Here is a 288,358-nt window from a genome sequence, read left to right on the forward strand (position 1 = left end):
TAAAACGAACCGGTTCCCGGGCTGCGGGCAGTAGAATAGCTCCCCCATGTTTCCCATCTAGACCCTCTCTCCTGGTGATAACCCTTCTCTTTGGGCTTCACGTTCTCCCTCCAGGCACAGAGGCACCGTTTCTGCTCCCTGGCTCGCTCCCTTGCTGACGCGGACCTTCCCGTCACCCCCACGCCCCACACCCCACGCCAGCAGGCCCACGGTCCCCCTGCTTGCACCCCAGCATCAGGCGCTGCCTGGCTCGTGTGCTGGGGTGTCTCACGTCTCCACGCCTCAGCGGGCCCCTCTGTGCAGGGGAGCCAGTAATGGTATTTAGCTCCTAGGGCTAGTCTTAGTGTTACGTGGCATCGTGTTAGCATTACTGGTGCAGCTATTACTCCACCAGGAGATACGCCAGCAGGGAATAGACTGAGGACAAGAATTGGACCCAGAGCTCTCTGCTCCTGTTTAGACATGGCCTGCCCAGCGAATCACTTTGGCCAAGAAGAAAAGGGATACACTGTCACTTCACGAGCTTGAACTCAGCTTTAATTTCAACCAATGGCAACTGTATCTATTGTTGTAATCACCTTGTAGCAGGATAATCTGTTGAACCCTTCCATTTTTCTCTGTATGACTTCCGTGTCAAAGGAGTGTTTAATTGGAGAGGAACTTAACTTACCTTTCGGTAGTCTTGGCCAGATCGCTATCAATTGAATATATTTTTAAAAATTAACCTATACATTTGGTTTTTATTCTGAGAAATCAAAATCTGCGTAGACTTAGGGGAACAGCAGACGGGAATAATTTTTGGTAGTGTGTCAACACCGACTTTGAGTTTTTGACAGTGTGCCCTTTCTTAACTAGAACTAATTATGTAAATATTGGTCCTTTTGGGTTTTCTTGGAACTTGATTGGAAAGCTGAATTTTGATGCTTATGAGATGTGTGACTCGCTCTGAAGAGTTATACGGCTGCTGCTTCTCAGTCGAAATACGTCGCATGCGTTGAATAACCATCATTTCCAAAAGCGTGTTTCGAAGTCATGTTGTGATATCATAAAATGTGATGTTACGATGCGTAGAAACCAGAAATCACCCGAAGTCCAGTCCCTTCCTTGTACAGGGAGGTAGCTGAGATCAGAGAAGTTGAGTCACCCGTCTACGGTTAAGCTCCTAGGAAGTTATTGATCGTTGTAGCTATTAAGTTATTGAAATATTGTATTACAAGTTATTTGCCTTGAAGTCCAGTATTTTCCACTACGCCAGTACACACCAATGTTGTCATTGCTCATTTCTTAAAGTAGGAATAAACCTACTTTGTAGTTGGAAACGGCCACTGTTTAGAAATTTTCACTGTTTATCTGATGGGAAGTTTAAATATTTCATCGACAATTGGGCCAAGATGATGTCTTCAGTTTCCCAAGCGATCGGTGCCCGCATTCAGAAGGTGAAAACTCTTCCCCGAGCCGTCAATCCCGTGATGGCTCAGTGGCCTCTGGCTTTAGCCGCCCACCTTCTGTGTCAGAAAGAAAGGAAGAGAGACTCCCCCTGGGAATCGGGGTCTTGCTTCATGGCTTTTATCTTAAGAGGAAAGAAATCTTGTGAATTCCATTCATGTCCTCAAGACCTGAGAAGACTTGGAGTGTTTAAGCCCTCGGGCATCGCTCGCGTGCCGGATGCTGCGGTTATACGTTTTTGGGTGCAGACCATCCCGACCTGGATCCGCACCTCCGCGCCATGAGCCAAGCCTCTGGGACTGCCCCCCGCAGAGCCGGGCTGAAGGGTATGTTGGAAACCGGACTGCACAAGGGGGTCTGAAGCCACCCAAGGAAGGGCTGGCTAAGCTTAGGCCAAACACAGACTCGCAGGACTCCTGAACGGGACACATGTTACGGTTAAGCAAGGAAAAAAAAAGACCGAGCCCCTCAAAGTACCATAGCAAAGCTAAAACTAGAAAGTGGAAGAGGCATTTGTTTAGGATCTGAAGGGACATCACCTCCAAACATGAGCCCAAAGGCTCCTTCTACTGGTGTAGGGTGAATTCGGTCCTCGGTTTCCTTCCCGCCTTCCTTTCTCTCCTGTCCCCTCATCTCCAGGGAGGCTCAGACTGGAACCCACAATGGTTTCCACTGTGATTCTCCAAACTTTATGGGAGAAAGGTTTTTTTTATTCCAAAACAGGTAACACCATTTCTATAAAGTGAATTGAGTTCAAGCTAACTCCAAATAAACAGACATTTCTGGCAAAACAAATGTTGGCAATTTAATCTAGGTCTCGAATTGAAAATTTCTTAAAAGATCAAATGTACTTATGTCTCTCCTTTCTCCCTTTCTTAATTATTATTAAAAAGGGGGTGGAGGAAGCAGCCATTTCTAAACCCATAAATATTATGAGTTATCTTTTTAATGACACCTTGTTAAATGAGTCACCTTTTTAATACATCTCATTTGGAAAATGTTAGTTTATGAGCAAACAGGGAATTACAGTTTGGGTCACCTCGAACCCGTCACTGCTGACCCACTAAACCCAAAGGGAGAATTTGTTCAGTCGTCCAGCAGGAAGCTGTGAGGGTTTCATGTCATCAGGAAACATAATAATAATATTTGTGGTAGGTCCCACCTGCACGTACCTGTCAGGACCTGAACCCAGGCCCCAAGGGCTCACTTTCTGTCTCCAGAGCGATGACGTGACTGACACCCATGGGCAGGGACACAGCTTTAGCTGTGGCTGATGCCATCGAAGGTTACAGGTCCTGACAGGTAAGCCTCCCTCAGCTGGGCTCTCGAGTTCTTGGAATTTTTTAACTTAGCATTTGAGGAAACCAAAAATGCCTTTTCTGATCCAGAAGGAAATGATTCCGTTTCTTCTGTTAGCATTTTCTAAACTTCCCACTCGGCGCGGCTTCACGGAGACTGTCCGGCCCTGATGGACACGCACCGTGGAACCAGAGTTCCCAGGGCCCGCGAAGCCGGTCGCCGGCCACTCGTCACCAGGGACGCGGTGCTCCCTGCGAGCTGCTCTGTGTCGTGTGCCCGGGGCCGCAAGGGGGCCGCCTCCGCCGAGGCTCTGTGAGCTCAGGGTGCCCGCGCCTGTCCTGTCTCCTGGCGGGTGTAGATGACCCCTGGGTCCTACGGGGAGGGTGGCCAGTTAGGCAAGGGCTTTGTTCCTCTCGCATCATTGCCCCGTGGTGCCTCCTCGAGAGCTCAGCCTACAGAGGGGACATCGCATCGCAGGACTGTCCTGGGTGCCCCCACCCAAGGTGCTCCTCAGTGTGAGAAGCAGCCCCGCCCTTGGGCGGGAAGTCCTTGCTTTGGCCACCCAAATTGTCCCTCTTTCATTTTTCCCTTTTTCCTATAATCATAATAACTTTTTAAAAGGGAAAGAATAAAATCTCCCACGAAGTCTAGAAACTGCAAAACTACTCTAAGTGCATTTCATCACAATATGCGATATGAGCCTGGGGCCGGCCCATGTGCGCCGCTTAGCAGACGCCCGTGTGACGTGTGACGTGTGCATGTGTCCCCTGTCACCTCCCTCTGCAGCGGCCCTTGGTGACGCGGTGTCCCGGCAGCCACTGCCCCACGAGCTGAGCTCAGGCCCCGGGAGGATGCCGCTGCTGGACTCGAGAGGGGCCGGGAACTCGTCCCAACACGCCCCACTTCGGGCCAAAATGGCATCTAGAAAGAGACAGCCTCCGGGTTGGGGCGGTCCAGAGAGGGTTCGGTAGAAAACGCGGACCCGTATGTCCCACGTATCGCCTGCATAACCAAAACCACGCCGGCACCCAGGAGAGCAGGTGCGCCTGGAAGAGCCCCCGACCAGAAGCAGCGTGCAGGCCGTAGCCCCCGCCTCCCGCAGGCAGGACCCCAGGATCGAACCCCGTCTGCCCCGCGCTGCTCCCGTTGGAAACGCGGCCCGCGCAGGCCTTTCTCACGGGCCTGCCTGTTTGGTTATAGGTGAAACGTAGCTTTCGCATCATCAACCTATCTTTTGAGCCGCTGGACATGAAGTAGACGCCTAGCCTCCTAAACTGAGGCGGCGCCTTCCTAATCGGGGCCGACACTGTGAGTGACCGGTGGTGGGTTCTGTTTGCTGTGGTTGTTTCTCACCCGAAGGCGCGCTTTTCCATTTTCAGATAGAGTGGAACGGGGGGAGGGGGGAGAGAGAAACATCGATCGGTTGCCTCCTGCATGCACCCCGACTGGGGCCGGGGATGGAACCTGCAACCCAGATATGTGCCCTTGATCGGGAATCGAACCCAAGACCCTTTGGAGTGGGGGCCAGCGCTCTAACCACTGCGCACACGGGTTTTTCAAGCACCCTGTTCCCACAGCACCAGGCGTATTTAAAACGGGGAGCTCACTCCCTCCCCTCAAGTTCAGGCTCTCGGAGACCCCGACCCCACCTCGCTGCCCCTGCTCCGTTTCTCCCCGTGGCCTGGCCCTGAGCGGTCCCCGTCGTCCTTACAGCAGGGACAAGAAGGATGTGTCCCTTCTCTGGTCTTTTTTTTTTTTTCCCCTGCCCCATTGATACATATTCTGCAACCACAAAATATTTCAACTCCAACTCACTTTCTGCATCAGCAGCTTCTATTCTGTTCTGTTCTCTCTATCACCAGGTTTATCCACTGTCGAGAAACAAAAGAGCTACATAGTTGGCTCACTCCCACGGTTAAGTGTATTTTAAGGAGCAAGAATAGGTTACTGTTGGAACCGCGTGTTGCCAGCCTTCCGGAGGGCGGTGGAAAACGGGGCGGGCCGAGCCTGCCTGCGCTCCCCACCCCCGCCTCCCGCGGGAAACTGTGTCCCGGGGCCCATCCAGCTCTTGACCTTCACACTCACGTGCCAACAAAAGGCGCCACTGACTAGTGGTTGGTTTGAGGATCTCTGTCCGTAAGGAACCGGTGGCAGCCCGTCACCACTCAGCACCGTCAGCCAGGATATCCTATTCCCCGTGCCCGCCGGCAGGCGTGTGCCCCGGGCCTGGCTGTCCCGTGCGCACGCAGGTCATGCCACCCGCCCCGAAGGTGTATCAGGGCGGCCGCGGTGGTCCCTTCACGGCTCTGTGAGGCTGGGCCTTTGCTAGGTCCTCCAGGGCCTGACCACCCGTCTGGATGTAGAGAGGCCCCGAGACCAGCAGGAACTGCCCGAGAAACCATCACTAAAACTGTCACCCGACGTCCAGGGGTCAGTCAGAGGCCCTCACAGCATCTACGGCAGGTCCTCCCAGCCCCCTGCACCCAGAGGGATGGGACCAACTCCAGAGAACGAGCCTTGGGGTGCGGATGCTTGGGGGGAGGGGACAGAGCTAAAAGCACGTACAAAAGCCACAGAGCCCCGGGGATGGGCCCAGCCTCTCGTTCCAAAGGGTCTCCGTCTAAGTCCCAGGGGGCCCACGGCGTGACCTGATGCGAGACGGCTCCTTCTAAACGGGCCGTGCCGGGGTTTGGAAGAACTCGAGGCCCAAGAGGACAGTCTCGATGTCACGGTCAGATCTGAGGCCGAGGTCCCCTCGGCCGTGAACTGCGCAGTGCCAGGGCGACCTCGGCCCCGTTTAGCCTGTTGTCTCTTTAGTGCGGAGGAATTCTCATCAGCTCCAGTCCGGGGCTCTGTGCTTTTGTATGTTTGTCCCCACTCCCAAAACTCCTAAAACGTTAACCGCTTGCGTCCCCTAACCGGCACGCACAGGAGGTGCCTGGACTGGCATCCGGGACTTTTTGGGAAACTGCGGAGAAATAACGAGCCCCTGGCCCTGGCCGGTGTGGCTCAGTGGGCAGAGCGTTGGCCCGCACGCCGAGGGGGTTCACGGGTTCGATTCCCGCTCAAGGACACATTCCCGGGTTGCGAGGTTTGCTCCCCGGCCCCGGTTGGGGCACATGCGGAGGCAACTGGTCGATGTGTCCCTCTCGCATCGATGTTTCTCTCGCTCTCGCTCTCTCTCCCCCCCTTTCCGCTCTCTTTGAAAAGCAATGGAAAAAAAATATCCTTTGGTGAGGATTAGCCTAAAAGGGAAGAAAAGAAAAGCAATAACGGGCCTCTCTGTGTGTTTGCCCGACTCAGTGAACTCCGGAGACGGCATCGACTACAGCCAGCAGAAGCGCGAGAACGTGGGGGACCTGATCCAGGAGACGCTGGGGGCCTTCGAGCGCTACGGGGGCGAGGAAGCCTTCATCAACATCAAGTACATGGTCCCCACCTACGAGTCCTGCCTGCTGAACTAGCGCGGGGACGGCGGGTCGCAGGGAGCCCCGGGGTCCGGGGCCCGCGCGTCCCGCCCTCGGTGGCCCCCTCCAGCTGCTGCAGCGGCGGGTCCGGGCGGGCCGCGCGCCCTGTTGGGGCGAGCCTTTCCGATACATAAATAGTGCCTGTTTCTTAGATTACAACAGTGTACTGTGCTCATTTGTCCCGGGAGGAGAATCGGCTCCTTGTGCGGCTCGCACGGAACAGGAGTCCGAGCCCAGCCTCCCGTTGTGTAGACAATAAACTGTAACTTTCATACGCGATTCAGCAACTGCTGTGCTGTGTCCGCCTGCCCCGGGGCGACGTCAGAGGCTGGAGGGGAGCCGCCGTGCCGGGCGCGACACGGGCGCTGGCGGTGGGAGACGGTCGCCCGGCGGCAGCCCCTCCCGGCAGCCGCGCTCTGCCATCCGATGACACCCGCGAACCCGGGCTCCAGTCGCAGGAGGACAGTCGCAGCCCCTCCCGAACTCCGGCTGTAGCCGCGGTTGATGCTTCCAGCCCGGAGCGCGGTGGGCGACCAGGAGGAGCGCCCGGGCCACGTGGGGAGAAAGGCGGGGATGCAGGGTTGCGGGGAAAGGAACACGGAAACATGGTTTTTAAAAAGGCTAGATTGAGCCCTGGCCGGTGTGGCCCAGTGGTTGGAGCGTCGGCCTGCACCAGGGAGAGTCATGGGTTCGATTCCAGGTCAAGGGCATGTACCTGGGTTGCGGGTACGATTCCCGCCCCGAGTCGGGGTGCGTGTGGGAGGCAACCAATCGATGTGTCCCTCACATTGGCGCTTCTCGCTCTCTCTCTCCCCCTCTCCCTTCCTCCCTCTGAAATCAATAAAGGTATATTAAGAAAAAAAAAAAAGCAGGTAGACTGAATGCTTGTCCTCCACACCAGGACCTGGCGGGCTGCTGACAGGTGTTATCCAGCAGTTGTTTAGGGTTTTCCATCGTTTCTGAAAATGACTTGTAGGCATTTTAATCATCTGATCGTAATGAACACCCCTTGCAACAAATCAAACTCTTTTCCTTCGCAACTGCCCTCAGCCCTCGCCTCCCCCCACTGCCCGGATGGGCTCTCACAGCAGGTCCCCGTAGGCCTGAGGGCAGGGTTTGGGGAAAGAAGAGCCGCTGTAGGGCCCTCCGCCCCGACGACGCCCTGCGGGCTGCCCGGCAGTGAGCTCCGGGCGCCTGGAACTTGGCCCAGAAAGCCTCCTGCAGACAGAACACTAAGTGTAGGCCTGGGACACACCGTCCCTGCCTGGAAATGCACGGCCCAGAGCATCTTGTTCTGCGGCAAAGCCCCGCTTCTGCACCGAGGGGAAGAAATGAAATGCGAACCCCACACACCGAGCACCGCAGCCTAGAGATTATCGTCACTAATTACTTAAGACAAGTTTCCAGAGGCAAACACCACCTTTGAAACTGGCTCATTACTCACCTTCCGGGACGCCTGGCTCATAGGAAATCCAGCACCCAGGTAGCTAACACGCAGTTTCCGTGGCATTTCTAGGGCAAGCGGAGATGCGTGACTGGGTAAACAAATTGGCCCCGGTGTGTAAGATTTTGAAGAGACTTAGCGAGAGGCCAACATCGACGGGTTAAGGCGGGTTTCCTCTAAGCTGTGACGTTCAGTTGCGCCCCTAAGCCCTTGCCCCGGCGTCGGCAATGTGTTCGAAGGGAACCAACGCCCACGATACTATCGGGAAGGTGGCAGCTGTTGGTGCGGGTGAAAGCTCCTGCTGGAACTTCCCACGCGGCTTTGCTGGGACTCACAGAAGCAGCCCGGCCTCTGCTCTGGGTCATGCTCACAGGACCTGCCTGGTGTAGGAGTGAGAAGACACCCCCAGCCCCCAACCCTGCCCATTTAGCCAAGAGCCCTGACCTTGGTTTGGGATTAAAACATGCGGGTTCTTGTCCCAGCTCTGTTACCTGTTGCTATGCCGCCTTGGGCAAGCTATTTAACCTCTCTGGGCCTCCGGCTTGTCAGCCGTGAACTTGAGCTGACGCCGACCTGCAGGAATGCTGGGCAGACAGAGGCGATGTGTGTACAGTCCCCGGTGTGGTTCCTATACCCTGGGCCTTTTATTTCAGAGAGAAACAGCATATAAATGATGACTGGCTTCCTCCCCTGTGAAGCCATACGCATGTGGAAAGTCTTCAGACCGTGTGGGGCGTCCTACAAGGCGATGTCGAGGTCTTTGCCATCAAGAGGTCATTTTGCAGGAAACCCGAATAACTACGCACGCAGGTGGCGCAATGTTTTCCTGAGACTTTTTAAGTAAACACATTGTTTTCTGAGCACAGAAGCAGGGGCCGCCTGCTTTGTCTCCCAGATAAAGTCTGATCAGCTCAGGGAGGGAAGTGTGGCCAGGTGGCCGACTGACCCCGGGGCGAGAGGGGCTCCTCCTGGCTGCATTTTTACAGTGAAACTTCCTCTCAAAGGGACGGAAAGGAATGAATTCAGCGAGGAAAAGGGGGAAACACCAAGCGCCCGTGTAGGAGGCAGGGGTTTTTGTCTGTTTATGACGGGCTTCTATTTACTGGAAGCCGCCATCCAGGTGTCAGCTGTCTGGGTGGGACTCTGAGCCTGGGACTCAGGAATTCCAGAGCCCAGAGCAAGTCATTGAAACTCGGTGTCCTCACCTGTGACAGCCTCTGCTCCCCAGGGTCACTGCAAAGCCCCAGGGATGGGTGTAGGGACACAGGCCTGGAGCCAGGAGTGGGGACCAGGGCTGGAGCCAGGAGTGGGCACCTGGCAGAACTGGCATTGGGGTCTCTTTCCACTGAGCAGCTGCCCTGTGATCTTAGGCAAGTTATGGGAACTGTAAAATGCAAATCCCTCACCCCAATGAGCTCAGTAATGTCTGTCTTGCAGGTTTGTTACAAGCACCGAGGACAAATGCACATGAGGAGAGGGCTCATCAGGGAGCCCAGCTGGATAAATGGAAGGAAACATGGGGGGCTGGGGGGAGTCCCTCGTGAAAGCAGCTAGCCTGGCGCCTGGAGCAGAGAAGTGCCCAGTCATTGTGTGATGCATGGCGGGGGGCTAGTTCCCACCACATCTGATGAGGTCCACATGGGCCATGGAAATGCTGAGAAAGACATCAGGCCTCTGAGAAGCCCCCCTGCCCTCCTGGGAGTCACCCCCGCGAGCACCCCGTCATCTGCGTGCTTCCCCGCCCAACACGCTGGAAGGACCGCACGCAGTTTTCATGGGCCAGCTCCGCCCGCGAAACTTCCCGCAGAAATAGGACATTCGGAAACTCTGAGAAATGGTGGCGTGCTTGAAGAACTTTTAAAACTGAAGTTTCCTTAAACAAACAAGTCCCCCTGGGGTTTGCTTAACCGAGCCCTCCGGAGAAGCTCCGGTGTGGGCTGCGGACATCTCAGGGCCCCATAATTTAGAGAAGCCGAAACCAAGTAATTTCGGGTCTATTTTCATATCCTCTACGTCTCTCACTGCCTTTAGCTATTTTGAGATGCTTATCACTGGTCCTCAGCGAGCAGAGGCTGGGGAGCTCAAAGACTGGTTTTGTTGTGAAGTTATAGACCTGGGAAAACCTGACCAGGTCTAACAAGGAGGCAGGAAGCCTCAATGCTTTTTAAACAGCTCCCTCCACGAAAGCGTCCCTTTTTTTAGAAATGTACCAGTCAACCAAAGCGCATCCAGAAGGAGACACTCCCAGATCTAAACTAAAAACGACCAAGTTTGCATCCACACCGAGACAGTTCGTGCCCACTGGTTAAATATCCAGGGCACTCACACAAGCTGCAGGTGGTCGGCAGAGCTCCACGCCAGGCAGAGGTCGCTCCGCCGGGGGCACAGTCCGGGGCTCCGCCTTCCCCACTCCTGTCCCACGGGGGTGCCCCGAGACTCACAGAACACCGTATTCCTGGAGGACCCAGAAAGAAGGGCGCTCCTAAGCTCAGCTTTTAACCCTTTGCAGTCGTTTGTCTACTCTCAGCCACCAAAGCTTTTTTACCGTTCCGGTCACATGTCTGCTCTCAGCCACCACAGCAAGGAACCGTACGAATCTTAACTCTGTTCATTCATGTATCAGTTCATAATTTCTCTTGTTTATGCTTCATAATCTTGCATGTTATGTATCACTGCTCTTTCAATGGAAATTAATTCCGACCAGTACGACACCCATGTCCAAATTTAATACGACCGCAAAGGGTTAAAATGCAATATTGGAAGTGAACTGAACTCTCTGGTTAGCCTTAGTGGTTTCTTTGTCGCCATGATGAGGTGCTCCCCACCCGTGTTCTGCGAGGGAAAGGCTCTTTGAAAGTGGCAGAGCTACCCCAGGTCCACTCTGATTATCTGTCATCACGATGTTTTAATACAAAAGAAAGTCTTGCCCAGCTGGGCTGGCTCAGTGGTTGAGCATTGATGTTTCTGTCTCCGTATCTCCCTCCCTTCTTCTGTCTCTAAAATCAATAAAAAATATTAAAAAAAAAAAAATAGAATGCACCTGCATCAGAACAGGAGGCTTGCTCAGCTCCCCACCGCTGGCCCCTGTGTGGGAGGGGAGCCCAGTACAGTCAGCACTCGCTCGACGTTTGTTGAATGAATGAATGACTGGGCCTTAGGTCACACGGCCCAGGCGGCCCTCTCCTCGCCCCAGCCTGACCGGGACGGCGCTGAACTCCTTCAGGTGGCCTGGGTCAGCGACGCTGCTGTCCTGAGGGGAGAGGAACCCTTCATCCGATGGGAGGTTCACTGAAGATGCTCAGACTTTGGTTCATCATTCTGTGTAAACAGAGCCAAAGGGGCGAATTCCAACCATCCACAGCTCTGGAAACACGGGCCCGTCCGGTTGTTCGGACAGATGGCCTCCGTGTGAGCTGTGAAGTAGAGTTGCTGGTCCTCCGGGGGGACATCCAGGACCTCAGTGAATCCAGCGAGGCCTAGGCCGGTGTGCAGGTCGCTTCCAAACACCCCATTCCCGTGGACATTCCCACTGGGGACTCGGTGCAAACGGGCTCTGATGTCCATTTAAATCCATGTTCTCAAAGAGATTAAACAGAAGCAGCCCAAGTGTCCCAAGACCACTGACCACAATTACCCTGGCGCGTCCAGCTCAGGGCTCTCAAAGTGGCCTCTGCCCAGCGGCATCACAGCACCTGGGAGCCCGGGAGGCCCCTGCTCAGACCCACGAAACACATGTTCCAGGGGCCGCACCTGTGTCCCAACAAGTTGTCCAGGGGAGTCTGATGCACTGAAAAGTTCAGGTTTCTACCTGTGTGGATCCCAGCTGCTGGGAGGGCCCAGGCAAGGCTGAAAGTCCATGGTCCCAGAGCTTGGGGTGCGGGCGGAGGGGAGGCAGTCTCCTTGGGTCCCGCTGTGAGCCCGGCCACTCGTGCTGTTTTCCATTAAATGACAAGCTCCTTTGGGGAAATTAACTTTGGTTAGCTGTTAGGATAATAGGGAACCTCTCCTTTCCTTGTCGGGAAGGTAAATACATTGTCCTGGGTCCAGAGAAGGAAGAGTTGGTACCTTAGGAAATACGGTTTCCATGCCAGTCAATGCCAACAGTAAGACCTACCATCTCTGCTTCAAGTGTTGTCAGGAAACCAAAAGGCCCAACAGTCTCACTGTTCAAAAAACATTTCCTAATAGTCCATGCAGTTGTCACCTTTATACCTGAAACTTAAAACAAAAACCCAGTCGTTGATAGTAATACATTAAGGAACTTTCTCGTCAACTGCTCAGAATTCCAACAATTAAGGTCAGTTGTCCTAAAACCGGCCCCCGGTCATCGGCCCACAGACGCTCTCTCGCTGCAGCAGGATGCCTGTGTTAGCGTCGGTCCCCGCCCCAGGTCTGAGGCTCGGGGGGTCAGCGAGAGAACCTACAGCGGGAACTGTGTCCCCATTCAGCGAGGCCTGTGTCACCCGATTCAATCCGACGCATAATGGGAGCATTCTAGAACCAGAGCGTTCAATGGCCTTTTTGTCTCCTCCCTGGTGCATCTGGGGCAGTAAACATTACATTAAAATGCAGCAAGAAAAGTGTCCCATAAAGAACTTTATTGATAAAAAGGTAAATTTTTAATAACCCTTCAGCGGGCCCCACTGAAGGGGGGGGGGCGCTGGTGTCTGAGCGGGGCTTGTGCAGTTCTCCTAGGAATTCTCCGTATTAAGGGGCATTTTCAGTGTAGAGGGAACCCAACTGCCCAGCATTCCTGAACTGTGGCAGTCTCGGCCCCAGATCTCATATATTGGGCAGGTCTTTGTTTGCTGGGGGGGGGGCATAAACGACACCCCACGAGAGAGTGATTTTTTCCGTTGTTCAGAGCCCGACAAAAATGACCCAGACAGCCCTGGCCAGCTTGCTCAGTGGTTAGAGCACCTGCCAACAGAATCCAGGGTTCCAGACTCAGTTCTAGCCAAGGGCACGTACCTCAGTTGCAGGCTCAATCCCCGCCCTGGTCGGGGCTCGTGTGGGAGGCAGCCAATCGATGTCTCTCTCTCACATCGATGTTTCTCTCTCTCTCTCTCTCCCTCTCTCCCTCTTTCCCTTCTACTCTCTGAAAAGCAATGGAAAAAACATCCTCAGGTGAAGATTTAAACAAAACAAAACAAACAAGCAAAGAAACAAAATATGTGTGTGTGTGTGTGTCTGTGTTAAAATATAAATGTTTCATTAAAAAAGAAAAAAAAATGACCCAGACCATGAAATTGATTAAAATGCTTTATTGGGAGGAAGTAGACAGAGTTTTGGACGCACTTAAATTTCTAGTAACGTCACTAGCGCAGCAGAGGCCACACAGCTGGCAAATACCACGGCATCTCGCAACAGGCCCAGCGCCCCGACCGAATGAAGCCCTTCTCCAGAGAATGACCGTCAGAATCTGCAAAGCCACTAAAACGTGGGGCGTGCCTGTGTTTCCCCAGCAGCCAGAGGGCCCCCCCAGACCCCCACCCCCGGGGGGGTGGCCTTAGCGGGCTCACGCGGGTGAAACTCGCGGCTCTGTGCGAGGGTGGGGAGCGCTCCCCACTGCTCTCGCCGAGGATCAGATGCTGCAAACAAGCCGGCCGAGACCTCGGGGTCCCTGGGACACCTCGGCTGGCATCCTCAGAACAGGGAGGGGCATGTGTGGACTGAAAAGAGAGCCATCTAATTCCAACCTAAAGAATAAAATCAAGCCCAGAGAGCAGGGGAGGCCTGGACATGGGTGAGAGATGGTGAGTCAGGATTTGGCTGGGACCCCGGTCAAGGCCGAGGTTTGAATGGCGGCTCCACCACCACTTGATGATGTTAACCTTCCAATGCAGCCTCTGAGCCTCAGTTTCCCCACTTGAAAAACGGGAGGAAAGAACACTCTGGGAGGCATCAGGAGGAGTGAATAAGGTATTTTGAGAAAATCACGTAAAACTGTTCCTGAGACATAGTGTTTTGATCGAAGGCATCCGGAACAGCTAACTATAAACATTTTATAAATACAAAACAAATACCACGGTACGAATCCATACACGGAGTCCCAGCACGCTCACCCCGGAGAGTGTGGCCATTCAGATCACAGGGGCCCAGTGTCATCTCAGTGTTGTGGGGGGTCTCATCATTGCCCCCGCACGGACGGGCCCTTGTGCTCCTGACTGGAAAAGACCAAGCCATGAAATTAAATTTTCTTTTGCACGCTTCGCACCCGGGAAGAGGCTTTCGGTGTTACTGCGGAACACCATCCAGCATTTATTTTTAGCCACAGCGAACACAGGCTCTGTTGCAGGAAACGTTTCCCCAGCAGTTCATTAGTGAGAGTGTCAGCTCGGCTCAGCTCACCCCGAAGACGGTGGCCGCCCTCCACTCGCACACGCTCCCCGGCTCCTCGCCGCCACCCCGTCTGTCTCCCGTGTTCTTGTGTCGCATTTCCCGGGAGCTCAGTCCCTCCTGGTCTTTAAGACCTGCTCCCAGGCAGTGGTTGGACAAACACTTTTTAATTGCTGGAGAGCTGCAGACATAAAGCAGGGCGAGAGGGAGCCGGCTGTAAGCACAGGGGAGGTTTGATTTGTGTATTTTCAGCTGCTTGTGAGAGTTGTAATTTTTCCCTTCAGAGCTGCTCCCTCCCGTGTCCTTGGCGTGGAGCGGGGGACTCAGCACGGGAGGCTCCCTGCAGCCAGCCTGCTCCTCCTGCAGAAATGCCCGGAGGTTCCCGGTGAGGGCGCCCCACTGACCTGCACCTGCAGGTGGGGAAGGAGGCAGGGGGCTCACGGGGCCTATGCTCATGTGGACCCTGGTGCCTTCGCCTTGTGGACGGGCCACAGCCACTCAGCTCTGCCACTGTCACCCAAGGCTGCTTCGTGGCTGGGGTCCAAGCCTTAGGTGATCTCTGATTATCTCTTTGACTCAGGCTGTGCCCCCACCCCAGAGCAGGTCCAGAAGAGCCATAAGTTACATCAAGGACAGGAAGGAACAGGACGCGTGGCCTGGAGAGTCACTGGGCACCTCGCACCTCGCAGAGGTCACTGCTAACACTCAGTGACAGGAACACTGGGAAATCGTCATTCAGAGAAGACACACCCTTGGTCTAGGGTCACCCAGGCGGTAGACAGTGATGCCCGGGGGGGTCCCATGAGTGACTAACATCACACGGGCTTCCGTGTGCCTAAGGAAGCCATGGGGACAGTGGTCAGGCTTGCTGACTGCAGAGAACAAAATCCCCCCAGAGCTGGAGGTTTGGGGGGACACCAAGGTCCCCGCCATATTTAACCTGACGCAAAGCTATCGGCTGCCCCGGGAGCTGCCGACCTGCCTTCTCACTGGAAGCTTTGGGACGGGGCAGTGACCACCAGCAGGGCCCCGTAGGGCAGGTCGCTGGGCCACAGGCAACTCAGGAGCCCCACCCACCCTAACTCTCCGTGAGTCCTTGCGGTAAAACTAAACCCGTCAGGAGCCGGCGACGAAGTAAAGAGCCATTTATCCGAAGGACAAAGCACGAAGGTGGGAAGGTGTCTGCAGGGCCACCGGCTCTCCGCGGCCCACTCCCCCCATTCGCATCCTTTCCTGGTGCCTTCACACTGTCCCTGGACACTGGTCTAACCAGGGCCTTTCTCCTGGGGTTCAGGCCAGGGGGGCACTCCCAGCTGGTTCAGGGACTTCCCATCTCCATGCCTTCCTCCCTCCGGTGGCACCGGGTCTGCTCTGGGCTGGAGCTCAGGAGGCTGACTTCAGACCTGGCTCAGCCACCAAAGAGCCGGGAGCTCTCGGCCCAGGAACTGCAGCACCCTGGGCCTCGGTTTCCCCCTCTGTTCAGTGAGGTGTGAGGACCAGCTCTTGATCTCAGAGTTCCTTCCTTGCAGGCGGCACAGCACATCCCTCCATGGGCCTCAGAAGGGGGTAAATAAAGCCCCTGCAAACTGGGCCACTCTGTGGGGGAGGCAGCTGGTCCCCCGAGATGCTGCGGCCCCTGCCTCCCTCGCTGGGCCCAAGCGTTTCCCTGGGAGGAAGCGGGACTTGGCCCAGGGTCGTGTGCCAGGGCCTGAGAACCCGCCACCCCCGAGAGGGCAACGGGAGCTTCCTGCCCAGCCACAGCCCTCCCAGGCCCCGGCCCCCGTGCCAGCGGCTGCTTTCTCCGGGGCGAGAGGGGCCGGGCTCCGCGCGTTCTCACAGCCCTCGCTGCCGGGAGGGCACTTGCCATGGCCGTCACGCAGGGGCTGCTTTGTGCTCCCTGGAGCTGCCCTTTGTCCCGCCAGCCTCCCTCCCCCCTCGAATCCGCTTTGGCAGGGTGTGCGCATACCCCAGAGGCTGCGGCCCATCCTCGGTGACCTCTTGAGGCCGGGCCCCATGCCGGGCCTGTGACACCCGGGGGCCCTCCTTTCTCCTCTTTGTCCCTGGGTTTTCCAACTTCTTTTCTCCTGTAAATCCTAAAAGGCTGGGCGCAGTTTCAGGTCCAGGTGACGTGAGACGAGGGCACCTGATTCCACAGGTACAAGGACGATAGTGCGATCCCGGCACAGGTGAGAGCCCCCTGGAAGAGGGGGCATATTTTTATATCAGGGTCCCCACCATGTGAGACAAGGGCCTGCTGCAACAGATCTCTTTGGGTTGCAAATTCATAGCCTCATAATATCCATTCGTTCATCGGCCAGCAGGCGTTGAAAATGCTGCAGAAAGTCACGCCACGAGACAGACCAATTACCGCGCGCAACGCATTGTGATCGCTCGATAATCATTCTTGGAACACTGTTTACGAGGGTGATTCTTGGATTTAAATATGTAGACAATAGCTGTTACTATGTCATATTTATTTATGTCGCCAAAATTACTACAATGTTTCTCCCAGCATATGACCTATTCTCTGCAATTTTTAAAAATAACAGTGAGTTAATAACAAAAATATAACCTGTTAATTTAATTATAAGCAAATCTTGGTTGAAAGTATTTTTAAATTAACAGGGTGTTAATTTTCACATACAACATAAGGACCGGAAATTTTGCCTGTTAAATCCAAAGTCCGTTAAATCGAGGTTCGCAAGATCAAGGGTTTACTGTATAGAAATATGGAAGTTACTTCTTTCTTTTTGGCTGGTCTCTACTTTCTAAATTTCTGCAATGTGTATGGACCACATCTGTTGGGGTTGCATTGTGCCCGCCCAAATTCATAGTCAAAGTCCTACCCCTCAGCAGCTGAGAATGTGACCTTGTTGGAAAATAGGGTCATTGCAGATGTAAATAAGCCAGGATGAGGTCATCCTGGAGCAGGGTGGGCCCTATTGCAATGTCATGGGCTCCTTATGAAAAGAGGAAATTTGGACACAGACACACACAGGGAGAGCTCCGTGTGAAAATGAAGGCGGAGATTGGAGCCATGGAACACGGAGGGATTGCCAGCAGAGCGCCCGGAAGCCAGGGAGAGGCGGGGACAGATCCGCCCCCACCGCCCCCGGACAGGAACCAGCCCTGTCAACACCCTGATCTTGGACTTCTAGCCTCCAGAACTGCGAGTCCAGACGTCACTGTGTTCTAAGGCCCTGGTTTGTAGCACTTTTTGCTGCAGGCTTACCGTGTAATAGAACATCTATAATAAATAAGTCACTTAAATTTAAAAATTAAAGTAGGACCCGGGTAGGGGGTGCCGGATACAGGGGTGTGGGCTCTCAGTCTGTCAGGAGCTGTCTCGCAGGCCGTAGGTCCCATTTTATAAACAGCTTTGATTGCGAGAACAGTCTTCCTTCCACTAAGACAGCCCAGAGCTGCCTCCCTGGCGGTGCCGCCTATTGAGCTCATGAGTCACCCCCTGTGAGTCACCCTGCTCCCCGGAGCTGTGCAGGGAAGGTCCCTCTCCTGGGGAGCCACCACCAGCAGTTCGGCCCACCTTCCTCCAGCCTCCCCTTCTCCCACCCTGTCCCAGCACGGGCGCCTTCTGGGGGCACCAAGGACACCTGGAATGGACAATGGGTCCCAGCCAATGGGGTCCCAGCGCCCGCCCCGTGAGCTCTGAGTCTATTATTATAATGAAAGGCCTCATCCTCCCGGACCGTGGCCAGAGGCTGGGCACAGAAACCTGAGCCCGTGGGGCCCAGCGGATCAGAATAACTTCCCAGAATAACCGGGCCTGCCCCTCGTGAGGGCCCTGGAAGCCGGGCCGGCCGCCGCTTCCTGTCCACACTGCCCAGGGTGAGGCCAGCCTGTCTCCCACACTGAGATGCAGCGAGCGGGACAATCGGAGGAAGTGTGGGCTTTCTCCACGCAGCGGGCGGAGCGGAACCTGCTTATCAAAGTGACAAGATTTACTCAGTTGCTACAAATGTCCAAAGACTTCCTTTCCCAAAAGAAAAGCCTGGAGGAAGGTCGTGTCCTTCAGCCACCGCCAGGGAGCCCAGGGCTCCATCTGCTTCGCTGCAGGCAAATCCATCAGGACAACCCCCAGCCGCAGCTCTTAGAACCAGGCCGTGGAGGGAGCACCCATCATTCACGGGGCCGGGAGGAGGGAGACAAAACCCCCCTCCGGCCACGTGCAGTCCACGTGCAGGGGGAAGCCAGAGGGCCCGGGGCACGTCCTGTCCCACCTGGGAGGAAGGGAAGAGGGTGGGAAAGGTAATCAAGAGGGGGGCGGGTAGAAAGGGGAGATTCATGGGTGTCTGCGGAGGGAGAGGGAGGAAGGGCCAGGGCCTCTCAGCACCAGCCCTTGAGCCCAAGCCCCACACGCCCCAGATGGTCCTCCCTGCCCTTGGGCTCCCTCCAGCCCTACAGTCCCACCCCGAGGCCTCCTCTGTATCCCGCCCCTCAGGGTAGAAGACATATTCTGGCCGGTTGAAGGAGGCTGCCCATCCCCCTGGGTCTGAGCAGCCCCACATGGTCCCAGGCCCTTGCCCAGGCCACTCGCCCGACCTGCCTTGTCTTCTCCTCTCCCAGTGGCCAGGCAGAGCCTCCCGCCAGCCCTGCTCAGCGCAGGCCTCTGCCCCCAGCTCCCCGGGCCCTTCCTTTCGGGTGTGGTTGACTTGCATGCCACACTCCTGACCAGCGTCCAGGTGAGCAGAGGGCACCGCAGAGCTGGGCACAACTGAGGCAGCCGCATCCCAGCCAGACCATCGACTGTGACAAGAGTAGAGGGGGCGCCCCTTCAACCTGCATTGGGCGACTGGACCCTGAGACACTTAACCCACAGCCCCACTGGGGGGAAAGCCGGTCCCCCACGCACGAGGCTCATGGAAGTGATGTCTAAACACGCAGCTGGGCAGAGGGCCCCGCTCTCCTCCTGGCTTTGAAGATAGGGGCATGGCATAGTTTCCCCTCCACCAGCTGGGGAAGAGGCTGCCGGGGGGTGGGGGGAGGCGGGAATAGATTTACGGAGATGACTGGGGAGCCTGAGGCCAGCCTCTCCGTTTCCATGGCGGTGCCATCAGAATAGCACTGTCCCTCCTGCAGGACCCACGGCCTCAGAAACAGGGCCTTTTCCCACAGAGAAGTACATGGGAGGAGGCCGGCCTTTTTCAAGAGACCTGTGCGGCCGCTCTTGACAGTCTGCACTCCGGAGGGGCTCCCTGGGTTTCCTGATCCAAAAAGCCCAGAACCAGGCCTGACACATGAAGGACACATAACGGGCATGAATGCATTGACTCCGTTCGCGTCCACGGGAGGCAAAGGAAAGTCAAGCTAAACTTCCACACAGGTTCAGGATCCTGCTCAACAGGACAGAGTGACTGGCCTCGGCCTGCGAGGCTGAAGTCTGTTTGCCCCACGTGCTCTTGAGGAGGGGCCCTCGACCTGTGTCTGCCTACCGGTGAGGTGGTGCCCGAGCCCACTGGGTCCTCTCTCGGGCACGGCTCTCGGTGCAACACCCAAAGACCCCCATTTGCTCTAACACTTAGGCCCCCTGCTTCCCTCTCCCGCGGCCTGGCACGTCTGAGCAGTGGGCTCGGGCATGGGAATGACAACATCCAGTCAGCAACGTCCTCTAAACACCAGCGGCAGGTTCCCAGGGCACCTGGGTAACTCAGACACACGTCCAGGGTTTCTGTGTGCTTCCATCTATTGATCAGTTAATTGATCAGTCAGTATCTACTGAGTGCCTTCCGCAGGGATCCTTCACCTGGGGGGGAGCTCAGCTCCACTTGGTCATCTAATGAAAACTGTGAATGGCTGCACTTACGTGCATCAGTGACGAGAACAGAGAAGATGCAATTAAAAGTTCCTGGAGAGCCCTGGTCGGTGTGGCTCAGTGGTTAGAGCGTTGGCCTGTGCACCAAAGGGTCAAGCCTTCGATTCCCGGTCAAGGGCATGCACCTGGTTTCAGGTTCCCTCCCCGCCCCTGGTCAGGCACCTGTGGGAGGCAGCCGGTCAGTGTGTCTCTCTCACATCGATGTTTCTCTCTCTCTCCCCCTCCCCCTCCCTTCCTTCTGATACTTTCCCAATTAATTTTTCCTTCTATGACGGAAAAATCCAGCTGTCTTGAGATACAATAGAGAATACTTTGGCAGATTAAAAGGTAGGCATTCCTATAGTGATGTGAACCTGAGTGTCAGGAAAGCAAGTGCAGATCTTGAGGACTACGTTTTCCTTAGAGAGACACAGACACGTGCTCGCGGTGTTTCCAAATCAAGTCAGGAAGCTCCCCAGAGAGAACAGAGCTCACCTATGTCTTCACTGACGCCCTCGACTGGCTTTTTATATTCTAATATAGGTCAACAGAAAAGAAATCTTGAGGAGATGTAGATTCATAACAGGTAATATGGAGAAATTAAGATAATTAGTAATATGTATTTTAATATTTTATTAATAAAACAATATACAGATGATCATATCCCAACCCTTTACCCATATAAAATGAATTACGTTTCCTTAGAGCTTCCCTTCATCTGCATCCATATGTATTTATATATATTATTTTTTAAATACTGTTGACAGTTGATTAATACATTGTATCCTGCTTGATCTTATTCCATACATGCCCTATTTTGCGTATACTCTGCCGTCTTCAGTGCCGTGTAATGTGCTGTAGAGTTCACATTCTTGGACAAAGTAACCATCACCACATTAATGTTATTAAAATACCCTACTGACGTGCCTCATCGTAAGCACAGCTTTCTCTTCATTTGAATTATTCCAGCCCCAGGAACAGAATTATGGGGTCAAAGTGTAGCCCTCACGGTTCTTTCAGGCTTCCCCCGAAACGGTCAGGCCGGGCGGTGCCGCCGGGGCCGCCCCTCGCGGCGCTGGGCGCTCGCCGTCCTTCCGCTTCGTTGCCGTGCATTTGGCGGCAGAGCAGACGCGGGGTTTCTCTAATACCCTTTGACCCCGTCCCCCGACTCTACCTCCACTTCCGGAAACTGTGAGCCCTTGACCACGTCTCGGGGATTCGTCCGGGCCCGGAGGTTCGCGCGGGCCCCTTACGTGTTTGCACGTTGACCCCGCCATTTATTACGTGTCCTCAGTGCCACCACCACACCTTTGCTCACCGTTGTTGCCACACGCCAAGCTCGTTATAACCACCCTCTGAGGCGGCACTTTCCTTGGGGTGTAGTGGAGAAAATACTCTTTTTTTAGTTGAAAGTAGGGTTGAGGCTCCACCACGCACGTATTTTGGTCCACATCGTGAGGCCGGAGAGTGTCAGCCCGACTCCGGATGGTCCCCACGGCCCAGCAGCCACTCCGAAGGGTCTGCACAGCTTCTTCCATCGCGGCGTCCCCGTAACCTGGCTCCCGTGGCACAGAGGTTGCTGATTCCACGTCCTCATTTACGTCCGTGCTGCTTTACATTTCTGTTCATCTGTAATCATGGTGACCCTAAGTACACATTTGTAGATTTTACTAGACACGGGTATTTGAATAAGCGCAGGACCAGTCCCAGTCTCACTTTACGGAGGGATGTTGACACCCTGGGCATCGCTGGAGGGAGGCTGTCGCCGGACGTGGGGGTCTTTTTGTTACAGTTTCGAATTAGAGGGACTTTTCTTCCATAACTCAAGCCTACCCATCCTCATTTTATTTATTTACTTTATTTTTATTTTTTGAATTTTCACCAGAGGATATTTTTTCCATTGCTTTTCCGAAAGGGAGGGAGGGAGGGACGGAGGGAGGGAGGGAGGGAGGGAGGGAGGGAGGGAGGGAGGGAGGGAGGGAGGGAGGGAGGGAAAAAACATCGATATGAGAGCAACACACATTGACTGGTTGCCTCCTGCATGTGCCCAGACCAGGGCAGGGGATCGAGCCTGCAACCCAGGTACATGCCCTTGACTGGAATCGAACCCAAGACCCTTCCGTTTGCAGGCCGACGAGCAACACTGGCCAGGGCTGCCGAGCTTCATTTTAAAACTAGTGTAAGTAACACCATTGTCCAGGCGGAAGGAGGAAATAGGGGCCTTAAAGCAGCTGTGCTTTGGAGAGAGTGGAAGCTCATTCACCGAGTGTGGAGACCGCATGGCTCTCCCGGTGGGTGTGCCCGGCCCCCACTGCCAGAGCCAGACGTGAGCAGCCAGGCCGTGAGATCGACGGTGACACGGCCCTGCGGGCAGCCCTGCGATCACCAGTGTTGAGAGGATGCGTTCGCAAGCCCCTCCGTGGCCCCGTGCCTTGTCTGCTGTTTCCCTCAGGTCCATTTCAGACATAAACCCGAGCCTTCGGAGCCGTCGCATCTAATTCCAGACAGGCCCGGCCCCCGTGGCCCAGGACCCGTCCTGGTGTCTGCCCGCACTTCACCGCCAGCCGGGCTCTCACTGGAGCTCTGTTCTGCCGCCTGGAGCTGGCAGCTCACCCCGGCCCCCGGCTATGAGAACCTCAGCTCCTGCCACATCTCCGAGGTGACAGGAATTCCTGAGCCGCTCGGGCTGTCGCTTTGGGATACAGACCCTTTGCTGTCCAAACGCTGCTGCTGCTTTGTCATCCTGAGCAGCTCTGGGGACGGGGGCTCGTCAAAGAACCAGTTCCTGCAATTGTCCCGAACCCAGGCGGCGGGTTCCTGACGAGAGGCTCCCGCTCTCCCGCTGCTGGAGGAGGCGGCAGGGACACAGACGCTGCCTCGGTCCTGCTGGTCCCCCCACGGCCCCTGCAGCCTCTGGAGCCCGGCTCGCACAGCGGCCCGGTTTGTTTCCTGCTGGAACTCGAGCCAGAGCCTGCCTTTCCGCCCCAACCCCCGCTTCCCCAGAGCACGGGCCCTGCTGGCCTCCGGCCTCACGGGCTCCCCTCGGCTCTGTCACCGCTGCGTGCGTCTCCCTGGCCGTCCACAGCGGCCATCCCCACTGCCGGTCTGGGTGACTCCCTGTGGGGCACTTGTGGGTCGAGCTCCAGGCGGTTTGCTGTCTGCCTCCCTGGTCCTGCAGGTTTGGTCTCACCTGCTGTGGGCCTCAGGAGAAGATTCTCCTTTTCGGCCCATAGTTTATCCTGTGGCTGTTGAGATCCTCAGCACATCCAATACATGGAAAGAGTAACCTCTGGGTTTATCAGTGGTGAATCAGTTTTTAGGAATGAGTGAAACAGGCTGTATCGGTTTCCCAGGGCCACCAGGGCCACCAAAGCAAAGACCCACAGACTGGGGCTTGGACAACAAGAGAAACCTACTCTCTGCCAGGTCTGGAGGCCCCACGTCTGGAATCAGGGCGTGACCGGGCTGCAGTCGCCCCGAGGCCTGTCCAGGAGGGTCTGCCCTTGGCTCCTCTAGCTTCCGGAGGCCCCCAATGTTCCTTGGCTTGTGGCCCCGTCACTCCAGTCTCTGCCTCCAAGGTCAGAGGCCTTCCGTGTGTCTCCGTGTTCTTCTCTTCTCACAAGGACCTCAGTCTCATTGGTTAGGGCCCCTCTAATGAGCTCATTCCACTTGGTGACATCTGCAGAAACCCTTTTCCCAAATAAGGTCACACTCACAGGTGCTGGTGGTTAGGACTTCAACGTATCTTTATGGGGGGCACGACTGCACCCCTCACACAGGCAAAGTCTGTCTTTGGCCTCCTTCCCCAGCCTCACTGGACCCCCTTCTTTTCCCCCATCGCCATTCCCTGCTCCCCACTCCATTCAAACCCCACACGGGCAGGAGGCGGGGGGAGAGCGGCTCGTGCTGAGGCGGGATTCCGAGTCCTGCTCTCACAGTGACCGAGCTGCAGGCATCCGTGAGGCAGGACTGAGGAGGGCGGACTTGGGGGCCACTGAGGCACTCGCTTGGTTTGTAGTCAGGGAAGCCTATGCTCGTGCTGCTCCCCAGATCCACCACCCCCCCCGGGTCTGGCTGAGTTTGCCTCTCCCAACGCTCCTCAGCACCCACGGGCCGCTGCTCACCACTTGAGGGCGAAATGAATGTTCGGGGCGAGCACACCTGCGAATGGGAAGCGCGCGGGCTCCTGAAGACCACAGGGGCGGCTGTGAGGAAGCAGACCCCCACTAAAAGCCCAGGGGCCATGTTCGTTTAGAGAGTGGGGACCACTTCCCTGCGCCTACCTATAGACGGGGACCCTGCAGGCCAGGACCGGCCTGAAAATCGAATTGCTCTCTGACCTCTGTCCCCTGCTCAGGATTAAAATTGAAGCCTGCTGGTTCCCACTCTAGGCTCAAAATGCTGGTGGTTAGAGGGGAAGCTGGGACCGCTCACAAGCACGCTGTTTGGAAAGTATTTATAGTTGGAAGATGTAGTATCTGAGATATTTTGGAATCAGCCATCTCTTCTAAAATTACACGTATATCCTGTTTTTAAAATATGCTGCATCAAAATTCAAATTCAAACTAGATAGAGCAGTTATCCAGTGAACAAGTAAGTTTGGGTGCCTCCTTCAGAGGTTTACTTCTAAAAAGAGCCGCCCGGTATCCTCACAGGACCAACTCTTCTGGCCTCTCTTCAAAGACACGTCACTCAAACAACTTGTTAGGACACAGGCTCCATGCGGTGACATACACAGTGACACCTGCATAGGAGGCTATCAGGTTTATAAACTGAAACACACCGATGTGTGGAATAAAAGAAATTCTTTACTTTTCCTCATTAATCACCCACCATCCATCAGACATAGAAAGAAACATCCGATAACTAAAGATAAACTGTACCTTGGCATTCAACCCTCTGGGCAGTCCCCTGGCCCCTGGCCCCCAGCGGACCTGGCTCCCCTGGCACAATCCTCCCCCTCTGGGCCCACCCGCCAGGAGTCCTGGTGGCTCCAGCCCAGGCCTCTGATGGTCCCAGCCCCCAGGACAGGGCGAGGCACAGTGAATCAGCTCGAGTGCCCTTGGCTGCCCCAGCCGCATGCTTGGGTCTCAGCAACGTGTTAAACATATCACATCAAAACATCCCTAAAAATAAGGACTGATCTCAGGAGGCTGGCGACTGAGAGCTCGAGGGGAGGGCAGAAACAGAGCAAACCCCGGGGAGTTTTCCCCCGAAAAATGCAGTGATAAACAAATGGTGCCCTCCAACTTCCGAAATACCCTGAAATGCTTACTTTCCAGTTAAAATTATACAACAGAAAACTTTTTCAAAATTTCTTTCCTCTGATTTGAACTCAGCACAAGGGTGTCCCTTCTCCCAGGCCACACACTGTCCTCCTCTGCCCGGTCCCTCCCCTCCCGGCCTGCCTCCCACACCCTCAGCTGACGGCCCCTGCGGGTTTGGACGGTCACCAGAGCTGCTCCCGGCTCCCGGCGAGCCAGCTCGGCGGTTATCTTCCAAACCGTTCTCACAGACGCCCTCCAATGAGCGCAAAGAGCAGCCAGAAGCCCAGCGGAGAGCGAAGGCCCCGTGGCAGTGACAGGCCTGGGCCCAGAGGCCTGTGCGCTGATCCCTGATCCGGGCCAGCGCGGGGAGAGGCTGCCAGGGGGCAAAGGCCCGGGCATCCTGGCGCGCCAGGCTCAGGATGATTTTATTTCGTGAATGTTAACACACTGGAAGGAAACTCGTAACACAACCAAGTGGCTATGAGCTCAGAAGCTTTGCGGGAGATCTTCTCGGAGGGCTCGCTAACGTGGTCCTTTAATGGAACCCTCCCAAATCCCAATCCCTCCCTGGAGCTATAAATAGGCCGATAAGCCCTCGACGGGGAAGCAGTCCTCACCTCCGGCCGCAGGCCCAGGGGCTCCGCCTGCAAAGACCGTGGAGGGCGGGCAGGAGGGCAGGAGGGCAGGAGGACCGTGGGCCGGTTCTGGGGACTGCGTTTCTGGCATTAACGCCCAGGAGCAGGGCAGGGCTGGCCCTGCACCCAGGAGAGGTTTCTTGGAGAGCTTTGAGGCACATCCCATCACCAAACACCGTGGAGCTGCCTCCCTGCTCTGCCATTAACCTGGGAAAATTCCATAAACTAACCCGACCGTGAGCATAAGCGCTGCCCACCCCGCCCTGTTCCCCAAGCCCGAGGCCTAAAATATCCAGGCAACACTTGCCCAGTGACTCAGGGTGAACTTCCCCAGCTCCGCCCTCCTGCCTATAGCCCTGCTTGTGTGACCCTCCTGAAATACATGAACTGGGGGGAGATTCCTCGGGATATTTCTGGGAGACAGCTGCCTGTGGTTCTAGCCGAGGAATGCGTAGCACTGGCCCAGGGCTGGGCGGGGAGCTGGGGCTGGGGCAGGTGGGGGGGAGGTGGGGGGGGCCCCAGCAGGTGCTGCCTCGCAGAGGCCCCTTGAGCAGGGGAGGGAGGAGTGAAGGAGAAAGGACCCGATTCTCATCTGCTCTGAGGGAGGGGCTCGGGCGCACCCCATCCGGTCGGACACCTCCGAGACATGATTTCAGGTCCTCAAGGAGGAACTCCGCTTCCCCAGGGGTCAGCCATTCACACGACAACGTGGGGGGCTGCGGACAACCGGAGAGCCCCGGAATCCGCGCCGAATCTTGCGCCGAATCCGTGGAAGCAGCACCCGAACCGCAGTCAGACGTGGACCTCCCCTCGGGGCCCGTCTTCCCGAGACTGTTCCCACTTCACCCAGAAATATTCTACATGGGAAAAGGGGGGGGACCTCTGGTCAGACAAGATTGGGAAAGACTACATACTGAGTAAAGTTCTTTCTTGGATTCTATAGAACACATTAGCGTATTAAAACCGCCAAAAACTCCTGCAATTTAAAAAAAAGCCTGTTTAAGTTTATGTGACCCACCATTTCCAAAGTGTATTTGTTAAAAGAGAACACTTTTTGGCCTGTGCAGTAGACAGAACAATGCCCTACACCCCCCAACCAAAGATGTCACATCCTAACCCCCCGAACCCATCACTGTTTGCCTCACTCGGCAAAGGGGCTTTGCTGATCCGATTAGGAGCCTTGGATGAGATTATTCTGGATTCTCCAGGTGGGCCGAATCCAATCACCAGGATCTTTATAAGGGGGGGGGTCAAAGTCAGAGGGAGGTGGGACCGCAGAGCAGAAGTTGGAGTGACCCCGTTTGAAGACAGAGAAGGAATCTAGGTCCCTGGTGACCTTTGAGCCACCGCACCATCTCTGGACTGTTCCTTGTCACAGGAGAAAAACAAACGTCTCCTTACTTGAATTAGTGTAGCTCTCAGCCAGAAACAAGTTCCCTCCCTGCCTCCATCCCCTGGGAGACACTGATGATGTAGGAACACATTTTTGGATGTCACAACTGGGGAGGGTCCTACTGGTACTAGTAGGTCCTACTGGTCCAGGCCAGGGGTGCAGCCCCTCCTGCCCCCCAAGGGGTTATTCCGCCCCCAAACATCCACAGGTCCGAGGGCCGAGAAACCCTGGTTAAAGTCACAGATTTTTGCTACATGAAATCCAACTGATAGAAGGAAGTACAGCAGAGCCCAAGAGAGCCCAGGGCCAGGAGCCTGAAGCCGTTGGGAACTCGGTTGATTTCCTCGGGGGCCCCCGCCTCCCGCTTCCCTCTGTGGCCTGTCTGTGCCTCTCCCAGTTGACCGAGGCTCCTTGCTTCTCTGCAAGGACACAGCCGAGTGTGACACTGCACCCTCTCCCCAATCCACGTGCCCTAACTTCCAGCTGCTGGTAGGAGCGGACTTGTGTCTGGGAATCCAAATTTCTGGTTTCTTGGAATAAAAAAATTCCATCCGCCCCAAATAAAGAATTTCGGTCAGGTTCCAAATCAGCTCTGCTCAGAGGAAGCAAGTTGTGTCTATAAAACAAGGGAGCTGGGTCCCCCACTCCGGGAGCAGAGGGAGTGAACAGAGAAGGGAGTGTCCTGAAAATGGGGTCACTGATCGGGAAGATGCAATGGGTGTTCCCTTCATGGGGGGGACACATTTTCTCAACTGTGTCTCCTTCCCAGCCGCCAGCACAGAGCTTTGCACACAGAAAGCGCTCAGTGAACAGGTGAGTGGCTCAGATGACAGGAGTAGCAGCTGCTCGGTGACTGAGGACCCAGTCACTATGCTGTTTACTGAGGGGGCCCAGGACACCTCTGGGTGGTCAGGAAAGAACCTTCTCCCCACAGATACATGAAAGATTAAAAGTAAGGGCCCTCCACCCACACCTACTCCAAGTGTATTTACTAAACTTTTCTCGGAGTCCCCAGAATTCTTTATGCCTGCAGTGTATTTATGGTCTTTTCATATTAACTTCAGGACCCATTGCTTTCCATTTAAACGTTCTTCACCTGGAAATGTATCCTTGTTTGAATAAAAAAATATCGAGCATATTATTTGAAAACAGCTAATACACTGTTTAAAAATAAACGTGTCCTCAGACTCAGTATCTTTTGGACACTGGGGAAATCCCTCTTCAAGCAGCCCCCCGCCCCCACCCCAGCTCCCCTCTTCCGACCGACCGGTCCTTCCCCGCAGCCCCCTGGGGCCAGGGCGCTTCCCTTTGCCCCCTGAGGTCACCCTCACACCACCCTCCTAACCGTCTGCATTCTGTCCAGTTGTCAGGGTCCTGCTGCTGAACTGGACGCTCGGCCTGATAAACTCCCCCAAACACAGGGTTTCTAGCTGGGTAAAGGTCCCTCCCCCGTCCCCCGACCCCAGCCTGGAGGAGGGTTTCTGTCTCGGCGGGAGCCTTCCAAGGGCACAGTGTAATGACTGAGCGGTGGCGGGAGTGTCATTCACGGAACAGGTCAGTGGGGGAGATCATCTTGGTGGAGGGCCTTTCCCAGGACCCGCCACACCTCAGGACATCCCTGTGCGGTGAGCACCTGCGGTGCTGACCCGCTGACCCGGCCCTGCGCACACGCGGCACCACACGCTCACGAAGGCGGACGCGGTGTCTGCCGCTGGCTGGTTGGGACAGGGGGTCACAGGGATTAACCAAGTTTCTTTCCCAAGGCCACACACAATCGGGACTGGGCCTGAGGTCCAGCCCAGGTCTGTCTGTCGTGTCTTTGACACCAGGCAGCCAAATGCGCCCTTCCTTGTACCCGGCTGGATACTCAATGAACTGGACAACAGCCCCTTCAGACACAGACCCGCGTGTCCCCGTCCAGGCCAGGAGGAGATCAGAGTATTTCTTCCAGGTCTCAGGGGAAGGCCGCTGTTAGCCCTGGGCCTTCTGCAGTGTTTCCCTGCTTGTCCCCCGCTGACCACCCCTGGAGGACCTGACCGCCTCCTCAGTCACCTCCGCGTCTGCATTTGCTAAGTAAGACTGACCGCTAAGATATTCAGGGGAGAAGGGACATCACCCAGAGCACTGGGATGGACTCCCCAGCGCCACCACCTTCCTCCTACCTGTCCTCCCACGTCCAAATATCAACGTGCTCCTGAGCCCTGCAGCCCAGGAGAAGACTTGAAGCCGGGGCCACTGTGCCTGCATCAAACCCGGGGCCAGGCTGGAATCTATACCTCACTTCCCCTAGAGAGATCAACAGTGAAAGAACAGTCACAAAATCATAAGCGCATCACAGTTCATTGTATGCTATTAAATTCACTGCTCACAGCCTTGGAAAATGACGACTCTTTTTCTAATTAAAATAAACAAATTTCAGGTGACCTCCTTGCTTTACTTTTCTGTTAACACCCTCGGAGTAAAAAGGGCGCACACTCACATTCCAAAGCCTTGTTTTCAAAACCAGGTAAAAAAATCACTGAAGAAACATTTGGTGAACTGGGATTCCTGGCCCTCTCTAAACATCATCAGCAGATTCCGGCCTGTACCTCTTCTGTTTTCCAGAAGAGCCCCAAGGTTTGGGGTTAGGGTGGGTGGTGGGGAGGAGGGGTGAAGGAAAGAGCTCAGGAGTCAATCTTCGTCCTGTAGGGAAACCTGGCAACTGTATCGGGAAACGTGGCAACTGTAGCGGGAAACCTGGCAACTGTATCGGGAAACGTGGCAACTGCAGTGGAAACGTGGCAAAAGCCAGAAAACCCGAAGCAAGAAATGAACCACCGTCCTCACCGAGTCCAGGAGCAACGAGCCCAGGAACGAAGCGGGCGGATTTTCTCCCACAGCTGCACGGGCCCGTGTGGCTGCGAGAAGGTGCCAGCCCATCTTATGCGATTTGCATAAAAATTTCTGGAATGCGAGGGTGTGAACTATTAACAACTCTCTATAATTATTAAGGGATTTTTTTTTTTTTCTCAGAGTGAAACATTGTTATGGAGCTTAAATGAAGGCTGAGAAGACCAATTCATTTGTGTTTCTGTTTTATTTTTTATTTATCTTTATTGTCTAAAGTATTACAGATGTCCCCTTCCCCCCCCACTGACCCCCTCCTCTAACCCCCGCCCCTCCCCCAGACCTTCTATGGTCTATGTCCCGGGGTTATGCAGATATGCATGTAAGTCCTTAGGTTTATCTCTCCCCCCCATTCCCCACCCCCTCCCCTCTGAGATTCGTCAGTCTGCTCCATGCTCCTATGTCTCTGGATCCATTTGTTTTTAAGTTTCTTTCCGACCAGTGGGAATCAGCACTGATAATAATGGAGGTCTCTCTGGTGAAAAGCCTTAAGGCTAAGTTTCTGATTATGGCTACACGTGCTTTAAACAGCACCCATAATTCATTAGTACAAGAAGTCGCCTTCTTTCACACGAAGAAGCCGAAAACTGTGAGGAAGGGAAGAAATACAGGACGGCAGTGCACGATCAAGGCACGAGGAGCTTTGCATGGCATTCACGTGGGTCAGCGTTTCGGGAGTGGTGATGTCACTTTTGGGGAAGTGGCTCCAGGAGATGTTTGCCCTCGAGAAGTCAGGGTAGAGAAAATACTGGGCCTTGTCTCCGCGGTGCCGTCTGCGCTGGGGGCCAGGGAGGAAAGCCAGACACTCGCTCCGTGGTTCCTCCCCGCGGCCCGCAGATGAAGGTCTGACTTGCAGAAAACATGTGCAGACGCAGGAGAATCTGTTCTGCAGCAACACGCCAGGGTGCAGACGGTGCCCGGGGCAGCACACGCACCAGCCCACGGAGGGGGCGCAGCTCGTTAGATTCATTTCCTTTTTCTGACTCTCAGGAGGCCAACTTTCATTTCCCCAAAGTGCACGCAGCGCTGGCATGGAGCGGCCAGCCCGGCCCGGCCCGGCCCCTGCAGGAGCCGGGACACAGGCCTGAGATTGGGACCCAGGCCTTCAGATGCACAGGACGCCACAGACTCCTTCAGACCTGGGGCCATTTCGTGTGGCGGCCACACACTTCTGGAGACGTGGCGGGTGGAGGGCTGAGTTAGCAAAGCCGGTTCCAGGCTCGTGGGGTATGGGCGTGTGCCCCAGTGCATGTGTGTGTGTGGTGTGCGTGTGTGCGCATGTTGTCCGAACGCTGTGAGCAAGAAGCCTCACCGTAAAGGCATTCGGAGGCCCTTCAGCTCCATGTGCAACTTTTTTTTTTTTTTTTTTTTAATTTCCTGCCTGGCTACAAATGTCCCGAGGAAGTGAATCTCCAGAGCTGGTGACCTCATTTCCATGTTTCTCAACAGTGTGGCCGCCTGTCAGCATGAGGCCGCCCGGCAGGAGGAGGCTCACTCAGCCAGTCCTTCGGGGCTGAGGCCGCTGGACGTGCTGGAGGCACAGAGCGCGTTCCAGCTGCACCCTGCAGGCCCCCAGCCCGCGCGCCTCGCCTCTGCGACAAGCAATTGGCAAAGTCATTCCTAAGACAATGCCAAGTTCAGGTGATCTTCATGCGCCAACTCATGAGGATCCCAGGCGGATGGGCAGGACGGTTAGTTACACGCAGGGACAGGGACTGTGGCAGTAACAGAGGTTCCCAGTGATCACGCCGTGGAAATTAGTCACCCTCTCCCGACAGGATCAGCAACACATCTATTATTGATGGCGTTTGCCAAACTGCAGATAAATCGATGCTTTACCCTGACCCAGTGGCAGTGACGAATGGCTGTTATTAAATCGATAGATCAATCCAAAGCCAATACATCCAGGCACCCAGGGGTGGATCAACACTATATGAGGTCAGCTGGCCTCCCAGAGGGAGCTGGGAGGCCCCGAGACGCCCTGCAGCGAGCAGAAAGCTAACCCTCAGGCTTCCCCTCTGCTCACTGCTTCGGTCTCACAGACAGAAGCAGGGCCCTTTCACAGCTCTGTGCGTTGTACACACAACATAAGAGGGTGCAGACGCCGGGGGACGCCGCGGAGAGACGGCTCCTCCGCTCCTCAGTGAGCGTCCTTCCCCTGCCCTTTCCCGCCCACCCAGTCCTCACGTAGGTTGTCCTCTCTTGTGGTTGCTGTTGTCACATTTGCAAGTGAGAGGCTGGAGGTCCCGGGGGAGGTAGGGGACCATGCTGGAGACAGGAGGGAGGAGGGCGAGGCAAGTGGGTGTGGGGCCCAGATTCCCAGCCCCTGGAAGGCCTCCGCCGTGGCCGTGGCCGCAGTTCCCCTGCTGGGGCCCCAGTGGAGGGAAGTCTGCAGAGTGGAGCTTCACCCGCCTCTGCCCCTCACTGCACCCCACCGCCCTCCGCTGACCCTGGGCAGCTTCAGCAGGCCTCCCGGGGCTGCCGGCCGATTCTCTAGACAGGCAGGACATCACACACACCCTCATACACACACACACACACACCCTCATACACACACACACACCCCCCTCATACACACACACACACACACACACCCTCATACACACACACACACCCCTCATACACACACACACCCCCCCTCATACACACACACACACCCCTCATACACACAAACACACACACCCTCATACACACACACACACACACCCCTCATACACACACACACACCCCCTCATACACACACACACATACACCCTCATACACACACACCCCTCATACACACACACACACCCCCCTCATACACACACACACCCCCCTCATACACACAAACACACACACACCCTCATACACACACACACACACCCCTCATACACACACACACACACACCCCCCTCATACACACAAACACACACACACCCTCATACACACACACACACACCCCTCATACACACAAACACACACACACCCTCATACACACACACACACACCCCTCATACACACACACACACACCCTCATACACACACACACACCCCTCATACACACACACACACACCCTCATACACACACACACACCCCTCATACACACACACACACACCCCTCATACACACAAACACACACACACCCTCATACACATACACGCTCACACACACACTCTCACAAATGTACACTCACAAACCTGCCCTCTCTCACACAGGCACACACCACGTGAACACACACAGCACACACACAGACAACCATACCACTCACAACATAAACACACACACTCACACAACCATACCACTCACATACACACACACACTGTCACAAATGCACACAGAAACCTACTCTCTCTCTCACACACAGAACACCAGGCCGTCCCGGTGGCTGCTCCGTGCAGGCCCCGGTGGCCCTGCGCCTTCCCTGCTCCCCTCCTGACCTTGTGCCCAGTAGGCTGGCCCAGGGGCAGGCGGCCGGGAAAGACCATCGCTCTTCCATGTGATCGCTGAGGGGGACAGGCCGGGGAGCCAGGGCAGGCCGCGGCAAAGCTGGCCGAGGACTGACTCCGCGCAGCAGACAGACGCTGAAGCTGCCCTCCTTCTGGGAACAGTGGGTTTGAAGTGGGGTGCGGGTGTACCAAGTACAGACTGTGCTGGGAAACTTAAAAGCCTTTTTGATGGGGTCACAGAACTCACAGGTCAGTGTCAACACTGTGTCTCCACTTCAGGGAGCCCTGCGTGCGGGCCCCCGCATCTCTTTGCAGTTACTCAGGCTGACTCGGGAAGTCTCAGGCTGGTGGGCAAGACCCCGAGAGGCTGTGCCACCGGAGCCACGCAGCAGACAAGCCCCCTGGCAATGGGAGCCACGGGCCCCTGCCCCGGAGGGCGGGGCAGAGAACCACAGACTGCGCAAAGGAACACAGTGTTTCATTGGACACTCATACGTTCACCCAACACTTTGCCAATCTGCACACACAGGGAAATAACCTTTTCAAATAACACTTTACCAAACACCATGGGTTTACCCAAAATACGTTCTTAAAGGACACAGAGCCTGGACCCAACATGCTTAGATTCAAGTCAAGACCAGAAAACAGGAATCACAGAAGCAGAAGAATGTCTGTGCTCTTCATAGCTGTTCGGAAATGTGAGGAGTCGCTGCCTCGCTGGAGCGGCCTGGCGTCCCGCAGGGAGTGACTCAGAGCCGCTTACAGGCGTGTGATGAGGTGTGGGAGGAATGCGGGTCGGCGTCCAGGAGGGAGGCGCCCGCTCCAGAGAACACGCTGCAGGGAACAGCAGGGCATGAGTGGCAGGGTCCCAGCCTCGGGTGGCACTGATCTGTATCTTGGGTGGGAGGAACACTTGGGGGGGGGGCTGTGAAGATCATAATTAAGAGTTGTAAGTGTAGCCCTGGCCAGTGTGGCTCAGTAGTCAGAGTGTCGGCTGGTGCACCCAAGGGTCTCGGGTTCGATTTGCAGTCAAGGGCCCGTACCTGGGTTGCAGGTTCGATTCCCAGCCCCGGTCGGGGTGTGTGTGGGAGGCAGCCCATCAATGTGTCTCTGTCACATCAATGTCCCCCCCCCTCCCCATCCCTCCCTCCCTTCCAGTCTCAGAGAATCAATGGAAAAAATATCCTCTGGTAAGAATTAACCGAAAAGAGAGAGAGAGTTGTAAGTTTTGTTTGGAGGGAAATAAGAGATATTGAGTCTTCCAAGGAAAATGGTCCGTGGGCCGTGCAGCTCTGCGGATGCAGGATGGGGAGGTGGGGGGCCCGGTCTGGAAGTTGTGGGGGTTGGAACCACCGGCTGTGTGAATGGAGATGGAAAGAAGAGGGATACGTCACAGAAAACCCGAAATGACTACCAGGATGAGAGGAGAGGGATGGCTGAGGAGCAGGAAAAAGCTGTAGCATGAGGGAAATGATGGGGATCTTGGCCCCAGTTACGTTTAGCTCTAAATACTAGTGGAATTCTGAGCGGGTGCTTCCTGCCAGCGAGGAACAGCAGCGGGGGGCACGGCCCGTGGACCACAGCCGCCCGGGAAGCGCGCGGCCCTGGAAGCCGACACGCACTGCGGAGGGCAAGACACGGCTGACAGAGACACGGCTGACACAGACACGGCTGACAGAGACACGGCTGACACAGACACGGCTGACAGAGACCCGGCCGATGATAAAGACCCGCCCACAGAGCCGCCCGGCAGCTGGGAGGAGGCCCGTCGGCGCCCTCAGGCCCCACGGAGGGAGCGTGGTCCCTCCGATTCCGGAGAGAAATGCTGATTACCGGACAGATGCCAACGGCAGAGACGGCTGGTGGAAAGCCACAAGTGTCTCGTGCTTGTCTACGGAACATGGTTTTAAATGTTACCTATATCTCTCTCGGTTTTATTTTTTAATAATTTGGGGGAGGAGTCATTTTATACAGGAGAGTTGGGAAGACGGTGCCATTGCACTGTCAAGGGCCTTCCCGAGCCACCTCGGCTCTGCGGGCTCTGTCGCAGGTTCTCGGGTTGGCCTTGTGTTGACGGCTCGACGGTCCCCAGGACTACCCCAGAGTGACTTTGTAGACGGCCCATAATTTTGTTTTGTTTTGTCTTTCTGATGTTTTTCTCTTGATTGCAGTTAATGGCTTTGGGGGGAGGGAGGAATACCACGGAGATATCAAGACCACACATGATCTACATGACATATCAACGATGACATTAACCGCGATCACCTGACCAAGGTAGTGTTTAGCCGGTTTGTCCAGTGTAAAGTGACGCACGCACGCACGCAGACACACACACGCCATTCCTTGGGAGCAAGTTACTGCGTCCAGACACATTCAAGGGCAGGTGGTTGGGCTGGGGGTGGGGCTTCTACATAAATTATTTGGGATTCTGCTGTAAGAATTATTTATTTGTCCCTTATATCAACAAGGACTCGTGAAGATTTATTTACACATTGGGTTATAATACAGTTATTTACTTTTTTGCCCCAATCATTGCCGCTTTGGCCATTGAGAGCCTTCGGGGGGGCGCTTGTGTCCCTCTGACAATCCCCCATCCCTAGGTAACTTGAGCACCTCCTCACTTTCTGCTACGACAACGGGCTCCAGGCTCATCGTATATTTTCCCTGAGCCAGTCCTAGAATGAGCCATTTCTCCAAGGAGCCCCGGGCCCTTTGATAGGAGAATTGCGTTCAGAAGCCGAGGCCTCGGCCCTGGATGTGCTTGACGCGTCCAGGCCCACTCAGCAGGCAGGTAGGAAATACGTGTGCCTGCAGTTATATTCGTGTCCCTCCCTCTTCATCTGCACTAAGCTGAACATGAGGTCCGCAGACGGCCCTCCCTCTGACCTCGCGGCCCTCCCCTGTGTGTATCTGACGCCGTCCCCCGACACCGAAACCTGGCTCCCACCGTCCCCTCACTTAATTGCGCGTGTACAGCTCCCTCAGAACGGGGAGCCCGCAGCCCTGCTGAACGCTGTCGACACACGGGACTCAGGTGTCGAACTCGCACAGTGAAAGTGTGGAGGAAATGGAAAGACACGTGAAGGAATCGGGGTTCAAAGAGAGTAAGGAACCAGGTAAAAATGTGAATTAACAGGATACACAAGGGTTTGAAAATCAGTAAGTGACGTAAGTAGAGACTAAGAGGCCGGGCTCGGCAGCAATCTGTAGGAAGGGGGCCGGATGGGCGCGTTCGGCCGACACCAGCTCGGGGAGCGGCCGCGCTGACAAACAGAACCGACGCGGAGAGCGGGCGTGAGGCAGAGAGAACAGCCCGACCACGGCGGGGAAATGCGCCTCGGTCAGTGTACGGGCCAGGCACCAGCCCTCCCGGTGCCAGCGTTTATATCCACCCCGCAAAGGAGCGCACGGGAGAGGGGGCAGAGCCGGCAAGAGGGATGGGATCACTCTCCTAAAATACCAGCAGGGATTAGATGTACCCTGTGCCTCTCCAGAGGACAGGACTGAGGCCTGGAGTCCCAGGATCATTCCCAGACGGATGGGGCTCAGCGAGGGTGGGGCGGGCGCCGACCCCACGCTCTCCTGACTTAGCGAGCGGGAGGCTGGAGGGCAAGGCTGGAGGTCATAGCCTGGAGACAGCTCCCAGGAGAAGCTAAGAGGACATGCAGCTGGGTTCCTAATGACAAAGCTTCCGTGAAACGTGCATGGAGAGCGAGCGGGTCAGGGCAGTGGAGACCAAGGAGCAGGGGGAGGAGGGGCTGGGGCACTCCCCAGACAAAATCCCCTCGGTCCAGTCCCGGCAGACTGCCCGCCTGCAGCCAGTCCCCTTGGAGAGCCCAGAGCAGGAGGGGCCGTGGGGACAGCGAGGGGAAGGCAGAGCGCGCTTGATTGGAAGGAAGGCTCTCTAACGGTTAGTGTTGTCCAGAATCAAGGCGCACACTCCCCACGAGAGCTTGGGCAAGTCACACGCCTGCTCTGAGCCTTGACCTCAGTCTGCTAAGAAAGGAGTTGGGCCAGGAGGTTTCCCAGGTCTCATCCAGCTCTGATTTTTTTTAGGAAAACATCGTGTTACTTAAAGTGAGACTACGTAAATCTTGACTTTCCAAGAATGTGACCAAGCCCCTTTCCCAACCTGGGTGTGGTGTCTGTAAAATCTTTGTCAGCAGAAGGAAAATGGATTGAAAACCACAAGTGTCTCACTTCCCACCCGGGACGCGGTTCCAACGGGTGAGGAGGGAAATGTGATTGGATCCAACACTTACAAATAGGGGAGCCCAAAATGTCAGCTTAGATCTTAGCGGCAGCTCACAATGTGTGCTATAAAGTGACCAAAATGTGTGACAGGTGAGACCAGACGTTATGTCAGCACCAGTCGAGAAGGGATACAGCCGCACAAAGGCCAGAGCTATTTTGGTTTGCACATGGAAAGACATCCTGTCATGGGGTATTATATTCTGCGTGGGCACCTCGGGGCGCAGTGACAAGGACTTCTAAGGGGTGGAAGGGAAGACAGAAAGCCGGGAATTAGCTCAGGAGCTAAGAGGTGAGTGGGCGTAGCCCAGAGTCCTCTCAGGAGCTCAGCAAAGGCCGGCTGCATGAATTAACTCAACACTAACGGGAGAATGGAGGGGGCGGGCAGATGGGGAATGTTTAATTTGTAAAGTGTGAATAAATAAATATCTGTCCAGGGTGAGAGTAACCCCATTGATATTGGTATTCATATATGTGCACGTCTGCAAGTCGTGTGTGAACAGGTGTGACACCTGAACCAAGATCCTGAGCACAAAAATTTTAGAGAAAAGTCAATGTGTGCAGGCTCACGACCAGAAAGTACACAAGGCTCCCAGAGAACTGAAATTATTACCCAAAAGGATCAGGAGCAGCCCAGAGTACAATCGAAAGCATCCAGGGAAAATCCCCAGGCCCACCTGGCAGACATCTACCTCTCGGAGACGCACGCCCAGGAGTCTGGCCAGAGCCACCTCAGGGGTCCCCCGCGTGTCCCCGTGGTCTACATTGTTCGGTCCACACGGCATCGATATCCCGCGGCACACCCCGACTGGGAGGGGGGGTGTTGGCGACCTCGGAGGTCCTACCAGACCCTGCAGTTCTGGGCTTTGGGGGAGACAGTGTGAGTGTAGAATGAAAGGAAAAGCTTGGGTTTGGGACCTTTTCCTCATTTTACTAGTCTGTCAGCAAACTTCCTGAGCTTCTTGGGTGGGTAAAATACTGAATTGATAATGGAGTTTAAAAGCACATCCTTTTAAAACTCAAATCACAATATACGGGGAAGAAAGAAAGCAGATTTATTCTTAAAAATGGCTCATTAAAATAACAAAATTATAAAATATTTTTTAAAACAATCAAGGAAACAATAAAGCAATGAAGGGATGTGTAGAAATGACTTGCAAATGAGACGAATGGCTGTTGGCCATCTGGGGATGACCAAGGTGAGTGCAGGCCGACTGGAGAGTGTTCCTTGGGAAGACTTGGGGAGGCTGAGGGGGGAGGTGGGCCTGGGCTGGGCGCCGTCCTGAGGGGCCTGCTGTGCGTCACCCCTCCCGCCCTGAGCGTCCTGAGAGCCGAGGGGAGGACACTGAGGCTCAGAGAAGTCAGCTCGCTTGCCCAGGTTCCCACAGCCAGGAAGTGGACGAGCAGAGATTCGAACCCACCTTGGCCCCCAGGTGCACCCCCTTCCCCCTAATCTCCACGGCCACGTGACGGGGGAAATCGGTTTTAAAATGCGTCAGCTTTGGGGATCAGCACGAGGACTCAGGAGCTCCGACCCGGGAGAGCTTTCCCGGGAGAGGAAGAGGGCAAAGCGTGGGGGACGGGGCACACGCTGCCAGCTTGCCCCGAATTTCAGAGTTTGCGTCTATCCCCCCACAGCTCTCCTTCCCGGCGGTGTCCCCGAGCAAGACCAACCTTCGGACTCAGAGCCTAGTGTGGAGAGTCGCGGGTGCCCCACTGCGTGTGGCCCTGGAGGACGCTGGCATGCCTCGCCACCCGGGGACCCGCCTGCCCTCCTTGCCAAAGATTTGGCCTGGAAATTGGAGATCAGGAGCCCAGGAGCAAAAAATCTGAAAAAAGTTTGCTTTACGTTTGTAAGTTGCCTTTTTAGCCTGGAACTGAAAACATCATCAAACTCCATGCATGGACTACTTGAGTGGGATTCCCACCCACGGAGAGAGAAACACCGAGGCTGCTGGTGGGAGCTGCTTTCCTCTCTCCGGTTCCGTTTTGTTTTCCATCTCCTTTCCCCTGTCCCCTTTCCCCTGGAGAGCCGGGCTCCATGGATAATTGATCCTAGAGAGGAACATCTCTTCTCCAGGTGGGAATTCCCTGCAAGGGTAAGTTTGAACTGAGGTCGATTCTGAATGTGAATGTCATGCTCAAAGGCCTTAAGGTCCTGATCACCCTCTATACGGTTTCCCCACTGAAATACCAAGTTCTGGGAGTAAAACATGGGCCACAGTGCAGCTCTTCATTATCACGGTTCCCAGGACGATGCTATTACCTTGGGCCCCCAAGCTTTCCAGGTGCCCTTAACTCATTGCAGAGGCCTGGCCTGCGTCAGATCTGATTTCCTGTGTTTTTTAATTGATTGATCGAGAGAGAGAAACATTGATTTGTCGTTCCACATATTTATGCATTCGGTGGTTGCTTCTTGTATGTGCCTGACTGGGGATCGAACCCCAAGCCCTGACCTATTAGGACAACATGCTGCTCCAACAACTGAGCTACCTGCCCAGGGCCTTGACTATATGTCGAAACCTGATGTGGGACAAGCCACTTAGCTTCCATGTGCCTTACTCCACCCAGCTCTAAAGTCTAGAAACCCCATGACTCAACCCTCAGAGACTTGGCTACAATCATATATGACATTCTGCATACAGTGTGAACACAGGTAATTAAATGTCTCATTAAGTATGTGTCAAGTGAATGAATAAATGAATGAATGCCAGTCAGGGCCCTGAAACATTTTCTTGCAAACTTTGTAAAAACAATCAAAGGCGAAGTTGAACAACAAAAAACCGGAGACTTCGATTGACTGTCTCGCAACAAGTTGAAAACTGTTAGTCAGAGACGTTTGACCCTTTTAAGGATCCCCATGTGGCGATAATGACCTCGCCTGCATATTTCTGCACTTAGCTTTATGATAAAACCACTTGAAAGGCTATTCCCCCCACCCCCTGCCCCGGGAATGCAGCTATGGCAAGAGGGGCAAAATATGCCAAGTTCAAAGGTCCAGATACGTAGAACACAACAGTGTTGGAATTCCTCCCACAGGTAGAAAGCCCCTCGGTGGCTGTTGACTCAGGGAGCGCTGGGACACTCAACGCATCCTTGAAAGTCGTCAAATGCCTGCCCCTCCTTCAGCTCAGAATTCCTCCTGAAGAGCACTGGCTGGCTCACCAAGTGCGTGCCCTTTAGTCTGGGGCAAGACAGGTAATGTCTGGAGGTGCAGAGAGCTGGGTGGCCACAGATATTTAGCAAAGAATCCAAAACGGGCCCCGCAGCCGGGGTTACCCTGCACAATCTTTTTGTTAGTTACTGTTACTCAGGGTCATTCATCGGCCTCTCAAAGTAAAGTCATGTGGCCCCGCTCCCTGAGTAAGTCAATTATTTTATTTCATTGTATGAGACAAAACACTGCTTTTATTGCTAATTAATACGCTACCGTTAGGTTATGCGGTCCTGAACACGTGAAATCGGATTTAGTATTTTCAAATGTGTTTCTTAAAAGCTGGTTAGAAATGAATGCCTGCAGTGTCCTCTCCCCCAGCTGAGCATAAATTTCCTTCGGGTGGAATTTCATTTGTTCTCGCTGTAATAAACGACATGCCACTTATTTTCCAAGGGGGTGGGGTAAGAATAATGAGACGTTCAGTGAGCATTTTGAAAATCCAGATATTTAATCATTGAGGGGAAAAAAAGGAAAAATATGTAACAAGAGAGAAAGAATCATTCATGGATTTCAGAACCAAATCTGAAAAGGTGAGGAGAATTCTTTATTTTTGTACTAATTTCAGGCACGTAAGACGTTTATTTTTTCTTCCCCCATTGATGGAAGTGAAGGTGTAATAGGAAATTTAGGAGAGGAGAGCCTGAGAGTTTCATCGGACGAGCGGTGGGACACCCAGTGACACCTCCATGCTGCCAGGCTCTTGAAATTCCAGCCGATGCATCGCCCGGTGCAGTTAATTACTTCTCTATTTATGTAGCAGGCCTGCGAGTGAAAGCAATCTACGGCCCAGGGATTGCTTGACTCCTGTGCTAAGTGGACGGCATTCCGATCCGGTGAGGTTTATCTCATTGCCTTGACAAATTAGCACTCGGCCGGCCCCAGATACAACCAGGGTTGGGTTTTTTGTTTGTTTGTTTTTAAAGCTCTGCAAAAGGTTGATAGTTCTTATAAGTCAATAAACCTGTCCTGGGCATTCTCTGTTGTCCGCCCGCTTCCTTTTCCCTGAAAAATGAGAGGAAGGGCTCAGTGTAGAGTTTACACGAAGGGAGGGTGTCTTTACACCGCGACGTGAAGCGCACTTGGAGAAGTCGGCGGCGGCCCCTAGGGAAGGACAGTGAGCTCAGGTGTGAGTGACGCTGGGGCCCAGGAGCCCGCCATGTGCCCTGTTCCTCCGAGCCAGGTCCTCGCCAAGCAAAAGTGTGACCTGTGGCCACCTCAGTGTGGGCCTGACCCTCCTCCATCACACCGGGTCATTCAGTGGTCAGTTAAGAGGACAGCAGAGGCCGAGATGAGACTGACTTTGCAGCCGCTTTGGGTTTTCCAGGAGCCGGGGAGGAAGCGGGCTCCGTGGGCGTCCAGCTAGAAGGCAGACACTGAGGGCGGAGAGAGGAGCACAAAGCGGGGATGAAAGCGCCGTCCGGGCTTCGCCTGCGCAGAGCGAGGTCCTGGGCCCGAGGGGCTGAATGGGGGGCAAGCCTGGGACTTGGAGCGGTGACCTGACACGGTGACCACGCGTCCCAGCTACTTCCGCCCTGGCCGGCCTGGGCCCTGGGCCAGAAGCATCTCCTTCCAGCCCTGATGGGTCAGCTCTCCGGCCTCCGAACCTGGCCACTGCCCTTCCCCTTGGGTCGCGGCCGCTTCCCCTGATCCTCCCACCCACGGCCTGCGCTTCCTTTGACCTTCACCTCCTTCAAGATGCGTTTCCTGACTCCACGGGGCCCCCCTGGTGACACCCTGGCTCCCCTCTCCTAGGCACTGCGGAAGACCTGCCCTGTCATCCTCACCGGCTCATATTTGCTTTGAAACCCGGAGCCCGTGTCCTGAAGGACAGGGCCCTGGTGCCACAGCCTGTGACCCCAGAAAGGGAACAAGGACCCCAGAGCATCCTTCTCAGCCTGGCTCCACTGACACCAGCCAGGAAGCCCCAGGGCGGGTCCTCTGTGCGTCCACTTTCCCCTGGGGCCCTGTCCTCCTGGCTGCCACTTCCCAGCCCAGGCTTCGCTCCCTGCTGCAGAGCTGGCCCCTGTCCCTCGGGCTCTGCAACCAACTCTGCTTTCACAGTGTCCAGCCAGGCCTCCGTGAGAGGACAGTGCCCAGGACCCTCCAGGGCCACCTTCTCCCGGCCGACTCCTTGCCCACCTCGGTTCTCTCCACCCCCACGACGGTCCCTGGGCACATCCCGCCCGCGCGGACGCTGCTCTGCCAGGCCTAGGACCGGACGCTGTCTTTCTCCTCCCGGTGGGAGAGTCAATTATGCGTCCGAGTCTATTCATCTTATGAACAGTTATGGAGCTGGAGAGGCCGCATCGAACGGCTGGGGTTTTAGAGGCGCCCGAGTACCGCGGCCACTATTCTAATGAAGTCCCCTGATGTATGAGCGTGTCTCGGGGTGACCGGCGCCATTCTTTAATCTGAGAAATTGTAAGTGACGTGTAGGGTGTTTCTTACGTCCACAAGGAGGCCTTCCCCAAGTGTGTGCTTGTGACCAAGGGTCCCCAGGTCCCCTGTCGGGGGGTGGTACCAATGCTTAGCCTGAAGGGTGGGCCTTCAGCCATCACCCCTAAGCTGGCACAGCCTCGGGCTGGCAGGCAACCCCTCCGCCCTCCCCCGGGGCCAGGGAGACAGGTCAGCGGCGTGAGGGGGAGGGACGGGCTGCCATCCCCTTCTCTTCAGACCTGTTTGTTTGTCTGTCTCTTAAGTTTGATTTTAGTAGCATAGAAAAGGGAATTTATCTTCCTCCCCAGATGCAACAAACAGATGCTGGGGACCAGAGACCTTGCTTAGTCAATAAAAGATACGTTATAAAAATCCATAAAACTGCTGAAAGAAATCAGAATTTCAGCAAATTCTAGGGTTTTCTTCAGGCTGCTCCTTTGATCAGCTGTGGGGGAGGGGAAGCCAGTGGTGCGGAGACTCCATCTGCTATTAGAGCATCCTGCGGGTGGGCCTGGAGCAGCGACGGGGGGAGGGGGGCGGGCAGGCTGGGACCCGGCGGAGGAGAGGTGGGGAACGTTGCCCTCGTAGAGACAAAGCGTCATTATCAATTACCATTCCGCTTTTTGTAAAGATCTGGGAGGCGATGGGTTCTTTAGATTTTAATGTGCATCTTCAAAGTAATTTTGTAAGCTATTTAAATGATGCTCCCTTTTCACAACTAGACATAATTTGATTATACAAACCATCCTCCAATACTTGGATATGCAAATGCCGCATCGAAATGATTTTTCCCATATTTTGATGAAATTCAACGTCGGCTGCAGTGATAAGACATGACACGAACTGCAGCAGGGCGTCAGTCACCCACTCATCTGTCGCCCAGAGGCCGTTCTGAGAATCATCCTTGAGAGTAAAAATGTGAAAATCTGAGACAGCGCAGTGACTGGAGTTTGAGGTCAAACTGCCTTGGGTCTAATCCCAGGACCACCAGGATGCTGAGTCTGTGAGTTAAGCTCTCAGAGCCTCAGTTTCCCCACCTGTAAAATGGGAGTAATAAGACATAGCTTACAGAAGTGCAATAAGGGTCAGCAATTAGAGTGAAGACCCACTCTCCCCATCCCCCACCCCCGGCAGCAGCTGCTATCATCACCCTAATACTGTACCACTATCACTACTAATAAAATCTGGGCTATTCTTTTGACAAAGTCATTTTTCGAGCAAATATCCGGTGAGGTAGTGATGCTGAGATTATGCAAATGGCTGAGAATGGTTGTGATGCTTCTTCTCTGAGGGGCCATCACTGGAAGGTACTAGCCTAGAATGCAGGCCATCCATTCAGTGGACATCGCTCCAATTTATTTTCTGGATCAGATATTGTGCTGGGAGCTCAGGATTTAAGACTGTGGATTTGGAGGCATAAAGCCTTGACCTCTAGGAGTTCACAGTCTCACTGGGGGCGGGGGAGACAAACAAACAATTGCATTGCCGTAGAAAAGCACCAAGTAGGTGCCAACCCATAGGGCTCAGGAACCAATCGAGAGAGGACACCTCCTCCTGCCAGGGTAGCTACAGAAGCTTCGCAATGGAGATAACACTGGAGTTGAGACCTGGAAGAGCAGCCATTTGCCGGAGAGGCCAGTGTCAAGAAGCCCATTCCCCTTAAAGAAGCGCTTATGGCCCAGGGGGCATTTGGCAAAGTCTGGAGGCATTTTTTTTCTTAAATCCTCACCGAAGGGTATTTTTTCCATTGCTTTTCAAAGAGAGTAGAAGGAAGAGAGAGAGAGAGAAACATCAATTGGTTGCCTCCCACAAGCCCGACCAGGACCGGGAATTGGGCCTGCAACCCAGGTACGTGCCCTTGGCTGGAATCGAACCTGGGACCCTTCAGTGTGTGGGCCGATCCTCTAACCACTGAGCCAAACCGGCTAGATCTGTCTGGAGACATTTTTGATGGCCAGAACTTGGGGGTTCTGCGGGCCTCTAGTGAAAATGCTGCTACAGTGTATGGACAGCCCCCCACAACAAGGAAGCATCCAGCCCCAATGCCCACAGCGCCCAGGCTGACACCCTGAGCTGAGGTGACCGTGCAGCCAGCACGTGGGGCAGGAGAGCACACAGTGTGTCTGGGAGATGCCAGGAGCCTCAAGCCCTGAGCTTAGGGGCAGGGAGTCTGGATGCGCAGGGCGGGCTCAGATCATGAGGGACCTCGCAGGGCATTGGAACCAAGACTGGTCCTTTTTCTACGCTCCTTACACTTCCCCTGAAATAGCCCCAAGGTCAGAGAAAACTAAACTTAGTACCCACCTCAGGTAGCAACAGCCTGAGAGGCCCAAAGTGTCTGTATCGTCCTGAAAAGTCAAGTAGGTTTTGCTTCTTTCCCTAATTAAAATTTAAAAATAGCACTGTAGTCGTTTCCCCTTAGAGGTTTAAAGTCAGTGCTTGCAGGCCCACCCTAAGTGTAATCCAGGATGGGAAGCTGGCCTGAGCACACAGGTGGGTGTGAGTCCTCCTGTCACGTGGGGCTGCACCAGAGGGGGCAGCTTGGCAGTGCTGGCAACACCTGCGTCCCCTAAGGACTGAGTCGCGACACGGTGCCGTGGAGGTCCCAAGGCACAGCTAAGTTTGCAGTGTCCTCCAGCAGCAGGGAAGCAGGTCCCCTAGGAGCAAGCAGGCTGGGCTGAGACCCAGGAGCTCCTGCAGTCTCTGGCTCTGGCATTCATTAGCTGTGTGACCCAAAGAACGTGACTTCACCTCTCCGGCCCAGGTGACAAGACCCACCTGGGTGAGGAACACTCCTAGGTGCCCAGCTCCCACATCCCCGCATCTCGGCAGGAGGGTAAGCCCTTCTGCCCGGTGGTCACAGGACGGTGGGACCTGGGATGTCACCTGAGCCCTGGCTGGCCCGGCTCACCGACCAGCACAGCCATGGGCTGGGGGAGGGGCGGTGGAATTTAGCAGCGGAGGTTTAACTTCCCACTTTCATAACTTCATTCCTGGGAGTGTTGAGAACTCTCTGCCCTTCGAGAATCCCTTGTTATTACACAAATCTCCCGAATCCCTTATCAGCTGACGTCTCGGACTTCAGCGAACCCTTTCGCCCGTGTCACCAGGAGCGGGGCTTAGGGAACGGGACAGAGGCCAGCGTGGGTGAAAGGAGAAATACCTCCAGTGTCTTCTCAACATCTACCTACCTGTTTACTTAGGTATCACAACGCAGTTTACACAGCTACAAGCAGGTCCCGTGGATCTGCCCGGAGGTCCCAAGCTGAACACGAGGCACAAAGAGAAGAGGGCCACGCGGGAAAGCCCCTGCTGCCCCCCAGGTGCGTGGTCACGGGCTCCGCGATGCCCTCCTCCTCATCGATGCCTCGTCCCGAGGAACCCCAACTCCTGCAGGCTGCCCTCGGCTGCAAACTAAGGAGTGGGAGTAGATGGGCTCCCCGCTCCTTCCCTTCCTGTGACGGGGAGGGCTGAGCTGGCTCCTGGCTGGCGCTGCGAGGAAACACGAGGAGGCAACTGGTTAGCCGCCCAGAGGCCTCGGGCAGCGGAGGGAGACTGGGGCTGCTCTGTGGGCAGCCTGGATGGATGCTCCTGGATGATTGACAGCTCCTGGATGGATGCTCCTGGATGATTGACAGCTCCTGGATGAATGCTCCTGGATGATTGACAGCTCCTGGATGGATGCTCCTGGATGGTTGACAGCTCCTGGATGATTGACAGCTCCTGGATGATTGATTGACAGCTCCTGGATGATTGACTGACAGCTCCTGGATGATTGACTGACAGCTCCTGGATGATTGACAGCTCCCAGATGATTGACAGCTCCCGGATGATTGACAGCTCCCGAATGATTGACTGACAGCTCCCGGATGATTGACTGACAGCTCCCGGATGACTGACTGACAGCTCCCGGATGATTGATTGACAGCTCCTGGATGATTGACAGCTCCTGGATGATTGACAAGCATGAAGAGTGGCCCCAGACTGAGAGCCGTCCCTTTGGAGGGGGGCGTCGGGGAGCAGGGTGGGCGTGGGCATGGGCGGGTGGGGCCCAGGAGGGCAGGAGAGAGGCGGCAGCCCAGGGACCCGCAGCCCCCGGGTGTGGCTGGGACCTCAGCCTCAGGCACCCGTCCCCATGTGGTTTGGGAAGATGGGCTGATCCTGAGGGGAGGGCCCTTTCTTCCCACCTCACCCAGCCGTTCCTCAAGGGTCACACAGTCCAAGGCGGCACGTGACCTGAGTGTGGCTCTCGTGTCGCCCGAGCTCCTGAGCTCCTGCACGTCACTGCCCCAGCCCCACCCACCCTCGGCTCCGTGGTTGGTCTGTCCTGCAGCCCCAACCTCAGGGTCCCCCGGGTGACCGGGGCCCCATCCTGGACAGAGGGGCCAAGGCGAGGTGGACAGGATGGTGCAGACCTGTCTCCAGGGCTGGGCCCCGCTGGCCCTGCACCCCGGGGTGGATTCAGGAGGTTGAGGCTTATCCACAGACCTTTAAATCATTTTTGAGCATTAAAAACTGAGATTTGTCATATATGAAATATTCATAAATTGGCCCAATTCACATTTGTATCGATTGATGCAGAGAAATAATGTGTCTCAGCAATACAAGTCGTGGAGACCGTAGAGAAAGATTTCTTTTTTTGAGAACTGTCTTTGCTGAGGAATCAGGCCGCATCTCATCTCCACGGCCCATTACGTCTCCCGCTCCTGAGAAGAAGGCCATCAACACCCCAACACCCCATGGCGACCTCCACTCGCTCAGGCTCCTGGGCCAGGACTGAGCCTCCTCCCAGTGTGGGGAACTCAGCCAGAGGCCCCGACACCAAGTCTGGGTCCCGTGGCCCGTCCTCGGGTCCCTGTCCCGCCCATCAGGCCGGGACCTGGTGGCCTGGGGGTGGCCCCTGTGTTCGGCATTCCCTCAGGCACCAGGGACTGTGTATGGTGCTGGGCACCCTTCTAACCTGCCCACAGCCTGCAGGGAGGCACCCTGTCACCCATGTTCAGATGACAGCAGGGGATACCGAGTGGGTGAGAACTTGCTGGGTCAGCCGGGGCAGAGCCTGGCTCACACTCGGCCCTGTGGCTCTGGGCCAAGGGTGTGGACCACTAAGCAGAGGTTCCCCAAGCTCGGGCCCACCCAGCAGGACTCCAAGGCCCTGTTAGAGGGTCACAAGTTCAGAACTAGTCTTATAACAACACTGCGGCATCTCTGACCTCCTCTCTCCCTCTCAGGTGTACACAGTGGAGCCTTCCAGAGACCCCTGAGGCTTGGCGGCATCGTCACTCTGACAACGAATGGCACGTGTGTTTATGTTCCTGTCTTTTTGTTTTTCATCTTTATTGTTGAAAGTATTACAGATGTCCCCCTTTTCTCCCCATTAGCCCCCCATCTTAAACACATCTTAGGTTTAATTTCTAATAAGGTCAGTGTTGATAGAGTCCCCCAGGTCTCTCCGGGGCTCTCAGTAATTTTTAGGAGTGGAGGGAGGTCCTTTGTCTAACCTCTGTGCTGTACACCTGAAACTAATACAAAATAACATTGAATGTCCACGGTAACTGAAAAATACCATTTAAAGAGAAAAGAGTGTGAAGAGGTCCTTAGACCTGCTCTGTGCCAGGCCACACCCCTCACCCCCCACTGCTCTTTGCTCTGCGCCCTTTGGCCACCTGCCTGCCCCTCACATACCCAGCTGGGGCGACGTCTCCAGCCCCAGCGGCCAGGCCCACGCGTGGCTGATTATTCTTACACTGGATTGGGGCTAGATTCCCCCTCAGACTCTGGAACTTGAAAGTGGACACTGTCAGAGCAGCAGGACATCAGTGACAGTTCCCCAAGCCAGCAGCAGTCGACGACAGCCTCTGCTTCCTTCCGTGTTGGCCCCTGAAGCGGACAAGCGGACGGTTTGTAAATTCCCTGAGCTCTCCCAGGAACTGTCCCCTTTATTGCTAAGGGGGCTTGGGAAACAGAAACTTAACAAACAGAAAAAAATTAATACCCCCTTCCTGGATTCCCCGTCCTCTGCCTATTCTAGTCCCCCATGGGCCACCTCACCTGGCTCATCGCTGGTCTCCCGCCCGAAACTGCGGAGGGCCTTGCTCCCTGCGGGTGGCCGGCAGCCTCAGCACCCTCCGGCCTGTCAGGCTCCAGCGGATGGTCTCATCCCCTCCCCTGCCTGCCCTTCCCACGTCTCCTCAAAGGAGACTTCACGCCTCAAGCTCCGGGGCTGAGCTGGGACGAACAAAACCCGCACCCTGGCCGCTGAGCACCCTTATCTTTGGACTCAAATCCCCACTGAGAAACCTGGGCATCTCTCCCCTGAAAAGCCCGACCAATGGGAGCAAAATGCTCTCCTAGAAATAAGCATTCCTTAGGAAGACAGCGTTTCAGTAAAAGAAAACTAAAGATCATCAAACACGATGCAACAGGAAAGAGGCAGGAATCCCACGTTCTACAGCGAGTATCATTCCCAGCCCGTCACTTACCATGGGGAGTGTGTTGAAGGAGCCCCCCCCCCCCAAAGATATGTCCCTGTGCTAACCCCGGGACCCTGTACATGGGACCTTATTTGGAAAAAGCATCTTTGCAGATGTAATTAAAGATTTTGAGATGTGATCACCTGGATTACTCGGGTGGGCCCTACGTCCAATGGCAGGTGTCCTTATAAGAGACGCACAGAGGAGGGGAGGGGAGGGGAGGGGAGGGGAGGGGAGGGGAGGGGAGGGGAGGGGAGGGGAGGGGAGGGGAGGGGAGGGGAGGGGAGAGGGCTGTGTGGACACCAAGGCAGGTAACAGAGAGATGTAGCCACAGCCAGGGGCCACCTGCAGCCCCCTGAGGTGGAAGAGGTGAGGACGGAAGAGGTGAGGAGTGGAATCTCCCCTAGATCTTTGCAGATGTATTAAATCGAGGAAACCCCCAGAATGGTGAGAGGCTGGGTGTCTGTTGTTTGAAACCACCAAGTTGGGGCATTTGTAACGGCTGCCCCAGGAAACGAAGCCACCACCTTGGGTGGAGGGCCTATGATACCAGGGCGGGCTCCCTGATTCTGGAAGATGCCCCGCAAGTGTAACACCAGGCTCCAGGCAGGCCGTTCCACTGCCCACTCACTCTCACCCGGGGCACGGGTGGTCCTATGCCCTTCCCTCCCCACAGCTTCTGAGTGGAGCCCTCCCCTGTGTGGTGTAGGGTGTGGTGTGTCCGTGGACCTCACTCTTCTTTGGTCACTGCCCTTCCAACACTCTGAGTTGCCAATGGTGTCCATAGCTGTCCTTGGTCACTATCATGACCCACATGAGTTTCAGCCAGAAACAAAGAGGAATTTGTTCTTTAGATAAGTAATACCCAAGGGCCAGGAGCACAGCCAGGCCTCACCAAGGACCCAGGGCGGATGCCCATAAGCCCTGGAACCCAGGCGGTCACCTGACCGCTTATCAGAGTCGGTTTCCTCCTCTGCATTTCTCTCTGCGGCCCAGCTTTCCTCGCCTCCGCCGAACAGCCAGCGACAGCCACCCACCCGCAAAGCATCAGCTCCAGCTTCCCGGCCTGCCTCACCCCAGTCCAAGGAGGCAGCAGAGAGAGCACCTCCAAATTCCAGTTCCAAACTCGGGGGGAGAGAAACTGATTAGGGGAGGCCCCTGAGAGCAAACGGGCAGGATTGCGTAGGACAAGCATGGCTGGTGGGGCCCACTGGTGGGGACTAGAGAGGGTCTCAGGGAAGGGGTCCATGGGTTGGTTCCACTGAGTAGTACAAGAGGGGCCCACCAATGATGGCCACTCCCCCAGCCAGCTCTTTCGATAGGGGTTGTCTCGAGGAGACCCTCGTCTTGAACTTCTGCGCACACAGAGGCTAACCCTGTACCTTCTCATCTGACCTCGCACGGGGGGCTCTCCACCCTCTACCCCCTACTTTTCAGTTGTCCCCTGCTGGGTCTATACATAGAACTAATACTAAAGAAGCACCCGGCTGGCTGCACTCTCCAGCCCCGGGTGCCCTCAGCCCCGCCCAGGCTGGGCTGAGCACCGTTAGGAAGAGCTTCCACTCCGTGTTTGCTAACATGCCCACTCTCCTTTCCTACCCCCATTCCCTCCCCGCCTGTGTCCCTTCAGACACGGGACACCCGGGGGACATGCCACGGTGGCCTGAGCCCACCACGCTCCTCCCGCACGCCAGGCCGGGTTCCTTCTAGGATGACTTCCAAGCGCACCTCCTGGGGACTCGCTCTCACACCCTCCACCTGCGCAGGAAGGAGGTCGGACCTCGGGGTTCTGTCCTGGCTGACCACAGGTCACGGACACGGACACGGACATGCCTCGATTCCTGGGGGCCCTGAGGAAGAAAGTGTTCTGGTTTGGTGAGTGGGTGAATGCCCGCAGCTCAACATGCAGCACAAAAATTAAAATCCAGGATTCCCAGGAAGCGAGAAAAGCAAAACCGGTAAACAGGGGAAACGGAAACCTTGTGCCTGTGGCGACTCGGGTGGGACTCGAGTTTGCACCTGTGCCCGGCTGGCTTCACGGCCGCAGCCCTGCCCAGTGGAGCCGGAAGAGCCTCCCAGGCCAAGGGCGCAGCACTGCTAGGTCTGAAGTGAGCAGTGATGAGCCCCAAGCCTGGTCCTGGCTGCGTACGGGTAAATAACATCAAAACTGGGAAATTTGTTTTAAATAGGCTGTTAATTGCTGTTGATTGTTAAATATTTGAGTTTATTAATGTCTCCCTCACCCCCTGAATTATATCTCAGCAACATTCCCATCATTAAATCAGATGTATCAGGAAAGAAGCATTTATTTATATCTTCAGAGGCGTCTAATGAAGACAGTGTCACTGCGCATATTTTATATCAGGCAGATGCTGCCTGTGATTCTGGTCTCATCCGCTCCGAGGGGCTGGATAAGCACCGGGAAGATCTGACTTGAGAGGCATGAGCAAGACACCCTGCATCTTTTTGAGCAGGGATTTTTTTAAGAACCTTTGTCCTGAGAGAAGGAGTTGTTTCTAGACATGGTAAAGCCCCCTCTTGAAGAATCCCGAATGGCAACGGCCAGAAAACACGAGACTTGAAACCTGGCTGCACTGCAGAACGTTTCTGTGTTAAAGATAATGCAACTGGCCGACGCTTTGTTTCCTCATCTGTACAGTGGGTATAAACTTCGTAGTGTGCTAGGCAGTTAGTCAGGCATGAGCAGAGCAGGAACAGCGGGCCAGGTGCAGAGGGTCCCCGGGGGGAGAGCCCCGGGTGCCTAGCCATCGGTAAAACTACAAGCCCTTGCAGGACCGCTCCCTTAAGCATTAACCCCGGAGATGACATCTAGGCCTCAGCTGTGCTTCAGCCCCAGGCCCAGAGAGGCAGCAAAATCAGACCGAGTGACGCCAGGCTGCCAGCAGGACCAGCTGCGCTGACTGATGACCCCAGGCGCGGCCAGTCAGTGGAGACCGCGAGGGGCACACCTGGAAACAGGATGAGTGTTCTATTGGGCTCCGCCCCCGAGACCTCAGATAAAAGCCCTCAGGACAGGGGGACCCAGTTCAGGTCTCTCTATGGAGCAAGCTCCTATCTCCCCCAACTCCATTCTTTTCTTAGGGTGAGCTCTGTCTCCCTCTCCCCCCACCCCTCTCTCCTAAGCTCCAAGGGCCCTTCTGTGGCTGTAACTTGTTTCCAGAGCCCCTTTCTTCTACCGCTCACTTCTTCTACCTCTGTGACTTTCTAAATAAACTCTCTCTGATAGTTTGAGTCTTGCTCTGAATTCTCTCTCGGCCGGGACTCAAGTCCCGAGGTTGCCGGCTTTGGATTATTCAAGGGCCACCCGGACGCCTCCACCTCCTGCAGACAAGGTGGGTCTCCATCGAATTGCCCCGCTCAGGTGCCCAGGGAGGTGGGCTCCTTCCCTCTCTTCCTCCCTCCCCTGCGCAGGGAAGGGGTGGGGGGAGGAACAGAGAGGCCCTTTCCCTTGAGCAGTAGGCCAGGGGTGCCTCAGCCTTTCAAACCCGAATTACATAGAAAAAACCCATCACCAAACGGCTGGAATTACTAATGTGTGCGAACTTCGGATAGCTATATGTGTTTGATTTTTTTCTGTCTGAAATGTTTTTTAAAGAGTTAAAAAATTTAGGTCATGGCCAGGAAGTTCAGTTGGTTAGAGCACGGTCCCAATACACCAAGGTTGCGGGTTCCATCCCTGGTCAGGGCACACACAGGAATCAATCAATGAATGCTCATAAGAAGAACAACACATTGATGTTTCCCTCCCTCCCTCTCTCGCTCTAAATCAATGCATTAAAAAAAAAAAAAAATTTAAGGAATTAATTCAGTGTTTGAGTAACAGGACCTGTCTCACTTTGCCTTCATATGATACAGGTCAACGGCATTGGAGAAGCGATCAGATTATACCTGGGTTCTGAAAATAACTTCTTTTAGGGAGTGCGGTTCGTTTTTACGGTGTGATTGAATTGGCCACAGAAAGCCTGGCCTTGCAGCTGGCCGCTGAGTTCGGTCAGCCTAAAGTGCTCACGCTTCCTCTGGGATCTCACGGCTCTGGGCAGGCACGAGCATGTCCCCACAGGAAGAGGAGGGGAGCGGAGGAAGCGCATGGATCGTTAGATAAAGCATGGAAACCGGCACAAAGCAGCATCCGCAGGGGCACGGCGCGAGCGAGCGGTGACACGCGTTTGTGGGACGGGGCTCGGTGCACGGCGGCCCGAGCACCTTCACCTGCCGGCCTTTCTCTGAAGGCACCCAGGTGCCCTGCAGGGCGACACAGCTACGGGGTTGGGTTCTACCTGGATAGAGGTAACGTGATTAAACCTGAAATTGGCTCAGTGTGTAGCCTGGCTTGGTTGGGGTTAGAATAACGACAGAGCAGAGTTTCCTGCCCATCTGTGAAGAGCTTTGAATGAGAGTTCACTTCGGGGATCCCCGGAGCAGATGGGCTGACCCAGCAGGACGGCGAGCAGGCTTCTGCCTGGCGCATCTGCAGACCTGGCAGCCTCCTGCCCCGCCGGCCTGCCCGCGGCGAGGCCGCGCTGGCCCGCCTGACCTTTGACACCGGGCGGGGCCTGTCGCGCCCCCTCCCTCCCTGGCTCGTGGCTTGCTCCGTGGTTCAGCACCCTTCGTTTTGGCTCCGTCACTCGGCTCCTACTTTTCCAATAGTCACTTTAATTTATGACATGGTTTGGACACACTCTCTGGCCATGACCTTGGCCCTCACCCCAGAATATTACTTTCAGCACTTATCCCCGAGCTCTCCCGTTGCAACCGCGGGCAGGAGGCACTCACCCGATCGTGGCCCCGCATCCCAGGCCAGCGGGACAAAGGCCAGGGCAATGCTACTCCAGCTCCCACAGAATCCTGCTCGCAGTCGGGTGCGAGGCCCGCCGGAGAGCAGGCCGAGAGGTGACGCTGGCCGAGTCTGTTGTGCCTTCTGCTTTGCCAGGGAGATGCCAAACACTCCTTCTGCAGGGTAGCGGGGGGCACACATCAATAAAAAAGTAAACCTATTTAAAAAAAAAAAAGCCCGGCCAGTGTGGCTGAATGTCGACCCATGTACCAAGAGGTCACCAGTTCAATTCCTGGTCAGGGCACATGCCCGGGCTATGGGCTTGATCCCCAACAATGGGGCATGTGGGAGGCAGCCGATTAATGACTCTCATCATTGATATTTCTCTCTCTCTCTCCCTCTCCTTTCCTCTCTCTGAAATCAATAAAGATATATTTAAAAACAGAACAAAAACAAAGCGTATTTTAAAAAGAAATTAGAAGCACTCAGGTTTTACCTTTGGAGACAAAACATACAGGTAGTAACCTGAGAAGATGCACAAAGCTACGCCCAGAAGTGCCCACAGATGTGCTCGGTTCCCACAGTCACCCAAGTGAGAAACACCCCCAAAGGGAGAGGCCGACAGATTGGGAGTCCAGAGCAGCACGTTCAACCTGCAGGACAGGAGGGACACATCTCAGGGATGGGCAGTGAGACATATACGCCGGGTGGACAGGACCCTCGTGAGCCATGCAAAGAAGGTGGGCCAGGTGAGGCTGAAGTAACTGAAGCACTGGATGTATGTCAGTGCCCCATCCCAAGACCACAGGTGACTCCGCGGGATGGGCACCGCTATGGCCAAACATGACAGGTTCCATCGCAGACAAGAGCCATCCCAGAGACAGCTGTTCAAGACTGGAAGAGCCCTACAAGCACACCTAAAAGGAGCCGGTAGGCCACCTCGACCGGTGTCACATCGAAGCACCTGTACTGGCGTTACTCTACTGTCGCTTTTTCAGGTGATCTTCTAAAACATGCTTAACTATATGTACATTATAAGTGATGCATTTTGTAATTTACATTTTTCTAATTGAAAAAAGCCTGCAATAGCCCCAAGTAAATCACATGCATGATTTAACAGGACATGAATAAAATTTTAACTATGGGGGAAAACCCTCTGAAATAGTGCTGTTTCCTAACTAAACAGATTTAGAGAGCGGGGTTAGTCCCTGGTTCTGTACTTTTCTAAGATTATAAACTGGAACCATTTAGGCGGCGACCTGAAAGCAGAGAACTGGAGTGACTTGGTTCGCCTCTCATTGGCCTGGCTCTGTGAACTTGTAAGGCCACTTCATATGTACGCTGCGATTTGTCCTGCACATCACCAAGGAAGGCGGTAGGGGGTTTGTTTGCCCCATGGCAGTGACAGAAAGGCCACTGCTTGGCCAGCCCTCTGTGCTCCTATGTGAGCACTTATTGCTTTGACTGCCTCAGACCCTTCCTCATTTCTGGGGACACCACCTCTCTTCTTGGGAAAAACTCTCTCACTCCAGCCATCTGGTTCGAGTGGGGGCTCCAGTGACACTCCACCCAGGGCCCCTGGCCCACCCTGAGCCAGCGAGAGCCTCTTCCGGGGACTTTTTAGCCGGGCTCAGGCTCAGGGCAAGGAGAGGGCAACTTCGGTCAAGTTTTGCCTTCTTACAGCAAAATTGTGAGATATGTTGCTGGTGGCTGTGTGTCCAGCCACGCGTAGGAAATTTGAGAAAATAAAAACAAGATGCAGTGAGAAGAGAGAAAGTCTCGTTAGCATTCAAAGTCCTGGTTCCAGTGGTATTTGAGGCTCAGTGGCTTCTTTGCCATGGTTACTGGAGACTTTCAATAAACACTATTTTGGTAGTGTTGTTTTTTACTTAAACTATTTCCAGTTGAGGTTATGTTCCTTAAAAAAAAACAAAACCAAAGGAGTCATAGCTAATTCCCTTCCTCAATGTTACACATCTATCCCCGTGAATCCATTTCCAGCCACTCTCATATGTGAATGAGGCTCAGGAAGGTTAAATAAGTTGGCCCAAATCTTATACTGAGTTACTGATACAATGTTGCCACTCACCAGCACATGTTACTAGGACAGTATACATCTAATTAATGAAGTTTCATGTACCCCATCTCCTTTGATTGCTGCGACAAGCCTTCGAAATGGACTGGACAAGTGTTGTCAGCCCTAGTTTTAGATGACAAAACTAAGGCCCGGATACGTTAGGTGACTTCCCTACTGTCAGCCAGCCAGCCAGCAAGTGATGGGATGGGTGTTCGTGCCCATGGAGATCATCTCCATGAAAAATGAAAACTGAATTCAGCACAGTAACTTTTCTTAGGATTATTTTTAAAAGGGTTTTAAGATATTGCCGCCCATAGCGATTTGTGCTTTTATTTTCTGCCAGAACATTAGTTTTCTGTAGATCCAACTGGGATAAAATATTTTTCATTATCTCGGGACTTGATAAAATATCAATTAGCTTGTACTTTCTCTCGGTTTTGATACCTAATGACATGTAAAAAAGCAAGATGACACATAAAAGAAAAGCAGAAGATCACCAGTTCAGAGGTGAACTTCGGAGCAGCTCCAAGAGGAGGTTGTGTAATTAGTCCGCAGTTTAGAAGCCTTTGGTGGAATTGGATTTATGCAAACAAATTCCATTCACATAGCTTAGGAAGACCGAAAGATTTTAGAGATGAATGACGCTTAAAACCGAGGATTACACACGTCTCGTTCCTCGTTTTCTCTTTCCCATCACTGGGTGGTGGTGGTTGTTTTTTAACAATCCAGAAACTCGGAAACGGCACTAAATTGTTCACGGGAACAATCGATGGTGGACAGTAAAACGGTGACAAGACAGCTGCCACCAAGCTACATTACAGCAACTCTTTAAAAAGGTCACAAACATTCCTCCAGGCAAGTAGCCAAGGCTGGCAGGTTCCAAATTTGACCTGCCCTGGTTTTCACGTCTTTGTGAAACTCTGTGCAGGGGTGAACTCAGTCAAAGGCTGGGCTGGATCGCTGGCTTTTACGTTACATTTTTATTGTTGTTGTTTCTGGAAATTCAACATACAAAACAGTCAAAGGTGAAACTGCTGTCCTTGTGGAGGTCAGGGAGAGACACACAGGAGCCAGGGCGCCTGGGTGGCCACCGGCCAAGGCAGGCTCCGTGCGTCTCTCCACGGCGCTTCGGACTAACCCGCAGCTGCTGAATATTGATCACAGCTGTAGCATCGTAACTTCACGCATCCCTCCGTGGGAGCTTTCCTTAGATTAGGGGAATCCAGACTTAAGATTCAGTTACGCAGATAACTCAAGGACTAACCAATATAAAAGAAAAACCTACGCAAAAGAAAATGTTTGCTTCCCCCTCCGCCCCCCACCAGATCGACTGGTTGCTTGTCTCTATAGACGAAATAAGACGGTTATTTCACTGTGTGGCTACTTCTTGGACAAATTCCCCTCTGTTTACAAACTGGCTCTTTTCAGACGAGTCAGTACATGTCCGCGCTGTCAGAGCATGGGAAAGACAGCTCAGGGAAGTTCTGATTTTGGTATTTAGCCAGAAAACAGTTCAGTTCAGTTTGGGTTCAGGCTCAGCTGTGACAGGCGTGTCTCCGGGGGGAGAGGCCCGCGTCGGGCCGCAATCCCGGCCGAGCGGCGCCCGCAGCGCAGGGCTGCCACCAGCGGGGCTGCGGGCCGGCCGGCCAGTCCTGTCGTGTTTGAGATCTCAGTGCAAACATTCTGGAATGGGCAGCATTTTTCAACTTTGCTATGAGTTGGGCGAAGGTTTCAGGATCAAATATTTGAAGATGTTTGAGAAACGAAAATCATACCATGAGCTCAACCCTAGTGAAAAGTGAGACTGAGCGCCAAACTGTGGTTTTTAATATTTCGATTCCGAGTTAACACTACAGATATTTCTGAGCTAACACTTCATACAGATATTTTTATTTATTCCTTGCTGTTTCAGTGCAAATTCAGATCAGTCGTGGTTCGGAAGAAGATGCAGTTCTGCCATGCTTGTCTGTTTGCACAAAACCCCACGGTAATGAAGTCGCCCTAGAAAAAGCAGAGGCTGAGCAAAAGGGACATTTCCAAGGTTTTGAGAGTGGAGATGCTGTTTCCTATATTTCATGGGTATTTAGTTGTATTTTACAAAGCAAATGAGAAATTATAAACCATTTTCAGAAATACATATATTGAGTTAATTCAAACTTTCCAAGTTTGTCTGCGTTTCTCAAAACATGACCATTTCGCTGACGTGCTGCATGTCCTTGCTGTGCGGAGAGGCGCGTGGTGCAGTGTTTGCACGCAGGTCCTTAGGTGCTGGGAGCTGAGCGCTCCTCGGCGCTGGAGCAGCTCGGGTTCCTGGGAGGACCTCTCAGTCCGTAGGCACCAGCAGGGTTCACCGACCACAACCAAACTCCCTTAACAAATTGTATTGCTGATTTCATATTACATAATTAATTAATGTTTATTATAGAAAATGTAGCTCAGCAAAAATAAGATAAACATTTTTTTCTAAGTCTTCCATACTAGAAATAATAATATTGTTCTATCTTTGCCCATCTATGATTACTTATACAAAATAAATGTTCAGAATTGAAATGATAGCCCAAAGACACACCCATTTCTAAATCTTGGGATATGTGTTATCAAACTACCTTGTAGAAATCTCTCAGTTTATAGCATTATCATCAGTGTAAGAGGAGGTGTTTCCTCACTTTAACAGTGGGTTATATCACTGAGACATATTTTTCAATTTTGTAGATAGAAAATAGTTTTTATATTCAGGGACAAACTTCTGCATGGTTCAAAGTTAGTCCTCAGCTTTCTCAACCCTGCGAGATGCCTCCTTTACGTCTAGTCTCCATGCAACTGCAAAAATGTGCCTCAGTTTCCCAGGGAACCCTGTTCTAGTGCATTCTAGTATGTTCCTCTACTAGAGCAAGGGCCTGAACTTTTCCTCCTTTCGTGTATTCTGAGCTTTAAATTACAGATTTTTTCCCCCTCTGCTAAAGTGAATCCACTACAATAATTTTAGTCAGAACTTAACAATGAAGGCACCTCCCCAAATACATACATGGTTTTTAAAGACTTAGAACTAAGAGGAAGTTTAAAAAATGAAGTGTGCTGGTGAGGTAGCTCAAGGGAAATCTCTCCTGAAGACCCTCAACTTGCTCCATGCAGGTCACGGCCTTCTCCTGCGGCGTTATAAACAGCCAGCCCCCCGTTCCCTGTGGCGTGTCCGAGTGGAGGGTGGGCGAGTGTGGCTCCTGGACACGAGGCCAACTTAGTGATACCACGATGCTCACAGGCCTCCAGCAGCTTGCAGTATGGGGCATACGTTGGGCTTGAGGAATATACCATCAATAGAGGTGATAGTTCTGTTTATGTATATCCATTTATGCATAAAGTGATGACAAAGTTTATTGTATTTAATTTTTTGATCAAAGCCATGCAACATTCATTTGAAAACATTTACTGACAGCTCACACTGATTTTCCAAGTTTCATACAAAATGCCTTTCTGAAATATCTTCCAAGCAAAATATATATATATATGTATGTGTTGGGGTTTTTTTCTGTGAGAATTTGGGACAACTCTGTGAACCCTTCACTGAATTTTTCTTTAACGCCTAGATACAGCTTCTTTCAAATTAGATCTGGACAAGAGCCCATTCACTCAAAGCAAGTAAGTGAAAAAAATAATGCTGAGCTAATACAACTCTTTGTCAGAGTAGCAGATGAAAGACTTAAGAATGTCTGTGTGAACATTTTGCCTTGTTTTTTATGGATGACACTGACTTAAAGACACTCCGTTTGTAAGCTAAGAATATGCTTTGCTTAGATTTTAACAGCGGTTCCATAAATAGAGTAGTCTAGTAGTATCTGAACTTCAAATAACTAAGAAGCAAGAACACAGATTCCTTTTTTTTTTTTTTTTTGGCGGGGGGTGAGAATAAGAGAGTATGTTCTGTATTTTATTCTAATGTGATAAATAATATTGACAACCAACAACTAATTTTCAGTTTGTCACAGAAAACTGAGCCCTGGGTATGTTTAAGGAGAAGCTCGAGGCCTCTTTTCTGCTGTGGAGGAAAAGGGGCCACATACCAACCAGGACGAGCTCAGCAGGCCCGCGTGGTGGTTCTTACAGACTCAGAGACTGAAAGTAACCGCACAGGATGGTCTGAACAAAGGATTCCTAACTAAAAGCTGGCCCTGGCAGGTAGTCTAGTCCTAAGCCCGTAGCTTCCTTGACAAAGGTGCGTCTTTGCCTTAAGTGAACCTGTCTGTTATCTGCTGTCTTTGTGTATCTAAGATAACATATCCCTCAGGGCACAACCTCCCACCAGAACACAGACCACAGGACCCCTAACTGTTAACTTGTTCCCCAAATACCATCCGTTTGTGTTGTAAATGTTCGTGTCAACTATCTGTACCCACCAGTGTAGGAGAAGTGTGTCTCTCCTGTTTACTCTGTACCCTGCCTGCTTCCTCCCGCCTCCCTAAGCTTCCGCCAAGGATCTCCTGTAACCCTCCTTATGTCTCCTCCTTCGATTCTAATGTATAAAATAAGCTGAAAAGCTGCCATTCTCAAGTGCATTTTTCTCAAACCCTTGAGATTTTTGCTGCTTGGCAAACTGTCGCGAGTTTGGCTCAAATAAACTCATAAAAATTCTTCGCAGGTCTGGACACTGCTTTCCTTCCCTTCAGCTAGAGCTGCAGGTTGGGCTGTGTGGGGTCGGAGGTGGGATTCCGAAATCTTTTCGGTACCCTCTAAAGACAGGTGAGGAGAGCTAGCCTCAGTAGTCCTTGAACCCAGCAAGAATCTGCGAAAATTATAAACACAGCCTTAATCTCTTTGTATAGCATGATGTACGAGTGAAAATAAACACCAGTTGAGGGGTAATATTTTTTTTATATATATATTTTTATTGATTTCAGAGAGATGAAAGGAGAGGGGGAGAGAGAGAGAGAAACATCAATGATGAGAGAGTCATTGACTGGCTGCCTCCTGCAGGCCCCTGACTGGGGATCGAGCCCACAACCCGGGCATGTGCCCTGACCGGGAATCGAACCCCAATCTCCTGGATCCTAGGTCGACACTCAACTGCTGAGCCACGCCCAGCTGGGCGAGGGGTAATATTTTCTTAAGTACACTTTTCAAACTACTATCCTCCTGAACAAATATTAAAGATAATTATCCCTGGCCCATGTGGCTTGGTGGTTAGGGCCCAGGCCCATGCACTGAAGGGTCTTAGGTTCGTTTTTCGGTCAAGGGCTCCTACCTAGGTTGCAGGTTCCATCCCCGGCCCTGGTCAGGGCACATGCAGGAGGCAACCAATCCATGTGTCTCTTTCACTTTAATGTCTCTCTCTCTCTCTCTCTCCCCCCTCCTTCGAAATTCCCTCTAAAAAAAAAGAATCAATGGAAAAAATATCCTCCATAAGGATTAACAAACAAAGAAACAAACAAAAACATAATTACAGAGCCTTGGATCTTTCTGAGCCCCGCCGCCCCGCGTTCTGTGTTCGCTGGAAACAAGGGCCGGGAGGCGAGGGAGATGGTTAGGGGTGAGAAAGATGACTGTTTGGGCAGAGTGATCTTAAGGCCATTAATATGTCTGTGTTTCTCATCTGGTGTGCAAATATCTTATTCTCTCTATTAAAATATCCTGAAGATGACCTCTGATTAGAGATGACTCAGAGTCTAAGCCATAACTAGATATAATTGCGCAACACCTTAGGGGCGAATTCGCTTTTTAGCTCGCCTGATGCGAACAGTATCTAAAAGGCACCGGAAAAGACAGAGGTGAAAAAGCCGGGAGCCCAGGAAACCCCCCCCACCCCCACCACCCCCACCACCCCCACCACCCCCACCACCCCCACCACCGTTGCGCGGATTCTTCCCTAAATCATCTTCCCGAAGGAGCAACGGGGGAAGAGGAAATGGGGTTCTGCCCCTTGGGTTCCGATGCGTGACTGGTCACCAACAGGGAAACTCCGTCCTGGACCCTTGGCCCGTCCGGGCCGCCCCTTCCAGCGCCTTTGCACCGGCTGCAGCAACGGTGACAGCGGCAGCTCCCGGCAGCAGAGCTGAAACTTTGTTGTCGCCTTTGTGCAGAGCCGCACAGTTTCTCCTCTCCTGGCAACACATCTGCAACCTCCCCTCCTCCCCTCTCCCTTTCTTCCTTTCCATGGGAGCTGTTCGGTGCGTGCCGGCGGGCTGTGTGTGTGCCTGCGCGCGTGTGCATGTGTGTGTGCATGTGTGCACGCGTGTGTGTGCATGTGTGTGTGCATGTGTGTGTGCGCGCGCGCGTGTCCTCTCCGCAGGGCTGCTGTGTCGCGGGGCGCAGGCACGCATTCATTAGCGCGACCCCCCACCTCCGACAGGGGTGCATCCCAAGCCCCCCGAGAAAGAGTCTCATACATATTTAGACGCTCCCTCCACCTTCCGAGCCTCAGTGAGAGAGGCGCGTTTGGGGAGGAGCCGGTCCCCGCTGATCCGCGTGTGAGTCAGGTCGGGGACAAAGGGATGAAAGGTGCTGGGCTCTCGCGTTTGAACCCCGCGTCTGGGGGGGGACATTAGTCCGGTTGGGTCAGCGGCCAGGCGGCTCGGCTTCCTCCTGCGCATGAGCAAACGGGGCGGGTCTCCACCGGCGGCTGCGTGCGCTTTGTTCCGTCCTGTGAGTTCTACGGAACGGAATTGCTCTGCGCTGAGCCTTGGCCCCACTTCGCTCTTCGCAGCTGCTGCGAACCCGAGGGGTGCGTCCGCGGTTGGCGTGCGTGCAGTAAATACACGAGACCCGGCGTCTGAACCAGGCTTTTATTTTTGTTTTGGCAAAACGTGCATGAAACGTACCGTTTTAACCGTCTGTAAGGGCGCAAGTCGGCAGCGTTAACGTCACTCGCCAGGTCGTGGGACCCCCACCACTCTCTATCCCTAGAACTTTCTCATGATCCCGAACAGAAGTTCTGCACCCAGGAGACCGGCACTCCCCCTCCCCCTCCCCCTTCCCCAGCAGGAGCTGGGGTTTTGCAAACGCCATTCCTGAGGGCTCTCCATGGAGTCGGAACTTGCTGCCGTTGGTTTTGCAGGGGGTGGGGGGGTGCAGAGCAAGTCACAGTAACCAAGGGCAAAGATTTTTTTTTTTTTTTAATGAGATAAAGCTCGGCTCGTCTGGTCTCCTACGTGTGGTTTCACGGAGCTAATGAACTCGAATCCTGGAAATGAATCTGGGAAAAAGGAACCTTGCATGTCAAATGGCCAGCCTGGTTTTCACCAGAACAAAAGACAATGATAGTGAAAAGTTTAGCAGCGTTTAAAAATTGTCCATTTTCATGAGAATTTTAAAATAAAATTCAAAGATAAAAGCCTCATAGTACTGATATAATTTGAGAGAACAAGTGGATTGCATATTTTATGGAAACATTTTCACTGAATATGGGGGGACGTGAAGCCTGGGAGGGTGACCTGTGCAACTGTAACTGTTCACTTACATTGTCATCTCCTGGTCTGCAAATCTCTGGGGTTGCAATTATGTTGCTTTAAACAAAGGACGTCTCAGAGAATCATTATCGATCAAGCCCCACTACAAAGCAACATAGAGGGAACTTGCAACCCCAATCCCCATCCCCACATTCATCATTACCTTAAGGAATCTTTAATAAAAGTTCAGTGCCTTGGGACTGGGAAAACATTTCTTACTCCTTTAGTTCTTCTGGCTGGTCAAAGAACTTAAGCAACATACAGCATATTAACAGGAGAAAATCAAATTGTAATACAGGCGAATGGGGAATTCACAGAAGCATGAAAATTCCAAAGAGAGTGAGGCAACTTGGGGATACATGCATATGACGTTTTAGACAAAGGAGAAAAAACCTGGGGAGTGAGAGGGAGCAATTTGCAGGCAGTTGAGGAAGAGCTGAGCACACAGGGCAGCCCAGAAACCATGGGGCCCGGGGGGCCTGGTGCCCATGCTGGAGTCTCCTGACTAACGCTGGGTGAAGATGCTTCATTCAGGTGACTATGCCCAGGCTCCCTTCCTGAGCAGGTCTTTCTACTGAATCTCTTTAAGGAAAAGGGGAAAATAAAAACCCCTCCTGAGTTAGTTGGGCTTTAATTGATTTCAGTCTGAAATAATCTGCATGTCAGGGTGGCATGTTCCCGGGACACTCACTGCCAACCTCCGCAAGAACAATAAAAAAAAATAAAAAATGTGGGCAGTCCTATTGAGTTTGTTTCAATGGGATCTTTCTCCCAGCAGATGCAGCCGGGCTCCCTCCCTAAAAGTGAGCATTATCAGTTGTGACCACATGTGGGTGACTAATACTCTCCTTCCCTCCGTGGAAGTCACGCCTTCGACTGTCACTGTTTATTTAAGGAATTTCAATATTTTATATAATGTGAAGATAGGGTTATGGGGAAGGAGAGAGTGTGAGGAGCCAGAGGCCCAAGGGGACTGGGGGAAGGGGCAAAGCTGGGAACTTGGCAACTTGCAGTTCCAAATCAAGGGAAAACCAGCTCTAATTAGCTTGCCTGAAAAGGAGGTTAGCTGACCAAGGTGACTGGGAACTATGAATCCAGCACTAACAAATGCAGGAGCTCAGATGATGTCAGAAAGGCCCTTCCCCATGGAAGCTGCTCTCCTGTCGGCCTCTCTCTTGGGCAAGCTTTCTGCACAAGGTAGTTACCGCCATGGCCACTGTGTCCTTAAAGTATCTCCATCCTTTAAGACCAGAGGTCCCATAAAAAAGAAAGAGAGGTCACTGTTCTGCTGGAGGGTCTGTGGGGATGGTGGCAATGATGGATTAGCCCACCTTGGGCAGGTGGCATCCCGGAGGGGAGACCCGGCGGCCTGTGCTCACCGCCTGTAGGTGGGGGTGGAGGTGCTAGGCAGCACCAGTGTCACACTGGGCGTCACAGAGAACAAGGGAGGCTTTATGGAAAGGAAGAGAAATGTACTGGGTAGGCAACTATAACTACAGAATTGACCCTTCATTGAGCTCCTGTGTACAAGTTGTGTGGGTCAGGGTTGGCTAGTCAGCTGGCCGAATGCACCCTAGTTCAACTGCAATAAAGGGGCATTTCTTAGCTGGGTAGAGGAGGTGCAGAGATCTGCTAAACGACCTTTCCCCAGGCCGTCCTTCTGGGACCAACATCCTCAACAAGTCTCCATTCCCGCTGGCCCCAGTGAGACCGACGATGGTGGGGAACATCAGGGGGCTCCTGTGGGCCAGGCCTAGAAGGGGGACCCATCACTTCAGCACATACTCTATTGACTATGGCCACACCTAGCTTCAGTAGAGGTCGGACATTAAGGTGAGCTGTATCCCCAGAATAAGAGGAGGTACATTCTGGTGAACCACTATCAAGCTTTGCCTCATCTGTCACCAGCATTCTGCAAATGGGTGGACAACTAGAGGCACCCACTGAATTCTGTGTGCCCAGGGCCTGTTCCGAGCAAGGGCTCTACCAGTATCAGCTCATGTGGTCCCCTCATCAACCTGCGGGCGGGACGAACATCTTCACTGGCAGATGGAGAAACAGAGGCACAGAGAGGCTACTTAACTTGCCCAAAGCTGCAAACCTAGAAATCGTTGGAGCCAGGATTTGATATAAGTTGAGCACACAGGGTTGTTGGGGAGACTGAACAAGGTGGTGTTTGCAAAGGCCCAGGTTGCGCCGGGTACTTGGGAAGCAGTCAGTGGAAATTATATCATTGATCTGTTCTTTGGGTGAAGCCCTGGGTCTCGGGAGCCTCACCTGGAGGCCACGCTTGAGGCTGAGGGTGGGTGGGTGGATGTCCACAGAGGCAGCCTCTGGAATGCTCTTTCCTGCTGAGTCCATAGGGCCACTGGGGAGCCTGGATCTGCTCACTAAATTAGAGCCGTTGTTGAGCCGGCCAAGTTCATGCACGGGCGGGACCAGCCATCACCACCTTCCGTACAGGTTGCCCTCACGAGTAGGAACGTGTTTCCAGCAAGACTCCCTTCCTTCCTGCCCTTGTCCTCAGGCAGGATCCGTTGCTCCTTGCCCAGGGTCCTAAAGGGTTTAGAGCACAGTTCTGCTCAAAGGCCTTCCTTGCCTTGTCATTGCTGGTTAACTTGCCCTCCTTGCCGGAGAGTGTTACTTTGTATTCCCAGCCCCACAGGGCAGAGGAGGCGTCTGTGCTTACTGAGCAGTCCCTACATTCCAGGCTTATTAAGGGCTTTCTAATCGTGGCCTCATTTCACCCGCACAGCGACACTCTAAAGTGGATATTAGTAGCCCCATTGTGCAGCTGAGAAAACTGAGGGTTGCTGAGATCAAGTTGCCCAACGTTGCAGCAGAGCCAGAGCTTTTCATCATTGAGCCGCCTGGCTGGGCGGCTTTAATTCAGTGACAGAGACCCACACCCCGTTCTGTTCCAGGGGCATGGAGAGCCCAGGAGGCCGGGTTGGGGGGTGGTGTCTAGTATGGGAGGAGGGTGGGAAGGACAGATCTCCAAGCCCTTAAGCGGGGTGCTCTGCTGGGGGCTGTGGCAGCAAACTGGAGGTCAGAAGGAGTAGCCTGAAGCCCAAGGGAGAAGCCTTGGAGGGGAAGGGTTCCTTTGTCAAGGGTCAGAGATTGGGCCTGGACCGCCCCCTTGGAGAGCTAGGGAAGCAACCCCCCCCGCCCCCATTGGGACAGAGGAGGTGCCCAGGGACCTCTAACTACAGAAAAGATTAGTAAGAATAGTTGGGAAATCTCTGCAGTGGTTCACCAGTCTCCACTGAAATGTAAGGAGGACATCCTGCTGGATTTCTCCGAGATTCTTCAGCAACCCTGTAATTTTCCCAACATTGGCCGTTTTTAAAACTCTGACCTTTCTATAACTAAAAATCCGTTGTCCCTTTTCTGATTGGTGTTTGTTTTGAAGGCAGAGAGGATGAGGCGAGGCTGAGGAAGCCGTGTCCAGCCTGCAGAGGGCCTGGGAGCTGGGCTGGAGGAACCCAGGGAAGAGCTGGAAAGGAGAAGTGAGTGGCCGAGGGCTGGGGCCTGCGCTGGCCTGGGGTTCAGGGGACGGAGGGGTAGACACAGATCTTTGGATACTTCTAGAACTTGACTGGCAGACCCAAGATGGATCTTTCGTGCAGAATTTCATGTCAGCATTCGGGGGAAGCCAGTGCACACACTTACCTCTTTATTACAAGTGCAGTTTAAATTAAATTAGGAAGGAAAGACTACAAGCTTTGCAAATCTCCTTTGCAAGGATCTGGGGATCAGAGACGCTTGACAGCTGAAATCACTGGAGGCTTAGCTCTGCAGACGGTGCGCACTGGCTCTGAACTGCTCGCCGGGAACTGCTGGGCCGTGGAAGCTTCTGGTAGCTGTGCAGATGAGGCCCAGGTTGAGGTTTAATTAGCATGAAGATTTTCTCCCAGATCTGAGGCCTCCTTTTGACTCTTAAGGAGGGAAAAAACATAATGAATGACAGGGTTTTCTAGTTTTGTGACGCTGACCACTAATTTTAATTTAATTCTAATAAGAAAAAATAAACGACAGGTCCTAGGACTCTTTTATTTTTTTCTTCTCTGAAGTGCTTTCTAGTATTTTCCCATGGTTAACATTTTACAGAAACCAGGATCTTTGCTTCAACAATGCAGATCTTATCTTGCAAACAATCTCAAGCGGAGCACAGACTCTTCAAGCCTTCTCGAGCCACCCTGAACTTCAGGGCTAGAGGACTAGCCACACAAACACAATGGGCTTGGGCGACAGACAGCTAAGAATGGAGCCAGCAGGCAAGGAGTGGGATTTCTGTGTTTAGGACCTGAAAAACAAAACCTCTCTCAAGCGCCCTTCCTAGCAAATCTGCCCTCTGGGAACGTGTCCCTTGTGTTCTTTCCTTCCTCCTGCAATTCCCTGGACTTCCTCTCTAGAGTGACGTCGCTAACGAAGGCTGCACAAAGTTGAGATGACTGAGGACAGTGTCGGTGAGGGTTAGTCCACGATGAATCTTAAGCCGAGGACTTTTTATAAAGCTGCAGTAAAACGCCAGCCAAGCTTGCAGCCAGGACGGGTGCAGGTCGACAGTGAGAGCAAGGTTACGGCTGCGCCCATCACCCTGTGGACGTGAATTCATTACGTTATGAATAAAAAATGCTGTCGCGTTTTTGGAAACACGGCGAGTTTCAAGATTGAAGCAACTCAGGGCGCCTCTGAGACTCTGTGCAGAAAGGCTGCTGGGCTGGTGGAAAATGACCCTTGACCAAGATGACAGGAAAATGGGAAAAGGCAGAGGCAGGGAGGGGAGCCATTGAACTTGAGACTGGGGGGGGAGGGGAGGCACGAGAGGGGGGCCGAGCCCTGAGCTCAGATTTGGGTCATTCACAGGAGCAAGACGTTGCCTTGGGGAAAATCTGGTGTAAAAATAGGTGATTTAAGTTTCTGCTGTGGTCCATGACACTACTCTCAGTTAGTGCATAACCGTTGTATACGTGTTACAATATGCCATTTTTATAAAAACAGATATTGAGGAGAAAATTTTTATCGAGCTCTTATAATGTCAGGGACTCAGATGAAATCATCCCCTAGGTATCTAGTGATGATATGAGGCCCTGCTCGTAATGAGAAAACACGTGATGCAGATAGAACTTCTGTTTGACATTAGTACTGTACCGGGGAGTGATTCACTGTAAGGCCAGACTCATAATTATAAAGGGGTTTATTACAAAGATTCTTTTCCTTCCAGCTCCGTTGATCTCATTGTGCCCCATCCCCCACTTTGAAACAATGCTGGGAATTCACTTTGGAGCCCTGAAGCCACCTAGGGAAAGTCTGGGCTCCTGGGGTAAGTGTTTAGAGGCTGCATGTGTGGCCTGGTGGCTGGGTGCTTGGTGACAGGTGCCCGTAGCAGACATCCGGGGCTCAGAGAGCTAGTCTTGCTGAAGATCTAGGCCTTTGGAGGTTCACTTGGAGCCATCAAGTCTGCTTCAGGGACGACCCAGGGAACCCAGAGCTGTCACTGTCTTCTTGTTTGATGCGTGACCCAGTGGAACTGAACTGCAGAAGCCGCCGTGAGTGCGCATTTGTCCCCTCCCAGACCACTTTCCAATTTAAATTCTTCAAAGCAACACCTATTTTTTCCCATTGTATCTGATTTAAAAAAGGGTATGTGGGGGTCAGTGCTTTGCCTGCCTCTGGCCACATGAAGCAAGCCTGGTTCTGCTGAGGGCCGGCTCACTCACCTGGGCCGCTGGCCGTAGCTGCCGTGCCAGGCACTGCAGGAAGCCCTCACCTGGCATAACGCAGCCAACAGGTGCTGGGGCATCACACTGAAACCCTGGGTCAGCCACGCCTGGCAGTGTTAGGACACAATGGTGGGCTCCATGCAGGTGCCCTGGGAGCCCCTGCAAGTCCAGGAGGGCGGGTGCCTGTCCACCCCAGTCCTGGACCTTCACTAACTGCCAGCCTGCTGTTTACGGGGCAGGATGGGGGAGGGGCAGTCTCTGCTTTTCCACACTCACCCCACAGCTCCAGAGCTGTTGCCACCCTGCAGCAGCTGAGCACGAGGCCTAGAGGAGCGAGGGGCACCCAGGCCAGCTGTAGACAAATGGTGGCTGCTGCCCACAGCCTGGGCCCCAGGCTCCTCGCCAGGCTGTTTGTCCCTTACTTCCCAGTGTCAGCAGTCCTGGGAACAGGAAATGGCTTGTGCAATAGGAAGTGGAGGAAACTGATGACTGACTGCTTTTGAACCTTGTGGATACACTTTCAGGGTAAGTAGAGATACTGACACACATTCCAGGACAAATGTGCACCGGTACATGAGCTGTATCCAGGCGCTACTCCTGGAATCTTGAAAACAGTAGCGTGTACTGAAAGTGTACTGAGTGCCAGGGGTGTGGCTGGGCATGTCATGTCCACTCACTCCCATCATCCTGACGACGTTCTCAGGTGGCATTAGAGAGAGGCACAGGTGGTTAAATGGCAGGACCGAGATAGGAACCCGGGACTCCCGAGGCCACTCCTCTGGACCCCTGTGCTCAGCTGCCTCCTCCCAGGACCAGCAAACTTTTCAGATGAACATATTTGGACTTTGTTTCACTTCTTGGGGTTAGAAGACAGTCCATCCACATCACCTGTGGTAACGGCATTTCCATGGCCCGGCAGGTGGTCATGCGGCGGGGCTGAGGCATCATCGCTCCATGTTCTCACAGTGCAGAAGGAAGCACTAGACCCCAGGGGCCTGACCTCCTCCCCACCAGGCTTGGCGCTCGGGGGCTCTGACACCACGAGAGCTCGCTGCTGCTGTCCCCGCTTAGCATCCGCTCCCTGGCAGTGACAGGGCCTGCTTGGAGCCGTCCCGAAATCAGGCACCGAACCAGCTGAAATGTCGAAATCTGGTCAGCTGAGGGAGACGAGAGAGTCCAGACTGGCTGTTGGTCCCTAGAGGCCAGGGAAGCTGGGGCAGAGAAGGGCCTGCAGCCCGAGAGGAAGGGGCAGTGGAGGGGGAGCTGGGTGATCGCTGGCCTGTCTGCTGATGGGACAGTGCATAGGCTTGTCTTTGAACCCTGTGACCCCAAATCTTCTTCCTCTCCCTCCATCTCACAACTTAACATGAGTGTTTCCAATCCCCTCCGCACCGCCGTTCTTCTTTCAAGCTTTACCTGGACAGAGAAAGGATCCCAGCACCTGGAGGGCCCCATCCCACCGTCTTGTTACAGCTTCTGCTAGCCAGCGATTGCCCACTCTTACCTAACTCCAGGCTCGCACTATAAATAGAACTGTTAAACAAAAGTGTCACACCCATTTCAGAAGTGTGAAAAGTGTTACTCATTTCACTGCTACATTTCCATGTGAAAAAAAAATGATGCTTACCACCAGTGAATATTGAGGGGAATAGAGTGTAATTAATGCCAGTTTATCAAGTTGGTGGCCCCTGAAGATCTATACAATGTTACTGTTACACATTCTTGCAGATGGGCTTGGACAGAAGAATTAGGAAACAGTAAGTGCTGGCGTCATCAGTATTACTTGTGGAGTTCAGCAAAGTAGCGGAATGGCTATAGACGGAGGGCTGGGGAGAGAGCAGAACAAAGGGCTTGTGTGGTGCGAAATACAGAGTTTACATAAGGAGGATGGTTAACCACGTTTGAGCTCTGGCAGCAACCTGTCTGTGAAAACTTTATTAAAATATAAAACAGAAAGTAAAACTGGAGAGCTAGGTATTTCACTGTAGCTGGGTGAACATGATGTGCAGAAATCTTTCTGAATTTGGTTATATGCCCAAAGAACCTATGCATATTTTACACAAGTATCCATTTTAGTTGCAATGAGAAAAAAACTAGTAAACTCAGGTTTAATAGATGTGAAGGTATGAAACAAACAACTTCCTAAATATGTACATACGCTGACAGCAATAGAGGCAATATTAGAAATGTTTTTACAGTTGGCGTGGTGGGAACACATGTGACCGGAGGGGCTGCCGGCCCCGTGGGAGCAGGCCCCGGGCATTCTGCCTTCCGTTGCTGGGTCAGAGGATTTGGAGGGCTGGAGGGAAGGGCTGGGCATGTGGCTGAGAGTGGTCACTGTGCCCTGAGTTTAAAACTGATGAAGCTGTGCTGGTGTGTGCTGGCTGCATATCAGTGCTGAGAGTAATGGTTTTTCATTTTAAATTCAAATAAGTGATAAAGTTACCGTGATTGTGATAAAATACCATTGCTATGGAAGCCCCTTTAATATTGAAACAAGAGATGCTCATTTTCAGACCTGTTACAGACTGGGGGACTATGGATGCTCTCCCCTGTGGCCCAGATGGTGTGTTTCCTGTGGAGTGAGGCATATCTGGCCTTCCAAAATCCTTCTCAGGAATCACTGAGTCACATGGCAAGGCTGCTCCCCCAGGGACAGCCCCAGGCCCTCCTCCCTCCCGGTGTCAGGAAGGCACAGATGTCCAGGGCTCCTATTAACTCAGACCAGGGTTCTGGGCCGAGCAACTTGCACAGCTGCTGGCCCTTCCCACAGCTCAAGTATGTGTGTTTTTTTTCTTTCTTTAGTTCAAACAAGTAATAATTGAAAGTAGACTACTTGCAAAGCATTTTTAAAGTAAGAGCAGAAACGAAGGCAGAGGCCTGGATTCTACCCTCCAGGAGTTTTTATGCTCTCCTGGTAGAAAGTGTCTCCACTAGGAGCTCTAGATGCGATTTTTCAGTGCTCTACTTTTTATTAAGTTGTAATATGTTATTTTAAAAAAAGGATTTGATTTAATCCTTTGGAAATTATAAAAATGCAACATTTTTCAGTTAAGTTTATTGTCCAAGGGAAACAAAAATGCATTAATAAATGTTTTATTTCAATAAGGAGTACAAAGTCGAACACCGACAATTTTTAAATACATTTCTTATTGCCATTACATCACCATATGTACACAGGGTTCTCCTAGACACAGAAATTAAATTACAACAAAGTTCACTTGCTGATATGGATGAAAACATTTTATTTAGAATTGTAGACCTCCAAAAGACTTCCAAGATCATTTAGTGGGAATCTCAGAGAGACTGAGTTATTTACTCAGTGATGCAGAGCTCATTAATAAGGCCTTTTATACCCAGCACAGTAATCTTTTCCCTATATGACACCAGCAGTATTTCACTGAGCTAACAGAGCTTCATGTTTGAAAAGATTCAACATCACCATTGGTTAGAATACTGAAAAAAGACTCAAAGATAACAGTATTTCAGTCATTAAAAGACACAGCTCTTGGGGTTCACAAAATTAACTTACGGCAGGGTCGGCATCCTGCTGTAAATCAGTCAGGACTTGGAAGGTCTGGGTTGAATCTCGTCCCCGCATTTACTAGCTGTATCAGGAGAGTCACATCACTCAGTTGCCTCTCTGAGCCTCAGCCTCTTAACTATAAATGGGGGTAATGATTAACTCGGAGCTGCTGGGCACTCAGTGAGATAATTAATAACTGAAGCGCCCGAGTTTATAGGGACTCTACAATGTCAGTCCTCTTTTTGTCTCCCTGGTCCCACTCAGAACTCTGCTTAGAAAGCAAGAATATACAGAAATTACTGGAAAAATGCAATGTTAAGGTGTAAGTTAAATTTTAGTAAAGAGTAATGGAATTTGATTAAGTGTCTAGGACAGGAGTAGACACTTCCTTTGCTCCCTAGTTGTTTAAAACGAACACATAGATTAGGAATCAAACAGTATCTCTTTAATATGTTAAAAAAAAAATCGAATTGCAGACTCATGCTGAAGGAACCAGATCCTGAAGGAAAGCAACAAGGAATTAACCCAATCCAGGGGGACACTATGGACATTGTTTTGCAACCATAAAACTGTGAATCGGCCTGAAAGTAGATCAAAACAAAATGCATTCTCGATTCTCTCATAATCTTATAAAAAGACAATTATTTCTTAAAGTTTCCGTTTAAATATGGAATGAAGATTGGATTACATGGCACAAGAGCCTGCCTCTTGGCTGAGAAGCTTTTTACCTCTAAAGTTTCCTTTGGGGTCAAGTGAGTAGAAACCTGACCCGGTCGGTTAACATGTAACTGCTGTGCAGTGGTTGAAGCTAAAATGTTACTATCGCATCTCCAACCTTGTTGTGGTTTAAAGAGGCAGCACACTTAGCATTAGAAGGCTACGGGGAGCAGAGCCTTTCATTCTATCCGTGTCGTGTTTGCACTATTAGATATGAATGTGCCTCACTGGACGGAACCCATGGCACTGTTTCATTGATTAATTTCCTTGCCTTAAAAAAAAAATTCCGATGTCTCCTCTCTATGAACACTGTAGCTTGACATTCAAGGCTGAACGAATCCGGCATCCACTACTCTCCGAGGAAACTCCTGCCCTAAAGCCTGGTACTTTCCCATTTCCATGTTTTGTCAGTGCCCAGCCTGGGTACTTTCACTGTTTCTTCAAGCCTGGGATAAACCCGCCTCCCAGAGCAGCCCTGCTTTGGCTTCCAGGTTGGAAGGCAGTGCTCATTTCCATTCGTTCAGCATTCTGTCTTCAGCATTTATTTTTGCTAGTTAACTTTTCATATGTGTCTGACATTAACTCTCAGCTAAGCCCCAAAGTGCCTTAGGGTTAATGACAGGTACTTAACTATTTGTTGACGAAGATACTCACTCTTAAAATGTTCCATTTCAACCTCTTAAATAGACCTGTAAGACATCTCATAATTTAAAGGAAGCCTTAAGAAATCTAATAGACAATAAACAAAGATTTACTTTTCAAAGAAACTGGGAATGCCCCATTCCCTTTTAGGAAAATTTAAGGATTAAATTTTTTAGAAATAACATTTCAGACAAAAGTCATCAAACATTGATTCTGAAGTCCAAGGAACAAGAACTCCATGGTGATGAAAACATGTTTGGAATACTGTAAATTTCTATTTTAAATGTCAAGAATGGCAATAAACAAACAGAATCAGATTTAAGAGAATTTGTGGTTAACTACTGATGTTAGATATGGAACCATTTTTAGGGTCAACGTATTAGATGACAATTTTTCCTACAAAAAGTTATAAGGATCTTCAACTGGAAGCTCACCCATACTCACATTCTGTGTACACTGTAACTTGTCAATGTCGTAATATGATATTTTTTGTAATAATGTAATTAAAGTTTTTCAACATTAATTTTTAGATTTTTAAGCTTCTTGAAGGCAAGTGAGTATCCCAAAAGTTTTTGACTTCTCACTGCACTTATCCTTTGGGTAATGAGTGGTGTCCTATGGACCTCAAGTGCCTGAAGCAGGAGTGAGACAGAAGAGGTGGGGAACTCTGGATGGTGCACTTGTCTCCGAGGAGAGGCGTCTGGCTCTCGTGCCCACCTCAAATATCTGCTGTGCGGATTGAAAGAAATAATGTAGGTAAGGGTTGTGCATAGTTTCTGGTGCACAACAATATAATACCCTTTGGAACATATTTTTAATGAGTACCTACACATACCACACGCTGTTCCAGGTGTTGGGAATTCCAAATAGAGCAAAATTAAGCTCTCATGAAGCTTACAGGGGGGTGGGGGTGGGTGGGGAGTGGTTTGAGGGGGTGATAAACCATCTTACCTGTAGATTGAATGTGTCAGAAGGAAATAAATGTTATGAAAAGAATTAAAAGGAGGGTAAGTAGGCAATAACGAGGATGTGTGTTCACTTCTGTGCTGTTTCATTTCAGATGGTAAAACACCTTGAGGAAGGGTTATAGGCCTGTGGGGAAAACTGCAAGGAGAGGAAACTCCAAGTGCAAAGCCCAACTCACTCAGGAAGAGGTTTTTTGTTTTTTAACTTCCCCTTTTCCTTAAAGAGATTCAGATAGACCTGCACCAGGAAGGGAACCTTGGCATAATCACCTTAAGCAAGTCAGGAAGACTCCAAGCATGCGCACTAGATACTTGGTGTCCCACTGCTTGGCCTATTTAAGGGTGTGTGTGTGTGGGGGGGGGGGATTCCAGGGGCTACAGCCCACTGTGATGGGGAAGAGAGGTGGACATCAGGTCAGCAAGGCAGCAGGGGGTCAGAGAGCTGTGGTGCTCCTGGCCTTGGTAAGGTCTTTGGGTTTTTCATTGAAGAGAGGCAACAAGGAACTGTGAGCAGAGAGGTGAAGTGACCCATCTGTATTTGAGAAGGTAATACATAGTAACCCATTGAATGTTGTAACCGTAAGGGACTTAATACCCGGGAAATGAATACTGCCTAACACAGTTCTTTACCTCCGATCCGGTTCACGTAGTAAAGAGCAGGGTGAGCTACATGACATTCCAGTTTCTATGGGTCAAAAATGGTCAAACACCGTCAGAAGGTTCAGTGTAACTTACTGGATAGGGCGAGTAGAAGGGCAAAGAACGAGGGCTTTGAATAAAAGATAAGCGGCTTTGAATCCCAGATCCAGGACTCGTGAGCTGTAGTCTTGGGCCGGTTGCTTAACCTTTCTCCTTGGGCTTCCTGTTATACAAAATGGGGATACAGCAGAACCCAAGGCACAAGGCTGACCTGAAGATTAAATGAGTTATACATGTAAAGCATTTAGTACAGGGCCTAGGAGTGTAATACAGAAGTGAGCCCATTAAGAAGGGAGATTGATGGAATCCCTTACACTAGCAGATCAAAGAAATAACTTACTACCTAAACCTGTTAAAACTACTTACCACTTTGTGTTACTGAAGAAGCATACCTTACCTTAGTGTTCAGTGACAGCAGCTTTTTGATTAAATAATTATTCCTTCTATTTATACAATTCATCCTTTAAGTAGGTAATTAGTACGTGAATATTCTGGCTCTTAGCGATGGGTGCTGGATAACTTAAAATATCTGAATTAAATGTTTTTAACTTTGCCAAGGCAATTCCATTTCCTCCGTCAAACTAGCTTAATTTAAAAAACAAACTCACTCAGTGTTTTTCAAATTAACAGGCCAGAAGTTTGCCACTCAAAGAGTATCTGTTTGAAATTCACTTAGCTTCCACGAAACTCAGTCTTAAAAGTGTTCCTAAGAATTTGTTTGAAGTAAATTCACAGTTAAAACACAGTAACCACGATGAACAGAAAAGCTCAGGGAAGTGTAACTCTCACAATGGTCAGTGTGATGATAAATAATTTTGTCTACATTGTTAATTGCGCACGTCATAAATGCAATCAAATGCAGATTTATTGACTGATAACATTCCAAAGAGGACTACATTGTTGCAGCTGAGAAAATTCTTTCTCAGATTAACCTAAATATTGGAAATCCATCCTACTGCTTGGAAAACCCTCCTGCCCACCATAGGGTTATTTCTGCAAGTCTGCAAATAGGAATGTGGACTTTCGCTTTTCAAACTGGGCACATGCTCTTTTTATTTCATCTCTTGACTGCGGCTGCATTTTATTACTGGGCACTGATGCCATCACGAAGCAGAACCCGGCAAGCGCCATTGACGATCCTCGGCATCCCGGGCCCCGCGGGGCTCGTCGCTGACCGTGGCCGGCTCTGGAGTAACGGGCTGCGGCAACGAGCCGTGCCCCGTGCCCAGGGCCGTGCCCCGTGCCCAGGGCCGCGCCCGCTGCCCGGCCAGGTCCCTGCGCGGGCAGCGGCCACGCCGTCGGGCCGGCGCTCCTCGGGCTCCTTCCCGCCGCGCGGCGCTGGGCACCGCGGGGAACCACGGGGACGCGGCGGGGGTGGGGGTCGTCGCGCGGTCCCCCCGACACAGCGGCGGCCGGAGCCCACCGCGAACAAGCCCGGCGAACGCGAACCAGGGCGGCAGAAATGCCGCAGCGGGGGCCTCGGCCGGAGGACGCCTCCGCTCCCCGCGCCGCCCCTCGGGGTCCGTCGGGCTCCGCACCCCGCGCCGCGGGCCCTCCCCTCCCCCAGGAGCGCCCCCTCCCCAGCCCGGGCCCCACGCAGGCGCGCGCCAGGCCCCTCCCCTCCCCCCCTCCGCACGCGAGGCCCGGGCGGGGGCGGGGCGACCCTCGGAAGGGGCGTGGCCGCCGGCCTCGCCGCGCGCACGCGCTCTCGCACCTTACGGCTACGTGTCGGGCCACGTGACGACCACCCCTAAAGTCCTCCGTGAAGCAACAGGACGTTAAAAAAAAAAAAATTAAAAAAATTTTTTTTTCCTGGCGGGGAGGGCGAGGAGCGGATTTAAAAAGCGCTAGTAGCGGGCGGAGAGCATGGGGCCGGGCGGCGGCGCGTCCCGTGGGGAGCCCCGGCACCCCAGCGCCGCGCCCCGCAGCGCCCCCCGCCGCCCGCGCGCCGCCCCGCCCTCCGCGCGCCCGCCGGGGGCGGCGACCCCGGCCCAGGCCCTGCGCCCCCCCGCGGGAGGGCGGCGGCGCGGCGGGGGGCGGGGGCGGCGGGGGGCGGAGCGAGCGGCCCGCTAACGGCCGCCCTGCGCGGCCCCGCCCGCCGCCCGCCCCCGGCCCTGCCCGCCGCCCCTCCCCCGCCGCCGCCGCCGGCAGCGCCGCCTGAACTGAGGCGAACTCGGCCGCCAAGTGAGTGAGGAGGAGGCGGCGGCAGCGGGAGGAAGAGGAGGAGCGGACTCCGAGCGCGGCGGCGGCGCAGGCACAGGCTCGGCGGCCGCGCGGGGACCGGCCCGAGGGACCGAGCGCGGCGCAGGCGGCGGCCGAGCGGGAGCGACCGGCAGCGAGCGGCGGCCCGGCTCCCTCGCCGGCGCCCGGCCCGCGGAGACCCGCCTCCCCCGCCGCCCGAGAGGGACGCGCCGAGCCGGCGGCCGCGGCGCCGCGGCGGAAAGTGCCCGCGGGGGCGGGGAGGGCGCGCGGCGGGCGCGGAGCGGAGCGGGACGCCGAGTCCCGAGCGGCCGGCGGCCGGGGCTCCCCGCCCCTCCCTCGTCTCGGGCGGCGGCGGCGGCGGGCGGAGCGGGCTGCGGAGCCTGGAATATGGTCGGGGAAATGGAAGCGAAGGAGAAGCCGAAGCCCACCCCGGATTACCTGATGCAGCTCATGAACGACAAGAAGCTCATGAGCAGCCTGCCCAACTTCTGCGGGATCTTCAACCACCTCGAGCGGCTGCTGGACGAAGGTGAGCGCCGGGCCCGCGGCCCGCGCGGGGACCCGACGCCGCCGGCCGGCCGGGAGGGCGGGAGGTCGCGGCCGCGGGGCCCGGAGGCCCGGGCGGGGCGCGGGGAGGCGGCGCCGGGCCGGGCGGGCGGGCGGGAGGAACCCGCGGCGGGACGCCCCGGGCCCGCACCCAGACCCGGCCGCGGCTCGGACCCGCGCCGCCCGGGCGGGCGCGCTGGCGGGGCTGCGGGGCGGGCTCCGCGGGCCTCCGGGGAGGAGCCCGGCCCGCGCCCCCGGGCGCCTGAAGGACACGGCGCGGGGCGGCTCCCGGGGCGCTCCCGGGGGACGCCGGGGGCTGGGCGCGGGGACCCGAGGGCCGCGCGTCGTGGGAGTTTGGGCGGCGCGGACGCGCTCGCGGGCCGCGTGGGCTGGCGCGGGGAGGGCCCGCGGGGAAGGCGGCGGCGCGGGAGCCGCGGCGGGCGCGCTGACAGCGAGCGCACTTTGCGCCCTTTTGTTCGGGGGCCCGGGAAGGGAGGACTGTTGGGAGCCAACTTCCCCGGGGGCGGGGGCGGCCGCGAAGTACCGCGAGGCCGGCGCCGCCGAGTTTCGGGAACTTGGCGCGGCCGCTCCCGGGACGCGGCGGGGCCTCGGGACGGGGCCGGGGCCGGGGCCGGGGGAGGGGCCCCCGGGGCTTCTCCCGAGGGCAGCGCCCGCCGGGCCGCCGTGGGAAGCGGGCCGCGGGGAGTCGCTCGCCGCGCCTCCCGGGGCTGCTGCCGGCGGGCGGGGCTTTCGCAGGGACTTGGGGGGTTCGGGGCGGGGCGGGGGCGGCAGCCCGACGGCCGGAGCAGCCGGCCCGGAGCGCCTCTGCCGGCAGTGCCCGGGGAGCGCCCGGCGCCCCGCGGTCGGGACGGTGGCCGGAGCCGCTGGCGGACGCGCCGCCGGCCTCTCCGCGCCCCCCGCCCGGCGCAGCGGCTCGCAGCCCGCCCGAGGGCCCGTGCCCGCCGCGGCCGCGCGAGCCCGCGGCGTCGGCTGCCCCGAGGGCGCGCTGCCCCTTTAAGGGTGCTGCTTCCCCTGTTTGCGTTGGCATCTGAGGGATCGGGAAGGCAGAAAACTTTCTGGAATGTCAAAAAAAAAAAAAAAAAAAAAAAAAAAAAAAGCTGGAACTCTTCAGTCGAGTGTTTCCGAATGTGAGCGCTAAGGGGCGCCAGTTATTGTTTTTTTAAAACCGGAGACATGCTTGGAGCCAAATGTGTTCCCTGCTCCCTCTGACCTATATTAAATTTAGTGGAAGCTCGAAGTGCAGGTCATTTCATGTGTCACTTTGCGTTTATATATGTATTTGCAAACATTGAAAGCACTATCTTTAAAATTGGGACAATTGTGTCACATTTGAAAAATAATATGCTGTTATTTTCTACTTGGCACATTTTGGTGAAATTAGAGTTTTAGTAGTATTAGTAAAAATGTGTTACTCTTTTTCTTTTTAAGAGCAGTTGTTTAGAAGGCCTCTTTTATAGACATTACAATGAAAATAGGCTATGACAATATTTAGGATTAAACTTAAATTGCATTCTTTGAATTAAAATCTTGAATTCAGTCAAACGGTATAAGAGATCATTTTAAAAAGGTTTGGAAATATTTTCATCTTGTGCATATTTAAAAAAGTAAATAATGAGAGTCTCCCAGAGTAGTTCTGAAATGCTCTCTTATGCTATTATGTTGATCTAAAACCTCTAAATGATAATTTGGGGCTGGTTCTCCGTTAGAAAGTTTCTAACCTTTGGTTTGATAACTTTAATCTTCTAAATCTAGAATTCCAATTATGTCATCTCTGACAAATGTTTGTTCATTTCACTGTGGTTGGAAAGAGTAACTATTTGAATTTTAAATGAGGGACAACTAGTTGAGGGTGATACATTCTAAATAGCATTTTTTTGTTTGTTTTGTTTGTTTTTAATGTGGTTTTTTTCCCTTAGTCTTAGTCTGTCCCGTTTTGGCCTTTTCAGCTCCCAGCATGGAGATGGCCTGTGTAGGAGCTAGGATCTTTAAAATGGAGAGCATGACATCGCTGGGAAGTTCGATTGTTCTCCATCTGTACAAACGTGCAGGAAAGGGGGCTGTTCCTCAGTGCGGGATAAGCTGCTTCCGGCAATTGTTAGCCTTATTATAAACTTAATCTGACTGAAGAAGAATATTGGTTTCTGAAGTGCATCACCTTTTTTTCCCGTGCCGGATTATTTAATTCTGAAATTTGGCAAGTTGTGCTCCCTTTGTGGCCAGTCATTGTCCAAAACAAATTAATCATGACTTCTATTAGTGGTTAGGATTACATTTTCCTTTGTCCATAGGATTGGATGAAAAATTTTAAATTTAGATAAAACTATTAATTTGACTTTGGTGATTATTTTAATCAAGTTAAGATACTGTGCTTAGTTGCAGTAGATATATTTTCAGATAACTAGAAATTTTGACTTTTGTATTTTTGAAATTCTATTTTAAAGTACTTTACAAAACTAAGCTTTTAAAATTTTTGCTTGTCTGTTTGAAAATTTTTATTTGGCTAGTTACAAATTTGAGATGTAGGTGTTCTAGATTTTCTTAGGTAAGTATTTTAATTCCATGTCAAGTTAACCTTTAGCCTACATTTTGACTATGGGCTATCTTTTGGGGAAGGTGTGGAGGGGGCTTCTCAGACTTTCCACCCAAGAATCTTCAACATGGTTGCTTTTTAAAGTTGTATGTTCTGAGCTGCAGCAGCCGTATGAAGGCGGTAACTTCAGTTGATAATTCCAGCACTTAAGAATCTTTCATTGAAGATGGAGATAATTACAGATAAAACCAAGGTCTTAAAGTCTTAAACTGCTCTCTCTTCAGGGAGTTTTCAACTGAACTTTGGGACCATCTGTGGGAAAGAGTAGTTATTATGGAGGGGTGTGCTTTTGTTTTTTGTTTTTTTAAAAACCTTTGTCATGAAAATAAAACTTAAGCAACAACAGTGCTTGAATGCAGTTTTTTTTTTTTTTTTTTAATAAACAACTGCAATTTAGAATTGAGAAGAATTTTATTGAAAAATAAAATCAATTTCACTTAAAAATTCCAAATAGGGGAAAATGGAGAACTGGGGGATCTTAAGATCAGATTTTGAGTTTTTATTTTTTAGACAGAGGGTAGGTTAAAGCTGCTGATAGTGAAAAATCAACAGATGTATAGTATGGTTTATGAGAGAGGCCAGCCTAAGTCTTTTTATTGTGAACATCTGAAAAATTAGTTTGTGGCTTAGAAAAAGTGAGCAGATATGTTAGATTAGATCCGGCCATTCCTAGTTTGAAAATGCATTTTCATTTTCTTAGTCTTTTTGTAGGGGGGGGCATAATACATTTTCTTTTTGACCTCAGCTTACTCTGCTCTCCCTTAAAAATGGGGACAAAAATGTTTTAAATTAAAACCTGCTTTGCTAATTCACATTTTTCCACGTCGCTATTTATTTCCACTTACTGTGCGTTCATTACTGAGTATCAAACCCTAGTTTTTCTAACCTCATTTTATTTATTTTTAATCCTCGCCCTAGGATGTTCTTTCCGTTGCTTTTCAGAGAGAGTGAAAGGCGGAGAGAAAGAGTGAGAAACATCGAAGTGTTAAGTCGATTGGTTGCCTCCTGTGTGCTCCCCGATCAGGGCTGGGGATCGAACCTGTAGCCGAAGTACGTGCTCTTGACTGGAATCGAACCTGAGGCCCTTCATTTCCCGGGATGACACTCTAACCACTGAGCCAGACTGGCGAGGGCCTTTTTTTTTTTTTTTTGAAGAAATCTTGCTTGTTTACAAAAGCTTTATTTAGTTTTAAAAAATTTTAGTATTGAGAAGCTTCTTGCTATATACATTTATTACAGTTTTAGGGTTTTCTTTCCAGAAAGATTGTTGACAGTATCAGTATCTGTGACAAACAGATTTTACTTAACTTAAAGCAGTCTTTTTTTCATCAGCTTGTTCTTCAGGAGCAAAGATTCCGCTCCTGGTCGCAGCCCTTTGAGTTAGGAAGGGAGCCCTATTCATAAGCAGCTCTTTCCATCGCCCTTTTCCTCCCGCCCCAGCGGCGCCACCAGCTGCCCAAGGTAGTGATGGAATAATTTGTATTATAGGTCATTTACTCAACATTCATTCTATACTTGTGAAGCTTAACTCCCCTGCAGCAGAGTATGTGTTCAAATACTGTGAGGTAGAAGTGACTCCTTTTTCTAAACATCCAGTTTACATGTTTTGTAGTAAGAGCTGCACTCCCAGGGATATAATGTGTAATTGAGTTAATAGAAATGGGCCTCCTGGCTAATAGCATTTGCTAGTATGTTTGGTATGAGCACCTTTCCTAAAATGGCTTTGGGAATTTTAGTGAGAACAAGTTAAGTTGACTTTCTAAATGTTTTGTACACGTATTTCTGTTATTAGTCCCTCACCGAGCCACTGTCCTGAAGCTGATTGAAGTGTATCATTTTTCCCTGAGAACATGGGTTGGGTTTGCTGCTTAAGGGAGAACAGATTGTGCAGCAACGATGCAGGGTAAGGGCCGGCCCTCTGCTTTCCCCTTGCCTTCCTGAGGACCATATTCCTCTTTCGGGCTCATATACTTAGCTATATAAGGTTTTTATTTTGCTTTTTTTATTTTCCTTTTTTTTTTTGGTTTTACAGAATTATATCAGCTTTTAATAATCTGACTGAAATAGAGGTACATTTTAATTTACTTGAGAAATTCCATGTAGTTAATACAATTTGTTTGATTTATGGTGTACTTAAAGTAACACTTGCCTTTCTCTTTTGGAGATGAAAAATGCTATGCCATTGTAGGTTATATTTGTTGATAACTTAGAAAACAGCCCACTGAGCAACTTTCTGTTCTTGGTATGCCAACAATTGTGAAGATATCCAAGGAGCTGTTTTAGGGCCAATGGATGGGAGTGGTTCCTGGGCCCATGTCAGGAAGTCATAATTGGAATTATGTACCATTTATTTACATGATTGATAGGACTTAATTATTTTCTTAGATCCTTCTTTGGACATTAAGGTGGTTCATTATGAATTTCAAGTGCAATAAATTATTTTCCCTCAATGAGAACTTCTAGGGAATGCTTCTACCCCTTTTAAAAATTGACATTTCAATCCGGCTGGCGTGACTCAGCAGTTGAGCATCGACCTAGGATCCAGGAGATTGCAGTTCGATTCCTGGTTAGGGCACATGCCTGCGTTGTGGGCTCATCCCTGGTAGGGGGTGTGCAGGAGGCAGCCGATCAATGACTCTCATCATTGATGTTTCTCTCTACCTTTCCTTTCCTCTCTTGAAATCAGTAAAGACATATTTAAAAATAAAAATTGACTTTTCAGTTTTGGGGCTCAAAATAGCTGCATTGTTTGATATCCAAGTAAGATTTACACAGCTTTATTTTCATTTATCAGACAGCAAAAATAGCATCAAACTTTTCAGTGTGAGAACAGTTTGTTAGTTTTATGAAATTTGACTGGAAGGGGCTAAAAAAAAAAAAATTACTACTTTACCTCCCACCTTCTAGGTTCTTCTAGCTGGGCTAAGAATCTAAGAGACATTACCAGGAGACAACCAGATTTTTAATACATGCGCATGGGGAATTCACACAAGCACGAGAATTGCAAAGACAGGGAGGCAACACTGGGGTACATATCTGGACACTGGGAGACATTTGGACACAGGAGAAAAGGGGGGACAGGGTCTTAGGTTTCAGAAGTGAGGGGGGCGACTTCCAGGTAGCTGAGGAAGAGCTGAGCACACAGGGCAGGGAAACCCTGGGCCGCTCAGAAACCATGGGACACGGGGGACCCAGCCAGCAGGTCCCTGTCTGCAGCCCACTGTCTCCCGCGCTGACTCGGGAGGCGGAGGCTGCTCCTGAGGTTCCCTTCCCCAGGCAGGTTTCTCCGTCTGACTCTCGGGCAGGAGAGACGGGAGGGCAGAGGTTCTCCCTGAGTCTTGTTTCTGAATAACCAGCTTAAAATCAATGTCCCCAAAAGCAACTGCAGGGTGGAAACTTCAGTCCCCTTCAGCTGTAAATATAACCCAAGTCTGTGTTGGGTATTGCTCTCTATGTAGTTATCATGCTTAGCATTGTCATAGTATCTCTTTTTGTCTGTCTGCCCTGTCAAAATTAGTCTTTTGAGGGTGCCCACCTCAGCCTGACATATGTACACTCAGATGTTTGTTGAATTAATAAATAGGTTGATACTTCATATTCTTCTTTCATTTCTAGTTTCTCTGAAATATGGGATGAAGCAAATTGTATACAATTGGTGATGGTTTGGGGCAGTTAGAAAAAAGTACTTTTTTCCCCCTTAGAAATGATATTTTTTAGAAATTTTACGATATTATTTGCAGTACCTGCCCTCAAGGAGCTTAATCTTAATTTTACTTTACCACCATTGGTGTGAATGAGAATTAGAAAGATAAAATCACTCAAGCAGTAGTTTCTAGCCAGTCCTTATACAAAGTATGTCATTCCATAAGCAGAGAAAAGCTCTCACTGCTCATCTCAGCTCTTGAAAGTTTTGGCATTTATGGAATTATATAGGTAGGCCTTTTCCCTTGACAATTGCCTACATGAATGTCAGCGTTCAACCAATATGTAAGTCTTATACTCTGCAGAGCACAATAAATAGAAAAGATGCTTGTCCCTAAATGCTGCTTTGATGTGTTAGAATAAAAAGGACTATCTGAATGGTTTTAGTTAGAAGAAAGCTGAGTATAAACTTGTGTGGCAGTTACAGTAATTTAACACACGTAGCAATTTTTTTTAAGCACTGGTGTTTCAGGCTCGTTTGAAACAGTTCCATTGCTTAGAAAATAAATTGAAATTTTCAGTTAACTGAAACTTAACCCTTTTAAAAGGAGTCCATTTTTCTGCTTTAGTTTTAAGAGTGTTTTAAAATAAATGTCATGAGTTTTTAACAGGATAGCTTGTACTAGATAAGTGATTTGTGCAGAATTCTTGGAATTAACAACTTAATGTTTTCATCATTTCTTCAGTTTCTGGAAGCAAAAATTCTAGTTTGAAAATCCAGCCATCCTATCAAGTCTAACAAAAGTAAACAAAATTTTGTTTGTGTTTGTAATGTTGCTGCATGCATTGACTTCAACCTATATATTTTATTAAACTAAATTTTGAGGCTGGTGAGTTGAGTCAGTTTGCTGTAACATTTCTTTTACATTATTTATGATAAAGCAGAATTTGTCATTTTGGATGCTTTTCAAGAGTATTGAAGTGTCAGAAAAACAACAAAATGCAAAAGTGGGTTCATGTTATATGGCCGTGGTAATAAGGAAGGGGCATGTGTGGGCATGTACGTGTGGGCAGGCGTACATGTTGCAGTGGGAAACAGTGGGTGTGCATTCAAGCTGGCCTTGGAATCCTCGGGAGTGGGTGCTGGTGATGGTGAAGTTCCAAAGCAAGGTACATTTTGGAAGTTATGAATTATCTGCATGGCCTCAGGTTGAGATGATTATATGTCAACAGTGCAAAGGGGAATGCGTCTAAAGTAAAGACCTTGCTTTTGGCTTTCATGCAGGACAGGTTTTGTAAGTGCACGTTCCCTCGCCAGTTACAAATTATTGGGGGAACCCTTGGGTTTTGAGCTAACTTAACAGATTAAAATACATAGGAAAGCTAAATATCAAAAATATGTAATATATGTATATATTTCCTGCATCTAAGAGAAGTAGGAAAATGCATGGTAAAGAAGCAAACAGGCATTTTTTTATTTGAAACTACTTTTTCATTACCTCTTAATGTCCCAGTATTTTATGGGGTCTCAAAAGTGTTTTATAAAGACTATATGAAGAGGTATATATATGAAAAAACTAAAAGAAATAGGAAAGATAACTTTAAAGTGTAAGGAAAATTAAAGTAATACCAGAAGATCATGGAATTTCAGAGCTGCCAGGGAGCTGAGTGTCTAGGGATGTTATTCTCATTTCATAGGTGCAGAGACTGAGGTCTGGAGAAGTTGTGACTTGTCCAGATGGTTAGGGAAGATAGTGTCGGAGCTGGAGCCCAATCCTCAGTCTTACCTTCTGATGTGTTTTGTGAAGGTGTCTGCCACTCTTGGTGAAACGAGAAGAAAAACCCAGAGGAGTCAGTTCCATGTGCTGAAAACTGCTGTGGCCTCGGGTTGTGAACATGAAGAAACAGCAGATGGGGGTTTTCTTAACTCTGTGATATGTAGGACTTGAGCAGATGTTGGTCAGATTCTTGGATTAGAACGTGGTTGTTTTTTAATGGTAAATATTTATGTTAAGAGGCCAAAAGTGAGAAAGGAAAGGTGTTTTTGGAGGATTTCAGCTCCTTCACTTAAAAGTTCTTAGTAACCAAAGGATAGAGCTTAACTCTAAATAATACGGTACAAATAAATCTAGTATGTATTTAGTATTGTTGCTGTTGTTATTACTAAAGTATTATTTGATAAGCTGCGCAAGGGGAGACAGCATTCCGTCTGGGAGAGTTAGGGTAGCGAGGCTGAGCGCTGGCTGCTGCGTGAGCCCTCGGAGGCGCGGGTCCCTGCGCCGCGGAGGTCAGTGTGGGGTGGTGCTGGCCCAGCGGTCTCTCGGGCAGAGCCCTGAAGAGACGGCTGGGGGGAGCCGCCCTGGGAGCCGCCGCCCCCAGGCTGATGCCCGCCTGTGGAGCAGGCCCGCTGCGTTCAGGCGTGCGCGAAGCAAGGACAAGGCACGGTGCTCTGCGCGCTCTCACAGCCATGGGATTCCTCTCATGGGAGCGATGCTGCGTGATGGCAGGTGTATAACATTTTTAAGAAATAAAAATTTCAAATGAAGGCCAGGAAACGGCATCTGATCCTCTCCTGTTGCCATTGCTGCCGCCATGGCTGCAGGTCTGCTCGCATTGTGGTGATGGGCATTCAGGTGTTCGTTCTGTGTGTGGTACACGTGTACACACGTGAGCCGGCTTAAGGTGACAACGAATTCCTGTTTCTGTGCCCATATTGCAGAGTGGTGAGCGTTTTTTTGACTGATAGACTTGGGATCTAATCATGACTTTGCAGTTAACTAATGAATTAGTTTGGTGATCTTGGACAAGATATCAACTGCCCTGCTAACCTCAGCTCAAAGTACTCTTCTCACTGGAAGGCAGCACCGTCTGATTTCTGCCAACATTTTAAAGTTGTTTTGATAGTATTAGCAATCGGATGAGCAACGGAATTTGTAGAGAATAAGACAGGAGAAAAGGCGAGGTCACCACAGGTGTTCTGATAGTTCAGAAGTCACTGAGCTGAAGTCTCTAGTAAGGTTTTTTGAGAAGTGGAACCTGAGTTGATATTAATCCTCGGCAGAGTTTCATGAGGTGAATGGGGGGGTGTTCTGGGAGAAGGGCAAGTGCAGTAGTGTCGCAGTGGGGCTGGGACATTGAAAGGCTTTCCGGAAGTGTGTGGGGGTTAAGTTATTTGGGGTAGTGAGAAATAAGAGTAGAGCCAGGAGACCAGGTGGGACCCGTATTGTAATGGGCCTTGAGTGCCAAGGTGAACTTTATTCTGAGTTTTGGAAGGAACTGCTGAAGGCTTGGATTATATCAGGGAGTCATAACAGCTCTGAGGGTAAACTAACAAGAGTGTGTAGAATACCCCTGCCCGGTGGCTTGGTTGGAGCATCTTGCCATATCCCGAAAGGTCGAGGGTTTGATACCCGGTCAGGGCACGTGTGGGCAGCAACAACTCCTGGATGTTTCTCACTCTCTCCCCTCCCTCCCTTCCTCCCTCCCTCCCTTCCTCCGCCCCCCCCCCATGTCCTCAGGTGAGGATTTAAAATCATAAAAGGAATATAGAATATATGGGTTGAGGGAATTAGAAATTGGACACAGGTGAAGAGTTAAGATAAAATGTTATTTAATAAAAATGTGTGTGTTTTGAGCTTTCTGTATTTCAGGTTTAAACTCTTAACCGTTTTTTGAAAAAATATTTTAAGTGAAAAATAAACATTCATTATTTCTTATCCACAAGTTAGTGTACTCGCCCTGCAGTGCTGAGAACATGTGGGGCTCGTTTGTTTAGCTGTCAGCTTACTTTTTGATTACTTAGATTTGAGCTTTCATTTCTCTGAATTAAAGAGAATTGAAGAACTCCTGGTTTGAGGGGATTTTAGGAATTCTTAAATTAGGCTGACTTGGAGAAAGCTTTGTCCCAGCCTCCCTTATCTGTCTGTTGTGAGGTCTGTGTTATAAAGTACACTGTAGACTTTCCAAAATCTTCACACTGCACTCCTCATCCATTTTGCTCACTTCAGTTATATTTATCATTTATGTTGTTTTCAGTAAATTAGAAATATCTTGACATTCCATCTCTAAATGTTTGTGTATTTTTAAAGGCTAGCATTTTCCTACATTGTGACGTCACAGGAAGATGGGTTAATCCTACACGTGGTGTAGAAACCAGTCCATGTTCAGATGTATGCAGTTGTCTCTGAAATATAACTGGCTTGTCCAGACCAGAATCTGACTGGACCACTCAGTGAATCTGGTTGTTAGGACTAAGTTTTTACTCTGGAACGTCTCTTTGTCATTGGCTTGTTTCTTGATGCCCTGTGCATCTAGTACTTTGGAAGTTAGGTCTCAAGGAATGAGTAGCTTCAGGTATCATCATAGGTGACCCCTTGTAAAGTTAGGTATTCTTTAAAAGGTAAAACCTTTTTTCACCAGCAGCGAATATATTGCTATTGTAAAATAATTTCCTAATGGAAAAGCCAGATAGATGCTTATTCTTATTAAAAACTATTAACTAATGGTTGGTTCTCAAAGTAAAGTGTTGGTTTGCTCGCTGCCTCAAACGGTGACTAATGGATTTTGTTCTTTCTCTTTCATGATCATCATAGATTTTCATAGACTTACTATTTTTAAGTCAGCTACAGTTATTCTTTTTGATGTTCAAATTGTCAGAACTTTGGCCAGCGGTAATCTGACTGGCTCCTGTGTCTCTTGAAATCTTTACTTTGTGGAACAGCTTGATGTCCCAAGCTCGTTTGTGCCTTCCCTGCCCCACAGCGAGAATGGGCCATTTCTCCAAGGTTTTCATTGGGAGCGGCGTACGACGTGGGAGTGGGGGTGCAGGCACTAAGCGAGTTCCTTGCCGTCAGGGGAGGGTACTTTCGGGCCATTTTCTGTGGACGGAACTAGGCAATATCGACTTTAAAATTCATGAGCTCATGTTTGTATTTTCAGTTCAATTTGAACGTTACATTTTATTTTACATCCTGTATTTTTTCTGCCAACACCGTAATAACACGATTTCTGAGTGACAGTATTACTTGTTTTACTTTATCGTACAGTGTAAAGAAAACACTTTCAAAATGGGATTAATAGTAACAGTGAAATTACCAAATATGGTTAACCCTTTAAAGTGCATTTTAGACGTATGACAAATTATAGGCACAGCCAATGACTTGTTGTAACTCGATGACAGTTCCCTTCTGTTTCTGGCCTTACTCTACCTATAGTAAGTATTTATTTTTTACTAAATTTTGTTTTTGACCTTTTGATGTTGTCACGTGTTGGCTGAGCTCTTTTTTGCGGTACTGATTGCTTTTACCCCTTCTCCAGCAGAAATTATAGGAAAGATGTACATGTATTTTAAAATCAAGACTTGGTGAGTGTGTGTTTTATGGAGCTGGGATCCAGAAAGGTAGCTGACTTAAGGAGCAGTTTGTCTGTTCAGACTAGTGCTTTGGATCTTAAGCACGAGGGCAGAAAGAAGAGACCATCACAGGCAGGTTGTTTTAATTTAGGGAATTCCTCTGAAGAATACTGGTAAAAAAGTAAGTATAGCTGTTGAAGCTTTTAAAGTCCTGTTAGGTAAGAGAAAATCCCTAGGTAGAAATTAAGTATTAACATTTTGTTTCTAAGTAGTTGCAAAGTCTCTACTCCAAAGTTTTTGTCCTTAAGAACTTCTAATAGTGAGGAAGTTATGTTCCAGCAGATGGAGATATTAGTACACAAAAGACAGTGTTTAGTGATTAAAATGTGTTGAGAAACAACCGTTTTGCTAGAGTAGGAATTTTTTTCTCCTTTAAACTGTGAGAAGAGTTGGTTGGGAATATGACTAATAGCTGTTACTGAATTTAGTGTTTGTGGTGGCATGTAAATCAGTTAAGGTATTTCTTTATAGAACTTGTCTTTTTAAGAGACCACATGTTCATATGTTGACTATATGAATATAAGTGGTTTAGGACATCAAATTGATTATAGCCTTTTCTGAAATACTCTTTCTTGTCTTTACAGCTTAGTTCAGAGGGTTTTGTTTGTTTTGGCAGGGGACCGAGTCCAGTTTGCTTAAAGGTATTCTGTTTGTATAGTATCTTTACAATTCTAAGGTCTTGAACCAGATGATTGATTTCTTTTTAATAACACAAGTCAGAAAATAATGTGTGCCGTAGTTTACTATTATGTTATTTGAAGAGTGAGTGAGCTCCTTTGGGGATTGCAGTTTTATTGTGGTAATAAAAAATGATCAGCAGTAAAAAGGTTATCTTATCTCACTTTATTATAGCTTGTAGCATTCCTTGTCGGTTGTTTTAGTTAGGTAAATATTACATTTTGCTTTAAAGTATGCCTTAACAATTGTCGAAGAAATTGCTTACTTAAGTTCCTCCTTAGCTATGATTTGTAAGTATGTGTTTTTGTTAATAACATTAAAATTGTATTTTTCTAGTTGTTGAGTTTTTTAAAAATTGCCAAGTCAGTTGTTAAATGCGCCTTCTTCAGTCACTTGGAGTTGGGCTCGGGCCTGGGGAATATGTATGTCCTCTTTGTTTATACGTGGAGGACTGGGGGACGAGATTCTGTGGGTCCCCTGTAGAACTGCTGCGCCCTCCAATCCCCCAACACACACACACTGTTCTTTTTTTCTTTCTTGTTATTACTAAAATGTAGAGAATTGGAGATTCAAACATTATCAATTCACCTTTGGCAGTAGCGTGATTTGTGGTCTCTGAATTGTGGGAAAGGTGGTGGGGAAGGCAGAGAGGCACCATAGCATATTGTCTTTGAACTTTAATGTGAATTATTTCTTTTTCAGAAAAAGGCCAGTTTTGTGTATACATTTTTAAGATTGTTTCTTAAAGCTGTTTGAGAGTTTATAAGAAATTTAAATTCCTTCTAGTAATCATTAAAAAATGTGTTGTAATAAAGAGCTACACACATTTATTTTATTGTTATCTTAAGTATTCTTCATGGAAAAACCGTAAAATGTGTATTAATTAAAAAATGAAAACCACCCATAATTCAGTGGTGCTCACTCGACCTCTCGATGGTGTTTTTCTAGCTGCTTTCCCCTCTGCTTATGGATACAGCAGCAGTTGGGTTCTATTTTTCTATCTCTGTTTTTTAAGAAATAAATCACATCATGAGTGTTTCCCCCTGCCATTTCCTATTCTTTGACAATATATTTTTATGACAACGGTTCATCTTACAGAGTAGTAACTTACCTAACCGTTCGCTATTGGACATCTCACTTTGCCCCCAGGAAGCTTGTGTGACACGAAATGGTTTCAGAAGTTTATTACTCACTGTTTGCAAAGCCTTAAGTTACTTGTAACCAGGCCCTGTGACGACCAAGCTCTTTTATTTTCGCAGTGTGGTTAGTTGGAAATCGCATTCTATGCTGCGTTCCGGTAGTGGTTACTATTATGTGACGTGTAGTTTTTGAGTAATGTCAGGTGCTTACTTCACGTTAGTTTTTAATGACTTGACACACTTACTTGAAATTTTTTATTCTGTTTTCAAATGTTTGAATGCATGCTCTGTGTAAGGGTTATAAGAAATACAGCAAAGCTTCAGATTCATTTCCTGCCTTCACGTCATCTGAGTAGAAGAGTCAATCGTACAAAACGAAAATTAGTATAAGGTAATATAAACATACCAGGAGAATGCTGGGGACCGGTGCCAGAGGTCACTTTAAGCCAGAGAGGTTATGGAATGTTTCAGAAAAGGTAAAATGTCACTGGCTCTTGAAGCGGGCGGACAGGATTGCAGTGGAGAGGGGGCCAGGAAGTGAGTGTTGAGACACAAGGACAGTGCCCTTGAACGTGAGAGCATTTCACGCAGGGGAAAGTCGTTTTCTGCTGTAGGAAGCTTTAAATGCCTGGCTGTCTTATTGATCATGGGAGATTCATCTTTCTCTTAGTTTTCCCCACTTTTATCTGCCTCCCTGTGTTTAGTTATATATAAATGTGTTAGATTGTTACGCGTGTACTGCACATTGTCAAATTTTCCTTTTCTTGACCTCTTAACTCCCTGTGTTTTGCTACCTAATTTCTCTTTTAACCTTTTTTAAAAAATCAGTGTATATTTACTTTGGCTTTCTATTGTGTTTCACCACTACATTTGGATTTACTTATTTATTACAATGCCGTTTATTTTCATTCTTGTCTGTGTGTGGGTGACGTGTTGGGTTCAGGTGCCTGGAAGAGGAGGGGCATCTGCATTGATGAATGTGCCAGTTGCTGCCTCTCTTGGTCCGCGACTCTGGCAGGGGTCCAGCTCCGCCTGCCTTCCACCCTCCTCCCCCTTTGCTGCTCCTCTGATGGCTTACAGGCTGCACTTGCAGTTGGACGGGAGAGATTAAGGCTGGCTGACTTAACCCTGGGCTGAGGGGGCTTTAGGGACGGTGTGCCAGTGTGCTGCAGGCAGGCCCGGCCGCCTGCGTGGCCTGAGAACGAACGGCTCCCTGTGGTCCCGGGCCGCAGTCACCTTCTGTGACGTTGACGTGCTGACGGGTAACTGTCCAGGATCTGCAGTGAAGAAAGCTAACTTGGTTTAACTGAGCTCTTCCTGAAGTTACTTGGTAAAAAGGAATGCCGCCGCCTTCCCTTTTCGGAGCTCGTGCTTTAAGGATACACATTATGGGAGATGTTAGGAGGGTTGTGAAGCGCTGTGGATCCGAGAGGGAGGGTTTAAGTAATAATTGGGAATCTTGTTTTTTAAAGAGAATGCTGGTTCAAGTCAGATCAAAGTACCCTTTGAAAAAAGTAGTTAAATTTCATTTACTTTGGCATTATTTCAAATTTCATCTGAAAGGAAGAAAAAATGCACTTTTTGGTTTTAATTATATAGTAGTTGAGGCAAATGGTTTCAATAGTAAATTTTGTTTAATTCACTGTATTATTTAAATAAAAATCTGAACTTGTTGTTTTAAAAAATATAATTCTGTAAATGAAAGAAAATTAATGTAGAATCCCAACAACTTAAACATCAAATTGAAACATACTTTAAACTAGATACACACAGAAAAATACGTTCATGTTCTAACATATGCCTGGCTTAAGCCTAAATTTTTTAGACTTGGGAACTGTAAGGTGAAGAGTAATTGTTAAATTTTGAAAAGAAAACAATTGACATTTGTTAGATTGTGGTCGTTTACGGCTATTACTTAGTAACATAAATGACGTTTTGATGACGTTTAGTTTTCAGCAGGCTTTAGAAAGCAGGCAGCCCAAGGGTAGGTGGTAGGATAGCATTTGACTTGGAAGGCCCAAAGGGTTTTATTAAAAAAATCTGTGTCCTTGTTCAAAGAAAAAAAAAACACCTATAATTTTGAGATTTTACACCTGGAATGGGTCTTAAAAATCACAGCTCCATTCTTTCCTTGTACGTACGTGTAAGTGCAGTGTGTTCACAAAGTGTGTGAAGAAGCTTTACGTATCGGGCAGCTGGGTTCAGGGGTAGTGGCTCTTTGGGCTCTTGGGACAGAAATATATCTGTATGTGATATTAGCCAGTCAGAGTGTCTCTGGGCCTGACCCCTCTATCGAGAATTATGTTGTGACCGATAATTTGTGAGATGTGACTACCTTCTGATGTGAGTAGTCTTAATTAATTAAATTTTATTTCATTGCTTGAAATACCTAGCCCAAGGTTATTTTTAACTTTTCTTCTAAATAAGAAAAATTAAATATCGAATGCACAGTGATATTGTCATTAAACTGATAAAAGTCTAAGACACAAGGCTCTCCTAGGTTCATGGTGCCCTCCATTAGTATTTCCCAGCAGCAGGCTGAATCTAGGTCTAGGGAAAATTCAGTGTATATTTGCATGAGAACTTTCACTGTCCACATTTTACAGAACAAATATTTTAAAATCATTTGTTAGCATAAGCTGTTCATTTCCCCGCTTCCTTTTAGACCTGGTCATGTGCCCTAGAATAATGTGCTAGAAGACTGAGAGAAACCTGAGGGACCGTGAGAAGGCCCCTTGTCTCCTGAAGACTCAGCGTAGACCACGGGTGGACTAGGCTGCGTTGTGTTGATGTGCTGCCCAGCTTGTAGTTTTATAGGCTAGCGTAGGTTTATCTAAATTTTGAAAGGTGATTAGTTTAGGAGAGATGCCTCTAAAAAACGCTGGGCTGTTCTTTTAATAATCTTGAATAAAAGGAAATATGAAAAGGAGCAGAGAGTAGAGGGATAAATGGACCCTGAGAGAGAATGGTAGTCATTTGGAAAGATGAAAGTAAGGTCTGAGTTAGAGAATCCTCAGTTTGTTTCTAGGTTATAGGAAAATATATTGTACATGGTGGTAAGGGATTTGAGTGTCTGATTTTCTACGTTTCATTATTATTTGAGGACTAACACCTTTGATTTTCTTACTGAAATACCTTAACACGATAGGATATACCACAACAGCATTGTTATTCTGTTACACAATAACTTCAGATGTGTCGCAAGTTGTCCAAATTTGAATACGAAATTTTTAGTCACTTTATTTATGCATGTTTAAAGGTGGATGGCTTGGAGCCTGAGGGGGAAAGGGTAAAAGCATTGGAGCAAGTAGTGATCCGTAAGAGGGCGCTCGAAGTGGAGGTCTCTTGACAAGCAAGAGTCTCTGATGGTATTATTTAGTGAGTAACAAGCACATATGTCCTGACAGTATAAATGTGAACTAGAAAAATGATATAAATGGGAGCCAGGAAAGGTATGTATGTTAAATTTTTAAACGGTACCTATAAAGAGATTGTATTATGTACATAGAGGTATATTTATATAATGAAACAGCTGAAGTGGAAGTTTCATAAAATGTCTGTGTTACCTATGATGTAAACAGTAGTTTCTCCTATTCCGTTTGAAAACGCTGGTTGTGGATGATACTATAGGTTTAATGGGTTGTGACCGATGTAGTTTTGCGAAAATGATGTTGACGCCTGCTATAACTTAGGTTTCAACAAGCATTTTTAAAAATCCAGTAATTGGCTAGGAGCTGGGCTACAGAGATGAACAGGTTTAGTTCAGTCCTTGAGGAGCCAGGCAGGGGTTTGGAGAGAAATGAAACGGAAAACTGCTGTGTGGTGCTTCTGCTCCCGGCGGGCACGCCCAGGTCAAGGTTGGGAGGGGGCCCCCCGCATTTCCTAGTAGGAAGACGGACATTTCTTCTAAATTCACATGCTATGTAATCTGATAATCCTTCCGATTCCAGGCTTCACGTAATGTGAAATTTAGTTGTTTTCCCCCCTGTAAAATCTGAAACAAATACTGTCAAGTCTACTTAAAAACACGAGATTTTTGAATTTTTGGCATTCAGGCCATAGTTTGTAGAAGTAAATGTTATATAGATAATCCTCAATAAACGAAAATCTCACAAATGAGTAATATTTTCCTAAATGTGTCATGGTGTCTAGCTTTAATGTCATTTATTTGGGAAATACTTATTTTCATCTTACTGAGTCAAAGTATTTGATGACAAATATTTTGTCATCTTACTGAAATGTGGAAATGTTCTGTGTATTGGCCTCTTTGATCTTGTGGTCAGTTCATGCACAATAACACTGAATACAAAAATTAGGAGTTTGGTTGCATTTTCTCCAAAAAACCTTAAAGCATGGCATCTCTATAGAATTTAGTTTCTGTGGGTCACACAGTTGTTAGAGGCTTTTCCTTTGAGTGATGAGCCACTACATCAGGCCGAGGAAGCTAATGTCTGGGTGGATGTGGTGGTTGCCCTAGAATGATTTTGCCGTTAGCAATGAAAAATGTTTTCCTTATAGTTCTTGTGCAGCAGGCCGTGGAGTAAAAGCACATTTTTATAATAAAGGTGATGAATTTAATCGCAAACTGGCAGCCAAATGGAAATTGCAGACCTTGATACTGGGAGAAAATTGCCTATAAAGCAACTCTTGAGAGAACAGGCTTTAAATTTATCCACCCCTTTCGACATTGAGGAGAACATAGGAATCACAGGAGATTTTGCTTGGCCTGTTTAGTTCAGATGAATGACACTGAGTGTTCCATTTAAGAGCTATAGATAGTTGGTTTAAAGTTGCTTAGGCTTTGTATATAAAGCCTTTAGCACATACATTTTTGTATTTTATTAAATATCTAAAATATCGCTGCCTTTTTGTATTTCAGCACATGATATGCCTAAAAGAATTGACATCCATTTAATACATTTATGGTCATATTCTGTGTAATCCTTGTTTCTGCCGTTTATGTCATAGACTACAGTCTTAAAGGGTGCAAAATACTCTGTGTTTATAAGTAACATTCAGTTGATAGGAGATCTGTCATACACTACCCGTTTTTACTGTTTTCCAGTGTATTTAAACAATTTATAAAATTTAGACAGAGTGGTAGAATTTCTACTATGGGAAACTTGGACTTTGTTACTTTTTATTCTGAGTGACTGATGCGTGTCACTCCTAGAATAACCTAACCCTTGATCCAATATTTAGAGTATTTAATTCTGAATCTTGGTATATTGTAGCATGTATTTGGAGGTGCACTTTTCCCTCATGATACACAGTTACTATATCTGTGTTCAAGTTGAGGATTATTTGTGACTATTGGAAAATGAAACCTAACTGAGAATGGTAAGTGTTTAAAATGTAACAGGGCTACTGTAAAATAGAAAAAGAATATTTCTTAGTATACTTAAGGGAACTACTGGGTTCTGAAGGGAAATAAGGGTAACTTCTAGGAGATTATTAGGTTTTGCTTGGACACATGATCCTGAAGTGATGGATTATATTTTCTGGGCTGCACAGTACATTGTATAATAAGAGTTTAGCTGTGCTAATAAGTCTGTGTTCTTAAGTACAGAATTATGGAAGCCTTTAGTTTTAAAGTAAATGTGGGAATTTAATATTTGGTGGCTGAGAAAGCAAGATTAGAAGGAAGAAGAAAGTTTTACAAATTCTCTCTATTTAGGAAACAGTTTATTGAGGTGTGTGTGAGATTGCAGGTATGAAAACCAAGAAGAAATAGGAGCATGTAGTATTTTTTTGTTGTTGTTAAAGTATGTACCAGTAATTGTATCTTTGTCATTAAAAGTAGCTTTATTTAAATTACGTTAAGTGGGTTGTATTATATCCATAGGAGAAGTAAGCTTAGCATATAATGTTGAAGATAAATTAGGATGTTTAGCCACCTCTGAAATTCGCTAAGTTTAAAATAAAGCAACTTCTCTATTCCCGTATCAGTGATTGGTTGCTTGGTCATTTGGTTTATTTGACTTAGGTAAGCTGTGGAAAGTTGAGCTTTCAGAGTGAGCCCAAAGGTAAGCATTCTTTATGCTAATCCTTTTTGAGAGAAATAAAGTTATATTTTAACTCTAATGCTCCTCATTCAGTAAGTCAAAATGTGGAAAGCTTTATTTTCAATTTCAGAAAAAACAAAAATTTCATGTATTTTAACATATAAGATGAAGCTAGAATAAGGTATATGGAATGTATATAAATTATGTATATATGTAGTACCTATGTACATTAATGTTTTAATATACTTAATGTATTTTATATAACATGTATTATGTGCATATCATATACATATATATTAATGATACAAGTGTGTGTATGTATATGTGTATAATATAAAGCTCTGCCCTGGCTGGTGTGGCTAAGTGGTTAGAGCATCGGCCTGCATACCTAAGGGTCTCGGGTTTGATTTCGGTCAAGGGCACGTACCTTACTTGCGGTTCGCTCCCTTCCCATGGTCGGGGTGTGTGTGGGAGGCAGCCAGTGAACGCCTCTCTCACATTGGTGTTGTGTCCTGTCCCCCCAGCTACTCTCTGAAAAAGAGTGGAAACTATCCTCAGGTGAGAACTGAAAAGACAACAACAAACACACAGCTCTGCTACTTTCCTGTAGCGGGTTGAGTACAGTTGTTCATACGCTGACGCTAAATTCAGTTTCCATAGATGCTGCTGGTGCTTTACTTTTTTAAAAGGGCACTTTTGCCCGGCTGGGCGTGGCTCGGGTTGAGCGTCGATCTGCGTTGATTCCGGGTCAGGACACATGCCCGGGTTGTGGGCTTGATCAATGACTCTCCCATCATTGATGTTTCTATCTCTCTCTCCCCCTCTCCTTTCCTCTCTCTGAAATCAATAAAGATATATTACAAAAATATATAAATAAATAAAAATAAAAGAACACTTTTTTGTAGTGATATGCTGAAATTCACATCCAAGGCTATTACTGTGATGAAGGTAGCCACAGTTTAGTTCAAGATTGTGCCAGCAACTGAGACACTGAAACATCTAAGATTTTGAATTGTCCTGGGAGGATTTTAGAATCAATATGTTTGAACAGTCAGGTCGCTGAGTTAGCTCAAGCTTATAGGATTGGCCGAATGGAGGCAGGTAAGGGGACCAGTCACTTACACTGCACTTTGAAGGGCACGGTATAAGATGTGATCCTTTTCTGTTCTTTTTGTGTACACGGCTGTTATAAGGTATTGAGCTGTAGTTATGCAGATATACATCACAAGCCAGAATGTTTCCTCCAACTTTCCTTTCCCCAAGTTGTTCCTTTGAGGTTAAAATAATTTTAAACTCCAGGAAAGTGGTTAAACCAAAACAGATCAGATCCTGGAGCAAAAAGCTGTCACCTTTTTAAGAGTGTGCTGTGGGAGAAGTGCTATAGAGAATATTTGCTCCAAGTATTTAAGGGTCATTTTTAATCTGATACTGTGGGGTTTGTTTTTGAGTAGTTTGTAAGGTTTTCTTAATTGAACGAGGAGGAGCTTAGTAAAAATGAGTTGGACAAATTAAGCTGTATCTTTGCTACATCTACCTCCAATTTGCCATTTATGATGAATTTACATGTGAGAAGTCATTTGCAAACAGTATTTGGTCATTTGGTAGGTATGCTGTCTAAATATCTTTTATGCCTATAGAGTCTAGGAAAAGAGCAATTATAGATTTTAGGTAACTGATATTCATCAGATCAGCAGATCATTATCTTTCAGACCTATTTGTCAGGATACAATGTTTCCAGAATATATCATTTTATATCATAATCACCATTGATAATATGTACATATTTATGTATATGTATCAGACACTTTCTATTCATTATCTTTATTTAATCTTGACAGCAATCCTGTGAGCTGGAAACAATTCCATATTCTAGGTGAAGAAATAGAGGCAGACTGAGACGTTACAAGTAGTCGTCCCCCCTCCCCCCCCAATTGTTCTCCAGCACTTTGTTTCTCTATTCCTCATCACAGATCAACCATGGAGTCAGCTGTTTAGTAAATTTCTTAAAAAAGTGTAAAATTTTACCTCGCATGAACCTAATAGTTCAGGTTACTTCTGGACAAAGGCAAGGGAGTTGTGCTCTTTATTATATGCACATGACATGGAATTATCTTTACAGCTTTAGGGAAGGCGGTGGTCTGTTGACTGTAAATAGCTTGCTTGACTGGAAAGTGTCCACTTTTCGTGAGAGAAAGACGTTCACTATGCAGGAAGTATATTGAGTTTCTTTCAAAGCGTGTTCATGTAATACTGGCCACCTCAGTGAGTTCACGTTTGCGTAAGTCTTTGTTCTGATTTGCCTCCTACCAAAGGCTACTGCTAATGCCCCAGGTGGCTGTGAATTGGCCTGGTTTTGAGAGATTTTATAGCCTTTTCACTTCCCTGCTTTTAAAAAAAAGTGTACTGCGGGGTTCTAATGTACAGCTTATCTTTCTGTTGCCTGTGGAATTACCCGACTGAAGGTGGCAGATCTTGCTGTACTTAGTCTTCCTAGGAATGCTTGGCTGTAACCCACGATTGAGAGATTCAACGCGAATGACTGGATCTCTCTCCTTTTCCAGGTGATGGTGGTGGTGGAGTACTGTTTGAAGTGAGGTTATTTTTTAGAGTTTGGTTTAAATCGGTAATATTCTACTTGTTCCTATCAGGAAGCTTTGCTAAACGTATTGGTCTAGCAGAGATGGGATTAGAAGTCCAAAAACTGAGGTTTTCGAAAAAATCCTTAAGAGGGGCCAGAAACATATATTTTAAGCTCTTTTTCAAGTATCAGATTCGTCAACATAATCACGTGCTATCAGAGTGATAAATACACGTGCGTTTTTCCTGCTTTTATTCTTTCCTTCATAATAATTAAAGTGAGGGTTACATACCTAGAATCCAGTTTTCCCTCCCTTGGTCATCTCTGCTGTAGGACCAAGTGAAGCCATAGAGCTCTGGTGTTTATTGTCTTTACAAACTGCTTTGTCTAGTGTTCAGGTCCAGGTATTTAGGTCCCAGGATACCCAGCCTCATCTGTCAGTCGCTCTCGCCCTCTAGTCTATTTACATAGAAACCAGTTCCTCCTCCTAGAGAGATTGTGGTGACATGGACCGTGTTCCTTACTGGCTCCTCCCAGGCACCCAGCACGGCGCCTCCTGCTGTAGGAAGGTAGGACATACTCAGTAAGAGGAGACTGTCATGTGCCAAACAGCCTGTAAATACTTTAGTTCTCAGTGAAATAATTTTTCCTGTCACATTCAGAAGTTTAGGTCTAGAATTATTCTAGATGTCCTTATGGATGAGAGTCAACACAGACCATGACAACTTAAATGACTTGTCGAAGGACCAGCAACAAGTTCCTGCTAGATGTTAAATGAGAATCTCATCCGACTTTCATCCTAGGTTCAGTTTGGATTATACCATTCTTTCTTTTCTTTTTACTTTTCTCTCTTTTTCTGTTCATCTATATGTTCAATCTCTACTCTCTTCCCCATCTTTTTTCACTTCTCTGTCTCTTACTGTCTGCCATCACTGCTTTTCTCACTATTAAGACCACTTTCTCTAGCAGCAGCCAGATTTAATTTTGAGTGGTGGAGCAATAATGTTGAAGAGGTGGTGTGCTGGGAGTAAAAGAAGTCAGGCCTAGGCTTGGATCCTGACTCACAAGTTATGTGATCTTTGCTTAATTCCAAAATCTCAGTTTCCTAACTGTAAAATGGAGATGAGAATCGTACTTACCTAGAAGGAAATCCATTTAACCAGACTATGATAAGAAAGTGCTGGCCTTCAGGGCAGACTTTGAAAGGGAGACTCATCGTTGGAAAGACGTTCGACCTCATTACTCTAAATTCTGAGTATAAAAGGTCCTCCTCCTAACCAGTGGCCACCCCCAGTCCATCAGCTGTTTCGTTCCCAGTAGAAGGATGCTGGGAAAGGTCTGGATAGCAGGAAAAACAGAGATGGAGTAGCAGGTGGCTGGATAATTTGTGTACAAAGAGAATTCATTTTAAACTGTGTCCTATAGAGATGCCCCCTTGTAGGGTTGTCTGGTTGGCTTGGTCTCCAGGGGGGCTTTGTCGAACATGCCTACTCTTGGAAACCCAACCTCAAGCAGGAATGTGAAGTCTAGAGGAATTAGGAGCTCTTCTTGGTTTCCTGTCTGAGGACTCAGTTTCCCCTGAATAATTACTTCTCAAATGTCTATCTCCTAACCATATAGGCCACATGACCACTGAATCCAATATACTACTTTTAATATTTTCATAATTTCCTTAGATTATGTTATAGGATAATAGTGAGAATAGAAATTCCAAAGAAGTTAAAATTATTACCTCTTTGCTATATGGATATGTCGAGAGGTGCTGCTTCTTTGAGGCCATACACAAATACTCTGCTCCCACTATTGTTTTGCTTACTTAGTTTCTGATAGAGCAGGGACCATGTCTGTTTCCACACACGACCATGTCCTTAGGGCCTCAGTCAGTGCCCAGTTCATAGTAGGCAGACAATACAAATTTGTTGAATGTGTGTATGAAAAACCATTATATCGTACCATGGATTATTGAGAGTTTTTAGAAGAATTCAGATTATACTTTATTCAGGCCAATCTATCTTATAAACAGTTTGTACTTTTAGGAAATAAAAACTTACTCTTAAAGTTTTTACTGAATATGCTTTAAATGAAGAGTTGAACTGTGCAGACTGTAAATATAGAGGTTATAAAAAACCTCGAGGGATGATGAATCATTACAGCCCTTTGGTGCTGTCCTCGTAGGGGCACCATTTCCTTAGATTGGGTTTGTTCTTTCTTTAACCTAAGGCCAGTCATATTGAGATGCCTGTGCATTGTATCTTCTCATTTGATCTAAAATACACTAGAGAGTTTAACATCGAGGCAGCGAACGTGTTACTAACCAAGTGTTTCAGAATCTTGTGAATCCAAGATAAAGGGAGCCAAACCCTGTTGAAGAAGAAGAATTCATTTCTGATGCTTTAGAAGGAAAAAGGGATGACAAATGAAATAACCTGTTGACGCTTAAAAAGTCTCAAGAGCGCTTTGTAGCTTTGCATGTTTTCGTGCTAATAGTCCTAATAAAGTTTGCTTAAACGGGGCTTTTTCCCCAAGGATTTTAGATGTTGGGCATCTAGGAAAAGGCAAAAACAAAGCTGCCTGCCATCTGGAATTTACATTCTGATGTAGGAGACAAGGCAGTAAGCAATAAATACACTCCATACCATGCTAGGCAGTGTGAGTTATGGGGATGCATTGAACAGGATAAGGGGGATTGGAGCCTTTGGATGGATTGGGGCAAATTGCAGTTATTAGGGAGGTTTGAGAGGCCTTGTTGAGAAACTGTGACATTGTAACAGAGAGTTGAAGGAGGTAATGGAGTGGGCCCTGCTGCTGTGTGGGGAATAGCTTTATAAATAGAGGGAATAGTTAGTGCAAAACTGAGGCCAAGGCCAGTCATCCCTTGTGTGCTTGTAGCTGTGAGTGATCAGTGGGGTGGGTGGTAGGTTGGGGTGGGGTGGGGTGGGGTAGATTGGTTAGGAGAGTGGGCCAGACAGAGAGGGAGCCTCTGGATGTTGTGGGTCCTTGCAGAGGTACATGTGTGTTTTAAGCAATGCATGCTAAGAAAATTAGAGATTACTTTGAATTAGAGATTATTTGAATTAGAGATTCTCTGAGTGCGTTTGAGATCCTCAGCTTTAGTAAGCAGGCATTTTCTTTTTCTTCTTTTCACAACCAGGAGAAGACATGTGCCTGGCTTTTGTGCTCCCCCACTCTCTCACCCCAGCTAAACAACTCAAAACACACACTTTACCCCAAGAACATAAAGGGAGACTGCAGCCCATCAGCAGTGACCTTCCCGGGGAAAGCGCATCTGATAGCTGCATGTAGCGAGAGAGGGACCTGCCTTCACACAACCTGGACTTTACTCCTGATTCCCTGGCAGGATTTACCTGTGTGGGTCTTAGTCAATCCTTTATTTTAAAATAAATTTAGGTTTTGATAAAAATAGATAAAGAAAGTTACAAAGGTTAACTGTTAACTCAAATACCAGCAGCACTACAATGAGAGGAACCCTGAAATTAAGGTGGATACAGTACTGTTAACTAACTGGTGATGGCTCTTTACTTCCTTCCAGTCTGTGAGGGGCACTTTCTTTCATGACACTTTCATTGACATATTTGAGGATTACTGGGTGTGTGATTTTTGTAGAATATTCTTCAATTTGGGTTTGTCTGATGCTTTCTCATGCTTCGATTGAGGTGTTACGCGTTTTGGCAAGAAAACGGCAGAAATATTGCCTGGCCTTTCTCAGGGCATCGTACTAGAGGTGTGAATATCTCTGGTAATAATAACTTTGGTCACCTGTCTGCCAGGTTTCTCCACTAAAGTCTCTCTTTTTCTCTTTGTAATTAATAAATGTCTTGTGGGGAAATACTCTGCAACTGTACAGATATTCTGTTTCTCATACTTTTTGTTCACTAATTTTAGCATCCACCCAGTGCCTGCAGTAATTATTACTGTAGTTTTCTATGGGTGATTTTTTTAATAACCATCTTTATTTATTAATTGGAATTTTGTAAGGATGATCTGCCCCTTCTCTTCCATGTTTTTATTTTATTTAGTTTATGTCGTTGTGGTGGGTTATAAATACCATTACTATCATCATTATATTTTAAGTAAGAACATCTGAGAAAAGTATGTTTGAAATGTTAGTACAATGAAATGATTAAAAGTTCAAAGACCTGTAAGTATCTGGTGGAAAAAGTTTTTCTCCTGCCTCTCTATCCTGGGAACTCATCTCCATTGTGACAAGTTGTTACTCTTCTTCCAGACACATTAAAAGGGTTGGGGAAAGGGTCAGTAATAAAAATTGCTAGATTCTAAAGTACTGCTTTTTACCTGGATTCTGATGATACCTACTGATTTACAGATGTATCTTCAGATTTTTTAAACAAATGTTTCCTAACCTTCAGATTTTAATTTAAAATTTCATATAGCACATATTATATAGAAATAAGGACTGGCTTCCCCTGAGTATTCTAAGCTAAATGACTAGAAGGCAAAATCTTTATTAAATTATACTTGATGCTTAATTTATGAAACACAGTTCAAAAGTAACTAACCTCCAAACCAAATTCAATTTAAATGAGAAAGAATACCTATTCTAATTAAATAAGTTTTTACTCACTTTAAACAAATCCTTTCCCCCATTCTGTTCTGTCCTGTCCTGTCTGATAGCCTGTCTTGCCTTCTGTGTGTACCAGCAGTGCCCATGGACTCACTCAGGGAGCTCGGAGTGGAAGAGGGTGACTGCAAAGACCGTTTTTTGGAGTCACCAGCAAATTGGTGAACTTACACTTATTCCAGTATAGCTGGTAATAAAACAAAAGTTGGTTTGTGCCATTGTCTTCTTTTACATTCTCTAATTGTTATCTCTTAAAGTGAATTTTAAGATCGTTTTTTCAGGAAATCCTTTATGAAACTGTAAATAAAAGGTGGTTGGACTTACTGTGACCTTGGCCATTTTTTAAAATCTCTGAGCATTATTACTGTATTTTGGTAAAATTGGTATTCTACTTCAGATTCTGATGAGGATCAGGTGATATAATTCATATAAGTTATTTTAGCATGGTGGAGGTGTTCATATAGTAAAAAGTAATTAGCCAAGTCTTCGTCTTTTTTTTAGTATAGTTGGGAGTCAGTGACTTAATCCTTATTATAATTTTGTATACGGAATCCAATAATACATGCAGCATTTTGACATAACGTACTTTCTACTCTCCAAACGAGAATCTTTATTTTCTAAGTGATAACCATAAAAACATTCATACAGTAATGTGAAAGTTAAAATAGTCCCTGTAAGCCCATCTCCCAGAGGTGACTGTTAATACTTGTTGTATCATTACAGTTGACATATAAATTATTAGCTTAAGGTTTACAGCATAGTGATTAGGCATTTATATAACTTACAGAGTGACCACTCTGGTAAGTCTAGTGCCATCTGACCCCATACATAGTTATTACAGGGTTACTGACCGTCGTCCCTGTGCTGTGCTTTCCATCCCTGGGACTGGCGATTTGTACTTCCGTTAATTCTTTCACACCCCACCCCCTGAACCTGGCAGCCATCTCTGTTCTCTGTGTAAGTGTTTCTGTTTTGTTTTTTGTTCATCTTGTTTTCAGATCCCTCATGTATGTGAAACCACATGGCGTTTGTCTTCCTCTGTCATACTGACTTCACTCAGCATGATACCCTCTGGGTCCATCCATCCTGTTGCAAATGGCAAGGTTTTATTTTTTAATAAAAAGTCGTACTCCCTGGTATATGGGCCACTTCTTCATTATCCGTAATCTCTCGATGGACCCTGAGGTTGTGTTCGTGCCTTGGCGATTGTGAAGAATTCTGCGGTGAACATAGGAGTGCCTGTCTTTTCAAGTTTTGGATTTCTTTGAATATATTACGCAGACATGGAATTGCTGGGTCATACGGCAGTTCTATTTTTAATTTTTTGAGGCGTAACATTTTTTTTTTACTACTTTGTGTCTATCTTAAAAAAATACACATACTTAGTATAATGGGATCATACATTAGACATTCTTTTCTGTATGCTTTGAAAGCGCTTTTTCAGGAAGGTGCAGCTACTATTAAATAAATCCCTTATAAGATACAAAACGGCTGCTGAGAACAATCATGAAAATAGGATGGACATTTTAAAAAATATATTTTTATTGATTTCCGAGAGAGGAAGGGAGAGGGAGAAAGAAACATCAACGAAGGAGAGAGAGTCATCAGTTGACTGCCTCCTGCATGCCCCCTACTGGGGACTGAGCCGGCAACCCAGGCCTGTGCCCTGACCGGGAATCGAACCGTGACCTCCTGGTGCACAGGTTGATGCTCAGCCACTGCACTGTGCTGGCCGGCAGGATGGACATTTCTGTAAGACTTGCTGTTTCCTAGTTTATGTGAAATACATCAACAGTTTTGCACAGTTGTTAATTTTGGCAGTTTAAGGGAGGGCCGTGATGTTGTATTTAATTTGGTGGTTTTTCTCTGTGCTTATAGTTCTGAAACAAATACAGTTTAACCTAAAAAGTAAGGTCCCATCTAGAGAATTATTGATAGCTTGCTTCTTTTCCTGCCACTTTCAAAGCAATTAAATCAGATTTAATTTCTGTTGTTTGAGTAAGCAAAACATATTCCATTAAATAGTGCATATTCTCTAATAACCTGCTTTTTAATGCACCTGCTTTCTATACCTTGTGAATGTGGCTTTTTAAAGCGAGCACAGTGAAGTTACATTATTCTCCGTGGGTTTTGGTATGCTTAAAATATCTTTAAAGCTTTCCCGGTATTTAGTGAGCCCTAAATTAGAGGTTTCTTTTAACAGGAGAGCTGTGCTGACTCAGGGTGCATGACAGCCACCTCTATGCAATGGCATTTGTTCTGACGTGATAAACACACCCTGATGTTGCTGTGTTAATACTTGGTGAGCATCATGTCAGTAGAAACTAATACTTTGTTGTGTAGGACCTACATAAATAACTCAGACCTCACTTTGCTGTTGGTGGTAGCGTGCCAGGGAGAGATGATGGCCACAGCGAGGAAATAATAAGAGAGCTCGTTTAAACTTTGGTGGAAAAGGTGAAAGCTCTCATCTTAACTTTGCTTATAAAATTTATACTATGTACATCAAAGCGTAGATATTTATAAGTAGTTGGCTCTTATTTCAGAAATTAATGGAAAATGTGAAATTTTAAAAATGCAATAATAAATGATACTATAACTTTCACTTTAGCTCTAGCTGTATTACAATAACATAATTTTTTTTTTTTTTACGGATTTAAGTGTAGGGCAGAAAGAAATCAGATAGATGCCCAAATATAATGTGTATCGCATCAGAATAGCTGGTTGAGCAATTAGGTTAGCTTCTGTAACACTGAGTACAGGGCATGTTTCGTATGAAAATTTTTTCAGTCTTTAAATTACAAATCCTGAAAATAGTACTTTCATGCATTTTATTTGTATATCATTGATAGTTTTTTGTTTACTACTGAGCTAGTAAATATTTCTAATATTTCCCAATTTTTATTTTTTTGGTTTAAATTTGTTGAAAAAAATTTAAGCCAGAAAGTGAAATAGTGCTGTATTTTATTCTTTCATCTAGTCTTCCAACATTGCAGTATTAAATTTAGGCACAGTTGTTATCTACCTTGGGAAATGATCACTTAATTTTATAATTTAGATTTCTCACCTTTTATTTTTCTATTCTATATTATTCACCTTATCTTGAATTCCTACATTATACTTTCCATAGAGTGGTTGGTCTGTTAGTTAATCCAGTAGTTGAGATTTTAAAAGAATGTGTGAAATGTTAAGGTGGCCCAAGGCGGGATCACATCAGTAGTTCAGGTGTAATAAGAGTGATGGTGATGGAAAAGCCAAAGGCAGAAGTGAGCTGAGGCTTACAAAATGCAAGAATGATTCTGAAACAGAGCTCTTACTAGATTTGCAGGTAGACGAATTAAGGAAGGGAAAGGCGGGTGGGGCCTATGAACAGAGCGCACAGCAGCTGTGCAGCGGCTGCTCCCTCTCGGGAGCCGGGCCTACTGGCGGGTGCTCGAGCTGTCGTTGGAAAAGGACAGGAAAGGAGGACAGCTGGCAGCGGAGATGCCGTGTGGATACTAAGCAGCAAGAGCAAACGCACTTTTAGTCCCGAACAGAAGCGGTTTTTAGGACATTGAGATTTGAAAAAATATGGTACCTGAATATCAGTTCAAGAAAAAAATGGAAAAATGAGAGGGGCCTGGATGATGGAAAGGTGACTTTTCCCCAAAACTGAGAAGTTTATATTCTAAACAACCTGTTGGTTCTAAAACAGATTATTTCCTGTTTAACCTGATAGGTCCACAGGGAGGCTCAGGGCCTAGTGTAGCTTGAGGCTTCATCAGATCGTCGATCAGCTGTGTGTGTATTTTGGTGTCCAGGCTAGAGAAGTGTGTGTTCTGTGAAACTGCAGTTAGTTGGATCCTGGACTCAGAAGAGTCGTCCCTAAGGAATGTCAGCTGATAGACTCACATAAATCTGAAGGGTATGGCTAGTAGATAAGAACCACAAAAAAAACTGTGATGGTCTCAGTAGACGTGCAGCTGTGGCCGCATCAATGGTGGAGGCCGGGCTCCGCACCGCCGGCATGTCAGAGGGCGCTGTGCTCACCGGAGAGGTAAAGGTATTGCACGCACGGTGGAAGGTGGGGTGCTTGGCACTGGAGGTCGGCAGCCTCAGTCTGCGTACTCAGCGGTTGTCAGGCAGGATGTGTGTGGGATAGAATTTCCCATGTTAGAAGGGACATAGACAAATGGCATGTGTCTAACCGAGTGGGAGGGTTTAAAACTAAGCTACTACTCACATGGGTTAGAGAAGAGGACACTTAGATATTACAGGACTCTATTTGTAGGGCTGTCACCTTTTTTATGAACTTCGGAGTGTTGAGTGGGTGGGCGGAGAAATTTTAGGAAAGATTTTGGTTCAGTAAAATAACTAACATTTAAGAACTTCAACGGTGTCTAAAACATATTGTCTTGGTTTTGGGGATATTTGGGGGTTAGTGTAGCAGGAATATTTATTTATTTATGAACGTTAGAAAACTGATTTATTACTGCTGTTGACGTTTTTTAAATTAAATTTATTGGGGTGACATTGGTTAATAGGATCACATAGGTTTCAAGTGTAGATTTCTGTGATACAAGATCTGTATATTGCACTGTGTGCCCACTACCCGAAGTCAAATCTTCTGTCACCAAATATTAGGCCCCCTTTACCTCCCTCCCCCCGGCAACCACCACCCTGCTGTTTGTGTCCACAAGTTTCAGTTTTGTATCCCACGTACGAGTGAAATCATGTGGTTCTTAGCTTTTTCTGACTGGCTTGTTCACTTAGCACAATATTCTCAAGGCCCATCCATGTTGTCACAAATGGCAGAATTTTTATACTGGTGAGTAACATGTTTCTGAGCATTTAGTTCTCTGAACCACTGCTGTCGTTGGATATAGGTAGTGAGTGTGGAGATGAGGGGACGTTTGAGCATTATCATGTTATGTTTGATATAACTGAAGAATATTTGAAACATTGGTTCTGAAGCATTCCTGTTTCATAAATGAACATCTGTGAGCCCACCACCTATGAAGGAACTCGAGCATCACCCATACCCACAACATGCTTTTTTGGTTGTGATTATATCAACTTGATATCAACCAAAGCTCTGATCACCAGGATTTATAGAATGAAAAGTTTTGGAGACAGAACTTTGTAAAACATGAGAGAAAAGTAAGTAGAGTCCTTGTATACTGAGGTGGAAACCAGTGGATTCAATCGAGTCCTTAGTAAGCAACCTCTATACGAGGTGCAGGCACATAAAGGTTAAGCAAGAAACTTGTCTAAAATCACAAAGTAGTTACTGTTAGAACTCGAATCAAAACTTGTTCTAACGTGAGGGTTGTAAATAACATGCCAGGAAGTGCTAATGATTTCCTGGCTAGAAAGCGGCTGTTACTGAAGGGCAGTACTGTTTCTTGGCCGGTGCATCCACAGTGAATCAGTACAGTCCTTGATCACCTTTTGTTCCTGTGCACACTGTTTTGTGTATAATTTGTGTTCTATTATTATATTGAGTGATATATCTTAGGGACTGAAAGAAACATGATAGAAAGACTTTAAGAAAAAGTAGACTTTGTAATTACTCTGTTTGTGCTTTGCTTTGCATAACCCCTTGTCATTAGAATTTCTCTCCTCTTGACTTTTCTCCTGACCGGCGCCTGCGGCAGTCCTGCTGCCCCTCCTGCTTTGGAGCTGCGGCTGCCTCTGTGCCCTTCCTGTTCATACACCCTCGGTTATCTGTTTGTTTGTATACCTTCCCTGTTAGACTAAGTCCTTTGAGAGCTGGCACCATTACTTGTTTGACTTGAATGCCCTAGGACCTAGCTCACCCCTCCCTTCATTCACCCGCCCGTCTGCCCAGCCCACTGAGTATTAATTGAGGACCCACTGTGTTCCAGGCAGGATTCCAGAAGCTGGGAGATCGAGGGTAACAGATTCTCATGGGACTTTCAGTTATTAAGGAATCACACAAATGTTTACAGAAATATAACAAGTTGTAAATATATCTTCCATTATATCACCTAATTGGATATAAGAAGGTTATTGGGTTCTGTATGTTTATATGTTTTAATCTAGGCATCTGAATTTTTTCTTTATAATTGATTCTCTTGGTTTTTCTAAGTTTGATAAAATTATTTACGTGGAAAATCATCCCTCCCCCCCAACTGTTGTACTGTTATGGTTACTTACAGAGTTTTGAATATTGAACTATTTCTGCATTTATGGTGTAAAGTCCACTTTGTTTTGACACATACTCCTTTACTGTGCTGGCGGGGCCTCTTCACCTAGGGTGTCTGCATCTGTGCTTACAAGCAAAGTTTATCTGGGCTCCCTTTCATGCTGTCGTCGGGTTTCTGCATTGGAGCTTATTAACTTTGCAGCAAGAGTTGGGCAGTTCAGAGGATTTAAATGTAATAAATTAATACTGAAAGTGCTTTTGTATAGAGACTGGGACTGACAGATAGGTGTGTAATTTCAGTTAGGTTAAAACTTTCTAATTCCCTTTGGTTAATTGTTGTAATTACCTAAGCAATCATTTATGTTTCAATTATTACTTGGTTGTTGAGAACTTGATTTGAGAATTACTGTCATGCTAAATTTAAGAAAAACACTAATTTTTGATACTGGACGTCTTTATGAAAGATTGTATTATGAAACTGGAAATATAAAAAATAAAGAATTGAGGTCTTGTCCTTATGTAGTTCAATCCAAGATACCTTCTTTTGATTTTTAAAAAATTTTTATTTGCTTTCAGAAATAAACATTTGTTTAGCTCTGACAGGCAAATTATTTTTTGAGAAAATCTGTTACGAAATGCATTTTGCATCGTTGAGGCAGAAAGTGGATTAGAGTATAGTTTTCATGGATAAGACATTATGACTAAGCAATAACATCGTTGATGCCTTCTTGCTGTGTTGGATTTTATTTAACTTAAAGTGATTTAAATAACTGAAGAAAATTAAAGTGCACAATCATATTTGATAGTTTCTTAATAACAACAGATTGAAATTCCATGTTTGGGAAGCATACAAAATGCATTTTAAAAATAAAAAGAAGATTTCATTTTTAAATCCTAAAGGACACAAAACCTTTCTCCCAAGAGGGATGTAATCTATAGCGCAGAGAGGTGGTTACAGAGGCGTCCAACTAATTTAATGACAGCCCGTATTATCACATTCCAGTGGTCAGGAGCCTATCACATTCCAGTGGTCAGGAGCCTGTCCTCTAGCACAGTGTAGAAGCTTAAAGAATTCTTGAAAGATTTCATCAATTTCTTTGTAGAGGACTTGATTCATTAAAATAGATTTCTCATACTTTGTTTTAAAGAAGTATATTTATACCCAGGATGCATATGCATCTGAAGTAGGAGAGAGCCTTTGGTACTAAGTTTTGTCTGATAGGCATTCTTACGATAGTTAATTGACTGAGGCTATCATTTGGAATTACTGGCCCTATGTATGTGTGGAGAAATCAGATAAATAACACATCTGTATCATAGTGGATAAGAACTTGGGCTCTGAGGTTAGTTTTAATAAAACATATTATTTGGTACATAAATTTGATTTCTGGTAGAAATAAATTGAGGCTACAGTCCTGTTAAACAGACTTCATCCAGAGAATAGTCGAATAGGTCAACAGTTCTTTACTTCTTTGAGTTTTAACACTTTACCAATGAAATCCTCCCCTCCCCTTTCTTTTTTCCTGGACTAGCAAGAATATTTTCATCTAACACATTTAAAATTTTTGCTTTCAACAGAAATTAGCAGAGTACGGAAAGACATGTACAATGACACGTTAAATGGCAGTGCAGAGAAAAGGAGTGCAGAGTTGCCTGATGCGGTGGGACCTATTGTTCAGTTACAAGAGAAACTTTATGTGCCTGTGAAGGAGTACCCCGACGTAAGTATATTTTGTTTTATTCAATATTTCTTCTGCTGCAAATACTTTGGGAAGTGATGTATTTGATGGTAAACACTTAAGCATTGTGAGCTGTTTTAAAAGAATTTCATGAGAGGACTAGAGGTGTGAGTAATTTGGAGTGGATAACTTAAAAAGGTTCTAAATATGTTTTCATTTGAATACTGCTTGTGTCACTTTTGGTAATGCACATGGTGAAGACTTAGTTTTATTTTTGTTTTATTTTTTTAATATCTTTATTGATTTCAGAGAGAGGAAGGGAGAGGGAAAGAGAGAGATGGAAACATCAATGATGAGAGAGATTGAAACATCAATGATGAGAGAGTCATTGATCAAGCCCGCAACCAGGCATGTGCCCTGACCGGGAATCGAACCCCGATAGCCTGGATCCTAGGTCGACGCTCAACCGCTGAGCCACGCCCAGCCGGGCAAGACTTAGATTTCAGATCAAGGCAAGAGTTATGTGAAGCGCTTTGGCCTGAATGTTCGAGAGCACGAAGTACAACTCTTGGCTCATCTTTGACCTGACCTCAAAGAAGCCACAGCCTGGGCCATGTTGTCTTTTTATTAAAATGAGAGTTTGGACCATGTGAGAGCTAAGGGTCCTTTCAGCTCTAAAATTTCTATGTCAACCACTGTTTGCAACTTATTTTTTGTTCTGAATTCCTTGTTCACCTATTCTGTATGAGCATTTTGTTTCAAATAGCCTCTGTGTCCTGTGCCAGTTAACTTATAAATAGCTCCAAACTCTGCCTTTTGTTACAAAGCCCTACTTGATATGGTCCTTTCTTTTAGACTTCATGGTAAATGATTTTCCCTCTTCCTCAATACACTGTGTAGTTACGTTGGCTCTTAGAACAAGTTGAGCCTCCTCGCAGCCTAGAATCTTTATGTTAGCTGTATCCTGATCTCTGCTGGCTGACTGCTTGTCATTAAGGTTTTAGCTTAAATGTCACTTCAGAGAGGCCTCCCCTGACCATGTTATCTAAAAGCAGTTGGGTTACTCATTCTTTCACATTAAGTTTATTTCTCAGCAATAGCTTTTATTATCTGATATTTTTCTTCTTTATTTTTCTTTGTCTACCGAGCAAGATATTTAAAGGTACTTAAATCAAGAACGTGTTTTTGTTATTAATTGCTGTATTGCAGGTGTGCATGACACTGGACATAATAGGCATCAAGTATCTATTGAGTAAATAAAGGCAAATTGGTGGCTTTTCCGCTGTCTTTCAGAGGACTTTTCCAAAAGCAAATACAGGAAAGAGTTGGTGGTGTAAGGCCGAAAATTACGTGTACTCTTAAAATTCAGTGATTATATTGATAATATACTAATCTAGAGAAGGGAAATAAATGTCTTAAGTTGGAATAATGGAAAAAAGCTTTGATATTTCACTAATTGCCTTTCCATTACAATTTCCTATAAGTCTAATACATTTACTGTTATAAGTATTTTTGGTTGCAAATATACAAGAAAGAATTTGCTGGAAGATAATTGGGTGCAGTAAAAAGGATTACAGGTGGGAATCAGGGCAGCTGTGAGAACCTCAGTAGGAGTTTGAACCTTCTCTGTTGAAAGCCTTGCTCTTAACATAATGTGGAATCTGTGCCTCCCAGACTTTTACCGTAACTTCAGATTCTTGGGAGGGAGAAGGTAAGTTTTCGACCAGTCTGCCATGACTAGGGACCTGATGTTGTCTACGTAACTAGACAGGACCGCTGTGGGCCTGCCCTGGGGATTAGGCTGATTCCTGGAGATGGGAAATTGTGATTTGGGCAGCTGTCTCAACTGCAGTGTATTGTTTGGTGTTTCAGTGGCCTTCTCATCTGCTTGTTTAAACTCTGAAGAATACGGTTTCAGCCTTAGTCATTAACATGGACTTCTTTTAAGACCTTGTTAGAGCATTTAACTTGGGTCTCCTTGGTCCTTGTTCTTCTTAAAAACAAACACACACAACATTCTCTACATCAGTGGTTCCTAAAATGTGATCCCAGGACTATGATATCCACACCTACTGGGAACTTGTGAATGTTCACGCCCCACCCCAGACTAGTTGAATCAGAAACCCCAGGGGCGTAGCCCAGCAGTCTGCCTTCCCAGCCCTATAGAGGAGTCTGATGCACACAAGTGTGAGAAATGCTGCTCTCCTGTATCATTGGAACAAGCCAGGCAGACAGGTGATGACATGTGGTCGTTTGCTGGGCTTTGCTCCAGGATACAGGTAGAGTGGGAACTAAACAAGGTCTTTGCTTTTGTGAAGCAGACATCACAGTGGCAGAGACAGCGAGCAGATGAATATTTACTTCAGGTGCAGTCAGTGCTCTGGAGGCAGCTAAAGCGGGGCTGGTAGGCCATGGTGCCGATGCACTTACAGTCAGAGGGTCTCACAAGGTGAAGGGGATGTGGAGACATCAACAGAGTGATGGGGAGGGGGCGTGAAAGCCACCTGGGGGAGAACATTCCAAGAAGAGTGAAGAAGCGCAGTGACTCTGGCAAGAAGGTGAGCTTAGAGAGCGTAGAGGCCGTGGGCCCCGGTGGGTCCCCGTAGGGATTTCAGATACTGTTCTGAGGCAAATGGGAAGCCATTCAGATGTTTTGAGCCAAGGAATGACATGATCTTCTTTGGGTTTTAATAGATTCATTCTGGCTGCTGTGTGGAGAAAGGCCTTTGGGCGATGGTGGCAGCAAGGAGACCAACTAGGGAGTAGAGGAGGGAGCTTGAGCAAGGGGACTTAGAAATGCTTGGATCCCACATAGATTATCACCTTAAAGCCAGTAGGATTTGCTGATTGGATAATGGAGTGTGAAGGAAAGTCATGAGTAGCTCAGAGGTTTTATCAGTTGGAGTTAGGGAATCGCCAGTTCTGAGCTAGGAAAGACCGAGGAGGAACGGGTTAAGGAGGGGGGTTCAGCAGTTCTGATTTACAGGTGTTGAGTTTGAAGTCAAACATCCAGGTGTGAGCATGTCCAATAGACATGTGGGTATGTGACTTGTAGACGACTCTTTGCACTCCAAAATGTCTATTTTAACAAAGCTATTTAAATGAGAATTTTAGTTATAATTTATGGGAGAAAAGAAATGAATATAAAACCATTTTGGTCCTTAATTTAAAATTTGTTAAAAGAATTTAAGTTTGGCCCTGTCCAGTGTCGCTCTGTTGGTTGGGCGTTTCCAGTGCACGGAAAGATTGTTGGTTGGATTCCCAGTCAGGCACACGCCCGGTTGTGGCCTTGATTCCGGGTAGGGGTTGTGCAGGAGGCAGTAGATCGATCTTACGCTCTCACATCGATGTTTCTCTCTTCTCCCTTCCTCTCTCTCTCAAAATCAAGAAACTGTTCTTTAAAAAAAAAAAGAATTTGGCAAAGTTGGGATCGGCACGTAGTTTTTAAGTTTTTCTTCTTTCTTTGAGGTTATTAATTCACACCAAAAGAGTGGTACTGTTTTGTCGTATATATTAAGAACTTTACCTCACCTTAAAAAAATTGAATAATATTAAACAAAACGAGAGTCTGTGCCAGATTTGATGGTATGGGAAATACTTATTTCAAAATTATGAATTAGATATTGGCCAAAATTAAACAAATATTATTTCTTCATGCTCTTGTTTTTTCCCCTCACTTATGTCTTAGAGGTTATTACATATGTGCCCCCCCCCATATGTATATAAGCTTGACTTTGTGAGTGGATTCATTCCATTTGACTCAAAAATGCTTTTATTATTATTAAGGTTTCAAAAGGCCAATGGAGCATAGTTGTCAAAAGTGTGGATTCAGACCCAGGCCCCTGGCTGGCTTTGCTGTTTGTTTTCTGACTTTGGGCAAATTACTTATCATTTCTGGTCCTCAGTTTCTTTACCTCTGTAATGTAGATAGTAATAGAGTTACTTTTTCACAGGGGTATGGAGAGTTATAAGTGAGTTATAAGTGAGCTTATATATATGTAAAGCGCTCAGAGGATGCTTTTATGCTAAGAGTTACCAGGATGTAAGCTCCACGAGGGTGAGGGTTTTGTCTGCTTTCATATTTCCATTTACCCATCTGGTAAATGTTAGATGGGCAATAAATACTTTGCATATCTGTGTGAAAGCCTCACTCTTTCAAATATTGGTAAACCTTTAAAAAGTTTCATCTGCACATAGCACCTTATTTATAGAAGTGTTAATTTAGAGTTGTTGTTTTGAGCTTGGCTGTGTATAGCTCTGGTATGGTAGGAGAAGGAAGCCTTAGATTCCGTGTTTGAGAAAGGAGTGGTACTGTGTAATGTCCTTCACTGTGTTCTTGAATCAGTGGCTTGATGTGGGAACCGGAAAGTAATGTCGGTAGCCTATTGAAAATGTCCTCTACTGTGTACCAGTCACATCCTAGGGGGACTGGGGGAGATATTAATTCAGTTGAGAAAACAACGTAGTGGGGATAGTAGTGGGTTTTTGAGCCAGACTGGCCTAGATTTAGAATCCTGGCTTACCCCTCACTGGTGATATTTGTCAACAGGTGCCACAGTGACGCTCCATAATAGGCTATCCTAAAACTCGGCATCTTAAAATAAAGCAAATTGATTTCTGTGCTCTTGAGTCTGTGTGTATGTTGGTTGAGGTTCTGCTGATTGGGCTGAGCTGAGGTTATCCAGGTCTAGGCCGGTTGCTGGTGGGTATTCCTGTTGGGCTCAGCCCAGAGGGGCAGCAGCTACTTGGAGCTTCTCTTTTTGTGTCAGGTCACTGGAGTGCCAGAGACAAACCCAATTGCTTAAGCAGGTGTAAGGCCTCTGCTTTTGTCCCATCCACTAACATTCTACTAGCTCAGCAATTGTCAACTGGGGAGGTTTTGCCCCTCCAGGACATTTGGCAACATCTGGAGATTTTTTTAGTTGGCAAAATTCAGAGTGGTTACTAATGGCATCTAGTGGGTAGAAGCCAGTTGTGCTGGTAACCATCCTCCAGTGCACAGAACAGCTTCCACAACAAGGAATTAGCCCGCCCAAGATGTAGGGAGTGCTGAGATGGAGAAACTGCGTGATCAGGGCATCTGTTCACAGTGAGAAGGAACTGGAATAAGGATTTGCTGAAAATAATCGAGACCATTCCGTTGGCTTTGTGCACATGTTCCTTTTCAGGAACCTGTTCTCTGGTCTGTGAAATTCCAAGGCCTCTCAGAGTTGTTGGGAGGAGTAAGGTAACAAGTGTGCGGCATCGATAGAGTGTTCAGTATGGTTCCTGTGGCTGAGCAAGAAAAGCAGTCCTGCCCTGAAAGAGCCCACAGTCTTATATGAAAGGTAAAAGGTGTTGCATTAACTTATTTAATACTTTTAAAGTTTATCATACATTCATAAAATGACAGACATGAATGAAGATAAAGTTATACATAGGCCATCAAACTGGTAGTTTGGCCCGTTAAGTTATTAAGGACTTGTTTGAATCTCTGCAGAGCTTATAAGCAGTGTATGAATGGATTTAACTGATTGATACAAGTAAAAGATGTTATGTTTCAGTGAGTCAGTAATATTTCTGTCATTAAATGCACCTAGTTTTCAATTTTGAATTAATAGTTGTTTTATAGGATCTAACCATGTGGTAGATAAGTTTCAAATATGGCACGGTCTAGCTGTTAGGGATATTAGTTCTGTATACACTCGAACGGGTTAGAGTGTATACTAAACTGTTTGCTTGGGACGTGATATGATGAAACTATAGTGAGACTTTTCCCAGATATTTTAGATGAGGATAACTGTTTTTCTGATGTTTGTAAAATGGGTTTTACTTTTGATTATAGCCTTATAAGGTGTGTGTTGGGTCTAAGCTGTCACGATGACATGTGTCGTCAATTGTTTTGTAAGTTGGATAAATGCCTTTTCAACTATTTTTTCAAGCTTGTAGGATCTCAGCCTGGCAATTGTAATAATATAAATTTATAATACTATTCACAGTACTCTCTATTGTCTCATAATAATACTCTTTGCTAATAGTGGAGCATGAGTTTTATGTTCCCTTTCAATTTAATTTTCATGGGTTTGCAGAGAAAATTTGGCTAATCATAGCTTCTGAATTAGTATAGGGTGATTGGTGGTTTTCTTCTGTTTCTAAAGATTGTCACCTGCAAATTGGCTGCCAAGTTGGCATTTGTTTTGGAGGGCGATGAGAAGAGAGGGGCAGCGCAGTTATCTTTCCTTAGTCTTTTGTTCCTTTGGCTTGCTTAGATGTGTTGAAGGAATTAAGGTTTGATAAAAACTACTTTCACCTTTGTTATCTGAGAAACGAATGTGAAATCAAAATTTAATAATCTTCAAAGTCTCCTTTTTTAATACTTAGGTTAAACCTTGATTTTTGCCTGGATATGATCTTAATTGTGAGTGAAAATACAGTATTTTAAAAGTAAGATCTACATATCTCTTCTTTGATATTACATATAGGAAGTTATTGAACATAGATTCTTGATTTTAAGAAGGTTAGTATATATTGTTATGGAGTAGAGTTAGTGTTTCAGATTACATATTAACCTGTTGAAGTTTTTGGTTTAGTAGTATGAATTGATCATATGAAGCATACCTTTAAGTGTTAGGTAAAGAAACTGTTATTGTTCACTTAAAACTTTAAACAGATAAATTTAGTGAAGGTCAGTTTCATTACTTTCGTTTTCGTTTTGAAATTTACTTTTTATTTCACTCTGCAAGAGTGTATTGGGGGCCTGCTATGTACCAAATATTTAATAGGCTCTTTATCATCTGAGATACACTAAATTTCTTAGGGTGTTAATAGAAGTTATTCCAAAAAGGATTTAAAGAGATCCTGAAAACAATAAATTTAACTCAGGGTTTTTTTTCACAGTTTTAACAATTTTAATAAGTCTTCTCAGAGTCTTAAAAATGCTAATGCTTTCTTTTTTAAGTAATATATTTTAATATTTAAAAAGGTAGTGTTCAGAAGGACAAGTTAAAAGATGGGGTTAGTTTTAGGGAAGAATTAGTGTTTTGTAAGCAAATGTTTTCAGTCACCATTGAGATACAGTTTTGTCTGTGGTTCTCTTATCCAAAAAGTCTGTTAAGATCTGCTTGTTAAAATTACTGTTGCAAAAGACTTACAAATCAGTTAGATACCTAGTTCCAGGTGTCTAACAACCATTACTCTGAGATTCTTAAATGAAATAACCAAAGTAATATAATACAAAATTGGAGAGAAGCCTGCTTCTCAGGGCTGTTCATATTTTGGAAACATTGAGGTGTTTGTTGGGTATTAAAGGGAAGGGGGAGGTGCTGATCTCCCCTTGGCCCTCGTGAGAGCAGCGTCTGCCCGTCGGACAAGGGAAGCGGAAAGATGGAGGGAAGCGGACAGTGACCAGCTTCCTGGTCCTCGCCAGCCGCCCTCCAGACTTGGCGAATAAAACGGGCTGTGGAGTAGTCGAAGGTTATGTATGCCACCCTCACCTTAGTGTCCACTTACAGTAGGTGGCCTACATTTCTTTTGTGAGTGAAAAACTCATCATTTATGCCTTTTTTGGGTTTGAATTTGTTTGAGCAGACAACTGTCGTAGTTTTTGAGAGAACCTGCCTTATCTTCACCTGAGGGACATTGAAGTCGGACTTCTCAATGAGGATCTTTGGAACTAAATTTAATTATTTCATTGGGAAAGCATATTGTATGTCTTAATAAACCCAACTCTTAGAAAAAAATAGTTTATATATAAATTAGGAACTCCTGAAATCTAGTTTTGACTCCTGTAGAAAACTTCTTTTCCCAAGTCCAAGAACAGTATCAGTAAGCATCCTACCTAGCATGAACTAGCCCATCTCTATGTTTCACATTGTATGATAATTTTTTCTTTATTAATTGGTAAGGAATTTGTCAAGCTTAAAAATACATCTATGTTTTATTGTTTGGACTGTAGAACTGATAGTTTTGATTCATTTCTTGCCTTTAAAAGCAATATAAATTTGCAATTTTAAGAATAGATTAAAACAAAAGGACAAAAATTTAAAAAGTTATAAGGAACCTGAAGACTAAAGAAGAGATCTGAGTATAAGTAAAATTTTGGTATCATTCTTCCAGAATGTCATGTGACCTGTGATAGGCACCTGGCACAGGAATACAAGATAAAGTCCTCGCTCTCATGGCACTGTCACAGCTGCAGGGTGTAAACTAAGGCAGTGGCAGTTGAAGAAAAGGGGCAGGTAAATGAAAATCTTAAGATGTCTTAGTCTATTACATGTGGAGCCTAAGAATGAGAGGGCCTTGCTGCTGGTTCTGTTCACTGAGAACAGAGAATACAGGAGAAGGTTTTATAATTTAAGGTTGTAGAGAAATCAAGAGGAAGAGATGATCAGTAAGCATACCACACCAACAGAACGCATTTAGTTAAAAGCCACTGTAAGCCGAGTTGTTTGTAACTGTGTATGAGGCAGGTGATATTTATGCAGCAAAACTTAGGAAATCAGTTTCAAAGAGCTTAGGCAGTATTTAATGAATGGTCGGAAGGACCCATTTCATCTCCTTGACACGTTCTGGGTCTGAGGCGACGTTTGTAAGCCCTGTCTTGAGTTAAATAATCCTGCTCTTCCCTTCCTCTTTTTGGAGTTATACAGATTTGTCATTGAAATATTTGTATAAATGGTTCAATTAAGGTAAAAAGGATGTATGTGGTGGTGATAAAGATGGTGATCACAGGCGGTAAAGACGTGAAAAAGTTGAGAGGGCCGGCGTGGTTATGTAGAAATAGTGTAATAGTGATACGCTATGGGATGTAGGCGGAGAAGAAATTACAGAAACAAACTTGACTCTGAAGACTTTCTCCTAAACACTTTGAACCAGCAATAAGAATGAGGAAACTAAATGTGAGCTGTTGAGATCTGGGTGTGTGCTGGCGGTCTCGAGGAGAAAGGCCTGCATCGGGCACAGCTCTGGTGCTCTAACCTGTCACATACAGTATGTACAACATAGAGAGGAGAGTGGAACTGCCGTGGGTGTTGTCCTCATTCAGGGGCTTAGTGCATGTAAAGCGGCCGAGCACGCTGCTCGCACCCGAGCAGTCATTGCTAAGCATGCTTCTGCACACTCAGCACCCAAGGAGTAGGGAGAGACGCAGTCTTGGCTCTCAGGCCCCTTCCCTGTTGAAACGGGAAGTGGAAAGAAGAGGCTTGTGTTTATGACATTATCTGTCATTTGGAATTTATCCTGAGATCAGTCAGCCAGGCTTACTTACCATTTGAGAAATTTTTGAAATGCATGAGAGTTCTTGTGCTGCATATAACTGGTGATTGAATTTTGTACCATGTGAATGAAAAAAATCACCATATGATTTCTATGAACATTTTAAAACTATCATTCAACAGTTTGAACAATTACTAGTTTCTCCTGTGTGCTGTATATTGTGTGAGGCACTGTGGAGGAAGAAAAAAAAAAAAAAAATCAGGTGCTGGCTCCTGCCTTAGGAATGACCTGCAGGAGACATGCAGATCCTTGCATGCCATGTGGTGGGGCTCTAAGCGGGGGGTGCAGAGCACTGAGACTCACAGTTTGGAGGAGAAGAAACACAGCTGTCTCAGAATCAGCAAATACACCAGGAATCTCAGCAGAAATGTGTGAGCCCAGAAGTGTGCGGAGAGGAAGGTTTGACATGGTTGGTGGGGAGGAAGGACAGAGGAAGGTGTTACAGGGAAAATCTGGAAGTCCTGCCATTTTTAGAGAACAGCGGATTGCTTATCTGTGAACAGAACTGGGGCGACAGCAAAGTAGAGGTCTGGAAAGTAAGTTTTGGATCTTTTAAAGGGTTTTGTGTGTAATAAGAGTTTGTACCTTGAGCTGTCCAATATATTGTCATACTTGTATCATAAAACTCTGGTTGGCTTTTATGGCCTTATATTTTTATTTTAATTGGCTAGATAACTTTCCCCAAAAGCTCAGGAAAAATATCCTCTATGTGGCTTCTAGAGGATATTTATCTTAGTCACCTGATTTTCAAAAATGGTTGTAGACTCTGCCAGTTACATCTATACTCAGAAGATGATTTGTCATAATTTAGCATGTCCAGATTCGTAGGCCTCAGGTGGCATATTCGGTCCTTACTGGTTACTGTTTCCCCTGTAAGCTGCGGGTGTAAGGGCCTCTCCTGGCATAACTTCTCCACCAGCAGCAGATGTGTACAGTCACATATGTGAAACGTTTTGCAAAATGATTCCTATACTAATCATTGTGTAGCATAAGGAGACATATTTGGTGGCTTATTGAGAATTAATTTGAAGATAGAAAAGGGATAAGACCTTTGTCTCCCTTCAAATGTAGACATTTTGATACATTCCTTTTGGTATTTTTAACTAAAAATAGTGGTACAGTAAGTCCTCACTTAATGCCATAGGTTCTGTGACTTTAAGCAAAATGAGGTTTGATGAAACCAGTTTTTACCATGGGTTAAGTCCCTAGGGCATCTCATCAGCATTACAGAGAAACAACATTGAGTGAGGTGCTGTTACTTGAGGACCTGCTGTGCTTTTAACTAGTCACAGCTCTTCTCATGGCACACCTCCAGGAGACAGGCCCGCTGGTGTGGGCTGCACTCGAGGTGCTTAGTCTTTTGTCATTTGCTAAGTAAAAGGCTTCATCAACAAATGTACGTGTGTGTGCTTCATACCTATTATATCACTTACATGATGCTATGTAAGGTTTGTAAGGTATCTAAAATCGCTTTAGAAATACCTGACACAAATATTTTGAAACAGATTCTTAATCTGTGTAAAAAATAACCCAAGGAAGTACATATTTTTAAAAATTTTTTCCAAAATTTTAAGAAGTTACTCTTCAATGTTTCTTAGAAGTGTTTTACTGAAATGCTTTAGTGATCCATTTTTTATTAGTTACCTGTTTTGGTAGCATGTCACAGGAAATTTTATCTTAATTGTAGATATCTTAAAAGGTTAATGGAAAGATTTGCCATAATGCTTTATATGTTGTCATTGGTAGAAGCCTATCATTTCTGTTTAAAATGGAGTGAGCGCTAACGAATAACTTTAGACACTGTTGTTAACCTCTTCTTTAGAAAACAACTTGCCCCTTGGCATAGATGTAATTGGTGAGCCATAGAGAAGGTCTGTACTTCCACTGTAGGGTTAATGGGTGTCTGTCTTTCTTTTCCTTCTTTTGGTCTTTAAAGTTGCGGTTAGCTCAGGCTGTTTGAAATGATTTTCTTTGAATGTGTTGTGACATTGTTTTAATTGAATGAAGCTGCAGAACTAGCGTGATAAATCAACACAGAATGAATTGTAATGCAAGGCAAACGATATTAACTTGGAAATTGGCTGCAGTAGACAAAGCAGCTGCTATGATTAACTTTCTCATTCTCTGCTTACAGCATTCTAGAAGGGTGACCTTGGCAGCGCTGTTGTGTGGGAACCCCAGTGGTGTGCTCTTGAACACGCCTCAGCTGTGCTGTTGGTTGGTTCTTGGGTAATAGAGATTCGTTCGTTTTTAAGGTTACGAAAATTTCGTGTTACAAATTTAATATGTTGGTTTTGACTGCTTTTAAAACATTTCTTATTGATAAATAATAACTGCAGGGATTATTTTGCTGTTGTGAAGTCTTTTTCTTTGTAATTCTAATGCCATGGTTCCAGCAGAAGAGGCTGTACCTGTGAAGAGAACAGGATGTGCCGGGGGTCTTCTAGTGTGTGGGGACTCTAGTGTAGGCCCCCCAGTTTGGTAATGGACACAAGTCAAAAACAATTAGGCATTTGAAGCACTGAAGGACCTGCATTCATAATGCATTTTCCTAGACATTCTTTGCGTATTTGAGATATATGATGTATGCCTAGTGTAGTAGCTGCTTTGGGAAAGGACCTGTAGAGAGCACAACTATTTCTGAGGTGTAGCTGGCAAGGCTAGTTAAGAACAGTCAAGGTGGCAAATAGAGTAACAGCAATTCCTCCTCTTTCTTTTTTAAATCTCTAGTGTTTATTTCACTCTCTACCATGTAGCAGACCTTGAATAAGTGTTTTATTGAGTTGAGTTTGAAAGTGGAAGGTGTTTTCTGTTCAAATGAAAAGTGCGCGGAGACTCCTGTCTGCCTGGGTGGTTCTCGGGGAGGGGCGATGAGTCCTGTAGGATCTGTGACTGAGAGGGGAGCTGGTAAGTTGCAGGGAAGTAGGGAGAGCTTGCTGTAAGTGGCCAGAGGCCAGGCCTGTGGTAGACTTTCTGCGACGGTTCTTCTCTTCCTCTGGCCTTTATTCTCATATGGATTTACTTTATATTGTAAGTTATGTCAATTCTAGATCTGTTTAGATTAAAAGGCAACCTCTTAAAAAATGCTATGGGCTTCCCTGTTTAGGGCTAATAGGGTAATTCAGACTGTCTGAGCAATTCTAGTAAAATAAGACAAAACAGGAAAAAACACCCACTTGACTGCACCAGAGACGCAGCAGCACTGTGAAGAACTGCTAGTTCAGGGTCCTGGGGACAGATAGCCAGAGTGTACTCCTGGCTCTGGGGGCTCCCTTTCCTCTGGGGGTGCTTGCTGAATCTGGAGAGGATAGCTGGGGGGCTGAACCTGGGGGACAGGGTTTGAGTGTGCGACCTGCCTTTGTGGCCCCTCATCCCTTTGGGTGGGGATGCTGGCGAGTGTTTCCCAGGCCCTCACAGACACTGCCTTGTCAGCATCAGATTTTCTCAGTCTCAGTGAATGAAATCATTTTCAGGTGATCTTGGGTTGCTAGTAGCAGTAAGTGCCTGGCAAAGGATAATATATATCCTCTCTGGATATTATTTTAGGTCTTCTATTATTTCTGTAAACTGTTTAGTATATACAGTGTCTGGCTCTCATTAAAAAAACAGAAGGTAAAATGACATTAACGAAAATGTGAAGAAACAACAAAACACTAGAAACAAGTCCACAGGGACTTTTTGATACTAGAAGTAGGACACCCAGGCTCTATATGAGTCATACTTACTATGTGTGAGACAGAAGACAAGTTGGAGACATCTGGCAGAGAAGTAGTAAGCAAACACTTCTTAACTGGGACAAACGGGTTTCACAGAAGATTAGAACCATTTGAAGAGAGAATTGGTGGATGGAAGATGGGTCAGAAGAAAATGCTCATGTTAGCCATTGGAGTTCTAGGAGAAGAGAGTGGGACAGAAGATGTGTTTGAGGAGAGTGTTGAGAACTTTCAAACCAAAGAAATGAAGTCACACTTATGAAACTCTGAACCATAAAACGAAAACCATACCTAGGCACATCCCAGTAGAGCTGCTTAAAACTAATGTTAAGGAGGAAATTCTAAAAATAGCAAGAGGGGGAAAACGGTTGCCTTTAAAGGAGCAGCAGCTAAAGTGGATGACAGCAGGGCTTTAGGGTGGGTGAAGTGGTCAGGTACCCTGTGCTGGGGGGCTAGGCAGGGATCGGGGTACTAGAGAGATGGTCGGGTGGATTTCAGAATCGGCATCCTGTAGAGCGAGGTCAGGTGCTTACAGGGTCGGTCTCAGCTTGGGCGGGAAGGTGGTATCAGTCCGAGGGGGAGGTCCTTCTCCCAGCTGTGCTCCTGGACTGCCGCCTTCGTTTGTGGGTCACTGGAGGTGGCAGTGCTGGCGAGCAGCTTAGCGAGGCAGAGTGGGAGCTGTTGAGGGCAGAAGGTAGAGGTAGTGCCCTCGCCCTCAGCCCTGCAGCAGTGGGCTCTCGTGCCCGACTTAGGTAATGACAGGCCAGAGTGGGTCAGGTGCAAGGAAAACGTAGGCAGCTGGGCGCAGAAGACCACCACTCTTGGACTCGTGGAAGTGAAGGTAAACACTCACTTTTGTCTCCATGCAGGTGACACGTGGATGAGAAAAATTCACGTGTTGTTCTTCAGGGTTCATCCATTCTTCACCTTGGTCTCTTCCCCTAAAAAATGGACTCAGTATATGAGCGCCAGAGGTTCCTGTTGGGGTGCTAGTTCTTTATTTATGTGGTTACTTCATCCCTGCTCGATTCGCGGGAAGAGTTAAGCCTTTTGCAAAAGTAGTTGTGTAAGTTAAAGGTAGGAATGGAAAAGGAAAAGTATATAGACGTAAACCTTCACAGGGAGTGTGGTGAAAAGCATGTACTCTCAAGGCTTAACTGTTCAGAACAGGGTGGAATCCAGATGTGGCCAGGAGTAGAATTCTAATAGGCAACCCAAAAATACAGTCTTGGAACAGTAGCTTCAGGGGAAGTATAACTTATTAGACAAATAGCAGGAATTTTGCTCAAGGATTTAGTTTTAAGAAGCAATTTTTAACGTAATGAACAGTTCCCTGACCACCATCATTACAGAGTTTTATGGAAGACACTTGCATTCTTGTGTGGCACCCAAGATTTTGTCACCTGCTTTGGTTTAGATTACATGTTGGTGGACAGTTCAGTATAGTACCTTTTTTAGGTAGATTGTATTGCTCCTAATTTATAATTTGTACCAGTACATATGAAAATTTCGTGCTAAACAATGAGCTATTGTACTACCCCCCCCCCCCCCCCGCCCCCAAAACAAAGCAAACTTGGGAAGAAATTCATAAGGACTCTTAATTTTATTTCAACTTAATATGAAAAAGTATTTCAATTGAGCAAGTAAATATATACTTTAATTTTAACAGCTATAAATTCAAGCAAGAGAATAATGTGTGGTGACTTTTTTTTTTTTCAGTTTAATTTTGTTGGGCGAATCCTTGGACCTAGAGGACTTACAGCTAAACAGCTTGAAGCAGAGACGGGATGTAAAATTATGGTCCGCGGCAAAGGCTCAATGAGGGATAAAAAGAAAGTAAGTTCCTGAAAATGGAGGCGAGTCTGATGTGAATGATGCAATTAAGCTTCTGCATTTTAACAAAGTATTCAGATCTTTGTGTATAAGGTGTTATTTCATGTCTGAAACGTGAACATTTTAAAGGTCATCATGATTTTGCCCTGCTAATTACCACTTTTAGCCAACTAAAGTATCACTCAGTCCATCTTGTTAACTTCCTTTGTTTTTTACTATCGAGGAGCTTCTAGTTTGGGAATTAGACTGTAATGAAATGCATATAAAAATATGTATCTATAAGGGTAGAGATCTAAAATGTTTGAGATCTGCATGAGAACAGTCAACTGAGTAAGTTTGCATGTATGTCAGCTCATTTGGAGAGTTAGTAATAAGAAAAAGTAGGCTTATAACTAGTTTGGTTTCATCAGCATTTTGTGTCGATCATAAGTTTTCTAGACATTTTACTTTAAAGTGTATTGTTTCTGTTTTCTGTTTTTCCAGTTTAATTAATAAAGACCTTTAAATACTGCTTTTAGGTTTTATTTGCCTAGTTTCTTTTTATCAAGGGAATATTTTTGACTTTCTATTTGTGTAAAAAATGTTTGCCTTATTTAAAAAAAATAACCTAGATTTTGTTGCCAGTGATTAAACTGCTAGGAAGGGTTTTTTTAGCACATTGCCCTGAGAAGGCTCTCAGGTGATAGGCCTGTGATCGGCGTGTGTTGACTGGAGCATGTGCATTGAATTGCTCTATGGAGCCCATGGAAGGAACACCAGACCTAAGGGCATGCATTCTCACTTCCCTCTGATACTCGCTTTTCTGAGCTCCCGCCTCATTTTGTTTAAGGTCTCCCATAAGCCGACCGAATCGCAGTCGTGAGGTAAAAAGTCCCCATTGGCACTGCTGGTCTTTTAATCTTACTGTAACTCGTTCTTGTCATCTGAGATTAATGATACTTTGAGGCAAACATGTGAGTTCCCCTTGAGTATATTTCGATGTATTTAAAACACATATTATTAGGATCTTAAATATTAAGATTTTAGATTCCGATTCATTGGGTGGCATGCAGTCTTGTATTGCCGTGCGGGTTTGGTTCCCATGTTTGCACTGTGGTTGCATTGGCATTAAGTAGTGTTAATTTCATAGCCCGGGCGCAAGGAGATGCAATCTCGACAGCCGAAGGACCAATACATCTCACCCAAAGAGGAGTATATCTGTTAATTTAAAAATTTACTCTTAACCAGTCAGTTAATAAAACATGTTTTTCCTCTGCAGCTTCTGTTAATTCTGTAGTAATGGCCTCCTTCCCTCCCTGGTGCGCGTGTGGATATCGCGGGTGAGACTTGTGCAGTGTAGTGAGGCGTGGTGACCTCCTTCCCAGCAGAGTAGGCTGTAGCCTGGGGAACGTTCTCTGCTCTCTCTGGCAGAGGAACAGAGTGGTTAGGGGAGGAGCTCTGCAGATGGCTTAGGCTCCAATCTTGGTCCTGTCATTTAGCAGCTTCATGACCTTGGACAGATTACTTAATCTCTTTGTGCTGTGTAAAACAGGACTGGTGATGTTGCTCATCTCTCGTGGTGGTTGTGAGGTGAGGGTTAAGTTAGTCCTAAAGCACTTGGAATGGTGTTTTGGTGTATAGTAAGTGATCAATTAATGTTAATAATTGTTCTTAAGTTTTATCTTAACACTACTCGATAGTACATTTTATGTTTAAACTCTCAGGTGTATGATGGGAATTCTAGTTTTTTAAACTCTGGAAATGACAGTACTTGCTGTTTTGCGACCTTTGACTGCCCCATGTTCTCGTGGCTTTTCTGTTCTGTTTCTGTGGTTGTTGGTGTGTCCATTTCTGTCTTGTCTACTTTGTTCTTAACCACAAGTAGAAGCAGCTCACACATTTTATTTATTTATTTATTTATTTATTTATTTATTTATTTATTTATTTATTTATTTTTTAAAAAATACAGGCATATCTTGTTTTTTTGTGGTTTTTAAAATTTTATTACTGAGTTCAGAGCGAGGAAGGGGGAGAGGGAGAGAGAAGCATCAGTGATGAGAGAGATACTAACTTGAGAAAGGGCGGAGGAACTTGGATACTGAACACTCTAAACTGTATGACGTCAGTGTGACTCTGAGCTTTTGTTTGTTCCCTCAGTGGTAATGTATTTTGAAGTCTTTCTCTGTGTCATTCTTTTGATTTTTCACACATTCTTCCTTCAGACAGGATTTAATCCCTCGTCATCTGTTGGGAGACGATACTTGAACAGAGTAGAGATGCTAAAGAAATAATTTTGGGAAAAGAAAATGGTTGATGTTCTATAGTTTTCCCGTCGAGGGCTGCAGGGGCCACATGAGGGGCTGTGGGGAACGTCTCAGGCTAGAAGGAATGGTCCACCTTCAGCAAACAGGCTGGCCGTCGGCTAGTTCCCAGTGTAGCCGATGAAAACGAGAGTCATTACAAGGGAAGACTGTTTTGTGCATAATTAGATACTTGGTAAATTACTGTGGAGTTACAGTTGTTATTAGATGGTAAATGAATTCCACCTTTGGGAATCTATATGAATGGTCTTTTGAGATTCTTCTTGTCCACATCCAGGAGCTGTTTTCTTTCTATTTGTTTTTTAATGTCTTTATTGATTTCAGAGAGAGGAAGGGAGAGAGAGAAACATCAATGATGAGAGCGTCATGGATCTGCTGCCTCCTGCACATCCCCCACTGGGGCTGGAGCCCACAACCTGGGCATGTGCCCTGACCGAGAATCGAACTGCCATCTCCTGGGTCTCAGGGGATCCCAGCTCAACTGCTGAGCCACGTCCGGCTGGGCTCCAGTAGCTCTTTTCTGAGACCTCCCAGTCAGAAACAGGTGGGGACTAAGTAGCCATGCTTGTGTTGGCCAAACGTGTTGATGGGTGAAATGTGTCCAGTTGGTTAAAGCCAGCTCAGTCAAATGCTGTGTCTTCTGGAAATTTCCAGTGAGACTCCACAATTCTGATTAGAGCTCTGTGCTTGAAATGAAGGGCTTTGCATTCAGATGGCCAGATGGCAGCCTTCCTCCTCCTCAGTGCTGATGTCGTATTCAGACCACGCCCCAGCCTCAGACGGTAGTTTCACCTTCCACCTGTGGAGGTTTAAGGAGATGAAGCAACTCACCCAGTCCCTTACCTGTCACGAGACATTCAAACTCAACTGTAAATTATTCTCATGAGAATATGGGCTTTGCATTTAAAATCAGATAAAATCTGTAATAAAGTTTTAATTCAGGTTTTAACTTTACATTTGTTTCCCAAATATATTTGACCATAGGCTCTCTTTTTTTAAGAGTTGTTTCTATAAATTCTTGAGCAACTACACTGTTTTGTGGAATGTTATTAGAGAAGGCATATTTTATAATTGTAAACAGGTAGAATTTCATAACATTTTTTACATGCTACTTTTCATACACATTACACATTTTCTTAAATATCGCATAGCTTTATTTTTTATGGTTAATATATATTTTAATATGTGATATTTTTAGAAAAGTTTAAAAGTACAGATGGGTCCTAAACAAAATTAAACGTAGCTGATTCTTTCTCTAGATGCCGCTCTCATTGACAGTTTTGGTATGTGGTCCTGTAGATTGTCCTTCGGACAGTCACATGCACATTCACACATGGTACAGAACGTGAGTCATACCATACATGATGCTTTGTCATTAGTGTTTTCTCCTAGCTCTCTATTCTGTCCTGTGTCAGTTTACCAAATAATCGAGCTTTATAATGTCCAAGACTTCGTGCTGGGTCATGGGAAAGCACAAGTTTTTAGTGGACATACTGAAGTGGCTATGATCACTATGACATAACATCATGCACAAGCATGTTTCCAAACAGCTTGCCCTATTGATCTCTTTGAATACTTAGCTTTCTTTTAGCATAGGTATAGTTTATTTTTAAAAAAAACTTTCATTATGGTAAATTTTAAATAATATTTATTCATCACCCATTGTGAGCATTGCCATTCTCCTTCCATGTGTGCCCTCACTCCCCCGCTGTCCCCCAGATGATTTGGGGAGCAAATTCCAAACATAATTTCAATTGTAAATATTTTATTAGTTTCTAAAATAGAAAAGCTCTTCGCTGTTGTGCTTGTTTTTATCACAAAATTTCCTTTATGTCACCAAATACCCAGTCAGTGTTCATAGTTTCCCTCTTGTCTCATAAATGTGCTTTTAAAAAAGTTTGTGTGAATGGCATCCAGAGGAGGACCGGGTACATAGCAGTTGATGATTAGAGCTCTTAATGTCACTGTCCTCCTCAGCCCCATTTCTCCTTGCAGCCAACTGAGCTGTTTGTCCCAAAGAATTCCTGTGAATATGGCTGATTGCCTGTTCATGGTGGTGGGGAACACTGTTCCGTGTACTTCTTATAAAGGGCAGCAAGAAAGTTTTAATCACTTTCAGGTCTCCTGCCCTCCCTTCCTCATTTTCTTCTGTTTTAAAGAATATTTCGCAAGTAGTGTTCTTGTGGTGGCACATAAAATCTAGTTTCCTCTCTCAAATTTTAGCAGTCATTGTTGATTGTTTCTTAGGCTCTGTACTTCAGTAGGAGTTGCAGAATAGCTATATCCTGTTTTCTTCATGGGTACCAGCTAGATTTACGGGAAAGGCTGAATAAATACTCAATTCTTGATTCACTAGTTTTAAAATAGAGAGTTGGTTCCTAGGAACCCTCCAAAGGTGAAAAGAGATTGTTTATTTTGTTTTCTTATGACTATCCTTGTGAATGCACTTAAACAGTTGATGTGTTTCGGTTTTTTGCGGTTAGTGTTTTTAACTAATTGTGCTGTTTGGCCTTTGGGTATCTCTTTAAGTTCACCTCTAAGTCCTTTAGATGCAATCGCAGTAGCTGTGGTTAGTAACTCTGCTTTCTGGTGTGATAGGGTAGTCCGGGCTCACCTTTTAACTTTCCTTCTCCAGAATTAGAACCAGCCACTTCTTTCGAGGGTACGTTCTGGGCTGGAGTGATGTGTGCTGTTTGTAGGCCCTTTCAGCACAGAGCTAGGAGACACACGGGGATATAGATGTATGTGCATATTCATTCTCATTCAAAAACAAGATACAGGGTTTTATTTAATGATCTTTTCATCTACATTGTCTTTCACATTGAAAATCCTGGTTCCTAATGACACAAAATAATGATTCATTTACTTTATTCTAAAATACACAAAACAGCCCTGCCGGGCGTGGCTCAGCGGTTAAGCGTCGGCCTAGGATCCAGGTGATTGGGGTTTGATTCCCGGTGGGTTGCGGGCTCGATCAATGACTCTCTCATCATTGATGTTTCTATGTCTCTCTCTCCCTCTCCTTTCCTCTCTCTGAAATCAATAAAGATATATTTAAAAAAAAAAAATACACAAAACATCTCAGAATTTCAATACGGACTCTACAGCCAATTGTACCATCAGTGAAAAAATTTTTCTGCAGTTCTTGTTGCCTTCTTTGATTGTTTTTTTCTTTAATTGAATTTAGAGAGAGAAAGGGAGGGAGAGAGATGTGAGAGGGAAACATTGATTGGGACTGAACCTGCAATCTGGGTGTGAACCCTCGACCTTTTGGTGCACTGGGTGATGCCCAACCAGCCAGGGCAACAGTGGTTATGTTTTCTAAGGTATATTTAACTTGAGAAACAAATTACTATGTTTTAAAAAGAATGGTATAAGTTATGCCATCATATGGATACACAATTAACCTCATTTGTTACACTTGGTTTTAAGAATTGCTTAAATTATTTTTCTGTTACTTGTATTTACGTGGTTCCAAAATCAAATGTACAATGACGTAGGAAATTTTCAGAGAAGTCTGGCTTTTATTTCTGGTTCCTTTATTTATTTCCCCCTTTGCTGTTTGTGTAAATTTTTTAGTTTTTGGTTTAACCTTCCGTTTTTTGTTTTTTTTACATAAAAATTATGGCAGTATGACAATTGTGTGCTGTGTATGTGCGTAATTTCTCACTTTTCCCATAGATTGTTATGTGTTCTTCACCTTGCTGAGTGTACTTAATGGTATATTAAGTACACTCGATATACTTAATGGTATATTGCTGAGATCACTTAATTGGGAGTACATAGAGATAGTCTTTATTCCTTTAAAAAATGTCACCATATTTCATTGTGTGGATACACCATGAATTAGTCCAACATCTCCTTAATAGACCTTTGAATTGATTCTAGGCTTTTGTTGTTAAACAGGCAGAGTGCTGCCTTGAAGAGCGTTTATATATATATTGTTACATGTAGTTGCTAGTTTATTTTTTGGTTAGAGTTCTAGAAGTGGTATTACAATATGTAATTTTGCTAGCTAGTGCTAAATTCCTATTTCGAGGGCTTCTTATTTTGCATTACCATGAGCAACCGATTTCTTAACAGATTCACCAACAGGTTTAAACTTATATTTTATGAAGGAGGTTGAACATCTGTTAAAGGCACTTTTAAAGAAGCTATTCTATAAGTATATTTGTGTCTGTATGTGTTTTAGAAGGTCATTGCTCTTGTGAACACTGCGACCATGTCTGGTTTCCCAGTTAGTCATTTATTTGCAATATATTGCTGTTTTCCCATCAAGCCAATTTATGAATAATGGTTACGCATAGCTGAAATGGTGTTATTGTAACTGGGCATAAGGTTTATTATAAGTGTAATAAATTTCTGGTTGGGCCTAAGGAGCTAGCTAGTATTTTAAATGTTTTTAAGAGGAAAAGTCATGATTTTCTATTCGGTTACACACCTTTTTTTCAACTAGGATTCCTCATATGAAACAGGACTTAGGAGTTCTTCATTTTTACCGAGCGTGGTTCATAATGCGTGTCATTATAGATGTGTAGGAGAGAAGTTAATGATATATAATATGCCTAGGGCCAGACGTTAAGACTTGATTCTCTTGTGGAATCCTTAGTTGAGAGAGACTGTACCCTATGAGGAATAGTTTCCCCCTCTGCTTTATATCCCTGCCCCGCACCCCCCCCCCTTTTCCTGTCGTTGGTACCCTTGACTCAGTGCATTGGATAACAGGAAGCTGACAGATCCTTAGTGGATAAATTGCACACTTCCGTGCGTCCTGTTGAGTAGCAGCACTCCTGAGAACAGATCGGCTGCTTTAGAAGAGTGGTGGTGAAAATGATAGTACTGTGCAGTCTGGTTGGGGAGGAGCCCTATTAAAGCCATGGGGTCTAACCACCTCGTGATACTTAAATCTGTGATATTTTAGTTCTTATACTTACTGCAAATGGTTGTTACTCAGTTTTTATTACCTTCTGTCATGGCTAATTTAATACCTTCTCAGGCAGCAGATAATATTTGAATGCCTGTGATTCTTTGCCCTCAAGGAGCTTTTTACTCCTGGAAGACTAGGTGCATTGACAATAAACGGGTACACGTTGCGGTAAGTGCTGCAGGGTGTTACACATGGTACTGTGGGAAGTCCGGGAAGTAACGGTTCTTCTCATGGTGAGGGAGGGTTTTCAGGAACGCTAGAGGAGTTGGATTGGGGTGGGAACTCAGGAGGCAGCCGAGCAGGATCCGGTTCTAGACCCCGCAGATAGGACCATCAGTAGGCCCCCTGCGCAGAGGTTAGGAGCGGCGGGGGTGGGGGGGGGCCTGGCTGTTTGAGGACAAGACTGGGTCTCAGGGCACAGGGCCTTGATACTGTGCTAAAATATTTCTTATTCTGAAAACAGTACGTTGTCATTCTTGTGTTTTTAAGGTAAGAAATTATAGATACGTTGGTTTAAAAAGATAACTTGGAAGTAAAAGGATGGGTGTTAGAGAGGAGAGACTGAAGGCCACAAACAGCAAGCAGGCCGTGGACAGCTTTGCTTAGGAAATCCTCCTTGTGCTGAGGTAAAATCTGTATCTTTGAAACTTAATCCCTTGATCTTAATTTTGCTTTGGATGCAGAACAAATATATTCTCTTAAACCTTAGAGCTTTGACATACTTGATTACAATACTTACATCTTCAGGACGTCCTGCTCGAGCCATAAACTCTTCCCAGGCAGCTCCAGACTCTCTTTCAGTGTCATGGCACGTGACAGCAGCAACCTCGGGTGACTGGTCGCCTGTTTTCCCTTAAGGGAAGGGAAGGCTGCCTTTCTGGAAGAGTTTAAATCAGTGCTTTTGAAATGATCTGCAGTAAAAGACCATCTCAAAAAAATAAACTCTAATAAAATTACCAGAGAAACGGAATTCCTAAAAGATGTAAATTTGAACCTATTTAGAACTTTTTATGTCACAGACAGAATTGTCCAGTCAGAGTGCTGTAAATGTTTATTGAGCACTCCTGATCCCTGCATGTGCAGGCTACGTTCCCAGGCAGCGCTGGCTGGAGTGGCTGAAACACCAGCTTGCAATCCAGCTCCACAGGGTCCTTCCCTCTCCTTTTGTCCATGCTTCTCACCCCCTCATTTTTGCTATGCATTTTTAAAATAAAATTTATTTTAGAATATTGACATTTTTTTAATGTTTCTGGTTACATGTTCATTGTGGACTCAAGCGGCTTAGCCTTGTTTTAAGATAGAAGAGTATAAAGCAGTGCAGTAAAAATTCAATGTTCATTTCAGATTGGATAGTATTTCCACACACTTAGAGCAGAGTGGAAATACTATGCTTTGCCCACACTGATTAACAAAGATGTGAGGGATTTGAAATAAAAATTCTATTTGTTTTAAAGTACAGTTATTAAAATTTGTGAGACATTCTTTGAAGGGTAAAAAGATTGTATCCAAGGAAAATAAACCTTTGTTTTCATTAGTAAAGTAACACTTTAAGTAACCTGTAAAACTTAAGCTAATTACTCTGCCATAGATCTAATACCAAGAAGAGTTAATTGCCCATGTCTAATGAAATGAGACATGAGTTTCAGTGAAAAGGGAGAGTCCATTTTATCACTAGATGCTGTCTGTTAACGAGCCTTTTAAAATTAAGACTTGATTGGATTGCAGTCAATTTAGTTAAGGAATACTTGAACACCTTGTAGTTGTATATAACAAATTTTCTTTTTCGAGGGTTCAGTTTTCTGTTGACAGTTGGTAGTGGAATGTTTCTTGTGTGCATATCATTACGCTGCATCAATTGATTTAATAAGAAACTGCGATTGGAACGTTTTTCAGTCATTAATGAAAAGTTATTAGGCTGTTTTGTAAGCCTAGTGACCTATTCTGTGCTAGTTTATTTTTATGTATCACATTAAAACTTTCAATTCCAACTGTAGCACCCCCCCCCTTTCAAGGGCATTTTAAAATAAATATTTTTATTGATTTCTAGAGAGAGGGGACGGGAGAGGGAGAAACATCATGTGAGTAAAACATTGATCAGCTGCCTCTTGCACACCCCCTACTGGGGATCGAGCCTGCAACCCAGGCATGTGCCCTGACCTGGAATCGAACAGGCCACCTTTCAGTGCACAGGATGACAGCCGTCCGAGCCATACCAGCCAGGGCTCTCGTCTCCTTTAAATTCTTCATTATAGGCTATCCTCTCCCTGAAGAAGACAAGGATCTTAGCACACTCGGCCTATCAAATGCTCCCTCTCCTATTAAAGATTTTATTTCTCGGAGGGGGCAGGTGCTCCACAAGTGGAAAGCTTTGTGCAGCCAGAATAGGTGGTAGCAACAGCTCAGTTCAGTTCCTTGGTCAGTGTATCTGTCGATGTGCCAGCACCACACCACCCTCATGAATGCAGGATATAGTAAGTCTGTCTGCTGGGGCAGGCACCTCTCCTCCAGCGACGCCCTAGCGCTACCGTCCATGTGCGTGCTTCAGCTTTAAGTCACAGGTTGTCATAGGGCCAGGGTATCACAGTCTGTGGGTCCAAAACACCTAAACTCCGAATATTTCACTATTGAAGTGATTCATTTTGTGAATTATTAGAAAAGAATAAATAAAATGCAGGATAGATAGGAATGTTTTAAAAAGGATCTCATAAGTTTTTTTTAACTTAAAGGTTTTGCCAAATACAAATACCTGTAAAGTATTCTAATATAGAAGACTAATCACTTCACATAGAAAATATTATTTGTAAGAATCTAATGTGAAGAAAGTTTTGTATAATTTCACCTTTGTAAATTTGTATGATTTCACCTTTGTAAATAAGAGTAATTTCTCCCTAGGAACTTGTATTCGTTTAAATTGTAGGATTATTGAGTAATAAGAAACTGGTGAATGATTGAAAATACAAGGGCGTGTGAAGATGTATAATATGATCCAGCTGTTACAGCAGCAAAGTTTTAAAATGGTCAAGATTTAAAAGGGGTCACAACTTTAAAAGAAGGCACAAGTAATAAAAGCAAATGATCTCTTGCAAAATCAAAACTCTTAATTGTGAAAACCTTTCATGTTTAGTGTAGAAACAATAAATACTGGTATTCTTAAAAAATAACCTTCCTCATTTAGAGGTATTACTTGTATGTTTATACATACTTTGAGACTATGTTTTTGTGACCTGATTATTGTTTTTCCTATATAAATTTGAAGGACATCTGCACATATATCATTCATTATTAGGATACATTTATAGAAGTGTAATTTGTTGGTTGAAAAGGTATTACCAAAATTGCCAATTAAATCCACTCAAAGCCCACTCAGCAGGAATGAAAACATTTGTATATGAATCATCTCTAAAATTGGGGATATCGCTTTAATAGGTTTAATCTTCATTGTTGAAAGAATTACAGATGTCCCCTTTGCTTTCCCCTGTTGGCCCCCTCCACCCTGCTTAAGGGGACAAAAATACACTTCTTTGCATATTTTTGGTTAGCAAAGGTAAATCTGTTAATACACGTTTGGATATTAATGTTTACTTTTGTATTGCTTAGCTTGCCAGTGCTACTACCCCAAGCCTCTACTTATTTATTTTCTTTTATGTTATTTTTTTGGCGAAAAAAGTTACAGAAAAGCTGTAAGAGCACTACAATGAATTCCTAAATACCCTTCACCTAGATTTGCCGTTTTTAAAAACATTCATACATCTCTGTACGCTGTATGTTCTCTCTCTCTGTTTATAAATGTTTATGTATATACATACACAGTTAATGCCCATTATTGCGGATTTCATATTTGTGAATTTACCTACTTGCTAAAATTTATTAGTAATCCCTAAATTCACATGTGTGGCTCCTGATTTCATAGTCATTTATGGACACGTGCCGACTGGCAGAATAATCTGAGCCACCCAGCACTCTCGTCCTCAGCCCAGGTTGAATAAGGCAGCCGCCAGCCCTCACCCTGGGATAGGTGCTGTGTTGTGTGCTGTTTGTTGGCAATTTCGGTGTTACCCCCCCATAGTAGTGAATGCTACTGTCCAGTGTTTCTAAGCACAGGATGACTGGGGTGCATGCGTTAGTGGAGCTTCATTCAGAAGTGAGTTTCAGTGCTGCTGCCGGTGGGCTCAGTGTTAATGAGCCAACAGTACATGTTAAATGTGATGTCTTTAAATATAAACACACAAAACGGGTTATGTTGATTGGTTGGTGAAAATGTTGTGACTAGAGGCTGGCAGGAGCAAAGCCCTGTATTTCCCCAGGAACAGTGGTTCAGTGTTTGCAGCGACTTTATAGAGCATCATCAGTGAGAATCCGGGGTGGGGGGGGGGGTGGGGGGGGGTGGTGTGTGTGTGTGTGTGTGTGTGTGTGTGTGTGTGTGTGTGTGTGTGTGTGTGTGTGTGTGAGAGAGAGAGAGAGAGAGAGAGAGAGAGAGAGAGAGAGAGAGAGAGAGAGAGAGAGAGAGAGAGAGAGAGAGAGAGATAACTGTCCCCGAATCTTGCCCCGGTCACATCTTGCACTTCTGTCTGTTCGTCTCTAGTTTGGAATACTTCTCAGCTTGTCACTTTCTTTCATAATTTGAGTTTGTCTTACTTTCTCAGGATTAGATACAGGCTATGTATTTCTGGTAAGAATGTTTTTAAAATGTGATGTTGTGTCCCAAGCACATTACGTTAGCAGTTATGCTATGTTAGTTTGTCCTATTTTTTATTTTAACTTTGATAATTTGGTTACAATGGTATCATTCATATTCTTTTTACTGTAGAGGCACTCCTCCCCCCTCCCCCTGTTTTAAATTAACAACTGAGGGGAATACTTTGAAACTTTATAAATATCCCATTCCCAACACAATTTTGGCCAGTGGTTTTTCTGTGAAATCCTTTTGTTTTTAAAATATATCTTTATTGATTTCAGAGAGAGGAAGGGGGAGAGATAGAAACATCAATGATGAGTCATTGGTCAGCTGCCTCCTGCACGCCCCCTGCTGGGGATCGAGCCCGAAACCCAGGCACGTGCCCTGACCAGGACTCGAACCTCGAACCTCGATCTCCTGGATCCTAGGTCGATGCTCAACCGCTGAGCCATGCCCTGCCAGGCTGAAATTCTTTTCTTTTTAATTAAACTAAGTTTTCCCCATCACCTTCTGTCTTTCCTATAACCTCTCCCACCCACCCTCCACAGTCAACAGACTGTTGCCCTGGTCATGAGTTCTCTCTCCCTCTTTCCCCGTTGTTGCTCAGCCCCACCTCTCCTCCCAGAGCTGTCAGCCTGCTCTCTCGCCTGTGTGTCTGTCTCTGTGTTGCTTGTTAGTTCAGTTGTTTGTTAGACTCCACATATGAGTGGAATTATGTGGTACTTGTCTTTCTCTGACTGGCTTATTTCACTTAGTGTAAAGTTCTCCAGGTCCATCCATGCTGTCGCAAAGGGTAAAATCTTCCTCCTTTTTATGGCCCAGTAGTATCCCTCGGTGCAAATGTCCCACAGCTGTTTTATCCACTCATCTACTGATGGGCACTTGGGTGGCTTCCAGATCTTGGCTATTGGAAATAACACTGCAGTGAACACGGGGTCGTATGTTCTGTCAAGTTAGTGTTTCAGGTTCTTTGAGTAAATTCCCAGAAGTGGAATCTCTGGGCCACAATAATTATTTTGCTTTTAAAACAACTGTAATAACTTAGGAAATTTGGTTGCTTTTGATAATTGTATAGCTTTTTCTGTATGTATATAAAATTTAAATTTTTGAAAATTTTAATTTGGTAGCATTTAAAAAAACTTTTAAAGGAATTTTTGTATGTGTGTGTGCATTGATTTAGTTTTTGGGAGAATTGGCTTTGGCTGTGCAGTTTGTTTTATTTTTGTCCAGATATATTTATTACCTAATGGTCTCGGAAAAAGGAGAGTAAATAATTTTTTTTTTAAAAAGTCTGTGGTGTTTTTAACTCACATTGTCTTCATGTTTTAAAAAACTTCATGCTAAGCTTTTCCCCTCAGCGTAGCTCTTTGGAAGGGTGAGGTAAGTTTCAGTTTGACAGTTTTAGCTATGCTGACGGGGAGTAATTTCTAATAGCATCTTCGTCCACGTTCAGAGTGTCCTAGTTTGCATGACAAATTAGTCACTCCCAGATTTGGCATTGTTTTGGTGTTACTCAACTTTCTTATACAAAACATTAACATCATCATTAAATCTACCTTTGTACTGTCTGTCATGGGATTTGAATGATTCTGTGGAGCTGGGAAATTTTTTTTGTCACATTCAGTATTTTTATTTAATTTTCTAGCAATTTTGGAATGTTACTTTTAGGCCCTGGCTGGGTTGCTCAGTTGGCTAGAGCATGGTAGAGCATGGTCCTAATACTCCAAGGTTGCGGGTTCAGTCTTTGGTCAGGGCAACTACAAGAATCAACCAATGATGCTTAAGTAAGCAGAACAACAAATAGATGTTTCTCTTCCTCTCCCCCCCTCCCTTTCTCCACCCCTTCCTCCCTCTCTCCCTCCCCCTCCCTCCCTTCTCCTTCCTTTCTCCCTAAAATCAATCAAAAACACATTTTAAAAAATAATGTGTTACTTTTTATATGTCTGTTTCAAAGTGCTGCTGCTCTTGGAATGAAAACCAGGAGAAAATAAGTTATGGAAAGTGCATAGATCAGAGACGTGTTGTCCTCTGATGTTTAATGTCTTGCTTACATATAGGATTCGATTCCTGTTTTTTATTAGTTTGCTCTTACCAGCAGCCATGATTAAAAAATAGACTTGGGACTTATCCATGTTCACCTAGATGTATGATTTGTTTGGGACCAGTTTGCAGTAGTATGTAGATAGGCCATTGATAAGCAAAACCTAATCTGGACACAGCAAGTGAGTTTTATTGGAGGTAAAGATGTGAGTACTGTCACTGGCTCATCGTTTTTGTGGAATTGGCCTTTGAAATGATTAGATGAAAAAGAAACATCATCAAGGTGGCAAAGAAGAGCAGGTCCCATTGTGACATCGAATGCCTGGCTTGATGAGGTCTTTGAGCAGGAAGCAGTGCTGCTAGCGTCGCCCTGCCCAGGCGTGTGGTCCTGCTCACTGCCACCACCACCAGTGCACATTGACCATAACCCTAATGGCAAGTAGTGCAGCCGAGTCCGTAGTCTCGTTCATAGTGCTGCTTTCATGGCTTCCATGCTGCCTGTTCCACCTCAGCACCTTGTGAAGATCAGGCCATTCTTACACTTGATCTGCCCCTTATACTGTTATTCACACGCTTTTTCCACCTAGAATATTTATTCTCCCTTTCAAGTTTATTAAATAATTGCTTGTTTTGTTTTGTTTTGCTTTGCTTTTTAATTTCTTGACTCTGTGCCAGACAGAAAACTGGGAGGTTCATGTTCTCGTGGAGCTTAACTTAGGAAGAGAAAAAATAAACAGGGAAGCGATCAGGACAATTGCAGGTAGAGATGTCGTAAGTGTGGTCATTGTGGCGTGGCCGGCAGGGGAGGTCTGAAGGCTGAAGTTTTCTGGTGAGATGAAAGCAAGTGCAAAGGCACTGAGGCAGGAATGGCTTGAACTCTCCAAGGAATGACGGGCAGTGGGTGGGAGAGAATGGGAAGCAGTGTTGGAGAGGTGGTCTGTCCAGACCCCTCACTGCACGCTTGGAAATGAGTTTGACTTTTTGGAAGAGCAATTGGAAGGCAGTGGAGGGTTTTAAGCAGGAATGTCATGATCTGACATATTTTTAGGAAGAATTGTCTCCAGGCAGTCAGAGGATGGATTGTACAGGGGTGTGGGGTGTGCGTAAGGGTTGAAGGGCGGGGTTCGTGAGCAGGTGCTTGCAGCTACTGAGGTGGAGAGGGAGGGGCCAGCCCCTTTCCTCCAGGTTTATTTTGTGTCAGCACTGTCAGTACTTCGCTCAGCCTCCACTGATCTTCCTCTCCTGACTGTCAGAGCCGCTTGTCGTCTAGATACACAGCTTCATCTGTAATTGTATCATTGCCTCCTGTTTCCTTACCACTGCATCCTCCAAGAGCAGTATCTCCTGCTTCTGATTTCCTCCGTGAAGTGTGGGCAGAATTGGAACCCGTTAAAAAATTATGGGTTTGTCTTTTTCACCACAGAATTTTACCACAACCAGTTTCTTGAATTTTTGAAGTATAGGAGCATCAAATAGATAATGCAGAAGGAACACTTGACAAATTTACTTTATAAACAACTGATACATGACGTAAATTACAAAAAAAAGAAAAAGAAAGGCAATAGGGGCTTTTTCAGTTAATGGTTAAAGTTGAAGTTGAAATTGAAAATTCTGAAGCTAATTGCCAGGGTGTAGAGACAGTATGTGAGTACATTTTGCAAGAATATCAGTGGCCATCGCAGTTTTCAAGTCACATCTACAGACAGGTCCGTGGTTCCCATCTTCCTGGGGGCACATTTTTACCTCCTCCCTCCCTCCCGAACGCGCGTGGCGCTTCCCCACCCCGATGGCTGCCAGCAGCTGGCAGAGTGCACCCAGCGGGCATGATGAAGAGTTTCTCAGCAAACGGAACAGTTAGGAAAACTTGCCAATGTTTTATATCATGTTAATAGGTGTCATTTAATAGAAAATTTCAGATTGTGTATTTTATAAAAATTTAAAAATTAAGTTTTTGACAAGTCTGGAATAACCCTAAACAGTGAGTTAGGGTGTGTTCTTTTCTTGTTCCACTTACCAGGCCTCCCCTCCTGCAGGCACGTACTAGGTTGACAAGAGAGATTTATTCCAAGGAAGTGTTTTGAATGTTTTAATATTTTAAAAAACCCTAGGCATTTGAGGCAGAGATGTTTTTAGACAATAGTTGTTTAATGAGCTGCTTGTATATACAAGAGAGAAGAATGGGCCTGATTGCTCACAATCTGATGTTTGAAAAAGTCTTTTTCCGGATCTTACGCATTTGCTATCTAATTGCTATGTAATCAAAACTAAGTGAACTGTGACTACTTGAAACTCTGAAATGAAAGGCAGTCATCTGCCCTGGGAGGAGGGAGCCCTCTGCATGTGCACTCACCCGAGTGTGAGCATTATAGTCTCTCTCGCTTAATCACAGGTGTCTGACTGAGCTGCAGCCGTGTGCTTGTGTAATAAAGAGGTGACTGTGACCCTGAAACGCCAGCTGGCTATTCTGGCAGAGCACTGGCTTGGAGAGGAGGTAGCTTCCATGGTGTTTTGGGTGGTGAGGGATTGTGCCAGAGTGGCTGCTAATTACTTGCTTTGTTTGATATGGAAGGTGGCGCATCCGCACCTTCCCACCGGTGCCTCGCTCTGTTACAAGGTGTATTTAGCAGCCGCGGTGCCCTCTTTCTGCTGGGAGGACACGAGGTGAAGAAAGTTAACCTGACTTTTTCCAGCTGCTTGTTGGCAGCTTCGTTTCTGGTAAATCTTTTGAGAAGGAAAAACTTCCCCAAGATGTGTCCTTTGTGCCTTTATAGACTTAAAACTTTATTATTTCTTGCTGCCTCGTAAAAGTTATTGACTTAGAAGAGGTACTATTAATATTCTTAAATGTCCTTTGAAGTTTTGTAGCTGCTAATTACCAGAGTTTCAGACTATAGCTCTTTTCAGATTTTACTCTTTGGATCCTCTCTATCTAGCACAGGCTTAACATTCTGGTTTGGTTTGGTTTGTTTTTTGGTAAATATGTCTTTATTGATTTCAGAGAGAGGAAGGGAGGGGGAGAGAGATAGAGAGGGAAACATCAATGATGAGAGAGTCACTGATCGGCTGCCTCCTGCACTGGGGATCGAGCTCGCAGCCCAGACATGTGCCCTGACCAGGAATTGAACCTCGATGTCCTAGATCTTAGGTTGACGCTCAACTGCTGAGCCACACCCTGCTGGGCTGGTTTGTTTTTTTAGTTTTCTTATTGTCAAATCAGTCAATTACCTGTTTGTTTGGTATCAATTCACCTTCCTAATTTGGGTCTTTAACCTGTGTGATTTGGGTGATTAAATAATGCCAGGACTTCTGCAGGGGGAGTGCAGGTTGTGTGTATAAAGGGTGGACAAGCACAAACCCCGTCTGTGTTCTGCTCAGTGCTGCTGTACTCAGTGCCAACTCTTTTAATGTTTGTCTCGGGAATAATTTTTTAAAAAATGTATTGATCAGTCTGTCACAGTATACTGCCAGTATGTGTTTTCCTGTGCTCTGCCTGCTCTCATGCCCTCTCAGCCAATGACCACTGGTATGTCGAGTGTAAAACTACATGCCTATTTCTCAGTGAGCATAATGCTTCATCTCTCAGTTCTCTCAGCCAGTGGAATGTGCTGCCCTGGGTGGTTTGCTCTGATCTCCCTGACGTTTGTATTTTGTCATTGAAATTAGTTTTGACCTACAATATCATGCTGATTATAGGTTTGTAAGTTATAGTTTTAGATAGTGTACTGAATGAAAAAAATGAGTTTTAAGGAGAGCTCTAGGTATCTCGGGGTGGAGGGGGGCTACAGAGGCTGTCCAGCAGGACTAAGCATATGGCTGGGAGAATTGACCAAAGTAGCTGTTTGTGAATCAATCAATCTTGATAGTCAATAAAATCTAACAAGTCTCTTTTATTAGGAAATAATAAAACTTTTTGCTTGTGGAACCGAATTGACTTCAGAATTCTTAAGATAGTGAAACTCTCCATTAAAATTGGAACAATAGTAAAAGAAAAGTAAAACACATTGGAGGAGTGGCTTGAGTACATTTAATTCCTATCATTTTATTGTTTATATTACTGAGGGAAAGCAGATCAGTGGGATTAATAAACTTAAGAGTGACTTTATTATAATATTTATGTGTATGCTATGGAAAGAAGGGGCAGGCATGGTGGAATGACAAATGAGACGTGACTTATCAGCAAGTGATGTTAGGAGAGTTGGGTTTGCATATGCAAAAAGAAGTTCTAGGTGAATTAAGTTCCTAAAACTGAAGAGCAAATAATGTAACCATTAGAAGAAACTGTACAAGAAATGTATTTGTGACTTAGGGTAAGCAAGTAAGGGTCACTTACTAGAAAACTCGTAAGGGAAGATGGATATATGGCTCTTGGGAAAAATTGTTATGCAGAAGACACTATGAATTATTAAAGGGCAAGCCACACAAAGTGTGTGTCTTCAGAATATATAAAGAATTCATCCAAAAAGAAAAACAAGATCCCAGATCCAGTAGTGACTGGGCAGCTCACAGAACAGCAAACGAGAATGAACAGTGGGCCCTCGCACGATGCTTTACTTGTTGTACTCTGGAACACACGCTACAGTGAGAGTAAGGCACCATTTTAACACATAGTGAGCTGTCAGAAATAAAAATTCTGCCAAGGTCTAGGATGTGGGGAAACATGAACTCCCATGCATTAAGGTTGGGAGTGTAAATTGGTACAGGTTCCTTGGAGAGCAATTTGACAGTCTGTAATAGTGAATTTTCAAAACATCTATGCAAATTCCACTATTTGTCAGTTTCATAAGAAATTCTTATGTGTCTTGGATGATGTATATGAGCAGTTTCACAGTAGCATTGTTTAAATAATAAAAATTTTGAAATAGCGTAAGTAACCTTATAGGGGGAGATGGAATTTTGGTTTCCTTATGCAAGGGAATATTATGTAGTGATGAAAAGGAATACATTTGATTAAATACACTTGGTTCAGCATATACTCCATCTTGAACTTGTGATGTTTAATAAAGGGCACAGTTTAAAATTATTATTCTGGGTTCTTTCTGTTTGGAGTTAAAAATACATTGATGTGTTCTTTACACACAGAACAATTTGGAAAGGGAACCTTATCACATGGTGATTTGTTGATGGGTCTTGCCATATGTGAGATGGAATTTCAAGAGATTTTATATCTAATTTATTAAACTATTAAGCATTTTAAATATTGAATACTTGACTTGGGGGGGAGAGCATAGGTAATTAGCTACTGTTTTCTCTTTAAAGTACAAAATTCATCCAGCATTTGATAGTTAATAAGTGACCAAAGCTTTTCACTTTTTTCCATCCTCATGTCACCTCATTGTGATGTAATCTGTTCGTTTATGTAGGAAATTACTTTCAAAGACTGTCCTTTCCTGATCGTATAGTAAAACACCAAATGCAATTGTATTCTGGAATGTTAATGTAAAAATGAGCCCTGGCTGGTATGGCTCAGTTGGTTCAGTGCTGTCCCTTACATCGAAAGGTTGCCAGTGCGATTCCTGGTCAGGACTTAACGCCCAGGTTGTGGGTTCCATCCCCGATCCGGGTGTGTGCAGGAGGTTTCGCTCTCACATGTTTCTTTCTCTCTCTTCCCTTCTTCTCACCACTCTCCCTCTCTAAAATCAGTAAAAACATATTTTAAAGTAAAAATGTGATTATCTTTCTATGGGTTATTAATGTCTTTCCTTAAGAGTACAGACTGTACAGAAAGTTAAAAATAACGTATGCACGCATTCGACACAAATACATTCTACTCAGGGTTCATCTGTTGCTTGCAACTCAATAATATGGAGGGTCTCTTGAATGAAGCAGAATATTTCTAAAAGTTAATATTAAATTACTTATTATATCCAGTTAAATTTGGGGTTTATGGTCTTTTCTGTATGCCTTTATGGTCTTGATGACTTACTTCAAGGAAATATTTTATTTTCCCATCTTAATTACTTTGTCGTGTTTGTTGAATAGGGATTAATCTAACATTTAATTTATTTACCCTAAAAATACTCCCAAACTTATTATGACTACTTCAGAACACACACTGACCATGGTGAGCCCCTTGCTTTCATGGCATAGGCTGTAATTATGGCTTTAGTCTCTTAATGAGGTACTTTAAATTTTATAATTTGTATGATGGTGAAACTTGAATGGAAAATGTGTAAGTCAGCTTTCAACCAGAGGAGCAGCAGGAGAGAAACACAAAAGGATATTTTGGAAGGCGCTGGGCTTTCACAGTTGGGTGGTCTGGGCCTACTCAAGGGTCCAGAGCAGGAATGAAGGCTCTGGGGGAGCGGGAATGGCGGCTGTAGACCCAGTTGGTGTTCGGAGTAGCTTGAGTCTAGAGAAGGCCTAATCCCTCTTTTAAAGGCTTCTGTTTGACTAAGGCCACCCAGAGTACTCACCCCTTTTGATTAAAGTCAACTGGTTAGTGACTTCAGTGACACCTGCCGAATCCTTTTACAGCAGCACCAAATTAGTGTCGGATTGAATAGTAGAGAGGAGGTGTGTATGTCATGGACAGGACCACTGTCTCCCTTTGCCCGCCCGCTCTTGGGAAGGAATACGCCGTATTGCTTATCTAACTAGAAACACTGGAGTGGAATTCTGGCGCTGTACTGAGTTCAGCCTGAGCTGATAGACCCAGAGAACCTACTTTTCTTCTTAAATAGCAGCTCCCTTTATTTTGGTTACTCCTGTTAAAGGACATTCTATTTCTTTGAATACAGTATATACATGTAGGTATTATTCATTGCTAAAGTTAAATTTCTACATGTAGATAGTTTGTATTTTATGAGCTGCAGGCTTTGAGGGTTAGGCTTTGCTTTATTGTGTAATAGTTTCGATTAACTATTTAAAAATCAATTCTTTCAGCATGGAAAAATTAGAATAAAATGCTCTATTTTTCAAAGACAAGTTAATATTTATAAAGTCTTTGATTTTTTTTTTTTTTTTTCATAGAATGTCAGTTCTGTATTTTGGCAAAATCCTACTAGGTAAGCCTAGGAAGCCCCAATAACTCACCTGTCCAGCTTTCCTGAATGCAGTAGGTGTCCACAGAGGCTTACACATTGTTTAATGGCGGCCCGAATTCATTTAGTATTTCTTATTCTTGTTAGGGTAGCATGAACGTAGTCACCGGGCCTTCTGCTCACTGTGAGAATTTATTGTTACATGTTCTGGCCTGTAGAAAAATCAGAGAGCTTAATTAGGTATAGAGATGGTGTTCATTGAACATGGTATTTTCTCTCCCATTACCCATGAGATTCTTTTCATTTCACTAAATATCTGAGTGTGAAGACTATTCTAGGAAGTGTTGGGCAGGAACCCTAACTTTAACCTGTAGAAGGAATGAAAAGATGAACTTTACGGCTACATAGAGTTGCTCTATACGAAGGTGTCATCAGTAAGAATCAGATGAGTTTAGGACTGCTAGAGAAATGCCGGAAGAAAGAGCCCTTGAGACAGCTTGACAGTTAGGGTCCTGAGAGATGTCAGGTTTCACGTGGGTGGACCTGAGAACAGAATGTGTTCTGTTAGGGTCTGTCCATTCCGTCCCAGTGGAGAGGACATAAGAGTCAGATTTGCTTTCGGTTTCTGGGCCATCTACTTAGTGGTTGAAGGACTTAAGACAAGTTAGTGTTTCTGTCTAAATCTCCTCACCTGTAAAACAAGGTTAATACTGTCTGCCATTCAGGGCTATGAAATGCCAAGGGATTATCTTCAGTATTTTTTATATTCATTCTTTTAGAATATAGGTAGTTGATAGATCCTTAGGTATCATATCTGTGATCATTTTCAAAAAGATGTTTTCTCTAATTATAATGATTGCTATTAACATTGAAATCAAACCTTGACGTCAAAATTAACCACATTAATTGTTAGTGGTAGCTTAATTCATAAGCATCATAATGATTTCAGATGGTTGTCATAAAGTTTGCTTTGTGCCTCAGGAAATGGTTGTCATTGCATTCACATTTCAGTCGGATGGTGAACAGCTTCTGTCACATCTGCTTCTTTGTTAATTAAGAGGAAGCGGAGCGAGGGTGTTCTGAAGGGGTGGGCTTGGTGTCGCGTCCACGCAAATCTCTTGTGCTAGGTAAGATGCCTTTAATCCCCAGTGGACAGGTGGCGCGCTATTCCTTGGGCACTGAAAATATCACCTTGGTCACCGTGGAAACATTGTGAAGTTCTTACCAAGACTTTGAGGGAACCTTTTGATTATACAGTTAAAATGGCTGTCAGTTGATTACAGGGAAGGAATGTAAAAGAATTTCACTTTCGTTCAGTATTCCTGAAGCTTGAACATGCTTGAAATAATTTCTAATAAATGAAACATGGGTTCTGTGAACTTTCATTTTTTATTCTGCTGAGAGAATATTCTTTTTTTGACTGATATAGTTGAATTATCAGGTAGTTACAGTAAAATGTAAAAATAACAATAAATGGTTAACATTTAACTTGAGCATTAATTATAACATTGGATAACGCATAAAACATAAAGTGACAGTTTGTAGAGGTAAAAAGTCACTAGTGTAACAGGCCAAGTTTTAGTTAGCAAAATAGGACTTTTTAAAAAGCATCTTTAGCCCAGCCAGCATGGCTCAGCAGTTGAGCATCAACCTATGATGCAGGAGATAGCGGCTCAGTTCCCAGTCAAGGCACATGTCTAGGTTTCAGGCTCGATTCCCAGTAGGGGCCGTGCCAGAGGCAGCCGATCAACGGCTCTCTCACCATTGATGTTTCTCTCTCCCCACCCTCCCTCTCTCTGAAGTCAAAGACATATTTTTTAAATAAATTAAAAAACAAAACCATTTTTAGGGAAATTATAAGTGTTGGATGCATCACTAGTTTATTTTTTAAAAAGACATTATGCAGCTAGCTATTTTTGTATATTAAAACCACTCCCTATAGAATGAGAAAAGGAAAAGATAAGAGGCTCCTGGAAAGATTGCCCTGTCCTAGCTCGGTCACACCTGTTAGATGGCGGTGTTGAGGAGGTGGTGCTGTGAGCTGTGGTCCTGCTTGCCTGCGTTCAGACTGTGTTGAAACCCTTAAGTCAGGCTAACAGCATCCCTGAGGAACAGTTTTTAAAATGTTTTCCATTTATTAGCATCTTTGAATGCACTTACCAGACTTAACTCTGGGTTGGTTGTTTTGCAGAGATACCCACCAGAAATGAAAATAGTTTAGCATCTTTAAGAGAAAAGGAAAATTGTGTTATATAATATACTGTGCTGCATTAACCGCATCACTTTTATGGTTATGTTTTGCTTATCAAATTATATTGAAGGGTTATAGAAAAGATAACACTTTAGTTCATACAGTCATGCGTGGGTGACGACATGGATGCGTTCTGAGGAATGTGTCCCTGGGCGCATTGGTCACGCGGGCCTGATGGAGTGCTTCACGCAGCCTGGCTGCGCGATCCCGCCCATGGCTCCTGCTGCAAGCCTGTACCGTGTGCTACTGTACTGAGTGCTGCAGGCAGTTGTAACGCAATGGTAGGTATTTTGTGTATCGAAACATAGAAAAGGTGCAGTAAAAATACAGTATAAAGGTAAAGAATGGAAGAGCGAAGGGCACTAACATGAGCGGAGCGTGCAGGACTGGCAGTCACTGTGGGTGAGAGCGAGTGAGCGGTGAGTGAAGGTAGAGCCCGGGGTGTACTGTCCACACTGGCGACTGTGAGCACTAAACTTAGGCTGCACTGAATTTATGAAAATCGTTTTCCAAAAATAAATTAACCTTGGCTCACTCTAACATTTGTATTTTATAAGTGTTTTAAGTTATTGAAGCTTTTCGACTCTTATAATAGCGTAAAGCAACATAGCTGTACCAAAATATTTTCTTTCTATCTTTATAAGCTTTTTTCCTATATAAAATTTATTTATTTTTTTTACTTTAAAATCCTTTTTGTTAAAAACTAAAGACACACACACATGTTGGCCTAGTTGTACACAGGGTCAAGAACATCAGTCTGTGTGTCTTCCACCTCCACATCTCGCCCCACTGAAGGTCTTCGGGGCCGTCGAGCATGGAGCTGTCCTCCTGTGACGACAGCCCTCCTGGAGCACCTGCTGAAGGGCCGCCCGAGGCTCCTCTTGAGGAGGTGTCACTCTCTTCAGAAATGTGTCCCTGGTGGTTTGGTTGGTTTGTTTCTCTTTTTTCATCATGGATTTGCTTGTAAGCAGATAATGCACCAGGGACATCCCCCCTATTAATGGAAGCCTTTTGATGTTGGGATTCATGTTTTTAAGATTTGTAGGGAGCTTGCTGAGGTCTGCAAAACCCCCGCTAACCCCTCACTGTGAATTTTGTGGTGACCCTTTTTCTTCTGCATCTGCTCCACTGGCCTCTTCCTCGCGTGTTGCTCTCCCTGTTTCACAGCTCCTCAGTGCCTTTCATCCACACCAGGCTGGAGTGCTTTGTCTCATTGGTTCTTGCAATCTTCGCACTATGACTAGAAGACAGCTATGTTGCACTAGGTGGTAAGACTATAATGGAGGGAAAAGTTCCTGTGGACCACTGTCGTCTATGCTACCCGTTGTTGACCAAGTCGTCACTGTGTAGTGCAGAGCTGCATTTTGTTAGACAGACTTTAAAAAAGATTGGATTTGTATAGGTTTTAGGTGATGGAAGCAGTGTAATATAGGTGCAATGTAAGCCTAGAGAACCCTGGGCTCACCTAGTTCTCTCAGGTAAAATTACCGTTGCTTTTTATCTGTTGAGAAGTATAGATGTGTTAAATATACTTAACACTGTGGAATTACTAGGAAGAGAGACAACTCTGCTCATAATATTAATCCTTTGGACAATCCAGTATGTTTTTGGTCACCGTCAGACATTATGTCATCTAAATTATTAGCCAAGAAGTATAGAGGTATGTTATTCATGGGAATTATACCTGCTACTACCTGGCTGTGCATTATAATGATCTGTAGAGCTTTTTAAAAATACAGATGCTTCTGACCTGTCCCATGGTAATGTCTGGGGTGTGCCATGAGTACCTACCTACAGTTCTTTTCAGTGGAAATCAGGATAGTCTAAGATACTTAACTATTCCAGATAATATTAAATTTAAGTAATAAACACACAAAGACTATTAACCATAGGGTTGATTTATTTTTATTATTCTAATCTTAATTGTAAAACTTTCCAAGATTGAGAGTCCTTACCAAGCATAGAATTATGACACCCAGGTAATTTGAGGTGGGCACCTGTACTTTTTAACCTAAAGGAATCATTAATTCCTTATTGATTTTATTAAGTAAATACTTTTTACTGATGACTTTGATTTTGAGGGTTTGTAATGGAGAAACTGGGACTTCCCTGGTGCTTGGTTATAGTAACATAATGACAATAAGTCCTACATGGAATTCAGGGAAATCCCTGTGAGCTAGAAAGCCACCTTTTAAGGAAGACCTAGGAAGGGAGCAGGGGCAGCAGGAGTTACATATTCAAGTGTCAGGTATTATGAACCCGTCACTGTCTTAAACCTCCTTCCTTCCATTTAATCCTTGCAACCCTGTAACCTTTACAGCCCAGGGAATCAATTTTCAGGAGATGGTTATCATAGACCCTGGATCGCTCCGGCGTAGTATGCGCTTTATAGGACAGTGAATTTTGATGTCTCACTCACCTTAATGAAAGTAAATAGTTACTCTGTTATTACTTCTTCATGTGTGTCCTCCTTGCTAGCCTGTAGGCTCTTTGAGGGCTTGTGCGCCTGTCCTGTTACCTGTCACATGTCTTGTTTACTAGCAAAGCTCCTCCTGTGGAGTAGAAAAACTCAGTTTATTAAATAAGTAAATGAATATATGAAGGAGACTGAAATCAGGCTGGCCTTCGAGCCTATTGTTTCTTCACTGTTGCATGCACCCTGCCCTCTTCTGGAGGGTCGTGAGTGGGAAGAGACCATCTTGTGTGTTGCCTTCCTATTTAACCAAGTCTTTTTATTTGCTCTCTGTTCCGTAATGAGCAAATGATGATTTAGGATTTGAAGCAAACTTAACACTCCAGTTGTCACTGAATAAAAGTGAGTACTTGATAGGTGCTTAAACCCCTTGGAATGAGTGTAAAGCAATTATAAATTACGTGCTCCTTTTCCTTACCAAGTTATGACAGCATAGCTCCCCCCACACACACACTCACAGATACACAATCCCTAAATCAGCAGCCATAAATTAAAGTTATTGTTCTACAAAATTGTGGGGGTTTTTTGATGCTGGTTATCACGGACAGGTTCAAGATCACATAAAGGCAGCTGTGAGTTAATATTTGGGCAATATGGATGCTATACATATTCACGGTGGCATTTGATTGAACAGACATTACCAGGTAACAAGGACAAGTAGTGGAGCTGCTCTTTGCCTTCTATCTTCCCAACCTTAAGCAGGATGTAAGTGGGTGACCTGTGTGCTGTTAGTATCCCTAATTGTACAACATCAGGAATAAAGGATGCTGGCTGTGGGCTCCTCCAAGGTAATCCTCACTTTGCTTGGGTTTACATACATTCATCTGATTCAGGTCTTTATTTTGTGTGTGTGTTTTTATTTTACAGAAAGCAGGTAAAATACTCTGTTTTGGTATTGTCTGATTGCTTTTTTAAAAAAGAAAAGAAAAGAAATTCAGTTTCAGATGTTTCAGTGCTTAGTTTATAAAAAACATTTGCTGGTAAATGGTTTCTAATATATAAGGACAGTAGTGTTTAGCATGTGTTGAATAAAGAAAATGTATAGTGATTAAAAAGTGTGTGAACTCATTATATAGCATGCGTGTGTGTTGAGAAGCTAGTAGTACATTTATGTGTGACCTTATTTATAGAATATGTATAAAGATAAAATAAGACAAGTGCATAAATAAATACTGAAGAAAAGACTGATGAAAACATCCTATGAGAAGTGCAAGTTGAGATCTGTGCAGGGTTGACGAACAGAAGTAAATATGAAGCTATTGGTTCTGTACCCTGTACCAAGCTCTTAAAAAAGTCCTCACCCAAGAATATGTTTCTATTGATTTTGAGAGAGAGGAAGGGGGGGAGGAGAGAGAGAAACATTGATGTGAGAAACATCGATCAGCTGTCTCCTATATGTGCCCCATTTGGGGATTGAACCGCAACCTAGGTGTGTGCCCTGATCTTGAATGGGGCACGCACACCTTCTGGTGCAGGGGATGATACGATGCTCCAACCAGCTGAGCCACCCGCCAGGGCTATGCCAAGCTCTTACTTGCACATATTTAAATGCACTGTGAGTAACAGAAAAAATGTACAGGAACCATCTTCCTCTCTTGGTGCTTCCTAGTAACTCTTATACCAGATGCAGAAGACTCCAGTGCGGCATTAAATTTTATTGTGGTCGTAAAATCCTGTGGAAGGAAAGTGGGGGAGATGACTTTTGATAGGGGGTGACTTTGGAAAACACTGTGGAAGTATTGGAACCCATTCTCCAGTTTCATTACTTTTTTATAAACTTTACTGCTCCTTTAGTCTGTTCTGTGTAGAGCTCCTGAAATAATTGTGGTTTATTCCTGTTTCTGGGAAACTGTAGTTTCTCCTCTGTTCTTTGTTTTAGATCCAAACCCTGTGGGGGGGCATTCCTTCCGTGGTTGGGTCTGCTGAGCTCTCCTCCAGTCTACAACCACATAGATGACAGGGGATCTCTATTAAGCTGCTTTCTCCTAAAAATTATATTTAAAACAGTGTCATGTTTTTATTTAATATGTTTAATATATTTTTATTGACTTGATTAATTAAATAATAGGCTATCTTAAGCTAGTGCTCTTTATCCAGACAGTGCTTTTTCCATTTTATTTTGTATAGTGTAACCTCTAGTCACGTTAATTTGGTGCAGTTGTTGTCCCTGCTCTAAACTCATGCTTATGTCATTTCCTACAATCATTTATCCCTCTCTGATTTTAGATAGCATCCTGTTCAGACAAGGACAGCGTCACTTGCACAGCTCTTAGGAGACACTAGGCACTCCCTGTATGCCGTACAAGCCCCACATTTAGGACTCACCACAGTGCTCTGACAGTAACACTCTGCTTACCTTTGTCTACCGGTGAGGAAGCTGAGGTGCAGATAGTTTGCAATAGTAACTCAGCCCAAAGTTTCCATAGGGATTTTCCACCAGATATTATTTCTTTTCTCTATTTTAATCCTCAACCTAGGATATGTTTTTATTGGTTTTTAAAGAGGAAGGAAGAAAGGGGGAGAGGAAGGAAGAAGGGGGGGGAGAGAAAGAGAAACAGAAACAGAAACATGGATCGGCTGCCTCCCCAACACGCCCCGACCTGGGATCACACCCACAACCTAGGTGTGTGCCCTGACTAGAGTCACACCTGCGGCTTTTGGGGGTGTGGGAGATGCTCCATCCACTGAGCCAGGGCTGCTCTCATTCTGTTTGTAAATGGCCACATCCAAACAGTATTGTGTTCCCTTACTACAGGCAGCTCTGATCTAGACAAATCTTAATTTTGGTCGTTATTGTGACAGACCAATAGTATTTGTCCAGAACTGGGGATCTGTAAGTTTAGCTTGGACATGCATTAATTGCAACTCAATTAGTGGAATTAATATATGAAAATTGCAAGGAGGTCATTACCTGCATGCAGTCTTTTAGCACTTCTTGTGCTCATAGGAGATAGATGTTTCTTGTGAAGGAAAAGTTTTGAGAATTGTCCTTTTGTTTTTAACTTGGAAAATTATTGACATAAAACAGTAATGTTCTCGGAATTTAGCAAATTGTTTCATTGTGCCTAATTTAATAAGCATTTGTTGAATTTCTGCCACCTACAAAGAACTTTTCTAGATGATAATTTCAACAACCTGAATATAAAATTATTCTAATCTTCATACATTATTAGACAATAATTTGCTTTGAAAACATGATTGTTTGTTGGACTCAAGTTCAAGTTTAAAAATTTTTTGAGGTCAACTTTATATAACTAGAGTCAGTGACCAGTTATGTGAAATCACTTTATTTCCAATTTCTCATTAAACATTTCCTAAACTACCAGAGATGGGTATGTGTGTAAGCCTTATCACTTGGCTTAAAAATGTATATATTCATAAGCGTGTTATTGGAGCCTTGGTTTACTTAAATATATAACCCTTGAATTCATGTCTGATAGGGTTTGCATATGAACTTTCCCATTAAGAGCACAGTAGGGGAGAAGTCTTGTGCTCATTTGCTTGACTCCAAATCTATAATTAAAAGAGTCTCTCAGCAGGGGTTGGGACAATCACTGTGTTCTGATGCTTTATGTTATAGAATTACTTTGCTGTTCAAACAGATACTGTAATTAGAGCATAATTTAAAACTTCACAGGGCAGTAACTCATCCGATGCTTTTTGTTTTTAATCAAAAACTAATAAAAAATAATAGTTTCTCAAATGTTGAGAATGTTTTTTTTAAAATATATTTTCATATCACTGTAAGCAGCAGCTTTGAAAATGAAATGGATGATATTTTATTGAAAAATAATGGTTAGAGCTTGTTTCAGGGCAGTAGTTTTAAATACCCCTAACTTAGTAATAATGTTTGATACCTATATATCTACATCTCTATCTGTTTATATCTACACACACACGTACATATGCATGCATTGTGTATTAAGACCAAATTTTAGTTTTAAGGACCTCACCTATAGAAACTTTGCAAGAATTCTGTGTAAGTGCCACAAATTTACCATTTTTATATATTTCTGTCACTGACATTGAATAGGCAGTTCTCTCATCTCGGAAAGAAGCATTTTTGTAGGTTTAAGAGATCTGTTTAACCAGTGCTTCTATGCCAGTTTTTGGTACTGTTTTTCATATGACTTATTTGGGAATTAATTTATTGAGAAAGAGCACTTGACATAGAATTAGGAGATAGGAACAATATAAAACAAAACCAAACCCAGTTTTACCGAATAAGCTCAATTAATTTGTTTCTTTATCTGCATACAAAGTCCGTACCATATCTAAAATTCTTTGAGGAGAAGATGTACTTAGAATTTTATGGGGGAAAAATATGTAAAGGTAAATGGTAGAGTAGATAAAATTTTAAAGATTTAAGACCTCAGTGTTCTGTTTCTGGCTGTTTCACTAATACATGAAGCTGTTGTTGGGAAATTTGATTAATTTTAGGGCTCTCATGTAGGTGATGTGTCTTGTTAGGAAATTAGTTGTTGAGAGTGCGGGCTCTAAAATTCTGCCCTGTAGAGCATTTACTGTACGTATGACTCGGGCAAATCGCATCTGCCTCAACCTCATTCACGTCAGTGAGAATAATAGTCCTGCACGCAGGACCGCCAGGGGATCCACCGCCAGGGGCATCAAACGAGGTGGTGTATTTATATGTCTTTGAGTAGGACTCAGCAAGCAGTGTGTTTAATGAAAGTTCAGCTGCTTTCATCATCGTTTCCATGGCTCAGTTTCTTTCCTCATCGCCTGAAAGACTGACTGACTTGGAATTTCTTACAATATACTTGTCAAGAATGTAGCCCCACGATCGTGTCTGTTTTATAATCAGGTATGGGTGGTATCTAACGCTGTTTTATGAACTACTAAACTTCAATTTACTCTATAAAGAAAGCTATAGTCCACTCTCGTGAAGGCTGTCTCGTATTTCAGCCTCCCTTAAATCGAAAAGTTAGCGGTTTTGTGCTTTGAACATATTTATACACGTAATAATTGTATATGTTTGTTTTTGCTGTCACTTTGTTACATTGAGATATAACTCCAGTCTTGTAGTTTAAGAAAGAGTTTGACCCTGGTACCCCTCCTCGTGACACACTGCAAACAAGGGAGGGTGGAGGCGGTAGAGGAAGGGAGCAGCAGTGTCACGAGTGGGATATGAACGTCCGACCTCATCAGCATTATCGTGGAAGATCTGGGAGAGTTGTCTAGAAGTAAGAGAACAAGAATAAACGATAGAGCTCAAGATTGTCAGATGTAACTGGCAACTTAAATAGGAGGTCACAAAGAGGGGCCCAGAAACCAGCACACGTGATCCAGGGGACGGGGAAAGCTGCAGCACATTCATGCATCATTTCATACTTGGTTTTAATGATGCTCCTCAATAATAAAAGCTCAGTTGTTTAATTCAGTACATATTTATTTAAGGCCAGATATGTGTAAAGCTAGTGTGTACATACTGTTAAGAATGAAAAATCAGTGAGACGTGGCTCTGGTATTGCCGGGATCAAGCTTCTGAGCAGCTAGAATAAGACAAGCACTGGAACCGTGAGTTACGGTAGGATTCTTAGAGCAAAAGGTGAAATTCACGTTCAAGACGGGGAGAGAGGAGCATTCAGGACATGGGCAGTAGCTTGCGGAAAGTTACGAGTGTCAGAATCCGTGTTTATTTACAATGTGGCGTGAAGGTCGGAGGTTGTGGGACAGTGAGCGAGGTGGCACCTGGAGTTGGTGGCACTGAGCGGCGGGGAGCGGGGAGCGGCCTCGCGCTCGAGGCTCGGGGCTGCGTGTCAGGTATTTTCCTGCAAGTCAACTGTCCTCGTCCTCAAGTTTTAAAAATCCACACTTATTTTAAAAACTCAGGATCGATAACAGCTGAGACATAAATTGTGGACAAGTTTGGAGAAGGGACGGATAACGAGCTGCAGCTTGGACGAGCTGAGTTGCGAGTGCCTTAGACACAGCGATCGACGGCCGCCCGCCCGCTCGGCAGTCTCCCTCGGAGGACTGCGGGGAACGCGCCGCATGGGCTCCGTGCTGCGGGAGACTGTGGCGCACAGGGTGAGGTGGCGTTGCTCTGGGCGACCATAGACAGGCATATAGTAACGAGTGGTAATGAGCTGTTACATTAGCATCTCGGTTGTTGCCTCCTGAGATATTCCTGGAAATTAACTGACAAGGAAAGAGTGCCCGGGGCCCGCTTCGAAGGGTGCCTGTTTTCCATGGGGGTTCTTTTCGGTTTTCCTCTTCGTGGCTTGTTTCTTCACTTTTTTGGCCCAACTTATTTTGTGAAGTGAGGAGTTTGGAGAGTGGATTCTTCATGTCGGCATTTGGGAGCCCACACCCATAATCTTACTCTAATGCTTGTCTGTCTGTGCCGCACACCGCAGCTTTCTGGGCACGCGCCGTAGGCCTCTGTGGCGCTGGCCCGCCCAGACTTCCCGTGTCACCGTGTCAGGAGCAGAGCGCAGGCAGGGATTGTTTGTGCTGGCGCAAGCCTCAGCGTTGAAGGGGTTTACTTAACCACGGCTCTTCCTGAGTTAGAATGGACTGCGGTTGGATAATTGTGACTTCTGGGTAGAATTATCTTAAAACCTTTTTAAAAACGAAGTCTGATATGGTCATAGATTAAAAATAAAAAATTCTGTAAGGCCTGATGTGGAATACGTGGGTTTCTCCCCCTTGTCTGTCTAACTGTCCCCAGTCCCCCAGCTTCCTGCTCTTGAAGAGATTCTTCGGTGTTTATCCTGTTACTACCCTGTGTATTCATCCTGCGTCTGGTGGGTTTAAGTTCTCACCTCATTTGTTCGTTGTGGTGAGAGCTCAGGCCGTCTTCACGTGGAAGCTCTTACCCTCAGTGTGGATGGTTTCCGCTCTCCTGCGCCCTTTTTCTTGGTGAGACATCTGTCCTTCAGTTTCGGAGCCTCATGGACTAGACCTGCAATTTTTATACTTTCCCACCATTTTCTATCTCTGTCTTTGCTTCTAGTTGGAGGGAGACTTCCTTAATTTTTACCCTCTAAACTATCTAGTTTTTTTTTTATATTACCATATTTTTAGTGCCATTCTTTTTTATGTTTCTGTTTTGTTTTTGTTTTCTTATGTTTTGAATTTTTTTCATAGCATCTCTACTTGTTTTAAGGATGTAGCATCTTAACTCTGCATATTTCTGCGTTTTTCCTCTCGCTGCTCAGGGATTGCTTGCTTCCTTCAGGGTGTCTTCTCTTTGTTTGTTGGGCTGGTTAGTTCCCCAGAGAAAGGTCTTCCAGTCACCTGCCCCCAGTGTATGGGCTGGCAGCCTTCTCTGCAGGTGTAGAACGATGGAGAAGCCTGGACATCTCAGATTTCAATATGTAAGGGATCCCCAAAGCCCAGTCCCAAAAGTGGACCCCTTGAGGAGCAGAGTTCGAGCCTTTGCTGGGAGTTGGGGAGTGTTAGGCATCCAGCTGCTTGGGGCAGGGCCATAGAGAGTCAGCTGCTCCTTGGTGAGCAGTTGGTGTCAGTGAGAAGTCAGTCTGCCCCCCCTTTCATTGCTGCCTTTTCCTCTGCCTTTTTTTCCCAGGGGGTGGGATCTTGCAGTATAACTTGGTTCCTTCTCACTTAGGGGTGGGCCAAATTCCTCCCTAACTTAGGCATCTGCTTTCTAATTTCTAAATTGTTTCCCATTTTCTTATTACAAGTTTGTACATTTTAAACTCCGGTATTTTAGAATTTTAGGAGGGAGTGAAGGAGCACAATTAAATTAATTTCACCACCTTTGTCCATAAGTTTTTGTTCTTTTAATAGTTTTTAAAACTGTAAGTAAAACTTTATTTTGAAGCAAGTATTAGGATAAGTGTAACTGTCTTTACATTTGTATTTTTAATCGATACTTAAGTTATTGAATTGAGTATATGTTTACCAAGGTGTTTTACAACTCGTAAGTTTATTCCTGTAATAGAGCACAATGAAAAATTAGACTGCAGCTTTGTTCTCTGTTCCTGTCCTGTAAATCCTGCCCTTTTTAAATCCTCTGGCTCTTGTCCCCTGTATAAAGTTTCTGTGGTAAGTCACTTATAATTTTAGTTTTCATTCTTAGTCTTTTCTAAAATATTTTGAAATATGAAATATAAATATTCCTCAGTTTGTTTTGTGTCTCTCACACACACACAAGCTTTTAGTGTCTTTTTCTATTAATTATGACATCTGTGTCCTTGGTTGGTTTCTTTTGATTTCTTTTCCTCATATGTTATATTTTTCTGCTGCTTCGCCTGCCTGTTAATTTCTGATTAGGTGCCAGATAGTGTGAATATTACTTTGTTGGGCCCTTATTTGCATTTCTAAGTATTCTTGGTCTTTGTTCTGGGACATTGACTATTGCTATTACCTTTGAAATTTTAAATACCCCCTGGCAGGCCTGTGAGCGCACTGTGCTGACTCAGGTTCACTCTTTGGAACTGCGTCGATGGCCTGCCACAGGATGCTGTGCTGTCTGCTTTCTCGTTCCCTTCACAACATGTGGATGCATTTCCATCCAGTGATAGGAACAGAAAATAAAGTCAAAAGCACATATTTCATGTTTACAACTTCTATTCTTATCGACTAAGCTATTTACAACTTATTTCTAGTCTTACTGGCTGAGCTACATAGATTTTTTTCCTAGTATGGCCTCTGTAAACATGTGAATTGTAGTAGAAAGCTGTTTTCATATACCAGGTTTATTAATTTATACCAGTTTTATTTTCTTTTATTCGAATCTCACAATTTAGTAAATAGAGATCTACAAGAGGTAGTTATTGCTTTTATGGTATCTTGCACTAAGCCAGGTGCATTTATTTATAATAAATACATGTATTTTTATAAATATGCATTTATTTTTACATTTAAGTACGTTTATATTCTTATTTTGTTTAATATTAACAGTCGTACTTATAAGTTATATATTATAAATTGTGACAAAATGGAAAGATCACTGAATTTGAGTTTTTGTAACTTTGGTTGAGCTCCTAGATTGACAAGTTACTACCTTATGTGACCTGACAATGACTACGTTAAATTAACCCCGATGACCTGCTATTTACTTATAAGTAAAATATAGAAATAACAATATGTTTTTCATGGTAACCTAAGCTGATGCCATAAATGAGTTTCTTAGTACATAAGAGCACTACAGGGTTATGGGGGTGCCTTGTCCACTGTTGTATCCTGAGCATCTGGCTCCATAGTACGTGCTCGACAAATGTTTGTTGGATTAACTATCGTTTGACCTACTGGGCTTACACACAGGTTTTTGCCAGGAAAATAATTCAAAATACTTACAATGCCATCATAGAAAAATAATGCAACCATATCTTAAGTAATTGGCAACAAATTAGTGTTATGAAAAAATATACTTTCTTTTTGGAAAGAAAAAATTGTAATATTGTACTTCGTAAATTTTTTAGGAGGAGCAAAATAGAGGCAAGCCCAATTGGGAGCATCTCAACGAAGATTTACATGTGCTGATTACTGTGGAAGATGCTCAGAACAGAGCAGAGATCAAGCTGAAGAGAGCCGTGGAGGAAGTGAAGAAGCTCCTGGTGCCCGCAGTAAGTACAAACTCCAGGTCTCCGATTCGGGATCCAGCCCCTTCCAGTCTAGTTTTAAATTATTGTAGCGTGCAGGGTATTAGTTGTTAGAAATTTAATTTAAATAAAAATACAAAAATATTTCTAATTCCTATAGTACAATACAGTAGACAATCCTAGACATCGATCAGATCTGTAAATGGAAAAGCCTATTTGTATCTTGTGAAGGGAGCAAGCTGAATTAGTGACCTACTTTTCAAAAGCATTATTACCTTTCATCCCTCTGCTGTAGGGTAAGACACAGTAGGGTGATGGAAGCTTGCTTTTTTTAGTGCAACAGTTTCTCTGTAAGTGAGTAATGAGCGGACAGCTGATGTTTATGTTGGGCAAGCTGTTAGTAGGAGCACATTGTTTGACTTGCAGGTCCTTGTCTCCCATAGTGAACTTGTTGCAGAGGACGATGAAGTACCCTTAGAAAAATAAGAGCTCACTTCCACTAATGTCCAGGCCCCTTTGTGCTCTCACCCTCCCTGCCTTCCATTCCCACGCCTCCACCTCACCAGCCCCACTCCCCTCTCCCTGTGGTCGTCTCCTCTTTGGTACAGAAGCCTATAGTAAGTTTAGACATGATGACTGAGTTACTACCAGATTATTATCTTTTTCAGTGGAAAATAAAAAATAAATTACTGGTTTTCTAAGACAGTATTAAAATTTTTTATATTGGTAAAATATATGGAATGTGGACCCTAACAGTAGGAATACTGCTACTATTCTGTCCAACAGAAATTTGTTGACATTTACATAAATGAGTAGAATGCTGTCTGTCCTCTATTCCCCAGGTAGCCTGTTCTACAACTAAACTTACAAAACAACCATTTTTGTTTGACAAAATTAACTCCTTGAAAGAAAAGAATTCCTTGTAAATTCTGTTTGATAGGTCTTATAATATAAACATACAACTATAAGTTCTATAATTGTAGTCTATTACATCATATAACTTCTCTCCTTTTAAAAAATAATTGTGCAGTACTGAAGAGATGTATAAAAAAGGGTTTTTTCCCCTAAGAATATTGGGCTATTAGTCCCTTGATCAGAACAGGTTACTTAACATTAAGCCTTTTTTTGATATGTATAACTGAATATTTTTAACTCATATAACTAAACAAATTATTCATCTAATCTATTAAATAGACCACTGTCTAATAATTAAAACTCTTAACCGACCTATTTATATTATTCCAGTCATTCTGTAAGCTACCTTAGTTCTAAAAATTATTAACCTGGGAAAGAGCATTCAGTTAGAAATCTATTGTTATTAACTAGCTGTGTGTCTTTCAGAAAGTAAGTAAACGTCTATGTGTCTGTTTTCTCATTTACAAAGTGAGAATTGGAGCAAATGTCCTCTAAGGATCATTTTGGCTTTAAAATTACTTGTTTTTGAGTATTAAAAGGTAGCAATAGATAAAAAAGATAGGCTTTTAAAAAAACTCACACAGTTTATATTTTAAGGGAAAATAGCACTCTACATGAAATTCGTATTCCATCGTTCATTAACAAATGTTACGGAAACACAGCCATGCTTAGTCATTTCACATGGTCTGTGGCTGCGTGTGCGTTTCCTTGGAGGAGTTGAGTAACTGAACACAGACCATGTGCCCAGGAAAGCCATCTACTGTCTGGCTTGTTACAAAGTCTGCCAGTTTCTGGACAGTTGCATTAATCCAGATGACAGATGATAATGGGTGGGGCCAAGGTAGCCGTAGTGGTGAAGGCAAAGTGTGGTCTGATGAAGCTGGCAGGTTTGCTAATGGAATGTCTATGCGATGTTGGAGAGCACTGTGTCACGAATGAAGTCAAGGCTTTTAGCCTGAACAGCTGGAAGGAGATGATGCTGTTACCTTGATGGAGATGATGTTGGCAGCGAACAGACTTTAAAGGGATTATCAGGAATCCCGTTTTGGGCCTAGAACACTTGAGATCCTGTTGCCTGTCCGAGTGTAGCTATTCAAGTGTTCTGTTCAGATGAACAGGTACTTACCCAGGCCGACTGTGTTTTAGGGCAGTGGAGTACAGAAAATTATTAAGATAAGATCCTTTGAGCAGTTCGCATTTCCCTAAATGTATTCTGTGAGACGTTTTTCATAGGTATTCTGGGAAAAGGAAGTCTTTAATATGCTAGTAAGTACTGCGAACCTCTGGTAAGGACCATTTCCAAATTTAATTGGCCATCAAATTTTTTTCTGGGAATACATTCACATTTTGTGCCCTGAAGATAATCTGAGAAATAATAATGGAAATTCTTAGGTCTGATTTAAATACAGTTTGAGCTGCATTTTTTTTTTTTTTTTTTTTTTTTAATGCTAATGGAATGATTTTGAAGACATGAGAAAACTCTTCTTGAGGGTTTTTTAAGTTCCTTTTTAAACATACAATGAAACCCATTCATTTTAAGTGTACAGTTTGAGTTTTGAAGCTGTATACAGCTATGGTCACTATCTCAGTCAAGATTTCTATCACCCAAAACATTCTCTTACTCTTTGCGATCAGTTAACCACCTCTCTCCCGCTACCCCCAGACAGATAGATACTGAGGTTAATTATTCCTTTTTCCCCTTATAGTCTCAAAACTTCGTGTTGTTGTTTTTTCAGTTTTATTGACATATGATAGACAAATAAAAATTGTACAACATGATGATTTGATATACACAGAAATTGTGAAATTATCATAATTAACATATCTGTTACCTCACAGTTACCATTTTTTAAGACCTACTCTTAGCATTTCAATAATACAATACAGTTAGTTCCCCATAATTTATTCATCGTATAATTGACCAGCACCTTCCCATTCCTCTTCCCCTCACCTCCCAGCCATTGGCACCCACCTTCCTACTCTCTCTGGTTGTGTAAGTTCAAGTTTTATATATTCTGTTTACCTTTTCTAAATTTCACATAAATGAAAAAATTATTTCGTGCCTGTCTTCTTGGAGTGAGCATGGCTTTTCTGAGCTTCATCCATGCTGTTGCATGCATCAGTGGGTGGTCCCTTTTTGTGGATAATTAGTATAGTCGTCCATAGAACAGGTAGGCCACAGTTTGTTTATGCTTTCACCCGCTGGGATTTTATTTTCCATTTCTCTGAAGACAATTGATGTTGAGCATCTTTTCATGGGCTTTTTGGCAATTCATATTTCTTCTTTCATGAAGTGTATTTGTTTAACTATTTTATTGCCTTCTTTTATACTGAGTTACAACAGTTCTTTGTATGTTTTGGGAATAAATCTTTTATCAGACACATATTCTAATCTGTGGCTTATCTTTTATTTTGTGCTTCTGTGGGAAGGCTTTTAATTACAAATTCAATTTATTTGTAAAATATATAACTTTAAAATTTTTTCCCCTGTTTTTGTATTTTTTTCAAAGAATTTATTCATGTCATCTAAGTTGATAAGATTTCTGTCATGAAATCGTTCACAATACTGCCTTTTTATCTTGAGGTCTGTTAGGTCTGTAGTAGTGTGTTTCTTCTTTCATTCATTCTTTTTCTTTTGGTCATTCTAGCTCTAGAGCTTTATTAATTTTATCCATCTTTTCTAAGTATCAGCTTTTGTTTTTGTTTATTTTCTCTATTACTTTTTTATTTTATTGATTTCTCCTTTTATACTTTCCATCTACCTGATTTTGGTTTAACATTATTTTCACACTTAAAGGTTAAGGATTAGTGATGTGAGACCTTTCTTTTACTTTTGAGACCTGTCTTTTAAAGGTATAAATTTTTCTCTGAATAATGCTTTAGCTACATCCCCCAAATAATGTTATATTGTAACTTTATTACCATTTAGTTCAAAATATTTTCTAATTTCCATGATTTCTTCTTTGGCCCATGGGTTATTTCCAAATATTTGGGACTTATCTGTTTATCTTACTGTGACTGATTTCTAATTTAATTTTGTTCTGCCCAGAAAATGTATTCTATAACATTTTAGTCTTTTTTAATCTACTTAGGACTCTTTTATACTATAGCATGTGGTCTGTTTTGTTGAATGTCTTATGTACTCTTAAAAGCATGTGCACCCTGCAGTAGTCAGCTGTGTGCGGTGCACATGTCGCTGAGGTGAAGGTGGTTGAAACCGTTGCTCAGGTCTTCTCTTTTTCTTACCTCTCTCCCCCTAGTTTTGTTAATTACTTAAAGAGGTGCCTAAAGATCTCCATTCATTCATGGTAAAAATGCACACACTAGCATGTTCTCTTGGGTCTCAGTGAGATGGCAGACTGACTTGGTGTACTTACGTGCATTCCCAAGTATGGATACGCGTATACGTAGCTCACACAACCTACGTGACCAGGATTTGGCATCATTAAAAGATTTCACTCATTTTTTATGTAATGGCAATTTTCCCCTTGTTTTAAATTTGAAGTCTTTGTTGTCCACCCCCCGGCCATTGTGTTACACAGAACGTTTTCGGGGAGAGAGTACCCAAGCAGTGCGTAGGTGGCAGCTCGTGTTACAGGAAACGTTAGGGGTCATAGGAAGGGTCCAGGGGCGCTGTGGTGCCTAGGGGGGAAGGCCTGACATAGCCGGTGGGACCTGAGCCAGATGTTCCAGGCACAGGTTCACAGAGACAGAGAAGGTCAGTGTGTGTGCATTTCAGGGGGGCGAGTTGTGCATCAGGTTATTAAAAGTGGTGACGTACAGTAGGATTACATACATCGTGGTCAGGAACTGTCACTCCTTATCTGTGAAGTTGGGCTGTTACTGCTTCCTTGCCTTGGAAGCTCTTGGACAGTCATAATTATTATTTTAACTATGGAATACCAGGCACGTTTCCTCTTCTCCTCTTGTCTCCCATCTGGTCACAGTATGCACCACACCAAAGAAAGAAACCTGTTCCCTGCCCACAGAGCCCCCATGCCAGTCCCGGTCTCAGTCTAGGCTTTCGGGTGCGGCAGCATGAGCGCATGAGCAGCGAGAACACTGTGGAGCCGTCGTTCATGTTACTAAAGCGTGACAGGTGTCTCAGTGGCACCCGCCCCACTCCTCACTCACTGAGGGGGTGTGCACCACCCGTCTCAGGTATGAGGTGCCATGCCTCTTTCCGTTAATTCTCATCTCAGTAAGTTTGAAAATAATACACGCTGTTGTTTGTATTCGTTAGCTGAGACCTTATGGTCTTACACATTCTGTGGTGGCTTCTCTTCTTCTCCAGAGAACCTCAGCACACTGAGTGGACATAGGGGGATATGGTGCTGGACTGTGTGGGCAGGAAAAACAGAAAATAGAGGGGAGGGCGCTTGCCCGAGGGTTCTCCTCCTCGCTGTACTGTTTCCCCTTCCAGGAGGAACGGGGTCAGGTTCTGTTGAGGGGCTAGAACACTCACCTGGAAGGACCAGGTGAGTAGCACTAACCTGCCTTAGAGAAATTAAGTGAATTTGCGCCGCTGAAGCTTATGTGGCCTCATAATCCAAGACGGGCTTGGGCACACAAGATGCCACCATCCCAAAGAATTCATATGTGTTTATTTCAGGTTTTTTTACTTTATGGTGTAATCATTTCTTTTTCCTTTGGTCTTTTGTTTTCTCCTTAGGTTTACTTATAGGCATTTGAGGACTTGAACATGAGTCAGTTTTGAATATATAGATGATCTCGATATGACAGCATTTATATACATAGAGCTCAGTAATATTAAACTAAATAATTGATCCGTTAGAGCCTGACAGATTTCCGCTTGGATTTTGAAATTTAAAATTGTTGCCAGTTTTCAAGAAATATTATGAAAATTAAAGATATTTATCAAAACAAAAGTAATTTTAATTCAGTTATTTAAAAACTGCAGATGTCAGCGTCATCAAAATTTGGTAGAGTAGTAGAAAGAAGAGGATCCATCACAAAATAATTTTTTAGGTTTGCTTATGTTTCTCAAGCATTCTTTTCTGTCTAATGCCATATGCATTTGCCTCAGTTAACTGTGTTTTGATTATAACCTGAAAATGGGTAAAGAGTAAGATAGGAAAAGAGAGAGAACTCCAGAGACAGAGAAGTTTTACAAAGTGTTTAAAGAGGATTGTTAATGAGCTGGTAGCTCCACACTAGTTCTTGACCCCCGTATTAGTAATTGGAATCTGTGGCATTACTGGCCTCCTCGTCATTTATTCGGAAGGAGGCAGGTAGTAACAGGTACATTGAAAGCAATGTGGCCGTGATGTGCTGCTCCCGGACAGCGCCGCACTGCGAGGCCATGCTCAGGGAGAGGAAGGTGTTGCCGCTCTTGGCGGGCGTGCAGGACCATTTTAATCTGAATGGGAAATCTATCCAGGGACCCGGAGCACAGTAGTTAGCAGTCTCTTCCGAGTGTCAGAGCAGAATTGCCGTTGTAATGGCTTAGCTGCAGGATAAAAGGATTGAATTTGGGTTTGCCAGTCTGCCAACCCCAATGAGTCGCCATGAGGATTTTCAAATGTGAGAGGCGTTTACTTTAAGCAATTTGGCAGGTTTGAATAAACTCATAAATTGCAGGTTTGAAAGGAACCAGTCCTGCTTTCTCTCAGAGGAAGGGCTGTGTATGTAGCAGGCCGGTCCGTTCTCCCATGCAGACGATTTGCCTGGGGAGGCTTGTCTTTTCACTAAACATAGCCCCATAAGCAGTTAAGGAAAGGTACTCTGTTCCAAATCTCTGAGGAAAGAGAAGGTACAGCTCTACATATAACGTTTCCTTCCTAAATTAAATCTGTCTTCAAGTGATGCTAGTATCATGATTATGTTGTTTTAATAAACATTAGTCTGATACTAACTTTAATTTTTCTCAGTGCCTGTAATAAATCTTTATCTTTACACTTGTCATATTTGCCTCACAAAGTAAGAACCCTGATCGTTTTTTGGAAAGCAGATAGGGTCCTCAAGCTCTGGACTGGATTATACAGGCTGTGTGCAAGCGTTTTCAGTGTTTCCGCTCCGCCCTGTCTCTCAGAAGAACTGGGTTCCAGTGCAGTGACCTCAGGAGCAGATGCTCCCCTGACGCCTGAGGTGAGCACCACCTCTTCTGCTTGCGTCACCCACCAGGCCTCAGGGTAGCAGTGATGATCACAGTTCTTGCATTAGTGGTTCATAGCTGCTCTCCAGAAAGACACTCAGTGAAATTTAAGTCCTTAAAGCTTTGAGACTATAAAATATTCTCTCATAGTAAATAAAATAAGGTCTTTGGGGAAGTCTAGTAAACATTTTCAAGCCACTAGGTTACAGTTTCATAAGGAAAGTAATAATTCAGTTGTTGCTAATTTTTGTGGCCTGAAGTGAAGATGTAGATGCATCTTTCAAAAATGTTTCATGAGGAGACGCAGGTATGCAGAATGGTTGATTCATAGGAGAAGGTATGCAGTATTCTTAAAAGTACAATAAATATGCTGTCTATATATTAATCTTTACTCCTTAAAGTATAATTCCATATCAAAGTAGTCTGATTAAAATCCTGTAGTAAATTAATAGAACTTAACCCAGTGACAGATAAGGTTTTCTGAAATACCATTTAAATTAGAAGGCAAGGACCATCGTAGGTGTCCTTGTCAGCGGTCTCTAGAACTCCTGGGTGACAGTGGCCCGCGTGGTGTGTGCTCTACAGGATACTCTGATGGGAATGAGCGGGTGTTCACGGCTTTAGAAAACAGGATGAGAGAAAACCACGTGCAGAAGTTGACGTGTGCTTATGAATTTCTTCCTACAAAGAAGGACAGTGCTAAATAAAATTTAACTTGATTCCAAACCCATATCTTTTTATGCTCCAGCCTGTACTGTGGCTTGTTGTTTATTCTGCGTTGGGGCAGCCACAGGAGCAGTGCTTCAGCTAGAGTTTTCACAGATTACTACGAGTACTACGCCTCGAGAGGTCAGTTCATAGGGACATGTGGAGAAGCGGGACCAGGTGTAGTTTCTAAGCCTTGCGTCCCTGCCATACCAGAATCTTAGAAATCCCCGAGAGCCGGCGCGCTCTCTGGACTCTTGCGCCAAAGTGTTGTCTGGCAGTGAATTGAGCTCTTTATAACCAGAGAGACTCCCCAAACGTGGGGCTCCAGTTTGATGAAGGTCCCTGTGAGTGTGATAAAATGCGCCTTGTCCAGGGTAGTAGACTTAGCTCTCCCAAGTACAGACTCGGTATGGAAAACTTCCTCCTTTTGGTCCTTACAAGGATTCATTGAGGAGTCGCTTTTCTAAACATAAAATTTTGTAGAAATTGATGTTTTAAATACCCTGTAACTTTAAGTTCAAGGTGTTGCAAACATTAAAAAAGAGATTCTGGTTGTAGAATAATAGGGCAGTTTTTGTTTATTTTCTAACAAATATTTTTGCAGTTCATATAGGAAGTCCTATTTTAATCCTGAATTCTATGCCTCCCTCAGAATTTATATGTTGAATTTATCATGTAACTTTTTTCTTTTGGATTGTACCTATTTATTCTTAAATATTAACGTTTCTACCCCTTAAGTAAATATGCTCCTCACTGGCTGGGATAATACATTTTGGGTTTTTAAAAATATATCTTATTAAATATATGATATTCTACACAGATACTCTCAAATTACTTTAAAATACAAGCTCATTAAAAATTTTAAATTATTTAATAGGAAAAAATAAGTGAATGCTTTCTCGCTGTATTTTCTTTGGTTCAATTATTTTCATACGTCCCTTTAATTTGTTTGCATGCCCTTCTGATGGTTGGTAAGTAGCATGATGTTCCTTATATATGGGCAAAGCTCTTGTAATCCATTCACTTCGTATTAATGAACATTAAAATTGAATTAGTAAAAAGTTAAATAAACCATATGCTTTATTTAATTTGCTTGTAATTGTAACCCTTACATTTCATTTTTCTTGACAACATTTCAAGTGTTGTGATATTTATTAGTAAAATTATTCAGATACTACCATTGTGAAATTTTAATAGTATATTGAGGATCCAGATGAGCATTTCAATATTATATTAAGATTGTTTCAGATAAAATTATTTGGTAGCTCATCTTATTTCTTAATTTTCTCCTGTGTTTTGGGTAACTGAATATTGAGAATTTAATCTTAAAAGTGACCCTTATTAATAATAGACTCCTCCATTATGAGAATTACTTTGAATCCTATATTGCAGAGTTATATAAGTGTATGTGTTTTCTTGTTTGTTCTCTCAACCTCTAATGCTTTTGTGGGGGAAAACATTTAATCTTTAATGTATATTTCACATATAAAATGTAAATTAAGTTGTTTTTAAAGTTCTGCCTTTAAACTGACATGGCATCACTTTATTTTGTTAAACTGCTTTCTAAAATATAATATCTCTGAGCAAGCCAACAGATGTATGAATTAGCTTACTTTGTGATATTAATTTATTTTATGAATTCACCTGTGAACGATGGCAGTATACTCTGTTTAAATAAAGTACTTGATTACTGAATTCAGATTCTGTGAAATTATAACACACTCATGGAGATTAAAAGACTCGTTTAATCACCCTCAAGCAGTCTGCTTCACAGACTTCCCTTGAGAAGCTGCTATAGATCAGGCTAGAAACCAAACTCCAGTGCATAGGAAGATGTGGACTTAATAATATAACGAGCTTAGGACAGAGTTACTGAGTTTAACAATTACCTATTGGTCACTTGATGCTCGCTCTTCAGGAACGTCCCGCCCTCCCCAAAGGTGGTACTTTCTAGAGTGATGGTCTCCATTGTGTTCTTCTTGGGCACTGTCATCCTCAGCCGTCCCTCCAGGGACCACCGTTCAGGTGCTTCTACCCTCAACTCCAGGTCTCTAGTCCATTCAGCACCTCCCCTCGGGTGACTTGCGTCCATCTCAGATGTAGCATTTTCAAAACTACATCACGTCCTGCTTGGCCCTTAGACAGTGGCTCCTCCGTTGTTTCCTTTATGTGAATGACATTAGTTGCCCAGGAGTCACAGGTCTTCATTTTACCTCCTGGCGTCTCCCTTCCCCCACTGCTTCCCATCTGCTGTATCACCAGGTTCTCTCGGGTTCTGCCTATTGGTAGCACATCACTGGCTTTTCTATTTTCACTGTTGGACTAGACCCAGGTAGTGCTCTCGTCTAGTTGTAGCCAGAGCTTGCTTTCTAATAATGGAGGTATTCTCACGCTCTTGGTTTAGGTTTTCACTGGCTTTCTGTCGCTGCGTGGTCCAGGTGCAAACTGGTTAGCACGGTGTTCATAGCCCATCTTCATCTAGCGCGTGCCTACCTGTCCAGCTTCCTTTCATGTCATCTCCCCTTACTCACTTACGCTCTCCTCGTCTGAAGTAATTGGCAGTTTCTAGAACACTCCCGTGTCCTTGGTGCATTGTAGTGACCTTGAGTGGACGTGGAGAGGGTGTAGGTAGTAGGTTCCAAAGTAGAAATGAAGGTTCAGGAAAAACCACAAAAAGTTTGTCCCAGTGTCCAGGGCTTTGAAAGCACTTTAAGACTTCCCGCGAAAGACCCACAAACAGAAACTCACTCCCTCAAAACACTGCACAGGGTTTGTCGGATTTTAAATAGGTGCGTGTTAATATGCAGCGGAGGTAGTCTTCTGTGTTACTTGTAACCCCTTAAAGAAGAAGCTCCCTTCTCTTTCAATCCAGCACAGTACTCCTAGCAGTTGTTTAACTGTCTGTTTAAATTTACTGAAGCAGCAGTCATTGGTGTGTGTGCACCAGGAACCTGCCAGTGCAGTTTCTGTGACGCCTCCCCCGCCAGGTGGGGAGGTGGGCTCCTGCCAGCATGCGGCCAGAACTTCAGTCAGGGAAAGCGTTCTCATGCTGATCAGGAGAGTTTAATAACCAATTTATTTTTTCCTGTGTGAATTTCAACAATCAAAGATTTTTGAAAAAGCTCTAATACTATAAAACCAATATATAACAGGAGGGACCCAGCGTTGAATTACTCTGGACACTGGACCCAGACCTGTTGCCTAAGTTTTCACCATCAGCTAAGTGTTTAATCATAAATGTTCATACCAAGTATTTAAAGCACCAGCCACTTTAATAAAAAAGCTGCTTACCTGTGGAACATCCGTCAGATTTTAGCCAGCAGCATAGACGCTAGCCACTGTGTGCGCCGCTCTCTGATTGGGCCCTAGTTCCATTTTTATCATGAAACCTCACCTGTTAAGAAAGGTACCAGTGGCCCGGCCGGGCTTGGCTCAGCTGTTGAGCGTCGTCCTAGGATCCAGGCGATCGGGGTTCGATTCCCGGTCAGGGCACATGCCCGGTTGCAGGCTCGATCAGTGACTCTCTCATCATTGATGTCTCTCTCTCTCTCTCTCCCTCTCCCTTCCTCTCTGAAATCAATAAAGATATATTAAAAAAAAAAAAAAAAAGGTACCAGTGATCGCATATTGATGCCAGTGGTAAGAATTGTGCCGCCACTTGGAGTGATTATGCACAACTAAGGCACTAGAGCCTACTGAACCAAAGACGCACTCCCACGCCGCCTAAACCCGCGAAGCAGCGGTTCTCAGGTTGACCCTGTGACTGGGCACACGCCCAGTGAAGGGAAATGCCTCTGAGCCGTTTGGTGCGGTCTCTTGTGGTGTCCCAAAGTCAGAGAGGCAGCCCAGCAGGTCCTTTCTGGAGCACGTTTCTTTTCTTTCTTTTTTCCTTTTCTTTTTAAAATGTCTTTATTAATTTCAGAGAGAGGAAAGGAGAGGGGCAGAGAGAGAGAGAAACATCAGTGAAGAGAGAGTCATTGATCCGCTGCCTCCTGCACACCCCCAACTGGGGATCGAACCCGCAACTCGGGCATGTGCCCTGACCAGGAATCAAACTGCAGTCTCCTGGATCCTAGGCCGACGCTCAGCCTCTGAGCCACGCCAGCTGGGCTAGAGCATGTTTCTATTACGTGAATTCCATTTTAGATGCTGATTTTTATAAATTAGAAGTATTTTGAGTATAAAAATCTGTCACTGGAAATGTATTTGAATATACTAATTTTTTCTGTCTGATATTTTCCATGATAAAAAGAAAAAACCTAGAAGTACAGGTAACGTTTATGTATTGTACATACATATGTGTTCATGCACATATTACACCTATGTATAAAGATATACATGTATGAAATATATGAAAACAGCAGTGCTTTAAACTGAGTCCAGCTACCGGCAGTATTACTACTCCCTGATCTTTTCTTTGGGTTACTGGGCTAGCTTTTCATACGAGTGCCACCAGTCCCAGGTGACCAATCTTACCGTGTGTGCAGCCTCTTCGGTGGATTGAATGGCGTATCTTAATGCCATCTTAGCACATAGTTTTCACAGAAAACACAAAGTGGGGAAATCACAGGCTCTTAAAAAGGCCTGAGAAAAAGTCCAATTTGAGCCTCATTGAATGAACTTAGTGGCATTTTCTCATTTGATTAGCAGTTATTTTGTTTAGATTTTTAAAAATAACGTTACTGAAGGGCCCATAAAGTTAATACCCACACCTTTGTGTAACCACATACACTGGAAAAGCTTTTTCAGGATACTGTTTAATAGTGGTACATCTTCTAGAGTAGGGAGTAAATAAATAAAAACAATTATTCTTGGTATTTATCCAAAAGAAGCAATCCTCAATCAGAAAAGGAATTTGTGACAGTAACGTTCGTACAGGCAGAGGCTGGTGCTAAGCAGCAGGGGCCCTTACCTGTTTCCAGCGGGTTAATCTAGTTAGGATATCGTCGGGCGCGCCTCTGCATCTGTGGGGTCTTTCCTTTTCGAGTTCAGTAGTCCCCAGTTATCCACGTTTCAGTCAAACGTGGTCTGAAAATATTAAGTGGCAAATTCCAGAAATAAGCAATAAGTTTTAAATTGTACCCTGTTCCGGCCGCTGCTGCTCCTGCGCTGCCTGCTGCACCCCGCCCGGTACGCGAGTCCCCCGCCCAGCCTCCCGCGCTGCGCGCGCTCCTCCCCGCTAGTCACGTAGTAGCCGTCTCAGTAATGCCCCAGCGTCCAAGAGGAGTGATGCTGGCAGCTCACACGCCGGAGAGAAGCTGCGAAGAGCCTGCTTTGAACGGGGAGGGAAGAGCAGAACAGCAAGATGCTGAAGGAAAGGGAGACCGTGTTCACATAACTCTTAGTGCAGGTATCGTTACAGCTGTTCTAGTTACGCTGGCCTTTCACTGTGCCTCACTTACAAATTAAACTTTATCCGGAGGTACCTATAGGGAAAAGCGTAGGATGTATCCGCATGGACCCGCTCTGGCAGTGTCCCGGTTCAGACGCCCCCTGGGCCTGTGTGTTCCCTGCAGAGGAGCGAGACCCCTGTGTTCTCCATACTGCAGCTAAGGCGTCCTTCTGAACGCGAGCTGATCGTGGTCCTCGGCTGAAAGCCCTTCGTGGCTCCAGTTCCTCCACGGAGCGCCCGCGCCTGCTCCGCGCGCCATGCAGGCTGCTGCCGCACCAGCCTCGTTCTTTACGTCACACCCTCCGTCCAGACTCGCGACGTGCCCTCCGCCTCAGAGCACCTTCACCTGCTCTCCCTCGCTGACGCTCTCACCCTCGGTCCCCGAGTGTGTGTGACTGTGTCCTGAGACCCACGGCCTTCCCTGCCCTGAGCCCCAGCCGTCACATCCCAGACTTAGTTCCACACCCTTCCACTGTGTTCCTGGAAATTCCTTATTAATGTCTTCTAATTGCTTAATTTTTAAAGTTTCAAGGGCTATAATATGAAAAATTTGATAGAACATTTTATAAAAACAGTAAGAATTAAAATTATATAACAAATATTAAAGGAAAAATCCCATTCATAATAAAACCTGGATGGGAATAAAAATGTTACATTTCCCTGGAGTAGTAGATTATGGGTAAATTTTAAAATGCAATTTTAAAGTAATATAGAAGCCCCTAGATGTGGAAAGACAGTGCTCTTAGATTATCTATGTGTGAGTCCAGACTGTTTAAAAGCATTTTCTGTTTTCAGTCCCTGGGTACATTCTACTAAATAGAGTTAAGATCCTGTCCTTGGGAGCTTAAGATTTTGTCCGTGTTTCCTGCCCCGTGGTGGCATATCTGGCATCTTTTCCAGAATGGATTATCTTTGCTATATGGAAAGGACTCTCTTGTGGCAGGTGACTCCCTTCCTTGATAAACTCATCTGGTGCCAGGGAGTTCCTGGGCAGCCAGGGTAGGTGCACCTCTCTCCACAGTGCCCATGTTGACACAGGTGCAGTTCAGGCATTTGTCATTTTCTCACCATTTTTCAATTTTTGTTTGTGTTGATAATTGTATGTTAACAAAAGCATATGGGCTCATTATTATTGCACTTACTGGATAAAACAGCTAAGAAAAGGGGGATAAACATAGAAGCTGCAAAGAAGAGAGAAATGGCCCAAAATCAAAATGACCAGGCATAATCAGCTTGCTTAATAAGAGTGGTTTTATTGACCGTCAAAGTACGTTTCAAAGTTCTCATGTAGAGGAATTTCTTACGCTGCTTTTTCCTCGTGAGGAAAGTGTGACCTGGAAAAGAGCAGCCCCACCCACGAGTGGTCCTGCTGCAGAGGGAGAAGTTTCTCAGGTGTTAGTTCTAGAATTAACTCCTGCTCTTGAAACAGTCCACTGCTGCCCTACGGGGTGGTTCGCCGGTTGGAACGTCATCCCACACACCGGAGGTCTGTATGTTTGATCCCTGGTCGGGGCGAGTGCAGGAGGCCAATGACGGGTGTTCCTCTCTCCCTCCTTTCCCATCTCTCTCCCCCCCTTCCTCTCTCTAAAATCGATAAAAACGTATCCTTATGTGAGAATTTAATAAAGCAAAACAAAAGTCACGTTCCTGTACTCACCTTTCCCTGAGTTATTTTATACCTACTTTAAAATGACGTTTTTAGATTGCTGTATAGTTTCCCACTTAAATGAAGGGGGACTGGCAGTTTACTGTGGAGGGAACGAGCGAGCCAGACGGAGCTGCTGCCTCCTGCACACCCCCGCTGGGAATCAAATGGGCGACCTCAGCCCACTGAGCTGCACCGCCAGGCCGGTCCGCACTTTATTAGTTGTTGTTTTGTTCTTCAAGTGCAGCTGAACAAGACCTGGCTTTCTAGCTCTCCTTGGATAGCTAAGCATAATGAAAGGTGTCCAGGTGTTTCACTGACACAGTGGTGCAGATTCCTGCCCCTCGCTGGATTTTACCAGTGGGAGAGCGAATGCCTGTCTCACGTGCCTTGCAGACTTGTTAGGAGGTGAAATGGGGTAAGAAAGTTTAAATTCTTTACAAACTATATACTTTTAAAATAGGGATTTTATCCAAATCCCAGGAAAATGGGGCCTTTAAATAATGGAATATTTAAATAGCTTATCTTTCTTCTGACCGAGGAAATTGGACGAGTCTCAGTCTAGAAGAAAAAGCCTCCCCTTACTTGCCTGCAGTGCAGTTGTCCTTGTGTGTTTTAGAGGTCAGGTGCTACCAGGTGGCGTTCGAAGATGGGCAGCCTTTTCCCCTCCCCTTGGCCTTAACTGGAAGTTCAGAGTCTTAGCCAGCTGTTAGCAATGAGCTGAGGGCTTTCAATACCTTGTGAAACAACAAAGAAAAGCGCCAAGGGTGGGAACCAACCAAAGTTAATGGCCTCAGTTGTCACCATAACCAAAAGTTGTGAGTATAACTGAAATTAGCAGTGCTGACTTAAGATTGCTCTGAGGACCAGGCAGCTTTATGCCTCTGTTCTCCTTTGAGGTCATTAGATTGTGCTCGAAGACTCAGAAATCTCAGGAATCTCTCCTAGTGGAAAGCGAGTTACTTTAAAGATTCCCTAGAAGATAGACATGGTCAGTAGCATTACCTGGGAGTCTTAAGACCAGTTGGGCTGAATTAACAGTGTTATCACATGCTTATGGGTGAGTTCTCACTGTTAACCCCTAAAATTGTAACATTTTGCAAAGTGATTCGCGATCCTTTCCCCACGCTTTTTCATTTGGTCTTTCAAAGTGCTCTGTGTACACTCTTGTCTTGGTACCTCTTACACTTCATGGAACCTGCATTACGTTTCTCTCTCTCCCCAGACTGGACTATAAATCTTACAGGCAGGAACCACATCTAAGCTTTACATCCTTAGGCCAGTGATTGGTCTTTGGTACATAATCAGTATTTTGTAAAAATAAATTCCTTTCCCTTCCTGTAGACTCTGCTTATTCTGAATACATCTGCATTTTATAGGTGCTTATTTTCAGAAATTTTTGTCATGACATCCTTCAAGTGTCTACTCACCACCCCCACCCCCACTACCATTGCTGGTGTGCTGTTTGAATTTTTTGCCTACTGCTCCCATATGCCTCTCAGAACATAGATCATTAATATGTTTAGTTTCCTACTCTACATCCCTTACTATAGAACAAGGCTCTATTAAGCTTACAATTTGTATTTATACACTTTTCCTTCTATTTTCCAACCATATAGTCTGATAATGTCCATTTAAAAATACAATCAGCTTTCGAGGTCCTTTTTCCCATAAAACGATGTGGCTCTACTAATACTAGTATGTAGCCTGAGTTGTAGATCATATAAACCTTTAGAATGTTTGCCATTCCTGTTAAGCTTACTGTAAATAATAAAATCTCAAATTGTGTGATACTGTTTTGCATAGGAAGAAGTAAATATTTATTACGAGACAAGGCTTTTGTCCCAAGATCATTACTACTTTTAGATAGGTCAGTTTCTACCTTGATGGAAAAAGAACATATTATCCTAAAGTAAAACTGTTTGATGTATTGTATAGATTAGTAGTTGATGTAGTTCATATAACATCGTGTGTGGGGGGGGGGATTCTTTTACGCTTTTATGGTTTAAGTGCCTCATGTTTTCTCCCTACCTTCTCTTACTTTATCTCTGGTAACTTGTTGCTCAGCCAGGTACAAATACTCTTCGACTTACAAGGGGAGTTATATCCTGATAAGTCCATCAGTAGTTGATAATATTGTAAGTTGAAAATGCATTTAATACATCTAATCTACTGAACATCATAGCTTAGCCTAGTCCACCTTCAGCGTGCTCAGAACACTTGCATCAGCCTACAGTTGGGTGGCTATTTTGAGTTTTTTTGTAATTGCCTTCCTCCTCTTACCAGAAACAGGAGACACGGGTGTTCGGTGCACATGTTGGCATGCGAAAACACAATATCCCAGAGACGTTGGCGACCCTGTACACTAGCCTTTTGGTTGTTTACCATCCTGATTCCTTCGCGAGAATATCTCACTCCTGTCGCTAGCCCGGAAAAGATCCAAATTCAAAATCTGAAGTATGGTTTCAGCTGAATGCTTATCACTTTCTCACCCTTGAAAGTCAAAATCTTAAGTATAACCATTGTAAGGCAGGAAGGGTCTGTGTTACGATGAAGTGAGAGAGTGTTGGATAGTGTAATGGGAAATAGAAAAAGAAACACTAAGATTCTGCCCCTGTGTGGCTAATACTCTGACCATGAATTTTTCCATGAAGCAGTACAGTCATCTTTGCATTTCATGAAAGCCAAGGGCTTGCCCAGGTGAAATAATGATGCTGTTTGTCTACCTTTCCATCGCAATTCTGATACATCTGTTCAATACGGGCATCCCTTGTTTTACTGCTTCCTTGTGCTTCGCAAATGCTGCATTATTTACAAGTCGAAGCTTTATGGCAACCCTGCATCAAGCAAGTCTCTGCAGCGCATTTGCTCCCTTTGTTTCTCTGTGTCGCATTTTGGTAATTCTTGCAGTATTTCAAACTTTTTCATCACTGTTATGTTTGTTGTGGTGATCTGTAATCGGTGATCGTTGATGGTACTATTGCAGTTGTTTTGGGCACTATGAACTGCACTCATGTAAGACAGCAAATTGAATCGATAAATGTTTTAATGTGTTTTGCTTTGTCAGTCAGTCATTCTCCCATCTCTTCTGCTCCTCTGCCTCCCCTGTTCCCTGTGATACAACAATATTGAACTCTGTCCAATTAATGACCCTACAGCGACCTCTAAGTGTTCAAGTAAAAGGAAGAGTTTGCCTCTCACTTTAAATTGAGAGCTAGAAATGATAAGCTCAGGGAGGAAGCCATGTCGAGAACAGACCTAGGCTGTCTCTTCAATTCTGTGAAAGCTGTGAGAGGTGAAGTGGCCACAAAAGAAAAGTTTGAAGCTAGAAGAGGTTGGTTCATGAGGTTTAAGGAAAGAAGCCGTCTCAAAATAAAAATGCAAAGTGAAGCCGCAAGTGCTGACGTAGAAGCTGCAGCAAGTTATCCAGAAGATCTAGCTAAGATGATTCATGAAGGTGGCTGCTGTAAAAAACAGACTTCAGTGTAGACAAACCAGCCTCACATTGGAAGAAGATGCCATCCTGGACTTGCATGGCAGGAGAGGAAAAGTCAGTGCCTGGCTTCAAAGGACAGGCTGACTTACTCGTTAGGAGCTAATGCGGCTGGTGACTTTAAGAGGAAGCCACTGCTCACCATTCCAAAAGACTTATGCTAAATCTATTTTCCCTGTGCTCTGGATGGAACAGTAAATCCCAGATGACAGCACATTTGTTTACTGAACATTTTAAGCCCATTGTTGAGACCTACTGTTTAGCAAAAAGGATTCCTTTCAAAATAGTTCTGATCATTGACTGCACCTGGTCACCCAACAGCTTTGCTGGAGATGGTGCAACGAGATGAATGTTTTTCATGCCTCTGAACACAACGTCCATTCTGCAGCCCGTGGATTAAAGGGTAATTTTGACTTACAAATCTGATTACTTGAGGCTATAGCTGCCATAAATCGTGATTTCTGTGAAGGATCTGGGCAAAGTAAGTTGAAAACTTTCTGGAAAGGATCTCCCATTCTAGGTGACATAAAGAACATATGATTAGTGGAAATTGAATTAAAATAACAGAAGTTACAGGAATTTGGAAGTTGATTTCAGTGGAAGGGTGACTTCAGCAGCAGAAATAATTGCACGTGTGATGGGAGTAGCAAGAGAACTAGACTTAGAAGTGGAGCCTGGAGGTGGGACTGGACTGATGCAGCCTCACGGTAAAGCTTTAGCGGTTGAGGAGGTGCTTCTTGGGAACGCGCAGAGAGCCTGATTTCTTGGAATGGAATTGGCTCCTGGGGAAGATGCTGTGAGGATTGTTAAAGTGACAACACAGGACTTAGAATATCCCATAAACTTGGCAGGTAAAGCAGCAGTAGGGCTTGAGGGGATGGACTCCAATTTTGAGAGATGTTGTACTTTGGGTGAAATGCTATTGAAGAGCAGCATCACATGCTACAGAGAAATCGTCCATGAAAGGAAGAGTGGATTAAGGCACCAAACTTCCTTGTTGATTTAAGAAATTGCCCCGGCTGCCCCACCCTTCAGAAAACAGTGCCTGGGTCAGGCAGCAGCTGTCTACGTCAAGGCAAGACCCCCCGGAGCAGTCACGGCTCACTCAAGACTCGCACTGGCCAGCACCTCCTACCCTGAAAGGATTTTTAAGGTGTATGTTTCCAGATACTATGCTGTTGAACACTTAATAGAGTTCACATAGTATAACATAACTTTCATATGCATTGAGAAACCAAAACTGTGCATGACCTGCTTTACCACAATATTTACTTTGCCGCGGTGGTCCACGGCTGGTCGGTCATGGGCCTCCACAATACGCCCGCGGGCTCTGTGAGCATCCCCAGCGTGCTTTGCTTTGTGAGCATCTCGCTTGCTGTGTTGGGTTCAACACAGTGTCTACGTCATGGTCGGTGCTTATGAGCATCTGGTAACTGAACATTGAAGACTGGGAAAAATAAGGAAATGGAATCAGAGCACCTTTAAATAACCTAAGGAAACAGCTAGCAGATTATCATGGAGTTCTCCAGTTTTCATAATAGCTTTATTCACAGTGCCCAAAAACGAAGAACTGGCCACAGCAGGAGAAGGGATAAACAAACAAAATACCGCTCAGCTGTTAAAACAAGTCAACCACTGATACGTGCAGCCCCATGGAAGAGTTTCATAAATACCCAGGAGAGAAGCTGGACAAAGTGTGTACTCTCAGCTCCATTATGTGAGATTCCAGAGCAGGCAGCACTGGGCTGAGGTGGTGGGGACCTGCCAGGGCCTTCTCGGTGGGGCTGGACTGGGCAGAGGCGCCGGGAGCTTCTCTGAGTGGGGCGTGTCCTCTGTCTGGACGTGCGTTCACCAGAGCTGATTGGCTGCTGCAGCAAAGATCTCAATTCACTGCGTATAAATTACACCTTGATTTTTAAATGTAGAGCACGAACTGGAGAAATGAGAAGCGTTGTGGTTCCAGGTGACCATGGGTGCTTGTTGTGAGATAACGTTTTAGGACCTTAGGTTTGGTTGCTTAAGAGTAGCTCCTTTGAGGTAATGGAGAAGTCAGTGTTCCCTCTGGAGGCGCTCAACTCTGAGCATGCTCCACAGGCGCTGCTTGACGTGGCCGGGGTTGAGTTGCTCGTTTCAGGAGAGCACATTGGATCACCTCTTGTCTCTGAGGGAGGGGAGAAGAGGGGGAACACGTTGGTCTGAGGCCCAGCCAGAGGGAAAAGCTTAGTAGAGGTAACTTAAGAAACCGGCACGGTTTCCTGTCTGAAATTGTATTTGAAAAAGAGGTGGCATGCACCTTCCACAGTGCTCAGGGAGGTGATACTGTCAGGTTCATTGACAGACCAGGACACAAAGGTGGAATAACCACTTGAGTGCGAGAGCCAGTCTCTCGTGACCTGTGCGGTTTCCTGAGACAGGACATTATGCTCTGAGTAGGCAGTGGTGGGAGAGGTGGGGACGCCAGAGTGAAGCTCCTTCTGGAGTGAGGTGCCAGGGTCAAGTTTGAGCTTTGCCAGCTCAGTTCTGTGCTCTGCTAGGAGGTGGTGTGTAGCCTGCCACCATGTGATGTGACCCAGTGTGCACACTGTAGTTCTCAATCTGTAAGTCTCAGTGGCCTCTAGTGACATCATCAGGCACCCCCATGGCACCCCTGGTGAGAGTGCTGCTGCTCTGGCTTTCACCCTCTTCTCGGGGGTCTGCTGATGTCACTGCATCCGTTACTTAGCCTCCTGCACCTGAAAGGTGCCCACGTGCGTGCACAGCCCCTGGTGTCTTCCATTATCTTGTCTTTGGCTTTCTCTGTGTTCGACACTGCATCCAGCTACGGGGTGCAGCGACTTGGTTACCCAGAGAAGCAGTCAAGGAGAAACAGGTGTCAGGTGCCTCTTCTCTGCACGGCCCTGTGGGGCACTGTGGCCCGTCCCCATGGCACATCACCTGTCCGCCTTTATTTCTGTTTGCGGCCATTTTCATACGTGTGCTACTTTCTCACTGGAAAACGACCTTAGTATAGCTAGTGCTTTTTTTCTGACTTATGTAAAGTATAATTTATATGCTTTTACTGGTACTCTATTATATAGCTCCAGGGATTTAAATTTGAAATTACATGATTAATTTTAATTTCTAGTATTAGTTTTCAGTGAACAAGTTTAAGGAGTTTTCTTGTAATGGATTTCCAATTCTTCCCTTCTGGTAATAGTGCTTACTTACTTTTATCTTTAACAGTTAATTGCTGGCCTTTCAAAGAAATCATGTTGCTTTATTTTCTTCCATCTGTACAAGTTCATAGGAATCAAGGAATAGCAGTTTCGCAGGCTGCACGGTCTTCTCCGTGCTCTACTGCAACGTGGGCTTCTGAAAAGGTGGCAGTGGCACGTTAAGCATGGTCTTAGGACATGTGCATTCATCTTTTTCTTTAAGTTCCTTGTGTTTCATTTACTCCAAGTTATAGCTCCAGTTCTCTTTACTGCACATTACAGTGCCCTGTATTCAGCTATAGTCCCAGAGTCAGGGGTTTTGTGTTGTTAGCAGTTGCTATAGAAAAGGAGGCTGTCCTACCAGGGCCGCTCCTGTTGAGCAGTGTACAATCGGTGACTTTTAAATATTAAGTCCTGAGCATTGGCTACTGCATAAAGCATAGAACAGTGCAGTTCCTTCCCTACTACCACCTCAGTCAGCGGACTTCATCTTCCGCTTTATGTTACTGTGGTAAAGTTTATCCTATAGGATTTGCACATTTGAGATTGGGGAATAAAATTAAAGCTTTCTCATACTAGCCATTTAAAAATAAGTTCAGCAAATAACTTGGGGCGGGGTGGTGGGGGTGAATGGGGAGACAGGTGATAAATAAGGCATCTCTGTTCCCCAGGAGCTTGTTTTATTAATGATGGTACACAACATGCTAATTCAAGACAGAAACTGCGTGATCCAGGAGTGACCCTTTGAAGGTGTCATTTACATTGAAGTTTGCAGGGCTCAGTGGGTTTGGAAAGTGGTGGGTTGAGGGGCAGAGAGGAGCTTTCAAGGCGGAGGATCGGGATGTACACAGAGATGAATAGTGGGATGGTTTGGCTTGATTTATAACAAGGTATGCCAGAAAAGTAGAAGATTAATGAGCTTAACTTGAGAGCATCGTCTGGGGCCAGATCATAGGTAGCTTGAATGGTTTATACTTTTAGATAGTAAGAAACCATGAAGGGTTTCAAGACTTGAGGTTAAGAAGCATTAGGCCCTAGCTGGTTTGGCTCAGTGGTTAGAGCATCGGCCTGTAGACTGAAGGGTCCCCGGTTTGATTCTGGCCAAGGGCACATACCTCGGTTGTAGGCTTTGTCCCAGGCCCTGGTCCGGGCACGTGCGGGAGGCAGCCAATTGATGTGTCTCTTTCACATCAATGTTTCTCTCCCTCTCTCTCCCTCCCTCCCTCCCTCTCTCTCTCTCCCCCCCTCCCCCTTCCCCTCTCTCTGAAAAGCAATGGAAAAAGTATCCTCAAGTGAGGATTTTTTTAAAAAAAGCATTAGGATGAAAGTTGCATTTTGGGCAATTAATCTGGCCACTGTGTATAGACTGATTGGTGAGCAGACATCATTAGCATAATGTTGGAGTAGTTTTGATAAGTGCCCAATAATGACTATATGTGGGTGACATCAGTAACTGGGAAGCGTGAGGTGAATCCAGGTAAATGGGACGGCTGAGCATTTTGATAATCAGGTGATGCTGGGCTTTGCCTGTGGTCATAGCTGTTAACAGTGCCCCTGCCTCCTTTCATGGTCAGTGGTTTGGACAATACATCAGATGGCGACTCATAAGGTAAATTTGCTTTAGAGTTGATAGCACTTGCTCATTCTAGTTTAGGGGAGGAGGAGATGTTGGCACAATATACATACAAATTTTAGAAATTCTTATGACTTTATTAAGTTTTTCTTGTTTGAGAATTAAACAGAAAATTCTCTTATCTGAATATACAATCAAATCTTACATGTTTAAAATCCCTGTTTCTGTCCTTTGTTGTTACTAATCCTCACCAAGGATATGTTTCCACTGCTTTTTAGAGAATGTGAGAGGGAGGGAGGGAGAGAGAGAGAAAAACATGGATGTGAGAGACACACATTGATTGGTTGCCTCCCACATGCTCCCCAACTGGGGCTGAGGATCGAACCTGCAACCTAGGGACATGCCCTTGACTGGGAATCGAACCCAAGACCCTTAGGTGTGCATGCCGACACTAACCACTGAACACACCAGCCAGGGCTGGGGGTTTTTTTTTGTCTTTTAGTGAATACATTTGAGCTTTGGAATCTTTAACATACTATATTTAATCTCATCTAACATTTTCATTCATGCCATTTAAAAGCAAAGCCTTTTAGGAGAACTTCAATAAATCAGGGTAGCTTACATTAAAAAATGCCCCCTAGAAATGCAGCCAGTGGCAGCCCAGTGCGCCCTGTGTGCATGTGCCATCCGTGAGGGGCCGTCCTCAGCACGTCTGAGCCCCAGTGCCCAGAGCGCCCTGTCCTGGCGGGCCGGTGGCTGTAGCCCCATGGTGTCGGCTATAGGGCTGGAGCGCGGCTGTGGCTGTGGTGTGTGGACCGTTCTGGGTGCTCACTGGTCTGTTTTCCACATGCAGGCAGAGGGGGAAGACAGCCTGAAGAAGATGCAGCTGATGGAGCTCGCGATTCTGAATGGCACCTACAGAGACGCCAACATCAAATCACGTAAGAGCGCTGCCGGGCCGGCTGGGCCGTCTCCGCTGCCTGTCGCAGGCCTCTCCTTTCGGCGGCGTAGCCCGCGAAGAGGGGAAACACCTGTCGCTTGATATGGGACTGACGGTCCCACTTTTACTGCTTGCACAGATTGTGGACACTCTTCTCAGTTTTTCCCAGCCTGTCTTTTTAAGTTTGGGGTTTAAAAACTTTTATTCTTTTGATGAAATTTCAACTTCTGAATTCAAGAGTTTAATGAAATTTCCTATTTTGTTAACTAAGACTTGAGGCTTCTAGCTTACTCTGTAAACCCTTTTAAGAGTATTTGGGCTGTGTCTGAACGCTCTTCCATGGGAGCCTGTCCTTCCAGCGTGCTCGCTGCTCCCTCCGGTGCCTTCTCTAGTGACTGTGTGAGTTCCCAAGCGCAGTGGGCGACAGCTAGCTCACCCGCTGCCCCTCACTTGTATTCGTGCTTGCTGTCATCAACTGTATAAGAGGATTGCTTTTTTGTATTTAAAGTGAAATAACGTAAAATTTGTATTTTGAGTAAATCTAAAGCTAAATACTAATTTTTTTTTTTTTAAAGAAATGAAATTTTGAATTTTAAAGTTCTAGGCAATTTTCCAAAATGCAGACAACCTGTTGGGTTTAGATGTGGTTGCTTTACAAATAGTTGGCTTCAGTTCACTCGTCAGAGTGGGTCTGTTAACATCAGGAATTGAGGAGTGGGCCACGTATTACACAGGGTGGGCGAGAGCGAGTGCACAGTGGTGCACCTGGAACAGCTTGTTCTCGCTGTTACTTACCAGTTATCATGCTGTTTTCCATATGAACAGCTATAGACCTACTTTTGCCCCACCTTGTGTTGTATTTCTGTGAGAAGTTAATTCCTACATATGCAGGAAATTTATATATAAGTTGTGGTTAGTTGGCTTAATACAATAAAAATTATTCTTTCTTTAATTTGAAACTGAAGCTACTATATTAGAAACATACCAGAACTGTTTCCGTGGACTCCAATTACACAATATGTTTTAAACACCTTTCAGTGCGAGTGTTTTCTTGCACCTCTGCAGGCACCTTTTAGCCTTATGAGATCTGAAAGACGTGGATATTCAGACATTCAAACTAAACATAACCTCTTGTAATGGTCTTGGTGTTTGGGGGTTTTTTGTGGTTGTTTTACATTGGCTTCTTACTTTTTGCACATTTGTTCTTAATCACGTTGGGAAAGGGGAATCCGTTCGCTTTGATGGGTATGCTTTGCATTGTGTGTGGCCAGCGCATGTACTAATGGTTTCCTTTTGTTTTTCTTCCTTCCCGCCCTCCCCTTTCTTTTTCCTACTTCCTCTCGTTTCCTGTATTTTGCACTGCTCTCTCTACTTCCTTCTAAATTTCTTTGCTTACTGTAGCAGCCCTTGCCTTTTCTCTTGCAGCAACAGCCCAGGCTGCGCCAAGGATCATCACTGGGCCAGCGCCTGTGCTCCCACCAGCGGCCCTGCGCACCCCGACGCCAGCCGGCCCCACCATCATGCCTTTGATCAGACAGATACAGACGGCGGTCATGCCCAATGGCACTCCTCACCCCACGGCTGCAATAGTTCCTCCTGGGCCCGAGGCTGGCCTGATCTACACGCCCTACGAGTACCCCTACACGCTGGCACCAGCCACGTCAATCCTTGAGTACCCTATTGAACCTAGCGGTGTATTAGGTAAGTGGTTTTCTCTGTTTGGGGAACATTTTTCAAAACTTGTGCTGCCCCAGACTTTGAAATCATATTAGTTTTAGAGAGACAGGTTTCCATTAGGAAAGACTGAAGACGAAGTTTTGTTTTGTTACAGCCCCTCATAAGGCTCCCCCTTTTAAATAATTGCATCCTAGATTTGTTCAGATTTGCTTTGGTATCTCAGATTCACTCTGGATGGGTAAATTTGGACATTTCAAACAGGAAATACTTCAATTTGGCATCACTGAGACCCCACCCACTGGCATATTCTCTCCTTTAGTTTTGCCACAAAGTCAGATTATTTTCATATCAGAGATATATTTGTTGGCTAAATTTTAATAATCTGTGTGAAAATACTTAGAGACTTTTAAAACTGCTGTGATTGTGTGAATTTCCTAAGATATGTGATAACTTAATTATGAAAGGGTCTCAGTAAACAACTACATTCTTCAAGTTTTTTCCATTCTGTCCTTTTGAAGTCCAGGTTAATATCAGACATAAGAGCAACTCCTAATTTCAGGTGCACAGTGTGGAATTGATAAATAAATACCAAGTGACTGAGGTAGAATCACTCTTGAGGCAAAAATTAAGTCATACTATAGACGCTCAGTTTTACATGAACAAAAGGTGGTGTGCTTGAAAAAGACATTACTGATGCCTTTTTTTTATAGAGTGGATTGAAATGCCAGTCATGCCTGATATTTCAGCCCATTGACTTGCTGGATGAAGGACTAGAGTACAGCAGCTGTTGTAACACGACCAGTCCTGTGGACAGGCTGCTTCGAGCTGCCCTTTGTTTTGCAGACAGACTCTGAGCACGCTTTTCCTTGAATTGTGTTTGACCCTGGTGCTGCATGCGTGCTGTTCACTTTTAGGACTTGGATCTTTTAAGGTTTTTTTCCAGCATTCATACTGATTTATCAAAATTTGAAAGCCTTTCATGAACCCGGACAAAGATTTAAACTTAAGAGTTCATTGTTCAGCTAAGGAAAGCACAATGCTCTGTATGTTATCTGTGTGTGCATGCACTCAGGTGCCTTGTTTCATGAGCAAGGACCTTTCATTGTACGTGTTTTCGGTTATCTCTAAGCCACTGTATAAAGGTTCCAGGTCAGAATCATGCCATAGCGCTGCCTACGAAAGGCTTGTTTCTGTTGCACATTTCTTGAAGCATTTTTAAAATAACATGTAACATGTAACCCGTTTACGTTTTCTTTTCTGTTAACGCTCTATCCTGTGGCCACGCCTGCTCCTCTCCCCCAGAGCTCCTCTCTGCTGCACGCACAGCGCCTGCTGGAGGAGGTGGACTCGCTTCCTGCAGGGCTGGCACTCAGCCCCCAGCTGCTGCTCCAGCACCCGGAGCAGGAGCTCACCGAGCCTGCCTTGTGGAGTTAGACCCTATAAGCCTAGTTTATCTGAAACGTAGAAGGGACGATGGACCAGTTTACTGCTTAGAAACAACAAGGGGCACTGCAGAGTGTTTCTCAGTTTAAAGCAATGTGCTTTTGGTTGTGTTGGGAAATTTTTATTTATAATACTTAATTACTAGACTGGCAAAAGCAAAATATGCCAGTATCTAGTTGACATTCATAAGATGAATATTAATGAGTGCTAAAAGACAAAACCTCATTATGATCAGTTTTATTTCTCGCTTTGCCACCTAAGCAGTAAAGCATGATATGGATTACTACTTGGAGAACTGAGAAAGTTGTTTCATTTGCTAAGTTACAGTAAATTTGCACACAGATAACATGCATGCTCTCTATCCAGTCTCACATCTTACTATTTTAAACTGAGCAGTGCCCTTCAGAACAGATGCAGGCATGTGTTTTGGTGGTAGTGAGGAGATTGGTGATAGCGTCGAGTCTTCATTGGTGACTAATGTTTAATTCCCTTCCTTTTATCTTTAGGTATGGCTTTCCCAGCGAAAGGCTAAGAATTCAAGAACGGTCTTAACCGAACTCTCATCAGATCTGAACTTAACAAATGCTTAGTTTCAGCAGCACGGGGGGAGGGACGCTTAGCCTAGCAGTCAGTGGCTTACTTGCACTTTTTGCACACTGATAGAAAGTCAAAGTATGCTATTAATTTGGTTTAGTCTATAATCTTACAAAGTAACGGTAATTTATAAAGGAGTGTGTAGTAGTATGCTGACTGCTAAGTGTACTGTACTGTTTGCTTTACTAATCACCTAATTCATTGCGGTTCATACTTATTGACTCAGAGTTTAAAACCACAATCTGTAGGCTTTAAGAATTGCTTATAAACCTTTTTAAGTGATAAACTCTGGAAGTGGTCTTAAGGTTAGCAAGTAATTGTCAGTATTAAACATGGCATTATTTTAAATGGTCCTGCTGCAAAAGGCACGTCAGTGAATATGTGACTAGTAAAGCTCCAATGTTTGCATCTCTTAGAGCTCATGAGATACTGTTAACCTGGGATTGTAAATGAATGGATAACATAGGTTAAGGCCAAGACGTTTGAAGTGAATGCAATATGAGTAGACGCATATATACGCAACATATTATGGTTAATTTTAAAACTACTGTGCCTTAACATGTTTCTTAAAATGACATTTTTGTAGTAAATGAACATTTGAAATCCATTTTGATAAACCTGCTGTTAATGTTTGTTTTCTTTCCCCTTGTGAATGTTTTCTAACTTTGTCTTGGTAATTGCAATTTAACTAGGTGCGGTGGCTACTAAAGTTCGAAGGCACGATATGCGTGTCCATCCTTACCAAAGGATTGTGACCGCAGACCGAGGTTAGTTTAGTTCTGCAGTTCTTGTTTATGAGAAATGCCTTGGGTGTCCGTACGATTTGCAACACCACACCTGATGGGGATGGGTAGCTGCTTACTTACCTGCACAGCATTTCTTTTCCTTTTCTAAGTTAATTTATCACAATTGACAGATTTAAGGGTTGGGTTTTTGGGGGGGTTTTCCTCCCTTCATATTTTAACTTATTGAATTCTATTAGTATGTACTATGATTTATCCCTACTAAAACATAAATTAGTCCATTTGGGGAGCTATTAAATTTTGGTTTCGTCTTAATTATTTTTCAAAAATTTTTGCTAAAAGTTACCTTTTAATTGTTCTGAAATTTTGGTTTGGTTTTGCAAAATGAACTGAGCAGATGGTGCTTTAATGAGAGAAGTAAAGGGCTATATGCCTCCTGTGTTCTTTTGGAGAAAACTGAAGATTTAGTTTCCCCTTTTCCTCTTTACTAAGATATTTGAGCCACTGTATAAACATGAGGTTATACATGTCAAGTACTCAGCTGAGATCAGCAGAGCAAGGACTGTGAAGATAACTGATGCAGTTGGGTCTTTTATAAGTCAGAAAATCAGTTCCCTTTATTCTTATATTTAATTCCAAAATGGATCCTTTGATTTTTGTCATTTGCTGCTAAAATACATTATCTAAAGGTCAGCTATCCCTTGAGGTTCTGTGGTGGCGTGAGCCCAGCTGTTTGAATACCTTTTTGACTAACCTGTGACTGGAAAATAAGTCTTCATGTTCTCCTTTTCAGCGTTTGTAATCTGTGTCCTATATATGCCCTTGGACCCTCTATAAATTATTTATGTTTATTGAGGAGTGATATTTTCGGTTTATTGACATTGAATTATTTTTCCGAGTTTGAAATCACAAGTTAGGAACCTGAAGCAAGGTAGCAGTGGGCTTTACACGCATTATTTAGGGCACATTTATTTCCTACTGAACCTGTTGACCTAACCACCGAGTATTAGTGGGAAAGGGATGGGTTCACCCCAGTTCTACATCTCCTGTGAGCCGTGGAAGGCCCGCCTGCTTCGCAAGGTTCTCCTGAACACTGTTGAGTATGGGACACAGCGCTGTCCACATCAGGATAAAACGCCTTTCCAAAGACATCGACCATATTTACTTAGCATCATATGTAATTAAAGAGCCTTGAAGACTGTTAACTAATACATTACTTGCAGTGATTATTTAATGAACAAAGTAAACAGGCCCCAAGCTCAGCGATCCTCTGAAGGTAACACTCCTGAGAGTGTGTCGTGCACACGTGTGCGCAGCACCCTCCTGCACAGAACAAGTCTCTCAGAGGAGGACATTTTTAAAAAGGAAGAAAAGCATTTAGATTTAAAGATTCCAGATAATTCCATGAGTAATCTGAAGCTTTTCCCCATAGTTATTGTCTCAAATAGTTACGAGTACTTTAAAGTAATTTGTCTTCTGTCAACCTTTCCTTGTATTCCCCTTTGAGATTTTTCATAATTTCTTTTTAACTTAATAATTATTGGCCTACTTGATACTCCAGTACCTTGAGGTGGTTGAAAATGTTAGGAGATTTTAATTGTATTTCAAAACGAGAACACATTCCATGCATGGCTCCTTTGTAGTTACACGTGTCTTGATTAGTCTTGTCACTGTTTTTATTCAAAACGCAATGTCAGCAAACCGAAATGCTACCTTTTTTTCCCTTCTAAATAACAGAAGATTTTGTATCCTGCTGTTCCTGTCACTGTGCACTCATTGGGTCTAAGGGAGATGTCTGAAGTCCTTCACTTAAATTATTTTACGAGACTACTGTTTTCTCTATTTTTGAGGTTTTTTTATTATTATTTTTTAATCTTTTAAAGGAAAGGTTAATATAAGTGTTCATTTAATGCCAGGAAACTCAGCCCTTGGGCCCATAACCAGGGAATGCTGTGTGAGCATGTAGAGTGCGGCATGGTTGACAAACATCTAGTTCTTTACTAAAAACAAGCCACCTCTACACATTTCAGAACTGAGTTTGAAGCCTATAAAAGACCAACTGACTTCAGTTGAGATGAACCGTACGCGATTTTGCACGGTTGACACCCTGTGTGTGCTGTAGGCGGCCAGGGCTTGGCAGAGGACAGGCTCCGTGTGCTGGCAGACAAGCGGCCGTGTGCTCGGTCTGTGGATTCCCCAGAGAGAGAATTTTCCTGAACAGTGATTTCACAAAACCTTCATTTACACAATTTGTGTAAGAAACTTAATACAATTTTAATCAAAATTTAATTACTGTCAAAAATGCTTTAAGATTCTGTGTTTCTGGATTACCTATGAAATCGTATGACTGCATCATGTGAAATATTTATTTCCTTTGATTATGGAATAGCCGTTTTTATTTTAAATAAGATCCCACTATTTTTAAGAAATTCAGGGAAGATTTGGTCACACTGAAGATACAGTATTTTTGTAGTATTTATAAACGATCCTAAATGATAGACCACAGAAAGCACTTTTGTTCCATGAGGATAAACCAGTCAGTTTCGTAGATCATTTAACCCCGTGACCACGAGACCCACTGGGTTTGATTTACGAAGTGGCACAGAAGCTACCTTTGCACTGAAGTGTTTCTATCTCCTCTGCCGTAGTCACAGTGGCGACAGTACAGAAATTCCTTTCAAACCTCAGAATAGAGTAGAAATAATTAAGCTGTTGAATGAGTCTTAAAAAACCATACTACTGTTAAGTGGACCAAGTTTGGTGAATCAGAATGTGACAGAGGTTGATTCAGGAAGGAGCAACTGAGGACATTGGGGACAATAACTTTTCCACTTGAGAACTACTTTATGTTTTACTGTAATTTTTTTAATTTTTTTTGTTGTTTGTTATTTTGCAAAAGAAAATAGTATTTACAGGTGGCTTCTTTTAAAATATATAAAGCAGGAATGTATATGAAATGTCAGATTTTATTGTATTTGCAGAGAATTAGCTTTGAAATTGAATAAAGAAAGCTGTTTGTAGTTTTAAAATGCCTTATTGGTATCAATTAGAAATTTCTTCTATTTTTTGATGTACGTAGAGCTTTTTGAGTATAGAATTTTAAATGGCAGGACTTTACAGTGTTTACATGCAAGTGCATTTTATAAGTGTTCTATATGTGTAAAATAGTATTTTCAACTGGAAAGTGTTGGCCAGCGCCCAGGGCCTGGCCTTTTCTGGTTCCCATGATGTTGCCTACATGCTAGACTCCAGTTTAGTGTCGCTTTGTATCATGAGGCCAAGAAATCCACGTTGTTTGTAAATAGAACAATTGAAAAGCAATAAACATTTATTGAACAAAAGAAACCTTGTTTGGCCCAGAGTTTATGTTGAACCAAATTGTTCATAGAAAATTAAATTTCTGTAGATTCATTTCTGTTAATCATCAGTTATTAATAATCAATCACATCCATCATTAATAGCTGCTCTAATGCTTGCACCTGAGAGATACTAATGCTTGGTAGCAGCCAGGCCTGAGAGCTGCCCCGACTGCTCCAGAGCCCGGCACGGACCCTCACTGTCCTCCGGTTCCCTTCACCGAGCTACTAACTGTTAGTTGTTAGTTATATTTTATTTCTATTTTTTCCTGTTAACCAGTTTTTTTGTGGGAGAGGGCTCTCCTTCATTTGTTCAAATCATGATATGAAATTGTCATGATTTTTATTGTATTCTGTAGATGGTGTCAGTCAGTTTGTCAGAGTTACACATGCTTTTTTTTATTAGTTGTGATTAGTTTTTCATGTTGTCATTAAGCCGTCACTAGCTGAGACTAATCTCTTCTCTATCTTTTCTTTTCTTTTTTTTTTTTTGTTTTGTTTTTTGTTTCTAACCACCCAGCCGCCACCGGCAACTAACCTATGACCTTCTGACCTCTGAACTCTTCACCCAATGATGACCTGACCATGCCTGCCTGCTGATCAGTTAACTGGTAATCGCCTTTGCTTGCCTGTCGTCAGTGCAGCGAGCTGAGGCACTTGTCCGTTCGTCTTACCATCTAACCAAACAAAAGACAAAGAAATTGTTGTCCTCCGACTCAGCTTTTGGTTTCTGTTTTTGTTTTCACTGTTTGGGTGAAAATGGTTCTAGAACCTGCACTGAATAGTAGCAAAGCAATAAGGCCCGATTCATCCCACAGCACTGACCATCTTTCCACGTCCCGCCCCAAGCGAACGGTAAGAAGGCCTCACTTCAGGAGGGAGGCAGGTGGCCCTTAACGACTCAGTGACAGGCAGTTACTGTGAGAGACTTCCTAGGAAGCCTTCTTCTCATGGCGAGTCCACGCTCTGAATGTACGTGTGGTGATGCATCATGCATGAGCCTTGGTCGGGGGGCCGGGGTGGAGTGGCGTCACTAGTATTCAGAACGTGATGCGCTCTTTAGTCACTACAGTGCCCTCAGAGGGCAGCGGTTGCAGCCTTTTCCTGTCGCCTGCCAAAATGTGCAGCATCACGAGTGTGCCACGCGGGGAAACTCAGCGAGGAATTTGAAAAGTAATGCAAAGAGCAAAACTGCAACACTATTTTTAAAAAGATAAATATCTGAGTTAAAATTACTGAACCTTTATTTTACAGCTCCTTAAAAAGACATGAGAACAAGGTACATGCATTATGTGTCACATTACTGGGCAAACTGTTCAAATGTTTTTTTTAAAACCTCCCTGTATAGAAAAAAATCATTAAGGATGTAAAAGCCATGCTTGCCTATCGCTGTATCCATGTAATGAAATTGTAGATAAGTGTAGTGCATTGAAACAAACGAACAAAGTAGATACTTTTACTCTACAAGGGTGCTGGTGCAGAAAAAATATATATATTTTTGGAAATGTAGCATTTTATACTTTCAAGTGTTATAAAAAAAAAAAAACAGAAAAAGAACAAAGAAACCCTTTATTTCATTAAATGATTTTTTCTGGTGGTTGTCAAGAAACAAAAGACCAAAAGAGCCTTTGTGTCTTTCTTTTTTATTTTTTAAGTATTGGAATAAGTCTAAAGAAAAGAAAGTGCCTTATTTTCCTTCACAGTCATTTAGTCAAGTGTCTCGTAAGATCAGCTCCTCCCTCAGAACACAAGTTCGTGCATGTTACTCAGTCGCCCAGTATGTGAGAGAAACAGGAGGGAGACGAATGAGTTGATGGTTTGAATTATATAATTTTTGCCACGTTACCTTGATACAAATTTGCCAAATCTGATACTGTGAAAAGAGTTGATCATTTTTCTAATGCCTGACACGTAAGTTTTAAAACACCATCCTTTTAAAATCATAATCGATTGCTTGTGGTTATTGCAATATTTAATGTTACCCCAAAGGATTCTGAGATACAGACTGTGTGATTGATCGCCAGTTTACAGACAATTAAAAGTAGAGCTTTATTTTATTCAGAGACAGGGGTACATGTTGGATTCTATCTCACTGTTTGAAGATTAATATTATACTTAGCAAATGTTTTCACAAAAATGAATTTTTTTTATTTTCATTGTGGAAAACTATGTTTTTTAAGTGACCCAAACTTGATCAGAACTCCTCCTTGCCATCCCAGATCACCTGGGTAGCCTATCCCCTCGCAGGTTTTAATAACCTAATCTGCCCCCCGCTCCCCCAAAAACCACTTTTTTTTTTTTTTTAAACTTTAAAAGAATGTGGAAAACTAGCATCATTGTGCATATAAATACTCAACTACGTAGGAGCTAAGCAAGCTTCCGGCTTCTGTCGAAGTTCAGCTGGGTCCGTAGTTGAGGGGTTTGTGCACAGAGCCACAGCTACCTAAACACAAGTAATCGTTCGCTGCTCAGTACCAGGCGTGGCAAAGATCAAGGGGCAGCGCCCGGCCATCAGCTCGCTCCCTCTGCGTCCCTGACAGTCCAAGGTCAGCAGAAGCTCGGGGCCCCTTCGAGGTGACCCCCGCCCTCCGCCTCACTCGGAACCCTTTCAGTTTGTTGACTATGCAATAGACGCGCTGTTTGTAGCGGCCAGCTTTGGTTAGTGCCACTGCTCTCTCTCCGTTACACGGACAGGCGTTTGGTTTATTTACAGTATGTGCTGTGCCATTTTGATTTTGATTTTGTTTGGTTGGTCGAGTAGATTTGCGACACTCAAACTCTCGAGGTGATAGTAGTTTAAAAACAAGACCAGTGTTTGATCCAGCTCCATCTCAGCTGCGCTTTACCTGGACATTTTAGACGCTTATCAAAGGTCTGTGGGGAAGAAAGTAAATGCTGAAGTAGACGTGTGACGTTCACGGGTCGTGTTGGCTCTGAACAAACTTCTGAAAACTTAGTTGAAACAGTTTTGGATCAACTGAAAATACGCATGACTTTTGAAATCTCTGAATGCCTGGTTCTCAGTATTATCATTCTTTATCGAATTTATTTCTTATTAAAGTATGTAGTTTTTAAGACTTCTTTTGACAGTATTATGTAATTTTTAGCGTGGGTAGGTGGGAGTGTCGCTTGTATGTCCCCGTACAGCTGACATGTATTTTCGTCTCTTTATTATCTTAATAGTTTCATGCTATGTATGTACCATAACCAACCTATTGCCTATGAGAAACATGTAAGATAATGTATTTACAGCCATTGTTACAAGTTTATAATGTATTTTTCTATCTTGTTTTATATGTATGTTATATAACATTCAAAAAGAATTTTTTTCTTGATTGAGAAAGGATACAAAATGCAAAACCCACAATTTTGATAACTGAAAATCGCCAATTGTTTTGCGGTACTTTATTATATGGGGTGTCTTGTCCTTCTTGGGCTTTTTAGTTAGCTAATGAATGAATACATTAGAAACTTTGGGGTTTTAGTTGGAATTTTACATAGCTTGCATTTTAATTCTTTGGTTCTTTGCTGTTTCTATTAACCCCTGGCATTATTTTAATAAATGTTATAATATCAACCTACTAACTCTGGACTGTGTCTGTTTATTAACCTTTACATGTTTAATTAAAATAAAGAAAGACAAAAGAATGTAAGTCTTGAGTTACTGGACTAACCCTGAGGGGCGTGACCACAGATAACAGCGTGACCTGTGTCTGCGTGTTTGTCAGCTGACAGCCCCTCCGCACACCCGTTTCGGTGGCTTTGTCGGTTCCTTCACTCTGGGCAGGGTGGGCGCCAGCTGAGGGGAGCTGAGTGGCCTTGGTGTGGGGCGGTCTTCTCACCTTGCCACTGCCTTCGGCCTCTGCATTACTAATTCCGCACTCTCTTACCTTTTTTCCTCCGAAATAATCCCTGTCTCACGATGGTGCACCCCGAGGAACCAGTCTGATTCGTCGTTGAGCCATTTCTTTTAACTTCTACAAGTAGGCGATGTTAGGGTCCCACCGTTCAGCAGGGAAGCTGCTGGCATTTTTCCTGTAAAAGGTGCTGAGCTGCTTCAGCCGCTCCCCTTGGGGCGCTCGGCATGGGGGCCGCAGGCGGGGGCGATGCTCCTGACAGCAGGGCAGGCCCTTGGTGGGCCCGGCGGGTCCCTGTGCTCCTCGGCGGGCCTCCCACCCTGTTTGAGGGGACCATCAGGGCGACATTTATGCAAGAGCTTTAAGGGAAAAGAACTCTGGCATTCGAGAAACGCTGTCACGAATCTCCCGGACACCAGTGGGCCTGGGAAGAGCCGGAAGTGGGCTCGTGGCTGTCTCCGCGGCCGCCTGGGCGGGTTGGCCCGCGCGGGTTCCCCGGCTCGGCTCCGGAAGCGCACTCGTTTCACGGGCACCATCCATTCCCTTTACTGCGAACACCTCCTGGCGACGGTAAATCCTCGGGGTGACTGTTCGCCCTCGCGAGCACCGGCTTAAAAGTTCTGAAATGGGGCTGAAGTGAGCCCCATGTTGCAGAAGGCATGACTGCACCCCAGGGTGCTTTTAGCCGATGGGACTGTCGCGGGTCCTCCTTTTACACCCATTCATTCCCGGGGCGCGTGCTCACGGGCTGTGCTCGGGATGGTGGCCACGCTGACTCACTCAGACTCGGGCCGTTAGACTCAGCAGAGGCGGTGGCTTCTCGGGCGGGCGGGCTGTGTGAGGGAGACGCTCTGACCCGCTGCTGCTGTGGAAGTCGGCCGCACAGCTCCTGTTACTCGGAACTGGAAGGCGCCTGTCCGGCTGCTAATACACAAGTCCTCGGGGCGCCACTGACGCTGGGGACCCTCTGTGCAGGCCACTCGCCCTGGAGCCGTGACTGCAGCCTCATCTCACTTCCATTCACGGGCACCTGATGTACGGCCGTGGTCGCCGTTTCTTTTCGGTTGGAAACGTGTGCAGGGCTCTTCCAAGAGGTGACGCAGTGTCACAAGCCTCACCTTAATTCAGGCGGGAATAACGTTAAAATGAAACTACTGAATCCTCAGAACGAACGAGTGCTGGTGTCAGTTTTTTACTATTTGAAAAAACAGTTGAAACTTAAGCTCTCAGTCAAGAAGTTAGTGAGATGAGCGACCTTAGCAGGTAAGCGTCTCGGAGGCGTCGGGGTCGTGCCCCGCGGCAGCACATCCCACACGCCCGGCGCCGCCGCTCCGGGGCCCCCACGCGCCCTCCACCACGCCCGCCTGCGTCTGTGGGCGCAGCAGGTGGGCAGGTGAGGCCCGGCACGTGGGAGGACCTGCGTTCTCCAGGGCACCAGGAGCAGACAGCAGGCTCAAGGAAAACGCTCATCGTAGAACCGGGTGTCCCCCTGACCGGTGCAGCTTAACCCCGCTTGTGTGAGGGTCTGGGCACTCTCCAGCTCCTTCGGGGGGCGGGATGTGTTTGGGGTAAGAGGCCTCTCTGTTCCTTGATAGCAATTACTCATAGTATTTACAGCAAGTGATTTTTTTTTTTAATAGAATGACATGCATTGCTAAATTATAATCTATTTAATAGCAAAAATTACTTAGACAACATTTTGGGTTTGCACACTTAGTAAGTAGTACACGAGGTAATTTTTTAACATTGTTAGGAACTCCTTAGTATACCTTTATTTATTTGAAATGGAAAAATAATTCATTTTATAGACCACACTCATGGTATGCACATGTAACTTTGTGGTTTCTCTAATATAAAGCCTAAATTGAAATGCCTTTGCTGTGCCTGAAGAGACTTGAACTCGTATGAACAGCTGGTCCTCAGTGTTGAATCAAACTGGTTCTCCCACCCGCGGTCTCCTTGCTGTGCTTCCCCCGCACTAACTGCAGGGCTGGGGAGGGCGTGGGTGTCCCCGCCGCCGAGAGCAGCGTGCTGGTGGGTCCCCGTCACGGTCCTTTCCTAGCAACAGGCACCGCGTTGTGGAGAGCGGGTCGGCTCCCAGGGCGGAAGCTACGTCCTTTTTAGAAAAACGCTGCTGTTGGAGTTTGAATTGTCAAATGCATCTCGTGCGGTTCACGCTGTGTGTGTAAAACGTAGACTTGTGCTTGTGGAAACTGTACAGAGAGAAGAGTTGGAATAGGTCTTCCCCAGCCCCCCGTGACCGGAGACCCACGCGTGACTGTGTGTGACGTGCAGTAAACCAAGTGGAAAATCACGCGCCTCCTCGGGCCAGCAGCAGCTGGAGGCTGCCCGGGCCCCCACCTCCGAAACACGCGTGAATAAAGAATGCGCTTTTCAGTTTTCATTTTTCGTTGGTGGTTTTACTGCTTCAAAGAAAACATGCGAATCTGACCCTGAAGCTCTAACACCCCTGACTGGGAGGCCATCAGAGTGTTTGCCCGGGTTACAGCGATTAAAAGGGGGAACCGGTACCCAGACCTCCGCCGTGTGCTCACGGATACACATCCCCGAACGTGTCCCTTCCGATAAGAAAGCAGGTGCACCGTGTGTGAGCTCAGCGGCAACACTGGAGAACGCCGACCAAAGCCGACCAAGCCTCGGTCTCCCACCGGGCCCTTGAACAAGGAGAGCTGGTAACATTGTTGCCAGTATTTCGAAACATTTTCTCCGAGGTTCCATGTTGAGATGTAGTGAGTGCCCCAGTCCTTTTACGTCCGCTCTCCAAGCCTTCCTCCTCTCTGGTCGCTCGCGGGACCCTCAGTTTTCCTTGGCAGCGGCTTCACACGCTCCAGAAGCACAGGATACAAGCTTCACACGTCACATGCCGGGACGTGGTCCCGCGGGTCCGTCAGAAACCGCAGCGTCGCTGTCCCTTTTAAACCAAGCACTGCCCAGCCAGTTCCTGCCCACCACGGCCCCCGTGTCACCCACCCCTGGACGCTCGATTCCTTAGACTCCTGCCCGATAAGGTCCCCACCTCCCCGCCCCCTGTAGGCCTCTGCCTGCCTCTCCGGTCCAGCGCGGAGCCCTGGCTCTTCGGGCACCAGGGGTGTCGTGCAAAAAGGATTTGTTTTCCCTCCTGTAGAATCAGATGAATGGTTCCTAAATAAAAAATATCAATTGTCAATTCATACATAGATTAATATTTCAGTGAGTAGGAACACTAGGTGACATTGGGATTCCTTCCTAATGTGAATTTTTTAACCTACCTTTTTATTGTGACTGGTTTTGTCAGAAAAACTGAGTAGTTAACTGCTTTAAAAAAATATTTCACATCTGAAGTATTAGTGTCAGTAAGTTTGGGATCAAATTTTTCTAAACCAGGGCTATTAAAATGAGATTACTCCAAATAAGTGCTATTTTGTGAAGAATTGAGCGTACAGGCCACCCTGAAAGTGCCTGTTTTTTGTGTTGTACGAACAACCACTATGGTGGTTTTCTTATTGTATGTTCTGGATACTTCATTGGATCTAATGCAGGTTGGGGGGAGGGGGTGGCTAAGAGAAAAATAAAATATGTGCACAGGCATCCACAAGTGCTTTCTTAAAACCAAAGATTTTATGATCACGCATTTAACCTAGAGCTTGTGTTGAGGTTGGGAGTGAGTCCAGGACCTCGCTGGCCTGAGACCTGAGTGTTAAAAGTTGCTCTCATCGAGCTGTTTCAACGATTTAGTCTATAAAGTAGAAACAAAGTTGCTTTGAGTACATTTTAGTTACTTGGTGTTAATGAAGGGCTTTTGCCCAGTTTTCTCGCGGAGGTGAGAGGGCGTGGGAAACTGCCCAGCGGGTAAACTGGCTCTAGAGGGAGGGAGACCATGAGGTCGGTGCGGAGCACCGTGCGCGGGAGACGCCGCGAGAGACCCGGGGGGCGTGCGAGGAAAGAACTAGGTTCACAGTCAAAGGTGCAAAGGCCCCACCCTGGACTCACCTAAGCATCAGTTTCGGGGGGTATGGGCAGTAAAGGTGATTTTGTGTCAAAAGTGAACATTGAGAAACGGGAAGAGTCTGATGTCGCCGGAGCCCACAGTTGACATCAGCGCTCGCCCTCGGTGGCGGACACTGTGGGTGTGGACAGGCGTGTCGTGACGGGTGCCCACCCTTAGGCTTCCCAGAGAATAGCTCACTGCCCTGCACACCTGCCGATGCACCGCCTCCCCCGCCCCCGGCAGGATCTCCCGTCTCCCTGCACGTCCTGGTCGGGACCTTACACTCGTGGCCGCCTCAGACCAGGTCACATGTACACGTAAGCGCCCTCGTGGCGTTTAGCACCGAATCACATCCACTGTCCGGATGGACCACAGGCGGCCCGTCACCCACCAGGACACCGTGGCCGCTCCCACGCTCTGGCAGCTACGAATAAAGCGGAGCTGCCGTGAACACTCGTGTGCGGGTTTCTGTGTGGACAGTTTTCCGTGTCTGTCTGAAAATACCAAACAGCACGGTGACTGGGTTGCATGGTAACAGCGTGTTCAGTTTCATAAGAAATTTCCAAAGTGGCTGCTCCATTTTGCTTTCAGAATTTAATAGGATGGTGATTAAAGGGTCATTAAAAAACAAATGTCAAGACTGAACTGCCGGTTACATTGTTTCAATAGACAACTCCAATGTGGGATGTGTGCCGATCTATTAAAATTCCAAACACGAGGGAAAGAACTCCCCAAATCACTGAAGCATTTTGTTCACACCCAAGGACTGACTTCTGTGCTGAGGGGAGTGTGCCGGGCACCGTGCCTGGCTCCCTGAGCCCGCGCAGCACCAGCCCTGGCCTGGGGTCGACAGGTAAACGCACAGAAACGCCTGTGACCCCGGCCTGCAGGGCGCCAGGCCGCGCCCCCCACCTCTGGGGAAGTGATTCCTGGGAACAGGGAGCGGGGTCTGTTTACAGCCAAGATGAATGCTGTTTAGCAGACAGTTTGCTTCCCCGTGTAGCCGTATTTGAAGTGACCCCATTTCCTAGAAGCCTGTCTCACTAAGTCACTACCTAGAAAACTGCCAGTCGGGGTGCGGCTGGCCCTTGGGGAGGGAGCCGCTGACCCTCCACCTCTGGCTCCCTGGTCAGGCCTCTCCCGGCCCAGGCAGCCGGGGCCTCACCCTCCTCTCCTGGGGCCCGGGGCCTCCTTTCCGCCCAAAGCCAAGCCCTGTGTGTTGTGGCCCTTGGGGAATCCATCTCCAGCCTCGGATGGTTCACGTGCCCCTGGGCGACCGCCTGGGAATGCTGGAGTGACACCCTCGGCCACGGTCACCGAGGAGGAATTTAATCCACGGCGGCCTGGCATTTAGTCTCAGTCTACACACTTTCAGAATAAAATCATCCTTCCCTGAGATCGTCTGGCCTGCGCGAGCAGATGTGAGTGGAAATGCGTCCCGGGCGGTCCGAAAGGCGTATGTTCTCCTTCCGTTTCATCTCTCTCCGCATTTAATTGCAATCGAAACCTAAGACCTTAATAAATATCCCCGGAGTGGACACTTGCCACTGTCTGTCCTATTTCCAGAGCTGACCCTGGAGACTGACACAGTCAAGCAGTGCAGTTGGGCCTGAGGCGGGTGCGGAGACCAGCTGTCTGCCCGAAGCTCCGCGAAGGTGTCCAGCGGGGACAGAGGGGGGGGGGAGCGGGGGTCAGCGGGGGTAAGACACACCCGGGCCTGTGCGCAGCCTCTGTGGACGCCCAGGGCGCTGCGGGCCGCCCTGTCCCTGCCTCCCCGTCTGCAAAACTGAGGCCGTCCCTGTCACATTCTGACCTTCAGGACTGCCTGGAATGTCGCTTTAAGCAACGCCCAATATGAGTTACGAGGCGAGGCGGCCAGAAAGCGTGTCCAAGTGTCCACCTCTGAGAAGGAGCCAGCGTCTTCTCGTAGCTTCATAAAGACACTTAGAGCAGCAATGAAGCCCCTAGAGGGAGGCACCTCCGCTGGTCGGTCAGCCCCACACCTGCTGGTCAGAGGAGGCCCCAGGTGCCCAGAAATGAGGCTGCTAAGTGCACCCTTGGTGCTGGGACCCTGCAGCCAGTCGCCTCCGCCCACACTCCTGTGTCTCGCTCGTCCCCCAGCCCCCGTATCTTAACGCTGCTGCCCCCGAATCCACACGGACCCATCCCCCCACCGCCCTGCCGCTCACCCGAGGCACCGGGGGAGAGGCTGGTTCCTTAGGAGGCCTGGCTCCTGCCCCCAAACTGGAGCTCAGGTGGGCTCCCCAGAACAGGGCTTCCAGAAGTTTCTGCCGTAGCCCATGTCAAAAATAATCGGAGAGACGACTGGGAGCCACTGACGAGGCTGCTCACTGCCCGACCCACGGATGCGGTCGGGCCGGGGGGCGGCTGAGGGACAGCATTTTGGGTGTCCCCATGCTCTGCACCGGGGGGGGGGGGGACCTGGTGCCCGGGGGAAGGTATCCAGGGCGACAGCCGCGGAGCTGATGGAACCTGCACCCGGCTGCCCAGCCACCTTCCGCGGGGGCCGCAGCCCGGGCGCAGAGTTCCGGGGAAAGTCATTGCGGCTTGGTGGCGGCCGTCAAGCTCATCTCTCTCTCCTGTGGAAACAAGCTGCTGTCTCCGAGGCAGGCCTGTTGGTCTTCCTGGTGCTCAGATGTACGTTTTATTCATAACCATTGGTCACTCTCGCCCGGTGACGGAGTGGTCACAGGACGCAGAGCAGGGCGTAGGGGACGGAGCCGGCCACCTCGCGACAGCCGTGCCCGGTGCCCGGTGCCCGGTGGGCGCTGCGGTGTCGGGAGCTCTGTGTGAGGCGCATGACTGACCACGGGGCTGTTCCGCTGACACCGACGCAAAATAAATGGAAGGAACAAGGAGAAATCGTTGGTCACCAACTCCTGGGTCCGAGCAGCTTGGCCGAGAGCTGAGCTCTGGGAAACCACCTGACGCCACCGCTCACGCCCGTGAGAAAGCTGCAGGATGCGAACGACGCGGGGCGTTCCGAGGGCGATGCACCCAGCCTCGGTCTCACCTCCGTCTGCAGTGACAGTGTCCCCGGGATCGGGAACCTGGGGGCTGACCTCCAATTGTCTGACCCCCCCCAGCTGCTGCAAATCTCTTCGAGGGGCCTGAGCTTCCGTGGAAGGCGCCCACTCGGGCTCAGTGGCTCTGTTTTTCCCCCTTTCCCCAGTGGCCTGGTTCACTTCCACCGCCGAGCTTCGAGGGTTTCAGCGTCCTTGACGTCGCGTGGTTTGCTCTCTGTGGACGGCGGGATCTGGACAGCGACCAGCGGGTGGCCCTCACTGTGCTCGGTGCCCGTGGCCCGGGCCAGGCTGCTCCTGGGGGCCCGCCCAGGGCCGTCGGCGGTCGGGGCTGGCTGTGCGCTCCCAGGACCCCCCGCCCGGCGCGGCTTCTCCGGACTGTGGCCACGGCCGTTCGGACAACTGCGCTCCCTCCCCTGAGCACTGACCGCATCGAAATCGGGCCCCGGACTACAAAACCTCGTTGATTGAACCTAAGGACCACTCACAGCAACAATCACTGGGGAGTGCAAATGCCTCCTTCTCTCGAGCAAAATTTTGGAGGGTCACCTACCCCAGACCTGAGACACACAGAGCAGTAAAACGCGCTCTGTCCAGCAGCTGCCTGGTCATTTTTGCCTTAAAATGGGAGTACGTCTTATAAAAGTAAATTTTGGGTGAATTACGTTTAAAAAATGAAAAAACAACAACAATAAAACAGTTGAAGAAAAATAAATGACCATATTTACAATGTAGGGAGAGAGATATTCTTACAGGGCGACCTTGAAACAACACAGCAGTAGACAGATTATGTGGACGTGTGAACGTCAGGAAGTTTTGTGTGGAGGGAAAGCTCCCAAAAAGATCAGAATCCGCATCGCGGAGGAGGGGGTTTGACCCCTGTCTTGGTCCAAGGACCCTAACCGTCGACGAGATGCGCACAGAGGCCAGTCAAACGGCGGCCAGAGGCTTGCCGAGGATCCCCCAGGAAAAGCTGCTTTAGGAGGACAACCGTGTAACGGGCGGAGCGTGACAGGTGGGGCCTGCTCCCCGGGCGCTGTCCCCACCGTCAGAGAGGAAGGAAGACAGGCTTCGGCGGGACAGACGCAGGGGCACTTTCCATTCTTTCCTTTCCCTCCCCCTCTTCCTTCTCTTTCCTGAGAAAAGCTTTATTGTCTCCATTTGGTCCAGTGCGTGGGAGAGGGCTCCGGGTGGTTAACAGGCTGGCTGGGGTCACAGGGGGAGGCCCAGGCAGAAGCCAGACACCAGGGGAAGGCAGAGGGGCCCTCAAGGCCTCGGGGCTCCAGAGGCTCCTAGTCCTGCTTGCGGGGGAGCCTTTCGAAGAGATGCTGGGGGCCAGCAGCCTGCGGAGGTGAGCCAGGGGGTGAGCCAGGGGGTGAGCCAGGGGGTGAGCCAGGGGGTGAGCCAGGAGGTGGGCCAGGGGGTGAACCAGGAGGTGGGCCAGGGGGTGAGCCAGAGGGTGAGCCAGGAGGTGAGCCAGGAGGTGAGCCAGGAGGTGGGCCAGGGGGTGAACCAGGAGGTGGGCCAGGGGGTGAGCCAGGGGGTGAGCCAGGAGGTGAGCCAGGGGGTGAGCCAGGGGGTGAGCCAGGAGGTGAGCCAGGGGGTGAGCCAGGGGGTGAGCTGGGGGTGAGCCAGGTGTCGCCTATCTTCTTGATGAGTTTCACCTGCTTGTCCCGGAAGCTGTGCTCCAGGGAGCCGCAGAGCTGGGGGTCTGCGGGCAGAGCCCAGGCCTGCAGGTCCGCGGGGCCTGGCGCAGGTTCCTCTCCAGGACCATGGTGGCTTCCATGGCGCCCTGAGTGTCACCCACTCACCCTGGGACGGCTTCAGCACGTCCTGGAAGAGAGTGCGGCCACCCCCTGGTTTTGCATCTTTAAGAGCCGCCCTTGGCCACCAACTCGAGGAAGAAGTGGCCACGACCCCAGAGCCGCATCCTCGCGGTGGAAACAGAAGCCCAGGGAGAGGTAGGTGTGGAGGCCGCAGACGCAGGGGGGCCTGGTGGGGGACAGGGCCTCCACCTCGTGGAATAATTGTGATGAATCTGGGAGCTCGTGGTTGCTCAGCCGTAAGGAGTTAAGCTCGAAAGCCAGTGCTGGCTGGTCTCGGAGGCCGAGGTGGTTCCGAGGGGGTGGGGGGGGGGGGGGACTGCGAGAGAGGCTGGCGGGTGGGCGGAGGCTGGAGGCAGGGGCGTCCCTGGGCCTGTGCCGCCCACACTGTAGAAGCGAGAGGCAGACCCGGGACCCCGAGGGCCGGCTGAGGCCACTTTCATGCATTGCTGGTGGGGATGCAAACTCACAAATGATTTGGAAAACAAGTGGGCAACATTTGCTAAAATGTATGTGTATGTATATACACACGCTCTTTAACCCGACAGTCCCACTCCCGGGAACCTACACTTTATCGGGGTATTTATCTCAGGCTTGTTCATAGCGGAAAACCAGATGGGGGCCCCGAGTCAGGAAATGAAAAGGCAGCCTATGGAATGGGAGAAGGTATTTGCAAACCAGCTGTTCAATACGGGGTTAGTCTCCAAAATTGATAAGGAACTCATACAACTCAACAGCAAAAAACCCCAAATAATTCAATTAAAAAACGGGCAGAGGACCTGAATGGACACTTTTTCAGAGAAGACATATAAATGACCAATAGGTACATGGAGCGGTGCTCAGCATCGCTAATCAGCAGGAAAATGTAAATCAAAACCACTACAAGGCACCGCCTCACACCTGTCGGAATGGCCCCGTCAGAGAGGTAAGAGGTGGGTGCTGGCGAGGACGTGGGGGGCGGGGGCCCCGGGCACCGCTGGCGGGAATGTAAACTGGTGCAGCCGCTGTGGAAAACGGTGTGGAGGTTCCTCAAAAATGAAAAGAAAGCTACCCTATGATCCAGCAATTCTGGGTGTTTATTAGAAGAAAACAGAAACACTAACTCAAAAAAAGTAAATGTGCATCCCCGTGTTCACGGCAGCGTTATTTACAATAGCCAGATACGGAGGCAGCCGGAGTGTCGCCGACGGGTGGGCAGGCAGAGCGTGGCCTGCGCACAGCGTGATATTATTCAGCCCCAAATGAACGAAGCCCTGCCGCTTGTGGTGACGTGGATGGACCTGGAGGGCCTGACGCCCGGTGAAATACGTCAGACAGAGACAGACAGATGCCGCAGGGTGTCACTCACGTGTGGCACCTAAAAAGACCTTGAATTCATAGAAATGGAGAGTAAATCGGTGTTGCCACGTTTGATTCCTCTTTGAAATTTGGGCTCGTCTCTCCTCACGGCTTCCTCACAGGCCACACTGGTGTCCTCTCGGCCTCGGCTTGTCCTGACTGTTGCCGGCCTGGTTCCGTGTCTCCTAATTGTGTTTCCCGCTTTGAGCATCTGGCGGGTACAGCTGACCCCTGTGGGGTAGAGCTGACCCCTGGGGGGTAGAGCTGTGTGTCTGCGGGTTGTCGAGCCCAAGGGTCTGGTCCCGGTCCAGCCTCCTGTCCCCGTCCAGAGCCCCCTCGCCCAGCCTCCTGTCCCCGCCCAGTGCCCCCTCGCCCAGCCTCCGGTCCCCGTCCAGAGCCCCCTTGCCCAGCCTCCGGTCCCCGTCCAGAGCCCCCTCGCCCAGCCTCTGGTCCCCGCCCAGTGCACCCCCGTGGCCCAGTCGTGGAGGCTGGAGGATGGGCCCCTGTGTGTAAACACGGCCGTCCAGCAAGGGGGACTGAGAGCAGCAGCGCCACTTGGGCACAGCTGGCAGTGGGTCTTGTCAGAGCTGCACAGAAGGTGCAATCCCTCAACTGGAATTACGCTTCTTAATGTTTTTAAAAATTAATTACGGTCGACATTCACTATCACTTTGTATTGGTTTCGGGTGTACAGCATGGTGGTCAGACAATCATATACTTTCCGAAGTGATTCCCCGTTATTTCCGAGCCCAGCCGACCTCACACAGTGGCAATGTGACTCGCTGCACCCCCTGCGCTGCTCTCCCCATCCCTGTGACTGTTCCGTGACCACCCGGCTGTGCTCCTCACCCCCGCGCCTCCCCTCTGGCAACCCTCAGTCCTTGACCTTCAGTTGTTCCTCAGGCCTGTCGTGCCCGAGACACCGATAGTCCCTCTCCAGCACGTCCCTCAGATCCTCGAGGTGTCCCCCACGAGCCAGTTAGCAACATGGTTCAGACCCGACAGTGCCGCCCTCTTGTCCCCGAGGACGCGGGGAGCGGGAACCACGCTTCTCCCCGGGTGCACACGGCCGGGTGTCCGTGGATCGCTCTGTGCTCACCTGTGACCCGGCCCTAAGCCTTCGTCTGAAAGGGAGAAATCCAGCGCGTGCTCGGCCCGCCCGGAGTTACTCCCCTCACGGGCTTGGGGACCACGCTCGCCCAGGAAGGCCTTCGAGCTCAGGCACCGTTTTTGTCGCGGGGGCCGCAGACACGCAACGAGAGTCAGAGCCAGCGTTTTGCGCAGAGCACTTAGGGAGCCGGGGTGAATTGGCTCAGACGTCTGTCTGATGTGGTGTTTTAATTAAAGATAGTTTCCAATCAAGAGGGGAGCGCAGGATGCTAGAAGATGTCGGGGCCCGATGCAGGGGGCGGGCGGGTCCCGGTTCCGAATTTCTGCTGTGAGGCTTCCGCCGCGGGACCCCGTCGCGGTGAAACCGCGTCCTCGACCGCGATGTGCTGATTTAAATCATCTTTCTCTCATTTTGTCTCATGTGTGCTGTTCGAATGTCGAAAAGGCAAATCAGTTTTCCATTTCCATGCGCGATGGTTACTAAGATTATTCAGCTGCATAAGTTAATAACAGCCCACCATCCAGAAAACCAGCTTGCGTTTCATCTGGGGGAGGTTTTAAGACTCGTGGGGACCGAGAGGGGACCGGTGTTTCCCGCGGGCGGCCGCGGCTGGGGGGGGGCTGCTGGCTGCCCTTTGGGCCGCGCTGTTCGGGGCGCTGTTGGCTCCTGTCGCAAGCTCAGTCGTTACGCACTTTCCCTCTGGCTCCGCCTCCGTTGCCTTTCCATTGCGTTGCTCCTATAAGCGCCTCTGTAAGTTAGTTAATAGGAGGCGGGGGGCAGATGGGCATTTTCTCCACTGGATAGTCACGTGCGTGAGTCCCCGTGTGACCTTCGATCATTCATAGAGGACGGGCCTTTGCGGTACTTAGTTTTTAAAAACACATTTGATTAAAGAGAACAGAACAGCTTCATGGTCTTAATTTCTGGACTCGGTCACAGGAGCCGGGCCTGGTACTTGGCTAAGCGCCTATTCCTCCCTGTCCTGTGTTTTCTGATCCGGGCGGAAAGGCTGGCTGCTGGGTGGAAGGTGGCCCCCCGCTTCCTTAGGCTGAGCCCCCCGCAGCGTGGCCCTAAGGCCGCCCAGAGCCCCTCAGCTGTGCATCCACCTGAAAATGCCGCATCCGCCCCACGCTCGCACCTCTGCCTAATGCTGGTCACACACTTTACATCGTGGAGACCACACCCTAAATACACGGTTAAAAAGCCGATACAATTAAACAAAAAGCAGGTACATACTCACCTGAATCTGGACTGGCAGGAAGGAGACCTTTCTAATTATTGGGGAATTGCAGGCCTGTTCTATAAAGATAAAACCACCAGAAAGTAAAATAAAACCAAGTGAGAAATGGGGTGAGCACAGACAGAGTTAAATCCTTAGCAGGTAAAGCTCCTAAAATCAAGTTCATAAAGATGAGCCCCAGGGGCAGGAAACAGGGCAAGAACAAGTTCACAAAATGAAAAACATAGGTGGTCACTAGGCCTTAAAGAGCTAAACTCCTGGTTTTAAGAGTGAGTGTGAATAAAACAACATGATTTTTTCCCGCCAAACTAACGATTTGACCACATCAGCAGTGCGATGGGGCCGGAGGGGCCCGGCAGCGTCGCGTTTGGAGGGTGGAGACAATGTGGCCGGTCGGGAGGCCAGTGGGGTGGGACCTGCCAGGTGCCTCCACAATTTCCTTCACCCGAGGGGTCCCACTTTTCTGTTAAGTGGAACAGGTGAAATAACCACTATTCGATCATTTTGATCTACAAAAATGGCAATTTCACGTGGCTGAGCCTATTGACTTGTTCTAAGACAAGTAAGGGGGTGGGACAAAGATTGGAGAGCGAGGACATCACAGTGGCATTACAGAGAAGGAAAGTCAGCCGTCGAATATAAACGTTCGCAAATAAGGACTGGTTGATGAAACGCAGAGATCCACACGGCAGACACGGCCCACCCGCGGCGTGTGGTCCCCGGGAGCGTCGGCTCCGGGAACAGAAGAGCAGCTGTAGGCGCAGTCCTAGGACGGGGGGAATCTGAGAGGGGCTGGGATTAGGTAAGTGTTGGTGTCGATGTTCGGCTCCTGGGTTTTGATAATGACACTGTGATTTTGTAAGAGAAGGTCCTTACTCTCCAGGAATACACCCTGCGGTGCCTGGGGATGAAGGAACGCGGCGTTTCCATTCACTCTCAGAGGGCTTGGGGGGAAAGTGTATACATGTCTTTGAACTTGTCTTGAAGTTTTTTTCCCTACGTAGTTGAAATGTCATCAAAATAAAAAGTTATAAAAATCGCATTTTCAATGCAATGACGTGGAAAATCCTCACTGTGCTTTTAAGTAAAAAGAGCATCAAGTCTCCCGAGCTATGGTCCGTCTCCCCCTCGCTGCTCAGGCCCAGCTCTCCAGTGTCACCGGAAGGAGCTTCGCTCAACGGCTGACACGCGTGTTCGTGCCCTACGGGCGGCGGCCCGAGCGCGACGTCTCCGTCTTCCCGGCGGTTTCTCAGCTTTTCGAGCGTGGGACCGCAGAGAGAGGCAATTCCGCGTTAGAAAGAAGGGGAAAACCCTTTTGTTCTGTAACCTGGTGGTTTCTCTGACCCTAGTCTCGTAGCTGAGAAGTGAGTCATGAACCGGAGGCTCCGTGGGCTTGGGGATGCTTCGGGACTCAGCGCTATTACCACCCTCGGGGTTTAAGCTTGAGAAATCCTTGCGGAGTGGCTGCGACTGGTGTCCCGTGCGAGTCCCAGCGCGGCTCCGAAGCAAACGGGCACCGTGCGACCGGAGACCCGGGCATGGCTCAGGGGCGCTCAGGGGCGGCGTCGGTTACCCACGGCCAGAGGGGTGCTGTGCGCCCGAAGCAATGGGGCAGGACGGGGCAGCTGATCCTCGGGGGCCCTGAGAAGTGAGGGGCTGAGACCGAGAATTAGGGTTTATCCAGCTCCACTCAGTCGAGTGACTTGGGTAACCCGAGTGTTGTGATATCTCGGGGGGTGCGGGGATCCCCCTCTGTTCCCTCTAAACCCGGCAGCAGGGGCAGCAGCCCCGAGATGGATCCGAGCACCTCGCCACCCACATGACCTCATTTACAGCTTTGGAAACAGTAACTGCTGTCGCTCCTACGAAGAAATGGCAATTATGTAAGAAATGGCAATTATGTAACGTGACGAAGGTGTCGGCTATGATGGCAATCATTTGCAACAGATAACTGTGTCCACTCAGCACCCTGTACCCCGCACCCTCCCAGCGCTCCGTGTCGACCCTCGGGAGAGCTCGTCCTGGAGTACCCACGTGGCTTTAAAGCCCACGGCAAGTGTCCTTACGGGAGACAGAGGAGAACACGCTCACGCAGAGGGAACAGCGTGTGCGGCCACAGCCGAGCAACACCCGGGCCCCGGGAGCTGGAGGAGACGGGCGGGTCCTCCTCCCGAGCCTTTGGAGACGGCGGCCCTTCTGGAGCCTTAATTTCAGGTTTTGGGCTCCAGAACTATGAGAGGGTGATTTCGGTTTGTGGTCATTTGTTACAGCAGCCCCAGGAAACCAATACATCCTGGGCGAGAGGTCATTTTTAATGAGCATTTAAATGAACAGCTGGGCCTGAGACTTCTTTGCCTCCCTACATTGCGGGCATGTGGCTGTCCTCGGGGTCGGGCACCTCTCCTCGGGGTCGGGCACCCACACCAGCAGCAGCTCCAGGTCTCGGCAGGGGGCACACCCTGCCTCCCCTACTGGTGACTCTTCCAAATAACACCTCGAGCGTCGCACGTCTTTCTGGTGTTCCGTCTTTCTCTGAATGTCTCCGTGGATTTTTTAGGGTTCGGAGATGCATGTTGTAACACCTCATGCCAAGCTGAGGTTTGGGGTCACGTCCTTGCCAACCCATCTGCAGGAAGAGGGTATGAGCTGGTCAAAAGGGGGAAAAGCTGCAAATCTACGGCATTATTATTCAGAGGGGAGTCTGTGGTAGAGTTATGTTGGAACTTTTTCAATAAATTAATTTTACAGACTTTTAAGGGATAGCTTTGAGATGAATGGAGATACTACTTGAATTTAAATTCAGCCCATTAAGTCATCAATTATGTTCTTGTTGCAACATCATGCATTTAATGTTAATGAGACACACAAATAAAAAAGAAGCGACACGAGACAGCTACTTGCTTTACCGTTTGGGGTGATCTGAGCCACAGGCTTGGTAACATTTACCCTCGGTAGTTAAAGCGGGGCTGGGGCTGTTGGAGACGGGGTGAGAGGGGGAGCGCTGCGCCGTCGGGAGGCGCTCGGGGGAGCGGCAGGAGACAAGGCCGTGGTCACCGGGTGAGCGGGACGCACCTTCCACGAGCCTGTTCCGTCCGCCCGTCCTGTCCGTCTGCCGTTTCTCTAGCGTGTTAACGAGCCCTCTGGCTCCTATTACGATGCCTTGCTCCTGATCCCATTTCCTCCCTGCCTCCGTCTGCAAATACCCCCCAACCCCCAAGCCTCGGAGGCTGACGTGCTATCTGGTCACAGCCCCTGTTCTCCTTCTCAGGTACCCTGGCTCTTCACTGTGACCCTCAGCTCACCCTGCAGGGTGCTCTCGTGCCACTCACAGGAGGTGTCCCCTTTTGGGCTGGCCAAGGGGGAGACGGTTCCCCTCCGCGGGGCCACAGCCGCCGTGTCCTCGGGGGCCCAGCCGGCGGGTGGCCCTGCTCTAGCTGCCCTGCGGCCCTTCTCAGCTCATCAGGCCGGCTGGTCCTCACCAGCCTGCCCGCCCCGGGCCCCGGTCAGCCCTTCAGATACGCTCTTTGTAGAGTCTCCGCTTCCCCTTCCTCCTTGTCTGCGCCTCGCTGGACCCCACCCGGCTGTCTAGAGGTTATGTCTGTCCGATGCGCCACTGGGTCCCCAGACTGCGGATGGCATCACTGCCCATGGGGTCCTTGGCCACGAGCTCCACGCGTCTCTGTTGAAAAGATGAGCCCGTCGCTTCCTCCAGCCCACCCATCAGTCAGTCTCTCTGCTCCAGCATCTTGCACAGAAAGTCGAACGTCCAGGAAGACGGACATCAACCCAAAGTCACGCCGTGAGACTGGGGCTCTTAGTCCCGGGCAATCTCCTATCTCGTCTCGGATCCCTCTTCTCATGGGTCTCACAGGATGCAGGACCCCCCCCTTCTCCCATCCCACCTGAGTGTCCTCTTTGGGAACAGAACGTCTTACTTTCCTGCTTGCTAAATGACCTGACAAACACGTGGGGCCACCTGAGTTCTGCCAGCGCCTGTGGTCTCCTCTTGCCTCCCCGGCCCGCCCGCCTCCCCAGCCGGCCTCACCCCGCCCACACCATTCATCAGGGCGTCGGCTGGCCTGTCTGCAAACGTGCTGACCGCCTCCCCTTTGCCGTGTCCTGCAGACGTGCCCCTGCGCCCGCCCCCCTGCCTCCTGGTCCCAGGCCGGCTCCCAGGTCCAGCCCTTACGCCTCTTGCCTGGCTGGCTGGGCAGCTTCCTAACGCAGGGCTCTGGGTCCAGGGGCTGCCCCCTCGGCCTCACCCCCGCCCCGGGACATCGCATTCTTGTTAAAATTTCCCAGGTAGCTGTTCTGACATCGTACGGCCACAACTTAACTCCTTTCCAATAGTCTGTCTTCTTCCGGCCAATTTAACTGACTCGCTCAACGCCTTGTTTTTGAGGTTCTCCTGGGCGCCTGTCCCGAGGCCGGGCCCCCGGGCGGGCAAGGGTCTGGGCCTCTGGCTCCGGGCTGTCCTCTCTGAGGCTCGAGCCCCCTCCTGCCCGGTGCAGACGCTCTTGCTCTGAGTTGTTCCTTCTTGGTTTTGCCTCCACGGCGTCGATGGGGGGGGGAGGGAAGAGGCGGCTGGGGGTCGGGCAGGGCCCGGGCAGAACAAGTGACGTTGGGGAAGGGGGTGTCCAGGGGGTTAGGACCGAGCCCTGCGTAAGGACTGAAACAGGCCGAGGGACCTCACGGGCTTCGCATCACTCGGACCCCACCCGAGCCAAGCTGGGCGGAGCGGGGGCGGTGCCCGGGCCGCTCTCACGCTTCTCTGCGCAGGGACTCAGCCTTAGGGGAGAAACGGTGCCGCTTACCTGATGAGGCCCCAGCCACCTCCCAGGCCAAGCCCAGGGTCAAGCCGCCCATCTGCTCGCCCCATGTGCTGGGGCCAGGCAGCTTCTGCAGGGACGGGGCCGCAAGGGCACATCCCCTCAGAGGGCCCCCTGCGCTCAGTCATCTCGCCCCCTTGGCCGTTAAGGCTCCGTTACAGCAGCGGCTTCCATTCCCCGGTACCAGGTTGTCGCCCCCTGTGGTGCCGTGAACAGGCCCCGTTGGCCAGCGCGGGGCATTGGTCCTGCCTCCCCCGGCCACGCCTTTTAAATGTTTCCAGGAGGAGAGACGACACAGCCGGCCCTGGGGCGTCCACCCCGTCGGTGGCTTTGTCCATCACACAGGTGCCGGTCCCTGCTCCTTAAAACCACACGCGGACCTTCCTTCTGACACCTGTGTCGTGGGCGAGCTAATTCTTTTCTTTCCTTGTTCCCAATTTTTAAAAGATTTATCCCTTCGTATTCTTATAACCCAGTCACCTGGCTGCTGCAGTGTCATGAGCTTTTTTTTTGTTTTTTTTGTCAGAGGGTTATCTTTTTGTTTTCCTGCTCAGCAACCTGATTAAATCCGTTCGCTACCCCATCATTATTGCTGCCCGGTGGTTTTGCGCCCGGCACGTCCCCTGAATGTGACAGTCACCTTGCTCCCGGCGTTCACATTCGAGCAGGAGAGGTGAGGCACCGCGAGCGGCGGGCACATCCCTGCGGGGAGCGGCGATTAGGGACGGGGTGGGGGGTCTCTCCGTCCCATAGGAAGCAAAAGGGCCACCAGCCGGGGAGCGGGACAAGCACCGTGGACGGAGGAGCCCGCGCCCTCCCGAGGAGGTGAGGGGTCATGCGAGGAAGGCCACCCGTAGGATCCAGCCCCCCACCCAGAGGGCGCAGCCCGGCGGCGAGGGGTCCAGGCCCACGGGATGCTGACCGACGGACACTCCCCTCCTCTGCGTTTTATATGAATTCCCGAGACATTTTCAGCACAAACAGCTTTGGATGGAGGCGGCGCCTGGACCCTCCAGCAGGTCGCTCGGGTTTCCCACGGTGTTTGCCTGCGGGGCAGAGTCTGATTTGGAGCCTTCACTCGCGGCCGCTTGGACGTTCCCTCTCTCCGCAGAGCGGGCCCGGGACAGACAGCTAACGGGACAGACGCTGCCGAGAGGGCCTGGGGCTGAAACTCCCCGGGTGGTGGGAGATGCGCAGGGCAGCCGCCCCGGGGGCAGGAATGAGAACAGCACCTGGCGCTGCCCTAGTCACCTGCTGCGTAACCGGTCACCCCCACGTAACGGGTTTAAATAACAGACGTGGGCGATCTCAGGGTCTCTGTCGGCTGGGAGTCTGGGGGCCGCTTGGCTGGTTACCTGGGTGCGTGTCTCCCACTGGCCGAGGTCCCGCTCACCTGGGCGTGCGAGCGAGTGTGAGTGTGCGTGTGAGTGTGAGCCCGTGTGCTGCGGGTCTGGGCCACGCGTGTGCTCTCCAGCACCGCGCGATGCTGTCCTTTGAAGCCTGAATCGGTCTGAATGTTGTCAGTTTTGTATTTCACTCCGCGGTGGGTGTGCATCTCCAGTAGTGCAAATGTGTCGCTCTCCTGTCTTCGAAACCTTGGCATACTTTGCTGCTCCAGAAGGAAGGCCCGTGTTTGTTTCGTGGCTCACACACCGGCTGTCACCCAGCCCCTTTCCTGGGAGAACTCAGCCTCGGGGGCTGGGCTGAGGGACGGCTCACCCCGCAGAGTCTACGCCAGTGACCTTGAGCAGAGGGCAACGCGCCCAATGCACGCGGTTCCCACGCACACGGGTGCCCTGACCAGGCTCAGCACCGCCTCTGCTAAGGACACGTCCACACCAACGACGTCACCCCAACTTCCCCTTGAAAGGGGCGCCGGGAGGAACTGTACGTCCCCTGAAGAGCAGATCTGCGACCTCTCTGCTTGGCCGCCAGGACTCTCAGGACCCAGCCCAGTGCTTAGTTCATCCCTCGTGTGTGTGGGGTTTTTTTTTGAGAAGAAGGAAGAGGGAGAAAGAGAGAAACAGACGTGAGAGCAAAACATCGCCTGGCTGCCTCCTGCATACCCTGTCCCAGGAATCGGGGCTGCAGCCAGGCTGGTGTCCCGGCTACGAACCGAACAGGCGCCTTTTGGTGCACAGGGTGATGCCCAACCACCTGAGCCACACTGGCCAGGGCCACTTTACAATGTGATCGAACACGACCTCCCATGGGCGGGTTAACCCCTGGGCAGGCCCACCCCCCTGAGCATCTCTCCCGTGTCTCCAAACGGGGCTTGCACTGGGCCTTTCCAAACCCCGCCTGGGAAGCACGAGGGTGTTGAAATACAGACGTGAGCACGTAAACATTTCACTCGGTACACGGCTCACCCTGCGCCGTCCCGCTGAGGAATCCGCCCCGGCGGCCGCATCGGCGCTCCGGCCGGGTCCCCAGCACGTGGGCGCTGGCCGGCCGCAGTGCAGGGCCCGCTTCCTGTTGTGTAAATGGAGTTCTGTCTGAAACACGGCCTCGCTGGCTCCTGCCTCGTCCGTGGCCCCTCTGTGTTGCGATGGCAGAGCTGGGCAGCCGCCACGGAGACCCCTGCCGCCCGCGCGTCCCCAAACAGCCGCTGCCGGGCCCTTTGTAGAAGAGGTGGGCTGGCCCCGAAATGGACCGTAAAGCAAGGAAACAGGGACGTTCCTGTCTGCAGATAAGTCCAGCCGCCGATGATGACATAACAGGGGCGCCTGCCCCCCGGTGGCGAGCGCATGGGCCCGGGGGGCGTCTCCATTATAAAGAGCTTCGCTTCCGCTCACCCGCCCTGTGGGAAGCGTCCTGGCTCTGAAAGCAGGGGGCCCCGGGGAGCCGGCAGTGCCTCCGGGAAGCCCTCCCCCCAGGGCGCCCGGGACGCATTCCCAGCCTCGCAGTGAGGAGGACGGGGCAGGGGACACAGCAGAGCGAGTGTCTCTGTAACGGGCTGTTTTGTGCGGCGTGTGGTCTGAGAGCTCCGTCGAGGCCTGAACTGTGATATTTTTCAGAAGCAGCTGGTCCAGGGATCCATTCAGACCAACTCTCTGTCCGGCTGGTGTGGCTCAGGGGTTGAGCGTCGACCCATGAACCTGGAGGTCACAGTTCGATTCCGGGTCAGGGCACAGGCCCGGGTTGTGGGCTCCATCCCTGGTAGGGGGCGTGCAGGGGGCAGCTGATCAATGACTCTCATCATTGATGTTTCTCTCCCTTCCTCTCTCTGAAATCAATAAAGATGCATTAAAAAAACGACTCTCTACCACCTTCCCAGCCCACCCTCATTTACATTTTGGGAGTTGTTTGTTAAATAATGTATTTATTGTAACTTTCAATCCAAATTACGAGTGTGGGAGAGAATCATGATCCATTTACTCTGGAATCTGAGGGAGGGGATTTGACAATATCGGTGCCGGAAGCCACAACCTGAAAACAGTGGAGAACTGGAGCGGTGCCACACACAATCAGGATAAACCCCTTTGGAAAATACTCGAGTTAGCCAAGTAACTTCCTCCTTGCCCACGTTGTCTGTGAGGACCCCGCCTTAGTAAACTAAACTCCTAAAAAGTCACCAAGATGAGAAAAATCTGTATTAAGATGAATTTTCAGCAGGGATGGAAGGCAAGAACCCATAGAGATTTATTGCTATTATTTCAAACATCATTGAAATTAGACTTAATTATCTGTGCAATTTGCTGAAAATAGCATTTTCAATCAAGTACATGTCATTAATTTTAAAATAGAAATGTACCAAGCTGCTTTCTAAAAATTTCCCCAAAACATAATGGCTAAATTGCCTGTTTGCAAAAGCCCCCCTCTGTCCTTCCCCATCCCTGAGGACGTGAAACTGAGAAAAGGTCCTTCTTGCCTGTTTGCCTCTACTTTCGACCACGGCGATTTCGAGTGGCCGGGTGGGGCCCCGTGACTGCCCAGGACATTCCCAGTGCGAGGAGCCCTGCCTTGCCCTTGTCACTGAAACGAAGGTCACAGTTTCCTCCGCTTCCTTCTCTGTCTGTGAGTGATTTTAATTTTCCCATTTTAAAGCCATACCTGATCCTCAATTTAACCCGATTTCATGGGTATATCACGGTGGGTATGTGCGCCCTCGGGGCTCTGCCGCCTGACATTGTCCTGGCTCAGCCACGGCCCCTGGAGGCCAGCCCGGGCCGGGCTGCTTTCCCCCCTCCCCCCAACAAGACAAGGTCCGTTTTTAACTGTTTGGAAATAGTTCTTGCTGCATATTTTAAATCACGTTTATGGATAAAGCCAGTCCCTTCCTTCAGGGGGAACTGTGGAGAACTTCTGGTCGCTGATAAACATGAGAAGTTGTCCGCGTGTGGCAGCCTTGGTCTCGGGTGCGAGCTGGAGGAGGGTGTTGTCTGCTCTGCCACCTGCCCCGAGTCAGGGAGAGGGGGCCCCCGTGAGCCCCACGCAGCGTGAACTCTAAGCAGGCCCAGCGTGGACGCGGCGGGAGCCACAGTGACCCTCCTTCTGTGCTCTGGGCCCTCGGGGGAAACACGCCTCGAAAACAGAGCCTTTCACCCGAGAGCCCACGGTAGGGGTCGGGAGAATGTCAGGTGGTCTAAATTTGGAAAATAAACCCCACGAGGACAGGCTGAGGCAGTTTGTGCTGCAGTGGTCCCCTGGCCAGTGGGATCTGCACCCCCGGGAGCTTTTTAGAAACACAAATTCCCTCCTGAGCTCCCGAAGGACAGTGCTGCGGGGGGCCCAGCAATCGGGGCGTCGAGTTCTCCTGCTCACTAGGGCCGGCAGCTCCAAGAGCCGGGGTCCAGGAGGCCGGAGCTGGCTGGCTGGAGAAGGGAAGGCCGAGGGAGACGGCGGACGGTTTTAGCTCAAGCTCAGCCCTCAGCCACTTGCTCCTTCCCACTTCCAGCCGCTTCTTTCGAGGGTGGGACGCTGGGCAGTGGCCAGTGACCGCTGAGCCCTGGGGCTTCCAACCCGGGCTGCTGGTTACAGTCGCCAGGAACTTGCATAGCAGCGCGCACACTTGGGTGTTCTCACTTAATTGATCTGTCTTATTGATTGATTGGCTGTTGTATTTCTTGCCCGGGACAGCCCCTCTCACTGCAGCGCCCTCCCTCTGCAGCAGAGACGGACGTTCCAGCCCACACGCAAGGCCTCCACGCCGTGGCCGTGACCCGAGCCCTCCGCTCGCAGACCCACACGTCCTCTGGGTAGCACCGGGGCTTCGTCCCAGTGACAGGAAGGAACCAGGGCCCCCTGATTGTCGTCTGCGCAGCGTTTGCCCAGCTTCCCCGGGGAAGTGGGCACTAAGGGGTCAGGAGGGTTGGGCAGCACTGGCCCTGGGCTGTTCCCTGGAGAACAAAGGGGCTTGAAGAGCAGATCCCAGAATCTAAGCTTTGGCTGCAATTACTTGGAATCCAAGGTGCAACATGACATTGCCCTGGGTGGTTGCTCTACTCCTTGGTCGGTCACAGATCTGGGAGCCCCAGGAGGTTCCCGGGAATTCCAGGGGGAAGACAGACAGACGCCTTACCAAGCCACTGGCCCAGAGGCTGAGTCTGTGGAAGGCGAGGTCCAGGCCTGGCGAGGGAGTTCTCAGTGGCAGCAAACAGACATTCGGAGCCGCCTGTGCGGCATTCGGGCCACAGGAGAGCCGTTCGGGTGCTTTGTGGGCTCCGGGGGGACAGCTTCCTATTAAAGCCGAGGGGCTGTCCCTCAGGCCGATGAGCATACCGTGGATGAAATGTGGGCCTTTGCCACCTTTAACTACAAGAATTGCCCCTGTTGGTCTGAATTGGCTTAAATAAGCAGAACAGACTTTTAGCTGATGGCTGGGGGCCTGAGGGCACTGGACACCCAGGGAGGGGCCTGGAGGACTTTCTGTCCCCTGACCCTTAGGAGTCAGTTGTTTAAGGCACAGCCAAGCTTCATCAGTCTTGCTTCTTTCTTGGGATTAAAAATAAGTTAAGTAGTGAATTTTGAGTGTGGGGGTGGTGGCTAAGGCCCCGACTAATTTGTCCTGAAGGGAGGGAAACTATCCAATAGGAATGGAAATTGACAAAGAGTCTGCACTGAGTCCACTGGTTCATCAACAGGGATCTATTGATGAGGTGATTAGCTCTGCCAGGAGATCATGGATCTGGCCACCTCAATGTAGAACCCAGGGCAGGGCGGTAGAAGTGTGTTTTCCTAACAGTTCTGCCCACGCACATGTTCCATAGATGGGTGCAAGGGGAAGATTCTGGGAAGGGCAGAATTTGCCTTGTTTATTTGTCCTTGAAAAATTGAGTGTCTGCTATGTCCAAGACACAGTTTTTAGCATTTTGGAACACACAGGCTTCAGGCAGACAGACACACAGACATACATACAAACAAACGCACACCCTGACACACACAGACACACGCTTCTACTCTGCCCTGAAAAAGCATTGCGTAAACTGCTTTGATCTTTTGAAAGAATATATACCATCAATTTAAAACAACTTAGTTTTTGGAGGAAAGCTCTGTGTCTGTCCTTTGGAAGACTGGCCAAGACAAGCAGAAACCTGGCCCCGAGACCACTTATTAACATCTATCTGCGCTCATGTGCGACACTTGTTCCAGTTGGTAACCGCCGCTCCTCTCCGAACCCCGCCCACGAGCCTATTGCACCAGATAATAGGCCTCAATCACTCTAAATGAGCTATTATATTCTGCCGTATAATTATATATTTAGGACACGTGTATGGTTAAAAAAAGAACGGACTCCATAGAAAAACACTGAAACGAATCGCAGAGCAATCTCTGCGGCTGATTATATTTAAGCTGTGGGTGTCAGCTGCTCTTGGAATTTTTTTCAGTGTTCCCAAATCCGTCACAATATTCCGGAGCTCTCGAGCGCTGGTCTTTATTTTTGAATCGATGTCATTTTGGAAATGTGAAAAGCACACTTCCCGATCTCAAGACTCACTGTATGTGTGTGTGTGTGTATACATACATATATGTGTGTATACACATATTATGTGTGTATACATGTATATGTGTGTGTATATATATATGTATGTGTGTATATACATATATACACACATATATATATGAGCATCTCATTTATTTTTCTTGGACAAGTCTTATGTCTGCTTATCTTTTTCACATACTAATAATACTAACAATAAAAATCAAAGCAGTTGCTATCACCGAGCTCTTAATTTTCGCTACGTACCGAGGTATGTAATCCTATCATCTTGTGTAGCCCTCACAACAAAATTGCTGATGAGTCAGTTGTTAGCGACGTATTTTGTTCAAGGACGTGCGGTTCACTAGGGTGAATCCGCTGTTAGAACTGGGTGGGTTGGTCCATTCTTATTATTTTTAGCAATAACAACAGCTAATATATTTTCATTTTATAAAGTGTTTTCACATATTATTTGGCTGATTGTACAATAGTCCTGTGAGCACAGACTTGGGTATTACTCTCATTTATTGTGGCCACCCTGAGGGTCAGAGAGATTGATTTGCCCAAACACAGCTCAGTCCCCAAAGGGCTGCTGGGGGCCACCCTGTGCGCAGCAGTGGGACGAACATCGGGCCAGCTGAGTCCAAGCCCAGTGCCCGTTCACAACACTGAAAAGCAAAACAACCAAACCAAACACACACACACAGACCTCTTAGGGCATCGAGAGAGCGTCAGCCAGGCTAGAGGGGGGACCTCTGCTGACATCAGCTGGGTGGCGCCCACGGAGCACAGGGCCCTGCAGACCGCCCCACCTGGGCGCCCACCGGGCTCTGCAGCCTCGCGCCAGGGCTCTGAGGGTCGGGCCGAGTGCGAGGGCCGGGGCTCACCCCACCCTTCTCACAGGCCAGGGCGGGACGGAGCGAGAAACTGGACAAGCCAGGAGCTAAGGAGAGATGGGGAGATGGCGGGGCGCCCGGGGGCCTGGTGGGCATATCGGGGAGAAGCCTGCCCGGGCTGGGGGTGGGCAGGTGACCGCTGACATCATGGGGACAGCGTTGCTGGGAGAACATTAGAAGAAGTCATTTTAATCATCAGAATGAGCTCAGAGGGACGCAGGGCACCTCTGTAACCTCCATTCACTTAATCTATGAGTAGCTGTCGTGTTGCAGTTACATATTAGGAAATGACTGTTCCTAATGGAAATCCTGGCAAAGTTTCCTTGTAATCAGCAAAATGGGGCTCAGGGCGCAGCTCTGCACCCTCGCAAGAGGCTCTTAATTTACGAGTGATGTTAAATCCTGCCGGCTGCCAGCGAGTCAGATACGGGAAGCGATACAATAAGTCACTGGGGGATACGCCAGTTTTTCTTTTTTCATTTGACAACCTCAGGAAGTGGCCATTAGCCAGGCCGTCTGAGGAGCGGGCATCTGGCTGCTGTGCCCCGTGCACCGTCCTTGAATAAATCCAGAGGCTACCGTGGGAGGCTGCTGGGCGCGGGGTGGGAGGCCTGGGGGTGGGAGGCACGGGGGGGCAGAGGGCTGGCCTAGTTAGGGGAGCACCCAGGCTCACCAGACACACGTGCGAAGGGCCCCCGTTTCTCTCAGGTTCCCCTGGGACTTCCAGGTTGGGCTGGCCCTACTTGGGTTTGTCATATGCCTTATAAAAATAGTTTGGGGTATTTTAGGGGCAAATTGTGCACGAGGAACTTAAAAATATCTACGTTCTTACCTTGCTCTTTTCTAGAAAAGGGCAGTTCAATACGGTGAGCTTCCCAGTCTGTTGTTTCTGCCCCAGGGCAGGGGCAGGCTGCAGATGGGGGCAGGGCTGTATCTGGGACTCGCCATGGACGGCAGAGCGCAGCTGGCCCTCGCCTTCCTGGGGCCCGGACGGGGCCCGAACCTGAGGGGGGACCACGGGGCCTCTCGGGTGATAACCGAGGGGAGAGCTTGTCGTTCATAAAGTGAGCCCGGTGCGCTCCCAGGCCATCTGTGAGTCTTTGAGAAAGACGCTGTCATATTTGCCGAAAAGCTGCCTCTCAGACAATATTCAGTAACTGAAGCCACAAACGGTGGGTTCTAAGCTGGTGTTTGGGGAGCAGTCTCCCCTCTCCCCAGCTGCACCATGACCTGCCCTCTCAGATCTCCAGCTCGATAGCCGCCTTCCCAGCGTGGCAGGCATTGCTCTTCATTTTCCTGGAAATAAATATTTTTATGCTCAGCAAACAAGGTTTTTTTGTGTGTTTTTTTTTTTAGTTAAGGAAAAAAGACAATGATAGAATGGTTCCCAAATTCTCTTGCATACTGGAATCATTGGGGGTCCTCATAAAACTGAGCCTGGCTCTTACCTGTCCATTCTGATTCAATCTGTGTGGGGTGCTGCCCCGGGCACCCGGGGGGTCAGAAGCTCCTGGGTGACCGTAAGGAGCAGCCGAGTTTGGGAACCATTGGTCAAGTCCTCCACTCGTCAGGACATTCCTGGGCTCATTGGCTCAAAAATCCCTCAGCAAGAATTTCTGTCTTTTCCCGGGTCCTTTCCTCCAGCGTGATGTTCCTGCATCACCTAGATGCTGTTGGTGAGCAGTCTCCTGGGCTGGGCTGGGCTCGGTCAGACAACTCACCTGCTCCGGGAGGTCCTCAGCCTGCGTCTCCAGGGCGGGTCAGCAGGGTGCTGCTCGGGGTAGGCCTTTGGGGACCCCGGCCGACCAGATGTTCCATTTTGACCCGCGTTTCCCCATCGCCTCGGTTAGAGAAAGGGAACCTGAGAAAGTCCACGCTGATTCTCAAGGTGGCCAAAGAGAGCCGTGCGGGCTTTGCCCCGCGTCCAAGGGGCAGGGAAGCGTAATCTCATGGTCTGGGAAGAAGGCTGGCCGGGCATGCTGGGAGGGTGGCAACAACGACTGCCGTGGATTTCTGACTTTGCATTTAGAATTCTTTTAGTTTGGCTAATTTATCTTCAAGACTTTTTTTTTCTTAACAATTTTGAGTGTCATGAGATGAAACTTGATGCCTCAAGATGAAAATACTTTCTCGGTCTGGACCCAGGAGGGAGGGGACCTCTGTCTTCCTCAGGTCCCTTTGTGACTATTTTCTTGGCTTGATCCCTCGATTAGTCAGGAATGCAGCTTTCTCCCCCAAATAACAGCGCATCCTACTGGCGGGTCTGAAGCGGCCTGTGGCGCTGATGCCTCACGGGTCTGGGGCCAGCAGCGTCCGGCTGGTCCCGTGCCCACGCAGGACTCAGGCTCTCTCTGAGTCTCCGCAGGACCACCTCTAGCGGTTCTGCCCCTGTCTTCATGCTCAGCCACCCTCCAGACTCCTGCCCAAGATACATACAGAAAAAAGACAAGGGAAGGGGGACTGGATGGGGGACCAGAGGGTCCAATGCGTTCTCTTTGCCAGACTTTGCCTTTTTATTTGGGAAGGGGCCCCCTCCCTGGGATTTGCGCGTCCCTCGTATTGGCCGGGGCTGTGGCCTATGGCCGCCGGGAGCTGCAAGACACTTTCTGTTGCAGAAGGAGGCGAGGAGCACTGAGCTGTGAATGGGTTTGCAGAGCCAATTTGCAGCACAGACACCGAGAGTAGGCGAAATTTGTGCTGGAAACTCCAAGTCTAACCCTTGAGCTGCCACCCCTCCTAGGTCTGTGAAGCACCCAAGTTAATTTCTGATGATGTTGTGACTTTACAAACAGAGTCTAGGCTCTAAGTTATGAAACAGCTAAAACACCTTCTATCGCAGCTTCCTTTGGGCACCTGGGTGGCCCTCTACCCTTTACCTGGGTCTCGGGCCATGGTGAGTGATGCAGAGTTGGACTGGCATTGAATATGAAAAATAAAAAATGTCTCCACCAGATCGATACATCTGAGGAAATCGCCGTTTGGAGGCTTTTTATACAAGAGCCGTGGACTCTTGAGGCTGGATGGGAAGTGGGAGGGGGGCAGTCCAAGCCGAGCGCCCCCATTGACGTCAAGTGGAGAATTAAGACAATTACCCAGCACTTCAGGCAAGAAGAGGGGGTGCTTGTCTCTCCGAGAAGTGACCTTCCAGAGTCCTGTCCCAGAGCCGTCCCAGGCCACCGAAGACGTGCCAGGCCGTCCCCATGCTTTCCCTGGACCATGGAGAGTTTTCCTCTGGATGGAAATGGTTCTCGGAGTTAATGGCACTGGGACGTGGCCCGGGCTCCTGGCTGGTGGATCTTCAGTGGGAGCAGATGGCCACACTGGTATTAAAAACTAAAGACGGCAGTAAAGCTTTTAATTGAAAACAATTGGGCCCTGCTGGATGGTAATTACTTTGGCTGCTTGCAAATAATCTCCTGCCCCCTGATGCCGTGAAAGAGAAGCCGAGACAGACCGAGCAGGGGCTGCCGGAGCTGCGTCTGATGAGGGTGAGGCCCCCGGCTGCCTTCCCCGGGTCCTCGGCACAGGGGGTGGGGGGGGAAACGCCCGCGCGAGAACTACAGGCGGCGCTCGTCTGTACAGCTACCAAACGGGCCACGTGCCCGTGGAGAAGATCGAAATTCCAGCCGCCTTCAGGGAACAGAATCACGACGCTCCGCCGACGCCTCTCCTTTCCCAGTTAACCACGGACCCTGACGAGGAAGGTGTCCCACGGGGCCCATTTCCTTCGAGAGCGGCGGCAGGTTCCCCTGAAAGAGCTATTTAATCTTGGTCACGTGCATCCGGTCCAGGGTCCGACTCTGTGGGCCTGGGGCCCTGGTGTCCCCTCCCGGAGGCCGGCGGGTGTCCTGCCTGGGACCCCAAGGAGCTCATGATTCAAATACAACATTGGAGTCCCTCCATCCGTCCCATGTAGCTCGGAACATTTCCGTTTCGGTGACAGTGCGGGGAACTTGAGGGAAGGACTATAAATACCCTTCTTGATACTGGAGTTTTCTCGAGACAGATGTAGCGGGAGGCGGGTTAGCTTTAAACGTCCCACAGTCTTTCCTGGGCCGTCCGGGTGGCTGCTCGCCGCTGGTCTTAGGCGACGTAACTGTTCAGGGTGATTGCCTCGCGTAGCCCCGCGGTATCTGCTCTGTAGCGTCTAGTTTATAGGTGTGTTAAGGTGTATTTTTTATTGACTTGGCGTATACACCGCACGGAGCGGCGCCCAGATTGATTAGATGCTGGAGCGAAGCCGAAACGTTTAGCGCATCGATTCCTCGTAATCTGCAAAGCTGGCTATTTGCAGTTCTGCATATATTTGTTACTGGGCTGTAAGTAACGTTAACATTAAAAAGAATGTTGGGGGGGCGTTCCTAGTGGGGAATGAAACGTCCTAGGGTGAGCTCTTTCTGCACGCTGCCCAGGTGCTTCGGGGTCGATGGCAGGTAAGCCCAGGAGTCCGGGCGGGACGCTGCGACGCCCTCCCACGCCCCGCCCGGGCTTGGGGCGCTGCGGGTGCCTGGCCCATGTGGCTGGATGGAATGTGCCTACGGAGGCTGGTGTTGAATCTTCAGGAAATAACAGTCAAATGAGGCATTTCACTCGCCTTTATTTTCCTTGAGCAAAAATGGGGCGATTCTGGTTTCTTTCCTGAGCCGAAGCACCGCCCGTTGTAAAGACGTGTTGACCGGCGGTCTCGTTGGGCCCTTGCTGAGCGCCTCTGGTAGGTTTTTTGGGTGTTTTTCTCATGGCTGCGGCAGCTTGGATGTGTGGCCGTTGTCTGTCTGTAGGTGCTGTTTAATTCTGACCACTCTCGGGTCCTTTTTGCCATGTTGCTCCCGTTGGTGAGCAATGAGAGTCTGCAGCTCAGAAGACTGCCTTTCATTTGGGGGGAGAAGGGAAGGGGAGGCTTTTAAGACGGAACGGGGGAGGTTCGCTGGAACCTTTTCGACGATGTGTGTCGATGATTAAGTTTTCCAGCTGTTCTCATTCTGTGCCCACGTTGTGACGTGGTGAGTAAAAATCAGAGCGGAGGGGGAAGGGTGGTTTGCGATTGGAGGCAGAGGGATGGGCGGAGGCGTGGCACGGGGGGGGGGGGGGCGATCTGGTCTTTCTGGGTGCCCGAAAGCTTGGGATGGATGTTGGCCGTAAGCGGCTGGAGGAGCCTGGTTTGGTTTCTGACGGTGAGAGGTAGTGACTGAAGGAGCCGGGAAATGTTATTCACAGCTCAGGGCGAAGTGAGTAATTCACTGCCTCCCCTCAGTGGGGGGGATCTGGAAAGCCCCTGGGAGCCTTTGGACAAAGTGCTCTACAAACATGTCAGATGGGTTTTGGTTTTATTGCGAGGAGCCTGGTTAGATGGAAGATGGGAGTTAAGTTAAGCATAAGGATTTATTGCCTGAGGGAACCTCTTTTAACATAATTGTCTTAAGAGACAACTATGTGACACAGGAGCTGAAGTCATCTGCATGCTATAAATTCTATTTGATATATAGTAGCTACATTTGAAGGCAGGTGCAACTCATTTTTTGGTAAATAATTAATATTGTATCTGAAGCCTTCCAAAATCCCATGTTATTGCTCAAATGCAGCGATTTTTACTTGGGATATCCAGCTAAGCTCGAGTTCCTGGGCCTTGGGAGTGTGCCCAGCAAACACTGCACCAGTCTCTGAGTTCTCCTGGGAGCCGAGGAGGCGGGTGGTGTGCGTGTGCGCGTGTGTGTGTGTGTGATTAGCACTGGGGAAAGTAGGGGAAGGGCTGTGGTGGACAGAGAATGGGGCCCTAGGCGGTTCGCTCAGTGGTTAGAGCGCCGGCCGGTGGACAGAAGGGCACGTAAGGCGGCTGCAGGCTCGATCCTCGGCCTGTTGGGCGCCTGCGGGAGGCAACCCATCGATGTGTCTCCCTCACATCGATGTTTCTCTCTCCCTCTCTCTCTCTCCCTCCCACTCTCTCGGAAAAGCAATGGAAAAAAATATTTCCTTGGGTGAGTATTAAAGATATATAAATGAATGAATAAATAAATAAATAAAATTGTAGAAAGAAAAAAAGAAAAGAGAAAGAAAGAAAGAAAAAGAAAGAAAGAAAGAAAGAAAGAGAAAGAAAGAAAGAAAGAAAGAAAGAAAGAAAGAAAGAAAGAAAGAAAGAAAGAAAGAAAGAAAGAAAGAAAGATTTAGAGGAGGCCGAGTTGGGGTCCTACGGAGGAATTTGGTCTCCAAGTTCTCCGTCCGCTCCTCACGCTGCACGTGGAGATGAGCTTGCCTGTTGCTTGGGCACCGGGAGTGACACGGAGGCGCCAGCTGTGGTGTTGAACGGATGGGGCGGTGATGTGATGTGGAGCCCTCGGCGTGGCCTGTTCCTCGGCCTGTTCCTCCGCCTGTTCCTCGGTCTGTTCCTCGGCCTGTTCCTCCGCCTGTTCCTCGGCCTGTTCCTCGGCCTGTCCCTCCGCCTGTTCCTCGGCCTGTCCCTCCGCCTGTTCCTCGGCCTGTCCCTCCGCCTGTTCCTCGGCCTGTTCCTCGGCCTGTCCCTCCGCCTGTTCCTCGGCCTGTTCCTCCGCCTGTTCCTCGGCCTGTCCCTCCGCCTGTTCCTCGGTCTGTTCCTCGGCCTGTCCCTCCGCCTGTTCCTCGGTCTGTTCCTCGGCCTGTCCCTCCGCCTGTTCCTCCGCCTGTTCCTCAGGACGCTGTTGTGTTCATGTTGCCCAGGGGCGGGCAGTGAGAAACACTGTAACAGATGACGCCGACGTTTCCTCTGTGGCTGGCCGGGTAACGCCTGGGGGGTAAGTAAGAGTTCTTTTCTTGTCTCTGTTTTTATTGTTGTTTTTCCTATGGCCACTACAACCGATCAGTGAATGCAGCTGATCAGAATGTTCTTAGAAGACGCGAGGCCCGGGGAGGTGGCAGCGGGTGTCAGCCTGGCCAAGTGAAGGCAGCATTCTGACCCAAAGACCAGGACACTTCGGTGCTTCAATAGGCTGGGAAACTTCCCCTCCCAGCTCTCACCTTCCCCCGCTCGTTTGTTATTGAAGTGGTTCTTTATATACTGCTCCACATCATATAGTACATAATATATAATTACATAGGTATTATGTATTTTAACAGTGTTTGTATATATTACTTACTGTGTAACATATATTATTTATTGTATATCAGATTGTAAGGCTCGGCCATCCAAGGTGACAGCAGCTCCGAACCCTCCATCTTCCTGGCAGCTGCCAGCTCTGATCCTTCCCCCTTCCCTAGGGTAATGGACACTTGGACAAAATATAGACACACCACTTTCTTTTGAGGCAATAATTGATATCAAGCAATTTATTTTCCAAATTGGACGAAGGTCCAGCCAGTGTCTTGACCCTTCCTGAACATACAGCAGAAAAACTACGGCACCCTTGGGTGTGACTGTTACTCTTTAATGGACAGTATGACAGGCGGTGTAATGGCCCAGGGTATGGCCTCCGGCCAGAGGACCTGCCTCCGAATCCCAGCTCCGCCGCTCCTGGGGGTGTGCTTCCGTGACTTCATTTGCATAATTTTGGCTCCTACCTAATAGGTTTGTTATGAAGAAAAAAAGGAGTTATTACTTGCGATGTGCTTAGTAAATGTCAGTGTTTGTTGAAATAAATATTACAGACCCCATCACATTGAAAATGAGTGAATTCTAAGACTTTTAGGCACAGAACTGAGAAAGCCTGTGTGTGGGGGTGGCTGCTGATGACCCTGAGCTAAGGAGCTCTGGGCACCCTTAAACCCCCTTCAAATGTCAGCCAACGTCCCCGCGCAGAAAGGGAGGCGAGTGTTTGCTGGGGTGGAGGATTTTAAATTATTCATGAGGGCTTTGCATCCTGAATCCTTTAATTCCAGCACATCTGTAGTACAAAAGGCAGAGCCAGTGTTTTCTGGTTACAGATTTTGTAAAATAAAACGCTTCTGTGGTGCCAACCTGGTGGGGCTCTCCTTTCTCAATATACAGTATCGGCTGCTGTATCTGTCGCTGCGATTAAATTTCCCCGGGGAGGGAGCCAGGAGAAACCTGATCCCTGGAAAAAAGGCTTGATCAGAGGGTTTTTTAAATCCTCACCTGAGGATATGTTTTCATTGACTTGAGAGAGAGAAACATCCATCAGTTGCCTCCTGTGTGCGCCCCAACCAGGAATCATTCCCAAAACCTAGGTGTGTGCCCTGACCGGGAATCGAACCCACACCCTTCGGGTGTAGGGGATGACCTCCAACCGACGGAGCCACCCAGCCAGGGCACGAACAGAGGTGTTTTTAATTTCCGGGTGTGGTATTAAGCTCGTGAGACTCAAGATGGTAAATTCTTTCATAAGTCAAGCAGTGCTACCTAGTGCCTGCTGCTGGAGACCTACATTTTGGGGGGGTCTTGACGACCAAGTGCTATTCTCAGAGTTCCGCCCATGGGCTTCTCTCCCCGACTCCTGCCAGTGCATTTCAGACCACAGTCCCACGGCCAAGCCCTTGGACTCAGCCTCTTCACGCACATGCCTCGTCCGGCTCTGCCCCTGGCTGGGCCCTGATGGAGACACACCTTGACGCCTACTTTGTGCGCTAGTTTATCTGCAGTTGTCATGGGCCCTCCTGCCCGGAACACAGGGCTCCCTTTTGAGGCTCTGGCATCCCTTGTGTCCGCTTCTGAGAATCCCTCCAAGGTCCGGCTCTGAGGCCCCAGGGGCAGGATGAGCTCTCTCCTGGGCTCCAGCTGCATTGGGTTCAGCCCGTTTCCCAGCACTTCGAACCCTCCTCTTTGCACTGTAGGTGATTCCCCACCCTCCCTGTGGGGACGGAGCCTTTCCAGGGCAGGGGCCGGACTCTCAAGTCTACCATCAGAGCCAGCCCCCCCCCCCGCTCCGCCCCCCCCCAAAGGCACCCGGAAACTGCAATGGGTCAGACAGTGATGGAGGCTCAGAACAGAGCAGCTGCGATAGCTGGGAGTCCTCAATTCATGCACAAGGCTTGTCTGCTGCTCACCACATGACTGAATTTCAGATGACTTCCGCTGTCACGGGGGTGGCTTCTCAGGGATTTGACCGTCTCCCCTGAAGGAGAGCCCCGAGCAAGTCCCGTCTGCCGGGGGATGGGGGTGGTCCGAGCTGGTGAGAAAGCCTCACCCCCCTTGGCAGCTCCGTGCTTCTGGGCCGGCCCTCCGCTCTCAGTGCCTCGGGTTTCTCATTGTATCTTGCAGGATTTTAACACCCCACCCCCCCAGCCTGACCCATAACAGGCACTTAATAAATATTATCATCGCCTGCCATGAGAAACAGGCGCCCATTCAGGCGCAAGGCACAGACCTGGCCGCTGTGGGTGGCTCTGCTCTGATGGACGTTGTCTATTCTCACATTTAGGTGATAACGTAAGAAACATTCAAACCTGCGAATAATTTTTGTGAGTTTATTTGAGCCAAACTGTCGACATGTGCCGGGGATCCCAAATCTCAGCGGACTGAGATAATGTCCCTGAGAATGGCCGCTGTGCACCTACCTCGCTTTATAGATCACAGTCAAAGGGGAGACGTGAGTGGGCTCCGTGGAATCCACTGGCGATAGACCAGGGAGGCGGGAGAAAGTAAAATGATAAACACATGCTTCTTTTACATGGGTGGGTACAGGGTAGTTATCAGTCAACAGTTAACAAGATAATATTAACAAAGAGAGGATTCCTAGTCTCTGCTCCCGTGCATTGAGGGCCAGAAAAAGGGGAAATTGCTTTGTTTTCCAAAGCACCTGTTAATCAGTATGTTTATCTCAGATTCAAAAAAACGACTGCTTCCTTAAGGTGAAGATTGAGCTTTGTCAGGGAAAAATACTGCCTTAGGGCGTGACGGCCCACCATAGACTGCTTTTAGTTAAAAACATTTTGATTTCCGGCCATCCTTTCTGGTTATTCAGTTCTCTGAGTTTGCGAGGCCTCCAAGCAGGCCTCCCTGAGTTTTTCAGGCTTAGTATGTGGCCCGTTTGTCCGCGTAGCTGGGAACTCGTTCACCTGTTCAGGCGGCCACGCTCACGGGCTCCGGGTGGACGTGGGTTCTCGGGAGACACTGTTCAACTCAGCACAGGCCGTCCTCAGAGATGCTTGGAGAGGGAAGGGCTTCGTGAGCGGCGCTGGTGCCTGCGGACTGCCCGGCGGCAGGGGGCGGGGGAGTGGGCGTCAGGGGCGAGCTCGGTGCTCCGAGGCCCTTGGCCAGGGGACAGAAGAGCAGTGGCAGCTGGAAGGGGAGGCAGGGAGAGGATTTCCTGTCCTTGTCCCTGGATGGGACAGGCTGGAGGAAGCCAGTCCGCGGAGCAGAGGTTGGGAGGGACCCGGATGGAGCCAGGTCTGGGGCGGGAGGGAGTCACTGGGTCCACGCAAGGCTGAGAGCTGCCGGGGGAGGAGCCCCAGGGGCTCTGGGTGGAGCCACCGCCCCGGGAGGCCCAGCCATCAGACTGAGGGCGGGTGGAGACAAACGGGCTGCTCTTCTGTTCCTCTCTGTGGGTCTAGGTCGGTGTCATTGTCCTCTCATTTTCGAAGGTAACCAGGAAAACATGATGCCACCTGGCTCCTCAAAGGCGCTGCAGCTATGGGGCTTGTTTCAAGGCCGTGATTACGCAGTCAGTGCCGTTCCTGGGGCTGGTGTCGGCTCCGATAATTACTGTCACACTGTCCCAGTTTCTCTGGAGACGTAAACACAGGTGGTCTAACTCCCAATACGTGGCTATACCACCGTGAGGGTCGAGAGACACTTTAATTCAATGAGACCGAGCCAATAATTCAAGTTTCAAGAAGGGAGACAGAGACAAACATAAAGCAGATCACACAGGGTTTATTTACCCGTTCCCGATGGTTCTTGGCACCAGCAGGCCACCCGGAGGATCCGCTGAAAGACACACACGAGGTCTGGGGTGCGGCCCAACGGCGTCGGTCACTGCAGCCCCCTGGAAGCCCTCACAGAGGGATGCGGGCAGAGCGAGGCAGGGTCAGCTTTCCCGGAGCTGGGGACGAAGTCCGTGGAGGGCAGACAAGCGTCCAAGGATGTGGCCGAAAAGCCGCTGCTTTTAACAGCTGAGTTGAAGGTGTGGTGCGTCTTCAGTGTGTCTTATCGGGGTCCTACAGAGCGCGGGCCTGCTTGGAGGCCGGGGCTACAAAGTGTTAATCTTATCGTGGCAGCAGGCCTCACAGTGACACTCGGTCACACAACATGGAGTTACTTATTTCAAATCTAATACACACATCAAACTTATATTCCTGACTCTAATACACACACAAATCTATTTCTATAACACACACCCCTGGGTCCCTGCCAGAAGCCACTTCCCCTGCGCCCACCAAGAAGGGCTAAAGAAAGAGAAGGCAGGGCCCCATGTGGCCCAGGACAGAGAAGCAAGTTGACTCACGTCAATCAAGCCCAGACCTTTATTTATCTGGGGGGGGGGGTGCGGATTCCTGTTTAGAGGAAGTCAAGGGGTTCCCGTGAGTGACTTGGCCGGTCCTGTCCTTCCTGTGCTCCTGGCCAGTGTCTCACATGAAGCCCCACGTCTGTTGGTTTTTCTTTGAGGGTCACGGTGTTGAGGGTTTGAGGGTGTCGATGGCCTCACCGCTGAATTCTGAACTAACCGAGAAAGACGTGGAGAATTCAGACGGGGGTCCAATTAGCTCTTTCCTGGAAAAACTGGATGGAGTCATATAGGTTTATCAGCATTTAGCACATCACGTGCATTTAGTAAATACCTTTAACTCCTTGAGTGAAGCATATCCATCCATCACCCAGAAGAAATAGAGTCTGGGGGGGCCTGTGTGGGAGGGTTGGAGTCTTGGTTTGTTCAGACCTGCTCTGTGAACCTGTACTGACACCCCACCTCACTGAGTCTTAGTCCTTCGTTTGCAAAATGTAGATAACATTCTAGCACGTCCACATAAAATCACTTCTAGCATGTACCGCTCCACATAAAAATCTTTCACAAAATACGTTAAAGATTTCATGACCTCTAGGTTGCTAAATGCCAGTGTAGCTCAGTGATTAAGCCCAAGAGCTCTGGGGTCGGACAACCGGATTCACCTCAGTTCCACAACTGGCCCAGGTGTCGCCTTGGTCACCTCCCTGGTCCGTCTGAGCCGCATCCCACCCCTTGGAAAGTGGCCGTCCTGTCTCATGTAGCACTTGAAGCGGAGAGGACTCGGTAGATGGGTCTAGAATTTTCGTTGTGGTGGTTGTTACTCTGGGCTCTGAGGCTGGAAACCGAGGTCAGGTTTGTGGGCCTCACCTTAGGCTTTGTGTGTACAAGTCACACCAGTGAGCGAGACAGTCACCCCCTTGCCATGCGAGCAGCTTAATAAATGGGGCAGGAAAAGAAAAATAGTTTGAATTTTATCCCAGGTCGGGTCCGCCCTCCGCCACACGTCAGCACGTCCAACGACGGGAACACGCACAGAAATCGTTTCCTCTGCGGCCGTTCCGTTCCTGCCTCCTGAGACAGCTGGTTATTGCTTGTGAAGTGCGGGGGTTAGCAGTGATGTCATAAGCCCACGTCTGCCACTCAGCAGTCCTCAGTGGGTTTGTCTTAGTAATCAGCTGGTGTTTAATTAACATGGAAAAGTTCCTGTTAAACCTAAATTAAATTTGTAGAAAGTCCATTTGAGATCATTTAGAACGTCGTCAGGACATTTTCTTCGGCTGAAAGGCCATGTCGTTAACTTGACTGCTAGGGTTTTGAACACGGACGCGGAGGAGAAACTCAGGGCGGACGTTCCGAGCAGGCCGGCCTGGTCCAGTGGGATGGTCACCAGTGGGCTCTCACCTCCCAGTGTCCCCTCGCTGTGGAGCCCTAAAGCAGGAGCGAAGCCGCGTTTCTCAGACCGCCTCCCCCCCGCAGTGGCCTTGGGGCACCGGTCAGAACTGCGGGCCCCTGGGCCCCACCCCAGGCCCAGTGAACTGGAAGCTCTGGGGTGGGCCCCGGAAATCTGTGCCCCCGCCAGCCTCTGCTGAGTCGGTGTCCTCCTCAGAGTAAGAGCCACTAAGCGAGGGTCCGGTGTCAGGACAGGACACGGTGCAACCGGCCCAGCCCGCAGACCCTTCACCTCGTGACCTCACCACGCGGAGAAACACCCACCCCCAGAGCAGGGCTGCATCCCGGCAACTTTTTCTCTCTTTTGTGTGTTTATCATACTTAGTGGGTCAGGGAAAAGCCCCTGGTTGCCATGGTGCTGAGAAATTGGGAGATAAGCACTTGGGCGCGGACGTGGAATCTGAAAGGCTGCGGAGCTGCTGAGCCACCTGATGTCAGTGGGAAAGAGCACCGTTTTCTTTTGTCTCGGTTGCATTTCCCCCTCTTTCTGTTCCTGCGTTTAGCCGTGTGATTTACTTTATTTGCTCCTTTCTCCCATAACTTTGGAATTGGGGCACATCAGATGCCGTCTGTAAACCCCGCAGCAGAGAGTGAAAGTTAGACGTCCTGAGACCCAGCGAGGCCGTGGGACACACTCAGCCTGGAGCCCTTAGCACGCACTGTGAGCAGCAGAGAGGAGTGAGCCAGCCACTGTGACGTGGGCATCTGTGATGTGGGCAACTGTGACGTGGGCATCTGTGACGTGGGCATCTGTGACGTGGGCATCTGTGACGTGGACATCCGTGACGTGGGCATCTGTGACGTGGGCAACTGTGACGTGGGCATCTGTGACGTGGGCATCTGTGACATGGGCATCTGTGACATGGACATCCGTGACGTGGGCATCTGTGACGTGGGCAATTGTGACGTGGGCATCTGTGACGTGGGCATCTGTGACATGGGTGGCCGGTTTTAGGAAGTGTCAGCACAGGCAGGAAGGAAGGAAGGAGAGAGGCAGAGGCATTTCTTGGTGACATCTACAGAGCGCCCCCGCCTGTGACCGGTGTAAGTGACCTCCTAGCAAAGGGAGTTTCCGGGTCAGTCCGCACACCTCTGCCGTCGAGGGCATGAGCAGCGTCTCACCCTAAGACAACGTGTAGACCTCTGGGGGAGGCTGTCACCGGCGAAGGTTCTGGGGACGGATTCACGGAACGATTTCTCTGGAAAACAGGACCAAGGAGGTCGAACAACGAACTGAATCTCAGCCCGAGGCTTTCCAGAAGCCGAGGCGAAGGAGAGGAGGGAGAATCGGACCCTAACTCGGACCGAGACGAGCAGACAGCTCGTGGCGCAGTGGGCGGGGAAACCTGGCCCTGCGGAGGCCGGCGGCTGACTGACTGGAACACATGGGGTCTGAGGCACCAGCCTGTGACGTCAACGAGTGACGGAGTGATTCCATCTGAAAAAGAACATTGTATTTGTGAGACTTTCCGTGCCCGCTGCTTCCCCGTGGCTCCGCTTCTGTCTTCTCCGGGCCGTTGTCTCATCTCCTGCAAGAGGGCCCTGGATAGGAAACGGGCAGCTTCGTGGGAGACGCGGGATTTGCACCCGGACAAGGTGCCGAAGCACCATCCAGAATGCTCCCTCTGTCCAGCGGCATCGCTGCCGATGGCCACCAGGGATGCAGATGATCCAGGCCAGGGTGGGTGGTCCCGTGGACAGAGCTGTGCTCTTCCCCTAAAGCTGTGTGAGTGGGTGTAGGGGCGCGTAAGGCGTTACCGAGAAATAACATAACCCGTCATCTAGACGGTATGTGATGCAAAACCTACCCCGCTGGCCCATCATAGTCGCCGTGGGAGGGGTCTGCTCTCTCCCCACCAAGCGCAATGTCCCAGGTCACGACCAAGCTCTTAAGCAGGGTGGCCGTGACCGGTCACAGGCTATGTAATCGGCAGGTGGTTCTTTACCCCAGAGCGACCGGCAGGAACCCAAGAGGTCAAGGGGCCAGAGAGGAGGTGGGACAGGGGCTGACTCATGTTGCTTTCTCAGAGCTGACATCTGTTTAATTTTTATTTGGGGGCTTAGTCCCACAGAGTGGCTTGAGGGCTCTGTGTCTTGTCTCTGTCCGTCTGTCTCGTCTCTGGTTCCAGCTCCCGGGGACGGTCTTGGTCTCCTGTCCATGGCAGCTTCCCAGGGTCCCAGCCACGCTCGCCATGTGGAAGGTGCTGGGTAAGGGTCCCCTGAATGAAGGTGGGAGTGAGCTGTGACGCAAAGAGGCAGCAGGGTCGGGCAGAGCCGGCAGTCACCGTCACAGGCCTGTGTCCCTCACTCATGGGCCCTGAGAGCCGGGGGAGATGCTTTGTGGTGGAGGAAGAGGAGCCCTGCAGGGTCTAGAGACGGTGCCAACAGTGATTAGAGGAACCGTGAGTGTCTGGGCAGCTGCTCTCCATTGTTCCGTGTTGCAGGATATTTCCAAATACCAGAAATTTTTGGTGGTGACCCTGAACAAGAGTTTAAAAGTCTAACGTCACCTCCAAACAAGCGAGCACTGTGCTGAGTGAGTAAAAGCGTTCAGCACCTGTGTCAGGTCCCGGGGCTGCCATAACCAAGTGCCACAGGCTGAACGGCTTCAAACAGCAGGACTCTGTCCTCACGGCTCTGGAGGCCACAGCCAAGGTCAGGTGTCAGCAGGCCGACACCTGCAGCCCGTGGGGACCCTTCCCCGCCTCTCCCAGCTCCTGGTGGCTGCGGGCCACCCAGGTGTCCCGTGGCCTGCCGGCACCTCACCCTGACCTCTGCCTCTGTCTCTGCCTGGCTCCTCCCTCCAGGTGGGTGGTCCCTGGGTCCTTTCCTCTTCTATGTGGACACCAGTCGCAGGACGTCACCCTCATGACCGTATCTTAACCTGATGGCGTCTGCAAAGACCCTATTTCTGAATCGGGTCACGTTCACGGGTGCCGGGGGTTGGGGCTAGAACACGTCTCTTTGAGACACAGTTCAGCCCTCAGCAACCTATAGGTTGGTTCAGATAATCCAATCTGAATGACTTTCAGTCCTTCCGTCACCTTGGACAATATATTTTCCCGAGATGCCAAGATGACTCGATTTTTAATCAGGGTTTCCTTCCAAACCATTAGTTAATTCACTAAGGAACTCAGTCCAGGTCCAATGCCCATCAAGGTGCAAAGAGAAAACATTATAGAACCAGCCGAGCGACAGGTGCAGCGCAGCTTGGTCAGGGAGATGCGGGGGTGGGGCCGGACGTCCTGGCGGTTGTGAAACAGCAGCCCAGCCCCTGGTAGCGCCAGCGCCCCGACAGGAGGGGCCTCAGTGGGACGCGCACACGAGCCTGGGTGCCGGTGAGGACCCCGACGCAGGCAGGGGCGTCTCCACGCCCGCGGCCCCTCCGCTCCGGGAGGCTGTGGAGTGGCTGCCGCCCCGTCTCATTCTTTCCTTGAAGCCGATGCCTCCGGTCCTGGAGCCGCTGTGGCGTGTTCTCTAGGCTCCCCTAATTCCCACCCGCACCCGGCGGCGGCGAACCCGGGCCCCGCCTCTGGCCCCGCAGGCCTGGAGAAGGAAAGCCGGGGCCCCCGGTGGGGCTGTGTGTGGGCGGAGGGTGGGAGGCCGGGCTCGCCTTGGCCGGCGGGGGCTGTCCATCTGTGAGGGCTCCGTGCAGAGCGTGCGCAGGCGTGTCAGACGCGCTGGGACAGCTGCAGGGCTGCTTAGTGCGAGCCAGTGTCTCAAAACGAAAGACTTCCGGTTCTGTCTTACGTTTGTTGTTTCATTTCATTCATATGTGCACATAAAAGCATGAGAGAACATATACTTCTAATTCTAATACAATTACAGGACTAAAACTAATTTACCAGTTCCACGCAGGGAAAATGATAAAAAACAAATGAAATTCAGATTAGCGTTAATTTATTGTGATAACTAATATTTTCCTGCAAAGAAAACCCCAATGAATTTGCTTTTAGACAATCTGTTATTCTGAGAGGCCAATTATTTTATTAGTGGGGCCAAAATATAATACTGAACATTAAAAAAGAAAGCATTTACCAAAAACCCTTTCTTGCATATTTACTGTTCTGCTTGCTACTAATGAACCGTTCGCAGTTGGCATAGACAAAGACTGGATCCAAATAATACGTCTGCTCCGAATATTAACCTGGTCCCTGCGCTCACTGAAGTCAGCGGCGTCACAGCCCTGTTCCGACGGCGACTCCCTCTCCCCCTCTGCTCTGCTCACACGTTGTTTGTGCCGTGAGGTTGCGGTAATTACGTACTAGGACCGTGGCTCTGCTCGTCACTCACTAGGCCCTAAAATCACAATAATGAAGATGCCTTTGCATTGGGTCTGAGATGCACCGTTAGTCTGTGGACCATTAGGAGAGACAGTGTTGCTCATTAAAATAAAATATGCATGAAATAAATTAAAATGTGACAAATATGCACATGAGAGTAAAAGTGGAGGCGGCTTAGGGAATGTTTGTGTGGCTCTTGCGTGCTAAGCATTTTTGAAGTGTTTACACGCACCGTTCGCTATCTGCCGACACCCCGCCCCGTGGGGAAATGGACCAGCCCAACAGGCCTGCCGACACTATGGCAACAAGCAGCACCCGCGTCTCAGTGTTTAGCTGGGCAAATGTTTATTTCTCATGCGTGTCGAGTCGTTTACTAAGGCGCAGTTTCCATGATCGCCTCTCCCAGGGAAGAAAACTCAGAGAACGGTGCACCAGCTCCTCAGGATTTCTCTCCTAAAGCCACTCGCATCACTTCCACTGATATTTCAGTGGCCAAGGCATTCTTGCGGCCACGTCGAACTTCAAGGGGACATGAGCCTGGAAATAGAGAAGAAGAAGAAATCTTGCTGAATATAACGTAATGTTTGCCCCAAGTGGATCGTACCCATTCTGTGGTCAGGAAAACCGAGGCACAGTCAGGTAACATGCGGAGCGTTAGGATTGGAGCCCAGCCGTTGTCGCTCTAGGTCTCCACTCTTAACCCCTGTCCCGTGCTCGCTCCCTGACGTGCTGGACATCTCTCCACTATAGGGGTGGATTTCACGATGTCAAAGGAAATCTACTGGGTAACCAGACTTAGAGTTAGAAAATCTTTCTCGATTGTAAATTATCATTTCCAGGGATCCAGTCCTTGGCATCGCAAGCGTGCGCCATGGAAACCAGTGTGCTCATTGGAATAGATGTTAAATACAAATCCAGCAATTACTTTCCTTGCTTTTGGAGTTTAGAAAGGCTCTTGGGGGATTGTCTAGACAGGTCTGGTTCACTGAAACCCAGGCTGGTCGGGTGAGTTTCACCTTCATTCTCCCCCCTCAAGCCAGCAGGTGGACACTTAGAATCACCAGGCAATTCTACCTGCTGGCAGACTTTTCCTCACTCCCTACAAATATGGTTGGAGCAGCATCTCAGTCCCTGAGAGACACGCAGCTGCGGAAGCGGAAGGCCCATCGGGGCCCGTGGGTGCTGGCGGGTGGCCGTCGGAGCTCCAAGTGCCCTGAGGCCGGTTCACGATCAGAACGTTTTCTGTGGGAAATTCAATGGTCAACAAGCTCAAGTGTCTCAGGAAAAAAGAGACTCCAAGCGCCAGCACCTTGTTGCTGTTTCTCCTCATGATAAATCAATATTTCTATTCACTCCTAATTGTACCTTTATCTTTTTGTGCCTTTTTCTTAAAGAGCACCCCCAAGTTGTATAAGACCCAGAGCCCCCCAGATCTGGACCTGCTCCTGCTTGGAATTTTTGCTGGGGTTTGGCTGGGTGGCGTCTCTGAATGAGTCGCTTTCAGAGACTTTTCTTTCTTCATTCCACGCCCTCTGTGATGCAGCTTTGCGGCGGCGATGGGGCTGCTGGAGGGGCAGGTGGAGCAGTGAGCGCGGGGGGGGGGCAGCGGCCCCCCGGGGGCTGGGCGGGTTGGCCTTGCTCCTCGGACTTTCAGGCCCAGGGCCGGCTGGTCCCCCGTTGTCTGCTTGCTGTACACATTTTGACATGGTTACAATGACTGATCGCTTCTTGTGCGAAGGTGCCTCGACCCCACGGGCTCGTTTCTCTCCTGTCCTGCAGCATCGGGCACGGGGTTGTCAATAAAGACCTTATCAATGGGGAGGCATCGCTAGGCAGCCGTGAGTTCAGCTGCACAGGCAGACATTAGTGGGCGCTTGCCATGCGCACAGCAGCCCGGGCGGGGGTTCCTCTCTGACTTGCAGCTGGAGAGACTGAAGCACTGAGAGGTTAAATGACTTGCCAACATTTGTGCAACTAGATCAATCCAATGCATCCTGAAATCCATGGGAAAGCCGAGTAGCCTTAATGCCTGGAAGGAGGCCCAGTCACGCCTGATGCTCGCTGGACAATAAACACTGGGCTTTTCTGTCCCAGGAGACACTTCCATGGGGCCCACCTGGACAGAGTCGGCCAGCCAGGCGCCTTGGTGTGCAGGCAACTGCAGGTTGGAACCGTGTGCACATTGCCAGGCCTGATTTGGGTGGGGGGCCCTGGCTGGTTTGGCTCAGTGGTTAGAGTGTCTGCCAGCAGACTGAAGGGTCAGGAGTTTGATTCCAGCCAAGGGCACATACCTCGGTTACGGGCTTGAAACCCGGCCCCAGCTGGGGCGTGTGCAGGAGGCAACCAATCAGTGTGCCTCTCTCACATCGATGTTTCTCTCTCCCTCTTCCTTCCACTCTCTCTAAAAGTCAATGGAAAAAATAGCCTCTCATGAGGATTAACAAAAAAAAGAAAAGTGTGTGGGGTGTGTGTGCATGTGTGTGTATGTGTGTGCATGCCCATGAGTGCATTGTGCATGGGTGAGCATGTATGCACACATATACATGTGCACGAGCCTGTGTGCATGCCCACGAGTGCATGTGTGCATGGGTGTGAGATGTGTGCACATGCACATACATGTGCATGTGTGTGTGTGGCGTGTGTTGTAAGCACATGTGTGTGCATGTGTGGATATGTGTGTGTTCTCTTGTAGGTGTGCAGGGAGGGGAAGGTGGGTGTGCAGGGAGGAAAGAGACCCGAGGGCACGTCCTGTCTCTGCGGTGGCTATGCCCTGTGGTGCCCGCTCGCAGCTGCTGCTCCCCCTTGGCCCCGCTCCGGGCTTGGAGGCTCGCGGGCCCAGGAAGCACCGTGACTGAGATGTTTGGCTCTTGGCTTTGACAGCCTGAGTGTGATAGATACAACGGGTGGAAGCCAGGCCAGGTGAGAGCTAAGCTAACCAAGGAAAACAATCATTCAGGGGGGCAGCGAGCCCCGGCGACTCCTGTAAGACCAGGATCGAAGCAAGTGCAGGGAGGAGATTTCTCAAAATCAAGTAATAAATTGGAGAAATCGGGCCTGCCCAGGAGTCTGCGGTGACTCACCCTGTGCCTGCGGCAGCGAGCAGAGGGGCTGTGTTACACTTTGCTGAGCATGTGGAGGCTCCACGCTTCTTGGCTGGACTCCTGACATGCACAAGCTAAAGTAGTGGTCCTGCGGGAGGGGTGCCAGCTGCCGGGAGGTGCGGGGCGAGGCCTGCTTTCCCTTCCTTTGGTGCCCCTTCTTAGGAGAGCGTCGTCACCGACCGAACCGCGAGAGCACTGGCTTCACACACATCTTCCGCCTTCCCCCCGGGGAGACGGGCGCCACCTCGGGATCTGCTCTGTGGTTACCGTCCACTGGGCTCATCGGTTTATTCCACTGACTTTCCAAGAGGCCTCATTTCTCCTGACTTCGGAGAAGAAGAAACGGTGTAATTGTGGGACAATAAATATGGCCCTTCCCCTGTGCAGGTGTCTCTCAGGATCTTTGGGGGTTGGCTCCAGGACCCCCGACGGATACCAAAATCCTCGGACGCTCAAGCCCCTTAAATAAAATGGCCCAGTACAGTAGTCCCCCCCTTTTTCCCGGGGCACACATTCCAAGACCCCCAGTGGATGTCTGAAACCGCAGATAATACTGAACCCTAATGTACATTATGTTTTTTTTCCTAAACATACATACCCATGAGCAAGTTTAATTTATAAATAAGGCACAGTAAGAGATTAACAATCACTAATAATAAAACAGAACGCTTATAACAATGCACTGTAATAACAGTGATGCGAATGTGGTCTCTCTCTCAATATCTCATTGCACTGCACTCACCTTTCTTCTCTCCGATGTGAGATGACAGCGTCTCCGGGATGAGACGAAGTGAGGTGACAACCCTGGACCGAGGGTGATTCATGGGCCGTGGCCTGCGCAGGCGGTGCACAGGTGAAAATTTATGAATTATTTATTTCTGGAATTTTCCATTTAATAGTTTCGGACCTCGGTTGACCGTGAGTAACTGCAACCGTGGGAAGCGAAACTGCAGATCGGGGTGATACCATATTTGCATATAACCTGCGCTCAGCCTCCCTAGACGTTCGGTCATCTCTCGGCGACTGGTAACACCTAAGACCCTGTCGGTGCCGGGTGAACGGTTCTCGTCTAGACTGTTTGGGGAATGATGACAATACGCGGTGGGGTTCAGTGCGGAGGGACCGTCAGCGCTCCGACTCGGCAGCCATGTAACGCTCCCTGGATGTCTCGTGGTCGCTGGATCTGCAGCTGCTGAGGGAGGCTCTGAGCCCTGCTGATCTTCTGGGACGGGTGCAACTCGGGGGCACCCCAGCTTCTGCCACAAGCGGAAATATCAGTAGAAAAACACCGGGTCACTCCAGGCGCCGCGTCTTCCCGCCCCTGGGATGGGAGAGGTCGCTGCCCTCGGGCAGGATCAGGCCGTGTCCCCGGGGTGGCGGCAGCCGGCTGCACCGAGTCCCCAAAGGACCAAGACCAGGAGGTGAGGAGGTGGAGTCGGGATGCTGGCGGCTCTCTTTTTCTCCCGGCCTCCGCGCCTTCCTCTTCCCGGCAAAACAAATATCTCATGAGATTAAATGTCCATGCACAGGAGTAGAAACTGGCAAATTTTCTATTAATCGGCCAATATATTTCACTGCCAAGATTCCGGTCCGCCTAGAGAAAACTTACTACCCAAGGCAGACAGCGTAGTCTCATGTATTAGGTGGTTTAGGGCATGAACCAAAAATAGACACAAAACTCCAAAGCAGAGGCCCCCGTTTTTCAAAGTAAACAAGAATGTTCTGTGATAAAGACCTTTAACACACTTTAAAACTACAGCCTAATGTTCGAAGAGTTGATCATTTTGTTACAATTTGGTGACTTTAGGTAATTTTTAAGCTACATTTAAAAACGTTGAAATCACTCAGCTTTATGACTTTGGAAACACACTTGGAGGCTCTTCCTTTCATTCTTACTCACCGCTCATAATTCTTTATCTTCTTGGCTTCCACCCCATTGATCTGGAGCCGGCTTGAGGGGTAGTGCTTAGACTCAGAAAATATGGCTTTGTTGATATACAAAGAGATTTCCATTTCTGTGCTTTGGGAGAAACTGAGATTGGATCAGACAGGGTTTACTGCTCGTTACAAAATTATGTTGTTCCCCGAACTAAAAACAAATAAATTCGCAGCTGTAATCTTGGGGCTTATCAGCTGTGCCATCGGCTAATCTCACCGCCTCTTCTTTGTCAGACCTGCCTCAGAGAAGAGCGCTCGTGCTGTCGGTAGAAATTTCTCCTGCTGTTGAGGGTGTTAGCGGATTTCCAGTTTATTGTGTCATTGTTATCGATCCTGAATAACCATGCGCGAGAACGTAACGGTCCCATAAAGCCGCCACCTGCTTGGACTCCGTGGATTGGGAATTAGCATGCACCGCGGACTCAGAAAGTGCATTAAATTGAAAGGCGAGAGACCTCAGGGCTGTGCCAACTAAGCTGGGCTGCCAACTACCTTTAGCAGAACTGCCTTTCCCTGGGTCACCTTGCAGGACATCCCTTTTAAAGGTGGCTCTGGATCAGTCTCATGACTGGTCGGTGTCCTTCTCGTGCAGAGGGGCTCCAGTTAGTGTAACTGCTAAGAGGAAAGTGCAGGGGCGCTCAGCCTTCCATTCTCTGGCCGCCACGACTCTCTGTTTAGATGTGTGAGGCCGGCCCGGCCGGGCGTGGCTCGGCGGTTGAGCATCGACCTAGGATCCAGGAGATAGAGGTTCGATTCCTGGTCAGGGCACATGCCCGGGTTGCGGGTTCGATCCCCCATGACTCTCTCATCGTTGGTGTTTCTATCTCTCCCCCTCCCTCTGCTGCCCTCTCTCTGAAATCAATAAAGATATATTAAAAAAAAAAAAAAAATTAAAAAAAAACGATGTGTGAGGCCGAGTGTGGGTGCAGGTATGTGTGTGTGTACATAAATGCATATATATTTTATGAAGTATTTTTTATTTTATTGAAATAGCATGCATGCACGTGGTCAAATATTCGGCATATGAATGGGCACACGCGATGGAAACTGTCTCCTTTCCCCGGAAGCCCCCCAGGCCCACGAGAAGCAACCGCAGTTGACAGCCTCCCGTATTCTCTCATTCACGTGTAGGCATCACTTGTCGCCCTGGAAAAGGAGTCCTACCGTGAGCTCTAGTGCGTCTTGGTCTCTGGGTCAGCAGGTCGGTTTGGGGCCCCTTCCGTATCAGCATGCGCTGCATTTTTAAATGGCGTCATCGGACATCACTGTACGGGTGTGACTTCCTTAAACAGTGTCCCTCGCTCGGGCACAGCTGTGTGGTTTGCAGCCCACTGTGACCAGTAAGGCTGTGGGAGCACGTGCCCGCGCCCGGGGGGCCTCCTGTCCTGACGAGGCCTTCCTCTCTCTGCGGGGCGCGTGGTCGGCGGGGCAGGACTTCCAGCAGGCGTGACGTCAGGACAGTGGCCTCGCTGTGGTCGTGAGGATGGGAGGGCACCTTCCTGGGCCTCGCTGGCGCCACGCTGGGCCCTCTCCGCAGGCAGTTCCTCCCCGCCACACACGGGTGTGTGTGTGTGTGTGTGTGCGCGCGCGCGCGTTTCCTTCCATAAGCAGGTGGCGCCAAGGGTCCTGTGATAAATCACTTTGTGTCTGGACTGTGGCGCTCGTCCCACAAATGAGCACATGTGGTAAAATCTCACGTGTAATATTTTCACACTTCCCATAATTATGTCTCCTTCATGACGCCTGGGGCTCCTGGGCCCATCGTAACTGCTTAATAAATATTCATTAAAAATAGAGACATTAATAAATGTGCTTTTCCTCAGAGAAACAGCAGTGGGCCCGGAAATGTGAGCAGGGAGGGTCCCAGAAGGTCCCTGTCCTCCGAGGGGCAGGTGCGCAGGAGACACCGAGGTCCCCGGGTCCCAGCGGCTCCTCTCAGCCCGGAGCAGCCCAGCTGGGCTGTGAGTGCAGGTCCCTGTCCCATCGCAGGCCCCGTTTCTCCCTTTCCCTGAGTATTTCCCTTTAACAGGGGCCCACGTGGTGACCAGGTCTCTGCCCGGGCGACCCCTGCCGCGAGCGTGGCTTCCCGGGGGAAGCTCGGTCACCCCCGGGCCCCCACACAGGGACCCCTCCAGCTCAAGCCGCCTTCAGTGTGCCGAAGCCTCCCACCCTGGGACACCTGGCGTGTGTGGGAAGCTTCCTCACGGAGCCACATCCCAGCAGGACCAAGGCCACGGGGACCAAGGTCCCCGTCTAGAGCTTCTCCCCTTCGTTCATTCCTCCCCTTGACCTAAGCCTTTGGCAGCAATTCCTGGGGACCCGGAGGGATGGGTCCGGAGTTCCTGGGTTTAACTCCAAACTGCCCTGCCCTCCGGAAAGGGCCTACCATCCGGTCACCTCCAGGTGGCCCCTCAGTCCCTCTGGCTAGAGGACTCCAAGCAGCAAGGCGGGCTCTCCGGGGCCCCCCACGTCCCCACATGTCACATTTCTAGTTTGAGGACACACAGTAGGCAATTCTAGGGTTTTAAATAAATGGTCACACCTAATGTCTCAGGGTGCGTGGGGGAGGGGGCGGGCCACCCCTGGGGGAGCTCGGCAGGGGGTCTGGCTGCAGACTGGAGCTAACCTCAGTTTCATTAAACATCGTTATTAACGGCCTGGGAATGGGGGTAAGCAGAGCATTAATTAAGGGCCTGGATACTGAATCGGGCGGCGTTCCAGCCGACGGCCTGGCCCCTTCATGATCCACGCAGGGTCCGGAACGGGCCCCACGCTGCATCTCTTGGGTGACTCAGCGCCTGCCCACGCTGGAGCTGGTGCTGGCTGGCTCTCTTCGCACTGGACGCCTTTCTCTTTATGTTAGTTTCTGGATGATGAAGGCCCGTTTGTGTGCTGAGGGCCCAACCGGAGGGCGAGTATTTCTGAAAGAGGGAGGGGTATAAACAGAAGCCGGGATGGAGCACAAGGTGCAGGGGTGGAGGCCGCTGCCCGGTGGTCCCGAGACGGGCGGACCTTCCGTCCTGACCCTGGGAGGGCCTCACCCGCTTCCTGGACGTCTCCTGTTCTCTGGCAAGTGTCACACGAGTCCCTCCCAGGGGGAGCTCGGGGAGAGCTCCGCGCCCTCCTCATACCTGATGCAGAGACTTGGAATCAGGAGACCTGCGTTGTAGTCCGTGGTCTGTGTGTTTCTGAGCTCTGAGGAGTCGCTGCCCTCTGTGACTTAGTTTCCCTCTCCGTGGAAGGGGGGAAGACGTGCGCCCACGGGGCCATGTCGGGGGAATTAAACGGAGGGATGTTCCTGAAAGAGTCCTGTGGAAGGCAGAACCCTCCGAAGTTGGGATGACATTGGGTGAATTCTCCGCGAACAAGGGGAGCCAACCCGCGCCTAGAAAACTCTCCAAATGATTAGCATCAGCGCGGCCAAGAACATTTGGAGACATGGATGGGAAATTCAATCCGGAAAAGTGCTAGTAAATACTTGGGGACAATAGAAAGTTGGCAGGGCTTTGAGTCGGCAAAATTAATCAAGTATTTTTCAAATGCTTGGGTTCAACAAACTATGATGAGTTTGCCAAGCTCCTTCTCTTATGGATTTTGGATCCTTTGTTTCTTTCAGCTGAAACAGGATCCACAAGCTCCTGACTCATTTACGCCTCATTTGCTAAAAGGCCTGCCGGGCCTCTGCAGAGCCGCTCTACAGATCCCTTCTTCAGAAACGCACCAGCTTGGGACACAGAGCGCATCTGGATGTACTTAACCGCCACTCAGTCAAAATCCTTATTCAAAAAATTTTAAATATATATATTAAATTCTTGAAAAAATACAGATGTCCCCAAAATGTATACACATACAAAACTGATAGCTCAGTTTTGAAAATGAACTGTGTTTTAATGAACACTGCCTTTATAATTATTCAGAGTGCGTGCATACATTTTTTGGGGACGCCCTATTTTATTCTTGAATATATGAGAACACTGGCTATTCAGGCAGTGATTTGTCGCAGGGTTCCTGCAGACGGTCCTGCCCCTCTGTGCAGCTCTGGCTCACAGAGAAGGAGCCGGTTCCAGCCCAGGCCGGAGCGTCCTGCCATCAGCTCGGAGCTCACAGCCAGCGGATGGTCCTCGAGCCTGGAAGAGTGGCCTCCGTGGGCTGAAGGCCGCCTCCCAAGTGGCGTGAAGGGCTTTCCCCGGCACGGCCCGCTGTCTGCCTCTCCCAGCGCAGCGAGCTTGTCTCCACTCCTTCAAGTTTATTGTGTCTATTTCTTATTGTGGTGAAATAGGCATAACATAAAATTGACCATTCTAGCCATTTCTAAGTGGCACTGAGCACACTCACGCCGCTGTGCAGGCGTCGCGGGCGTCCGTCTGTCTTCAGAGCTTCCCCGCCCTCCCGCGCTCTGCGCTCATTAAACCCCAGCGCCCCGTCTCCCCTCCCACCGCCCTTCACGCAGTGCTTTCTGGGAAGATGGGGCAACCCCTCCGATCCGATCCCGTCGGCGAGGTTCCCATCCACCCCTGGGCCCCTCCTAGGGAGCAGGCGGCTCTTGGCTCCGAGTGTTAGGCTTGCTGTTCGGGTGCTCGCTCACCCATTGCCCGCCCACCAGAGGACCTGGGGCCCCGCACACCCCGTGTGACTGAGCACAGGTGGTGTCCTCCCCACGGACAGGCCAGCCGTGGCCGTGGCTGTGGGCCTGGGCTCTGCAGAACGGCCCGGAGCCACCAGCTCTCCCCTGGGGAACGTGGGAGCCGAGCATCTGCGCCAGTCGCTGAGGACGCGAGGTGAGCACGCCAGGAGGAGACCGCGTGGGCTCGCTCGGGCCCAGGCTCTCTGGTTTACGTAAGAGGAAGTTATCGTCCCTCAGTCCTGGAGGCTGGAAGGCTGAGAGCACGGGGGCGGCTGAAGGGTTTCTCTGAGGCCTGCCGTGGTGTCAGGAGGTCGTCTTCTCCTCGTGTCTCCCTGGGCTCCCTCCCATGCCTGTCTGCGTCCTAATGTCACCCAGGCATGTTACATCAGCACCTAACCAACGACCGCATTTAATTTAATTGTCTCCTTCAAGACCATATCTCCAAATAAGGTCACATTCTGAGGAACAAGGGCTAGGACTTCCACATATGGAGACACACATTTTGGGGGGACATTCAACCCATAGTGGAGACTCTGACTGGGAGCCAGCCGGGTGCTGCGAATCCTGACGCAGTTGGTTGGAAGCAGAATGGAGCTGACTCAGAAGGTGCAGAGAGATGCTGCCCGCGGGACCACGGGACCCTGGGGGAGCCCTGGGGAAGCACACGACTGCGCCCGAGAGTTCTCAGGGACCATCCCCAGACATTTCCATTCCCTTGAAGAAGTTCGAGAGGGGCCCCTTCGTGGCACCAGGAGGGACCTAACGTGTGGCCACAGGGGAGCCATCGCTGAGGCTGACTTGAGGAGCCATCACACTGGGTCCCCAGGAATGCGGTGAGTCAGCTGGGTCACCTGCAGCTCGGCCTAGAGACCCCGAGAGGCTGGTCCAAAAGCATCGTCTCCCGTTGGCCCGGGCTCAATCGTGTCTGCTGCGCCTCGGGATCATGGCGATTAGTGCTGTTTGCCGAAGGCTCCAGAATAATTCCCTCTGATCCACGTTTTCTGAAATACCGTCTTCCGGCCAACTGGCATGGTCCTCGCTCCCTGTTTGTTGAAGGGTTGGGGAAATGTCACCCAGCCTGCAGCCTGGAAGGAGCTTGGAGCAGCTGGTGGGACTCAGCGGGCGTTTCCCACAGCTGGGAACAAATAGAGCCCGTCCCCGCGGGGCCGTGAGCAGGTCCCCGCAGAGGCTGAGCCGGCGCCTCTGTCCACCTTCCCCGACCTGGTGTGTCCACCACGCCCTCCTCCTGGCTGTCCGGCTCTACCAGCACGGCCCCCTCTCATCGTTTCAACTTCCTTTTGAAACTTTCTATTAGATTTCTTTCTTTTTTAAAATATTTATTTTTATCGAATGTATTGGGGTGACATTGGTTAATAAAATTATATAGACTTCAGGTGTAAAATTCTATAACACATCATCTGTAGATTGTATTGTGTGTTCCCCACCCCAAGTCAAGTCTCCTTCCGTTGCTGTTTACCCCCCTTTACCCCCACCTGCCCCACCCCCCTTCCCTCTGGCAATCACCATCCTGTTGCCTTAGATTTCAAAATCAGAAACAACCAGTGAAAAAGATCTACATTTGAGACAGAAGCAATTAAACCTTGTGTTGCTTTTAAGAATGCACAGTATTCTGACACTACAGCAACAAACGAGTAGGAGGCAGAGTCTTTAGGCAACTCTTCAATTCATAGCAAGTGTTTGCACTGAGCGCTTTCTGCCCAAGTCTATACCCCGAGCCGAGCAAACTCATTCGTTCCAAGATAGTTCAAAGGCAAGTGTCAATGTGGCCCTGCCCAAATGCGTGTAGACACGTACGTATACCAACGACTCTCACACGGACAGAGCTGTACCGCGTGGCCACGGGCGGGATTTACATCAGCTGTGTTTGGCCTTGACAACAGTGGGCACGAGGTTTATTTAGAAGCGGGGCGACTAAGCCTGTCTATTCATTCACTCATTTATTTATTTAGGCTGGCAATCTTGGTTTTATTAGTTGTTTCGACAGAACAAAATTAAAAGTTTGTATTTTCTCAGTACACATCTTCCAGAGAAAAGCCAACCGGAGATTTTAAATATTCCAGAGAGAGCCCGTTAAATGAATAATTAGATAATGCTATGCAGTTATTTAGCATAGGGTATAAATAACCACGAAGTTATGCTCTGATCAAAGACTCTGCTCAAGAATAGCACCTTTAATAAATTTAATCCCATTAAGAAAACCAAGAAAGGCTTTTTGAATCATGTTTGCTTCAACTACATGATTAAAAAACACACACCTTCTTTGCCTAGCTGCTATTTTTACTAGACTGGCCTCTCTCTACACTAATTTTTTGAAATCTTTTGTTTTCCTCGGTGAAGGGTTCGTCTCAGAGGCTCAACCATGCTAAGTGGTCTCTTCTTTTTTAAAAAAATATTTGTTATTTTTAAATTACAATTTACATATAATCTTATATTAGTTTCAGGTGCACAACCCCGTGATTAGACAGTTATATCACTTACTAAGGGATCCCCCCGATAAATCTAGTACCCACCCGTCACCGTACGTAACTATTACACTATTGCCGACCCACTCCCTGTGCTGCTCTACCTCCCGGTGGCTGCTCTGTGACAACCAGTGCGCTTCTCAACCCCATCCCCTTTCCCAGCATCCCCAGCCCCGCTCCACTGGACAACCGTCAAAATGTTCTCCGTATCTATGAGTCTGTTTCTGCTCTGCTTGCTCGTTTATGTTGACTTTTAGGTTCCACATATAAGTGAGATCCTGCGGTGTTTGTCTTCCTCCGTCTGACTCGTCTCAGTCGGCAGGATTCCCTCCAGGTCCGTCGGTGCTGCTGACAATGGCAAGGCTTCACTCCTCTTTACGGCCTGGCGACGTTGACGGGCTCCGAGGCGGCTTCCCTCCCTGGCTGTTGCCTAGGACGCTGCAGTGAGCATAGGGACGCGCTGTGTCTTCTCAATTTAGTGTTTTGAGTCTCTTCAGACAAATACCCGGCAGTGAAATTGCTGAGCCCTTTGTTGCCTCTTGCTATAGCCTTTGTTTTAAAGTCTATTTTGTCTGATGTAAGTGTTGCTACCCCAGCTTGTTTGTTTGTTTGTTTCCATTTTTATGAAATATTTTTCCATCCCTTTGCTTTCAGTCTGTGTGTGTCTTTCGATCTGAAGTGAGTCCCTTGTAGGCAGCATCTGTAAGGGTCTTGTTTTCTTACCCATTCAGCCTCCATCTGTCTTTTGATTGGAGCACTTAATCCATTTGCAGTTAAAGTAATTGCTGATACAAGTTATTTATTGCCACCTTAGTGTTCATATTTTTTATCTTTTTCTTTTAAAGAAGACCCTGTAACATTTCTTGTAACACTGGTTTGGTGGAGATGAGCTCCTACAGCTATTCTAAATGACAGCTCTGCTGTTCTTGCAGGAGTGTGGGCAGGTCACTTAACCCTCAGCGAGCGCCCGCGTGTGAGGGGACAGGCCTGTGGAAGAGGCACCAGGCCATGGCCCACATCTGACCAGGGCCAGGCCCACTCCCCAGGGCTCGGCTCCTACGCAGCTCCGGTTGGTTTCCTTTGGGAGCAGCCCTTGCCCCTCATTGCTGCCCAGGCTTCCCCTCTCCCCGTGTGTATCGCACACATGAAGGCATTTCAAGGAGCCGTCTGCTGGGTTTCACGGCACCACGAACCCCAGGCACCTTGGGCCGATCGCCCAGCCTCCCCACGGCCCCTTGCTCACCGCGACGGTCTGCGCCTCCTGTTCCTCCAGGGCCTGGCTGCAAAGAGCACAGCCCAGGAAAGAGAGTCCGTTAGAGCGCAGCCCAAAGCTGGGCCGCAGCAGGACGTCCCTATAATTGAAGTGTTTATGTGTCTCAATCTTTCAGCGTCGTCCGCAAATAAACAGGAGGGTGGGGGGGAACCTATCACACCAGCAGGCCCCTGCTCCGCAGGCCCACGCTCACATCTGAGACTTTTCCTGGAGCCAGAGGATTTTCTGTCCTTGAGTTTCTATTAATTTAAATCAGAAACGAAAGTTCACTGTGTCTTTCTCCTGCTGGTGACATTTCCCTTCACACATTGTCAACCTCATTTAACATGTTGCTACTTGGCTGCTGTCACCCCTGCGGGAAACCACACACCCCAACAGCTGTGGCTTTTCTCTCTGCCTGGGCTGTCCCCTCCCTCCACCCTGTCCCCCCCCCAATCCCATCCCTCTCTCCCCGAAGCCACTCCCTGTGACCACTGCTCCCTGTGTTCACCTGTGACATCCATCCAGCTCCTGTCTGTCTGTTCTTCTGGGTGTTTCTAGGGACTCAGGTACTGGGACTGCCCCACAGTCAAGTTCACTTAAACATCAATCTGGCCCACGGAGCCGACCCTGGAGGTCAGGTGAGAAAGGCCTGGTGTGAAACTAAACAAGAGGCAGAGGGGTCAGAATCCCCCAGACGAAGGTTCACCACGAGCTCGTGCGCTGAATCGGGGCCCAGGTTATATCCTGCGGTGCAGGGACTCGTGCTCATAACAAAACAGTGTCTGGAGATTTCGTTTAAAATTCAGACTTCTGGCTTCTCTGCGGACATCGGTCCCTTTGCCTGAGTTTTGGGTGGAAACGAGCTGGCCTTGGAGGGCGCTGCCTCCTGGACATGCTGCTCCCAGCAGGACCCCTTCGCCCAGCTGTGGGCCTGACCTGCTGGGATCCCAGCTTTGTGCTCCTGCCCCCAAATTCGGTGACGCTGGGCTGCCCCCTGAGTGCCACCTGTGTGTGGGATCGAGAGGACGAGCCTGCACACAGGACGCATTTGATCGGGGCCCGGTTCACCGTGTGCCGGACAGTTAGGGGAGGCCTCTGAGTATTTCTCAGAATGAATCATTCCCTGGCAGGATCCTTCCAAATATGCTACAACCATCTTTAGGAAGAAGTCTGGGCTTTCTTCCTGAAGTCAAATATTATACCAGGAGCAGCACTCGCGGGCCTCCCTGTGTCTGTGCCTCTCTCTCTGTCATAAAAACTCAGGTTCCTGGGGCAGGAGCCCTGACTCACTCCCACCTCACCCCAGAGCCCAAGTGAGGTGACCGACACACTTTCAACATTGAGTGAACAAAGACTGGGGGTAAAAATGGAAGGGGTTCTGCCCTCAGGTTCACATCTAAACCACAGCCGGGAGAGCAGGGCGTTTCTCCCAGCGCAGGTGAGAACACGCAGGGCGGTCAGGGAGAGCAGAGGGTGTGGGACAGAGGGGTGATCCTGAAGGTTAGAGGAAACGGAGAAGAAAGGGACTGGTTGCAAATGAAGAGCCTTAGGCAAGAGCCGATCTCTGAGCTGTTTCAGCTTGGAACGGCCCTCAGCAGAAGAGGGCAGGGAAAGGCAGGGAGGGGCGGAGGCGGAGCAAGAGAGAACAGCCCCAAAGTCAGCACAGGGAAGAAACTACAGCAACAGAGGGGAAAGAAGACCATATCCCCGCCACCCAGTGCCAGCGCAGAGCGGGCGCCCCCTCGGGGCCAGGGAGGCCCGCCTCTGGGCAGAGTCAGGCTCCAGAGGACTAGAAAGTGGAAACAGGCAGCTTTGGAGTCAGACCAGGCTTTAAATTCCAGTTTTGACATTTGATTGACCTTGGGAAAAATCCTTAATTTCTCTGCATCTTGATTTCCTTATTTGCAAAGTGAGTGCAGGACAAGCACATCTCATTTTATTGCGCTTCATGGTATTGCTCTTTTGCTCTTCACAGATATTGGGTGGGTGTTTTTGATTTGTTTTGTTTTAGAAATTGAGGTTTATAGCAACCCTGCATCGAGCAAGTCTATGTGCCTCGTAATTCCAGCAACATTTGCTCATTTAGTGCAAACGTCTGTGTCACGTTTTGGTAATTCTCACAATATTTCAAAAGTTTTTATTACTGCCCAACTGGCGTGGCTCAGCAGTTGAGCATTGACCTAGGATCTGGGAGATCGCAGTTTGATTCCTGCTCAGGGCACATGCCCAAGTTGTGGGCTCGATCCCTACTAGGGGGCGGGTAGGAGGCAGCCGATCAATGACTTTCTTACCATTGACCTTTCTATCTCTCTCTCCCTCTCCCTTTCTCTCTCTGAAATCAATAAAGACATATTTTTTTTTAAAAAAGTTTTTGTTACTATTATGTTTGTTGTGGTGATCTATGAGCAGTGATCTTTGATGGTACTATTGTAATTGTTTTGGGCAACCTGACCCGTGTCCACATAAGAGAGCAAACTTAACTGATGAATGTTATGTATGTTCCATCTGTTCCACCAACTGGCTATTCCCCATCTCTCTTCCACTCCCTAGCCTCCCTTGTTCCCTGAGACACAACAATATTGAAATTAGGCCAGTTAATGACCCTAAAATGTCCCCTGAGTGGTAAAGTGAAAAGAAGAATCACGCATCTCTTACTTTAAATCAAAAGCTAGAAATGATTAAGCTGAGTGAGGAAGGCATGTTGAGAGCCCAGACAGGCTAAAAGCTGAGCCTCTTAAGCCAAATGGTTAGCCAAGTTGTGAATGCAAAGGAAAAATTCTTGAAGGAATTAAAAGTGTTAGACGAGCGAACACAAAAATGATCGGTGAAACAGCCTTATTACTGATATAAAGAATGTTTGAGTCTGTCTGGATAGAAGATCAAGGCAGCCACAACATTCCCTTATGCTAAAGCCTGATCCAGAGCAAGGCCCTAACTCTTTCCAATTCTATTAAGGCTGAGAGAGCTGCAGAAGGAAAGTCTGAAGCTAGAAGAGGTTGGTTTATGAAAGAAGCCGTCTTCATAACATAGCAAGTGCTGCAGCAAGTTATCTAGATGATCTAGCTAAGATAAATTAATGAAGGCAGCTACACTGGAAAACAGACTTCAGTGTAGACAAAACAGCCTTATATTGAAAGAAGATGCCATCTAGGACTTCATAGGTAGAGAGGAGAAGTCAATGTCTGGCTTCAATTCTTCAAAGGACAGGCTGACTCTCTTGTTAGGGGCTAATGTGGCTGGTGACTTTAAGTGGAAACCAGTGTTCACTTACCAAAGTTCATTCTTGTTATGGCATGTGTCAGAATTTCCTTCCTTCTTAAGGCTGAATAATGTTCCCTTTTATGTCTATACCACCTTTTATTTATCCATTCATCTGTCGATGTATGCTTGGGCTGCTTCCGCTTATTTGCTGTTGGAATAATGTTTCTGTGAACATGATGTACAAACATCTCTTCAAGACCTGGCTTATAGTTCTTTTGAGTAAATGGACAAGGGCCTATATGCAGAAGTAGAATTGCTGGATCATATGGTAATTTTATTTTTAGTTTTTTGATGAACCACCACTGAGGCCATTTTCCATAGAGGCTGCACTGTTTTACATTCCCACCAACAGTGCACCAGAGTTCCAGTTCTTTACATCATTGTCAACACTATTTATTTATTTATTTATTTATTTATTTATTTATTTATTTATTTGACAGTAGCCATCCCAATCGGGGCAAGGTGGTATCAAATTGTGATTTTGATTTTCATTTTCCTAACAATTAGCTGAACATCTTTTTATGTGCTTGTTGGTTATTTATATGTCTTTTTTGGAGGAATGTCCAATCAAGCTCTTTGCCCATTTATAGCATTTTGTTAGCAGCATTTGAAGGGATTGCTTTCTCCCTTCTTTTTTCCCATTGGCTCCTTTGACCCCAGACGCCTCTCCTTTCCCCATTCCTCTGGCTGCTTTTCCAGCCTGCTTTTCTGGCTCATCCTCATGTCAGGCTTTTGTATCTTTTGTTGCCCCACAGACTTTTCTCCTTTCCTTCTCTCTCTAGTCTTGCAGGGAGATCTCACCCTTACTCATGCCTGTTGCTATCCACAAGCACCGTTTATATTCCAATGGCCCTTGAGTTTAGATTTGTACATCAACCAATTTCTCTGAATTCCAGATGCGTATTATTTAATTGCCCACTTGACATTTTCACTTGCATGTCTTAAGGTACTTCATCATCTTCAAAACCGAACCTGCGATCTGCCCCACAAAATTATTCTTCCGCCTGGATTTTCTACCTCAGTAAAAAGTATCATTATCTTTCTCATCCCCGGATACCTCAGAATTATGACATCTTTCTCTTCCTCTTGAGCCTTGAGGATTTCAACTCCTAAATATATTAAATAACTGTTACGTATATATCCACTTTTATGTATGTCTAGCTATCCTTGTCACCACGTGTCTAACTCTTATTAGTGCCTTCTAGCTCAACTCCCATATGTATCCTTTTAGTTCCTATACTTCACGCATAGTGATCTTTAAAACATACTGGGTTGTCTCTATTCATTCTCTAACTTTTTTAGCGGCTTTCCTATGTTCTGAGAGTAGCATCCGGTGATGTCTTCCACCACAGGGTGGGAGTGTAAGGGAGAACAGAAGAGGTAAGAGGACTGAGCTCTTGAGAACTTTACCTTGAAGGTCTGGAGAGTAGGGAGACCCGGGAGAAATTGAGGCCTGGAAGGCAGGAGAAAGACCCGGGAAGGAAAGGAAAAGGAAGCTAATGGAAAAGTGCTTCAGGAAGGAGGAGGCGATCAACTTGTCAGATGGTGCTGAAATGTGCAGAAAAGTGAGGACTGGACAAGGCTGGAGTGAGCTGAGGAAGGAATGTGAGGCATGGAAGTGGAGAGAGTTCTATTAAACGATGTGTTACTTTTCTGGGACTGTCCTATCAAAGTACCACAGACTAGGTGACTTAAACAGCAGAGTTTAATGTTCTCATAGTCTAGAGGCTGGAGTCTGAAATCAACATGTCAGCAGGATTGGTTCCTCCTGAGACCTCTCTCCTTGGCTTGTAGATGGCTGTCTTCTCCCTGTGTCCTCACATGGTCTTCTCTCTGTACCTATCTGTGCCAAAATTTCCTCTTCTTTTAAGGACACTAGTCATATGAGATTCGGACCCACTCTACTGACTGCATTTTAACTTAATCACCTCTTTAAAGGCCTTAAAGAGGGGGATCAGGACTTCAATAGGTGAATTTATCAGCTTATAACACATGGGGAGTAGGATATATGGGTACTTTGCCAATCCTAGGCCCCTTCTACATAAAAATGCTGGGACTGACTTGGCTTTTCCCCCCTAAGTTACCCATTTCTCTTTTCCTAGTAACCCCCTCATCACTCCTCCATTAGGTCAGCAAAGATGTTGGTCCTTTAGATAGCACTCCTCTGGTCTTTCAAGCTGACAGTCTCTCTCTGCTGGGACCCCTTGCTTTCTACAGAGCACTGTAGTTTTCTTGGGCAGCACTCACCAGTTTGCAATCACTTACTTCTGTTCCTTAGCTCAGGGTCTCTCTCCTTCCCAGCCTGAAAATTTAAGGCCTGCTCACCACTGTGTCCTAAGGACCCACATGGTGCCTGCCACATGGGAGGTGCTGAATAAATATTTGTTACATAAATGATTGATTGAAGGAAAATACCAAACATCCTCCCTGGTAAACATTTACTTTAATTTTGCATACTTTCAAAAGCATATTCCAGAGCTTCAGTGACTCATGCAAATAAACAGAAAAGGGCACATGCAGGGTAGAGATGGAGACCACCGATAGCAGGAGCCTGAAATAGAAGGCACGTTTGATAACATTCTGCACAATAGAAAATGTTAATTACCTATCAGTCAATGGCCTTGTATTGAGCCCTTTATGTATTTGGAAGGTGCTGTCATATCAATTTATTTTCTCCTAACTTGTTCTATAAATATACACTAAAATCTTTTAACTATAAGAGATTTACATACTTGTCTTTATATTCACGTTCAGTTTTCTAGAAATACTAACTCTACCAAGGTATTTGGAGTTATTTCCAAGTTCCTACCCATGCTGTGACATCCAGCACTGGCTTGTCTCTCTCACTATGCTTCTCCCCGATCTTAGTCCCTCCTGATCTTCAGATCTTCCGCCCCTAATGCTGTGGCATTTGGAGACAGGGCCTTTGGGAGGTGATTAGGTTTAGATGAGGTCATGAGGGTGGGACGCCCATGATGAAATTAGTGCCCTTAGAAGATGGGGAAGTGCCCCCAGAGAGCTTGTCTCCTCTCTCTCCACCACAGGAAGACAAAATGAGAAGCTGTCTGCAAGCTGGGAAGAGAGCTCTCAGCAGGCTCTGACCATGCCAGCTCCCGGACCACGACTTCCAGCCTCCAGGACTGAGAAAGTACATTCCTGTTGTTGAAGCTGCCCAGTCCCTGATATCCTTTTATGGGAGCCCAAGCTGACTGATGCAGTATGTCTTCTGAAAGTGGACATTTTACACACTGATAATTCATTAGAGACAAGAAAGTGTTTACACACCAAATATTGTTGATGATTGTCCACATGGCTCAGCTTCTACTTGGTCGATCAAAAATGCCCAATCAAGTTCAAGAAAGCAATAAAAATAACCAATATCTTCCCAGACTCTCAAGGAAACAGCAAAAGGAGAGGCGCCATCCCATCTCACCATGCAGATAAAAATATTATCTCTTTCCATCTCTGGCCACTCCCAGTAGTGTTCTTCTGGGTAGCAGCTGTGCCTCTCAATGCTCACTTCACCCCACTCTCCAGGCCTTGAAACCAAATTCTGGTGCTCTCCGGAGTGAGTTTTAGAATTTGACTCGTGGATCCCAGTGACTCTCCACTTCATTTATTTTTTTCTCTATCACAGTGAGCGGCTCCACCACAGAAACTGGATTTTGCTGTTTGAGCCCACGGCTGACCCTGAACAAGAACTTTTCTCAGCTCTCTCGGGCAGTAGCATTTCTCCCCTTCTGGGGTTTTTCATCCCAGCACCCCTCTTCCATTCCAGTGACAGGCTTCAACCATGACTGAAGACTCAGTTTTCTCTGGTCTGTGCTGTGGCCTGGCCTGTGACTTTCTCAAGTTTGTAGTAGAAATCAAACCATTGAAGAACCTCAGAACTGGCTCAATGTCAAGTCCTCCGGCAGTGGCCAAGCTCCCAAAGGGCCTGGTAGGTGGATCTATCAGGACCTTGCATGAGTCCAAGTGTCTTTCTACCACGATGCTTTGCCTTTCAGGAAGACTAGGAAAATGGGCGTCCATGGGTGAGGGGGAAAGAAGATTTGGTTTTCATCATTGTGAGGAAGGTTTTAGACTTCCCTCTTCAATGAACTCCCATAATACCACATACACCTGGCACTGTGCCTGAAACATTGAGCCCCAATCCGTGTATTTTCCTCGTAACACTAAGTTCTCTGTCGTCCCTACCATGTCTGTGGCGGACATCACTACCACGTGGAATTACTAATAATTCCGGTTCTCTTCCCCTTTTCAGAAATAGGAAGAGTGCCTGCCTCAGCGGGTGGAAGCCCGCTTTGTGGTGGGTGGAAGAACCCATTTGTGATTCACCCTGTTTCATCCTGTCTTGGCTAACCCTGCAGACTTGTGTTCGACGGAGGTGCCACCAATTGGAGAAACCTGGAATTCTATGCCACCTCTTGTAGGAGACGTGTCCTCCGTCAGAATACAGCAGACTCTGTGGCAGTAGAAGTCGAGGGTTTGTTTGTGAGTCACTGAACATTTGCGGCCCTTCGCTGCAAAGCATGACCCAGGCTCTCCTGATGGACGGAATGTCCTTCCCACTTTGGGATGTTTGCTGAGGATCGAAATGCTCTGGACCCAGCCACAACTGCTCCTTCCATCTTTCTCCCAGGGATCGGGAGCTGGGAGCCAAAACACGCTCTCGGCCAGGTGTAGGGCAGCAAACGGGAAACAGGGTCCAGCTGCGCACCCCAACCTGGCTCTAGAGCGCCAAGCCTAGGAAATAACGTGGAAAGTATTGCCCACGTACAACTGGCCGCCACGCGGCCACTATTTTCTCATTATCAACTCAAATAAACACAACTCAGAATAGCAAAGGAAGTGATTCAAATGTTTAACTTCATTTATCAAGGAAATATCCGGGGGTGGAGCGGGGAAGAGGTGGAGAGAATGTTCTCAACTCGCGGAAAGAAGACGTAAACTCCTTTCTCCCCATTTCTGGCGCTTTCAGGGCCTTCCACGCGGCTCCGTGAGGCTCCTCTGTTCACGTCTCACCCCCTCCCCGCAGGCTCCACCCGCAGGCTCCCCCGTCGCCAGTGCGCGGCTTCCCTCCGGGGCCAGGGAGACCCTGCTTTCCTCCGCCTCCCTGCTTTAGTTTTTCTCCGATCCCAGAAGGAAAGGCTCTGTGTACTCGGGCACATTAATAACGTCTCTGTTGATATGAAGACAAGTAGCATGTTGCTGTGCAAAACTCGCCTGAGTTTATTAGCTAGGACAGGGAAGTTCCAACTCGGGGCAGGCCACGGTCCTCAGAACGCGGGCCTCCCCTCCCCCCCACCCCCCAAGATTTATTACTCTCTAGCTGTGAATTAGGAAGCAGACGAACCCTTCTGAACGTTAGTAATTGCATTTGTAACATAAAATTAATAGTGCTGCCTACTCCACAGGAGTACCGTGAGATTTTTTTTATTTTTTATTTTTAAATATATCTTTATTGATTTCAGAGAGAGGAAAGGAGAGGGAGAGAGAGAGAAACATCAGTGATGAGAGAGTCATTGATCGAGCCCGCAACCCGGGCCTGTGCCCTGACCGGGAATCGAACCCCGATCGCCTGGATCCCAGGTCCACGCTCAGCCGCTGGGCCACGCCGGCCGGGCTACCATGAGATTTTAATGAGGTGGGCGACCCATGCCACCTGTTTAGGGCAGCATTTGGCACGTAGTGGGAACTTTATTCTGTTAACTCTCTGCCGCTCTGCCTCCTCTCTGAGACCCCGGCCCACATGTTTCATTCCCCCTGACGTTTGGGAAACAGCCATTTCTATGGACTCCCCTCATCCTCGTAGCAACCCCGACCTAAGCTTTGCGGTATTCATCCTACGGGTAAGAACACGGAGAAAGAAAGAAAAACAAGGGGCCGAGACGAGGGGGGAAAGAGGCAAGACGCAGTCCCGGGTGAATCTCCCCCGTTGCCATTTTTCTCCGAGTTGAGCGGGTAAATGTTTTCTGCCCGCGCTTTCCTTGCCAATGTCCGTGAACAGCTCTCCTACGTTACCCGGCCGGACTAGGAACCTAGTCAAAGGCCTGTGGTCCTTTAAGGGTTGATATGAAATAATCTGGCCAAAAATATGGGCAGGCGAGTCCAGCCGCCCCGCCGAACTGGGCTGACGGAATGGGGACTTCTAAGCGTCCTTCTGCCTGATAGGCGCTGACGAGTGTGTTAGTTTGTCCCAGTTGCGATGACAGGACACCACAGACTGGCTGGCTTAGGCATCGGAGAACTGTCCCCTCACATTCCTGGAGGCTGGAAGCCGAGGCCGCGGTGCCCGCCAGGCCGGCCGGCTCTGAGGCCTCCCTCCTCGGCCTGCAGATGGCCGCAGGCATGGTCCCTCTCGCATGGCCATCCCTCTGTCGGCACGCATCCGGTCTCCCTCTCCGCCCTGTCTTTTTATTTTATTCTTCCGTATCTTACTCTCCTTTTCTCATAAGGACATATTGGATTAGGGCCCATCCTATTGACCTCACATTAACGTAATCACCTCTTTAAAGATTTTATTTCCAAGCGCAGTCACATTCTGAGGAATTGGAGGTTAGGACTTCAATATACAAATTTGGGGGGACACCATTTAGCCCATAAGAACCATAAGGTTCAGATATATTGTGTCAACTTCCTGATGTGTGACCATTTTTGACGTGTAAGGAAGTGTATCGTTTTTCATGCAAAAGGCCCAACGGGTTTAATACCACCGTGTGAACTCGAGCCACACCCCAGGGGACTGGAACCCGCGGTCCGGGTGCTGTCGGAGGAAGCTGCGGAGAGCGAAGCTCATTAATGTTCGTTCTGGTTGGGAATTAGTAACGCGCCGATGAGGCGCTGCTAGCTCACGAAGTCAGCTCGGGAAGTCAGAGTGGATGGCTGTTGTTTTTTCTGGGTTGACTGCTGACTTGAGAGGGGAGCTAATAATGCTTAACAAAGAAAAACACCACTTTCTAAACCCACTTTAAGGAAGAGGTCGGAGCCCAGCGTTGAAGGGGAAACTGTTTTAGTCCAGCACATCCCAAGGCCGGAGTATTTGAAAGTGCTTCGTTTGGCGCCATCTCTGTGAAGACCTATCAGAGACTTTAAAAATTCCTCAAACCGTTTCACTCTGGAGAGCTCTCTTGCACGGCGGAATCAGCTGTTTGGGGGTGGATATTACCTGCTCCTACTTTCCCCTTTGAAGGCAAAACCCCCAGGAGTTCAAAATGTTATGGAAAGCGGAGGGTCCCAGGTGGGATGGCCGAGGTGCAGGGAGCGTGAGGACGGCTCCCTTTAAGCTTCATCAGCAGGTTTGGACCCGAACGAGGGCCGAGTGTGGGTGACAGCCCAGCTCCGTGTCTCCTGGTCTGAGTCTCGCTCTCATGGGAGGAGCTTTACGCTCAGGGCTCTGCTCGCCCCCGGCACCGGGGAGAGAGCCTGGAAGGAAGGCAAATGCCAGCCTGTGACCTCCTCTCGTGGCTGGAGGGTGGGCCCCCGAGGGGCGAGCTCGGCTCTCCCCAGGAGCAGGAGCCCACGGCCGAGGGCAGAGGGGACACGCGTGTCTGGCTCTTCCTGGGCCCTGGAAGGTGCAGTTTGAATTCTTCGCTACTTGAGGTGATTTTTCCAGACACGATCCATGTGGCCATCAATGCTGCTGAGAGTCATCTTGGGTTCTGGCAGACAGAGTCTTTCCTTTAAAAAAGTAGCCAGGTCCGTCCAATTCTGGGGCTTTAAAGTTACTTTGAGCTTCTCTGTAATGACTTTATGATAAAGAATATAGTAAAAGTAAAGGGCTCTAAACATAACACTTACACTCAACGAACCTCCCTAAGACTTACCCTAGTTGGCGTCGCCGCCTCTATGACTCTGTGGCCCCATCTCCCCCTCTTTCTACCCGACGCCGGAGGGGTCTCCCTGCGTCTACACCTTTACGAGTTACCTGTGCCCGGGAAACAGGGGCCCTTTCCCCGATTTCTTCTCTGTCCCTCAGTCTCGTTGACTCTGACCCTTGGAGTCCTGAGTTGCCTAAACTGGTGACGTGTCCCGTGCACGGGGGCGTGGAACCCGAGCGAAGTCCTCCGGGGTGATGTTGAGGCCACTGCTCAGCTCTAACACTCCCCGCGCCCAGCGCACTTCTCCGCCGCACCCCTGGGGGCAAGTGGACTCTCCCCCACCTCCAGTCAGGGGGCGTCAGGCTCCTCGGATGGGGTCTGGGTCTTTCCTGTCTCTCTCGTGCCTTCCGTGGCTGTTTTCCTCAGCCCGTGTCCTTGTTTTCCTTGGTGCGAAGGCAACGAAAGCTTCCCAGCGTTTCCAAAACCAGTAAACCTCCCGTATCTGAGCGGACAGAGCGCTGGGCACTCCCCAATATTTAGCGGAGTTTGCGAAGCGTGCTCCGAAACGTCCCTCCTTTCTGCCCTTCCCTGTTCTAGGGAAGCGGTTATTTCCGCCACCCTCCCGTCATTGTCTCCTTTCCTGGGCCCCCCAGGCTCTCAGCCAGGCGACGGATGTGGTTCTCGGCGAGGCCTGCAGACTGTCCCCGTGTCCCCGGGCGGGGCTGCGTTCCCGTCACAATCCAAACACAGAGCCAGAAGAAAGCCTCCGGAGCTCCGGCGGTAAACAGCTCGCGGCCGCTTCCTGACACCTCCCAGGCTGCCGGGGTTTCCGCACACATCCCGCCCGGCCTCAGGAAGGGCGGCCGCCGCTGCTGAGCTCTCGGTCCGGCTCCGCAGCCGGCGTTCCTTAGGAAGCGGGGACAGGGGGCACAGCCGTCCAGGGGCCGGGCGAGGAGAGGAGGCGGGAGCAGAGGCGAGGCCTGGCGCCGCCCGCAGACCCGGGGAGGTTCGGTAAAAGCGGCCGCGTTTCATCTCTAACAGGCCCGTCCACGCACAGCCACCCAGGGCGGCAGCCCGATCCCGCCGGGCAGGCTGGCAAACCCGCAAGGCCGGCTTAGCGCGGCCGCCAGAGGCACGTCGCTCAAGGGGACACGGCCAAGCCTTTCTCCGCTAAAGGGTGGGGCAGGCCCTGGGCCTCCACCGTGCGGGCGGCCTCGTGGGGCCGAGGAGGGGCTGATGTAAGGACGCGCGGCCTCACAGGCCGGGCGCTGAATAAACCTGGGAGAGGGGCCCGATTCCCTCCTCCTTTCTAAGGGAAGAGCAGGGGGTCGAGACAAATGGGCTGCCTCTCGGTTCTTTGCCCTCCTAGCCGGAGCCGCGGTGACATTATGAACGACAAGGAAGGAACAGCTTGCAGGGGACCTGGGACAAATGGTCGGCATCGAGCCCCTGCTCCACGCGTGGAGACTCTGACTGGGCGCGATTCTTGGGACGAAATGCGGGTCCGCACGTGAGGCCCGGTGTGTCTGTGTCCTTGGGTCCCCCCCCCCCAGTTAATTCTGCCCTCGCTCGAATGCTCCACACTGAAGCCCACGGGGGGAGCTGGGAGGTGCACCCCAGGCTCTGTGCCACGGGAGGGGAGCCAGGAGCCAGGGAGGCAGAGCCCCGCAGGCTGATGGGTCCAGCTGCCCCGCCTCTCGGGACAGCGAGGGAGAGGCCTTTGTTCTCTAATCAGACGGAGGCCTCTGGGGAGGGGCGGGAGCCCGGCTGGTTATACAACCCTCTGGAACGCAGCGAACGTCCCCCAGTGTTTCCTTTTGTTTTTCACTCTCAAAGCTGAGGAAACACCACAGAACAGAACTGTTTCTGGACCAAGAACATGGTGTTATACACGGTTACATACGCGAAACCTAGTAATCAGCGGCATCCTTACGATATCCTTAGGTTTAGAAAACACTGTTATTAAAAACCTGCATCAATATTCCCGAGACTTAATAACAGTCATCGCCACCAGGATTTACAGCGTGCTTTTATACCCATCACAAAACTTGGTCACCATGACTTTTTGAAGGAGTGGACTCGGATTTTTACAGCCCGGCTAATGGATAAAGATATCGAGAGCCAATGAGATCACGTGACTCACAGAGCGTCACTTAGGGACAGGGCTGTGACATAAACACAGAATACTGGCTCTGTTTTCTGGGTTCTTGAAGACGATTTTTTAAAATGTTAATTGAATTAACCTAGGTAGGAAAGGCTTTCCTGTCCTCTAGAAACACAGAATTTAAAAAGGGGGCAGGGGGAGTGACCAAGTGTTAAAGGGAATTATAATTACCTGCACATTAATGAAATTTGCAAACCAAACTTGACGAGAACAGAAATCATAGGTGAATGTCACCATCCCTTTTTGATTAATATTCTAACCAAAGCACAGCTGTGAAACTGGACAGAATGAGGTTAAGTCAAGAGCGATATTAAAGTACTTATAAATCAGCCAACTCGACACCATCCCCGGCCTCTTGGCTCCGGTCAATAGGCCACGTTACTGACTAAGGTGAGAAGCTAACAGATGCACCCTGGCAGCATCCGTTTGCACAGCTCCTATCTGGCTCTCACTGCACCACCCATGGAGGTCTGGGGTATGGGAAACCCATGCCAAATAGTCTGCATGTCATCAAAAGTCTGCCTCTCACCCAAAACCTCAGGCTTTCCATCAGAATGAATGAATAAATAAATATTTAAAAATAAAGATAGATATAAAAATGTAAAAATAGTTCATTATTACATTTCTTAGAGATAGACCTATGTGGTAAAACGATAGAAAGCTGCCCGGCTGGTGTTGCTCAGTGGTTGAATGTCAACCCGTGAACCAGCAGGTCACGGTTTGATTCTGGTCGGGACACATGCCCGGGTTGCGGGCTCGATCCCCAGTAGGGGGCGTGCAGGAGGCAGCCGATCAATGATTCTCATCATTGATGTTTCTCTCTCTCTCTCCCTCTCCCTTTCTCTCTCTGAAATCAATAAAAACATATTTTAAAAAAAGATAGAAAGCTATAAAACTATATAATCTGTGATGTGTATGTGTGTGCTGGGGACCACAGAATTCAGGATAGTGTTATTTTAGGGGGAACAAAAGACAATGGAAAAGAATTACAGGGACAGAGTAAAGAACATTGGTAACGTTTACTAACCCTGCGGAGGTTTCGGAGGTGATTGCTTTATTACTCTGCGTCATAATGTGCATATACTTTGTATTCTTCATAGCTGTCAAATATGATGCCGCTTGAACTTCACATTTTAAATCTATTTTGATTGGTACATAAGGATTTTACTGGGATATGTTTACTTACTGATACACATGCATTAAATTGTCTTCATTTTCAGGAACTCAGACACTTAATATTTTGTAAAAATTGTCTTCATTAGTCTTCTTTAAATAATCTTACATACAGTTGACTCTATGAATGTAATTGTACATAATTAAGACATGAAATTAAATTGGAAAAAAACTCCTGGAAATTAAAATACAATTAAGTTAATTAGTAGCTGGAGGTATAACTACCAAATATTCAGTTGGTGGCATAACCACACAACGGAAACAATTTAAAATAAAATAATTTAACTTCATGTCTTTAATGTACATCTACACACACAGGACAAAAAGAGCTTTTAAAATCATAAGCTGTTGTCAGCCATCATATTGCCGGTTGTAGCATTCATCTTATAATCATATTATAACTTAGAGATTGTTCTGTGTGATATGAATACAATAGAGGGACAATTGTGTGATGGTCTATCATTCCCAGTGTACTGAGAACAACAAAAAATTATAGTGCAAAAGAAGACGTGAGTAGTAGGAGTAAAGCAAACCCCTGGGTCCTGAATTTGACCTGGAACATCCATGTGTAAACACGATGGGGTTTGTGTCAAAAAAGCAGCATTCTCCTTCCGGCTCTGTTCGCTGAAAAGACCCAGAAACGACGTCCAGTCCAGCAACAACGAGCACCCCCAGAGCCCGGAGCGTGGTCTCTAAATACCACTCCCTCTAAAAGGCAACAAGGGCCCGGCCGGGCGCGGCTCAGCGGTTGAGCGTCGACCTACGATCCAGGCGATCGGGGTTCGATTCCCGGTCAGGGCACTTGCCCGGGTTGCAGGCTGCAGCCGATCAATGACTCTCAAATCATTGATGTTTCTATCTCCCTCTCTCCCTCTCCTTTCCTCTCTCTGAAATCAATAAAGATATATTAAATAAATAAGTAAATACAAGGCAACAAGGATCCTTGCCGAAGAGGCGGATTCCAGGTGAGGGGACGGAAACACACAAGGTGAACTTCAACATCTTTGCCTGCAACCATGATGTCAAAAGAACCAAGGAGCTAACCTGAAGAAGCTCCACCGGAGGGATACTGGATATTCTGTGTGAGCGCTACTAACGCCTGCAGGGAACTGTTGCACATGAAATACATCCTATCAGTGAGTTTGGGATACTGCAAAGAGACAAATCAAAACAAAATGATTAACTGGTCACCACTGGAAGATGCTGGTAAGCCAAACTTTATTTAAAAAAAAAAATAGTAAAATAGCTCCAAACAATCAAACGGCTAAATTGTACCCTAGGTACTCAAATTATAGATGAGGGAGGAAAAAAATTATTGAGGTATAATAACTAACATTTTTGTTTGCAAGTTGGGAATGTTTAGCTGGGGGCCCTCCGGACCTCGGCTGTGCCTGGCGGAGCGAGTCTTTTCATTTCAGCTTGAACGGCTTGTCTGGGCGTCAGCTGGCTGTCAGCTGCCCCAGAGTGGCCTTGGGAGGGACACGTGGGATGGCCACGGCTCCCTCCTTCAGCACGCGTGTTCGAACGTGCTCTCGTGGGTGGAGTACAAGCGCAGGAGTGACCCTAATCTCACAGCAATTTCCCCGCAAGCCTCTGCTTGTGTCACATTTACTTACATCCCAGGGGCCAGGGCAGGGCCCAGGGTGAGCCCAGAGGAAGGTCCCCTGCGGGGGTGGTGCAGGGGGAGAAAGGGCTCCATCTCTGTGTTAGATTAGGAAGAGTGGGTGGCATTAGAGATGAAGTAAGACTTGATTATTGAATTTGACCCATGAACCGATCATTGTTGAAGCCGGGCAATGAGGACTCATTATACTGGTCTGTCTACTTTCCCATGTGTTTGCAATTTTCGGTGATGGAAAGGTGAATTTAAAAGACTCCAGTGTTTCCATCTGGGGAGGGTAGAGGAGGTTTTCTTGAGAATTTCTGGTGGATGCAGTGTTCTCTAATGTTCTTTTCTTGTTCTCATGAGGCTGAACCAGATCGTAATGTGGTGATTCCTTCAGGGGGGCGGGGCCGTGGGTGGGGAGGCCGCAGATTCCTGAGCGTCCTGGTATTTCTGCTTTCTCTGTGTTTCACTCCACAGTTCTGCCCCCGGTTACCAAGCCTCCGTAGAGAAGTTCTTTCTAGCAGTGCCCGCCTGGCATGTTTCATGAGGCATGTGCCAGAAAAATTGTCTTTTATGTGTCACATACTATAAGGTTAGGCATTTATACATGCTAATTGTTTGAGCAAATGACAATTTCAATCTACTAGTTTGAGACTCTCTCTCTCACACGTCTTCCCTCCCTTTCGCGAACTTACTTAGGAAAATATTTATTAAACTTCCACTAAGGCCGGGCACTGTGCTAGGTCCTGGTGAGAGGAGGGTGAGCAGAAACACAGATCAGCCCTGACTGAGTCACAGTTCATAATTTCAAGCTCAGACACGTAATGCAAGCAGGGAGCAGTTGCGGTTCGGCTCCATCGGACACCTTCTCATGAGATTTAAATGACAGGCACCCGGAGGCGACCACATTCTGAAATCGAAACCTTCAGTGACTCTGTATTTCCAAACCTTTATACTCCAAGTCCTAATTCTAAAATCTCCTGAAAATGTTTTTTATGGTCAAGTCTCTGCAGACCTCGCGTTGACCAGGCTGAGCGATCCCCGCCGGCGAGGCAGGTTACCCCGGGTCGGAGCGAGGCGGGGCTGCGGGGCTCATCCCTCCGAGTGCACAGGGCCGTGACTGAGCATTTTGTGCGCCGATTCTGCTTCGTCCTGAACCGGTTGTGCATTTTCCACTGGCCTTGCCCAGAAGACCTTATTTTGTGGCCTTTCTCTCAGTGTTCGGCGTCTGCCAGCAGGGCTGTCGTGGAGACAGGAGATGGCGTGTGTCAGACCTGAACACCACCTTTCTTCTCAGGTTTGCACACTTAATTCCTGCGTAACTTACTCCAGTCCTTAAGCATCACCTGGACTCGGGGGGACTTGAGAGTGGCGCGTCTGGGACAGCTGTGTCCGTGCGGTGGGTCCAGCTGGACAAGCCGATGCTCATTCATCGCTGACATAGAGCCCGGCCCCACTCGTTCCAAAAGGCATCTCATTAGAATAAAAACCCCCTCATCACAAACAAAGGTGTTTTCCTTGGTCACGTGCCACCATGATCCATTTGTTTTTTTGGTTTTGTTAGGCCTCACCGGAGGATATTTTTTCCATTGATTTTTAGAGAGAACGGAAGGGAGGGAGGGAGGGGGAGAGAGAGAAACATCTATTGGTTGCCTCCTGAACGAGCCCCAGCCAGGGCCAGGGATCAAACCTGCAGCCCAGGCACGTGCCCTTGACTGGGAATCGAACCAGGGGACTGAAGGGTCAGGGCTGATGCCTTTGTGACGGGCGGGAGCTGCCAGGAAGACCACAGCGCCTAAGGCGGTTTTGCCTGATGGAGGAAACCCAGCCCACCGCCAATCCCAGGTCGTGGGCAGCCAGTCTTTCTGCAATTTTTGTTTTCAACGGAATCTTTTCCCTGGTGGTCTATGAATAACGCAGCCTTCGTGATCACGTAGGAGCAGATTTTATTTCGTACCGGGGCTGTTTCCCAGAAGAGAGAGACGGTCTTTCAGGCTGGAGCCTCTGGGCCCCCGGCAGGCGTCTTCCACAGCCTCCTCGTGGGGAAGACGCACACACAGGAGCGCAGCGGGCGCGGGGGGTGCTGCGCATCCCCACGGACGGCAGGAGGGCAGTGTGTCCCCGCTGCGCTCGGAGGGCCCCGCCCCGGGCCCAGGCTGAGTCTGCTAACCCCTCACCCTGCAGAGGGGGCCGGGCAGGGGCGTTTTAATCTGCAGCTATTTGTGGTTATGATGAGATGCTCGCGACGGCCCGGATGGCCAGAGGGACTTTAGTCACGAGCGTCTCTGCGCGGCGTCCACGTGCCCACTGCAAAGTGAGGGCGCGATGGGAACGGGCTTTGCACTGTACAGGCCCGGGTCCGAACCTGGGCTTTGCAACTTTCTTTTTCTTCAATTGTATTTAGTGGGGTGACACTGCTCTGCAAAACCACACAGGTTTCAAGCGTACAACTCAGCAAAGCAGCCCCTGCACAGTGTGTCGTGCACCCATCGCCCAGGAAGGTCTCCTTCCGTCCCCACTGTCCCCCCCTCTGCCCCCCCCCCCCCCCCCCGGTTACCGCCACAGTGCTGCCTGCGTCTGTGTGTTACGGACATGGGTTTCGGTTGGTCCCCCCATCCTCTTTCACCCGGTCCCCCCTCCCCGAGACCTGTCAGCCTGCTCCACGCACCCTGGTTTTAAACGGCCGACAGTCGCCCCGCGGTGTGGCTGCTGCCAGGTGCTCACCAGTGAGGCTCGGTGTCCCGTCCGCAGTGAGGGCCTATTCAAAACAAAGCATTTCTACGGGGAAAGTCACAGGATTTCGTTTTGGCTAATGTGTCTTTTAGCGATGCTTTTTAATGCCTTTGGATTTTTTTTTCTTTTAACCGAGAAAAGCATTTGTGGCAGGGAGTCTTCCTCACATTGGTTTCCCTTTGAGAGGTTAGAGACCGAGTAACACTCTCAAAATAACACCCGTTAGGAGTCTGAAAAACAGAGGCTTGTGAAAAGGAAAGTATATATTATGATATAGGTCTCATCCGATTAAACTGGAGCCAAACCGCGTCCCCAGTTCACAGAGGCTCCTTGCAGAGCCCCGTTTCGCTTACCATGCATCCCTCTTAGGTAAGATGACTTTTCATTATTAACTCGGATAAACTGAATACATTTCCCCCCAAAAGGTCACCCTTAATTATCAGGACGCACCTAATCAGGAACGGCTCTCTGCCTTTGTGTTGAAATAGCTGATTGTCCAAAAACACGCGCATAATGTCCCTTGCGCGGCTTTTCCCGCCCGAGGTGATCGATCACCGCTTCTCTGATTACCGCACGGGAATGTCTGTAACTTTTAGCAATTCCACGGCTGGGAGAACACTGAGGAAGGAGAGTCTGAACTTGTAAAGCCCTTCTAGGTCCCGAAATAAGAGGGGTTTTGAAAAGCATTGTATTTTCCAGTCTAATTTTGAAATCTTTCCCCTAATGAGAAATCAGTTTTGCAGAGTCCATTTGGACCCTGAGTTTATTTCCCTGCTCTGAGTCCTGCATGAGAAGGCAGAGCCCCGTGTCTGCCCCCTTCCTTCCCTCCTCCCTCCCTCCCTCCCTCCCTCCCCCCTCCCTCCTTCCCTCCCTCCCTCCCTTCTCCCTTCTTTCTTTCTCTTTTCCTGTCTGTGTCTGTCTGTCTGTCTGTCTGTCTCTCTCACAGGAGATTATGCAAAGGGCCTCCTGGGCTCTCGGAAGGACAGCTGCAAGTAAGCCGATGCCACTTGGCCCCTCAGATCCGTGGCTGCCCTGGGCTGGCAGCTGGCCTGGGCTTCGGCAGTTAACAGACTGGTCCTGGCTCTGGAAAATCCTGGGCAGACAGGACAAATGCTTTAGGAAGCAACTGGTTTGAAAGGATAGACTGTTTGAAAGTCCCAGCTGCGAGGCCACTTGTGAGAAAGTGTGGGCGCTGGCGTGGGGCTCAGGAACAGCTGTCGCAGGGGGCTCAGCTTTCAAACCAAAGCAAATTGCTGACCCCAGGACGGAATTCTAGTCATATGTGGATTTGTTGAGGTTCAGCTGTTGACTTCTATGGGTATGATTTTGGACACCCATCCAAGGCGTCATTTCAGGCTTTGTGGCTTAAAGTACAGTGTGTCCGGTGACCAGACCCGTGGTCCCCCTGAGGTGCCAGAGCCCGGCATCCATGCCCGGCAGGTAACGAATGCTCAGGGCGCCCGTGAGTACCTGATGTCCCATAGGTTCTAACCTGTGCTTGCTCAATGGCTTTTCTTAGTTAGATAACTGTGGTTTTTGTTTTTTTTTAAATAATAACTTATTAAATTCATTGGGGTGACAATGGTTTAGATAACTGTGTTTTAAAGGCCTGTGGAGGGTGGTGGAGAGGGGACTTCTTATATCAGATAATGGGGTGAAGAAGATATTGCCTCCTCTCCTTGAAGGAACCTTGAAAAGGCAGCAAGGAGAGCAAAGAACACACACCCACACGCACACACACCCACACGCACACACACCCACACGCACACACACCCACACGCACACACACACACACACACCCACACGCACACACACCCACACGCACACACACCCACACGCACACACACCCACACGCACACACACCCACACGCACACACACCCACACGCACACACACCCACACGCACACACACACACACACACACACACGCACACACACACACACACACACACACCCACACGCACACACACCCACACGCACACACACACACACCACCGCCTCGGGGGCAACTGTGAGATGTGAGCCGCCTAGACCACGGTGCCCGCAGGAGCGCAGCGAGGGCGAGACGGGCCGGGGCAGGTGGCGTGAGGCCCCCGCGCCTGCGGATCGCTGGCCCAGCAGGCTCTCCGGGCATGGGGAGCACATGGGGAGGCAAGTGCAGGGCCCGCTCAGGGGACAAGGAGCCCCCCCAACCACGTGCACGAAGACAAGCGGGGAAGGCGGGGCTGAGTGAGGGGTCGTGAAGACGCTGCGTTTGCGGGATGTGGCTGGCTGTGGATCTCGGCCGTGAGGGAAGGACCAAAAGCTGAAGAGCGCACAGTGTGTCCTCAAGAGAGTTCGGCTGGCCTGGCAGAGCGCCCGCCACGGTCCGGGGGAGGGGAGTCCGTGAGTCACACATACAGCACCGTCCTGGGCAAAGGTGTTATCAGAAAACAGAATAAAGGCAAATGGGGGGAAAGCAGATAAAAAATAAAATGTTATCGCAAATCAGGGTAAAGTCAGGACCAAAAAATACCCATGGGTCTAAAATAAAAGCAAAGAACTAAATAATCTGAGCAATAATCTCTATCAAACTGGAGTAGAAAGTGGAGACATGGGAACAAAGGGAAGAAATGGGGATGTGAACAGGGGAGATGAACCAGGGGGGAAAAAATAAAAATAAAACCGCCACTGTAAGGAAGGTTTCATTGCAAACAGCACAAAGGATATTATACAATGTTAACCAATATAATGAGATGTGAGAAAGACACATGATATTCCACCGTGAATGACTGAGGTCCTTGGAGGAGTAAACCAAAATAATAGAATAGAAGAAATATTTAAGATGTAAACAGAAGAAATACTTAAGAAGATATCCCATCAACAAAAACCCCTAAAATCTACAGGTTGAATGGACAAGTGGGATTCCAGGAGAAACTGACACAAAATTATATAGTAGATATATTCTAGTAAGTTTACTGAACTTAAAAAAGAAATAGTTTTCTGGGAACCCACACAGAATGTCTTTATGAAGGGAAGCGCTCACACTGCTCCTGGACTCCTCGCTGGCAACCGTCAAATGGAAAATAACCCACTCGAGGGGCAGACAGGATGGAGGAAATCGAAATGCTTCAAATGAAATAAGTAAATTTCTACCAAATGCAAACAAAATAAATCCAGAGATCATGCTCTTACGTCAGACCTCGGGGTAAAAAGTATTAAACAAGACGAACACAGTCACTTCAGTAACTGACGGGGAGGTTATCCCAATAAAAAAGCAACAATACTTTAAAACATTAAACAAACTACTCTGTTTATTTCTGCATAGATAGTTCAGACCCTGAAACAAATTACTTACCCAAAAGAGCCCCCCCCCGAAAAGAAACACTTGAAGGGAGCAGTTGGTGGAGGTGAGGTGCAGGAAGCTGTAAAGAGCTAGCTTTTGAGAAAAGCGTCAGGGCCCGGTTATTTCACAGAAAATTCTACCAAACCCTTAAGAAATATATAATTCCAACATTACTAAGGTATTCTAGAGTGTATAAGAGGGAAAACTGGGCAGCTTCTGAATTCTTTTTATGTATTTAGCAATATTTTGCCAACCTTAACAAAAATAGGATACCAGAGGAAAGCTATAGATGCAATAATTTTTGTAGGTGGGCAATACTAGAACGACAACCCCGCAGTGCCATGAAACATAAAATAAATAACATGGAGTTATTTCGGGGATTCGAGGGTAGTTTAAAACGAAAACTCATTTAATTTGCCATTTTAACATGGTTAAAGAGAAAAAGTGTAGAATCGTTTCCAAATGTGCCCAGAACCGAGGCGGCTTTGCTAATATTCAATGCACATTTGTGAGTAAAAAGGGGATAAAGAAATAAGTATTTATATCTCCTCAAAAGGCAACGGCACGCCCGGCCGCGTGGCTCAGTGGTTGCGCATTGTTTCAAAGGAGCTGGCCAGTGGTAACGGGCAGAGAGAGGCGGGGAGAGAGGGGGAAAAAATTAAAGTGGATTTCCTATTCATCCAAATAAGCTCACAATGAAAAAATTATATGTACAATAATAAAATTATAAAAATTGTTAGAAGATGACATGGAATAATCTAGTCAGGAAGCTTTATAAATCTGACCTATAAGCTATATGTGTGTGTGTGTGTGTGTGTGTATAAGGCCTAATAAATTTGGTTATATAAAGCTAAAGAATTTATACATGAAAAAAGTATCAAGAATAAAGTCAAAAGGTAAATAAAAATTGAAAAAAATGATTGCAATTCACTTCACTAAGAGCTTAATTTCTTTAGTACACAAAGAGCCCCTACAAATGTGTAGAAAAGTTCCCAACGACCCATTGGGAACATGGGTCAAGGTTACACTCGGTCACAGTGGAAAAACCAAGTGGCCCTTAAACCTAGGAAAAGATACTCAACCATAAGAAATATTCAAAATAAAACTAAAACAAAGTAACAATTTTCAGGGGAGAAATGATGCGGGATCCCCAGGGCTCAGGGGCTGGAAGCAGCAGCCGGGAGGAGTCGGGAAAGGAGGGGACCTGAGTGGGGAGGGGAATTTCCTCCTGGCTCTTCAATTGTCTCGTCCGTGGGGCTCCAACACTAAGCTGCTCCACTTTCCCCCTCTAATTTTGCATATTACATGTAACACTACTACTATGTGACATTTTTATATGTAGTTATAATGTTGCTCACTATAACGTAACATAATAACATTAAAGGAAGTTTTAAACAGAAACACATTCTATCCGCACTCAGCAACGTGTCACTGTTCCACGTGTCACTGTTCCCGTGGTCCCGCTGTCCTTGTACCCTGCTCACCTTGCACTGACCGCGACACAGCCCTCACCTCCCCCGCGGCCTCCTTCCCTACTTCATAGTTTACTGTGAGCCTTTCCCCTGCAGCGTACGGTTTTGAAGGTCGTGAACAAGAAGGGCCTTAGCTCCCTCTGTGCCAAGTTAAATAAGCTCGAATCCATGAACGTTTCCTCAGGGGTCCTGGTTTCCACGTAGTTAATCCCCGGGGCTGCTCATCTCGGGATTCTTTCCAGACGCAACACATTCCCCCAGCGCAGGGACCAGCGCCCCGCCCCGCCCGGGCCCGGCCCTTGTTTCCATCTTTGCAGATCCTCCGTGTTCTTCGGGGTCCCCTCACACTCACGGTGTCCGTCGCCTCACACTCAGGCGGGGGGCGCCCTGATTTCCAGAACACGCTGTATTTGAAGAGCCAAGTTTACAGTGCAGTGCAGATGAACTGGGGAGCAATTACTATTCACAAAAGAGTCTTTGTTTCCAAAGGACTTGCTGTAATATATCTTTAATAGCAAAACTTCTGGCCCCTGCCACATAGATTTGGTTAAGAACAGCGACCAGCACAGGACCCGAGAGGAACAAACTCGCCGTGTGGAGCGAGGTGCGCTCACTGGCAGAGCCAAGGGGCCGCACCGTCCTTCCAGCTGCCCGGGCGCCTCCGCTCTGTCTCAGGGTCGAGCCTTTCGGCCGAGCCTGGAGGTCTCAGCCTTGGTGGCGCTTAGCTCAGACCCGCCGTGGGACCAAGTTTTGTACCTGGGTAGGCCTGGCTGGTTCTGGTGGTGCTCATTAGACACAGAATAATTGCTTCTTTAAATTTTCATTTAGCACAAGGGGAAGTTAATAGAATTCTTTAATCTCTCACATGGCTATTTAATGAGCTTAACTGTAGGGTCCCCTGTATTTATTGAGCTAGATTATCCGATAGTAGGACTTCTATTGGTTCAGGAGGCAAAGTTATCAGATAACAGTAGACATTCCACATGGAAAAGTTACAGTGTTTTTTGTTTTTGTTTTGGTTAATCCTCACTGGAGGATAGTTTTCCATTGATTTTTAGGGAGAGAGTGGGAGAGAGGGACATTGGTGTGAGCAACTCATCAGCAAGGTTGCTTCCTGCGCCCCGACCGGGAGGAGGGTCCTCCTTGGACCCGGATGCGAGCCCTCGAGCGAAGCTGAAACAAAACTCACGTAACCCCTAGGAAAAGACAACCCAGCAGGGGCGAGGGCTGCTCGGATGGGCGGATCAGAGAAAAGGACGTTAATAGGTTCGCTGCAAGTAATTATGCTTTTGGGGAAGTTTGTGATTTTTGAATGCTTTAGAAATAAGCTCTAGAACCCCTGAGAGTTCTGCTCATTTGAAGTTTAGAATTCTTTGTTCTTTCCTGAAGCAAACGACAGTGTGGGTTTTTTTTAAAAAAAAGCTTCTTAATAACAGTCCCAGCAAAATGGAATCCCTGTCCCTTGGGAGATAAGTCATAATCCCCCGAGCTGGGTGCACGGTTTTTGCCACCAGGAGCGTTGTACCATCTCAGAAAGGAAAGACTGCCGTCCACACTAAAAAAATAATTGAGGCATGATCAAAAGAAATCTTCAAAACCCGCTGCGGAAGGCGGTCCCGTGAAGCTCACCGGAGGTGAGCAAGGGCCTGGGTTTGCTCGTGTCCCGTTTCCCCACAGCCACAGCCTTACCAGACGTCGGCAGGTGATAAATGAGACATACCCGAGAGGCTCCCTGACAACCTCAAAAAGCTCAGCAGCTTTCCCCATCAGCGTTAACCGACTGCGTTTTTTCATCCTGTGCTGGGTAATTTCATGTAAAAAAAAAAATTTACAAGCTTCCCTTTTAAGTTTTCTTGCTTTGGAGCCGATCGGCCTCTTGCCCTCTGTAGCGGCCTCCGTGTCTCTCCGAAGGCTGAGCTCCCCGGCGGGTTGTGATGGTTAGAGCCCCCGTGGGCTCCCGTCCTTCCGCCTCCGTGCCACCCCGCACGGGCCCCTGCCTTCAGGACGGGCTTAGAGACACACTCTTCCGGCTGCTGGCCATCCTAACTGGGGTTCTAGAGCTTCCATAACCATCGGCTGTAAACTGTAAATAGCAATAATATTAAGTTTCTTAGAATTTTCTTGAATGAACAAGCACAGTAAGAAGTATTATTTGGGTGGTGGGCACACGACGCAATATACGGATCACATATCACAGAAATCTGCACCTGAAGCCTATATAACCTTATTAGCCAATGTCACACCAATGAATTTAATACAAATAAAAAGTAAATGTATTATTTTTACTACACTCTCTGCTACCTCTCTCTCTAACCTCACAGGCCTATTGCCTCATTAATTGAAAACAATCCTGGTGGAAATACGAAAGCTTGAAATAATAAGAGCTCCTCGGTAAGGATCTTTTTCTACTTACTAACACCCACAACTTTCGCTTCATCATTTGTTTTACAAATCTCGTTAAAGCTTTACTGCTTGATCAATGTTTCATGAATTTTTAAAGATATAAATCTTTTACCATAAATCTATTTCTTAAAAAAAAAAAAGAAAGAAAACTGCCCAGCGCTCGCGTTATTGCCTCAGCGACGCTCGCCCAGTTCCATACAGACGGGAAGGTCTCGGCTCGGCCTTTGTCTGCGGGGAAAACGAGCCCCATCTGACGCTGACCTTCCCAACAAGTGCGGTTCCCCAGAAATACCGAGGACGCCTCGGCCCAAGCTGTGTCCCCCGAGAACCGGTGCTGAGCGCCCAGGAGGCGGTGGGCGGGCGGGCCGAGCGCGGGAACTGGACGGAGCCATCAGAGAAGGGGGAGCGGGAGCTCTGCGGGAGAGCCGGCCGGGAGCGGAGGCGGGAGCTTTGGTTCCTGAAGGTGCACAGTTGTGTCCTGTTTCAGAAAATCGACTGATGAGATTCTCACTCACTCGGGAGACTTACAACGGGTGCTTCGCTGCCCCTCAAGGGGGACGGGAGTGAAAATTTCCCAGCTCCTGGCGCCGATAAACGGGACGGCAGCTGTGCGTCCGTTTGCTTGGGGAGGCGGACCCGCGTCTTGGGCTGCTTGTGGTCCCCTGTGCCATGCTCAGGGACGGCGGGGAGCTTGCTGAGCGTGTCTTACTGTCCTGCTGCGTGAGAACCAGATGCGCAATCACGGGAACCCTCTCGTGACAGGTAAAGAGGTGTCCGTCTCGCCGGGCCACATCCCGCCCCTCGTGGGCCGATCTTACCTGTTATACTTCTTGGTGAACCTCGGCGCCCTTCCTTCTGGCACGTGCAGAACCACCCACACCCCCTGTCCCCCCGATTTGGGGCCAGGTGCGTAGTGTGGAGCCTCCAAGCCCAGCAGCCCCATCGTCTGCCGCGTGGGTCACGGGATGGGAGGGAGCGACTCAGGAGGCTCAGCGCTCTAGGTTCTACTGTCTCAGCTCCGACACACTGTCTAATCCTTTCTGTTGACATTTCTTCACCACCTGCGCGTGGATTTTGTTTAATCTTCTATTTAAGAATTCACCCTACTTGGGTTTATGAGCATTAGCTGGGCAGGGCCTCATTCCCTGGTCCACTGAGAACAGTGCGCAGGCCGGGTCAGGCTGACCGTTCCCGTGCTCTCTGGGAGCCCAGCCCAGCGGTAAATGCCGCACTGCGTGGACGTTTCTATGAGGTTCTGCGCAACTGGTTTACTCAGCCCACGTCTCCCCGACACCGTGACCAGCCCCTCAGGCTCGGGATCTCCGTTCGATGGTGTTTGTGGGCTGGCTCTGCGGAGCCGGGTCCAGGATGCTGCTGTCCACGGACCAGGCTTGGCCAAGACCCCCGGGCCGCGGTTAGTGGATGAAGTCACCGTTTCAGTCCCAAACATCCCCTTCATTTCCAAATTCAATTGAGAAGCGTGGTCAATTTAGAGATTAAAATGGATCCCAGCCATAAGGGGCCAGTTAAGTCTTTTAAATAAATTATCCACAGGATGCGGGCCAATAAGAGGAAAAGCAGGGAGAGCTCTTTAAAACAACCCAGGACCACTTAGCAATGACATTTATTCTATCTGACGTAAAGGACGGCAGGCTCGGCTCCTCGGTCACTTGACGAGACTGTGCTTGGGAAGCACACGTTCTGCTCAAGGTCAAGGAAGGACAGGTGCTAATGCAAATACTCACGTCTGCGGTCAGCACTGGCAGTGCTCACCCCTGTGACAGTCGAGGATCTGTGCAAACTCATTAACCCCTTAAGATAGTCCAGCTTCCAGCTTTGTATCCCCCCACCCCCACCCCAACCCCTATTTTTCTCAAATTCATACCCTGGTTAGAAGTCATTGGGTTTCCTTGGCTTTTGAAAACATTTTCCAGTTTCTCAGAAGTGATTCCCAGGCAACGGAGCTTCGGCAGAGAGCGTGAGAATCAGGTTCCGTGCACCCAGCTCAGCTGCGGTAACAATTACGCTGTATTTTTATGTTGAGGGGAGTGAGTGGTGGGGCGTCCGCCTTACGCTGGGAAGCTGAGACTTTGAAGGGGGGGCAGGTACCTCGGGAAGATAAAAGGTGAGAAGGAGAGAACAGAACTGGCATCAACAATGAGAAAAATGGTGCTGAAAATTGGAGCTGGTTTTTTTTAAAGGCCTATTTAGATTCGTGGGTGGCAGGAAGAAATAATCCTCCAACTTCTCAGACCCACCAGCCACGTAGTGCCTTTTTCAAGTTAGTGGGTTGCAAAATGGGTATTCAGTTGGCAAGAAAGGACAGTGCATTCAAATTTTTCTAATTGTCCAGATTTAAGGGAGGGCGCAGGAGAGGGCCTGGTATGGGCTCTGACAGTAGAGCAGGGGAGGAAATGTTACCTAACAGGGAATGTCCGGAAATTCACCTCTTCTTATACAAACTATTCTCTGCCTTCCTCTGGGTCAGGGCATGAAGCAGAACGCAGTCTGCCTGGGAGTGCGCCCCCCGGGGGCCGGGGGGTCTGTGCTGTGGACACAGGGCCCCTCCCTTCACTCTCTGAAGAGCACGGACGCCAGAAAAAAACCAGAAAACGCAGCAGCAACATGTAAGCTCGTCCCCTAGACCCTGCAGGAGACCTGCTTTCACAAGCAGGGGACTGACTCTCAGAGGCCGACTTCGGTGATGCTGGCAGCCGAGGCCGGAATTTTCACCACTATCCTGGGGATGGAGCGTCACAGCTACAAATGGCCTCAAATGCCGTCGTCATTACAGCTACAAGCCAGCCCGACATTATTTGGACGAGATAGATCACATAAGTGGTTAACAACTACATGAACTGAGATTTATTCAGTCAAATAATGTCCTTTTCAGTCTGTCAGCGGGTCTAGAAAGGGCAGCAAATGGTGTCTGTGGTCTGTGACGGCCTGAACGATTGCTCTGCCGACACCGGGGGTCTGGGCAGGACTTGGGGCGCCGCGTGTGTTGTGACCGATTTCCCCCAACACTCAGCGTGTCGCCTTCACGAGTCCTCCCCGAGTCGGGCCTCAGGAGGTGAGTGGAGGCCAGAGCGTGGCCTCCAGCCCAGAGGGGCAGATTGCACCCATTGCCCAGCTCGTCTCTCTGAGGCCCTGACAGATTGCACCCATTGCCCAGCCTGTCTCTCTGAGGCCCTGACAGATTGCACCCATTGCCCAGCCTGTCTCTCTGAGGCCCTGACAGATTGCACCCATTGCCCAGCCAGTCTCTCTGAGGCCCTGACAGATTGCACCCATTGCCTAGCCCATCTTGCTGAGGCCCTGACAGATTGCACCCATTGCCTAGCCAGTCTCTCTGAGGCCCTGACAGATTGCACCCATTGCCCAGCCTGTCTCTCTGAGGCCCTGACAGATTGCACCCATTGCCCAGCCCGTCTCACTGAGGCCTGTCACGGCCGGAGGAGCTGGAAGGATCCACAGGGTTTTCCCCCACGTGTACAGCCCGCGTGCGTTTGCAAAGGAACTCTAATACTTGCTGTAAACGCTAATGTTTAATCAAACATCAGACTTTCATGGACCACTTCTCGCCCCTCCCTCTCCCTCTCTCCTAGCTCATAGGAGCCCGAGTGTGTCCGTTTCCAGGCCTCGGGTATTCCCCGTTTTCCGCATCAAACGCAATAGCCGGAGGCTCTTCTGCAGCCCTTTCCGATCTGCCCACGTGCCTCTCAGCTGCCCGGATGGCGGGTGTCTCCTGACTCCCGCCGGAAGGAAAGGCTTTCTGTACCCGGACTCATGACTGGTAGCCCCAAAGACCGTGCAAACTCACAAACACACGTTTATAAGTAGAATCTTAACACTGATTTTTCTGTTGTCAAATTTGAAGGGAAAAATGAAGTTGAGTTTATTACAGCTTGAGACAAGGTCTGGAGACACGTATTTTGGGGCTGAGCAGGCGCGTGAGGTCACGGTGCCCTCCCTGAAGCCTCGGGCGGCGGTGCTGGGTGGAAATCGGAGACGGCAATCTGCAGTCTATTCCTGGAACCTCCTCTGACTCATCCCCTACCGGCGAGGCTCAGTGTTCCTGCCCCGCTCTTCCTCTGCGGATCGCGCGGGATTGTTACGCCCTAACCTGCAGGCATCCTCGCGTCTCGGGCCTTCTGCTGGGATCTGTCCTTCAGCGACTTCCCGAAAGCGGCCTGTGGAAGAGTAACCCAGCCAGGGGGCGCGAGGGGACCCCGAGGGTCGCGGCCTGGAGCAGAGCCGGGGGAATTGCAGGGGCCGGAGGATGGTCATCGGGCTGTGCCAGAGGGTTTTGTTGAGATGGGAAGGCCTGAAATGCTTCCCTGACTTAGGATCTGGGGCACAGGCCAAGGGAGTAGTTGTATGACTTTTACAACAGCTCAGCGATGCTGAGGACACATGCACTTTAAAGCTTTTGTAGGGATTTCTTTGCTTGAAAAAGAAACTTGAGCTGGGCAAGGGAGGGTGGGTGTGAGAGCCACATAGCCCCCTCCAGAGGGGCCGCCAGGGAGAGATTCCGGGTGCAACTCAGGTTCTCAAGATCAGCCAAGTCGAGCAAGACTGGATTTCTTTATTTTTAATTCTTGCCTGAGGACATGCTTAGAAAGGCGAAGGGAGGGGGGAAGGAGACATCAGTGGAGAGAGAGACACTGATCTGCTGCCTCCTCCACGCTCCCCGACTGGGACTGAACCTACGCCCAGGTATGTGCCGTGCCCTGGAACGGACCAGCAAGCCTTCGGTACACTGGACCACGTTCAACCAGCGGAGCCGCACGGGCTGGGCAGGGACTGAATCTCTTTATGCAACGTCCTGGTGACGGGCCAGCGGCATCTCTTGCGTTTTTATCACTATGGTTTTGTTTAATACTACAAATGACAACGCGGGAAGTCACACGGAAGGTGCAGTGAGGAGAGGGCTCTGGAAACATCACCGCTCATTGGACACGCAAGTGGGCCTGTGCCCTGGTTCACGTGATTGAAGCTCTGTGGCCGTGAGTGGCTTCCCTGACACGTTCACAGGTCAAACGTCACGTGGCACCAGTAACGACACTGAAACGTCCTGCGATTTCAAGGCATGCGAGCAGATCTTACAGCAGTGTCTGTTCCACGAAATGACGATGTCATGATGCTTACAAAAGAAAACAAATTCACGAGTGAAAAACGGCTCTTTTCTTTCAATTCAATCCACTTGACTAAGAAACGAGAGGGAGAGGACGAGAGTGAGCACAAGCCCAGGCGCATCCTTCCCACAGGGGTAGGGAGGGGACTGGTCCCAGGGTCCATGTATTTGTTCTGAGCAAATGACACACTGATTAAGCACTAATTTATGGAGGGCCTAGAGTTTAAAATGATTGTCACCCGTTACTTCTGATTAGCATGTGGAGACGGTGAGGCAGGAGTCAGCATCCCCGGGACCAGCACAGAGAGGCCACATCGCACGGGTCACCTGGACCACGGCCCGGCTCTCCGGATTCCTTCCTCTTCGGAGCCCTCCGAGCTTGAAGATGCGTGAAAACAAGACATGCCTTCCTGGCTTGGGAAGCGGCCCAGACATTACCTTGCCCTGAGGGGAAAGCACAGATGCACCCCTCTCCCTTCCCTCTTCCTGAAGCCTTGTATCGGAGGTTTAATTCGTACCAAGTAAGAAGAGTAGCTGTGTGTCGTCACCGCAATCGCTGAGGACACTGGCAGTGATGGGCACTAGAAGCAGGTCACCTGGATGCAACGCCCAGCCCCACATGGCATCTATGTGCTGTGTCACTCGGCACGTTTCTTAACCTCTCTGAGTCCTGCTCCCTCGTCCATATGATGGGGATACGACAGCTCCCCGTCTCATAAGAGTGTCATGATGATGAAGTTATATAACAAACGCCCAGTGCTCAGCTTACCACCTGATATTCGGTACCTTTCTAATACGGCCTAGCAGCATACTCTTGCTGAGTTTGAGGAAACTGAATTCGGAGACGGCACTGTTGGCCCAGTCGGGGCCTTTTCGAGGAGGGATTGCAGACAGGCCTGAGTCGGTGTGTGCCTGTGGCCGTGGGGCCTTCGGCTGAGGCCGCTGGGAGCGTATCTGACGGCCTCTGACACGTGTGGGAGCCTCTGCCGCACACCTGGCCACGCGAGGGCTGTGTCTGGGATGAGTCGGGGGAAGTCAGAGCGGGTTATGTGCCAAATGACCCGACCTTTGCTGGAACTAGACTTGCTTTAGGGCTTGGGGTAAAGATGGGGAAGGTCATCTCCACAGACGTGGGCTTGCCCCTGGTGTCATCTCCCTCAACGTGGGCTTGCCCCGGGTGGGACACTTGGGTGGCACACGTGGGCAACTCACACGTCAGCGTCTGCTCCGGTGAGCAGCATCCATTTCGATTTCTGCCGAGGAATGAATGACCTTCTGTTGCGCTAACAGATGCTGCCTGGAGCGCAGGCTCGTATATCTCGCAGGTGCCGGGAGGCGCCGCGGGCACCCGGGCGTCCGTGGACGTCAGCCTCGGGAAGACGAGTGGGGCCGCGTAAAAAGTGGGCAGTAACGGATGTGCGGGACGCAGCCGCTTTATTGAGGCAATTTCCCCTTCGGCTGAGTTATCTTCAGGGGCTTTTCACGTTGAGCAAAAAGACTAAATAAAATCCAATATGCTGTGGGACCTACAGGTGCACTAACGCATCACTTCCTCTCTTATTTAAAACATGCTGGTTATGAAAGGGATGCGTGTTCATCGAGGAGCATCCACAAAAGACAAGAATTATAAAAAGAGTAAGTTAAATTCTAATTTTGTTACCGAGAAGGAATCACGGTTAGCTCTTAGGATGCTTTCTTGCAATATTAATTTAATGGGGGACATGCGTTTATGCTTATATCACGCGATTGTGTGTCTGCGCCGTGAGGTCGTTTGCATCTCACTTTTTTATAACTGGCACATGTGATAAACATTTCTCCTTGTCGTTCAATTACCTTCAAAAACTGTGGATGCTGCCTTGCAGTCGGTCATGTATTTTAATGTGATTAATAAAATGATTACTTAGTATCAAATAATAAATTTCTTTAAAATTTTCACTTTTATAAGTAATGTGACAACGGGCAGCTTTTTTACAAATCTTTGATTGCAAATCTGATCGGTCCCTTGGGAGAGGTTCCCACGGGCTGGAATTCACGGAGCTGTCCATTCTGTTCCCCGAGGTCATTTCTGGGCTTTGGTCCTTGAGGCCGGGGCTGGGGGCCTTCTCGGTCCCCTTGACGCGAGGCGACCTCTCCCTCCGCTGAGCTCCACGGGGCCTCGAACTTCTCACCGACACTGTCTCCGTAGTTCACAGTCCTCATTCCAACAGGATTTAAGAGTCTTTTTAAAAATATATATTTTTATTGATTTTTAGAGAGAGGGAAAGAGAGAGGGAGATAGAAACATCCATGTGTGAGGGGACCAGCAATTGGCTGCCTCCTGCACGCCCCTAACTGGGGATCGAGCCCG

At 48.0% G+C, this 288,358-nt stretch overlaps 2 protein-coding genes across 5 annotated transcripts in view; both read left to right on the forward strand.

Moving 5' to 3' along the window:
• The window catches only part of PACRG (parkin coregulated), a 285,139-nt gene extending 278,653 nt beyond the window's left edge, over nucleotides 1-6,486 (forward strand). Inside the window, exon 5 of the mRNA XM_087817736.1 lies at nucleotides 6,049-6,486. Coding sequence (XP_087673862.1) covers nucleotides 6,049-6,209 — 161 coding nt within the window. The 3' untranslated portion in view covers nucleotides 6,210-6,486. The remainder of the gene's footprint in view (nucleotides 1-6,048) is intronic.
• Nucleotides 6,487-78,894: 72,408 nt separating this feature from the next.
• QKI (QKI, KH domain containing RNA binding) lies at nucleotides 78,895-199,022 on the forward strand. Of its 4 annotated transcripts, none has more exons than XM_087817737.1 (8): nucleotides 78,897-79,102; nucleotides 113,509-113,651; nucleotides 128,294-128,410; nucleotides 163,467-163,610; nucleotides 187,475-187,562; nucleotides 188,963-189,262; nucleotides 191,968-192,042; nucleotides 195,895-199,022. In XM_087817737.1, exons 1-8 carry the CDS (start codon nucleotides 78,961-78,963, stop codon nucleotides 195,909-195,911), a joined length of 1,026 nt encoding a protein of 341 aa, XP_087673863.1. In that variant the 5' UTR covers nucleotides 78,897-78,960; the 3' UTR covers nucleotides 195,912-199,022. The 4 variants fall into 4 exon arrangements, with proteins under 4 accessions (XP_087673866.1, XP_087673863.1, XP_087673864.1 ...); XM_087817738.1 differs by having other exon boundaries at nucleotides 188,966-189,262; XM_087817739.1 differs by having other exon boundaries at nucleotides 188,987-189,262.
• The last annotated feature ends 89,336 nt before the right edge of the window (nucleotides 199,023-288,358 follow it).

Source organism: Miniopterus natalensis, chromosome 5 (genome assembly GCF_054644295.1).
Source record: "Miniopterus natalensis isolate mMinNat1 chromosome 5, mMinNat1.hap1, whole genome shotgun sequence".
Lineage (NCBI taxonomy): Eukaryota > Metazoa > Chordata > Mammalia > Chiroptera > Miniopteridae > Miniopterus > Miniopterus natalensis.

What these genes read in the sequence shown, in the direction of transcription:
- QKI (XM_087817737.1), top strand. Translation starts at nt 78,961, where the DNA reads ATGGTCGGGGAAATGGAAGCGAAGGAGAAGCCGAAGCCCACCCCGGAT. An exon ending in CGAGCGGCTGCTGGACGAAG is followed by an intron (nt 79,103 to 113,508) that starts GTGAGCGCCGGG and finishes TGCTTTCAACAG; the next exon opens with AAATTAGCAGAGTACGGAAA. An exon ending in CAATGAGGGATAAAAAGAAA is followed by an intron (nt 128,411 to 163,466) that starts GTAAGTTCCTGA and finishes TAAATTTTTTAG; the next exon opens with GAGGAGCAAAATAGAGGCAA.